This window comes from Tiliqua scincoides, chromosome 3 (genome assembly GCF_035046505.1).
Source record: "Tiliqua scincoides isolate rTilSci1 chromosome 3, rTilSci1.hap2, whole genome shotgun sequence".
Lineage (NCBI taxonomy): Eukaryota > Metazoa > Chordata > Lepidosauria > Squamata > Scincidae > Tiliqua > Tiliqua scincoides.
In genome coordinates, this window is record NC_089823.1 from 226,704,428 (window position 1) to 226,992,785 (window position 288,358).

The following is a 288,358-nucleotide window of genomic DNA, read 5'->3' on the forward strand; positions in this document are numbered from 1 at the left end:
GTGTGGAGAGGATTGCTCAGAAGACTTGCTTGCTGAGCTGTTGACCACTATGTGCCTTTACAGGTTGGGGGGTAATGAGGGAGGGCGAGGCATCATTTATACAATACTGTTGTTGGCAACCTTCAGTCTCAAAAGACTATGGTATCGCGCTCTGAATGGTGGTTCTGGCACAGCGTCTAGTGTGGCTGAAAAGGCTGATTGGGGAGTGACAATCCCTTCCACACCGGGAGCAAGTGCAGTCTGTCCCTGGTCTGTCTCCCTGGCTATGGGCCTTCCTTCTTTGCCTCTTAGCCTCAGACTGTTGGCCAAGTGTCTCTTCAAACTGGGAAAGGCCATTCTGCACAGCCTGCCTCCAAGCAGGCTGCTCAGAGGCCAGCGGTTCCCACCTGTTCCCACCTGTATATTATTATACAATAATGGATAGAGAAAAGTATGGAGGTGGCAGGTAGACTGGCTGTTCTTTGGACTGTTCCCTCTTCTGGCTCATGTTGCAACCACTCTAGCCGAAGCTGCTGCTGGTCAGTCCAGTTGTGTGCCTGCCATAGGCTGACCTGGGGTAAATGCCCTGAGTGCCAGCCTCTAGGGCCCCGCAGAAGCCTCTCTGAGGTTCCCAACGGGGTTGGAAACTGCGCTTCCAGTTTGCCGGAAACACAGTTTATATTGCCAGGGAACCTCACAGAGGTTTCCCTGGCATGGGAGGAGGTCGTGCGAGGCTCCATGAGCCTCTGGTAAATGGGGGGGGGATTTCTGCCCGAGGGGGGCGGTGACAGCCCACAGGGGGGGGCCATCGTGGAGCTTTGCCCCGGGTGCTGCGGGTGTGCCCTGGGGCTGCGGAGGTCTGGGCTGGGTCAATCTACAATAAAACCATCATCACCCAGGACTTAATCTTGGATGAGAGGGCCAACCTGGCCTGCATTATGGAGATGTGCTTGGATTAGCTGGGATGAGTACATCTCTCCTAGTAATGTCCATCAGACCTCAAGGTGCAGCAGCAGTAGCTTCAGGGGTGTGGAGGAGGACTGGCAAGTAATTTATTGTGATACCATCTGCTTAGTCAGGTGCTCTGCCCAGAGGTGGATGAGTTTTGAGAGCCTGTATCTGAAACTGGGAGAGGATAGGATGGGGATTCTGTTGGTGAACCTGCTGCTCAACAGTCTTCCTCCCTGAACTTGCTGGGGTGGTCTCAGAGGTGGCACTGCAATCACCTCAGAAATTGGTTCTGGGGTTTTCAACATACACCCCAAGGTGCCCAAAAAAGATATGGCTCAGATGTTCATAGTCATCATAACAGCTATGGACCTATCACAGGTAATAACAGCTTTCACACATCAGGCAGTGCATAGTATTGTATTTGGTTTTTAACTGGGGACAGATGATTGGTTACCTGGTAGTGGAGGATAACATCACATTGTTGTCTTTGTCAGATCATTCCCTGCAACGGTTTAGGCTTGCCGCATGCACAGATCTCTGGGGGGACGACAACAATAACCCTCTGCAGGGGGTTAGCCATTGCAGGCTAACCAAAGGGAGCAGTGCATAGTGGTTAGTATGTGCACACCCCTTCCTATTCCTTGCTTTTACTAGACAAGCAGCCAAACAGGGAAAAATCTTTGTAGTTTGTATCCACTGCCACCATCCAGGTCACAAAGACCAGGCAGAGGAGGGTCATCTTGTTTAAAACAATCAAACAAACAAACAAAAACCCTCCCAGGAGACTACTGAACCCCCAGGTGTTTATTAAAAGTCAAACCCAGAGTAGTGTCTGCAGGGCAAAAAAAATGTGACAGTGCACAGAATTAATCATAAACATGGACTAGGCAGACAAGGAGAAAAATTGAACTAGCTTATTTAAATACCAAAAGAAAAAGGCATTAACATCATGGGGAAACAAAGGTGAATAGTAAAAGCTAAAGAGACAGATGGAAAATGCCTGAGTTTGGCAGGAAAAGGTGGAGCTGGGATGTTACTCAAGTTCTCAGCCCACAACTCCCACCATTTTTCAGCTGCCTTAAACTCTGGGATAGTGTTTCTCAAACGGTGGGTCAGGACCCAATCCTATTCAACTTTCCAGCATCGGTGCAACTGCAATGCAGCCCCGAGGTAAGGGAACAAATGTTCCCATACCTTGAGGAAGCCTCTGTGACTACCCCCACACCACAAGATGCAGTGCATGCCTCATTGGCATGGCTGCACCAGCACCAGAAAATTGGATAGGATTGGGCCCTAGGTGGGTCGCGAGCCAATTTCAGGTGGGTCCCCATTCATTTCAATATTTTATTTTTAATATATTAGACTTAGATGCTGCCATGGTATGTGACTGCATTTGGGGAAATGTTACAGATTGTACTTTTAACAGGCTACTATGTATATGCTTTTAACAATGACAGTGGGACTTAACTCCTGGGTAAGTGTGGGTAGGATTACCACCTAGGATTGTTAAAAATGTCCCTCCTTAATGATGTCACTTCCAGTCATGACATCACTTCTGGTGGGTCCCAACAGATTCTCATTCTAAAAAAGTGGGTCCCGGTGCTAAAAGTGTGAGAACCACTGTTCTAGGAAGTTTGCAGAATCACAAAGCAACAAAAGGTCCCCGACTGGATGCTTCAGGGGACAATCCTAACCAACTGTCCAGTACCAAGGTAAGGGCAATGCAACTCCAAGGTAAAGGAACAAACATTCCCTTACCTTGAGGAGGCCTCCCTGACTGCCCCCCAACTGCAGGATGCAGCACATGCCCCATTGGCACAGCTATGGCAGTGCTGGAAAGTTGGTTAGGATTGCGACCTCAATACCTTAGTTTAGGAGATGCTGGAAGCTATGAAGGTGGCTGGGAGATTATTTGAGGGCAAATGATGGAAAGCTTGAGCTGAATCTGGTTGAGGGTGCCAGAAAGTCCATTTGCAGCCATACAAGTGCATGGTGATGATGCTGAGGAAAGTGTTCCTTGCCATTGTTGTGTCAGCTGATCTGCATCCAGTTTAGCTGTTCCAGGTGGTGCATGGCTTGTATAGCCTATTGTCAGCAAGTATCTCTTTGTGTGGAAGAATCAGGAAATCAGTCTTGACAGATCCAAAGATTTTCCTCAGCAGAGAAAAGCTGGAGCTGCAGCTTCCCAGCGAGAAATAAGTTTCTCTTACAGTGAGGAAAACTTTATTGGGCAAGCTTTATGTGCCTGTAGTAAATATGAACATTTTGTTTACACAAGGAGTGCTGTTTGCACATCTCCCATACACACTCATGCCACAGTCAATAATACCTTGCCTACAGTCAGATATTGTAGAAGTTGCATCAAGCAGCAGATCGATGGGGGGGTGCTAATCTCTGCCTGCCAATTTGCCTCTACTAATCCTCATTCTCTTTACTGCTTAGATTGAGGAAGATAGAGAGGAAGAGTAAATCTGGAGGAAAGTGCTGAGCTAGACTACTGGAGAGTGGGAGGAGCAGGGTCAGCCTTAGGGGTTGTGGGGCCCAACTGGAAACATTTTTGTAGGGCCCCATGTTCACAGCCAAGGTCTGTAGAATCTTAGAGATATAAATACAATTTATTATAGACTTTATGGTAGAATGGTAATGTATCCTTAAAAATGTATTAATGAACCACATAGATCTATGCACATTTTAATATCAAATTGCATACAAGACTAATTACCCTAGCACAGGGCCCCCTTAGGCATGGGGCCCAATTGGGAGAAATGGCTTAAAGCTGGTCCTGGGGAGGAGCAGAGGCTGGAACATCATCAGGCAAGGAGGGGCAGTATTTAGGATGTCATCACAGGTGTCAGGAAATCCTTGGCTGGCCCTGATCCAGCCAGTTGAAGGCACAAGAACATAAGAAGAGCCCTGCTGGATCAGGCCAAAGGCTCATCTAGTCTAGCTTCCTGTATCTCACAGTGGCCCACCAAATGCCCCAGGGAGCACACAAGACAACATACACAATCTGCGTCCTCGTGCCCTCCTGTGCATCTGGCAGAGGCAGCCTGCCTCTAAAACCAGGAGCTTGCACATACCTACCATGGCTTGTAACCCGTAATTAACTTTTCTTCCAGAAATTTGTCCAATCCCCTCTTAAAGGCATCCAGGCAAGATGCCATCACTACATCCTGTAGCAAGGAGTTCCACAAACTAATTACATGCTGGTAATGACTTCACTTCCTGCTTAATGACATTGCTTCTGGCTCTGCCAGCACATTGATGCCACTTCCTGTTTAATGACATCACTGTGGCTGTGGTTGGGACTTCACTTCCTGTTTAACATCACTGTGGCTGTGGTTGTGACTTCACGCCCTTCTTAATGACCTCACTTCTGACCACGCCAGCACAATGACATCACTTCTTGCTTAACGACCTCATTCTGGTCCTGCCAGCACAATTATACAACTTCCTGTTTAATGACATCACTATGGTTGTGGTTGTGACTTCATGTCCTTCTTAATGACATCACTTCCTGCTAATGACGGCACTTCTGGCCCTGCCGGTAGTGATGTAACTTCCTGTTTAATGACATCGCTATAGCTGTGGCTGTGACATCACTCCCTGATTAGCCCAATTTGTTTTCTGATCCCTGTTTCATACATGCAACAGAAGTGGATGAGAGACCAGTGCTAGGCAGGTCTACTCAGAAGTCGGTCCCACTGCAGTCAATGGAGCTTACTCCATTGTAAAGGATGTGCTGCGAGGGTGCCCGGAGTAGTGCAGGGAGAGGCTCCCTCCGCTGCCACTAAGGGCCCTGCTGACGTCACACACAGGAAACGCGTTTGCCTCCACAGCCCCTTTCCCCGCCCCAAGGTCTCTGGGAAAGGTAGTTCGGGCTGCGCCTCCCTCCGCGGAGAACTACAACCCCCAGAAATCCCAGCGTCGCTCCGCCCTCATGAGGTGCTTTCAAACTGGGCGCCTCAGGAGTGGCTGCTTCACCCGCCCCGCCCCGCCCCGCTTCGCCCTCAAGGCGGTTCGGCGGGGCCTGCCGCCGAGGCCAATGGAGAGGACAAGTCGCCCAAACGACCGTTGGAAGGGAAGGGAAGGGAAAAGTCCCGGCGCCGCAGCCAATCGTCGGGCGGGGCCAGCCATGTGGGCGGGGCTAGGTCTGAAGGGAGAAAGAGCCGCACCTGCCAAACGGGGCGATCCGGCTCGACCAATAGGAAGCCGCTTTGCAACCCGATTTCACAACAAGCCCCGTCTACGGAGACCTGTAACGAGAGACAGGAGGCGCCCGTCTTCGCTGTCACTCTTCCCCGCCCGGGAACAACCCACCAATACGAAGCCGCGCTTGGGGCTGAGCCTCACGTGTTCCCGCCCCCCACGTGGTTTCGGGGAGCCAATGGGCGGCGGTCTCGAGGTGGGCTCGCTTTTTGAATTGCGGTGTGTGTCACGGGAGACCCTGAATGGCGGCTCGGGGCCCTCGGAGCTGAGGGGCAGACGGAGGGCTGCGGTGAGGGTCGAGGGCAGGCGGATGGTGGGGGATGCGGACGGGGCCTGGGGCGAAGGTGTCGGGAAGGGGTAGGTGGGTCAGGAGCTGGCGGTGGCAAGGCGCAGGTGGGGGAAGGGCTGACCGTGGTGACGTCACGCGGCGGGGCGGGGCCCATGACTTAGAATGGGGTGCGGGCGGGAGAGGGGTTGACTTGAGGTTGACTCTGTGGTTCTAGGTCTGTTTGCCCCATAAAAGGGGGCAATCGGTCAGGCTGGAACTCTGGCATCTGCCTAGTACAGCAGCACCCAGGCTCTTCTCTCTGCCCAGCAATTCCCAGCACCTGCTGCCTGGAGGTTCCGTGCACTCTGTGCATGCTCAGAGGTCTTTCAACCTGTCTCCAGTTCCTTTTATGACAACTTATTACACTGCTTCTCAAAGTGTGGGTCGCAAGCCACTTCCAGGTGAGTCATGGAGCACCTAGCTTAGTCACCACTGAAAATGCAGAGCTGAAAATTCAGGGTGCAGAGCTGCTGGGCAGGGGGGGCTCCCAGTGGAGAGGGGCCTGGTGCTTTGCCCTGAGTAGGTGGGAAGAAGGGATGCTGGAAGGGGTGGGGGCTGTGTGGTTGGAGAAAGATCCAAGTCTAAGTTCTGCTTTGACTTCTGAGCCGGAATGTGTGGATTCCGAGCTACGCAAAGTAACAGCATGAGTGCACTCCATAATAGGGCCTTTGGCTGATGGTGGCTTAGGTTTGAAGGCTGAATTGATGATGTCATGCTGGCCAGCATGATATCTTTTCCAGGTCAATGACATCACTGCTGGTGGATCCTGACAGTCATTCTAAAAAGTGGGTCCTGGTGTACACTGCAGTAGAATGTTAAAATCATACAATAACTGCCTTAACTGATTGTTTCCCAAGGGTGTTTTTAATAAGTCAAAGCTCCACTTGGCCTCAAAGTTGCAAAGTCAGTGCTCCACTTTTGGCATTGGAAACAGGTCTGTGGTGAAAGGCTTCCTCAAGCCCTTCCTGTGGCTTGAGGAAGTGATTTTCAGTCAGTGTACCGGGTCACATTGGTGTGCTGTGAATGATCATAGGTATGCTGCTGGAGTTTGGGGGAGGGTCATTTATTAGTAGGACCATTGAGAAATGTGAGTCTTCCCCCAACCAGCTTCATGGTGTGTCTTGTCAATTGTCAAAACCGATTGCGTGTCTTGATGGTTTTAGTGTCTTGTCAGTGTGCCATGAGATGACACAGGTTGAAAATCACTGGCTTAAGGTATTGGATAGGAAATCAATAAAGGTCATAACTATTGCTCGCTGTTTTAATAACATGTAAATGTCTCTGTTTGCATTGATTTATTAATTTATATGCAGTCTTTCTTTTCTGAGCTACCTGTAGCATTCTCTCTTAAAGCATAACAAGTGCTGTTTCATAGACTGTGTAGGAAGACTCCTAGTCTGTTACAGGCAGGTACCCCATCCAAATCTTAAAATAAGGTGTTGGCATCCTTCAGCCTCAGAAGACTATGGTATCGCGTTCTGAATGGTGGTTCTGGAACAGAGTGTCCTCTCCAGTGCGCAAAGCCTGGGTAAAGTAGATATGGAGGATAGACTGTTACTCATGCAACAAATCCCCCTTCTCCTTTGTGTTGGCAACCTTCAGTATCGAAAGACTATGGTACTCGAAAGACTCTGAAAGGTGGTTCTGGAACAGCGTCTAGTGTGGCTGAAAAGGCCGATTCGGGAGTGACAGTCCCTTCCACACCAGGAGCAAGTGCAGTCTGTCCCTGGTCTGTCTCCCTGGCTATGGGCCTTCCTTCTTTGCCTCTTTGCCTCAGACTGTTGGCCAAGTGTCTCTTCAAACTGGGAAAGGCCATGCTGCACAGCCTGCCTCCAAGCGGGCCGCTCAGAGGCCAGGGTTTCCCACCTGTTGAGGTCCACTCCTAAGGCCTTCAGATCCCTCTTGCAGATGTCCTTGTATCGCAGCTGTGGTCTACCTGTAGGGCGCTTTCCTTGCACGAGTTCACCATAGAGGAGATCCTTTGGGATCCGGCCATCATCCATTCTCACAACATGACCGAACCAACACAGGCATCTCTGTTTCAGCAGTGCATACATGCTAGGGATTCCAGCTCGTTCCAGGACTGTGTTGTTTGGAACTTTGTCCTGCCAGGTGATGCCGAGGATGCATCAGAGGCAGCGCATGTGGAAAGCGTTCAGTTTCCTCTCCTGTTGTGAGCGAAGAGTCCATGACTCACTGCAGTACAGAAGTGTACTCAAGACGCAAGCTCTGTAGACCTGGATCTTGGTATGTTCCGTCAGCTTCTTGTTGGACCAGACTCTCTTTGTGAGTCTGGAAAACGTGGTAGCTGCTTTACCGATGCGCTTGTTTAGCTCGGTATCGAGAGAAAGAGTGTCGGAGATCGTTGAGCCAAGGTACACAAAGTCATGGACAACCTCCAGTTCATGCTCAGAGATTGTAATGCAGGGAGGTGAGTCCACATCCTGAACCATGACCTGTGTTTTCTTCAGGCTGATTGTCAGTCCAAAATCTTGGCAGACCTTGCTAAAGCGATCCATGAGCTGCTGGAGTTCTTTGGCAGAGTGGGTAGTGATAGCTGCATCGTCGGCAAAGAGGAAGTCACGCAGACATTTCAGCTGGACTTTGCTTTCAGTCTGGAGAGGTTGAAGAGCTTTCCGTCTGATCTGGTCCGGAGATAGATGCCTTCTGTTGCAGTTCCAAAGGCCTGCTTCAGCAGGACAGCGAAGAAAATCCCAAACAAGGTTGGTGCGAGAACACAGCCCTGCTTCACTCCGCTTTGGATGTCAAAGGGGTCTGATGTGGAGCCATCGAAGACAATAGTGCCCTTCATGTCCTTCATGTCCGAGTGCAACTCGGGCAAACAGCTTTCCTACAACGCTAAGGAGAGAGATGCCACGGTAGTTGTTGCAGTCACCCCTGTCACCTTTGTTCTTGTACAGCGTGATGATGTTTGCATCCCTCATGTCTTGAGGTACTCCACCTTCTCTCCAGCAAAGACAGAGGATTTCATGCAGCTCAGTGATGATGATCTCTTTGCAGCACTTTAGGACTTCAGCAGGGATGCTGTCTTTTCCAGGTGCCTTGCCAAAGGCAAGGGAGTCCAGGGCCACGTGAAGTTCTTCTAGGTTTGGTTCACTGTCAAGCTCCACCAGCACAGGCAGGCACTCAATGTTGTTCAGCGCTTCTTAGGTGACTACATTTTCTCTGGAATATGGCTCAGAGTAGTGCTGCACCCAGCGTTCCATCTGCTGCGCCCGATCCTGGATGACCTCGCCTGTTGCAGACTTCAGAGGGGCAATTTTCTTCTGTGTTGGACCTAGGGCCTGCTTGATACCATCATACACCCCCTTGATGTTGCCCGTGTCAGCTGCTATCTGTATCTGGGAACAGAGCTGGAGCCAGTAGTTGTTAGCACATCTCCTGGCAGCCTGCTGGACTTTGCTGCGAGCAGCTCGGAGGACCTGCAGGTTGCGCTCACTGGGACAGGCCTTGTAAGCTGCTTGAGCTCTCCTCTTTTCCTCAATGACTGGTGTCAGCTCCTCAGAGTGGGCTTCAAACCAGTCTGCCGTCTTGTTGGTCTTCTTGCCGAATATGGACAAGGCGGTGTTGTAGACTGTATTCTTGAAATGTTCCCATCTGTTGGCTGCATTTGCGTTGGCTGGGCCTGGAAGAGATTCCTCAAGCGCTTGTGCAAATTCCTCCACTTTTCTCTGATCCTGGGTCTTGCTGGTATCAATGCGAGGTCTTCCTTCCTTTTTCGTGTGATACAGTCGCTTTGTTTGCAGTTAAATAAAATAAGGGATGCTTTAGATTTGTGGTGTCTTGAGATAATGCATGTTACTTATGCTTGTTAGTAATGTGAAGGACAGAAGTAGCACTCCCTAAATGACAGCACTCTCTAAATTGCTTATTACTATAATGTTTTAGTTGGACCAAATAATGGTATATTCCCTTTAAATTAATGGGCATCTAATAATATTTCTGTCTTTTTCTTCCTGAGGATGCTATTAACTTCACCACTGGTTGACTCTGAAATAAAAGTGCCCTATTGGTGCTACACAGCATGATAGATTGAAATGGCAGTACTGTAATGAGAAGGATGAAGGTAGTTATTTAAACTATTGTGCACTGCATTCCCAGTCCCTGCATCAGGATATATCTCCAAAGTTAAGAATTGGTGTGGTATCTCATAAGAACAGCCCCACTGGATCAGGCCATAGGTCCATCTAGTCCAGCTTCCTGTATGTCACATGATTGTTGGCATCCTTCAGTCTCGGAAGACTATGGTATCGCGCTCTGAATGGTGGTTCTGGAACAGTGTTCTCTCCAGTGCACGAAGCCTGGGTAAAGTAGATATGGAGGATAGACTGTTACCCATGCAGCAAATCCCCCCTCTCCATGTTGCTGAAATGGTCCAATGGAAAGGCAGAGGCCAATACGGTTGTTGAAGGAGTTGCCAGAACGTGACTGTGTTCAGCCATGAACTGCCTCAGGGACTCCAGCTCCGGATTTTGCCTCAAGGTTGACTCTTGGAGCCTTTTCCATAACGATGTAGCCACAAGGCAATGGAGGTTTGGGATCAGTTTTCCTTCTCTCAGATGAGCTGCCTTCCCAGGCTAATGAGTCCCATCTACCCGGTGGCTGTTTAGTCGCCTCTTACGACAAGTACAGCCAAACTGAGGGCCTATTCTTATCCCCAGCCCCCAGGGGTTATATCTCCCCCCGCTGTATCTCACAGCGGCCCATGAAATGCCCCAGGGAGCATGCCAGACAACTGACACAACCTGCCTCCCAGTACCCTCCCCTGCATCTGGCATTCTGACATAGCCCATTTCTAAAATTGGGAGGTTGCACATACACTTCATGGCTTGTGAGTAGGGTGACTTCAGTGAGTAGGGTGCCAGTTTTGGGCCTGAACTGACAAAACGCATTCAGGTTCCTCCTCTTCATAGACTCATCCCAGAAAAGTGAAAATTCTGTCTATTTCGCACCTGGAACATTGTTGGCTTGTAAGTTTCTTCTGAGAAGGAGGAGATCATGGTTATGGTTGTGTATTAAACTATAGGTTTGGAAATTCCTTTTGGATCTGTATTTAGAATCAGGGCTTTCTTTTCTAGGCATTATGTATTATTATGGTTCTTAGGAATGGCCTGCCAGATACTGGTGGCTGTATTTGACCTACTGAATATCGGGTCCTTCCCAATAAGGCTGCTTCCTGTGGTTGGCCTGCCTAGTGTGTGCATGACTTGTGGGGCACTTTGCACTTCAAAGGTTGCGTTGCATGTGTGACCTCATCTGTCCAGGTGAAACGCACATTTCATAGCATGGATGCTGTGTCTCTGTTTCCTGTTTTTATTGATGATTGTGCTTGAGGGCCAATTTACACCGCTGATAACAAAAGTTTCTTTGCAGTTCCATATTGCAACATACGCAACCCTGTTACTTGAGAAACCAAGCTTATGTTGCACTATTGCTTCCCATACTGGGAAAGCACAGCCACCTGCCTACTTAGGCTTGCATGGGAAGTAACTTTGTGAGCCACAGGAAAGCTGCGCTTTGGCAGCTAGCAGTTTTTGACAGCAGTTACGTAGTTGTTCAAAGTACCCAAAAGGTGTGCTTTCCTCACACGTTTCCCATTTGAGATATGAGGGCTTTACATAGGAAGAGCCTTGCAGGATCAAATTAAGGATTCCTCTAGTCCAGCATCCTCTTCCCCACAGTGACCAACCAGATGTGCTCAGAAAACTTAAAGCATGACATGAAGGCAAATAAGCTTCTCTATCTGTTGCGCCCAGCAACTGGTGTTCAGTAGCATGTGCCTCTGAAGACCAAGGTTCTAGTTAGCTGCCATCACTTGCTGTGGATAGACCTCACCACCCTGTACTTCTTGGTTTTCACATCATGCTGGCTGTTCTTATTTGTTCATTTTTAGACAAAAGCTATAGTAAAAGTGCAGCATCCTGTTTTGAGCTTGTATTTAGTGAAGCTCATAGTACTGATTAAGGGGTTCTTCGCACAGTGTGTTCTGCCCTGTGTTTGTGGATACCATCAGGGAGATCTTCTGATGTACCAAATGCCTGTTGCAGAAGTTTAATGAGTGGTGGTGGGTAGGAGTGATGGTGGGGAGGAGAGAGATTATTTTGGCGGAGACATTCTGAAATGACTGAGAAGATGATGGTAGGAAAAGTCAACAGATTGGCCTTGTTGTCTGCATGAGGGGCATTTGCAATAAGGGTAAAACAAAATGACCAATCTTAATGCAGTCATTGAAGAGGTAGGAGCAACCAGAAGAGGTACCGGCAACTGGGTGGAAGGAAAGAACAGGCCTTTACCAAGTCCACAGGGAAATAGTCGTTGAAGAGGTGTCAGGAAATGGAAAGTGTAAGTTCTCTATGTAGATGATACTATTGCTTTTGGTATGGGGCCTAATTGGGTGTTTCTCTTGCAGCAGTTGAAAGGGAATGTCCTTTTGATCATGGCCGACAACAGTACACTCATATCTGATACAGGAAGGAGTCTTTTGGCAGATTCTTCTATTCTCGATTCCAAAGTTACAGAAATTTCCAAGGAGAATATATTTGTGAGAAGTACATCAGATGGCGAAGGTAATGGAAAGAACAGTGTCTCCACCCTTGAGATTGTTTGTTTATTTTAAAAGTGAATATCCTGCACTATCTTCAAGGTTTTGGGGTGACCTGCGTGTGAAAATGAAAGCAATACAATATAAACAGCAGCAATAAAACCGGGTGGGGGAGGGTGGGCTTGAGGGCAGTAGCCCTGGGAGGGATGCAGGGATGGTGGCAGAGGCTGCTGCCAAATCCTATCCTCCCTCCCAGGCTTCAGAGTCCGACACAGGTACCCTCAGTTCTGTACCAGCTAAAAAGCTGGTGCAACTCCATGGAGAGACACAGACAACCTGTAGCATGCTGCTGTGGCTCCTCATGGGGTAAGGCAGGGGTGTCCAAACACTTTGGCAGGAGGCCCACATCATCTCTTTGACACTGTGTCAGGGGCCAGGAAAAAGTATTAATTTACCATTTAAAATTTGAATAAATTTATATAAATGAATATATTAGAGATGGAACTTGTATGAATGAAGGTCTTGGAATAGCTCAAGGCCTATAAAAAGCCTTGCACAAAGCAAGGCCAGCCTTTCCTTCACTGCCACTGCTGCATCACAGACATGAAACAGCATGTAGTGGAGGGAGCCCTCATGCTACAGCTCAGAAGAGGTTGAACAGTTGTCCTCGTGGTGAGAGCAGTTGTGTCGGGCCAGCATGGGCTCCAACAAGTCTCTGGAGGGCCAGAGGTTCATTGGAGACTGGGGGCTCTCTGAGGGCTGCAAGTGGCCCCCGGGCCAGGGTTTGGGCACTCCTAGGGTAAGGGAACCAATGTTTATCACAAGGATACTTCTGGCTGCTTCCCTGCAGGATACAGTGGTGGCCTTTTTGGTGCTGCTGTACCATGGTGTGGAGGCTGGAGGATTGGGCCCGAAATGGCTTAAATGCTGTCGCTTGTTTGGATACTGATAGTTTTTCTTCTCTTTACCAGAGGAAATGCCTCAGATTGAAACCAGGGTAGTTCTCATTCAAGAAGCTGCAAAATGTGAAGAACTCCTGAAAGCTTTGGAGGTAAGTCTAATTTTATAGGTCATGGCATTGAAACACTGCCGTGGTTGAGACCCTGGGTAACCAGTCTCATATGGAAGTTCTCCTCTTCTGCAGACCGTTAAGATCATGGAAGTTCCTGTTATAAAGATAAAGGAAGCTCATCCTGGTAAACCAGAAGAAAAACTAATAAAAAGTATTATGCATATGGTATGTTGGGCAACTAAGCATATATGTCTGCATGTAGCATGTGGCACTACTTGGGAGGTTGGAATCTAGTCAATGATCAGTCATGACCTGGTATTGGACAACTTAAAGGCACAATGGAGGGAAATGGTGCATGATGGAGCTAGCCGAATAGAAACTCATACCAGCTTTGAACTGCCCAGAGATTGATATTGATTTGTATACTTGTGATTAAACAACTACAGGTTTGAGTCACTTAACAATGGGGATACTTTCTCCAGTCCTTATAATGTGATTAGATTCTTAAGCGAACATTCAACTCAAACTAGTGCCTAAGCAGACACTCCCTGCCAGACACTCTTATGCACAGGCTACTGGAGACTGATTGCTTCTGTTTTACATTAAGAGCCTTTTCTTGTGTGTGCAGACACTCTACTGCAGTCTGTGGGAGACCTGATTGCCTCATTAAGAGTCTTTGTTCTCTGACCACTGTCATATTTGTGGTCCATCGTTAAGCGGTCTGTGGTTAAACGACACACGCCTCTAATCTTGTAAATGAAACTTGAATTAAACTTAAATGTTTGTTTCTATCTGGCAAAAGCAGTCATGTTTCTGTTCAGCTAGCATCAAATTTAATGGGCTGTTTCTACCAAAAATATTTAATATTTTACAAAGAATTAATTCTGTTATATTAAGTGATGTACATTGCTATCTGGGCACAAAATGTTGCCTTTAATCTTATAAATAACACTTGAATTCTTTGCACATGAAGGAAATTAAAGTGCCTTACATAAAGACTGAATCGGTGGAAGAATATGAAGATTCTGAGTCACCAGAAATTGAGACTGTCTTTGTGATACCAGACTTTCAAGATTCTGTGTTTGAAGGCTTGCACAAGGCTGACTGCAGAGTTCTTGGGCCTCCAATAATAAAGCATTGTGCTAGAAAAGGCGAGGTAAAGATTTGATAGACTGAGGAACATCTTATTTTTTATATTCTCCTGACTGTTTGAAAACTGTTGAAATGTGTTTAAACTCCTTGTTATGTTTTCTGACACAAAAGGTATCCCAAAGGATGCTTGACAATGGACTAGTAGCCACAAAATATAATGAAATTGCCAGTAGAAACTATCAGTAATAATATCCCTGTGAACTGGGCAAATGGGTATCCACCTCAAACTCTTTCATAGCACTGTCACCGTCTCCGTTTACCTACAGTTGAATAAGGCCTATCCGGTTTCTTATAGTGGCCTACCAAATGCCTCTTGGAAGCACGCAAACTAGAGAGAGGCATATTTTTTGTTTTATTTTAATATTGTGTTGTAAGCTGCCATGGTTGCTAGTGAGTGAGGCAACTACATTGCTTGCCCTGCACACTATAGCTTTTCCATGTAGATGTTTACTGGAGCAGGGAATCTCCAGACATCATCCCTGTATCTCTCATGAGCAAATTGGGCCTATGGTTCTATCTTTTTATGGCATTAAAAATCCTCTAGGAACATAACTTTCACTTAAGTTTGCTTAATAGTCTTCCATGATAACTAATCCATTGCAATTTTATTGCAGCCTCTTCCTTTCTCATGTCGCCCTCTGTACTGTGCCAGTATGCTGAATCTTGTGTTATGCTTCACAGGATTCAGGAAGAAAGAAGAATTGGTAAGATTGTCTTCCTTTTGCACATCTTTAGATGGCTTGCTTAACTTCAAATAATCACTGTATTGTGTAGAGTTCTGGAGTTGGTGGTCTGCTTAGATGTTGGTAGTCTTGTGACTTCCTGGCTGCGATAGCGCAAGTTCTTGAGTGATAACTGTTCACGGTTTTTAGGCACTCCAACAGGTCCTTCATTTTGGCTTCACTTTAATGTTAAACGTGCAGGCAAATCATCTTGGGCTAAGAACTACCCAGGTGCTGTCTGAACAGGGTCATTGTGAGGTTAAAATGGACATATATTTGAATGTCACTGCCAACCATTATTAATGCATTTTTATATCCCCACCCTTCCTCTGAGGAGTTCAAAGTGCCTAACATCTTGTGCAGTAATACTACAGATGCTGCCTAACAAGGTAGCTTGAAGGGTAACTCCCAAAGAGAATTTAGATGAACAGTTGTATTGTCTGTATTGGCAATTTTATTTCAAAAAGCATATTTAACTATTTTCCAATTTCATTTGTAGGTGAGGCTGGTGACCTTGGTTCATCATATGGGAGGGATTATTCGAAGGGATTTCAGTTCAAAGGTTACACATCTGGTGGCTAATTCTACACAAGGAGACAAGTTCAGAGTATGTGAATTTGACTTTCAATCTAAGGTTTAATACAGAAAGTCCACCTCCCCTGCCCCTTTCAGGATATTCCAGAAGGTATGGTAAAAAGGGGTCTAAGTTTGTATGCGTACTGAATAGAAGTGAATGTTAAGTTTTTCAGCTTTATAAAAGTGGTTTCTATGATTTCAGACTTAATGAAAGCGGTGAATGGGAATCGGGACCTAACACAGCAAGAGGGAGTTAGAGTATGAAGACAGACTTTTACACTTGGGTTGCCCCAATTGCATCATCGGCAAGCTGCCATTCTGAGCTGCATGTATTCAGTTCTGAACTTAAGCCATAGCCACCTCTACGGCTTTTCTCAGTGATAACTCTGCCTACTTTTTTGGTTGGTGTATAAAGTGGGGGGGGGGGGGCTTGGACCAGACACCCTCCCCCAAATCCATCATTTGTCCTGATGAGCTTTGTGGTGATGGTGGTGGGGTCTAAGAACAGTTAAAGGATTTTTGTTGAAGGATAGTTTTGATGACTTTAGTATTAAAAGGATCCAAGTAAGTGGTAAAACTGCCCCAGAAGCCGTTAAAGCCAATCCATAAAGTGTAAAGTGGGAACATAATTCTATTGAAAACATGGGTTGTTGAGATCTTTAAGAGACCTGTTCATATTTTGTAGGATGTCTAGGAGACCGGTCAGACTAGCAGAGTTTTAATAATTTCGTCAATATTTACTGGCTGGGAAGGACCATGACTTTCTATGATCCAGAGCATGTACTTTGCATGCAGAAGGTCCCAGATTCAGTCACCAGATAAAGGGAATTTCTTTTCTGAAACCTTGGAGAGCTGCTCCCGGACTGGCAATATTGACCTAGATGAACCAGTGATTTGATTCAGTCTAAGGCAACTTTCTATGATCCTGTTATCTTTTGGCACTTGTGCATCAAAAGTGACTTGTACTTTCTGGTCACAAACCTGTTAACAGAAGTTTTTTTTAAAAACATGGTTCTTAAATTTTTTTAAAAACTATGAATTTTTATGATTCCCTAGCATAGAGGTTCTCAAACTGGGGTGTTATGACACCCCAGCCTGAGAACCTCTGTCTTTGCCCTTTTAAGGGGTGGGAAGGATCGCACTATGGCCAGGGTACAAGAGGCTTTCTTTTCCTTACCAGAAGGAGCAGTAGTCTTGTGGGGGTGCAGGGAGATTCATTGGCTCCCTCTGGAGAATCTAAAAGTAGTGATCACGACCCACTTCTGGTTTTGCGTTCACAAAAAAGTGGGTCACAATGTTGTATTTAGATTCTTCGTGGATTGGGGAGCCCTGCAAAGGCTGTCATGGAGTTCCCTGCATCCCAGGAGGCTGTTGCTCCTTCTGCTAAATAAGAGCCCCTTGCGCCCCTGGCACTGGCACAATCCTGGGAATCTTGTTGCTGCATTCCCCCCTCCCCTGCAAAGACTTAATGTGGCTCCCAAACTCCGGGAGAGTTTGGGAACTGTAGTCCTAGCAGATACATGCTATTTATTGCCTCTTTATAGTGTTAATGCTCTTGACGGGTATCTTTTATAATTTGCCAGGACATTTCTAGAAACAACCAGTCTTTTTACTGACACATTCCAAAGACACTCTTTGTTTCATTTGCAGGTAGCTGTGAGTCTGGGCACTCCAATTATGAAAGCCGAGTGGATCTATAAGTCTTGGGAGAAAAGAAATGAAATGTATGTATGTGTTTTCTGCCTGAGAGTAGATGTTGCAAGCTATTGGGTATGGACTCCTCTTCATTTGCCAAAGTAGGCCTGAACATTTGCTTTTGTTTTTTCCTTGTAGTGACTTCTGTGCTGCTGATGAGGAATTCAGGAAAGAATTCAAAGTTCCCCCTTTTCAGGACTGCATGTTAAGCTTTCTTGGATTCTCTGATGAAGAGAAGAAGAACATGGAAGAAATGACAGAAATGCAAGGTTGATCTGAAAGCATTGTAACAGTGGCAGGCAAATACCAAGTAAAAGAGCTGTTATGATAGAAGCATTTTAGAAAAGCACCAAACCCTTTAACAAGACAATCACCCTCCCAACAAAAAGTTACCATCAGTGTATAGACTGTGTAGGATGGGTTGGGGCGACAGACCTCCTAAATAGTCAGCAAGCTTTTACAGTACTAATACAGATTTCCATGGTGGCTGTTGTGCTGAGAATGTATTGGGAGGGATGGAAGCATGTCTTTATACTTGTGAATATGTTCAATAAGCCACCCATTAGCAGTGGATTGTATCTATCCCATTCATGAATATATATATATATTAATTAATGCATGCTTTGGCTGGATTTCAAATTGCTGGGGTCTAAACAGTGTGACTAGCTAGATTAGTGGTGTGTCCTACCTATTGTGTTCCCTGAGATTGCCTACGACTGTGCTTTCTGTTTTAATTCTTGTTCAACCTTTTTGAACGTAAAATTGAACTGCATTCATCTTCTAGTCTCTGCATCTGTGCTTTTAAAAAATTATAATAAGACTGTTATGACATAGAAATTTTTCAGTGTTGGTACCACTTCAGTGCATCTGCTATTGTGCTTTTCTAGAGAAGGTTGCGTGTATTAAACAACTGTATTTGGAGCATAAGAGGAGCATCAACCTACTATAGTGTAGTAATCAATAAACCCACCCTCACCCTGTACCTTGTACTGACTCCAGCTATTGGTCCACCTAGCTCAATGTTATCTAACACTGACTCTCCAGGTTTTTAGACATGGCTCTTTTGCTACCCTACCTAGAGATGGCAGGGCTTGAACCTGGAACCTTCTGCATGCAAGACATGGTCTCTACTGCTGAGCTATAACCCTTATTATTATTAACAGTATTTATATACTGCTTTTCAACAGAAAGTTCACAAAGTGGTTTACGGAGAAAATCTTCTAAGGGCCCTTAGAAGACCTATGGTCATACTTAAGAGTTTAGTAGTAGAAGAGATTACTGTTAATCATTCTTGGCATTGCTATAGTGCTCTCAAGCTCTCTGAGCACTGAATTAATACATCTCAGTAACATTAACCTTGTAAAAGAAGGCAGTATGATCTTCATACTACAGATGTTGGTTGGGGCAGGGTTGAGCTTCCCTAAGGCAGCAGTTTTCAACCGCTGTGCCCTGGCACACTGGAGTGCCGAGGAGTCAGGCAGCAGACATGCAGGAGAAGCAGCCTGTTTGAGCTTCATGTGGCAGCACAAGTAAAGGGAGCAGCTAGCGAAGGGCCTGATCACTGCTGCTTTGTGTCTTGAACAGCAGCATGCTTTTAAGAAGTGGCGACAAGTGTCTGCTTTGAAGCTCCTGCTGTCACTTGCTCCTACTGCTGAGCAAGACTAAGGCAGTTTTTGCCTGCCCTGCATGCTGATTGGGTAGTCAGAGAAACCTGGAGGAGCTCCGGGCTATATCCATGCAGTGAGTGAGAGTGAGTGAGCCAGGTACAAGTGAAGCAGGAGTCTGTCAAGGCCACAAACCAAATAATTGGTTGACTGAAAAGGGTCCTTGAGAGTCCCTTTTCCTTGCAACAGTTTGTCTGCAGGGCCCCAAAGCAGCCCTCCCTACATTGCCTCCACTGGCAAGGCACTTTTTCTCTTTTAGAGTAAGGGTGTTGGGCCACAATCCTATCTACACCTGGGAGTAAGCCCAATTGACTATAATGGGGCTTACTTCTGAGTAGACATGCACAGGATTGAGCTCTTGGTTGCACTCTTTTTTTCTCAAATACATGAGTAGGCAATTGGCACTTTGCTCTCCTCTTCTCCCCCACCCCACTCCCTCCTGCACGCACATTCCCCCCCAAATCTCACAATTGCAGTTAACTCCTCTCTTACTGTTCTTCCCCTCACTTGTCCATACCTTCCAAAGGTCCAGAATTGGTTACCTCACATTCTCTCTCCCTCCAACCCCCAATTAAATCCTGCACTTGTTTCAATCATGTCTCTTTGTTCTTCACCCCACATTTCCCCAGTATGTGCTCAATCTGACTTCTTTGCCAACACTTTTTGGTACTTCTGCTAACAATTTGATCCCTCTACTTGAAAACATTTTTCCTCCATTCCAGAAACAATATATACTTCCCTCTCCAAGCTTCTTGTGAATTTGTCATGTAATGATTTAATTGTATTGTATTAATTATAATGTAGTAGTGTATGTAAAAAATTGGTAGTATGCCTTGTCAGTGTGCCATGAGCTGAAAAAAGGTGCAAAATGCTTGCCCTAAGGTCACTGAATGAATTCCTGGCTATTGTGAGATTTGAAGAAGGGACTTTGTTGTTTGCTATGTGATCTGAACTTCTAGAGATTTCTCTCAGCTTTCCCTCTGCTCCACAAACTCTACATCTATCTGTATCATTGAACGTTGGGTTTGGTCAGTTCTAAATCGGCTGCTGTGCTAAATGTTTTAATGTGCTCTGATATCTAAGTTGCAGGTACAATGTGCTGTGTACCTGTTGCCAATTAGCACTGGGAGAATAGTTGCTGCAAACTGTTGTGTGCATTTCCAAGTGGGGGATACTGCTGCTGTCTCAGACTTTTATCTTGATAGTCATAATAGAATTGAGAAGTGCAAATTAATAACTACTGGTCCTCTTCTGTCTACAGGCGGACAATACTTGCCTCTTGGTGACGAAAGGTGTACGCATCTAATAGTCGAAGAAAATACAGTCACAGATCTTCCTTTTGAGTCATCTCAAAATCTTTATGTTGTGAAGCAGGAGGTCAGTCTTAATAGGATATCTCAGGTTCCTTAAAGCACTCAAACTGCAACAGTATGATCTAAATCAAGGGTGTCAAATCGTTTCATGGGCTGAATAGTCCATTGTGGGCTGAATAGCATTCATTGGGCTGCTGAGGGCTGGAAGTGACATAATTAAGCAGGAAGTGATGTCATTCAGCAGCTGATGATCAGAAATAAGCACTTTGTTCTCACATAAAAGCTCATTGACTGCAAATGACTGAAGAGAAAATATGCAAATCTTGATATCTTGATATTTTCAAGGTATAAGAGCTGATCTATCATATTGGGAGATCTTTATCATGTGAGCTGTCCTTTCAGCAGTCCCACTTCTGCCACAGTGTCACTTCACAGCTCAGTAACCGAGTGATGCTCTGTGAAATGACACCTCAGCAGAAGCAGCACTGCTGAAAGGGAAACCCTGAGATTGCCCAATTATAATGGGGCTGGAGTTTTAGGGGGCCACATTTGGCGCATGGGCCTCTTGTTTGACACCCATGATCTAAATCTTGTGTTAATCATCTTGCTGCTGAAAAGATGGGCTTTAAAAATTATAATATGGTGTTTAACTGTATATACTTGAAAGAATGACATAATATACTTTCTTTGCTTGTAGTGGTTTTGGGGAAGCATTCAGATGGATGCCAGAGCAGGGGAATCTATGTACTTATTTGAAAAGGTGAGCTGCTTTTGAAGGACTGGAAAGGTTGGAATTTTAGTTCTGCAGTGCATGGAACCTTATTTGTACCCTCTCTTTAGCAGAGAATTTAGTTGGATTTAAAAGAAGAAAATTCACAATTTTAGAATCGACAAATGCATTTGACATAACATTACTGTATGTGATTAATTAATAGCTACTGGAGTACCTTGTTACCTTTTTATAACCTATAGCTTGTAAGTTGTAAGCATTCAGCGAGGCTAAGAATTGTTCTGCCTTCTTGTAGACCTGAGCCACAGGGCGTGAACAAAGTAATTTGTCTGAATTTTGTATTTAATTTCAGCCGGCCAGTACTGAGCTCAAAACGTCTGTCTCTCAACTCTCTCTGAATACTCCAAATAGTAATCGGAAGAGACGTCGCTTAAGGGAAACCCTTGCTCAGCTGACAAGGGAGACAGACATGTCCCCCTTCCCACCTCGGAAACGGCCATCGGCTGAACATTCCCTTTCTATGGGATCCTTGCTTGATATTTCTAACACACCAGAATCAAGCGCAACTAATGGAGGTACAACTAAACCGCATTTTAATAATTAAAAAAGGTACCAGATCTTTCTGCTGACATAAGTAACAGGCTTTTTCCTTTTCAAACTGTGCAGGGAACAGAATAGAACTGAGGAACATGGATATTGTTAGACGGAAGGGCGACACTCTTGTCAATTCATTTAGTTGGATGAGAAGGAAAACATGCCAATTTCCCAGTCGTATTCCTCTGGTTGTTTCTAAGCGTTGTACACATTCTTTAGAAAGTCTACAGCAAACTGTCCAGGCAGCTAGCAGTAACCCATCTGCAAGTCTAATTAATGGAATCCCTCAAGAAAGGACAGGAATGATTCTTCAAAAGTTTATTTTCCCAATGGAAAGCAAGGAAGCTTCTGTAAGACTCGATTCAATTCCAGTTTTGAAAGACAGTGTTGTCTTGTGTGAACATCATCTAAGTAGTCATCTACTGAGACTATTGCAAGGTGGCGATGAGTCAACTAACTTAATATTTGTAGACAGAGGTGAGCTTTTGAGTAATGCAGGACTTACTTTGGAGTGCAGTTCTTGTACTACTGAGGCAGTGGAACCTGACCTGCCAAATAAACCACGTTTCTCCCAAGAAGTGGAGAGAGGTCAGCATTGTACTGAAGAATGCAAACCTACTCTGACTTGTGCAAGTGTTAGCTCTGAAGTGCATCAAGGGAGGTGAGAGAAGTAAACGGGAGAGAGACAATTAAGAAAAGTATAGTTCTGTTGACAGGATGCCCTGTAACGGAAGTAATCGTTGGATAATAGACTATAAACGAAACTTTGATACAAATTCAGATACAAATTTCCCTTATACTGATGCTATGCTGGTGACAGATGAGCATTGGTTAGTTACCATCCTAGTTCATTTGGCCCCGCCAGTTTTTGACCATTCATCTTTTTCGCGCAATGTTTAAAACTTAGAGTACTATTTGCTGTGAAAGTGGAAATGGTTATTTTAAAGCCTTATTAAAATTTATAGAAGCCTTCCTGTTAAGGCATAACACTTTTGCATACTTGTGTCTCCACCCTGTCTAGAAACACCGAAATCATGTGCAAAACCATGCAAAAACTCAACTCCCCTTCTTCCAAAGCAGTCTGCAAGGTGGCAGGTAGCAAAGGAACTCTATCAGACGGAGAGCAACTATGTGGACATCCTGACAACCATAATCCAGGTAAATTGGTACTAGCTGCATTTTCTGTGGCTGTTTAAAAACTGGCCACAAATTGATATTGTGTCACTTAGAAAAATTATTCTTTAAAAGTCTTGTGCTTTCCTTTTAAGTTTGCTGTTGCAACAAACGGATGGCTGACTCACAAAATCTGCCTGCTTCTTACAGTGTATATCTGCTGTTGCCTGATGAATACTGCAGAAAGGGAGATTTCTTCCTGAAAGGGCAATGGGTGTGGATTAGTGCCTCAAACTGCATGTGCAACAGTGACTTCTTCTTTTTCATCACTAGGTGGGGGGCACACAACAAAAGTGAAAGGAAAATATCCACAAGTGCTAGAATGACTAGCTCTTACTGCATGGGACACCAGGCAAAATCTCTTAGAAGGCAGATCTAGCACAAAGTCTTGTTGACACATGCAAATGTGCATGTGGCAGATGTATCTTCTGCCTAAAGTATTGTCAAGAAAGTTGGGAATCTGTCTTTGTTCCAAACCCCTTTTTGACAGGCCGGGAACCATTTCTTGTGCCCTGCTGTGCTAGGGAGAAGGGCATTTCAGGGAATTCCTAGGCTGGCCATCTGTGCAATCTACTGTTGTTCCACTTCAAGGTTGTGAGAAGCTAGATGCTAATTAGAGAAGTGACTACAACTGAGCTTCTCTGTTTGGGAGAAGTGAGTGAGAGTGCATCAACTCCAGTGTTCTGGAAGGTTTGGATAGCCCAGTGTTCTGGAAGGTTTGGGCAGAACAGCATTAAAAGGTAACCTCTAGGGTACAAAACCCTTGTGCCAGGGGCTTTTGGGGTCCCCTCATGACCATCCTACTATTGCTCTTGGTGGTGCTGTGGATGGTAAGGTCGTGTTTTGTTTTTTTCCTCAAGCTTAGGAGCTATACTCCGCCAGTGAGAGATAGGCCTGTTACTGGACTAAGTCGTTGTGTTCAGAAAATGCAGTCCCCATCCACACTGCAGCTTTTTGTTCCGCCTCTGCGTGGCTCCTCTCTTGGGTAGATCTGGGCTCAGGGCAGTCGTGCCTTTTGCCCGGTGTCCCAGAAGGCTGTCAACAGGACGTTCAGGCAGACGCGACTGCCCAGGGTGTCCAAGAGCCCAGATCTACCCAAGAGAAGAGCTGTGCTGTGGCAGAATGAAAAGGTCTGCTCGCTGGGCAGACAGATCCTCCTGACCGCTGCATCTGGACCCTGGGCCTGGGTTCGCACGGCCCTGATTTAGGTGATTAGTTTTTGTTCTAATGGCTACAACTGCTCTCTGTTGTGACCTTATTTAAATACCTTTTGCATTCTGTATAACATGCTCATTGATAAAACAGTATAAAAATCTACAGTTGTGTTTGAAAATGAATTGTTCCACCTAAATCTTGGCCATATCAGCCACATTACTGTCTTTGAATATTCTACCAGCAGTGGCGTCACTAGGGTTCCCGTCACCTGGTGTGGGATGCCAGCGTGTCACCCCCTCATGCGGTGGGTGGGGCAACACCCCAGGTGGTGGGCGTGCCCTGGGACGGGGTCTAGTGATTGTCAGCCCTATGGGGCTGTGTATGATATTTCAAATAACTTGTTGTTTTTTATCTTGTGAAATTCCTGTTTGCTGAAATACTCCCCTTTTATTCAGGTCTTTCAAGTCCCCTTGGAAAAGGAAGGACAACTTGGAGGTCCTATCCTTGCCCCAGAAGAACTTAAAACCATATTTGGCAGTATTCCTGACATTCTTGATGTCCACATTAAGATAAAGGTTAGCTTAAGCGCTATACGATGTGAACTGTTCCTCTGTGTTGTGCCTTATTTCAGCTTTTCGTGCTACTCTTAAAAAAACAAACCAGTAGTGCTGCTTAATGCTGAAGACTGCTAAGAACAGGAATAAGAATTTAGAACCATTTTCCATATCTCTAGAGTTATATGCATTTGGTGATTAAGGATGTGTGCTGATGTGATAACTTCTTGCCTGTATATTGAAGACAAGGAATTTCTAACTTCAGTTTGTAGTTTTACTGTATCACTCTCCAACTTGGCTTTGACTGTCCTGAAGCAGGCTTGCATAAGGCATGGTGCTAAAAATCAGAATTTCAGAATGCTTGCCTCATGTATCTCTTTGAGCGTATGTGGAATCTAAAGTAATTTTGGAGAAGAAACTAATATGGGTATTGAGTAATTGACTTCATCTTGTAGCCTGCAAATACTTGGCAAATATAGACAATGTGTCACTGTGTGTTCTAGGAGGACCTCGAAGAACTAATGATAAACTGGATGGAAAGCAAAAGCATTGGGGATGTCATACTTAAATATGTAAGTTTTTGTGCCAGCCATGGGCATGGGCTGGTTCTGAAGAGGCACAAACATGTGTGATGAAGCTGCCTCTCTTGGAGGGAATTTGAAATGTCAACTAATATTGAAATATGTTGCTTGTGTAAACATTAAACTTCTTGAGCTCAGTGAAATTAAGTACTTGCAGATAGGTACATGATTGCGTTCTTGGCCCAGCTCCACAGTAAGACTCTTGTATTGGATCTGGGCTGGTCTTTGGACTAAAGAACCACAGATAATAGGATCGTATGCAGTAGAGGCTTTTAAGATAATCTTAGTCTTGCAGTGCCTTTCCTTGGACAGAGGAATAAAATGTATACAGGGTTTATTTTGGGATTGGATGACTTCATGCAGAGTATGCTATTCTTGCAGTATAAATGCACTGCAGGTTTCAGCCTGTGGTGGTTTCCTGCCCATTCTTACGGTTGGCTGGTGAGGGCCTCTGAGGACTGAAGTGTGCAGCTAGCATTCAGATATAGGCATGTGCGTATAAGGTAGCTGCCCATAAATCAACCCATTCTGTGAACTCTCATTAAAACTTAGTTTTTTCAGGGGTATTGGGCTTCTGTTGATTAAATGAAGGAATTGATTTACATCTTAAGAACATAAGAACAGCCCCACTGGATCAGGCCATAGGCCCATCTAGTCCAACTTCCTGTACCTCATAGTGGCCCACCAAATGCCCCAGGGAGCACACCTGATAACAAGAGAACTGCATCCTGGTGCGGTGCCCTCCCTTGCATCTGACATAGCCCATTTCTAAAATCAGGAGGTTGCATATACACATCATGGCTTGTAACCCATAATGGATTTTTTCTCCAGAAACTTATCCAACCCCCTTTTAAAGGCACCCAGGCCAGATGCCATCACCACATCCTGTGGCAAGGAGTTCCACAGACCAACCACATGCTGAGTAAAGAAATATTTTCTTTTGTCTGTCCTAACTCTTCCAACACTCAATTTTAGTGGATGCCCCCTGGTTCTGGTGTTATGTGAGAGAGTAAAGAGCATCTTTCTATCCACTTTATCCTTCCCATGCATGATTTTGTATGTCTCAATCATGTCCCCCCCAGGCGTCTCTTTTCTAGGCTGAAGAGGCCCAAACGCGGTAGCCTTTCTTCATAAGGAAGGTGCCCCAGCCCAGCAATCATCTTAGTTGCTCTCTTTTGCACCTTTTCCATTTCCACTATATCGTTTTTGAGATGTGACCAGAACTTGGCACAATTCTCCAGGTGTGGCCTTACCATCAATTTGTACAAAGGCATTATAATATTAGCTTGAATGTTAAAGTGGCTTTTTCTTCTGCAGAAGAAGCTCTAGAAAAGATCCCTGATGTTCAAAGTATTTGAACAATTTTCCCTAAACCTTTGATTTTTAAAACAGGGCTGTCTTATAAAGGAAAACGTCTCTTTGGGGTGCCAGCTAGTTCTGTTATTTTGCCAAACCTCTATTGCTAAGTACACTGAGCTGGCTGTTAGAGTTTCTTGTATAGTATGTTTGATGGACAGTTTTTCCAACTGGTGCCAGCATGGTACAACTTTACAGTAGTGCACCGGGGGGGGGGGGGCAAGAGGAACAAATGCCCCAGTTCCAGGCTGGAGGGACAGCATTGCTCTGCCATCCACCCCCAAAGTATCCTTCCTCGCATCACTTATGCACGCAGGGCCGTTTGCCCAGAGGCGTTCTGAGGGCTGGGGAAGCAGTACACCGCCTCCCTGACCCTTTGAAGGCCTTGTAAAAGGCTGGAAAGCATCACTTTTGGTTTCATGAAGGAAACCTGAAGTGATAATTTTGAAGTTCTTAGAGGGCCTTTGACGGGCTGGGGTGGCTTCCCTGGCCCTCAGAATATCTTCTGAAGGCAAAAAAACATTACTTCTGGTTTCCTCTGTGAAACCAGAAGTGATGTTTTTCAGCCCTCCAAGTCCTTTACAAGGCCTTTTCGACCCTCCAAGGCCTTCTGAGGTTAGGGAGGGTGTGCACGGCCTTCCTGGGCTTCCAGAGGGAAGGAGGGGGTGGTAGCTTGGACAATAGGGGATAATGACAGCAGGCTGCAGTCATGGCCAGGGTGGTACTGAGGCCAGGATCACCAGTGCTACTTTATGAACATAAGAGTAGCTGCTGGCTGGATTAGTAGTAACATACTTCAGATATGATAGGTACTTCATAAAAAACTAGTTCCTCTGATCAGTAGTACTTTTTAGAGACTCTTCATTTCTTCTTTAAACAAATGTGTTGTATTTTCAGTCAAAAGACTTGCTGAAAACCTACCCTCCTTTTGTGAACTTCTTTGAAATGAGTAAGGAAACCATTACCAAGTGTGAAAAACAGAAGCCAAGGTTCCATGCCTTTCTCAAGGTATGCATTTTCTCTTTGCAATTTCTCTAGCTCTAATTTTGATTTTAAAAATTGCAGGCTTGAGAATGTGTGTTAAACATTTGACTTAGGAAATAGACAGGTACACTGGAGAAACATGGGGCACCGAGGACGTCCCGTGGTGTTGAAACACTTGCTTAATGCCTCATAGGGCAGTCTGCATCACTGAAACTCAGAGTAGACCGGATGTAGTTTTTTACTTCTTGGCAGTAATATCTGCCAAGTATGTAAAGTAGTAAAATCTGCCTGCATACTTGGCAGATGTAGTTTTTACTTCTATGGTAATAGCACAATCTATTCACTCAGTAAATATAACCAGATGAGCAACCCATTTCTATTCTTCCTGGTGCCTGCAGGAACAGTGACACCAAAATGGTTATAGTTGTATCCTGTGACACAGGGAAGCTGTCAAAATCCATGGTTTCAGTTCCTTTCAACCCTCTGAAGACAACAGGAGCTATGCTCCAGTTGCCTCTGGAGGGCTTTCTGAAGCCTGCAAAGACCATATAATATGCCCAAGAGGAAACTGGATGTGTTTTAAGACATTGAGGCCTGGGGAAGCCCTCCCCAGGCCTTAGAATGCCTTAAAAGGCATAAAAATGTCACTTCCTGTTTCCGGAAGGAAATGGGAACTAGCCTTTTTGTGCTCTGGGGCCATTCTGAAGCCCACGCATGGCCTTGCGTGGCCTCTGCAGTCTTCAGAATGCTCTCCAGAGATAACTGGAGCACTGCTTGGTTGCCTTCAGAGAGTTCAGGTTGAGCTGGACCTATGGATATAAAATCTGCTAAGTAGGCTCAACTAGTATTGGATTACTGGTCACCTTGCACAGTATTGTTCCCATGGATTGGCAGTAGTATCTTTCCAACCTTTCAAACAGGGGTCTTTCCCAGTTCTCCTTGGAGATGTCAGGGATTGAGCCTGTGATCTTCTGTATCAGAGCACATATTTTGTCTTTGAGCCATGGTTCCTCCCACATTCATATCGAGTGGACCATAAGATTTATTGCATCCATGCTTTCCAGGAAAGGCAGATTCCCTGGTGTAAGTTTTGGGGCCTGACAGGGTTTTTTGTTAAACCAAGTGATGGCACTGTTGATGTGCACTGGTTCTCTCCCTTCAAAATATAACCCAGGAGCAAAAATGATCCTGCAAGACCCCTGTTCCTGATGTGAATATTGATGAAAGACAAGAGGAATTAGCAGTACAGGAATCATGCATAAATCTTTGCCTATCAACCTATTTGTTTTATCCTGTTCTGAATATTATTAGCCCCTAATAACCTGTATGTGAACTCTATTAGCAACATGTGTGACATGTTAGGCTTAAAAAATCCTGTAAACGTGGAATTGAGAAATACTTAGAAAACTAGAATTTGCTTGAAGTTTAATATTCCAAAACAGTATGACTCTCCTGCATATGCTTAACAGTAGCATAAATTGAAGCTTAAAAACCTAGATACCCTTGGTACTGATAATGTCACAATTCTCCCTTTGATAGATAAATCAAGCTAAACCAGAGTGTGGTCGCCAGAGTTTGGCAGAACTTCTTATCCGGCCTGTCCAGAGACTGCCTAGCGTTGCTCTTCTTCTAAATGGTAAGTATGTGAGCTTGTTTAGCTAGCCTGTTGCCTTATTTAGTATACTAGCATGTGTGGACCAAATGATGACTTGCCGTAATATTTCTGCTGCTTACAATGGACAGAGACAATTTTTCTGCTGGTGAGCTGCACGCTACCTGACTTCATGTAACTTTCTTAAAATGATCTTTGCAAGTTACCCTAGGGAAGGCAAACATGAATGTTAACATTCCCAAAACAATAGAAACTTGTTTAAGGCAGTATTTTGTGTGGGCACCATCTGATTTAACACTAAAGGCATGTCTGAAAAGTGCTATAAGGCAAATAATGGAATAGCTGAACTGACTCTTGAGATGCGAAGTACTGTCAGTGATTTTTCTGTGCTGCCATAATACATGGCACTTCATAAGTCTGTTTTGTAGCTTTATAGTAGGTAGAATCACTGGGCCCAGATTGCATGTTTTAAAGTAGTTCAAATACAGTGGAATTGTACAAGAGTGTTTTTGGATGAGAAGCCTGAAATTACTCATTAAGATCTCAACCAAAGAACCTACAGAAGAAGTTCTGTCTGAAGAAAGCGTCTTGAACAGTAATTCAAATCTAGCATTCTTCAACTAGATCAAAATAAAAAAACCTACCTAAATTTTAAGTAGGGGTCTCAGGGCTTCTTTCTCCAACATTCTCTCCCTAGAAGAGATACTGTCGGTCAGTGGGAAAGGAATTGTGTTGTAAATCGCCTCTAATCTCTGCTCTCCTATTTTCCGTCATTTGATCTCTGAGCCTTTGTATCTTAAGTACAATAAAGCTCGTCCACCTGTAAGCTTGTACAATAAATAAGATACAGTTGTACAATAAGTTACAATTGTAAGCTCATACAATAAAGCTTGGTTCCCACCTGTCACTCAGCTCTCACCTGTGGCTCCCAGTAGCTGTAGTATGTGCAGCAGCCACAACCCGGCAACAGCTTCGACAGGCTGGCCAAACCAGGTTGAGGGTAGCCGTCGGGTCATTGACCTTCAGTGAGTTAGGGATTTGTCTATCCCGAACATGTGAAGACTGACTCCGGTGGAGCGAGCAGATGAGTCCTACTACAATAGGACCAATGGTTGTGAAGGCGTTTTCTGCAAGCGACGTGGTACACTAAGAGCACAGCGAGACACGAAGACGCCCTGGTCAACCACTGTGCCCAGCCCATCTCCAACTGTCTCGACTTTTGTCCTGCCATTGGAGTAAGATGGATTCTGGGAAGAGAGAGTGAGGCTGACTATGCACACATCTCCCTCACTGTAATTCAATTCACGCGCAAGTCTTGACATCCCCCCAACTTTTATAACCCGTTAGATGTCAAGGTCTTCGTAAAACGATGGACGAACATCATTATCACAGTAAACCTTCTCATGGATCTCCTGCCTTTAACCCTAGTCTTAGTAGTTCAAAAAGACTCTTTTGAAAGATGCACCAGACTTCTACAAAGCTTCAGAAGGACATTCTCCTAAAGCAGGAGCAATTGCAGCTATCTGTTTATATGTTCTGCCCTCCCTTTCCAAATCTGGAGCAATTTGGGGGATTGCAATGGTTCTTCAACCAGAAAATGACTACATTCAAAGTTCCCCCACAGCCATAGGAATGTGCTCTTTGAAAATTGAGTTCTTGACCTATCATCTGATTCTTTACTTAAAAAGCTACATGCCACAGATTATGGAAGTTTACAGCCTCTTGGTATTTCCAGTCTTTCTCACTGTAATGTGTCCAGTGTCTTGTTGGCATGAAAAATAATGCTCTTACGATACTTCCCTTTTGTAGACATCAAGAAGCACACTGCAGAAGACAATCCTGACAAGGCAACCCTAGAGAGGGCTATTGAATCGCTAAAGGAAGTAATGACGTAAGTGGCAGTTCCAATCAATTCAACCCAGAAAAGAATACTTCCTAGAGTTCTTAAAACTGTTACAGTTGACTCATTTTGAGAATGACTTGTGCTACCTGGTAGAGGGCGCATGCTTATGAGGCTTGTTTTATTATGGCATATAGGTATACTGAAGTACAGGTTAGATGCGGAGGTCTGTATTTAAGCTGGAACATGGATGCGATAGAAGCAAAAATTGTGCACAACTTTCTGTTGTAGTTGAAAAACAGTATATAAATGAAGATTCTATCTATAAAATTCACTCTCTAGTGATGTACACTCTGTGGTAGCCCTGCTTTTTTGCTGTGTAATATATAAAATGGATCTTAGAGCTGCTTAGATGGTGGGGGGCTGCATTTATATTAGTGGCATTTTAGATCTTGCATTTTCAACAGGTTACAATTTATATTTGTATTAGTTGGAGAGGAACATAAATGCAGTTCTGTTAAGTACTGCTGTTACCAAAAGGGCTGTTTTGTTTAGGGGGAATTATTACACTACCCTTATTGGAACCTCAGGATCGCAGGCTGGATAACAAGATGGCGTAATGCAGAGAAATTCCCTTTAGCTCAAGGAGGAGACTGGGAGAAAGATAACTTTTAATAAAAGATTATAGCTTTATTACAAAAGCACAAAGGTAAACATAATGCACATGGAAAAATGATAGGTATATGTTCTTTGGTCCTAGTACTTGAATCCAGTGTACCTAGCTTTCATGTTGGTTGCGTGTGGAATTTGGTGCATCCAAGGAAATTAGAAAAAGGGAAAGTTTGCAGGGAAGGATTTTAGGGGTCCCTGGTCTGCCAAACACAGTTGCTAACTAAAGATGGGGAGAGAGGGGGAGAAAGGGGGGGAAGAAGGAAAGAGTTTCAGGTGCCAGATAGTTACCTGTCCTGGAGAGCAGTTGGGGGGGGGAGAGTCCTGTGTCGAGGACCCTCTGACACAACACAGATGTGTTGTGTCCTTGGGGGGAGGTCCAGAGAGAGCGAGCATGTGGCAGCCCTCTCTTAAAAAGCGTTTTTCTGACTGTCTGAGCTGGATGGTAGCTTGCATCATCCACACAGTGGGGTACTTAGAATATGTAAAACATTGAAAGGATTATCAGCAAAATTCAATAGGGTCAAATGACTGTCTTCCTAGCTGGGGGAACTTACACAATACAGTAAATACAGTAACCCAGGAAGGCAGTTCAAATTTGCATAGAGTACTTAAACAGTGACTGAGTGTCTCCTAATCATTGTATTATTTTAACTCAAACAATGATTTACAATGCCAGACTTCTTCCTAGAGAGGTGGAGGTTGTATAAGCTTGTAACTTGACCAGAGTTTTGGAAGTTTGGCCTGTATGATGTTTTAGTAGCATAACCAGATATAAAATCACAACTAAAGAAATGGGGGGTTTTCATGTAACACTGCATTGGCTTTCTTTTACACCCCACTTCCGTGTGTGAAAAACACAGCGTGTCTCTTCCTCTCCAAAACCAGCACTTCTTGCCTGTTAAAAAAACACTTGGAGTGGATGGATTGTGCCTGTGTGAAAGTGCAGTGTGGCAGTCCCTCAGTTGGGACATCTGCAAGTTTGATGTCTTTAAGTAGGGAGCTACCTGTATTTTCAGCTTGGGGTTTTTTGCAGGTAGAACATGCAGGCTGATTTAGATTACTTGTACAGGGTTTTTCCTATGATTTTGCTGCATTTGGAGCTGGGTGTGCAGGACTCTCCATCAGGAACTTGACCATTAAATTGCATGGATTATAATAGGACTTGAGCAATTATTCTAGAACCTAGAAAATTTGGCTTCTGGCACCACAGCTTCTTTGATAGTGCTTGTTCATGTGTGTTTAATGAGAGGTGGAAATTAGATGAATGAATGAATGGGCTCATCACTCAGCCTCTCCGGCCCTCATAACACCCTCCAGATGCAACCAGAGCACAGCTCAGGTCATGTTCAGTCAAGTGGGCCAGAGGCTTTCAGGGGACAAGAGGCTGGATGCGGGCTGCATCTGGCCCCCGGGCCGGAGTTTGGAGACCCCTGGCTTAAACCAATGGAAGTTCAAGTGAAAGCAATGAGCTGTTACCTTGATTTTTTTCTAAGAAGCTGCTGCTGCAGCATTAGTTGCTAGGCCTGTCTATCACCTGCCAACCCATTGATACACGGGGATCTTTTAATGACAAAATGGCAGAAACATGTTTGACAATGTATTCATGCTTATGCAACTTCCTGCAAAAAATACTTGGTTGTGTTTTTCTGTAACACAGTATGTTAGTGATTCAAAAGACTGGAGAGCTGTTTAATAACATAGTGGCTGCATATTGCATAGTCACTCTGCAGGGGAAAGGTATAAGGCAGGGGAGTCAAACATAAGGTCCATGGGCTGGATACGGCCTGCAGAAAATCTTTATCAGGTCTTGTGGTGATTGGGCTCTCCCAGCAATCGCCACCAGCTGCTATCATCTGCTGAACCACAAAGTGATGCAGTGCAGTGGTGGTGCTGAGAGCCCAATTTGCAGAGCACCACTCAGAGTGTGGGCTGGAAGTGATGACATTAAGCAGAAAGTCACATCATTGAGCAAGCTATGACCAGAAATAAACACTTTGTATAGGCGTGCTCCTGTATTCACAGGGACTCTGTTCTGGATCCCCCCATGGTTAAGTGAAACTGCAGATATAAGTGAACACTTTGCTCCCCTTGCCTCTGGAGGGTCCTCTGAGCCCAGCAGAAGCTGTGGATATTTGAGAACTTCCCCAGGCCTTCCAATGCCTTAAGGCATTAAAAACATTGCTTCCGGTTTCACAGAGAAACCAGAAGTTGTGTTTCCCCCCCCCCCCCACTCAAAGGACTTGCCTCCGGTGGGGGTGTGCACAAAGTAAATCCACTGATATGGAACCCACAGATACAGGGCCCCCTGTACTCACCTAGGAACTAATTAGCTGTAAGTGAGAGCAGGGAAAACATGCAAATTTTGATCATATTTTCAAGATATGGGCGAGCCCAATTATCACATGGGTTGCCCTTTCAGCAGTGCTGCTTCTGCTGAGCAGTGTTCCCTCCAAATTTTCCTTATTACGCAATAATTATTAAGGACCCCACCACCCACATCTTCTGATCCTCCCTCAACCAGTGCTCGCCTTCAAATGCTACTGCCTTCAGTTATCACACTTTAGCCCTAAGCTGGTGACTTTCTTAGCAGCTTCTCTTCTGTCAGTGATCTGCACACCTTGCCTGGTTTTTCCTTAAGAGGAAGGTAAGAAAACAAAGGAAAGAGATTGGTCTCTCAGCTTCTTTTACAACTGAGAGTTAACTCTTCAGCTCAGTTATCACAAGCTCAATTATCCTTCTGGGATATCAAACTTCCAGGCCTATGGGCCTTACGCTTGATACCCCTGGAACAGGGGTGCCCAGACCCCAGCTGGGGGCCATTTGTGGCCTGCTGGAGACTTGCTGGAGTCTGCAATGCCCCGACATAACTGCTCTCAGCGCTACAGCTGACTGTTGGACCTCTCACGCAAGCTGTGGGCAGAAGGTTCCCTTCACTGTTTGTTTCACGTCTGAAGCAGCAGTGGCAGCAAAGGAGCAGCCAGCCTTGCTTTACACAAGGCCCCTTTATAGGTCTTGAGCTATTGTGAGACCATTCATTCATTCATATAAGTTCTGTCTCTAATATATTCATTTATGTAAATTCAAATTTTAAATGTAAATTCTTTTTTTCTGGCCCCCAACACAGTGTCAGAGAGATGATGTGGCCCTCCAGATAGTTTGAACACCCCTGCCAAACACTGACATCTGAGTAGACATGCTTAGAATTGCGCTGTTAGTCTCAGATGTTTAATGTACATAATTCTTGCAATTATTTAGATTAATCTGATGACTGAATGAGAATTTTATTCATCAGAATTAATACCTCCTATTAATACCCAAATTTGTGTTGGAGGCAGGTGTTGCTAGGTGTGCACACAAATACGTTATTAGCTTGTGTTTATGGAAAATTACATCACTGGTAGATCTTGACCTTCTTGCTAGAACCAGGAACTGAATGTCTATTTTCTTAATGTCTTTGACTTGTTCTGGTTTTTTTAGGCACATTAACGAAGATAAAAGGAAAACTGAAGCTCAAAGGCAGATTTTTGATGTTGTCTATGAAGTAGATGGCTGTCCAGTAAGTAACAGCATAGCTCAGGATAAGTGTTTTGAGTAATGGTGAAGCCTTTTAGGCAAGTACTATTATTGGTGGTTGTAGTGGAAGAGAAAGAGAAAATGATACTGGAGGGTCTTCTCCTTAGTTTGGAATTTCTTATTAAAAAAACTAGAAACAAATCTTAATGTATTAGTGAAGGTTAGAAACGATGTTGGAACTCTTGGGAAGGGAACTGGATTTAAGTTGTGTGGGTCTTGTTCTTCTATTTTGAATTGTGAGCTTTTGGAATAAGCAGTTGTTCATTTTGAAACACACATACTATATTAAGTTGTCTGTCCTGAGATGGGGGTCCTACATCTTGTTATTTTGAAGAATATAAACTAACTGTCCAGTATGGAATGTCACTAAACTTAATGTATCCAAGATTTTGGAAGGTTGTAAAGTCCAGTTGGTGTCTCCAAGTGTTGGTGATGCAGCAACACCCTTGACTATTTTTAATGGGCTGCTCCTTTACCCCGTAGGCAAATCTCTTGTCATCTCACCGAAGCCTAATTCAGCGTCTGGAAACCGTTGCACTTGGTGATGACCTATGTGACAGAGGGGAACAGGTCACTCTGTTCCTTTTTAACGATTGCCTGGAGGTAAGTCTATAGATATTCATTTGGCTGTGACATTCTGGAATGACTTGCAACCCAGAGGAATAAATAGCAGTCTAAATAGCTGGACTTTACAAAGGACAACCGGAACACTTTTTTTGTCTTGAGAGAGAGCCTTATGCAACAAGCACTGTTCATTCAGCAGCTGAGAACTGTTGCAAGGAGCTCTTTATTTCTCTGGGCTAATGCTTTGTGGTTCAGTATTTTGGAATTAGTGGGAGAGATGGAACAGCTTTCTGCTATTGTGTTGTGGTACTGGCAGTGAGAGATTTGTAGATAAAAATTATGTTATTGCTTCAGTGAGGAGGTTCTTTCAATACTTCATCTTCTGGAAAATAAAGTATTTAGGAATTAAGTGGCTTTTCAGTTTATCATATTACCTGTAACCAGAACTGTATATTCAGAAGGAAAGAGATAAATTTCAGTGCTGAGTGGCTGAATTCTGCAAACTATAAAGAGAGAATTTTCTGATCTATTTAGGGCACTGAAGCTCCATCCCCAAGTATAGGTAATCTTATTAAGCCACTTATTATATTTTTTTTTTACCTTGCCCTTCAGGAAAAATGCATTCTGTGTGGCTCACAATTGATTTAAAACAATAATGAGACAACAAGATTAAAGCAGCAGAGATTATGATAAACCATGTGGGTTATGTCCTTGTGTGTGTAAACACACAGATGAAATCTGATTCAGCGGTTGGCTTTTTGTGGCTTTATATTAAAAGCCTGGGAAAATAGGTCCTTGCCTTGCACAAATAATATTTGAATAAGTACTGGGTGAGCCTCCCTGGGGAGAGTATTCCAGAGACAGGCTGTCGCAGCTGAGAAGGCCATCTCACCTTGTTTCATGAAGGCATTGCTTTTACCTCTGAGATTTCAGTAGAGCTACGCCTTCAGGCCTGTGTTATGTATCATAGATTTGAGGAACTTACTGTTTCCCTTCCAATAGAGATTTTTGGGAAACTGCCTTCTTCACCCAATACTGCATGGCTTTTTTTTCCTGTGCTCCTGAAAATTGTGGACTAAATGACTAAGAGCCAATTTGCATAACATGGCAATTGCAGAACAGCAGTTACAGGGTGAGAGGGATGCCTGATATGGTAAATAAACTTCTTTTGAAGCAGATCCCATCTGTAAGTTGTACGCGTTGGGAGGCAAAAGCTTTTTTCTGCTTCATAATTTTCATGTCATCTGTCCCTTGTGGATCTAGCCTCTCACTTAAACTATGGTGTCTGAAACAGCTGCTTCTTTTTTAAGAAGTTACAGTTGCAATGGGATGTGGTTGGGGGAGATGTTACTGGCATTGGGGAATTTGTGTTCCTCGATGCATAGCCCCAGTGTGTGTGTGTGTCTTGGGTGGAAGTTCAACCCACTGTGTTCAGTGGGACTCTACACTTGTACATTTGCATAGGATTACTGCCTTGTTCAGGAACCCTGCTGAAGTGAGTCACTGAGGGGAGCATTCGTGTCAGCTGGTACAATTTGGCTTTCTTCACCTTATAACTTCAGCATGATTTGAGTGCAGTAGATATATTAGCCTAATAGAATTGCTTGACTCCCTTCAATAGCTGCTTTCCTGCTGTTTTCCTGCCATCTTTCCTTCCCTAATACCCACTTGACACTAAGCAAGGGGGAGACGATGTTAGATTGGGTTTTGCTTCTTGGGGATTGATGCATCTTGGTTGCACCAGTCGAGCTTGTCAAAGTCAGTCTGTCAGCATTACTTATAATCCTGGCATTGTTTCAATTTCTCCAGCCAGTGTCTCAGCAGTGCAGGAGTTCTCATGGGGCTTATTTGTATTTAATGTCAGTAATTAACGTGTCTGTGTCAGGTAGATCTGCTTCACTTCTGCTTAGGCTGCACAAACAACATACACAAACTGTCCACACAAGCACTATAACAATAATTGCAGTTGGAAAGATACTGAGCCAAGGGACAAAAAAACTAATTGAGTTTTGGAGGACTGAGTCTAGCATGGGAGAGGCCATAAAGTGTACATTGATTGTGGTCTGTAGAAGTAGTACCAGGGGAGACGTTAAACTTGCATTGAAAGTGTCGGGTAAATCCTGGGAGAAGGCAAGTTGATCAAGGAGAGTAGTGGCTACCTGCTCCCCCTTTACTGGACCAGCAGCTGAACAGGAAAAACCCTTGGTAGTCATTATCTATTGCCACATTCCAGCTACAGAAACCAGGTAGAGGAGGGCTGTCTGGGGAGGTGGGAACCCCTCCCAGGATAGGAATGAACCCCAGGAATTCTAAGGAAAAATCAAACCCATAGTAGCATTTGCAGGAAGAAGAGATGTGACAATTCACATCTCAATGTGGATTATCAATGAACGTGGATTAGGCAGAGAAGGGGTCAAAATGTAACTAGTTTGTTAACAGTCTGTCAAAAAAGGGGATTGAACAATATAGGGAAAGGAAGATGGGTAGTAAAAGTACAAGCAGGCTGATGGAAAATGCCTGAGCTTGGCTGGAAAGCATAAAGACAAGACTTCATCTGATGGATGCTGTAACTCAGTGTTTCTCAAACTGTGGGCTAAGACCTATTAGGTGGGCCAATTTCAGGTGGATCCCCATTCATTTCAATGTGTATTTTTATTTTAATAGACTTGATTCTACCATGTTATGTGACCTCATTTGGGGAAATGTTACAGATCTGTACTTTGAACAGGCTACTCTAGATATGCTTTTAACAATGATAGACAATGGGGTTTACTCCTGGGTAAGTGTGGCTGTGATTACAGCCTTTGGAATGTTTGGGGAATTTTTAAAAACAGTTCAGTAACTGCTTGGGCATGTTAGGAGGGTCTTCAAGTAAATTTTAAAACTTATTTTAAATTTTTACTCAATTAAATTTGTTTTTGGCATATGGGGGGGGGGTGTTAAAAATTTTCCTGCTTGATGTCACTTCTGACCATGACATCACTTTCAGATTAATGATATCACTTCTGGTGGGTCCTGACAGATTCTCATTCTCATGTGGGTCTTGGTGCTAAAAAGTTTGAGAACCTCTGCTATAACCAATAGTGCCCAGCAGATGGAGCTGGGATGCTGGGCAACAGGCAGGCAGCAACAAAGACTTCCAGTGGTCTGGGAAATAACTTTGCCATCAAGTTTCTTGATTTCAGTCATGAAAGTCATCTGGGTCACTCCATTCCACCCCTTGAACTTAGATCAGTGGTTCCCACACTGTGCGCCAAACAGGAAATTATATAAGAAGTGTGCTTGGAAAATGGCTTGGGTATTGGCAGTGCCTAGGTCTGGATCTCAACCAAAAATGGGAAGATATCACAGGCAAATGTAAAAGTAAAATAATTCTGTCATAATTAACTAGTCCCTACCCGTACATACTCAGTGCTGTAGCTTTCCATACACCATTGCTCTTCTCTGATCCCCTGAAAGCTGGGTGAGAACTTGACCCCACATAGATGCTTCCTCTGTGGAACCAATCTTGAACTTCAGAAGTTTAATTTGGTTATGTCATTGATCTGTCCAACTGCATGCCTTAGGACCACTGGGGTATCCCTACCTGCCCTCTGACCTGGTCAGGTGGGTTTGGATGCCTAGTAGGCTGGAACATGCCAATTCCAATAGAGGGGCTGGATAGGGCTGTTTGTTCTTGGGGAAACTGAGTAAAAAGGATAGGAAATGTACAAGGCGACCTGTTTGCCTAGCCATGTGATCTTCCCGCAGTAATGCTGATTTCAGTGTCTTGGAGAAGCCTGTTTCCTATTGAACATTATGCTGAGGCTTTCCTTAACAGAAACACATGGGGGGAAAATAGAAGGGAGCAAGGGGAGCTCATTCATCACAAAGGATCATAATGCATACCTGCTGGTTACAGTTACCATCATAAGTATGTATTACCTTCCCTCTGTTTTTAAAAGAATTGATTTAAACACAGGAGGCAACCTCTCTCCATAAACTAAGCATCCATCCAGTTTTGTTTTCCAGTTACAAACCACACTGATTAAAAAGCTTTTAAAACAGCTCTGTCTCCATGCGTGCTTCATAATGTAAGCAGTTGTCAAGGAGGGAGTGGCTCCTTATCTGGTTGTCTAGCAGAATGCAGCTTCAAGGACACGGCCCACAACGTAGAGAGTACACAGACACGAGGAAATTATCACCATTTCAGTCTGTATTTACAGATTTACAATAACAGCAGCAGCATAGCAAAACAAAGCAGAGACAGCAAAACATACAACACACATGACCACCAACGACCCACACATGAGGGCTCGCACAGTCTCTTATAAAGCTCTGTGCACGAATCAGGATGGGTGGTGTCTCCTCCTCCTGCCACACCCTGTCTCATGATGCATGCCTCATCAACTGGCTCACTCTACACCTGAGTCCTGGTGACTCGGCATACATTAGGCCCTACCTTATTCAGGCCTGCAAATTTAACCTGGGTTATGTTCTAACCCTGACAGCAGTTCCTTTTCCAGTGAGGAGTATCTCACTCTCACACACTTGTATGTACGTTTTATTTTCAAAAGGCTCACATGAATTTGCAGCCAGGGTCTTCCTGCTAACAAGGCAAAAGTCACCCCTCCATCCCCTTTACCAGACTCTGAGGAAGGGAGACAGGACACCCAAGTTTCTCTCGGCAAGGGAGAGAATGGGACTCAGAAGTTTAGTTGACCAGAAATGCCACACTGGGGAAGAGGGAGGAGCAGGAGGCTGTCTGAATAGAGAGACTTGTTGAGCTGGGGGGGGGGGAGAGAGAGAGTGTGGCAGGTAAGCTGCAAGTGACCCCTGCTGACTGATGCTGACACCTCATGATGCAACAGCAGAAGAAGTTCCTGGGTGCATGCTCACTATCTGCTGCTATGATCTCTTACATGTGCAGGAGTAGTTAGCTGCAAACTCCACTGTGAAGGGCCGGATTAGAGGCTTTGCAGCCCACAGGTCTTCATTTGCCCGCCACTGATCTAAATGGTGTGGCCTTTATCTGATGATTAAAGGTGAATCTCCTGAAGGTGGGAGTTTTCATACCTGGGCACCAATGCCAAGAAAGCCTGATCCCTTGTGCCTACCGTCCTTGTCTCAGGTGATGGTAGGATGTAAATCGGGGTCTAGTCTGAAGAGCTGATGGCCTGTTCATCCAGTTAGGACACTGGATGTTCATCCACTTGGTAATGTGGATGTTGCCAAAGCATGTGTGACTGCTAGGATGTGATTGTGAAGATATGGATATGAGATATAAAGCACAATTTTTCTTGCATCTCGTACTGCAAGCTGCCCTTGAAGTTTTAGTTTTAAACTAGAGTGGTATATTTTTCTACTAAATAATTATCAGCTCAACTGTGTTCAGCCAATCTAAGGCAGAAGAGTGTAAAAGAGAACCAATGTGATTTAGTTCCAGGAGAGCTGTGTTAAAAGAGAGAGAATTTCACAGAAAGGGTGACATAACCAAGAAAACCTCCCCTTTTGTAGTTACCTATTCTCAGAAGTGGAAGTCTTCTTGGAGAAGGGCTTCTGAAGATGATCTCTGTTTTCAAGTAGGTTTCTGTAAAAGCCATCAATTCTTCAGTCATTAAGGGCTTTAAAAGTTAAAACCAGCACTCTGAATTGTGCTCGGAAATGCTGCATTTCAATTCTTGATTGAATATAGAATGTGGAAACTGCATCTGTAGGGACTTGATTTCCTCTACTAAGATCTTAGGCAGATCTCTGTGTGCTCTACCCAAGTACAGAATTTGTGCTTTGGCACAAAATGGATCAAAGAAAAGATTTTCCAAGATGCTATCTTCGGATGCACATGTACGTTCTTGCAAATTTTTTTATAACTGGTGGGACTTTGTCCTAAATGCTTCTACCTGGAGGTGGAAGTGATGGTCCTTAATTGGATGTGTCTCTATTGGCCATATGCAATTCTGGAACATGTTGCACGTACAAGACAGAAAAGAGGAGAGACGTGTGTTAGGATTCATCATGTGGTGTTTGAGAGAACATAAAAACTGTGAATTCCTAAAAAAATAGAGGAAAGCTGGTATTTTAAGTAGGAACACATATACATATGTTGAAATTGCTTAGGATTTTCATAAGCAGTTGTTTGCTACAGAATTCTTTGTTTAAAAGTTGCAGGAATTGTTGATGCCAACGATTGACAAGTTTCATGTTGTTAAACAGATTGCAAGGAAGCGACACAAAGGCATTGGTGCTTTCAAGAGTCCACATGGCCAGACCAGGCCACCAGCATCTCTCAAGCACATCATCCTCATGCCCTTGTCTCAGATCAAGAAAGTGCTAGACATCCGAGAGACGGAAGGTCTGAATACTTGGAACGGAGTGACTTGACTTGATATTGGTGGTGGGGGTGGATGGCTTTGGGGAGTAAGATGCGGAGTGATGACTCTGAATCCTGATATGTTTTGGCATAGCTGAATAACAAGATCTCTTCCAAAAAGGTTTCACCTGGAGGCCAGGGAGCTGGAAATAACCATTTAAAAGAAGGGTTGAGCGAAAGCAGCCAAATGTCAATTTTGAGCCTGTAGTTGAAGAAAACCACTCTCAAAGCTTTTAGAGCATGTAACCCTTGCTCTGCTGAGTACTCCCATGTGCCTTGGAACAATGTGGTTTCCCTCACACTAAAAATAAAGCTTCATGTGCTGGTGTATTAGCCTTTGAGAATAAAGGTTTACATGACTGGCACTCTAATCTTAAGCATGAGCTAAGCCCACATTTCTGTGCTAAATCCCTTTGGCAGGAATGCCTAGCTTTCTCTTAGTTTTCAGTGGGACTTGCAGCCATATAAAGAGTGCAGTGTTATTTCTTTTGTAATGAGAATTGTACTGGTTTCATCAGTAGTACTGCTGGCACTACTGACTGTCGTAGCGTTCTAAGCTACTGGGACAATTCTTGGGCAGATTAGGAAGAGGTGCTACCTGTCAAGTAGTAACTGTCATACAGGCCTGCTCTAGTGCAGGCTTTATGAGGAATTGTGGTTTGGGCAGCTGCTTGCAGAATTGTGCAAATGTCTGCCTACACATTTCCCATCCACCATGATACAGTCTCTCTAAAACGACCCTGATCTAAATTCAGTTCTTGACACAACTGATCAAAACTTGGGAGAGGGTTTAGGACTGTCCTCAGTTTTATATTAACTTGGTTTGATGGTGGCTGCATGCAAGCCTATGTGCATGTGTGAGTAAAGTTTTGAGGCTGAGGAAGGATACATGCACACTATCCTATCGCCCTCTCCTGATCCCAGTTTGTTCATAAACCAGTTCTTAGAGAAACCTTGATACTAAATGCAAAGGGAGGAAGAAAAGAAATGTCCTGAGTATAGGGAATGGGAAGCAGGATCATTAAAATGTTCTGTGTCATATTTGAGGTTAAATCCCAGAGCATGACTGCACAAGGGGCTCTTTAAAAAAACAAATACTGGGGCTACTATTAAATGTAGTAAGAAGCGCCTTAACCTGTCATTAAAGATGCATCAAGCATGACTCTAATCGTCTAGGTTTTTTGCAGTAACTGCATGATGTAGTTGAATGTAGGCATTTAGCCTCAGTATAATTCTGATTTCATGACCATAACCTACTTAGTTCCTTTGGATTCTGTACCTTCTATTTTCCTCCACTGGTTAGTAAAATTGCCTCCCCGTTACCACAGTGTACAGGAAGCATTTCATAGTTTAAACTCCTTCTGTAGCTCACATAAAGAGCCAGCAGGGCCAGACCTGTACATGAAGAGTCTAACTCTGCACTAAGATGGCTTGCAGGCTGTGAACTCCTGGTTCTTGTGCTGACACAAGACTAGAGGCCATAATATTGACTAGTAGATGTTATCATCTTTTAATTGTGTCGTTAGGCCACACAGAGTGCCTTAGTATTGTTGCTCTTGTTTTTTACAGACTGCCATAAAGCATTTGCATTGGTTGTGCGTCCCCCAACAGAACAGAACAATTTGCTGTTCAGCTTCCAGATGACAACAGAGGAGCCACCCAAGGAGGACTGGCTGAAGATGCTGTGTCGACATGTAGCCAACACTATATGTAAAGCAGATGCTGTAAGGTTTTAATGTTGGAGCTTGATTATGTGAGAACTGTATCTTGACCATTCCAGTATGAAGGCTGGTATTTGGTGTGATGAAAATAGTGTCTTGTGGCAGCTTAAAGATGAGCACATCAGCTGTAGGCCAAAGCAGCCTGAAAAATGGAACCCTAACAAATCCAGACTGGAGTGGTTGGCAACCTTCAGTCTCGAAAGACTATGGTATAAGCCTACAGCACCCAGTATTCCCAGGTGGTCTCCCATCCAAGTACTAACCAGGCCTGACCCTGCTTAGCTTCCAAGATCAGATGAGATTGGGCATGTGCAAGGTAACAGTTGCTAGCCTGTGCAGAATTAGCAGGTCATAACACGTGCTATAAATCACATTTTCAGTGATGGTATACTCAATGCTGCATACAGGTGTATCGCTGCTGTGTTTTCATGGGGTGCCTGGAGATATTGGCATTACAGAAGCAGCACATCTATGCTGCGAAGTGATGGTCTCCTGTGAATATCGCTATACCTAGACCTGCCTTCACTTGCCTGCCTGTTGAGCATGAGGTAAACTTGACTAAGTGGCACACTGAGGCATACTGTTTCCTCCTGAGTCTGTGTGCATGCAGCTGGATTTGTGGTGTTACCTTGACTGACTGCTTCTAGTGAATTGCTTAATGTTAAGTGCCCACCCAGGCAAAAACATGCAAACTTGATCTGGCACTGTTGCTCTGTGGATTCCAGAGAATGAAACTGTGTGCACAGTTATTGATCGTATTATTCCCAAAACACCCCAGTTCGCATTCTCCAGTAAGACATTTTACTTTGTTATGCTGCAGCACTCCCAAGTTTTGACTAGGCTTTAAATTCTCTGAAGACTGTGAGGCTCTCCTGAGTGTGCAAGCATTGGACACAAATAGCAAACTTTGTTCATAGAATAGGTCTTGTTTTGCAACAGTCTATGTAGATGTCTATAAGTATCCAGGACTCGGTTGATATTTGATTATGAATAACCTAGCAGAGAACATCTGTTTAATGCTAGCTAGTTTGGATCGTCTCAAGAAAAAGCAGAATGCAGTTTTTAAAAAGCAACTCTTACCACTCTGGCACTTGAGGGGTCAATAAATTTCAGCCTCTGCATGAGACAATGAGGCTTGCATTCCTTCTCCTAAAATGAAGGGAATTTTTCTTTGTCACTGTGGTACAGTACACTGCCATTCATGTCCCACATGGTGGCAGCAAAGACTCACTTTTTGACAGTTCCCTGCATGCTATCTGTGCAATTAAAGGCTCTGAATCAATTGTGGTGTTCCCACACTGATGTGTATATATGCATAGTATGTAATATCGGATATATATTTTAACTGTGCATATTTTGCTTTTTTCATTTGCCTGTAAGCAGTAGATCAGACTTTGCTAGTGAAACTTAAGAGGTTAGATATACCTTGACTTTTGAAATCTTAGTCTTAAACTTTTATTACTTTTCACTAATGAACTAATTCTTCAGCCTGCTTTCTTTTGTAGGAAAACCTTATCTATGCTACTGATCCTGATTCTATTGAAGTAAACACAAAAGACATGGACAGTACACTCAGTAGGGCATCCCGGGCCATAAAGAAAACATCAAAAAAGGTAAGATGTTCGTTGAAATCACCTCCTTGTATTAACTGTTAACATTTGATGGCAAGGCCCATCACACCCCTTCTAAACAAGCCATCTCTAAAACTTTACAGTGTAATAAAAGTGATTTAAATGAGTCATTTCATACTTTTCAAGAGCCAATGAACATATGAAGCCACTAATGCCTTCAGACCATTATTTATTATTGGTGCAATATGCAACGGAATTTGGTACATATGTGGAGCACCAGTTTGTATCATGTGCCATACATTCCTACTTCTGGTGCAGAACTTCAATACGTACCGCTGGTACATATCACTTGAATTTTCTTTTTGGAAAAAATAACTCTGAATTATTTGATCATGAGATGTTGAGGAAAATAAATATGAAGCTAGAATTTGCATAATCCAAAACAAGATGGTTGCCATATTTAATTCCAGCTGTTTTGGCTAGAAGTGCAGCAAAGCATAGCTAAGGCTGACCATGTACTTTAAAAATAGGTCTTGTGCTACATGGGACACTAATCTATTCTAGATTTTAAAATGTGGCACTGGAAATGGTGTTAATGCAGATCCAGTTTTGGAGTCTTGTCTACAGATGATTTGAACATGACCTCTGTTTGTCTCTGCAGGTTACACGAGCGTTCTCTTTTTCCAAGACACCAAAGAGAGCACTTCGAAGAGCTTTGATGGCGCACAATAGTGTCGAAGGAAAGAATTTCTGTACAACTGAGAGTTACCTGGGGGGCCGTCTGGCCAGTACTTCATCACTAGCAGTAAGTGTCTTGATTTTCTCTGTAAGCCACTTCAAACTTGTTGGAAAGAGGTATGTAAGTATTCTTAATAAAACAGAAATTTCAAGTGGGACGCTGGCTCCTGTACTGCAGTTACTCAGTAATGAAGCTTACTGTACCATGTTCATATCTCTGAAGTCAGACATGGATGTGGTCAGTGTCATTAACAGTTCATCTCACCTGAACCTGAACAATCCACTGTCAATATCGCCCAGAAGTAAGCCCACATGTTGGAGATGTCAAGAAATGTATTTAAGGTAGTGGAATCTGCCCTCTGGTGGTTGGCTAACAAATGTATACACATTTATCTGGGAATAGATCTCATTGAATTCAATGGGACTCAGAACTATCCAACACAATAGTGCTGAACATTTTTAAAAGAATGAAACATTTTGATAACCGGGCTAAGGTAGTTCTTGGAAGGTTATGCAGCATATAAGGAATAACGTGGATATAGTGAAATGTTCTCTATGGTGATAAAGTGTGAAGAGTGAGATGGGGATGAAGAGAATTTGTATTCTTTATAGCACTTGGTTTATGATACAGACCAGGGGTGCTCAAACTTTCAACTTTAGGGATCTTGGACCTTTAAAATTGTGTAGGAGAGATAATTTCAGCAGGTGCAGCTTGTCATCTGTGGGATGACAAGTTGCACCTGCTGAAATTCTCTCTTCTATACACTTGTTAAAGGTCCAGCATCCCTAAAGTTGAAAGTTTGAGCACCCCTGATACAGACTAAGGATGCAGTACCTGCCATGAGCCCTGCCATGAAGGGCTCAAGATGAAGAACAAAAAACATCAGCAACAGCCATTAGAAAAGAGGCCATGCTGGGGTGAAGAGGAAAGGTGCTCTTTTCCTATACCAGGGGTGTCCAAAGTTTTTGGCAGGAGGGCCACATCATCTCCCTGACACTGTTGGGGGCCGGGGGAAAAAAAGAATTAATTTACATTTAAAATTTACATCAATTTACATAAATGAATATATCAAAGATGAACTTATATAAATGAATGAAGGTCTTGCAACAGCTCAAGGCCTATAAAAGACCTTGCACAAAGCAAGGCTGGCCTTTCCTTTGCTGCCGCTGCTGCATCACAGATGTGAAACAGCAAGCAGTGGAGGAGGCAGTGGAGGGACCCCACAGCTCATGAGAGAGATCAAGTAGTCGCCTTCATGCTGAGAGCAGTTGCATCGGGCCAGTGAGGGCTCCAGCAAATCTCGGGAGGATCAGAGGCTCATTAGAGACTGGGAGCTCCCTGAGGGCCGCAAGTGGCTCCAGGGCCAGGGTTTGGGCACCCCTGCCCTATACTATAGAACAGAGGTCTCTAAACTTTTTGGCTAGAGGGCTGCATCAAATATCTGGTGTGGTGTTGAGGGCAGAAAAAAAATTAAATATGAAGTTTTAATAAATAAGAGATGGAACTTAGAGTGAATAAATAAATGGGCTCATTCATTCAACCTCTCTGGCCCTCAGAACACCCTCCAGATGCAATCAGAGCACAGTTCTGGTTGTGTTCAGTTGAGTGGGTCAGAGGCTTTCAGGGGACAAGAGGCTGGCCGTGGGCCGGATAGCGGCTCACCGCGGGCTGCATCTGGCCCCCGGGCTGGAGTTTGGAGACCCCTGCTATAGAAAAAACCCTCCCATGCATAACTGCCAACCATGCTTCTGTGGACAATGGCACGTGTAGGAGAGCCTCCCCAGACAATCTTGGGTAGTGGGCAGCTTCATACGGGGAGAGTTGAGTAACTGGGTCTGTAACGTCCATGGTGGGCAGAGACCCCGCCCCATGGGGTCTGACCGAGCGCGGGGGGGCTTACCCTGTCCATGAGAGTTGGTTGTTGGCGAAAAGAAGGACGGGAGGCAGACACAGCTGTTTTGCACAGACGGTGTACTTGCATCAACCGCTTGACGTTCATGGGGCTTGTTATGGCACAGGCCCCCTTTGTCTTACACAGACACATGCCGTCGGAGCATGATAGGCCCGTTCTCCGTTCCTCCCTGACCCCTTGCGGTTTTGGGCAGGGCTCCTCGGCTGGTGTCTGTAGGCCAGGGGTATGGGTTCCTGATGGCCGCCGTGCTGCTGTCCGGGGTCAGCTTAGCTGTTCTCAAGGGGACCCCTGGTACCTCAGGGCTTGCCCCCGGATCAGCTGGCCTCCAGTTGAGGTAATTGGCTCCAAGTCCTCGGGTCTGTAACTTTGCCTCTCCTGATGTCACCCCCGGGGCCCAGGAGGACCTAGGATCAGGCAACTCCCAGCTCCCAGCCCCTCTCTCCAGGGCTGAGGTAAGCAAAGTTCCCTTCGGGGCCTGGATCGTCTGCATAAGGCCAGGGTTGCTACCCCCTCTGGCCTTCCCTTTGACCCTGCTCCCACCCGGAGAGGAGTGACCTCTCCCTAGGCTGCTCAGCCTCCTTATGAAGCCCACCTGCCTGGGACCCCAGTCCTGACTATTGAAAAAACTATTGAAAAAACTCCACAGTCAGGGAATTAGAGGACAGTCAGGGAATTAGAGGAATTCAGGAATTCTAATTCACAGTCAGGGAATTAGAGAACAGGTCCTCTCATGGATTGAGAACTGGTTGGAGGCCAGGAAGCAGAGAGTGGGTGTCAATGGGCAATTTTCACAATGGAGAGAGGTGAAAAGCGGTGTGCCCCAAGGATCTGTCCTGGGACCGGTGCTTTTCAACCTCTTCATAAATGACCTGGAGACAGTGTTGAGCAGTGAGGTGGCTAAGTTTGCAGACGACACCAAACTTTTCCGAGTGGTAAAGACCAGAAGTGATTGTGAGGAGCTCCAGAAAGATCTCTCCAAACTGGCAGAATGGGCAGCAAAATGGCAGATGCGCTTCAATGTCAGTAAGTGTAAAGTCATGCACATTGGGGCAAAAAATCAAAACTTTAGATATAGGCTGATGGGTTCTGAGCTGTCTGTGACAGATCAGGAGAGAGATCTTGGGGTGGTGGTGGACAGGTCGACGAAAGTGTCGACCCAATGTGCGGCGGCAGTGAAGAAGGCCAATTCTATGCTTGGGATCATTAGGAAGGGTATTGAGAACAAAACGGCTAGTATTATAATGCTGTTGTACAAATCTATGGTAAGGCCACACCTGGAGTATTGTGTCCAGTTCTGGTCGCTGCATCTCAAAAAAGACATAGTGGAAATGGAAAAGGTGCAAAAGAGAGCGACTAAGATGATTACGGGGCTGGGGCACTTTTCTTATGAGGAAAGGCTACGGTGTTTGGGCCTCTTCAGCCTAGAAAAGAGACGCCTGAGGGGGGACATGATTGAGACATACAAAATTATGCAGGGGATGGACAGAGTGGATAGGGAGATGCTCTTCACACTCTCACATAATACCAGAACCAGGGGACATTCACTAAAATTGAGTGTTGGGCGGGTTAGGAGAGACAAAAGGAAATATTTCTTTACTCAGCGTGTGGTCGGTCTGTGGAACTCCTTGCCACAGGATGTGGTGATGGCGTCTAGCCTGGACGCCTTTAAAAGGGGATTGGACAAGTTTCTGGAGGAAAAATCCATTATGGGGTACAAGCCATGATGTGTATGCGCAACCTCCTGATTTTAGAAATGGGTTATGTCAGAATGCCAGATGCAAGGGAGGGCACCAGGATGAGGTCTCTTGTTATCTGGTGTGCTCCCTGGGGCATTTGGTGGGCCGCTGTGGGATACAGGAAGCTGGACTAGATGGGCCTATGGCCTGATCCAGTGGGGCTGTTCTTATGTTCTTATGACGGTGCTTAGATCTTACTCCTGAGGAGGCCCCTACTCCTGAGGAGTTCCTGGCCACCTGGGCTGGGCCCGGGTGACAGGTTCCCTGGCCAAGATGCTTGTGGTAAGGTTGCCTGACAAATGTGAAATGACATGGGGTAGTGCTCTGTGCCATAGTCAATAGTGATGGAAAATTAGGAAAGTGACCAAAAGATGTAGCTGGTTGGATCGGTTTTTTAATTTCAAACACATCCTGCCTTTCCCCCCACAACTGGGAAGCTCAAGGTAGCTTACATGGTATATTAAAACACAATCCACTCTTAAATATGAATGGGTTGTTTGTACCTCTGCATCCCCAGTAACAATTTTGGTGAAATCGGTTTCATCTAACTACATGCGCGTGACCATGTTTTCTCTGCTGCATCCCAAGCCACAAGCAAGCCAACTATTAGATGGACCACTTCCCTGGCCTCCACAACTTGAAAAATGGGGAGGCTCAGTTAAGTTCGAAAATGAAATGAGTTTCTGGCAACTCAATGAGTAAATAGTGTCCACCAGCCTCAAAATGTGTGGCTGTGCCTTTTCCCAGCATGCTTAACAGTATGGTCATCCAATTCTTGGAGTGGTTCTTCTCTCTTTGCCTCCTTATGCCTCATATCTCTGCCACAGACTCATTAGTTGATCTTGGGCAAGATGTTGATTTATCAGCTTCACCCACCTACCCAATTCACAATATAGGAGTGATAGTAAAATAATCTACAAGATTTTTATGATTGCTGAGAATTCCCTTGGCATGCTCTTTTCAAAACGTTCTAGAAATGCTAAGTTTTGCTATTGTCAGGGGAGAAATGAATAACTCAAAACTGTAAATTGTATGGTACGTTGAGCCTTGAACTATGGGACCTGTTTGGTGAAGATTTCTTCCATGAATTGAATGGGATACCAGCAGCTGTTTACAAAATGCGGCTATATTGGGCCACAATAGGTGAACACAAGAACGGCCCCGCTGGATCAGGCCATAGGCCCATCTAGTCCAGCTTCCTCTATCTCACAGCAGCCCACCAAATGCCCCAGGGAGCACACCAGATAACAAGAGACCTCATCCTGGTGCCCTCCCTTGCATTTGGTATTCTGAGCTAGCCCATTTCTAAAATCAGGAGGTTGCGCATACACATCATGGCTTGTAACCGGTAATGGATTTTTTCCTCTAGAAATGTGTCCAATCCCTTTTTAAAGGCATCTAGGCCAGATGCCATCACCACATCCTGTGGCAAGGAGTTCCACAGACCAACCACACGCTGAGTAAAGAAATATTTTCTTTTGTCTGTCCTAACTCTCCCAACACTCAATTTTAGTGGATGTCCCCTGGTTCTGGTGTTATGTGAGAGTGTAAAGAGCATCTCTCTATCCATTTTATCCTTCTCATGCATAATTTTGTATGTCTCAATCATGACCCCCATCGGGCGATTCTTTTCTAGGCTGAAGAGGCCCAAATGCCGTAGCCTTTCCTCATAAGGAAGGTGCCCCAGCCCAGTAATCTGGGTGCCTGTGCACCAGAAAAATTGAGCCTTCCTTCCTAATCTTACTGAAGGTATTTTACAATTTTGAGTACGGTAATGGCTTTAAGAGCTGAAGGCAGGCAATGAAGGGGTGCTGCCAGGGCTCTCTCCTTGGAGGCAGAACTGCTTTAGTATTTTCTCAGCGTAATTCAACTGATTTCCAGTAGTGTGTCCTTGTGTTGAAATGAACTCTCTTTTGGTAAGGTGTCAATTACTAAAACACAAAATTGAGAGGATTAGTCATACTGGCATACTACAATAATCTCTGAAAGGTAAATCTAGCTCAAGCTGATTTTGAACATGTCTGACCGAAGGATTCAGGAGGAACTATTAGTGTGTAGACCTTGACAGGTGTGCCAGCTCAGCTCTTATTTCATCTCACATAAGTGGCATTGAAAGAAATAATGCAAGAGTTCTAAATCTGGACTGACTGCTGTGTGTGGATTTAACTTTTCATTCCCTCCCCATGTTTTTAGATGACTCGCTGCTCTTCTACATACAGCCTGAGCGGCTCAATTAAGCACATTGTCAGTGTGCAGCGTTCCAACTCTATTGATGGAAGCTCTCAGAATTCTAGGCCTCGACCTATGATCTGCACTTCCCATGGATTGGAAGGGCGCATGGCTTCCACCTCTGGAAACTTAAATGGCTGTTCCTTGGCCGCCCCTGGCATGGTCACTCCCGCCAATAGTGGTGAAGTGGGTGATGACCAGAGTGCTGTCTAAAGTGAGCTCTGCAACATTTTCTGTAAGCAGTCCTTGGAAACCAAGTGGATTGCCTTAAATAAGGCACATGAGCTATTCACATTCTGGGTGGTTCTTAGCTTCTTTTTGTGCACTCTCTCCTTTCTAGCACAAGGTACTCTAAATTTTTCCTTGAACTAACAATCTGAGTCGCGCAGGGTGGAGAACCCACTCCAGGGTTCTATTCTTCTCCATTCTTCTATTCCTGGTTTCTTTCCAAATTCTCTAACCTCTTAAAGATCCGGGTGCCTTTTAATATTTTGTATTTTATTTAAGAAGTTTATACCCACCTTTTTAGAGTAAAAGTCCTCAAAATGGCGAACAGCAATAACAAAAAACAATAAAAGTAATGATAAACAAACATATGTTGCTGTGAACCCTGACCTTATTTAGAACATGAGCTGAAAGGGAGGACTTGAATTTGTTTGTTGCATTACAGAACCTATCATTTTAAAGAACATTCTCTGGAAGAATTGTGTAGCCCTCCTTCATTCTCTGGCAGCCAAACTGTAGCAGAATCATTGAGATGTCTGCATCCCTTCTGATGTAATCTAGTTGAAATGATCTATAGGACAGTAACTATATTTATGTTTTGAGTTCCTATAAAACATTCTTCAGTTCAAGCAAGAACACCCATGCTGCCATCGCTACGGATAAAAAACAAAGGTACAGTAATGGGTGCAAGGGAGGTCCCCTGTATCCATGGATAATTTAAACCGTGGATACCAGATTTCCTGATATGGGGGCCTGCCCATATTTAAATGTATTAAATGCTAATTCTACTTGCTGCAGATTTTCATGTCTTAAGCACCTACACACCAAGATTCAAGATGTAAAACAGTTTACTAGACAAAGGAGTCTAGTGTTTTATCTTTCTCCCAGAAGCAAAGTCACAATGTGTTTAGTGGCTTAAAAATTCAGATAGGAGGGAATTGTTCCCACTAAGGTTTTGCTACATGCAATGGAAAACCTGGAAAAAAATGTTACTTTTGGCATGAACCTCTCAGGCTTAAAGATTTATTTTGGGAAATTCAAAATTGATATGCATGTAAACCCATACCTTTCAACAGTGTTGAAGATGTTTATGTGTTGGGCTTAATAGTAGTAATAGTAGCAATAATAACTAGGTATTTATATACCGCCTTTCTGGTCATTGGATTACTCCTCTGACTTTATTCAAGGCGGTTTACATAGGCAGGCATTTCTAAATCCCTCAAGGGGATTTTTACAATCATAGAGGTTCTCTCTTTCAAGAACCAACAACATTTCAGAATGGATCTTCCTGGTTTGGTCTCACTTCTGACCTCCCATGCAGGCTGACAAGCAGCTCCATCTCTCACATGGAGGGCAGCCAAGACGCTTCTTGCTCACACCAAGAGCAGGTGGAATCACTCAGCTCGGCTTGTCAGCTGCTTCAAGGTCTCGCCATTCTCAGCCGTTCAGGGAGCTGCCGGTGTCCTCGAACTGGTGACCTTCTGATGTTATCTTCAGGCTAATGGAGGCTCTACCCTCTAGACCAGATCCTCCAGCTTAACTTGCTGGAGCCTTGAAAAACTGCCTTGGAAACCAAGAACTTCTCTGCCCTTAAAATTTTATGCCCCTCAATTTTTTTCCTACTCTTGACTTTAGTGGATTTTGTATCTTGCAAGATGTATACAGTTAATCTTTCTTGTCTGTCTTTAACAGAGTGTCCATTCTCCTTCCTTGATCAGTCTGCCATCCTTGTTTGAGAAGAGGAGCCATACCTTAAGTCGATCAACTACTCACTTAATATGAAGTGAATGGAAAATGGAACGGCAGCTTAATATCATGACTGACAAAAGTGGTCTAGCTGCCTCTATGACCAGTTGCTGACATGAATGATGGTACTTAGCTAGCACTTAGTGGCAGTTAGTAAATGTTTAGATTACACTAAGTTAATCACCAAGAACTGTCTGCCTTGTCTGCAAAGCAAGTGGAGAATTGAACTTGGTTTGGATATAACACATTCCTTTGCACAAATTACCCTGCTGACATAATGGAAATATTTTGCTCTGTGTAAAGACTTGGTAGCCTTCATGAATAAAATGGTATTGGAACTGAATGCTGAAAGTCAGAAGTTGCTCACTAATGGCCTCCACTGGCTGAGGTTGGTAAATACTTGCGTCATATTTTAAGAGGTATAGAAATAAACCTGCTTTTATAGGCTAAAAGATGTAGCTTTGTAGGCACCTGTTTATACTTCAAGCATGGTGATGGTAGTGGTTTAGGGAAGACCATGCCACATTTTCACCAATATATAACTGGTCCAAGCTTGTTTATCTGCTAGATTTTTTTGTCCGACAAAATGGAAAATCAGCTGAAGTGGAAGCTCCCAGGGAAAAAAAATCACTTTACTTAATTGTATTTATAATATTTGAATGGAGACCATTTTTTAATAACACTATCTCCAAAACTCAGTGAAATACTTTTTATACAAACTGTTCATGCACATATTTTCATATGAAGATGAAAATGTAGATCTGACTCCAATATCTACAGCTGCTATTTTTATTCATAAGCTTTCATATAAATTTAAGACTTTCCTCTTATATTTTTTTCTATACTTCTGGTATTTCTTTTACAGCATAAACATTTTTAGAATAATCAGTGTTTCAGAATATAGTCCTACACTCCCTTTAGAAATTAAGTTTCTATGCATAATAAACTTTGCATGTCTCTGCCTGTATTTGGGAGTAGGGGGTTGGTGGGATTTCTAACTTCCCATTCTTTTAACCGCAGATTATGCTGTGCTTGTAAGTGTAACTTGTGCTCCTTTATCACTTTTTGTGTTTTAATTATATACTGGTAGACACTTTGTAAATAAACTGGACTGTTAATATTGTTGAACTAAAATTTTTAATGTTTAACCCTATAGGTCCTAAATAGCCTCAGGAGGTTCACCAAATAGTATTTGATTTGTGTCTCAACAATGCAGCGAATGCACTTTTCTTTTGAATTTATTTTTCAGAGCGAAATTGGTGAAGGACTCCTGTGTTCCTAAAAATGGGCATAGAATTGCTCCTTAACCATAGGTCTCTGCTTTTGACAGTTACTTAGCCTATAACTTGCTATTGCAAAACTTAAATATTACTCAATTCTTTCAGTTGACTTCAGTGCAGGTTGTGTTTCGGCATCCAGTGGGGTTCCCAGAAATTCTGCGGATGCTGAAAATCGCATTAAATGATATTAATTTTGAAAAACTGTATCCCTTTACTCAGTGGCTTAAAAATAGCCTTGCTTACCTTTTTAATGTGGGAGAGAGGCAGCAGTCAGTCAATAGCTTAGTTTCAATTCACTTCAAGGCAGCTAACCCCTCCCTTCCCCCTGGAGCATTTGAAAGAATGCAAAGGGGGAGGGTGATAGAATGCAAAGCAGAAGTGACTTTCATGTGTGCTCCAGGGGAAGGGAGGGGTCACTTGCCTTAAACTGAAACTAAGCTGTTCTAAGCCCCTGGAGAGAGCTTGATTTCCTGCCTGCTACTGCTTTCCTGCATTACGGTGGTAAATGAGGCTGAGTAAAGGGACATTTTTCCTTAAATTTAAAGGGCGCTTCTCATTGTGTTAAGATAAAACCATGGGTGAAAAATCCGTGGATAATTAGGTTATACATGTAACGTATTTTGAGTTCAGCAGTCCCATTTTGCTGGAGTAGGAGGAGGATGATGTAGGTTCTTCTGCAAATCTGAAGATAAGAGAATCTATGCCAAAATACGTACCCTGCTGAGTAGGAATGAACAGTTCTTCATGTCAGGAAGCCCTCTTGTGACAGTGTGTGGGTAGACTGGCTAGTTCACCAAAAACTGCAATAGTCGTGAAGTATCCTTGGAAAACTGTCGCAATTCTAAAATGACCTAATGAAATCAACAGAGCATCTGGACAAATGGCACCAAAGGCAATGAGATGCTGATTGTCAGCTGATGGCAGCTGACGGCAGGGGAAAATTGCCAAGGAGAGAGTTACTTGTTTTCTCTTTCTCCAGTGAGCTCTTTTGGTTCCACAAAGAGATCCAAATGCAAGCTCAATTCAGGTGTGTTGTCTTTCATGTTCTAACAACTGAGTAGTAGGAGAGCAGAAATTTCACATGGTAGCTTAAGACTACATATAAGAAATCAAATCCTGCTTGCATACAAAGAGCAATGTGTCTAAGATAGAAGCTCTCTTTATATATGGCTGCAATGGCTTTCCCACCTACTCTCTGGCAGCACAACAAACTCTAGTAACAATTGTCACCTTAGGGTTCAAAGTCCTCCTGATGAGATGTGGGCTGGAATTAATCAGAGGCTTAAAGACAAACATCTTTCTTCCTGTGTCAGCACCGTACTCGAATGTTCCAGTCAACTCACTATTTAAAGTTCCTCGTACTGTTTGAACAGGCATATATTCTCACTGCAAGTTATTAAAGCATTTATGGACTAGAGTGATTCATCTCTGTGTTCTCTGCTGATGAGAGATGCCGGTGAGATTGAAACAAAAGTACCAATTTCTTGATGCAATTTGTGGGAGCTAAGATGGCTGGCATGCACTAGGTGCTGCTATTTTTCCCTGTATCGTTATGTGTTTGCTGATTTTGTTTTTAGAACTTTTAGCAACCAAAGTTAGCAATAGAAAGCAAATGGGGCCTCAGGGATGTGGGCGGCTGTCTTCAAGCACAAATACATTCTGACAGAGTCAGGAGTAGTAGTCACTCCAAAGTTTGAGATCTATTTTTATGTTGCCTTGTGTTTCACCAGCCAGCTTCAATTCCCCCCCCCCTTGGCAAAGACTCAGAAATAAGACTACCCTTTAAAAATAGCTGTTTACTCGAAATCATGGGCCTTGAAAATGCATGTTAATAAAATATAATAAAGAAACTCTCATTTGATTATCTCAATATTAAAGCAACCTGCTGGCTATGTCTTGAGCCTGATTTTCACATTTTTTATACCACCCTTCCTCCAAGGAGCTCAAGGTGGTATATATGGTTCCTTCACTCCTTTTGTCCTCACAACTACTTATTTTATGTGGTGCTGTTAATTTCCAAAGTGTTTTAATAGGTTTGTAGGTGAGGAGTTAGCGTTTAAGCCATTTCTGCCTGTTGCATATAAAATGTGTGCACCTGTCGGCTGGGCAAAAATGGGTTAAAGTGCTTTCCACTGGGGAAACTTTGCCCTCTGAAGAGTAGGCTGATATTTTGAGGTTGACCTATAAGGTGAATTTGTACATAAGGTGTGACTCCCCTCCACATAAAAATGGGACCATCGTGTTAAGACTGAAATACAGGTGTGCATTACTTAACAACAGGAATATTTTCTCTGATCCCTGTTATGGAATTAGGTCATTAAGCAAACATTCACCCCAAGCTAGTGTCTGTGTAAACAGACACTTCCTGCCAGAAACCAGCTGGTTGCACAGGCTACTGGAAATAAATTGCCTCTCCTTTGCATTAAGAGCCTCTTTCCTGTGTAAACAGATACTCTGCTGCAAGCTATGGGAGTCCTGTCTGCCTCATTAAGAGCCTCTTTGTGCTTTGACCACCGTCCTATATGCGGTCCTTTAGGTCAGTCCTCTGTGCCATCTCAGAAAGCAAATGGTGGAATAGGTCCTAAGGGTGGAACTATATTTTCAAATGCAAATCACACATGTCCAGCAGTGTTTGGCATTTTGGAAGCCACTTGGAGTGGCAAAATGGAGTGTGTTGAGGATGTGTGTGTGCTTGTCACTTTACTACTTGCCACCAGATCATACAACCCTGTTAACCTTTCCCTTGGGGATAAGGTACAAATGCATGTTTCTGTTGGAAAAGTAGCCATTGACTTTAGTGCTAACAATCATCTTGCATATATTATGCAATTGGCCTTGGATATCTTGCTAAAGGGCCTAATTTTGAAAGGAGTTCATTTTTGCAGCTCTGTTGGGTGTAGAAGCTTGTCCCCGTTGGCTAGTTAGATGGATCAGCTAATCCTCTCATGCAACTGTACAGTTGAAGGGAGTTCTATATTTTGTGGTGTACTGTGTTGAGATTGATTTTGGTACAAAATTAGTTACATCAGAGGCCCCTTGGCATATTTGCACCTCATGCTATTACAAAATACGGAAATGAAGATTTCATTCTTCTCTGACTTCTCCATGCATTTTCAAGGGGCAGATGCCAAACAATGCATTCTTGATAACAGAATGTATGAGAGAAATAATGGGACGGTGGGTAAGGTTCAAATGTGTCGTGTTTGGCACAGAGTCAAACAATTTAACTTGCATCAACAGGGCTATCACTGATAGACCCAAACGTTTTAGAGTCTATCTCTGCTACACACGGGTGTGTGTGTTAAAGTTTCTAGCTTATTTCTTTTATAAGAGTTCCAATCTATAAGAATTTCTACCATTGAAGGGTGTGTATGGTACAGAGAGAACTCCTGAGTGCACAAAGTGAGATTGCATCTCACATTGAGTATGGAAAGCGCTTTGCCTGTATTATCTTGATGTGTTCTCTACAAAAAACCCTGTAAGGCAGTGGTTCCCAGACTGAGTCATGGCTCCCCAGGGAGCTGTGGAAATTAGCTAGGGGAGCCACAGAATCCTTGCAAAAAGCCCACCGCCCTATACAATGCATAGGATTTGTAACCTTAATGGGGAGCCATGGCCAATGGCCCAGTAGGTCAAGGGAGACACCAGTTGAAAAAAATTCGGAAACCACTGCTGTAAGGTAAGGAAACATTATTATCCCTATATTACAGCTGGGGCTAAGATGGAGTAGCTAGCTTAAGGCTTCCTAAGTGCAGATTCATGGTAGAGATTTGAAGTGGAATGTCCTGATCGGGTTTCTTAGCTGCTACACTACACCAGTTCTTCACCTACTACATAAGGACATAAGAACAGCCCCACTGGATCAGGCCATAGGCCCATCTAGCCCAGCTTCCTGTATCTCACAGCGGCCCACCAAATGCCCCAGGGAGCACACCAGATAACAAGAGACCTCATCCTGGTGCCCTCCCTTGCATCTGGCATTCTGACATAACCCATTTCTAAAATCAGGAGGTTGCGCATACACACCATGGCTTGTACCCCGTAATGGATTTTTCCTCCGGAAACTTGTCCAATCCCCTTTTAAAGGCGTCCAGGCTAGACGCCATCACCACATCCTGTGGCAAGGAGTTCCACAGACCAACCACACGCTGGGTAAAGAAATATTTTCTTTTGTCTGTTCTAACTCTCCCATCACTCAATTTTAGTGGATGTCCCCTGGTTCTGGTGTTATGTGAGAGTGTAAAGAGCATCTCCCTATCCACTCTGTCCATCCCCTGCATAATTTTGTATGTCTCAATCATGTCCCCCCTCAGGCGTCTCTTTTCTAGGCTGAAGAGGCCCAAACGCCGTAGCCTTTCCTCATAAGGAAGGTGCCCCAGCCCAGTAATCATCTTAGTCGCTCTCTTTTGCACCTTTTCCATTTCCACTCTGTCTTTTTTGAGATGCGGCGACCAGAACTGGACACAATACTCCAGGTGTGGCCTTACCATCGATTTGTACAACGGCATTATAATATTAGCCGTTTTGTTCTCAATACCCTTCCTAATGATCCCAAGCATAGAATTGGCCTTCTTCACAGCCGCCGCACATTGGGTCGACACACAATCAAAATTACTGTTTGTAATATGGACTTGGAGGAGTAAAGGGCTCACCTGATGTCTTGTTGGCTTTCCTTTATCGCTTCATCCTGCTTAGAACAAAACTGAGTCTGAAGTGTAGGAGATATGCTTGTTTGTTTGTTTTTTAAAAACAGCATATCTTTGTCATTCTCGATGCAGGGGAGCTGCTGTATGAACTCGTCCTCATCTAGAAGGCATAGCATGCCCAGCATTAACCTAGTTATAGAGCCTTTTAGACTGGAATGGAGTGGAATATAAATCATATGGCTGGGTTTCTCTTTTCATGCACCTTTTCAAAATGATAGTGCCTGTTTGCCATGCTGGAGTTTGGAGGGAGGGGGGGGGAAAGAGAGAGGCCAACTACCACTCAGCATCCATGTCCTTATAAATATGCAAATGCCCCTTCTCTTTGCTTAAGGAGGATGTGATTTATTGACTATATTGAATTGCAAGCGCCTACATGTTTTTCTGCTACTCTGTGGTAAAGATAATATTTCGGTTACTTCTGCAGTGTCTCAGCCTGGGGTGAATGTAAATAGAAGCCCAATTGATTTCCAGAAGTGTGCACTGTGTTTCATCCTGTATACCGCCATGGGTTTCAGTGTGTTCCAGTTGAAATGGCTGGCAAACCGGGGCTGGGCTCCTCATTAAAAAGTAACAGGGAGGTTCACACCTTCAGCTCTGCTCTCAGATTGAGAGCCTCTGCTAGATTATCACACACTAATTATCTGATTTTGCTTATGCCTTTACAGTTCATCGGTTACAGGCGCAAGGGCTGAACGCCTCATCTTGCACAGGCACAGGTGTCCACTGTTGTGTCACAGGGCAACACTGCAAGGTTGAAATGTGAAATGCAATCTAGGTCATGGGGCTAGGTAGTGGCTAAATCTGTGCTGGAATTTTCCAGGGCACAGAACAGCCATAGGTCCCATTCCAATGGTGGTTACTTTCTCAATCCAGAAGACTATTAGTTCCAAAGGGAACAAGAAAGTGCTGCATTGGGAGGTACTGCTCTCATCGGAACATGACTCTTGCCTCTCTGGCATGAGGTGGCCTAGCCATAAACCAAGGGTCTCTTGGTAAACTCAAGTATGCCCCAAATACTTGCTGAATACATAGTTTCCCCCTACATACAACTCCATTTGAATGATAGGCATTTACTAGCTACCAGTTACATTGTTGCAAGTTCTGGTTTTTTTGTGAGGGTTTATGCTTGACAAAATGTCAAATTAACTAGTTGATTACACATTTTGGTTGCCTGTGGTTGGCAATCTTCAGTCTTGAAAGACTATGGTATAAGCCTACAGCACCCGGTATTCCCAGGCGGTCTCCCATCCAAGTACTAACCAGGCCTGACCCTGCTTAGCTTCCGAGATCAGATGAGATCAGGCATGTGCAGGGTAACAGTTGCTGCACATGCTTCTGCTTCATTGTCTGTTGGGGACAAAGGTTCAGAATCCTGCCTAGCCGTTCAGCAAACTACCAAAAATCCTCATTGTGGACTAGTACCTTGAGGACTGAGACTAAGTAAAGAAAGTGCTCAGTGGCTACAAGGGATATAGTTAAGCTAGAGGGTCTCAGTGTCCCTGGACCGAGGCACTGGCACATACAGGGTGGTGGCAGTTCTACCGAACAAGGGTCCTTGAGGCTCTAGGGTTCAAGAACCAAGAACTCTGGGCACCCAAAACCCTGGGAGTGTGCGACAAGTATACGACATAGTGCGGTGCTTCTTGGTTGCCTGCATGCGAGTAAAAGCAAGCATATTCCATACTCTGAGAGAAAAGAGACAATGCCTTTTCTAAGGTGATGTCTGCTATCTGCATTATATAAGCACTTGTGTTAATTACAATTTTTTTTTAAACTGGCCCATAACCTGACACATTTTTTAGCTGGTTAATTAAAAGTTCTAAAAAATCTATTAAGTTAACTATTGTAGCCCTCTGTTTTTGGCACATGACACATGCAACTCACAGTATTACATGGTATGTCAGAGTGAAATACTGTTGTCGCTTCATTTCTCATTCTTGCATGAAGCAAAGCTTCCCTTTAGCAGTGTAATGGTGATTGAGATACAAAAATGGCACTTCTAGAAATCTATCCTGTTTGCTTTGAAAACCTATTTTGGCCAGATTGCTCAGCATGTTCCTTCATGCACCATTTTCCTCATGCATTTCCTCAGCCACAGCCCCAAAAGAAGAATAAGGCCTTCAGCTTTCATCTACAGGATGGAAAAACAGCATCAAACCATAGTAGTTTTTGAATTCAATTCATTCTCAGCACTGGAAAAACCCTAACGAGGAAGCCATATTTTAACTTAACAGTAGCAAACTAGCAGTCAAGGAAAGTGTGGGAATTCTTGGGTAGGAGATGGTCTAGGTCTAAGTTGGGGAGCCATTTTAGATAGTATGCTTCATAATTATGCTCTGTTCAAACTAAATCTGCACCCAAAGCTCATTAAAAGTGGTTGTTATGCTTGAAAGCCTGAGGGTTTCCTAGTACAATCTCCATATTTGCTTGAAACGTATCATAACCTTGTTCTGATATGGGTGCAATGTGCAATTTTTTCTGAAAATATTTCTAATGTGTGGAAAAGACATGTAAAAAGGGGTGTGTGGCCTTTTGAGTTGTAAACATCCCCAAACATATTTGTTTCATATGTTCAGGGAGTGTGTGGATGGAGGGATGGGACATTATCCCCATTTTGTTGTCCCATGTTTAGAGAATGTGTAGGGAAATGGAGCAAGCCCTTAATTCTGTCTATAAAATGGACTTGTATACGTCACGCCAATCAACGAGGAGCACAGCCACTGTTTGAAGAGAGCTTGCAGTGCTTTTTCCCCAAGCTTCTGTAAAAGCATAGCTGTGAGAAGTGTGCAAGACCTGACTTGATCTGCCATTGAGCATTTCACTCACAGCTCACATGTACTGGTGGGTTCTGTTTTACTACACATCCATTTCTTATCCACTATTTCCATCAGGCTTGTTCTCAGGGCTCCAGTATCTACTGAGCTTCATGAACCTATAGAGAGTTTATTCACCATTGACTGTGTCCCTGACTGCTGATGTATGGCCTGGTAACGTGGATCAATTAGCTTGGTATGGCTGTGTGCTTCTTATAACCACAGCTGTAGGCAGGTACTGCTCTTGGGCAGATGGATGTAAAAGACTGCTGTCAATTTTCCTTTTGGGGCCATTGTAGGCCATCTTCTAGCTTGGGCTGCTGCTCCCAGAAATGGTGGCTGATGCGGTTTCTGAAGATGCAGCCCACTGGCAAGTGAGGTCCAAGGGGCACCAGCAGTAAAAGCAGCTGTACTACCTGTTAGTAAGGGTGAGTGCATGAGCAGCCCTCATGGGGGTATGTGTCTCTTACCAGAGGCCCATGAAACCCTTGAGTTATTATAAATGAAAACCTTGTTGTGGAAGTAGCAGCACCTCGAGGGGAAGAGAAACCAGGTTAGTGTGGCTGCTCATTCACTCCCTCCTGCTGGCAGGGCTGTCTTCTGGGTATGGCAAGTGGGGTGGCTGCTTTCATGATCAATATGTGACCATAATAAGCTCTCCACCCCCAATAGTTGAGTTGCCTTGGATCTAACGCTCTTGCTCTCCTCCTCTCCATATTTCCTCTTCCTCTCTGCTTCCTTTTACAAGCCAGGGTGTAGTAGGAGAAGCAGTGGAGGCAAGGAGGTAGGCAGTGATACCTATCAGCCTGAGGCAACCAGTTGAGCTCATGGGTGGGCCGGCCCTGAACTTAAAGAAAGTATGAATTATTTCCTACATCCAGTTAATGTCAGCAAACTGTTACGCTTCCAAGACAATGAAGAAAAAAGATGGCTCTAATACCTGGAGATGCTCTTATGGACCCAACCACTAGACAGTCGGGAAACAGAATCTTTACTTCAGAATGTCATGGATTTCTCCCTACTTGCCTAATGAAAGCAATGCCATAGTTTAATGGGTACAAAAGCTGTCAGTGGAGAAATCCAAGGAAAGGGGAATTCATTGAAACCACAGTCTGGGGTCCAGGTTCCTGAATGCCTTGGATATTTGACGGAGGTGCAACAGAGCACGCACTGGGATGGCTAATTGAATTTGACCACGGATCCTAAGAGTACTAGTCCGATATTGAAATGCAGACCTTGTCTTACGGGGCAAGAGAATGAATCCATATCAGGTTGGTAATGATTTTCAGTCATTGCCAGCCTTTGACTTCCTACTGAGAGTGACCCAACTGAAGAAGTGATTGGAGTGCGAGTGTTGAAGCTAATACAAGGAAGTGCAGCATCAAATAAATCAATGGAAACCAGTATCCTGATGATGAATAAAAGAGAGAACCAATATCACAGTGTCAGCAGACAAGTCACGGGAGCAATGGATCAACTTGGTCATTATAACAAGCTCCAGCCTTGTAGTTTAGGAGATGAAAGGAAAAGAATAGGCTACAGGGGTGAGATGTATGTTGCTCTTCTGAACCGCAAAGCCTTCTCAAAATGCGCATAGATAAGTACCACACTCAGAAATCCAGAGCAAGTTGGTCATGCATACATCCCATTGAAAGTTAGCTATGACTAATTTAAATCTTACAATTTATTTTTTGGTATTTTGGTGGGACTTGGGCATGATTGACTTTCTTTCATGTGTGGCACTAGTCAGGTTTTTCTTTATGCGTCCCATCCTATAGGGCTGGCTTTTAGGCAATTGGGAAGATTTCACCCAATAGGGCCCAGCGCATGGTGAGAGCCCTGCACTGCCCTTCTGCCCACAGATGCTTCCACTTGATCCAAAATTGGGTCAGTCTGGAAACAGCTCCCGCCCACCGCTGCTTCCAGTTGACCCGATATTGGTGCCATGCAGGCAACAGGATGTGCCCCTCGCTCTCAGGGCATCCTGCCTAAGGCAGGGGGTTGGACTAGATGACCAATTAGGTCCCTTCCAATTCTATGATTCTTTCCCTCACAACTCCTGGCTTTGGAGCGGCCTGCTACGGACAGGGCAGTGACGAGTGAGTTGGGGAGCACTGCAGGCTGGCTGCGTGCTCCCTTCTCCCTCCGACTGACCTCCCAGGTGCCTGTTCTGCACAACCAATAAAGGTACTCGAGTCTTATCCACTTGCACAGAAGTAACAGACTTTTTTCTTGGTTTGGCTCCATTCAAGCTAAGAGCTTAAAAAGATTAGTAAAGGGGGCCCTGCAAAAGTGTTTCCAATTGGGCCTCACAGCTCCTAAGGCTGGCCCTACATGCAAGCTACATAAAAAGTCCCTTTTTAGGCCCCCACCCAGGTAAATAGGGTGTGAGATGCATTCAGGCAACCCAGAGTGAATAGCTTCCCCAGTCATCAACATCTGTTGTTTGGGCACCCTGATACGATCTGGGTTAATTTTCACCTTTCAGTGTTGAGCAGGGCTTTACAAACCCTGGCCCACAGGCAGGATCTAGGGTTTGGTGAAAGCCTTCCGCCCCATGAGCGGAGCTTATCATTCCCCTGTGGTGCTAAATATATTCCAAGTAGATTCCAAGTTGATACCAGAACCAGGGGACATCCACTAAAATTGAGTGTTGGGAGAGTTAGAACAGACAAGAGAAAATCTTTCTTTACTCAGAGTGTAGTTGGTCTGTGGGACTCCTTGCCACAGGATGTGGTGACGGAATCTGGCCTGGACGCCTTTAAAAGGGGATTGGACAAGTTTCCGGAGGAAAAATCCATTATGGGGTACAAGCCATGATGTGCATGTGCAACCTCCTGATTTTAGAAATGGGCTATGTCAGAATGCCAGATGCAAGGGAGGGCACCAGGATGAGGTCTCTTGTTATGTGGTGTGCTCCCTGGGGCATTTGGTGGGCCGCTGTGAGATACAGGAAGCTGGACTAGATGGGCCTATGGCCTGATTCAGTGGAGCTGTTCTTATGTTCTTATGTTGTGTCTGTTGTCTTGTGTGCTCCCTGGGGCATTTGGTGGGCTGCTGTGAGATACAGGAAGCTGGACTAGATGGGCCTATGGCCTGATCCAGTGGGGCTGTTCTTATGTTCTTATTGGGGCGCAGGGACACTCTGGACAGTTGCGTCTGCCGGGACGATCTGTTTCACGGCCTATGTCCCGACCTACTTGGAATACATGCAGCACTGCAGTGGAACGGTAAGCTCTGGTCTGAATGGGGACTGGTGTTTTGGCACACAGTGGTTGCAAGTTTGGTAACCACTGGTGTTGGGTATAGTACAGAGAATGTCACTCACTGGCTTTGGATTTAAGAAATTCTGCTATCACTGAAACGATACAAAAAAGAGCTTGGACACTACTAAGTTTATTCAGGTATAAGCTAGCAGGGCTGGCTTTATGGCAATGTGGCCAAATTGGGCCCTGGACCAACCTCACACTGGAGCGGCGAGTGGAGCACTAGTAACCACAGCTGGCACCTCACTCTGTAGCTGACACTTGGGCATGGAATCTTCCATGTCAAGGTACAGCGAGGGCAGCACAAGTGGAGCATTGCCATTGGATGGCTCTTTTCCACCTGCCCCTAGGTCCAATTGGCTTGAAATTGGCCCCTGCTCCCAGGTGCCTTGCCACTGCCACTCCCCTTGGTGAGCAGGATGAGTGCAATGCAATGCAAAGCATTTTTGCAGGGGCCCCACAACTTCTAAGGCTGGCCCTGTAAGCTAGGCCTGCTCATGCTTGACGAGGCCTCCATAGGCTGGTTTCAATGATGTGTGTTTTTATCAGTGTGGAAAGCCAGCCAGATTGAACAATCTGAACCCACCCCCACCCTCCATTTAATTAAGACAGTGCTCCAAACTCCTTTGGAAAGGTAGGCAGAGGTTGGAATGCACTGCATCGTAATTGCACATGTTCATTATCACATGGGTGTGAGTCGGGTAAAAAAGTATGGTCCAGGCTGGCCTTGTGTGTTTGGGCTACAAAGCAGGATGGGATTGTGGGCTTCTGTAGCTTATGAAAGCAGAACACGATACCAGATTTCTAATACCACCAGATTGGGAGTGTGCCATTCTGCATTAACCTTTTTAATATTCTGCCGGCTAATTGTCTGTCCATGCCTCCTCTTTCCTCCCAGGTTAATGAGGTGGTTAAGAGGAGAGGAGAGGAAAAGTCTTCCCAAAAGCATTGCCAAGCAAATGGAAAAGGTCAGGGTAATAGATTCTATTATTATCTCTCATAGACTGTACAAAGGCGTCCCAGATTTGGCGTCTCCTCGTGATGGATTGTAGCAGGAAAAAAGACTGGCTGTTAAATCTGCTCTTTGTGACAATAATTGTTGTTAAAAGAATAAGCGAGAGAAAGAGAGGGGGGGAAGGAAATGGGAATCTGGAAGAATGTAACCCACCTGGTTTTCAGATTGAAAGGATGCAGAAGGGCATTGCTTGGAGAGGATTGCCAGATGCTATTCTTAAACACAGCAAGTGTGGGTTTGCGTATTTTCTGAATTCCTCTTTTGATTGTAATTACTGCGCGGTGCTATTTTGTCCTCTGGGGTTCCTTTCTCTTCTCTGCCTCGTGCTGTCGCCCTTAAGCAAATCATTTAACTTCTCAGTCGGTTCCTACCTTCCCACCACTGCTGTTAGAGAGTTTAATCTTGCCGCACACACTTCTAATCTCACTTGGTTTCTCCAGCACTCGAAGTTGAGTAGACCAGGCATTTTCTTTAGAACTTCTTTATTGACAGTAAATGTATTTTCATCATTAGCAACTAAGACATTTCTGTTAGGAAGACCGCTGTTTGTCTGGAAGAAACTGTTGAATTGTCCGAAGGTGTTTACAAAAGGTCCACTGGATCCTTGAAAAGGTTGCTCCACACAGACTTTGTGAGTGTGTGTGTAGTGCAGAATTGGCTCAAGCCGAACGCAGCCTGTCGACCATATTGGTAATCCAATGATGCCTCAATAAACCACCTGCTCCAGTAAACTCACTGTTATCAATTTTCACCCATTGTTTGTATAATTGGAGACTGGTGGTAAGATTTACGTAGGATTTTTAAAATTATATAAGACATGTTTTGCTCTTGTAACCCTAATTACCTATTTGCTTCTGGGTCTAATTCAAAGTGCTGGTCTTGTCCTTTAAAGTCCTACGCGATCTGGGACCAAGCTACCTTAAGGACTGCTTTCTCCCCTGAACCTGTCCAAACATTAAGAGCCACCAGTGCCAGAGGGTCTGGTAGATACCAAGGTCAAAGAGCGTTTGGTGGCGATATCTCAGTTATGAAATGTCCTCTCCATAGTCCACCAGGCCCTTTCCCTTCTTGCTTTTAGACAGAGGGTACATGCCTTCCATGTTCCTTTATCCCACAAAATAAAATGCCTTCCTGAAAAACTTTCTCTCTTGTGAATATTTCTATAGTGTCACCCTACTGTTTTAATCCAATTTGCTGCCAATTACATAGTATTCTTAAATTTATTTAGGGTTATGATTTGAAAGTTGCTTTGCCACTTTGCTGAAAAGAAGGGTATATGTATCTTAAATAAACCGTTGCTACAAAACAGCAAATTAGAGGGTGGGGATGTCCTTCAGGATTCAGATTTTGATGAAGGCGGACAAGGTGTGTGGCAGCCATCGAAACTGATATGTAAACATAGGTTTACATATCAGTGGTTCTCAGGCTTTTTATTGCTGTGACACACGTTCAGCTACAGTGGCTGAATGCCTTGCAACTTCCAGGTAGCGCTGGCATATGGCCCACCCCAAACCACAACTCACAAGTTGAGAACTGCTGTGTTATCTTCTCTCCAGGAGTCCTGTTAGCACTCTTGATCAGTCTGAAAATGTGTGATTAGGGAGGAGGTGCTCTTTTATGTCACACAAGTCACCAGAGCCCGTAGAGATCAAACCCAGTACCTTGAATTTCTGCCTGAAAGATAACACAGGCCTACAAAATTAAGGGCCAGAAAAGTTTTTCCCAAACTTTGTGGTGGTTTGATATGAATTTGGGGTGCTGATTCAAAAAATAGCATCCGTTTTGCCCTATCACGTCTAGTTTTGGAGATATAGTAGAGCCTCTTTAGTGAATGGTTCAAGCCATTTAGTGGTTTAGTGAACCATTCACTAAAGAGGCTATGCCGTGTCTCCAAAACTAGACGTGATAGGGCAAAACAGATGCCATTTTTTGAATTGGCACCCCAAATATACCCAGGAACTGGTGTAACGTTTAAGGAAGCAAAATGTGTGTTGGCCTGTGTAACCAGGGTTGTCAGTTGACCAGAGGACAAACCCAACCTGCTCTATTTCTGTTCCTTGAACTGTGTTTTGATCCACAGAAATCAGCAAGTGATGTTTTCCATAGCCTGGAGATAAATATGATCATCTGCTAATTGCTGCAGCTCCTAGGCATCCTTCAGTCTCGGAAGACTATGGTGTCACGCTCTGAATGGTGGTTCTGGAACAGAGTGTTCTCTTCAGTGCGCGAAGCCTGGGTAAAGTAGGTATGGAGGATAGGCTGTTTCCCATGCAGCAAATCCCCCCTCTCCACGTGGCTGAAATGGTCCAATGGAAAGGCAGAGGCCAATACGGTTGGTTCCAGCGACGTCGCAGGAGTTGCCAGAACATGACTATGTTCAGCCATGAACTGCCTCAGGGACTCCGGCTCCTGATTTTGCCTCGAGGTTGACTCCTGAAGCCTTTTCCATAACTGGATGTAGCCACAAGGCAGTGGAGGTTTGGGATCAGAGTTTTCCTTCTCTCAGATGAGCTGCCTTCCCAGGCTGACGAGTCCCATCTACCCGGTGGCTGTTTAGTCGCCTCTTACGACAAGTACAGCCAAACTGAGGGCCTATTCTTATCCCCAGGCTGCAGCTCAAGCCCCTGTAAAAGGCACAGCTTCAAGGACTGGTTCAAAAGACGACAACCCTAAAGACAACAAGTAGTCAGTGTAGATATCAGAGCAATTTCACAAGATGTTTTGAAAAATCAGATTTCCCTTGGTAGAAAAGCATTTTCTTAAATGCAGGGGGAACAATGAAACACAATAACCCCAACATTAGAGAATTGACTTATGAGCTGGTGTTTTTAAGGAAATAGGAAACATTTAAAAGGCAATCTTAATGATGTTTATGACATTATCCTTCATATTTACCTTCCCTGCACTCAGCAACAAGGGATGCTTGTTGCAGTGTCATAAAGTTCCATTGGGCGCTGGCAGGGGGAGGGCAGGGGGGCGATCTGGAACAATTACCCTGTCTCCGTAGTGCTGAAACACTTTGTAGCTGCATCCCAGGAGTTCACACTCGCTCAAGGTAACTTGGATTATGCAGAAAGCGTTTGATCAATTTTGGATTCCATACTACAATTCCTTTGAGGCACAGTTGCATAAATCAAGCTGTTATCCTGCTGGTGAGCTCATGCCTTTTGCATGTCTTTTGACTAAAGTGTTTCTGAAAATCAGGCTGGGCTTTATGAGACAATATATTAAGAATGTAAGAACAGCCCCACTGGATCAGGCCATAGGCCCATCTAGTCCAGCTTCCTGTATCTCACAGCGGCCCACCAAATGCCCCAGGGAGCACACCAGATAACAGGAGACCTGCATCCTGGTGCCCTCCCTTGCATCTGACACAGCCCATTTCTAAAACCAGGAGGTTGCACATAAACATCATGGTTTGTAATCCATAATGGATTTTTCCTCCAGAAACTTGTCCAATCCCCTTTTAAACGCATCCAGGCCAGATGCCATCACCACTTCCTGCAGCAAGGAGTTCCACAGACTGACCACATGCTGAGTAAAGAAATATTTTCTTTTGTCTGTCCTAACCCACCCAACACTCAATTTTAGTGGATGTCACCTGGTTCTGGTGTTATGTGAGAGTGTAAAGAGCATCTCCCTATCCACTCTGTCCATCCCCTGCATAATTTTGTATGTCTCAATCATGTCCCCCCTCAGGCGTCTCTTTTCTAGGCTGAAGTGGCCCAAACGCCGTAGCCTTTCCTCATAAGGAAGGTGCCCCAGCCCAGTAATCATCTTAGTCGCTCTCTTTTGCACCTTTTCCATTTCCACTATGTTTTGTGATGCGGCGACCAGAACTGGACACAATACTCCAGGTGTGGCCTTACCATAGATTTGTACAACGGCATTATAATATTAGCTGTTTTGTTCTCAATACCTTTTCTAATGATCCCAAGCATAGAACTGGCCTTCTTCACTGCCGCCGCACATTGGGTCGACACTTTCATCGACCTGTCCACCACCACCCCAAGATCTCTCTCCTGATCTGTCACAGACAGCTCAGAACCCATTAGGAGCCTATATATGAAGTTTTCTGCAGTATTCTGCAAGCACAAGGTAAGACCGTCACAGGCAGCTGAAGGAGAACCAGCTGTCTCAAAGCATTTCATTCAAGCATGCAAATGATCTTAAGGCTCAAGATGTAGCAGCCTTGCAGAAAGGGGGCAGGTCTGGGTCTTGATGACTACCTGGGAACTCTGTTTACACTGCTTTGAGTTCCATGGAAGAAAGGGAGACTATACGGTAAATGGAATGAATATATGTCCAATTGACTTGGGGAAATGGATTTTCAAATGGTGTTTCAAGGAGGCCTATACATCTCTGGAAGATTTTTAGAGATCCCTCAATGTAAAGATCACAATGGCAGATCAGCTTCCTTGCACAACCATTAATGAACTATGCCAGGCGTCTCCAAATCTTGGCCCGAGGGCCACATGTGGCCCATGGTGAGCCTCTATCCGACCCGCAGCCAGCCTCTGGTCCACTGAGAGCTTCTAGCCCACTCAACCGAACATGACTGGAGCTGTACTCCGGTCATGTCCAGAGTGTGTTCTGAGAACCGGGAAGGTGGGGGAATGGGGGTCTGTTTGAATGTGTGCTTTATTTCTGTGGTGTGTTATGGTACTTGGAGAAATCCTGATGTGTGTATTTAAATTTTATATTTAGAATTTTTTTTTTCTGGCCCTTGACACTGTGCCACATATTTGATGTGGCCCTCTGGCCAAAATGTTTGGAGACCCATGAACTATGCCATCAATCTGTAGCTTTAGGGATGTGTTGGGTTTATCCAAGGGCATGCTCTCTATTGATGTGGCATGATGGTGAAGTTTAACAGGCCATGCCAGCCAGCAGCACATGTGAACTCGATGGGGATCTTAGAACATGTTCTAGAACCCTCTGTAGCCTGTAGAGCTTCTAATAACCAATACATGGCAAAAGGAAGGTGTAACTGTGATTTGATAAAGGTGCTTTTGCATCACCTTTTTTTTATCTTCTCTTTTCATATGATCCAGCTCTCACCATCACTGCAAGATTAAAATCTGTCTCAAATGGCTGGTGGGTCTGCAAAGTTTAAATGTGTCTCTTGGCATAAAGAGAATTCTGCTTTGTTTGCTCTTTTCACTCCAAGCCAGTCTGAAATCTTCATCAGTGTAGCAGTGCCATTGGGATTTTGTGTGCTTTTCTTCCAAGTAGCTACCCAACTTGCTGTGCTGGGTGTTACTAGTTAATACACCCAATTTGGTCCAGCTCTTTCTTTGTGTTTCTCCAACCAGGTTTAAGCATTTTCTATCAGCCTGCTTGTGGTGCTTTTTTCTGTCCCTCCCCCCTTTTGATTGAGTTCCCCTTTCCTATGGCTTTTTAATAAACAGGTTATACTTGCCTGCCTAGTCTCTATTTACAGGCACTTCAGTGGGTGGTCAAGTCGGATCACTCACAGGCACTACTGTGGTTTGATTTTAAACAAGAACATCTAGGCTCAGTGATCTTCTGCGAAGGGTGGTTTTTCCATGAAGGCCTACTTTGGCCTGGTTTCCTTACTTTGATATGGTGGGATAGGTCTACCAGTTTCCCCGTTCAGTTGCTAATCCAGTAAAAAGGGGAAGCAGGAAGAGGGGCATGAACAGTAACCTCTAGGGCAGGCACTACTTTCTGCAGCCTGTGGTTGTCTTCAGCCCCTTCCCTGGCAGCACATCTACAAGCTTGCATTGCAAAATTATGGATTGAAAAAGAACAAATGCTGCACATTCCAAGCTCCCGGGCAAGACCAGGGCAAGACCAGGGAATTGGAAGACTCATGAAACATCACTCCAGTTGGATGGTGCCCAGAAAAAGGAATTGTGCAATGAGCCACATTCCCTATTACGTCTGAATAAACAAGACCATTCTGCATAAGAACCCACTCAAGCATCCCATGAATGTTTTATTCCTGTCAGATGAAACTAATGAAGTGAAGGAGCTTGTTGCTGAAGATGAGCTGTATGGAGGGGACACCTCATTAATTTGAAGGCCAGCCTTTGTTGTCCCAGATGTCAAACCCCTGCTATATTAATGTCCGTTTTTTTTGCCATCTCTGGTGCGGGATGGGAGCGCCTTCCTCAGCAGGACTAGCAAGGCTGTTCACTTTGAAGCCGCTTCATTTTCATTTTCTGTCTCCTTGCTGTTCTGAGCTTTTTGGTCTTTAAGAAACTATCTTCTAATTGGTATAAGAAGTCTTCTATTATTCCAACCTGCAAGCCAACATAAAAGAACAGGGGCTGTCAAACCAGCTGCACTGCGTGCTTGCAGTTATTTAGTATTCTTCGCTAAATGGATTATTTCCCTCCCCAAATGATTGAATGTGTAAGATTCAATTGATTCAGATTAAAAACCCTGGCTCAGATATTTCATATCCATCCAGCGCATTAAGTCCCATTTTGCAGATGGGGAACTGAGTCTGAGATGTAGCTATGGCAAAATGGAGAGATTTGCTGTACATTGATGTGTAGTTATGGTGAAAGCCATTTAGTGCATTCTCAGTAATATTTATAGTGGTTTTTTAAAAAGAGGAACCACCACGAAAGACGAGGTTTCAGAGCTGAAGTGGGGATACAATGGCAACAGTGGGAAATGGAAAGCCTGAGGATAATAGCAATTGTTACCCTGCACATGCCCAATCTTGTCTGATCTTGGAAGCTAAGCAGGGTCAGGCCTGGTTAGTACTTGGATGGGAGACCGCCTGGGAATACTGGGTGCTGTATGCTTATACCATAGTCTTTCGAGACTGAAGGAAGGTTGCCAACCATTTGGTGATACTGGGTCAGAGATGTGATTGGTTCTTAGACATGGGAGAGTGGTTGGTTGGAGGTGACAGTGGGGAAAGGACTAGTACGGTGTGGGCTGCAAGGAAAGACCTGGGAGGAACTGGAGGGAAAAATGCAGTCTGGACAACAACAAATAAATAGATGCATTTGTTGAAGCAGATGTTTTGATTGATATTTTAAAATATCTTACAGATTTCTTATTTTGTTTCTGTTAAAATAAGAGTAGAGTTGCCTCAGTAGCAACTGGTTCAGAGTTCAATCCCCATAAAGCAATGGCAAAAAATCTGTCTTGTCTACTGGGGGTACAGGCAAAGAAAACACACACACATACAGAGTAATTTTCAGCATTTTTCTTCTCGTGGCACACTGATCTCTATGGTCTTCGCCTCTTGTGATGTCACTTCCAGCTTCTGGGAGAGTCTTCTGGGTGGGGTGGCTCTGTTTCTAGGGCACTGTCTACAGTAGCAAACTGTCTGTCCCTCTTCGTCCGCTAGACAGTTGTCCTAGAAACAGAGCCACAGGACCCAGACAAATTTTTCAGCCATTTTCAACTGCTGTGCTCCAATCTCTCACGGCACACCAATGTGTCATGGCACACTGGTTGAAAATAGCTGGTATAAAAGATAGTGTGTCCTGAGAGGGGGTACATGTGACTTCTATGCTCCCACTCTCTCTGCCCATTTGCTGAGCTACTAGTTGCTCTTGAAAATGAAATGCCCCCTCTCTGCCGAAGTCTACTTACATGCTTGCATTCACCTTCTTATTTCAAGCAACCGGCTGGCTCTGTGAAAACACATAGGGGGCTACAGCACCCAGGCCAGAACGCAGGAGTGTCTTAGCTTCTTTGCTCTCCAAAGCGTCTCCATACTCTTTACCCTACTCCCTACATTTTCCCATCTTCCTGAGTAACTTTAAGTTGCTTATTTATTATAGGAATTTATATCCTGTCTTACCAAAAACATGTCTCAAGACTGCTAACAATATTGTTGTTGTTATAAAACACACACAAATCAATAAAAGCAATAAAGCAACAGCTAAAAAAAGCCAACAGAATACTTAAAAACCACAGTGGATTAAAAAAAACCAACCACACATTTTGCAAAGAAGATTGAAAACTAGCTAAAGTTATAAAATGCTCAAGAGAACAGAATGGATTTTGCCTGGTGCTGAAAGGAAGCAATGAATATAGCTGGTGTCCATGTCTCAGGAGGAAGTTCCACTCAAATCTGAGGGCAGGGGAGCCTGGAGAAGGCATCAAAGGATGTCTTCAACTGATAGGCAGTCCATAGGGGAGAAGGTGGTGCTTCAAGTATCTTGCCCTCATGCTGCTACGGCTTTAAAGCTTAAAACCAAAACTTTGAAGTGAGGCTGTGGACAGCCAAGAAAACCTTGAAGCCAACAGATTTGGTTACAGTGCAACAAATCTGACTGAACATGAGTTAGAGTCCATGTTAGGGCGTACTTTGTGGCAGTGAAGGAGACATTTCCCCTGCCACTGTTGCATCTGCAGAGAGTTGTTCGACCGATATGTTCTGGATCATTTGGGCCTTACTTCATTGCTCCCCAGGGTTGGGAGGAGAACGACTTGATATCTGGCTGCAACTAGTTTGCTAGTTTTTAATGAATAAAATCACTTGTCTTTGTCATGACCTGGCCCCCACCAAAACAGTTCCATTTGATGTCTTCTCCATTCCAGCTGGTCCTAGTGCTATCAATTCTTTTCACCTTGTACAGCCTGAGGATGTGGACGGGATCCTTTGGAGCATGAGACCTTCTGCTCGCCTGCTTGACTCTTGCATGGCTTATTAAATCTGCTGGGGAGGTGGTTAATTCATCCCTAAATATTGGAGTTTTGCCAGCATTGTTGAAGTTGGCTGGGATTTACCCCCTCCTGAAAATCTCTGGATTGTCCCATACTGGATAAGGAAAGGTCAGTTTCAAATCTTTAGCAACAATGGCTCTTAATGAGGAAGTCAAGACTAAATGTGTTAAATACAAGTTTTAAATTGGTTTGGCTCTTGGTTTACTGTCATGGTTTCCCTCAAGTACTATGGATGTAGTTCTATAAGGGCAGCAAGAATGTTCTGCTATAGATCTCGGCATCTATGCTGCAAATTTATACAGATGAGAAACCTCTGAGCCAGGGGTGTCCAACTCATTTCAAGTAGTGGGCCAAATAGCATTCATGGTGCCTGCTGAGGTTTGGAAATGACATCATTAAGCAGGAAGTGATGTCAGTAAGCAGATAACAGCCAGAAATAAGCTCTTTATTCTCACACAGAAGCTCACTAGCTGCAAATGACAAAAGAGAAAATGTGCAAATCTTGTTTATAAGTTCATCATACAAGAGAGCCCAATTATTGAGCTGGGAGAGCCCATTTGCAATGGTGGCTAGATATATTGCTTCTGGGGGCTGCATCTGGCCCAAAGGCCTTATGCTTCACACCCCTGCTCTAAGCTGCTCTAAAAATTCTTGGGAATTGTAATTGTGTGATGGTGACTCCCAAATTCTCTTCTGCCATTGCAGAACCTCATTTCCAAGATGTTTTTGGTTGGAGGCTAAGATCTTTAAACCATTTCTTCCCAACGTTGCATTTGTGCAACAGGGACCAAATAGGTACATCTGTGGGCTGGGCAAAAATGGGTTAAAATACTTGCAAAACCCTCCTGGGTGTTGCCATCACATCTCTCTGTTATTTTCTCTGTCCATGATTTTTTGCTTCTCCAGCTCTACCATCTGAAGGTCTCTTGCCCCTTCAACTCTTCTCCAGACCTGCATGGTATTGCCTCTCTTCCTTCAAATCCCTCTTCAAACCCTACCTTTCCCACAAAGCCTTTGCTACAAGCCTCAGTTCCCATGCTGTGGTGCAACAAAGCTTAAGTACATGCAAGTATGGATTTATACTTGCTGATGAACAAATGCCTTTTCTTCCCTGGTCTCAACTCCTTCCTCTTTTTCTCTCCTGCGTAAAATTATGGATTGTAAGCCCCTCAGGACAAGCAAGTTTCTGTCTTTTGGCAGCATGTAAACCATTATGCACATTGATGGCGCCATATCAATTAACAACTTGTTCGGAGTTGGTTTTGATCTGTAAGAAGGACAGGCCTTCAGACTGTGATAGACTTTGCACATTGGATAAGGGTGTTTGTTGCATGGTTTAGAAGGTAATAAGGTAAAACCTGCACAGTTGTGTCTGACTCTAAGGGCGGTGCTCATCTCCATCTCCAAGCCCAGGAAGCCAGCATTTTCCGAAGACATCTTCCATGGTCATGTGGCCGGCATGACTAAATGCCAAACTGCAAGGTACACTGTGACCTTCCCACCAAAGTGGTGCCTATTTATCTACTTGCTTTTACATGCTTTCTAACTGCTAGGTTGGCAGGAGCTGAGGCAAGTAACAGGAGCTCACCCTGTTCTGTAGCACCAGGGACTCGAACTCCTGGGCTGCCGACCTTCCAGCTGACAGTCCAGTGTCTTTAACCACTTAGCCACTGCGCCTCCTAGAAGGTAATACTTTTGGATTAAGGTTCTAAGGATCATAGTGGTCCATGTCTGAGCATCATACTGTGTTGCGCCCTTCTCCCACTCCCTTAAGAAAAATGGAATAGTCTGCCCCATTGGATAAATCATGCTGTACTGTCTGCGTGAATGGCCACGTGTGCACATGGAGTGTTCCTTTGGCCCTGTTCATAAGGACTCTGTTATTTCCCTGATGTGGGATAGACTGATGATAGTGCCTTCATTCAGCTTGTGCGCAGCTGCCATGGGGAATTTATCAAAATGTTGTCTTTAACTGGCATTGAAAAACAGCCACTTTAAAAGGAAGGCACGCCGGGAAAATTAATCTTGAGCAAGTTTTCCTGATAAGGAAAGAGTGCTGTGAGAGAGAGAAAGAGCTGGAGCTTCTGGCATTTGCAGGCTGAAAGTCGGTGCAGGGAGAAGAATGCGCATTCCACATTGCCATGGCAAGAACCATTTTTCTATTAAATCAAAATGAAGTTCTGAATAAATACATTTTCCTGAGAAATATCATTCAGCGGAGGGCTCGGTAAGAGAATAAAGGATGCAAAACAATAATTCTCCCAGACACCATTCGTCTTCTCAAGAACAAACCAATAATTATTTTAATAAGAGGCATATTGAAATGCTTGTTTTTCCCCTCCCCGTGCAATCATAAGCAGCTTTAAATCAATTTAAAAGAGCATCTCGGCGTCTACGGATGCAGAGCGCATCCAGGTGTTCGGCATCAATGCCACACGTACGCTGCTGCATGTAGTCATTTGTCATGTTTATTCATAAGCATTGCCATTCTCAGAAATGCAAACAGCCCAATAAAGTGAGCACAAGATAGTGGAACATTTTCAATTAATTATATGCCGAGCCCCTCCCTATGCCTGAGATGCACAGGCAGAGAATCTTGCTTCCTACTGGACTGTAAACTGCTCTGTTCCTTGTCATGGGAAAAAAAGAAATTAATGCATCACTCTGACATCAGCCAGGTGGGATGTTTGGGTTTCTTTAAAAGACACAACAGGCTGGCAGAATATGAATCAATTTGAGAAGGGTTACCATTGCAGTTATTTCAAGAGAGGGCATTCACATTCGGGGCTGTGTGGGCAAAATTTATTTTCTAAAAAGGCTACCTGGACAGGAGAACCAGGAAGCAATAGAAGGCTGCCCTGCCCAGCCAACTAGCATGACTTAAACAATTCCATCATTCCATCATATGGTGTGGATCATGTCATAGGAACATACAAAGAGCCCTGCTAGATCAGGCCAAAAGGTCCGTCTAACCCAGCGTTCTCCTTCCTAGAGTGGCCAACCAGATGCTTTCAGGAAATCCATATGCAGGGCTAGAAGGCATCTCCGTTTACTGTTCCTGTTCCCCAGGAACTAGTAGTCAGTGGTATGCTACCTCTGAACCTGGAAACTCTCAGCTATCATGGGTAGCCATAGATAGGGGCGGTCTATGCTTCCAAGCTGCCTGAATCCCCCCCCTCCCAATTTTGCTGCCTCTGCCATTTTGCTGTGGGGGAGTGGCATGCATGACCCTGATGCATGAAGGTGCACCCATGCTTCCTCCTCCTTGGTGCACAGCCTTCGATCTCCATGCTGTTCCCGTTCAACTGAAACAAGAGCAGTGTGGATAATGGGGGCTGCATGCTGGGAGGAGTTCAAGGCAAGGGCGGGGGGGGAGCACAGGCAGGCTTCAGATCTGAAAAGCACCCTCCCTGGTGTATGAGGAAGGTGCACCCTCCCCCCTCCCTTCTCCTTACCTTGAACTCTTGTTGCACAGCCTCCATCCTCCGCACCCGTCCTACTTCAAAAGAACAAAAGAGGTGTGTGGCCCAGCATTCCTGCTTGTTTGAAACAGGCATGGAACAGAGGATGGAGGCTGATGAGGATGGAACACAGCAGGATGGAACAGAGGATGCTGACAGGAGATCAAGCTAAAGGGACAGATATGGGGAGGTGGGCACCTCTTCCGGCCCACTCGGTGCTTTCATAAGAGAGATGCAACTCAGAGCGGTAGGAGCTGCCTCCTTCCTGCGGCACTGGAGGCAGAAGTGGGCTGCTGCTGCTGCAATCTTCCTCAGGCTCGCTCTTAGTGAGCCAGGAGAGGACTCAGCTTCTGCCGTCAACCAGAGCAGCACTGGAAAGGGAAGACAAAGGAGCTTGCAACCCCCTCAACTTTGCTGTTTTGATATAACACTTTCAGGTTACAGGTGGTACCTCTTTATCCACTGATTTGGTATCCACTGATTTGACTCACCCCTGATGCCAAGGTCCAACTTTAAATGCCTTTTAACAAGGCAAAAAGCATCAAAATCCAATTTCCTACCTTCATGCTGTTAGATAATTATAATTTCATTCCACTAGATTCCATTATTCACCCCATTTAGTGGCCGAGTGCGGTATAGCGTCTATACCACTGCTGCATTCTGGGGCAACAATGGAGGAGCAAGAAACCTGGAAGTGGGTCTTTAAAGCTCTTTTCCCACTGATTTGGTATCTACTGATTTTCTTTTAATCCACTGGGGGTTCTGGAGTGGAACCCTAGCGGATAACGAGGCATGACCTGTACTTTGTGCAACAGCTCTAAGAGTGGCGCAACCACTCAGAGACGGAGTCCCCCCTTGCAGCCATTTGCTTGTGTGCTGCTCTGAATGGCCGTCCACTTCTGCCATAAAAAAGTGATTGATACGCTTTTTAAAAGTAGATGATCTCTAAGGGGACAGTGCCACCTGGGAGCAAAGTAGCCCCTCAGCCCTAAGCCCACTCCCAGCTACACAACTGTTTTGAACACTTTGTCCACTTATAGTATTGGGCTATGCCTCTTTCATTCACCACTACCAACTACTTGTGCACCCTCCCTCCCTCCCTCTCTTTTTCCTGGAGGGATGTAAGGGATATGGCCTGGTGAGAAGGTGGAGCAAGTAAGCCATAGTGAGGAGGAGCAGAAGCAACAGCGGCTGGCATTTTGAACAATGCTTAGTCCTTGTTGCATCTGAAATGAATTATGGTGCTCCCAGCTTCTGTTCTGGCCTGGACTGCATCCTTGAAATGAAGCACAGATGCAAGGATCGGAGGCAGGGATCGGAGGCAGACTAGATGTCAGCCCTCTCTGTCATCTGCAGCCTAAGAAGAGCGCTTCTCATTGCTTCATGGGAAGGGTGCAAGAAAATGCTGCCCTCCTGGAATTTGCTGCCTGCAACAATTGTGTCACGCTGCTTTGCAAGAAGGCTGGCCTTCCTTGGCCCTGCCTGGGCACTTTGTTTGTGATTCTTCTTGTGTGGGAAGAACATGGTTGGTTGTGACTCAAGACCGGACGTGATATATTTCCTGCCTGAAAAGTGTTTTGTCAGTGTCAGAACTGTAGAATGTGCAGATCTTAGAATCTGTAGAATAAGCAGATCTTAGAATCTGTGTAGAATAAGCTGATCTTAGCACAATGCTGTTGACTCATGGCTCAGCTTGCTCTGTGTGATAACTGATCTAAGGGGACGAAATATTGTATTGGTAGCTCCGTAGGCGAGCACATGAATCCTTGGGATCTCTAGGTGGGCTGGGAGAGTCTTGACTGAAACCCTGGAGAGCTGATGCATGTCAACATAGACAAAGCCATGCTAGATGGACAAATCATTTTACTTGGTATAAGGCACCTTCCTATATTCAGTGGAGCAAAAGAAGGACTAGCACCACTTGGATTTTTGGCATAACGCCAAGGCAGACTAGAGCACTTGCATGTTTAATCTTCCTGTGTTATCTCACTGTTAGCGCTGCTGTTGAGTTACAGCCATGAGAAATTCTATGTTGAGCTCATCTGTCAAAACAAGACTCCAAAACCACCCTCTGTTGTGGTGCGCGGAAAGTGGGAGGAGCTGCCGGCTGCATAATTGATTGTATCACCATGACGGCTTGAAGTTCTTCCCGCCACGGGTCTGAAGTCAGGAGAGCCATATACTTAAACTGTTTGCAGCCAGTCTGGGCATACATTAAATTATCACATGAACAGAATGGGGTTGGGGGAGTGCACAGCAAAACTCCTATCTTTTGACTAGATATTCACGGGGGGGGGGGGGAATAATTCCTCAAAGCATCTATTAGATGGGTAGAGCATTTGAGAGTGCTCACTCATGGGTTTTTGTTGTGCTTTTCATTTAGAAAAAAAAAAAGAACTTGGAGGGAGAGAATGATTTACACCCTTTTTCATTTTTGCCTTTTTAAAGTTGCCGGTTTATCTGCCTTCTACAGGAAGAAAAGCTAGGATAGTGCATCTCCTTGGGAAATGCTGGCACTGGTTTTCTTCTTCTTTTTTTATTTTTTGCTTTTCAGAAAAGTGTTTAAAGTGCAAGACCTGGATGTCAGGTTGAAGAGCTGCAGTTGGCAGGTGGCAACCAAGGGGATATCAAAGCACAAGTCTTCATTGAAGCTGCCAGCGTTGCTGTCACAGGCAGAGGGCCGCTTCTGATTTAAGTGCTTCTGATTTAAAATGAGGAGGGAGTGTTCAGAAGAGGAGTGGATATTAGTCTTTTATGGACCGAGCGATACCCTACGACAGCACCGGCCACTTAAGATTCCTAAAATCAGTTCCTGGATCCAGGGACAGCATCAGGGGTTAGCACCCTCTGGCAGCTGCCAAACCCCAGTGCCCTGGGCAGCTTACCACCAGTTTCTGACTTGCAATACAACCCCCACTGCCTACAAAGGCCAGTCCCCACCACTAACTAGAGGAGGGTGGCGGCAGGCAGTGATTGTGACTTGGGCAAGCAGTAGTAGTTGGCAACCTTCCATCTCGAAAGACTATGGTATTGCGCTCTGAATGGTGGTTCTGGAACAGCAAGTGGTTCATCATTGACAGAGACAAGATGCCATGGCCACACCACCTCGTCCTCTCTCACTCTGGGTGGAGGACTAGACAAGAAGTAGGTGTCACTGCTTGTGTCAAAGAGGGATTTACTGGAGAATGTGCTGAAAAGGGTGTAACCTCCCCAATGTAAGGCAGGTCCAGGATAGCAGGCAGATGGAGAGAGGCAGCAGCCTCAAGGGGACAAATTTTGGATGCTGTTCAGGCATGGCACATTATTGGTTGTTTTATTTCTTGTACTGTATTTTTTGTAGGAACATAAGAACAGGAGAATTGCCCTGTTAGATCAGACCCAAAGCCCTTCTAGTTCAGAACACAGCCAATTGTTCATGTAGTTAAAACAAATGGGGAGGGATATTCTTACAAATATTGCTGGAAACATCAAAGGAGGACCTGCTAATTTTTTAGCTTGTGAATCAGTCCTGAGAGCATGCTGTTGACAAGGCCTTCCTATTTAAAGGTAGCACAAATGCTGCCTCCTTGCTGGAGGAAAAAGAGAGCCAGTATGGCGTAGTGGTTTGGGAGTTGAACTTATACCTGGAAGATGCAGGTTCAAATCCCTGCTCAGCCATGAAGCTTCCTGGGGGACTTTGGGCCAGTCACTGTCTTTCAGCCTCAGAGGGTTGTTGGAAGGACAAAAGGAGGGGGGGGGGAATCATGAAGAAATGGTGGTATAAAAATGTGAAAAATTTTTCATATCCATATGGCTTGAAGAGAGCCAAAAGATCAAGTCCAGTTCCCTCTACACAGAATCACTGGTGTGGATTCCACTGGTTTTGGAGGTGGAAATACCATGGGTAGGAGCAGCTCAAGATGCCCTTTCCCTAGCACCAGTCTCCCACTGGAGATCCCAACCTTAGACAGAAAAAGAAAATATTGGAGAAAAATCTACACGGGGCTAATGTCATGTGTGGCTTAAGCCTGTGAAAACCTGGAAGACATGGTTAGGAATGGCGTAAGGATGGAGGGACCTGAAAATAATACACATAATTTTGGTTGAAGGTCTGATTGCATCTCTTTTGCAAAGGCGCTGTTGCTGTTTGGCCCTTTGTAAATCAATAAAAGTTGTTTGTTGAGTCTTCTATCTGGGCTGAGAGTGCTGCCTGTTGGAAAGGCCAGACCTAGATGATCAAATGAGTAACCTCCGCTCACAGGCTGGCAACCGGAGCCAAACGCATCACTTGGCTTGCTGTCAACCCCCAGGAACAGATGGTTCCTTCTGGAACAGGCCTCAGGTAGTTTTTGGCAAGTGAGGCCTACATTTTGTGGCGAGGGCGTCAGTTTCCCACAAAACATCTGTTGGGTGCCAGGTTCTAAGCACTGGAGCAACTTCAATGAGATATAAAAATTGAGGGGTTTTTTTTATGGAATGAAATATGTAAACAGATAATAGGCTTAGTGCAGTCTATTCCTTGTGCTATTTAATTTGATATTAAATCCAATTCGTTTTACGTCACCTATAAATTTTCTGCGGCGCTTTGGATTTTAGCATTGACAGCTCATAACGGCTCTGCAGACATTGTCGGTTTTAGAAGCCAGAGGTTCATCTGGAGGGCTCGTGGGAAATGCTTGATGCCAGGAACGGGAGAGGGAGGCAAGCTTCTGGCAGAAATAAATTGGTCAGACATTACATACCTGCCACAGAGATCAGCAGGGACATTTAAAATGTCAAAACAGCCACCCTCAGAATGAAGTTGCAGGTTTTCAAAGCTATTTTAAACGGTGCTAATTGCAGCCTCGAAGACAAAGCATGATTAATTTATGGTTGCAACGTGTTCAAAATATTTGCTAGTCAGTCACACAAGGACTAGAAACTTATAGCACAATTCTGGGCATGTCTACTCAGAAGCCCTAGGGCACAATCCTAACCAGGTCTACTCAGAACTAAGTCCTATTTTGTTCAATGGGGCTTACTCTCAAGAAAGTGTGGTTAGGATTGCAGCCCTATTGTGTTAAATTGGGCATAGGATTGTAGCCTTAGGGCCCAATCCTATAATTCCCTAGCACCGGCGCTGAATCCTAGCACTAGCGCTGGGTGCCGTAAATGTGCCATAAAGCACCTGGAGAGTAGGAATTGCTGGTGTTGGACCTGCACCAGTTAGGTGCAAGGTCCATTGCTGGTAGGAGGAGGATGCACTACTTTCGGGGGTAAGTGAGACAGCTGGGTGGTGGTGTTTTACTGGGGGGGGGCAGGAGAGAGTGGAACAAGGGCAGAACAATGCTGAAATGAGGGTGGGGTGGGAAGTGGAACCGAGGTGAAAGGCAGTGGGACCAGTGGATCTCTGTTGCACCTGAATCTGAACTCTGTGTAGGGCTAGAAGGCCTGATGCAAAGACTCTTGCATCTGTACTGGCAAAATAGCCAGCACAGATGATGGACACCATTGCCAGGGTTGGGGCTATTCTCAGGGGAAAGGGACAAAAGTCTCCTTTCTCCAAAAAGACTCCAGGCAACTTCCCGCCTGCCAGGAAACATAGGACTCAGATATTACGAGTTCCTTTGGTTTTTACCCCTGAGAAACTAACTCTTAGTTTTTTTCTGCCTTTGCCATTAAATGGAAGGCCACCAAAACTGAAGAGCAAACAAAGCTCCTAGACAAGGAAACTGGATACTTACTGATTACTAGATTTCACAGTGTGCTTGAGCACTTATGAAGCATGAACGGGCTATGTGTGAAGCACACACTGCATGGAAAGAACGGGAAACGTGTTTGGACAGGAAGAGTGTTTACTCTCTTCTGTGACCGCCACTTCCCAACTTTGGCCTTGTGCTGACAGATTCTCAGGGCCAAAGAAGACACAATGTGGAGGTTTCATAACTAGGACTTCCAGTGATATTGTCATTTTTTAAAAGTAGGTGTGTGGGGAATGGGGAAGTTGAACTGGGTCCATAGCATGAGGATTGATTTTGCCTTTCTACGACTAGCAGTGAAGAGGAAATCTTATGGGTACATTTTGTGACCATAAGTTCTCCATTGGGCCCTATGCCTAAGGGGGTGCTGCTCTAGGGTAAAAATAGAATTAATATTTTTAATAAATCATTTCATAGTCACTAAAAACAAGTGGTTTTGTAACTCTTTACTTTTCAAGGGTAATCTACACATGTTGTTTGTTTACTTGTAGGCTTACATGTATGCAAGAGGGATCTGAAGGCCTTAGAAATGGACCTCAACAGACGGGAAACCTTGGCCTCTGAGTGTCCCGCTCAGAGGCAGGCTGTGCAGCATGGCCTCTCCCAGTTTGAAGAGACACTTGGCCAACAGACTGAGGCAAAGAAGGAAGGCCCATAACCAGGGGGATAGACCAGGGACAGACTACATTTACTCTCAGTGTGAAAGGGATTGTCACTCCCAAATTGCCAAATAGGCAAAGAAGGAAGGCCCATAACCAGGGAGACAGAGCAGGGACACACTACACTTGCTCCCAGTGTGGAAGGGATTGTCACTCCCAAATTGGCCATTTCAGCCACACTAGACGCTGTTCCAGAACCACATTCAGAGAGTGATACCATAGTCTTCCGAGACTGAAGGATGCCAATGAACATGTATGCAGTTTAATATTAAAATGTGCTTAGATCCATTTGGTCCAGTTACATTCACTTTTTAAGGGCATATTTTGATTGCTTTCCATTCTGCCAGAGATATTTAAAGTGCATGATAAATTTTATTTATATCTCTAAGTTTTTATAGACCTTGGCTGTGAACCTGGGGCCATGAAAAAATGTTTCAGTTTGGGCCCCACAGCTCCTAAAGACAGCCCTATTGCAACTACAATCAGTGGAGGGCAATTTGGATGGGAGTCGTGGTACAGGGGAAGTGGTTAGCTCCCTTTCTCCATGTGCCATGGCCCCAATCCAAATTGGGCCCACGTCTAGCCTGGACGCCTTTAAAAGGGGATTGGACAAGTTTCTGGAGGAAAAATCCATTACGGGGTACAAGCCATGATGTGTATGCGCAACCTCCTGATTTTAGCAATGGGCTATGTCAGAATGCCAGATGCAAGGGAGGGCACCAGGATGAGGTCTCTTGTTATCTGGTGTGCTCCCTGGGGCATTTGGTGGGCCGCTGTGAGATACAGGAAGCTGGACAAGATGGGCCTATGGCCTAATCCAGTGGGGCTGTTCTTATGTTCTTATGGTCTAACTCTTATGCCACATCTAGTTCTCCCTCAGCTAAGGGGCATGAAGTACAAGGGGCATGAAGTACAAGGGAAGCAACTGGAACTGTTGGGAAGGTTAGGACTGCAAGTCCACAGTCCAAGTCCAAGTTCCCTGGCCGGGAGTGGGGTAGACACAAAAACGGGACCTGGTTATGTCTGAGAGGTTTCCTGGTATGGTCATTACCGCTTAGATGAGCAGAATACTGTCTTCCAAGTGATGAAAGGAGATGAAGGTCAAGGGTAAAGTGGCCTTCAACAGCTGGTCTGGATTTTTGGTGACTTCCCCATAAGCAATCTTCTCATTTCTTGGTCACCAAGGCACAGGTTTCATCAAAGGCCTGTGGTTAGCGACTATTTATATTCAATTTTATATTCCCCCTTTTCTGTTTTTAATCTTCACTACAGAGCTGTAGAGATGGAGTGCCTGTGCTTCCCTGCCTTCAGTGCAACACCAAAGGAACCTGAAAGCACTTTTCATCCTTGCACGTCAGGAAAAGATGAAAGGTATAATTCACTCTGTAAATGGCTGGATGGCCGACAAGTCAATTATTCGGCAGTATATGTTAATTCTAAATTGACTACAGAAAAGGAGATGGCCTATGGTTCATTTAGCCACAAAGGAGAAGAGCGGCCCGCATTTAACAAAAATGCTATTATATTAGCCAGCAATAGTGTGAGGAAATGACAAACAGTTAAATATTTTCTCTGCATGTATTAAACATTCTCTGGCGGCCACAAAGTCTCTTTTCACAAGGTAAGTGGATTAACTTGAGGACACCGAACTGTGGAATTGTTCCTCAATCAAAGGAGATGGATTTTTTTTTTTAAATAACGACTTAGAAGGGATTTTTTTTTTCTCCAGAAGAATTTTTGTGTCCTTTCCTGTACCTCCCTATAAGCAATTTTGGAAAGAGCTTATACGTTTTGAAGATGGGCTCATTCTTGACCTAAGCTGCCTCGACAAAAACATTTTGGGAGGGCATACTCTGGTCGATAAACTAGAGCAGGGGTGTCCAAGGTTTTTGGCAGGAGGGCCACATCATCTCTCTGACACTTTGTCGGGGGCTGGGGAAAAAAATAATTAATTTACATTTAAAATTTGAATAAATTGACATAAGTTTACATAAATGAATATATTAAAGATGAACTTATATGAATGAATAAAGTTCTTGCAATAGCTCAGGGCCTATAAAAGGCCTTGCACAAAGCAAGGCTGGCCATTCCTTTGCTGCTGCTACTGCATCACAGATGTGAAACAGCAAGCAGTGGAGGAAGCCCTCATCCCACAGCTCACGCGAGAGGTCAAACAGTCGCCCTCACGCTGAGAGCAGTTGCGTCAGGCCAGTGTGGGCTCCAACAAATCTCCAGAGGGCCAGAAGCTCATTGGAGACTGGGGGCTTCCTGAGGGCTGCATTGAGAGGCCTTGAGGGCTGCAAATGGCCCCAGGGCCGGGGTTTGGGTACCCCTGAATTAGAGGAACAAATATGAGGAACTGACTCTTGTCAGTGAAAAAGGGACTTGGGTGTAGGAGCCCATGGTGATCCAGCCAGCATGCATGCCTTCTTCCCTGCATATCTTGTAAATTGTCATTTGGGTGGGTGGGTGGGTGGGTGGGGGAGTTAGTAGTGATATTGTACAAGGAACCCTAGGAATCGTGCTAGGAAATGCAGCTGATTTTCTTAATGCTGAGGAAAAGATCTTGGATGTCAACAGTTCTGCAGCAATGAAAAAGGCTTGATTTTTTTCCTAACGAACTCCTCTCCCAATTTTATTGCCCAATCTGGAGTTAACAAGTGACCAGGAAAAAGGGTCTGAACATTTTTTTTTTGACCTACAAAGGGCACAATCCCAACCAGTTCTACTCAGAAGTAAGTTCTGTTTAGTTCAATGGGGCTTACTCTCAGGAAAGTGTGGTTAGACTTGCAGCCTAAGGTACAAGGATTTCTTTGTAAAAAAGCCAGAATTCGGGTTTAGTTGACCAGACTTTTAAGGCAAGCTGGTGTTCAGGGAGGTGGTAAGATGATACACTTATCCTAGAGAGATCACCCTGGCTTTTAGCAGCTTCCTATGGCTCAGGAAAATGGAATGAGGGAAATGGTTGAACGCTTTCAGTAAAAGCAGACAGAACTTCTTGCTGAATGAGACCTCTCTGGAGAAAATGGCTTATGGATTGGAACCCGTAATTTTTTCCCCTGCAAGAAGAGTGGCACGAGGGTGCCTTCAACAAGCTGATTGTCCAGTAGCAGTCCTTCTATTGATTTATCTAACTTCTTATCTTACGCTGTCTTCCATGGTTTGATTTCTATTTAGGAGGCAGTACTAACCAGGCAGCAGCAGTGCTTGTTAAATGATGGCCTCTGGGAGTCCAAGAAGGCAGGCGTGCAACAAGCAAAGGTCCAGTACCCCTGAAACAAGCTGGTGTATTGGGCCAAAAACAGGGCCATTCTGTTATGCACATTTTTACTTGCTCATAATCCCATCTGTTGGCACAGCTTTCGGCAGATGTTTCCTCTGATGTAGGTTGTTCTTCTGTAGGTTCTCCATCTGTTCTTTCTAGGCACTAATCGGTGTTTGCTGTACTTCTCTGATGTATGAAGTTGCTGCTCTTCTGAGCTTAGACAAGGACAGGCAGCGTTATTATTATTTGAAGTGTGTGGCACCTTGAGGGTTAGCCCAGGTGTTACTGAGTGCCCAGAACTGTTTTAACAATTTGTATCAATCCTTTCTGATGATAAGTTGTCTCCAATGAGAGCTGTCAAATCTCACATCTCCTTGGAAGTTCATTGGAACTTGCCATCTGTCTGGGATGCCTCTCTTGTAAGTCCAAGATGTGCATGGGCAACTTGTGGTGAGACAAAGATACTCTGGCTACTTTCAGAGACAAGTAGCCAGAATATCTTATTCTCATCAAAAGTGTTGTTTGTTTGTTTGATTGATTCATTCTTTCATGTTTGTCTGTTTGATTTGCCATCCTTCAGGGTTTGGATCCTTTCCCATGTTCTCTAGAAAGTGGGGTGGTTGGATGCATTTTGTCTCTGTAGTAGTTGGCAACCTTCAGTCTTGAAAGACTATGGTATCGTGCTCTGGATGGTGGTTCTGGCACAGCATCTAGTGTGGCTGAAAAGGCCGATTCGGAAGTGACAATCCCTTCCACACTGGGAGCAAGTGTAGTGTGTCCCTGGTCTGTCTCCCTGGCTATGGGCCTTCCTTCTTTGCCTATTTGCCTCAGTCTGTTGGCTAAGTGTCTCTTCAAACTGGGAAAGGCCATGCTGCACAGCCTGCCTCCAAGCAGGCCGCTCAGAGGCCAAGGTTTCCCACCTGTTGAGGTCCACTCCTAAGGCCTTCAGATCCCTCTTGCAGATGTCCTTGTATCGCAGCTGTGGTCTACCTGTAGGGCGCTTTCCTTGCACGAGTTTGTCTCTGTACACATCCACATAAGTGCACATCCTGCCATTCCATACCCTGCATTTCTTAGGGCATATTTTGAATTCTTGCTTATGTGGCATGATAATTATGTTTTCTCATAGATCTTTGACACAAAGGATAAACATCCTTAGATCGGTCAAAGGCAGGCTATTGCAAAGCAAGTTACAATAACACGCAGAGCCTTTGGTAATATGCGAAAGTGGTGGGGAGTAGACCCTGATGTGGGAGCGGATGTGTTACAAGTGTGTCTCTATTTTGTTCTGAGAATTGTGGGAGGATATGCTGGTCAGGTCCAGTCTCCCTTTCCATTCATTAAACGAATGCCAGAAATTTCCAAAATGCAAGAAAGGAGCCAAATCACATGGTATCTGCAGGAGTTCGAAATTCAGCTTTAGAACTTGATTCTAGTTAATTTAGCTGACCCATAAATGTACTTGTCTCTTCAGGCGCGAAGCCCACCTACTTCCCTCCACGTCCTTTCATGTTCTTCCTGTTTTGCTTAATTTCGATGTTGCGCTTTTTGTAATCTAGCCTCTGGATTGGTGATGCTGCTGCTTTTGAAAGAACAAAAGACACAGGAAATGCTTGCAGTGGCAGAATGGATTTCCTTGATGGTGCCAAGCAAATGAACCACAAGGGTCCAAAGGCAGAGATGGATGAAGAGGAGTCTCCTTGGCTAGATGGCAAGGATAACCAGGTCTATTGGTAGAGGTGTGATATTTTAGTGTTAGCAAATTAAAAGCACATCATATCACTGCTTTCTTCACTTCTCGTTTTTGTGAAACAAACAAAAAACCCCCCAAAATCTGTAGAAAAATTGGTCACTGTAGGCTGTATGGGCGGGACTGGGGGGCATGGCTAAAGACTGCGGCTGTATCTGCTGACACTATACCACCTATGGGCACAATCCTATCCTGCGCTGGAACAGACAAGCCAGGAGGCTTGCGCTGTATTCAGTGTAGGTTAGGGGCCATAGGCAGCTCAGCCAGAAGTAAGGGGAAACATTTCCCCTTACCTCTGGGTAAGGGCTGCTGGCCCCAATGGGTCTCCTCAGATTTGTGCCACCTCTTGAGTACAAGTTCGAGGAGAGTGGAGCAGCTTGAAGCCGCTCCGTTCTCCCCGCAGAAGTGCCTAACGCCCTGTTAGGATTGCGCTCTATATCACCTACTTAGTGCACTTTTTAAAGCAATTATAATTTATAAAAATGTGAATCTGGACTAAAAACACATCACCCTACTTTTCTTCCTTGGGGAAAAAACAAAATCTGCAAAAAAAAAAAAAAAAAAAAAAATTAAAAAATAAATACATTTAAGAACAACACCTCTACCTACTGGGTTCCCAGCTCAGCGCATCAAATTCTTACTATGACCAATGAGTGGAACATCCTTGCAAACAGTAGAAACAACACATCAGCAGCCTGTGCTATTTCCTTTCTGCCAAGCAGCTCCTTCCTGTACAAAAACTGGGCAGTACATAAGAACAGCCCCACTGGATCAGGCCATAGGCCCATCTAGTCCAGCTTCCTGTACCTCACAGCGGCCCACCAAATGCCCCAGGGAGCACACCAGATAACAAGAGACCTGCAAGGCTTCCTGGGAATTGTAGTTAAGAACATAAGAACAGCCCCACTGGATCAGGCCATAGGCCCATCTAGTCCAGCTTCCTGTATCTCACAGCGGCCCACCAAATGCCCCAGGGAGCACACCTGATAATAAGAGACCTGCATCCTGGTGCCCTCCCTTGCATCTGACATAGCCCATTTCTAAAATCAGGAGGTTGCACATACACATCATGACTTGTAACCCATAATGGATTTTTCCTCCAGAAACTTGTCCAATCCCCTTTTAAAGGCATCCAGGCTGGATGCCGTCACCACATCCTGCGGCAAGGAGTTCCACAGACAGTTTGTATCTGTGGTTTGCTTCCTGTGAACTTCTGGGTGCCTGGGAATACAAATGCCTCTAAAGAGTGGGGTGCACTCATAGGAATACTGTCAGCCCCTTTTCAGCTGTTTGGAAAACAAGCACTGCAGCCGTTATTCTGAATGTTATTCATTAGGCCCAACAGCTGCTTGTGTTGCGGCAGCCCAACTTCATTGGTGGGGCTAACAGTATTGGCACTCTTCGTTTAACACTAATTGTGCAGGCTTCAATGGTGGTTATTTTCCAACATGTGTAAATTAACGCGCTCGCAATAATGACAAAAGAGTGAACCTGGATTTGGGAAGGCAGGCAAATGTTGCAGGAACAAATGGCAGAGAGCCATGTCCTCACACATTTATAAGACGCCAAAGTCAGTTTGATCCAGTGGACTGTTGCTGGAGACCGATTAAATGTGCAGAAAAACAGAGAGCAGTCTGGAAACAACAGGTTATGCACACCCCAAACCCTATAAATAGAGAATAAGTATCAGGGAGAAGAGTTTTGACCAAATTTTCCCTTGTTTTCCAAATTGTTTCCACTTGTTTCCCTTGTTCCACTAGGCTTCCATATTTAGAAAATATGACAGACAGACAGAGCAAAACAGACAGCACTGGCATTAGTGACTGTAAATTGATGCATTCATTTTGGAAAAACAGCGTCCTTGAATTGGGATGTCTGTCTACAATCCATTAATCACACAATGTGTTCAAGATGCATAGCAGCTAAGGAATGGGTGGAATGAAATCCTCAGTTCCAATTTTGACTGTCACAAACTGGTCATTCCCTTATCTGTGCGACTGTATCATAGCCACAGGAAAGCCTGTAGGGACTTGCCCCTCTCAGAGGGACTCCTGACCGCTTCTCTGAATGTTCTGCTCTGTTTTGTTTTTTAAAAAGTCAGTTCCTGACCTTGTTATTCACGGAGAAGCATGCAGACAGTGTTCTGTCTAATTGCTCAGTAAGAAGTTAACCTATCAGTATATCAGCCACTGAGGGCAAAGGACAAGCAGTAGTAAAACAGTTTAGTTAATATTTAATACAATGAGAGTTTATCCATATCAGGCTATCTATATTCAGGTTCTTAGGCAAAAGGCTGCTTTGCACTGATTTCATCCCTACCAACCCATACACCCATCCACTCATCACAAATTTCTGGCTAATGGTCTGCTGCAATAGGTGGATAAGAATACTGACCTAACTTACTGCAAGATTGCTGCAGATTTCTGCAAGGATTACTGAGATCATGGTGGCATCAAGGGTTGGTTGAGTCAGGCAGTAGTGTAGCTATGGGGGACAGTGCAGTAAGTATTGCAGGTGCCACAATGGACCATGTAACTGGCCCCTCTCCCTTGCAGTTGGGACCAATCTGGGCAGTATCACTGGTTATTCAGCACATTGTGGCACCTGCAATACTTACTGCCCCCCCATAGCTATGCTATAGGGGTCAGGCACTGCTGCATCCATCAGAGGACCCAATTGGTCAGGTTGACATCTGAACCCTTGATATCATTGGTAGTGGTGGTGCCCACTTCCCCATCAGGGGACAGGTAGGGGCACTGTGGGGGTCCAATAGTGACCATGAGGTACCAGGCTTTGCCCCATGGCCACCAGCAATCAGGAACGTTATTTCATTACTGAAGTAACAAATGTGAAATGTGTTATGTGCTCTAAAATGCTACGGCTGGGGGCAGAAGTGCACTGCAGCTCTACACCTCAGACTGAATTAATTATTGCACATGCTGATGTAACCTCAAGGCACACAGTTCTACTGGCAGGTTCAAGCATCATCACCCTGTTGTCTTCGGCGGAACACATCTGTGTGTCTGAACAAACAAATGGTACATTAATCACTGAGCAGAAAGGCTTTGAGTGACGCCTGATCTCGTTAATTTGTATTTACTCTGATCTCTCTGATTACCTTAGTAACACACCACATGTTACATGTATTATTTCCCAAGAGTCCTTTTTTGCCTCTGTCGGCAAATGGGAGAATCAAATAACAGGAACCGTGAAAATCACTTGCAGTTGCTTGGTTTGTCTCTTGAGAGGAAACACATAGAAAAGGGCATTGTTTTTCTCCATGTGCTTCCAGGAAGAGAAACAACCCCAAACTAAACTATTTGCTTATGCACATGTATCATGGGACACCAGACAGCAAAGCAATGGCATAGGGACCTCCTTATCTCATTCAGATATGTATACTACAGGTGCATTCCTGAAATACTAGCTCAAAGAACTCCCTGGATGAATACCTATTTTAAAAGTGATTGAATACCTTTGCACCAACACAGTTATCTATTCTGACTACCTTAAGACACCTGGGTCTTACTTGGCTGAACATAAAAATGTTTGCTATTTATTGAAACGTGTTTCATATCTAATAACACTTTGGCAATGATCCCGTCTTGAGTGCAGAACACCTGAATGGAGAGGATTCCCATAGGGATTGGTAGATAACTTTGTTCTATCATCTCTCAACACGTGCAGACAGTCAAATGCACAGTTCTACATGCACAGCCTGGAGAAGTGAAGGCTGAGAGGGGCTATGATAGCACTCTTCAAATACCTGAAGGGCTGTCCCCTTCAAGTCTATGTTTCCATGATTCTATTATGAAGAATGGGTGGTCTGTGTCCCCTCCCATATTCCCATCCAGATTTCTCTTTCTGAATGGCACATCCATCAGCAGAACTGGGGCTATAATAGTGGGACTGTTGTTGCACTGCAGAGCTGCTGTTTTGCTTGCATCCGAGAGCAGACCCCATATTGTATGCTGCTCAGAATGCAATTTCAGAAGTAGAGGACTGCACTGTCAACAATGTACCAACAGTGGCCACTTTTAATAAACTGCTCAAGCTGGCTATAAAGTCCCAAATCAGATTCCTTCCCTCCATGATTGAATTGATTTATCTTACAGGCTTACTGTTTCCCCCTAGTCTGCCTAATGAATTTTGCTTTCCTGTAGTTTCAATCCATGACCGCTTGCATTACGAGGCGAGTTCAGTCACACCCTTTGCACATGGCCAGATGTGGTCATCTGAGCAAAACGTTATTATTCAAGCAGGCGGTAGTTATGTCTAAAGTAGTAGTTGTACTGTGGCTCAGTCATTTTGACCAAACTAATATGGACATTCTGGGCCTCCTGTTCCCCATTCCTTTGTGAAATGTAGTTGGATGCAGCATGAAATATTATATTATGGTACATTTTTGTGCCTTGCCACCATTTCTTGCAAATCTGATATCAAGGCTGCGGCAGTGAGGCAACATGCAACACAATGATGTCCACATGTCCCCCACTGTATTAAAGCAGCTGATACAAGGAAGAGGAGGGAAAGAGGCACAAAGTAGAGCCACTCCTGGGTCTCTTCTAAGCAGTGGTGTAGCTAGAGGGGGTGCAAAGCACTAAGTTCTGCAGAGATCCTCACCTCAGTGTGCAAGTGGCCCCTTATGGGGCCTCAGTGTACAGTGTGCAAGTGGTCCCTTATGGAGCCTCTTTGGCTCTAAAGGGGAAGGGGAGGAGCTGTTTGCACATTGCGGTGAGGCCCCCTGCAAAACATAGTGCTTTGTACCCCTGCTAGCTTCACCACTGCTTCTGCAGTCTTGTTCTGCCCTGTGCTAGGAGCCATACACAGTAGATTAATTGACTGAAATAGATCTTTTTGCCTCTCCTAAATTTACTGCCAAGTTCCAACCAAGTGAACTGAATGTTCTAGTATGATGATACCTGCCCTCTGCTGTAGGGGTGCAGTGGGGTATTATTATTATTAACAGTATTTATATACCGCTTTTCAACGAAAAGTTCACAAAGCGGTTTACAGAGAAAATCAAACAAACAACGAATGGCTCCCTGTCCCAAAAGGGCTCACAACCTAAAAAGATGCAAAAGAACATCAGCAGACAGCCACTAGAAAAGACACTGCTGGGGTGAGGAGGTCCAGTTACTCTCCCACTGCTAAAAAGAGGACACCCACTTGAAAAAGTGCCTCTTACCCAATTAGGAGGGGTAACTTCTAAACCAGTGGTACAAATATAATGGACACAAAAGTGGGTACAAATATAATAGACACAAACGCAGGGTGTTTGTAAGAATTATTGAGATAATGTGTGATGAGGATGCTTTTTCTTCAAGAGTATATTATATGAATCCTATACCTTTGCCACCTGTATTTTTAAATATGTGTAATGCACCTGCAATTAGAGAAAGGATGCTGTTTTTGTAAATATAAAGAAGCATAGAAAAAAAAGCAGTCTTTGGAAATGTTAAAAATAAACTTTTCAGGCTGTTCAGCTATTCATCACTGTTTTCATTTGCCTCTTTCCATAGTTCTGCTAGGAAAGCCAAGGTAATCATGTGCCATTGTGTACAACAAATGCCTTCTTCCTTTTGCATCACACCAAGTCACAACGATGCTTTGCTCCCTGCTTGATCCTTGTGATGTGGACTTATGTGATGTAACTTTCTAAGAATGGTCCTACCTCTGTGATATAGAAAGCCATGGGTGCATGTTCAGCGATAATTGCAATCATCTGGACCACGCCACCTTGATCACTTAGAGAGAGCCTCACCAGTGGCATAGCTTGGGGGTGGGTGGGTACCTGAGGCCACATGATGCAATGATGCCCCCAGCATTATTGTATCACCCTGGCACCTGTGTTGTCATCCCCCTCCTTCACACATGTGAGACCCTGGCCCTGGAAACAGCTCCATTGGAATCATATGGAGCCATGGGAGGGAAGGAGGGAGGGCTGGCCCATTTCATGGCATTTGCTGAGCACCTGAGGTGATTGCTGTCATCCCCCAGTGGAGATGGCGGAAAATCACCACTCTGACACAGGGGGCAATGTACCCCCCCAGCCCTGGCTTAGTGATGCCACTGAGCCTCACTATATGAGAACATATCAATGCAAGAAATGAAGACTTTCTCCAGATTTGCAGCTTGGGCATGGATTTGTCAAGACAAAATTCCAGACGATCAATATGAAGACCAGCCTTCCCAGCACCTTCAGAACAGATATGACCCAGAGACAGACCTCTCCTTCCCAGCAACTGCTGTGCCTGTGAGTCCTCAGCACCAACTTTATTTTTACCTTTTGAATTTTATTCCAGACACGTTCTTTATCACTTTTCCTTCCTTCGAGGGTATCCATGGCATCTGCCATTAGCGACTGCAGCTGTGACACCAAGATAAAAATTATCAGAATGGAATTCACACAGAAATAACTTCTCTAAATACACAGATTAAAACCTAATTAAAAAATCATTTGTACGCTGATGATTTTATTGCTCATCGTGTGCACAATGAGCACAGCCATTGCAGTTTTTTGTCTCATTCCACGTTTTCCCACTGCTATTGTGGGATGTATAATACCCAACAATGAAAAAAAAAATCCCCCTGGAACACACGTATTTTAAGAATATGGGTTTATTGCAGGAAATATTTGCTTTGTAGCAGGCAAGTTTATAGATATTATGTTTCATAAACATGAAACATGATCCAGCCAAAGTTATGCAAATTTTTGGCCAAAGTAGATGAGCCTTTAAACATCATCTCTTGCATGTGTGTTTTGACTCTTTTCAACAGCAACCACTTGGGGGGGGGCACTGTAGATCAGTATCAAAAATGGTCAAAAATGACCAAAGAGGTCATTTTTGGGAGCACTCTTAATCCCTGGCTTTTGACACTGAAAATCATCCACTCCCAAATGGCCTGCTTGTGTACGGGGAAGTGTCACCACCTCACCCCTTCTGTCTCGTCTGGAAGGGGGAATATTTCTGACAGGGTCACCCCAAAAAAGATGAATGTGCAACTCCAATCTGTGATGCCCCACATAGTTTATTTTCAACGGGGAAAAGGGGAGCGAGTTCACACACTGTCAAAATCTAGGTGAACTCCTACCTCTCCCATGGTCCAACTGCCTCTTCCTGAGTTATATTTCACTGGGAAGGGTCAAATCCCACCCTCTTCTGACTGAATCTCTGCATGGTCTGGCCCAGGCCTTTCCCTAAATCATCAAATCAAATAATTTAAACTTCGGGAATAGCAAATGGAGAATGTTCTGAAGACACAACTAGATGCAATGTGGGAAATCCATGATCAATGCTTCTTTGATTTAAAAAATACATTAAGAACATCTGTGCCCCTGCCATGGATTGGGATCACAGTATTGAGGAAGGGGAGGTTTAGTCCTTTTCTCACCAATTAAAACAACTAATATTTGCTCCAAAGGGGAAAAACATACAGGTTCTTCTGCAGAACAACAACAACAACAAAGTGGTGAAGGGAGCAATTTAATTTGGAGAAAATGGCACAGGAAAGACTTAAAAATCTTAGCTTCATCCTAAGTACTTCATCCTAAGTACCTCATCCATGATCATATATGCTCCCTGCCATGCTATTGTTAACTAACACACACACACACACACACACACACACACACACACACACACACACACACACACACACACACACATGGGAAATCCTGATCGTGGACATCTTGCATCTCATCTAATTATGCACTGAATCAGAAGAGCATATTCATAACCGAATATATGTTATGAGCTTTCGATTCAGCCAAGTTTTATAAAGAAAGATAGAAGCATGGTGAACATTCTGGAGGTTTGCTGGAAGCTACCCGTGAGAAGGTCATGGTGTTTTCCAGAAGGTGAAATTGCATTGCAGCTGGGAGTGCTAGTTTTAAGTAATGTTTTCACAGCATGTTCTTAAGCTGTGATGTATGACTTGGGCTGCCATCCCTCCCAGAGGAAATCCACTGCCCACTGCTCATTTGCATATAGTAATTAATTTAAATGCATGCAAATATAAAAGTGCCCCTGGCTTGAGTTTGTAACAGAGCCCGGGATTATGTAATGTGTTATGAGACCAGTGCATTTATTCAAGATCTTTAGGCAACCTTTTAATTGCAGAGCCCCCTGGCATTCCTAAGACTCATGGGAAGAATAAGAAACTCTTCCATGAGGCAAGGGTGTCTTCTCGAAAACTAGTTGCCTGTGGAGTCATCTCAAAATTTAAGCCACTGTAAGTCCTAATCCTGGAGAATCAGGCAAGTGACATTGCCCTCATTTCCTGATATATGAGTGACATTGCCCTACCTTCCTGTTCCTGCGAGGAAGCTGCAATTTGGGTGGCAGCACCAAACTCAGTTAGCGGCAACCTCTCCACCCCCACATTTCTATGGTATAAGTCTTAATAAGTGAAATAGTTTTTGCCCAAGCTGGTCTGGATCAAAGGTGAGCTTCTTGGAAAGGCTCCATTGCTTTACATTAGTGAACACAATAGTTAAGACAAATGAATGAGCAAGGGCAACAATCATTTTCAAAACTTGCTTGGGAATGACTCCATGTTGTTACTGGAAGTGGAAATTCAAGAAGGCCTTTTCTGACCTAGGTTCTGTTTAGCTCTTAGGTAATGACTATTGTTTTGAATAGGATTGCTAACAAGCTGGAAAAATTGCATTCAGTCAGCTGATAGCCCCAACCTCCTGATTTTAGAAATGGGTTATGTCAGAATGCCAGATGCAAGGGAGGGCACCAGGATGAGGTCTCTTGTTATCTGGTGTGCTCCCTGGGGCATTTGGTGGGCCGCAGTGAGATACAGGAAGCTGGACTAGATGGGCCTATGGCCTGATCCAGTGGGGCTGTTCTTATGTTCTTATGTTAGCCAATCATGAGATTTCAGGAGCTTGTAAGCACGTTTGACTCAGCAGGTTCTGTGCTACCTCCACCTGCCTTGGCTTTATCCCCACACACCTAGGGAAGGCAGTTGTTTTTACAACAAAAGGGGGCAATGTTGAAGCACCTAATAGTAGTGTTTTAGCCCAACCAGGCTATAGCCCAACCAGGCAGGGCTGAAGCAAAAGGAAGCAGGGAACATGATGAATAAGTAACAAGTTCTCATGTTTTCAGCATATACTTAGAACTGGGCAATGGCAGCTTTTTCAGGATTAGAAGCATTTGCTGAAAGCAAGCAAGGAATTCAGAACAAAAAACCTTCACCTTGGCCTTAATTAATGTATGGAATTCTCTTCCACAAAATGTGACGATAACAATGAGTGTAGATGATTTTGGAAGGAGGAGATGATTTTGGAAGGAGATTGGGAAATTCATGGAGGCGAATGGGTCTATCAGTACCTATTAGAAATTGTAGCCAAGTGCAACTTTCTCATGTTCTGAGAAAGTGTGCTGCTGAATCACCATTGCTAGTGAGAAATGGCGGGAGAGGACTATTGCAGGATGTTGGGTTAGAACAGGGGTGTCAAACATAAGGCCCCCAGGCCAAATATGGCCTGCAGAAGCCCTTCATCCAGCTTGTGTGATAGTTGGGCTTTCCCAGCAGCACCATCAGCTGCTGAGCTGTGATGAGGTGTCACTGCTGAAAGGGCATCCCATGTGATAATTAGACACACCCAAATAAATATGATCAAGATTTGCATATTTTCTTTTAAGTCATTCGCAGCTAATTCTATATGAAAACCAAGTGCTTATTTCTGGCCATCATCTGCTTAATGATGTCACTTCCTGCTTAATGACTGCCTCTGGCCCTCAGCAGGCATCATGAATGCTGTTCGGCCCACTATATGAAATGAGCTTGACACCCCCAGGGCTAGAAGGTTTGATTGGGAACCACAGGGCATCACTCTCATTGATGTGAGATGGCATTCACAACACAGTAAAGAATGCACTTGTTGCCTGTTTAGTGACTGATCTCTAAAGTTTTACTCCAGTTATAACTATTGGAACGCATTGTGAACAAAACTTTCTGTTTGATTTTAGCAGGTTTTTCTTTTGTTTATCCTTTCATTAACTATGCACAGTGAAATTTATGTGATGGAATGCTAGTAACACTGCTTGTAATGTCCATTGTTTCATGATAACATAAAATTGAGAATGGTACATTCACACTCAAGAGGCGCAAGGTGGCCATTTAAATATAATAATGCCTCTGGATGATTCCTTTGCATCCTCTCTTTTCAGCAGCAGCTCTGCCAAAATGCTGCAGACAAGTTTTCACTAGTTATCACTATCCTTTTAAAACAAGAAAAAAAAAAGTGTCAGGAGAACCCGCACTCATGTTCCACTCTGCTCCCTTCTTGTCTGCCGAGGACAAAATAAGGATTAAAACCCAATTGCCTACCAATTCGGCATCCTGCTGGCTGATGTCCTGGAGATAGGGAATGGTGGCGAGTTCAGCCACGGCTTGATTGATCACTTGAGACTGTTCTTTGAGGCGCTGCAAGCGACCGAGGAGGCTGGCATGCTGCAGCTTCTCTATCACGCCCGAACACGCACAGAATGTCTCCTGGGTGTGTAATGGAAAGCAAACGGGTTAGACAAGAGTGTGGGATAAGGCTTAGCTTGAGTGTTTGCACTTCTAATACCAGGGTCAATGTGTGCAGGACCTCTGTGATAATGCTGTCGTAGACCACATCCTTTCCGCACACCCTTGAAACCACCGCTTGAGCATGAGCACCAATGACAACAAAATGCAATGTTTATCATAGATACGCGAGTACCAACTACAGATAGCTAAGAAGCAAGTAATTTTTCTTCCTGTTGTCTGGAATTTCCATAATTCACTTATATATATGCGAGAGTTTCACTGAAATGTTAGGATTGAAAAAAAATCCTCTAATACATTCAACTCTGCAGCCTTTACATAGTCAATGGGAATCCAGAGTATTTAAGCATAACCTTGGAACACTGGAAAACTGCAGGATTCGAAACGGACCCTGAAACACATGGGATGGGTCTAAATGTAAACTCTTTTCTGTTGCGAAGATAGTGGGGCTTGCTGCCTGCTTCTGGTTAAAGACTTGTTTGCATACTCGTTTATCCTGGGAAGTTCTTCAGGGAATTTAATCAGAGGTTGAAGTGAGCTAAACAGAGTGAGGACTCTCCCTTTGTGACAAGCTCCTGATAAGTGTGTGTTACCTCTAGTGAGAAGAGTTCCCCATTCCCATAAGGATCCAGGAATGACCTGAGACCATCAGCCCAGGCATATGCTGCTAACACCTGGAATTCCTTGTTTGTGTATGGACAAGGTTTGTAATTTAAGTTGTGACAGCCCTGACATGGTTCTGAAATAACTATGCCAGGCAATTGAATGAGGGAGAAAAAAAGAAAGCGAGGTGCATGTGCTCATGGCATGTACAAATATTCTAGAACTCATATTAGGAAAGGTTCTGCCTCTCAGCCCTGTGCCAGGCAGCCAGCTTTGTACTAGAGCACACAAGAATATAGTAAAGTACTGCTCTTCAAGCTGGGTTTTGCTGACTGGTCCTCATTTTGTCTGCAAATAGCTCTGGCCTGCTGCTTGTTCCTGGCATCTACCAATCAGAGGCACATTGAGACATCATATAGCTGGTTATGGATAGTATTCATTGATAGATCCATTGTCTGTAAAATTGTTTGATCCCTTTAAAACCACCTTATATAGCTGGGGAGGGGAGACTGAGCAGGAAGAATTCTGGACTATACTATATCCAACTACAGGTGCGGGCATGATATTTTGAATGCAAAATGCTTCTTGTCAATGAACACCTAGGCAGAAGACCACACTAATGGCTCAGTCCAAACTAGTGCATTGTGCTTGCTGGAAGGAGCATTTTGATTGGTACAATGTGTTTTCCGGCACACACCAAAGTGTATGAACTGGCTGCCACCGGAGTGGCGAGTGGCTGGCTCCATGTAGCAGTGGACCCCCACACAGCTTGAACCTTGGCGTTTCCAGAAGTTTGACAATGACATAGGACATCATCGCCATACATCCAGAAATGCTGCAGGGCTCTGATGCAGCAGCGAAAGGGATCTGGACACCAGCACAGACCCCCTTAGAGCAGTGTTTCTCTAACTGTGGGTTGGGACCCACTAGGTGGGTCGCAATCCAGTTTCAGGTGGGTCCCCATTCATTTCAATAGTTTATTTTTAATATATTAGACTTGATGCTCCCATGGTATGTGACTGCATTTGGGGAAATGTGACAGATCTGTACTTTTAACAAGTTACTATGTATATTCTTTTAACAATGATAAGTAAGTGGGACTTACTCCTGGGTAAGTGTGGGTAGAATTGAAGCCTAGGATTGTTAAAAATTTTCCTGCTTGATGATGTCACTTCCGGTCATGACATCACTTCCGGTGGGTCCTGACAGATTCTCATTCTAAAAAGTGGGTTCCAGTGCTAAATGTGTGAGAACCACTGCCTTAGAGGGATTATTACCTGCACCCAGGTTCAAGTTCCCTCATACCACTCACACAAATACACACATCCAAGGAATACATTTCTGAGCACAGCAGGGCAAAAGTAGAAAATTACCTTCCTTGGAAGAGGGCGGCCATGTGAAACAGACACAGATAGCTTCTCCATGCAAAGGTTCCATCCAGCCTGTGTGGTTTCACCTACAAGCTGGAAGGAATCATTTTTCCAGAGGAGATACTGGAACAAACCACAAGGGGAGCCTTAAGAGCACTTAAGGCAAAGTGTGGTGCTGGTAGCTCAATGCACAAATATGGAGGCTTGGAGACAGGTGAGACAGGTTTGAGGCCAGCCAAGGGACTTGCCCTGACTAGCAAGGTGCAGGACTGGGCATAAACACCATGGCATGTCTGTCAGTGGGTGAACTTCTATGCCAATGGGGCTGTTGTTGCACCAGCATTCATGGAAATATGTGGTGTATACCAGGGATCAAACTGGGCCTTTAATGCAGGCATCTCTTCACAATGGCACTAACCAAATCAAATTGGACTAATGCTCAGTTGGCACTTGGATTTTATATAAGGCTGTACCAGGCCAGAAGCAAAACGTAGAAATCACCTACAGGCTGATCCTGATCTTTAAGAAAAAAAGGAATTATAGTAGGTTGAACGCTGTCAGGGGTTGCGTTTCAGTGGCAACAAAAAAATGCAGAAAAAGGGTGTAAATAACTGCTTCTGGCAGCAATAAGAGCCCGTGGGGATCTGAAGCGCATGATGAGAATTACCTGAGCTACAGTGGAGTTCAAGAGGCTACTAAGCAGCGGTAAAGAAAATAATAAAGTGGCCAAGGATGAAGCTGAAACCACCTCATCCTGGTACAGTGAAGGTTAAGTAAACAGCAAGCTTAAATGGAGGCTTTAGACTGACAGAATTGGATGATTTAGCAGAGGAAAGAGCTGAATGCTTGACAAATGGGAACAGGCAGGTAAGCAACAAACTTGGCATACAGTTTCTGAAAATGGACTGTCGACAGGAAGGATCAGCTAATGAAAGGGTCACTGGCAGATGGAACAAGCTCTGGTTCCCCTGCAATTGTACGAAAGCAGTCAGGGAAGTGGGCAGGGCTTAGAAGGAAGGAAATAAATCTCATGCATGCGGGCAGAGGCAAAAATAGAAGTCAGTGACATCAATCACATGACATTGTAATGTCACTTCCTGGTTCTCCCCAGAGGAGGAGGTACGGGCAGCTTTGTGCCAAAGGGAAGCCTCCACAGGCGATGGAGTGGGGCATGAAACCATGAGTGCCTCCTCCTCTGGGGAGAACGCAGAAGTGACTGCCTTGCGCATTGAGCCCCCTGGCATAGCGCCTGGGGGATGTGCCCCTCAGTCTCCACTCTACTTACACCTCTGCTCATGGGATGGGAATGACCTGAGCGATTGTCTCTGAATGGGGTCAGCCAGGATGCTTCATAAGCATTTTTCAGCCACCCAAAAGAAGTAGAGAAAAGGGACAGCTGAAAGGATGATCTGTGAATATGGAATTTATCTCAGGCATTTGCCACATTATTTCAGCTGCTCACCAAGAATTGTTGAGAGCATTAAAAAAAGGGTCTTGCAGCACTGATGAGGCAAGAAAGAGAGGTTTAAAAAAATGAAACTGACTGCAGATGTCCATCACAATGAGTGACACTTAAACACTATAGCATTTCTTGAGGGGGGGGGAGGATAGATGTTGGAGTGGAAATAGACTTTCAAACAGCTGTGATGTCCACATTCATACTTAGATGTTGATAACCAAAATAAAAGCCAATGGTAGCTTTTTGTCTAATGGTAATGGGGGGGGGGGGAGTGTTGCCTTTGGGATTGGAAATAAAGTGTGAGCAAAGTACTCAAGTCCCCTTTAACTTCTCTCATTTCACACCTCTCACCAGGAAGCTTCCTGGCTGACCTTGGGGCAGTCATAATCTTTCAGCCTGTCCTACCTCACAGGATTGTTGTGAGGACAAAAAGAAGGGAAGTAACCATGTACACCACCGTGAGCTCATTGGAGGAAGGGTGGTAGAAAAATCTGAAAAAAATAACTGAATTCATAAATTTTGAAAAAGAAAAACCTCAGTATGCGCCATGTGTTTTGCATAACGCATTGTTTGTTCCCACATCTGCATGGAATTGCAGGCTTAGCCTCTTAATTAGATCACTCTTTTGTACTGAAATGCTTCCATCAGTGTCTTTCAAACAAACAGCAAAAAGAAGCTGAAGTATTTTGGATTGTACTGGGAATAATTGCATCATTTCATCTGAAGTGTATTTTTCCTCTATAAACCATCTTCTTTTAAACCCAAGAGAAATTCAGGGAGCTAATAGCAGGTAACTTGAAGGAGAGTGTTCTATAAAGCACATCCTTCCATGAAATGAGTATTAAGGCTGTTTGTGTGAGATAAATAATAGCAGCGAGTACAATTCGAAAAAGAATTGGACTACTTTGCAGGAATGTCCAATTTCATTGACGTCCGGGAAGAATGACAGAGCATTTCTCGTCCTGTGATGTCAGTCTTACAGCACAATGCTAAATGTGTTTACACAGAAGTAGGTTCCATGATGTTCAATGGGTAAGTATATAGATAAGTGTGTATAGGATTGTAGCCCTAGATTCCTTTATAATCTGGTTTGGGAGCTAAGGGGTTCAATGTTTTGCAACGCAAAACAAAACATGTTTACAAAGGACAGAGGTTCCTTCCAATGATGCGTTCTGTTCCATTCTATGTGGATGAGATTGGCAGGTGTTTTCTAAATCAATGATAAGCAGAATTATTTTGACTTTCCATCACTGGCGTCACTAAGGGGTGTGGGCAGCTTTGGATGATGCACACAGGGGGAGAGGTGACACCACTACTAGGCAAAGTTTTTAAAATCTGGGTATTTCTGAATAATACCAAAATGTTACATATCATTCGATGTGTAATTTCACACAGAATGCAATGAAACAACCAGTGTTGAACTATCTCTATTCTATCAAAAGTTACAGCCAAAAATCAGTGGGGTGGGGCAATGCTGTATCACCTTGCCCACCGCCCAGCCATTGCCCCGCCCACTGCACGGGAGGTGATCCATCATGGGGTGACATGCTGGCCCCATGCACTGGGTGATGTAAACCCTAGTGACACCACTGCTTTCCATCCTATTGATGCAAACCATATGATTTGGTAGCACAACCTTGACAAGCAAGTTCCCCCCCCCCACTTCCCCAAATGGGGCTCTCCTGGGAACACTGTTATTGCTGCCTGGAAAAATGAATGTTAAAGTTATTCTTTTAGTGACCACTGGGGAGAGATTTCCCCCCTTCCTTTATTTCCAGAAAATAATATAAGACTAGCATTAAAAATCCAGTTTGCATGCAAATTTTTATTTTTGACCTTTCATGCTAATCACAAGCAAGAAGTACTAAAAAAAAAAAAAACACCCAACAAATAGCCCACAGTGAATGTTCAGTGCAAATATATAGAAGGGAATTGACAAAATGGTTATATGAAAATTGGAAGCTATTTCAGATGCTCGCCTTGGTGGGGAGAAGATTATTTTAATCTTGGGTCTAGTGTGGACGTAAGCCTTTGCATTTACAATCTAGTTCCTTGCTTCTCCAATAGTAAACTCTCTCACAGCTCCTCAGAAACATCTGATCTCTGAGAGTCCACAGTGAAATTCCTTGGGGACTTCTCTGGAAAGGAGGAGGATGTATCACCAGACTCTAAAACTGGGGCAGGCACTTCAGACCTTTCATGTGAGGAGTCTAAAGCAACCCTCGTCCATGAAGGATTGATCCATTAACAGCCAGCAACTGCATGGAACCTTAGAATGCCAATCACAGGGGGACAAGTGATGGGTGAGTAGATGGGCAGTTGTTTTCATGCCCTGTTTTTACATTCCCAGAAACATCTGGCTGGTCATTTTTTGCAAACAGAATGCTGGATTAGATGGGCCCTTGGTCTGATCCAGGCCACATGTTCTTCTCCATCAGCCACCCACAACTGCTTGCTCAGTTTGAGACTATTCAGTGGTACCACAAGGAATGGCTTTAAGACCCAGAACCACTCTTGGACATGCCTCGAAAGAGGAAGTCTGTGGAAGTCTTGAGGTCTCCTTGGGAATATAAGAGCTCAGTTGCATCTAATGGAGTGGAGCTGATGGAGCTGCATCTGTAGTCCATAGAAACTTACACCACAATAAATGTGTCTGTTTCTAAGCTATCCCTTGATTGCTGTTTTCAGCTAAACACTGCACTCTATCAGAGCATAAGAAAATAAGAAGAGCCCCGCAGGATCAGGCCAAAGGCCCATCTAGTCCAGCTTCCTGTATCTCACAGTGGCCCACCAAATGCCCCAGGGAGCATACGAGACAACAAGAGACTTGCATCCTGGTGCCACTCCCTTGAATCTGGCATTCTGAGGTAGCCTACTTCTCAAATCAGGAGGTTGCGCATATACATCATGGCTTGTAACCTGTGATGGACTTTTTCACCAGAAATTTGTCCCATCCCCTTTTAAAAGGCATCCAGACCAGTTGCCATCACCACATCCTGTGACAAGGAGTTCCACAGAGTAATTACACGCTGGGTAAAGAAATATCTTCTTTTGTCTTAACTCTCACCACACTCAATTTTAGTGGCTGTCTCCTGGTTCTGGTGTTGTGTGAGAGGGAATAGAGCATCTCTCTATCCACTCTATCGTTCCAGTGCATAATTTTGTATGTCTCAGTCATGTTCTTCCCTCAAGTGCCTTTTTTCTAGAGGAAGTATCCCAGCCCAGTCATCATTTTGGTCACTCTCTTCTGCACCTTTTCCATTTCCACTATATCTTTTTTGAGATGTGGCCTTACCATCGATTTGTACAATGGCATTATAATATTGGCCATTTTATTCTCGATACCTTTTCTAATGATCCCAGTGTGGAATTAGCCTTCTTCACTGCTAGCAAACTCTGCTATCTTTAGGAGCTCTCCAAGGTCCTGCAGTAGCTGAATCTGATCAGATACAGGGACTAACTGTGACCCTTTGGGAAATAGGCATGTATGGAATAACAGAGGGAAAAGCCTCATTGTTCACTGTGCATTAAAATGTTTAGCATTTATGAAAAAAAAAAAAAAAACATGAAAGATTCTTATACCCACAGTTAATTTGGTGCCTCTTATGAAATCCATGGTTGGCAAGATCCTTTTCCCAATGGTCTCAAGGTGTCTTCCTGCTTCTTCTTTGGTGAGAGGACTGAAAGGAGCTTTGTGTTCTAAGGGGATTTAAAAACATTCACATCTGATGCTTTGATACTGTACATTTATGTACTTTATTTTTATACAACTTATATCTACATAGGCTCTATTAAAGCCTTCGGTTAAATGCATGGAAGTCAGCACTGGGTCTGATTCCAATCATATTTTCCATGCCCTGATTTCATAGAAGCAGTGTTTAGGCTTTATTTATAAATTCTAAAATATTTATACCCCCATTTTCCTGTTCAAGAATAAACATATCATGTGGCTCACAGTCCTGTCAAAATGATACATAACAAGGCAATCAAATGCAGTAAGAGACAATTGTAACAATTAAGTCAAATAGCCGAAAGAGCAAAATGAACAAAATACAGCTGGAGAAAAACATAGCAGATAAAACTGACCTTCTGCCCCCCCCCCCAAACAAAACAAGTTTTAACACAGCACTGGTAGGTCAGGAGTGAGAGGGTTAATCACAGCTCCCAGGGGATGGAGCTCCCAGGTCTGAGTTTAATGAGTGAAAGGGCCCTTTCCCACCTATCCACCTGTCAGAGGGGAGAGAGTGCAGATCAGTGTCTCAATGTCATCAGTTATGATTTTTGTCTAAAATTAATCATTTTATTCCTTCAGAATTACGTAGCCTATGAGCTATGCGTTTTGGGGCTAGTTTCCTAAATCCCCAATCCTATACAAATCTCTCCTGCTGAAACTTGCTACATCCTGGGGGGAGGGGGGAAGTTTCGGAGGACTCCTCCATTTTCCTTATGGAGCTATTTTGCTGGCACAGAACCAAGGAGAGTGAGGGACAAGGAAAGGGAGATGGAAGGGAGATAGAATATGGTCAAATGTGAGTGCTGCCAAACCCATCTCCTCCCTCTAGGAATGTCCCTACCCCTTCTGCTCCCTCCCCTGCTCTTCCCACTAGGCACTTCCATTGGGATTCTAATGGTTCTGCTGGAGGACCACATGTTCCACCAGCGGGATGGTTCAGATAGGATTGGCCATAAGGGCCCAATCCTATCCTGCTTTCCAGCACAGATGCAGACGCAATGCAGCCCCAAGGTAAGGGCTCCTCTTTACCTTGAGGAGACCTCTGGGACTACTCCCCCCCCCCCCCACTGCAGTTTGCAGTGCATGCCCCATTGGCACAGTTGCATCAGCCCTGGAAATTTGTATAGGGTTGGTCCCTATGTCTCTGTGTGCAACTATAGACACAGCTCTTTCCACGGGTAAGAAGGTCAAAACTCTTGACCTCTGCCAGTAAGATGCCAACTCATACTCTGGAAATGGATAGAAGACTGAAACTACCAATAAACTCGTGTAATGCTGTTCCTGTCATTATCTGTCTTTTAACTCTTGTGGTGCCATCTTGTCTGCCTGACCAGACATGCCAGATGCAAGGGATGTCAGAAAGCCAGATGCAAGGGAGGGTACCAGAATGAGGTCTCTTGTTATCAGGTGTGCTCCCTGGGGCATTTGGTGGGCTGCTGTGAGATACAGGAAGCTGCACTAGATGGGCCTATGGCCTGATCCAGTGGGGCTGTTCTTATGTTCTTAAACTACAATTCCCAGGAGGCCTTGCAGGTCTTCTTGTTATCTGGTGTGCTCCCTGGGGCATTTGGTGGGCCACTGTGAGATACAGGAAGCTGGACTAGATGGGCCTATGGCCTGATCCAGTGGGGCTGTTCTTATGTTCTTATGTTACCAGCTTTATAAAAAGGACAAATAATGCATACATTGATTAGTCTGAGGGTCAGGAAAAGTGAGCAGATAAGGAACATCCTCCACACAGGGCCAATAGAGAAAATAATGGCTACCTGAAAATGTTGGCAGCTTCCTGGAAGACATCCTTTCTAGGAATTTCCCAACTTCTTTGTTTTTGAAGCCCAGCGTCAGCAGATAGGACTGGGGAGAAGGACAAGACCAACTGGCTGTTTGTGGCAAGCTGTGAAGTCCATGAGGGTCTGAAATATAAGAGGAGGAACATAGCCTATCATTATCAAGGGTTCGTGGCAGCTCTTGGAATGATGGCATCTATTTTACCAATGTGGTGCAGTAATTGGAGCAGTGATTGCCAACCCTTTTCATCTCACAGCACACTCATAAAGCATTAAAATTGTCAAGGTACACTATCAGTTTTTGGGCAATTGACAAGGCACACCACACTGCTGGTGGGGGGGGGGCAGGCTCAGATCCCTCAACAACCCTACTAATAAATGACCTTCCCCCAAACTCCTGTGGCACACCTGTGGACAATTCACAGCATCCCAATGTACCATGGCACAGTGGTTGAAAATCACTGAGTGTTGGAAAAAGTCTGAGGAAACTCAGAAGTAATAACACCCGAAAAAAGACCCTCAAATTTTATCACTCTGTATTTATACATGCTTGTAAACTGCAGGCGCTGAGCTTTTTGCGGGGTCATTAGCAGCTACAGTATCTGATTTTTCAATAGCCTCAGGGCTTGAAGCAATTAGTCATCTGATCTTTTCATCACCTTTTGGTGAACCACCGAAAATCAGGTCACAACCCACCAGTGGGTCCCGACCCACAGTTTGGGAACCACTGCAATAAGTTTTATTATTGTAATACAATAAGTTTCATTATCGTGATTTATTGGTTTATTGGTTTTTACCATGCAAGCTGCCTTGAGGATTTAATATACAGGGTGACCCAAAAGTAGGTGGACAGTAAATGCAAATATTTATTCCACCTACTGTCCACCTACTTTTGGGTCACCCTGTATTCTACAATGAAAGGTGGGATATAAATATTCTAAAATTTTTAAAAAAGAATTAATTACATTGAAGTCAGTGTTGTACAAAAGTGTACAGTTTTGGCTGGACTGTCCCCTCCATTTGCAAATGTCACCTGTATATATGTATTCCACATAGTCTGGGTGCTTTTTGGTAAAAGCTTCCTTCAACTTGTCTATTTTTTCAGCCTTTACTTTAGTTGCGAATGGCGTATACATCACAGAAAAAGATTCTGCTCTTGTGATGGCTTCTTCAATCATGGCCTAGAAAAAAAAAGGAAAAAAATGATACCGTCCACGCTGTTCAAATGTTAGCTGCCACTAAGAAGGGGAAAAAGACAAGAAGAGGCAAACGAGAAATAATTACCTTCATGGATGATATTTTCCCCTTAATAATTGCACAGCCATGCAAAGATAACATATTTGGGGTTGGACTATTAATTAGAGAAAAATTCAAATTAGTTCCAGAATGCATTGCCTATCTCACCCTCAGAAAATCAATTTCAGTGTAAAAAAAGAACATTTATAAACACTTTTCACTGCAGCAAAGCAATGACTTCAATTGGAAGAATTAAAGTACCGGACAAATAATCTTCCAGATAATAAGATAAATGAAGTTTCTTTCTGAAGGTCATAGCTACACCATGAGAGATTTGGTTCAAAGTTTGAAGGACGTTACTTAAATGTTGGTTGTTTCAAATGTGGATTACCCAGAGACAAACCAGTACAAGGAAGAGGTGCACAATTTATAACCCATTGGGTCATACGTGACTACACCACGCAAGGCAAGAAAACCATTTTTAAATATGCATGGATGAGTGCTGGGATATCATTTTGGTTACGCTCTGCTTACTCATGGCTGTGAGTAAGCCAATGGCTTGCTCAGCAAATGTTTGGGATACAATAGGATAAAGCTACCTGTCATCAAGCAGAGAAGAAACATGAAAGTGTCCTGGTTCAAGGAAGTTTTTTATCCAGATTAGAAAATGCATACCTCGATTGCTTCCTTATGTGTGGCTAACCTTTCCTACCCAATCAGTGTATCTGTTTCAGTGCTGACATCACTGAACATGCATGTGTGGGCATCACTTTCAAACAAGCCACACACACATAAAGTTCAATCAGTGTAGGCCCACATCACATGGTTGATTCTTAGATTATATTTAGGATATTGACCATGTGCCTGGATCTGAACACATTGGGGCATACACATTACTTGTATGTCCTGTTCAGTTTTTACACCCACATGTGGACTTCCAATGATTCCAAAGACAGGACAAGTACATAGGGATGGAAGGTACACTTTCCACATATGAAAAAGGGCTGTGTGTTGTGCAATTCAGGGCACAATCCTAAACAACCTTCCAGCACTGGCATAGCTGTGCCAGTGGGGCTTGTGCTGCATCCTGCAGTTGGGGGGGGGCAGTCATGGAGGCCTCCTCAAGATAAGGCGGTGTTTGTTCCCTTACCTCGGAGCTGGATTGCCCTTACCTTGGTGCTGGAAAGTTAGTTAGGATTGCGTCCTTAGTTGATAAAAACATAACAGCGCAGCTGGATTAGGCCAAAGGCCCATCTAGTCCAGCTGCTTGTATCTCTGGGTGGCCCACCAGATTCCTCATGGAGCACACAAGACAGTAAGAAACTGCATCCTGGTGCCCACCCTTGCATCTGGCATTCTCAGGTAATCTACCTCTAAAATCAGAAGGTTGCATGTACCCATCATGGCTTGTAACCTGTGATGGTGTTTTCCTTCAGACATCTGTCCAATCCCCTTTTAAAGTCATCTAGGCCAGATGCCATCACCACATCCTGTGGCAAGGAGTTCCACAGACTAATTACACAATGGGTAAAGAAATATTTTCTTTGGTCTGTTCTAAGACAAAACCATGTTCCATGGTTGCAGGAAGTGTATTTTGAGAAGGGGAGAAAGAGAAGGTGTTAACAATGATCAGAAACTTTGCAGGCATGTATCATTCCTTGCACACAGAGCCTGTGCACAGACAGTGTGCAAATACATAGGGATTGTGCGCAGGAACACTCACTACAGGGAGTGAGAAGGTGGGGTCAGCAGTCAATCACACGCTTACCTCCATTTGTGGGTTGTGTCCAGACTTAGAATGTCTGCATGCATTTCACTTTGGATATGTAGGCAACCTTCAGTCTCGAAAGACTATGGTATCGCGCTCTGAATGGTGGTTCTGGAACAGCGACTAGTGTGGCTGAAAAGGCCAATTTGGGAGTGACAATCCTTTCCACACTGGGAGCAAGTGCAGTCTGTCTCTGGTCTGTCTCCCTGGCTATGGGCCTTCCTTCTTTGCCTTTTTGCCTCAGACTGTTGGCCAAGTGTCTCTCCAAACTCTCCAATACTGGGTGGACATCCGATCTTGGGGAGGATCTTGAAGAGGCCGTCCCTGCTGACCAGGTCGAAAGCCTTCGTGAGATCTATGAAGGCTATAAAGAGTGGCTGTCATTCCCTGCATTTCTCCTGCAGTTGTCTAAGGGAGAATACCATATCAGTGGTGGACCTGTTGGCTCGGAATCTGCACTGTGATTCTGGATAAACGCTCTCTGCAAGTACCTGGAGCCTCTTTAGTGCAACTCGGGCAAACAACTTTCCTACAACACTAAGGAGGGAGATGCCACGGTAGTTATTGCAGTCACCCCTGTCGCCTTTGTTCTTGTACAGCGTGATGATGTTTGCATCCCTCATGTCTTGAGGTACTCCACCTTCTCTCCAGCAGAGACAGAGGATTTCATGCAGCTCAGTGACGATGATCTCTTTGCAGCACTTTAGGACTTCAGCAGGGATGCTGTCTTTTCCAGGTGCCTTGCCAAAGGCAAGGGAGTCCAGGGCCACTGGAGATATGTTTAACCTGATGGCCAGTTTGGCAGGAATGGTGTTTAGTGGAGTCAGATTGACATAGGCAAAAAGGGGGAAAAGAAAGACTTTCACCCTGGAATGACTAACTGAAAAATCTCAGTGCGGAACTGAGAAATTACTGCTAGCAGTTTTACTGGCAGACTGAACAGGCAGCACTTTGGCTCTCAAGCCAAATTTTACATCCTCGGTGATGTAAAATTGCTCAAGAAATTATGTGTAAAACTGTGTAATGTTTCCAAAAGCGGAGACAATTGTCTCTGTTCGGCTGGAATGGAAGGGCTGAGGTAATTTGGTATTTGTCTTTCTCTTTCGTAATGGACATAAACAGGTACTTTGCTGTGCATTATGCCACTTCACTCTCTCAGGAACGAGAGTCTCTGATGAAAACAGTGATTTGATCTGTTTGCCCTTACGCAATACATCCTGGAAATGAAATGCACTGGGATTCCATCAAGAGGCAGTAGATCTGCCCTTTCTAAACATTTCATACTAGAACCCATCAGTAAAAAAAAATAAGGTGGTTTTATGTCTGGGGAAAATGCAGGATTTCAACATCTCTCTCTCTCTCTCTCTCTCTCTCTCTCTCTCTCTCTCTGTGTGTGTGTGTTTGTATAGGGGGGTTGCTAGGGCAGTGGGAAGAGGAGCCAAAGACTACCTTCAGGCCCATATTGTGGAACGGCTCCCAACAGTGGTGGTCCGGTCCCCACAGTATCCCAGGGCAAAGGTCAATAATGGCACCCCCCACACATGAAGCCAGCCCCCCACTTACCTGGATTGCAATGGAGCCTTGTGTGCCTCCAAGACCAACTGGGGAAGAGTTCTGAGGCTTCCCCGCAGTCTTAAACTGTGCTTCCGGAAAACCATAAGCACAGTTTCCAACCATGCTGGGAGCCTCAGGAAGCTTCCTGTGTGGTCCTAGAGGCACATGAGGTGCCGCACCCAGGGCATTTGCCCCTTTTGTTCAATGGCAGGTCTGCTGCTGGCTTCCAAGACCTGAAGTTTGGTCTAGACCAGCATTTCTCAACCATTGGTACTCATACCACTGCTGGTACTTGAGGTGCTATCTGGTGGTACTTGTGGGACCCCCAGACTCTCACTGCCTGGCAGTGAGACCAGCAATACAATGTGACAAGCAGCAGTAGGAGGTTCGGCTTGCAGGGCAGAGCTCCAGTGTGGATTTTTTTGTATGCTCGAAAAAGCCCTCTCATCTGCCCTGAACCTCTTACCAGTGTTTGTCACATTTGTGGTCATTTGTTTGTGGCCTCCCAATTCAAAAGTAACCGGTGATGCCATCACATGGTGGCACTTCCAAGAGGTAGACCATGCAAAGTGGGTATGGTGGGGGACAAACATTGATAAATGCTGGTCTAGGGCACAGTGGGAGTTGAGATGAACATTGGAAGCAAGGCTGATAAAAGACCCTGTTCTGTATCTTGCCTTTGGTAAGGAGGACAGAGTGGCAGCACTGGAATTCAGGCTGCCTTTTTCTTTATTCTCATACATTTTCCTGTTGCTTTTGTCTCTTTTCCACTTACTTTCTTTCCTCCATGTTTTTCTTTACTTTCTCCCTTTCCCTTTCTCCTCCACCTTCTCCCCGAGCCCTCTAGGGACATCTCTCAAAACACCAACTAGAAGGAATCAACAGCTTGAAGGACACGATGCCTTGTTCCTGCCAGACCAATGGTCAGTTGAGGGTGCAACCCACCACCTAGTTTTTTGGGCAGTTTGGAGCACACTGGGCTCTGGGTAGCCAGCCTTTATTGAGGTGAGAGACACTTAACATTTGTTTTCAATTATTATTTTTACTGTTTGTTAGTCCTGACTGTTTGGCTGCCATCATTTTTGTTCTCCCTTCACTGTTGTACGATTTTTTGTGTACTTTATTAATTGCTGAATTTGGCTATTGGTAAATTGTTTCATGTTCCACTACACATTTGGGGGAGCATCCATACACAGTGTGAAAGTTCCCCACTGGCGTAGCTTGAACTCTGAGTCTGATAATTGGCTATGCTCTTATACTTTGTGCCTCTCTCGGATTCTGCAGTTCCTTCATCCTTTGATCCATGTCTGCACAAAGGTTTTGCTTGCACTTACATCTATGATTCACTTTTAGTTAAACCTCAGTTGCCTCCATGGTGGTGGCTGGAAGAGGGGAATCATGCCAACAAAGAGTTAACACCTACAGTGCGAGCAGTGTGCAAACAGTGGCTTGCTTTGGAGGGAATCATCAATAAAAGTTCACCTAAAGGGAACAGCAATACATGAAATACAGGTAAATATCACTGCGAAGGGTACAACCCATTCACTCTATCCCTATACTAACCATAGATGTTTTGATATTTGCTTTATTATTCTCTTTGATTTCTGTTTGTGTGAGCTAAGGTCTTCATGGACATAATCTCTTACATTCATAAAAATTTCTGGATCAGAACAAGGGTAAGTTTAAAAAAAAAAGATGAAGTGGTGCTTCTCAGGCTGTAAGAAAATGGCTTTTCCTGTTTTTATTAGCTTGTTTATAATCTTCACACCAAATTGTCCATAGGAGGTCACTGCAAAGCAAAGTATGTTTGTTCCAAATTCACCAGACTGCTGAGAATCCCAGGGCTGGGATATACAAAGCTCTGCCTCATCCCAAGCATCAGCTAAGCATCTGTTGGCCAAACCAGTGCAAGGCCACACAAAAAGACAACACAGAAAAAAAAGCAGGGCACATTGAGTAGGAAACATGAAAAAGGCTGGGATGCAGTGCAGAATCCTTCATGTTGACTATGAGCTCTATTCAGAGTTCAAAGAGACAAGGGGCCATGAGTCACATTGTGACTCAGAAGCCTTCTCTTGAGTATGTTCACAACAGCAAAAAGCATATTTTAAGAGAACTCATTGTGGCTATTTTTTATACCTCACAATCACAAAAAAAGTGTACATGCTCCTCAGAAATCATCCCATGTGTCCGAAGCATGGATAAGAGACTGTCTTCTCTAGTGGTGACTCCCTTATTGGTCCTGGAGAATTTATAACCCTAAGGACCCAATCCTATCTGAGCCTTACACTGGTGGATTTTGCAGTATACCCCCCTCTGTGGACCACTGCCGCCAGTCCAAAGCCCCATAGCCGCACATTGGTGACACCAAACTGCAGAACCTCTTCCACCGCCAGTAAGTCAGCAGGAGGTATGGATCAGAGGAGAGTTGGGGATGGTTTGGGATGAGGAAGCGGACTGGGCTGGGGCAGTTTGGGAACAGGAGTGGAGAGGAGGAAAAATCCATTATTTTTCTGGAGGAAAAATCCATTACGGGTTACAAGCCATGATGTGTATGTGCAACCTCCTGATTTTAGAAATGGGCTTTGTCAGAATGCCAGATGCAAGGGAGGGCACCAGGATGCAGGTCTCTTGTTGTCTTGTGTGCTCCCTGGCGCATTTGGTGGGCTGCTGTGAGATACAGGAAGCTGGACTAGATGGCCTATGGCCTGATCCAGTGGGGCTGTTCTTATGTTCTTATAGGACTGCAAAATGAGCACTGTATTACCAGATAGGAGCTTCAGCATGGGCCCATTCACCGCTGTTCCTCCCGAGATCCCAAGAGTGATGAGGGATGCTCAGGAGCTGAGAGGTGGAATCGCATGAGGAACATTGGGTCTCTTATTATTGCAGTCTCACCAGGAGAGGTGTTATCTGGGGGCTGGCCTTTGACTGCTCTTAGCAGATTTTGACTCCTGAGTCTATGCCTGGGCTGGGAAGCACCACAGGAACCTTCATCAGAGGACACATCAGCCCAGAAACCGAGCACCAGCAAGTCTTGTTTCATACTGGAAACCTACAGAACTGCCACAGGACGTTGAGATGGGTACCTGGCCTAGATGCCTTTAAAAGTGGATTGGACAGGTGTATGGATGAAAAGTCCATCACAGGTTACAAGCCAGGATGGGTAAATACAACCTCCTGATTTTAGAAGTAGGCTACCTCAGAATGCCTGATGGAAGGGAGTTGTAACAGGTTATGGGTAACTTGTTGTCTTCTGTGCTCCCTGAGGAACACACTGGTGGGCCACTGTGAGATACAGGAAGCTGGATTAGATGGACCCTTGGCCTGAACCTGCAGCATTGGAAAGGGTATGTTTGTATCAAATGTTGTGAGTGTGCTTTCAGACAGGCCCCCACTGCTCCAGAAATGTTAGGTCTGCTTTCAGCCTTGAGGAGACATTCAGTGCAGAAATCAGATTTCTGAAACTGCTGACCTTTGCCAGGGCCCACGGCACAAAGTCTTCCTTATCACTGACAAATGTGCACCGCAGCCTGCTCTCCGCAAGGCTCAGTGCTGGAGTAGGTCTTGGCATTTAGCCGAAGTGTAGGCAGGCAGGCCTCCACAGAAGGCGGGCTAAATAAAGTTGGATAGCCTCTTCCAAAGGTGGCAGACTCAAAACACGAAGCAAAGACTAAAGGGAAAAAGCAAAGACTAAAGGGAAAAAAGGAAGATGAGGGAAGCCTTATGAGTAAGAGCACTCAGGTGGCCGCAAGCAGCTAGGTTGTTATCAGTGGAGCAGAAAAGGAAGAATGACACAGCTCTTTGTCTGGCTGATTGTAAAGCGTTCAGGAATGTAGTCCCTAATAGGGATTTGTTACATAACTGACTGACAATACCTGCTAACACACAGCATTACCTGCTTTTGATTTGAAAAATGGTTCCCAATTTGGAATTGTTATTTGCTAGATGCCTTTGGTGCCCTTGTATTGTGGCAGGCAGGTGGAACGCTAAATGGGTTAAAAATATGAATGCGCGATGTGCTACACTGTGCTTGCGGGGCTGTGCTCAAAGACTGTTTGAAACATTTGGTACAAGAGGGGGTGCCAGTGATCGGTCTGGAATTCATTGATTAGCAGGTGTTGGTAGTCTCCCCAATGTAAGAGACATTTGTTAGATACAATGGCTTGCAGTGAACCCTGGGCAAAGAGGTACTTGCAAAGTGGTGTCCTCTTATATTTAGTAGGGGGAGAGCAACCATCCCTCTTCACATGGCATCTTTTCCAGTGGCTTTTGCTGGTATCTCTTCTGCTTTTTTTTTTTTTGAAGATTGTGAGCCCTTTAGACATGTTTGCAACAGTGCGTATGCCCGCCCTGCCAGTGCTAGCGTGCTGAGGATTGGACTGTAGATCATATAACTCCAATTCTTATCCATTTGCACTGACTACTAATATAGGATGAGTTCAAGATGTTGGTCTTGACCTTAAAACCCTAACGCGGAGGTTTTTAAACTGGGATGCCCCAGCCTGTGAGCCCTGGCCTCTTCCCCCTTAAGGGGTGGGGGCAGGGGGAAGCCTGCTAAGGGAGCTGCAGGGACTGGCATTTACTTACCGGTCCCTGCAGTAGCTTCCCGGGGGTGTGGGGAGCCCTGCGCGAGGGTCTGCAGGGTTCCCCAGGTCTTGAAAAGTGAAAGCGCAGCTATCGCGTTCCTCTTCTGGTTTTGCAGAGAGTTTGAGAACTGTTTGGGATCAGATTACCTTAACAACTCATCTCCCCCCATATGAACTTGTTGGGCCACTACAATCCATTTCTCCATTTGGCCGCCGGTGCAGAGTCAGCCCTCATGTGCTTGAGACATACAAAATTATGCAGGGGATGGACAGAGTGGATAGGGAGATGCTCTTTACACTCTCACATAATACCAGAACCAGGGGACATCCACTAAAATTGAGTGTTGGGCAGGTTAGGACGGACAAAAGAAAATATTTCTTTACTCAGCGTGTGATCGGTCTGTGGAACTCCTTGCCACAGGATGTGGTGCTGGCGTCTAGCCTGGACGCCTTTAAAAGGGGATTGGACAAGTTTCTGGAGGAAAAATCCATTATGGGTTACAAGCCATGATGTGTATGCGCAACCTCCTGATTTTAGAAATGGGTTATGTCAGAATGCCAGATGCAAGGGAGGGCACCAGGATGAGGTCTCTTGTTATCTGGTGTGCTCCCTGGGGCATTTGGTGGGCCGCTGTGAGATACAGGAAGCTGGACTAGATGGGCCTATGGCCTGATCCAGTGGGGCTGTTCTTATGTTCTTATGTGCTGGTTGACTTCCCCTATTTGGCAAGTAGAAGGCACTGTTAAAGAGACTTTGACCCCTCTTTTCCACAACGGCAACCAGATATCTTTGGAAAGCTCTTAGGCAGGGCATTCCTGAAGAACATTCCTTCTTCCACAGATCTTGAAGTTGTCATTCCAGATGTAGAAATTAGTGTCATGTCATGTCACTAATTCAAATCTTCCCTTTGCTATGAAGCAACCCAGAGTTATATACACAATACCAGCAAGTGTCATTGTGGTGTTGGGTAGCAGACAGAGTGTTGGAATTGGGCCAGAAAGATCTCCATTCAAGTCCTTGCACAGCCACAAAGTCCACTAGTGACCAGGGGCCAAGTAGTACATCTTGGCCTGTTACCAGACATGCTTTAAGACACGTGCTCATGGGGGACCTTTTGCAATCAGCTTATGACACACCCCAATGGAACCTGGCACTCAACAGTGACACAAGACAGAGATACAGGTGCAGCACGGTTAGATCTATGGTGGACATAAATGCACAACATGAGAGAGGGAAATCAAGGGGGAAATGTAGTACCATAATTCAGTTGCTAGTTTCTTTAAGTGAAAAGCCCAAGTTCCTGAAATGGGAGGGGGGGGGAATGCAGACACGCAAAATGGAGGAGAAGGAGACAATGTGGACAGAGGGATGTTAGTGTCTATGGTAATGGGGAGATTGCCCAGAAGGCAGAAGGAGAAGTGGAGGGTTCAAGGTGAAGAAGAAGCAAGGGGAATGGAGGACTAAGTAAGGGAAAAGATGAACTGAGAGATGGAGAGGAGGCTGCAGAGGGGCTGTTTGTAATTCAGAGCTATAATGTAGTGACACAGATCTCATCAATCCCACCAAAACTATCCACAGTGGGGAACTCGCTCGCTGCTGTAGAACATACTGAGACGACACGCCAGTCCCTCTGAGGACTGGATTGGTTGTCTCTGCTTTGCAGACAAAGGCTGTGGAGCTGCACACTCCGGGGTCTTGTTATATTGCTTAAGAGCTTTATGGGAAGATTTCTGCAGAGAATTACAAACTGTCTTTGTGGGGAAGGAGAAATTCAGCAATGAAGGAATCACCGCTGTTGCCACTGCCTGCTGTGCTTATTTTTATTATCCAGAATATTTATATACCGCTTTTCAGCCAAAAAAGTTCACAAAGCAACTTGTAGAGAAAATCAAATAACTACATGGCTCCCTCCTGCGGCGGTTCTTCCCAGCCCCATGCCCCAGGGCAGGGCCTATGAGAGGAATTTTATCAGGGGGTACAAAGTTTCTTCAGGGCCCCTTCCCAAAGGGGGAGGGGCAGAATGTGGGCAGGTAGAACGGGGGGGGGGCAAAATAGGGCAGGGGGGAGGGTGCTGATAGCCACAATAGTCTACCAGGTCTACCAGGCTTCTTGATGCAGAGCCCAGGTCTACCCTACGATGCAGTATTGGCAGCTAGATAAAAACCAAACACACTCCCAAGTCTCTCTAAAAACTTTTGAAATATAGAAAATTGATTGCAGAAAATTAGCATCATCGTGTTTAGGCTCAGACTAGAATGGTGTGACCAAAATGAATGGACCACAATGAACTTCTGCAGCAGCTATAGCCCCACAGCTGGGTCCCGGAGCTTCTATGCACTTTTTCATGGTTATGGGATCCACAAGCCAAAGACCTACTGTAGCAGACAAGTTTCCGCCCAGATCTGACACTGCGTTATGGAGGGTCATGGATGCTTTCCTGGGCCCGGTGTGTATAGCTTGCAGCGGCAGTTAACACTGCATACACGTGGTTGTGTCCCAGCATCATGCGCTGGCAGTGATTTCAGGTGAGACAGGAAAATGTCTCACCTCATTGATAAATTAATTGACCTCATTGATAAATTAAAGATCAATTAAAGATCAATTAAGATAAATTAAAGATAAATTAATTGACCTCATTGATAAATTAAAGATCAATTAAAGATCAATTAATTGATCAATTAAAGATCAATTAAGATAAATTAAAGATAAATTAATTGACCTCATTGATAAATTAAAGATCAATTAAAGATCAATTAATTGATCAATTAAAGATCAATTAAGATAAATTAAAGATAAATTAATTGACCTCATTGATAAATTAAAGATCAATAAATCACTGGGCCCTGATGGCATCCACGCAAGAGTTATTAAGGAATTGAAGAATGAAGTTGCAGATCTCTTGACTAAGGTATGCAACTTGTCCCTCAAAACGGCCATGGTGCCAGAAGATTGGAGGATAGCAAATGTCACGCCTATTTTTAAAAAGGGAAAGAGGGGGGACCCGGGAAACTATAGGCCGGTCAGCCTAACATCCATACCGGGTAAGATGGTGGAATGCCTCATCAAAGATAGGATCTCAAAACACATAGATGAACAGGCCTTGCTGAGGGAGAGTCAGCATGGCTTCTGTAAGGGTAAGTCTTGCCTCACGAACCTTATAGAATTCTTTGAAAAGGTCAACAGGCATGTGGATGCGGGAGAACCCATGGACATTATATATCTGGACTTTCAGAAGGCGTTTGACACGGTCCCTCACCAAAGGCTACTGAAAAAACTCCACAGTCAGGGAATTAGAGGACAGGTCCTCTCGTGGATTGAGAACTGGTTGGAGGCCAGGAAGCAGAGAGTGGGTGTCAATGGGCAATTTTCACAATGGAGAGAGGTGAAAAGCGGTGTGCCCCAAGGATCTGTCCTGGGACCGGTGCTTTTCAACCTCTTCATAAATGACCTGGAGATAGGGTTGAGCAGTGAAGTGGCTAAGTTTGCAGACGACACCAAACTTTTCCGAGTGGTAAAGACCAGAAGTGATTGTGAGGAGCTCCAGAAGGATCTCTCCAGACTGGCAGAATGGGCAGCAAAATGGCAGATGCGTTTAATGTCAGATCCCAGGAACTTTCTGGGCCCCCTCCTTTGGCTCCTGGGCCCCCTTTCTGACCCTGGGCCCAGGTACAAATTACCCCCCTTTGTTGTTGTTACCCCCTCTCCTAGGCCCTGCCCCAGGGCAAAAGTCCACAATTGCACCCCCCGCGGGCTGTCGCCACCCCCCTGCATGCAAATCTGCCCCCCCACCCACCTGAGGATCACAGAGCCTCACATGACCCAAGGCTGCATTGGGGAACCCTCTCTGAGGTTCCCTGATGCTATAAACTGTGCTTCTGGAAAACCGGAAGCACAGTTTCTGACCCTTTCGGGAGCCTCAGAGAGACTTCTGCAGGGTCCTACAGCCTCGTGCCCAGGGCATTTGCCCCATAGGCTACAATGGTAGGTCCTCAACTGGCTTCCTTTCCTGGAAGGGCTCACAATCTGAAAAGGTGTAGAAAAAGTTGAGCAGCTTTTCAAGTGAACGTAAGCTGCCTTGAGGGTATTGTCCCCTTTAAGCTGCACAGCTCAAGACTGAGTGAAGCCAAGCTGCACACAGCTCAGAGTGTGTCTGTGATGATGTGTCATCGGGTTTGAGGCAATTTGGAAGAAAGGAAGGAGAAGGGGAAGCAAAAGGATGAGGAAAAGGTTAATTACTTTGCTAGGTGCCAGGGTTGGCCCAGGAATTCTGGAGAGGTTGATGTGAGCAGAGTGCATTACGCAGCACCAGTGGGTCAAATATAAGCTAGGGGAGCGCAGGGGTGTGTGGGCTGCATCAGGTGACGTGCACAGGGGGTTGTGACTCCACTGCTGTCCGAAATTGTTAAAATCTTGGTATTTTTGAATAATACCAGGTGGTTGTTTCTTACTGTGCCAGACATTAGATCTGGGTGCAACAGATCTTGGGAACTACAGACTGTTGCCCTAGAAAGAAAGCCACAGAACCAAGAGGAGTTTTTTTCAGCAATTTTTAAAGCTATGTTCCCAACTCTGGTGGCCTACCTGTGGGCCTTTCAAGGCACACTGGTTGAAAATAGCTAGGGGAAAATTCTAGGCATCAACCTGGTCAAGGACAATATGCATCTGACTTAGGTCAGGGGAAGCACAATTCTAACTTGTGCTGGAACAAGCAGGCCAGTGGGCCTGCGCTGTATCCAGCACAAATTTGGGGCCGACTGTGGCTCAATCAGGAGCAAGGAGAAACGTTTCCACTTACTCCAGGGAGAGATGCAGCGGCCTCAATGGGTCTATTCGGATCTGCGCCACTTGACGAGGTGGTGCAGATCTGAGCAAAATGGAACAGCCAGGAGCTGCTCCATGCTGCCCAGGAATGGGGGCTCGGATCCAGTTAACAGGTCCAGGCCCCGCCTCTTGCTCCCTACTACCTGCCCTCCCCCCACCTCTAGATGCCTCCTCCCCGCCCTTTACCCACTCCTAAGACCCCTGCACCGGCCAAGCTCGGCCAGCGTGAACCTACTATCCCCTGCTGCCGCAGAGGCTGGATGTGGCCACCGCAGGCTGGCGCACCGAGGTGTGCCAGCACGGCTTACTTCCACAGAGTCGCAAATGAAAGCATGTTTGTAACCCTCCAGGGCTGGTGCAAGGGACTTGTGCCAGCCCAGGGCGCAGTTAGGATTGCACCCATATTCTCTTAGCATGCACCCATGACCGCATTCACACACTGAGAAGCATGTTGGGTAACACGTTACAGGGCTGTTTTGAGGCTAAAATAGGGAGAACCACTCAGAGGCTTTCAGAGAAAGATCAGGGGCAGAGCAATTTCTGTAATTGTATCTAGACTTTGGGACACCCTCCCCCAGAAGTAAATGAAGGATGTCCTCCATACCATTAAGATCCCATGCATTACTTTTATTTCCCATGGCTGAAAAGAAGGGAAGAATGGAACTGTATTTTTTCACTCTCCCCTTCAGTCACGGCTACTGAATGAATAAAACATACAGCGTACAATAGCAGAGAACATCTTGCTTATCTGCTGTGTTGTACCTCCACCAATGTAGGTCACATCACATATCAGCTTATTATTTAGGTTCTTAAATGTGTTTAATAACTTAAGACGCTGGCAGTCTTTTTGTACATGGTGTAGTTATTTTAAAACCAATGTTGCAGAACGGCCCAAAATACATCTTTGTGTTCTGCTGAACTCCAAAAGGCAGCACTGCAAAGCCTTAAGAGATTTATTTTAAAGTTCAGGAAGTGTTAGATACTATAACAGACTGTAAATTCATTACTTTGCAGGAAAGAGGATCCAGACTTAGTGTCACATCGATCCAGTCAGCATAGTGACAGCTTCCCCACAAGGACTCCCTTGCTAGATCAAGAACTATCTAGGCAGGCCGGATTTGGGCAGTGGCGTAGCTAGAGGGGGTGTAAAGCACTAAGTTTTGCAGGGAGCCTCACCATGGTGTGTAAGTGGTACCTCCCCTCCCCTTCAGAACCATTCCAGGTGGGGGGAGCAAAACAGAGGTGTACGCCTGGCTCTGAAGGAGTGAGGAAGGGGCCGCTCGCATGCTGTGGTGAAGCTCCCTGCAAAACTTAACGCTTTGCACCCCCTCCATCTGCGCCACTGTTTCGGTCCATGCTTAGCCATGTTTAAAGACATTTATGCTGTGCCTGAAGGTTGCCAATACAAAAAAATGCTGTGCCCAAATGCACATCCCACTGAAAGCCAGGCAATGTACCAAAGAGGTACCCATGTGTGGATATGCATTCTAATCTGGTTAGGCTTCCGTTTTGCTCCCCCCCCGCCTAGAACGGCTCTGAAGGGGAGGGGAGGGGCCACTTGCACACGGCCCCTTTACAGGGATGTGAGGCTCCCTTTAAAACTATGCCACTGGATGTGGGTACACATTCCACATTAGGATGCACTTTTGGATGTAGGGCATCTGATCTGATGTGGCCCCCATTCACACAACAGCAGGGATTCAGACTTTTTTAGGATTACAGACCCCCAATAGATTGCCCAATATGTTCCCATACTGCCCTTTCGTCAGGCTGTGGAAATCATCATCATCACCAGTCCTATTAGGTACCAGTATGACTTCAGAAGATGTCAATAGCTTGGTTTTACTTTACATAAGGATAGCAAGGAACAGTATGCCTCTATCTACATTGATAATGCTGATAGTTAACAATCTAATCCAGGGGCCTCAAAACCCCGGCACATGGGCTGGATCAGAAGCAGCTTAGCCAAAGGCAAGGGGAAACTTTTCCCCTTACACCTGGGTAAGGGCTGCTGGCACCTATGGGTTTCCTCAGACTGCTGGCACAAGTCAGAGGAGAGCGGAGTGGCTTGAAGCTGCTCTGTTCTCCCCGGGGTTGGGATCCAGCATAACTGCCTGATCCCAGCCCTGCCTCCTGCTCCCTGCCCACCAACTCCCCGGGACTCCCATCACCCTCCCCCCCTGCCCAGGAACGCCTCCCTCCCTCCTCCTCCCCAACGCAAGTAGCTGCGGGAAGCTGGTGCAGAGGCTTCCGTCAGCCTCCACAGGCCTGCGCTTCTCGGAGCGCCAGCCTGACGTCCTCCTGAAGAGGCGCAAACATGCTTTACGGCATGTTTGCGACCCTCCCAGGCCAGCCCAAGGAACTTGGGCCGGCATAGGGTGCCCTAACAATGTTTTTTAAAAAATTCTTCAGAGATAAGAGTCCTGTGCCCCCGTCATTTGGTTCTCATACCCCCAAGGGGTATGGATACCTCTGGTTAACCAGTTTTCGCCAGGGCCAGAGGTGTACACATTTTGTCTGTGTTGCGTATATTCAACGTTCCCTACCAATTTAAGAAATTGAATTCCCAAACCAATTCAATTCTAACAAGTATAATAAAAAAGGGAACCCAACAACAAAATACACAACAAGACTTAAATACAGAAGAGTGGGATTCGCTTCCAGGAAGAGACCTTTAAAGGTAACCACCACCAGGACCACTAATTGCACTTGGAAACAGTGTAGCTGTTACAATAGGAACCATCTTGCCCCAATACCTGGTGCCACTCCCCATTCTCTCTATCGCATTTTGCACTAGCTGCAGTTTCCAAACATCAAGGGCAGCTTTAAATATAGCATACAGCAGCAATCCAAGCTAGATGTAAATATGTGCTACCATAGCCAGGTCTGAGCTCCCTAGAAATAGTACAGCTGGTGCACCAGCTGACACTGCCTGGTCCCTGGAGGGAGGAGACACCCAGGAGCACTACAGGGTCCCCAGTGTGCAAACATTGTCTTTCAAAAGGACTCTAACCCTATCTAGAGCAGGCTGACACACCCATCACTGCTTAGACAAGGCCTCTGATCAAGAGCTGGTCTGCTTTATCCAAATTTTCTTTCATTTTATTAGGACAACCAGCCCATTACTGATTCCAAACACTGATTCAGAATTCTTGTGCATGACTCCAGATGAATTAAAGCTAGTAACTTTTGGAAGTGTTTGGCAGTTGTCAGAAAAGCATGCAAGAGTGAGGTACAGAATGCATTTATAAAAGCCTGAATTCTGTAACTATAGCAGCGAGCTGACTGCTCTGTTGACCAGGCAAGGGCAGAAGGTCAAATTTCTATTATTTGTACCAAACCTGGTCATTCCAGACACTTTATATGGCCTGCCAATCTCAGGGGACCATACTGCACACTCCTACTCCCTTCCATCCCCTTCCCTTGTAGCCAATGGAAACTTTTTAGGATAGCCACAACCTTAAATCTGAAGTTTTCTGATGTTAGGCCAACAAAATTCCTTGAAAGGACCCAGGTTTGCAAAATTAAGAGGGGAAATTTGGCTGGACCAAGGAAGAGACTTCTGCTTCATGTTTTAAGGATTCTACCATCTTGAAATGTAATGTGGGGGGTCACAGGTCAGCACACTGTAGATCATTGTACACAATGTACCCAGTACACAGAGCATAGATCAGTACAGTACACAGAACACATCAGTACGTTGCATGCAGAAGATCTCCAAGGGGAGCTATGGAACACCCTGTCTGAAACCCCCAGCTACTGTCAGTCAGTATAGGCAGTGCTAAACATGATGGACCAATGGTCTGACTCAGCAGAAGGCAGGTTCCTATGCAGGCAAGCAAAAAATAAACACCGCCTTATCCTTTGGCATATGCTTATAGGGAGCAGTTCCAAAGAATGACCCATAAGTTATCTCAGGCCTACTCAAAGAAGTGGCATCTGAGTACAGCAATGGTGTTATGGAACATGAATCAAGACATGTGGGTAGGGAAACCTCAGTTTAGTCTTCAAAGAGCTGCTGCAATTAGAGCAGACTATACTGGATTTGATGGATCATTGATTTGACTCCATATAAGGCAGCTTCAAATGTTTCTGGGTCAGGGTTGGCCCATTCATGAGGCAAACTGAGGTGGTTGCCTCAGGTAGAAGAGTGTTGCCAGGCACCTATCTCTGTCCACCTACTTGCCACCACTGCTCCATTTTCACTATCCAGTCCCTGGTTTGGAAATGGAGGAGGGGTCAGTGAAAAGAGGAAATGTGGAGGGGAGGGGAGTGTGAAACCTGAACATTGGTGAATGAGATGAGCAGAGGCTGGCATATCATCAGTGTAAGAGGGTCAGCATTTGGGATGCCACCTCAGGCATCAGGAGGTCCTGCTCTGGGCCCAATCTAGCCATGAGAAACTAATTTGATATCAATGACATTGTACTGTGATCATAGAGAGGTGACCCACAGAACCAAAATGCCCTTCAATGGAGGGGGAAAAGATCTGATGGATGACTGTCTTCTGGGCTTTGACACATGGTCTGTCCTTGTGCGGCACATCCAAAATTAGCTGTAGCCTGCCCGAGATCGACATCGCTGTTTGACATATATAAGAAGTTTGGTTTGAGAACAGTGGTATCATTTTGGTACCTAAGGAACAGGCTTTAATAGGAGCATGTGCCTCTACGGCAGGATTGTCCTTCTGGTGCTAGCAGAAACATGATGTGAACCAGGTCTATAGTCATGATCCTCATCAATTTCACACTGCTGCCAGTGACTCCTGAAGAGGGCCGCTACTTAAATGTTCTGCTCCTTTGCTCTTCAGGGACAACAGGATTAGAAACTCTTTCCAAAGAGAGGCATTCAAATAAACTGGACTCAGGAAGAGATGGCTAAAAACAGGCAAATACAGCTAGCTGACAGTTAAGGTATCTTTCACGATGGGCTGAAATGTTGATGATGGCTTCAGAATTAAGCTACCATCTTGCATCTCAGTGTATGTATACCCCAAAGTGGCAGAGTTAGTTGGAAGATATCAACAAATAGGAAGATATAGTTGGAAGATATCGACAAATAGCCCTTCTTAATCATCTGCAGATGCTTTTATAACATTGCTTTTAGGTTGTTGCTGTTTTTTATAAACAGGATAAACACCGTATCATTTAATTTTGTACTGTTTCAATTTAATGTATTTTCCTATGTTTTATCTGTTGCATTATTTTTATTTTTTATTGTACACCACCCTGAGCATAGTAAAGGCAGTATATAAATCTTTTAAAGACATAAATAGCTTTGGAAGTGGTCTAGTTAGAAACCACAATGCTCAGCATATCAGGTGACCTCCAGAGTAACACTTCAATGGATGGATGCCAGCATTCGTTCTCTTTACCAACCTTCCTCTTTTACACCTGAGTCCTGGTTAGAGGACTAACCTATATCCAAATCCTGCCACCCAAAGTATTAATTTCTCCCATTGCTGTGGTCATGTGATGCCAATCCTCTGATCCCTGGTTCCCAATCACTTCACTGGTTTCCCTTCCATATCTAGCACAAACTTCTTGATCCCGGCTTTTAAAGTCACCCATGTGGCCTTGGCCCACACTATCTTTTTGTCCTTGTGTCTCACTGTGTCTCAGTCTCACTGTGTGAGACCTTGTGTCTATGACCTCCTGCAGGCCTTCAATTCATCAAAGTTCTGCTGCTCCCTTTAATAGCTCTGCCCATTCTCTCTTGCTACCCCTCTGCCTTTGAGCCAGTTCTCAGTTCTACTGCTATGTCTACTGCTATGTTGTTATTGTTCTATTTTTTAATGTATTTTTGAAACATTTTATTGGTTGTCACTGATTTATTTTTATAGTGTTAATTTTAAACACTATTGCAATCCGGCTTGGGTGAGATAAGGGTGGGACTATAGGTGTATACATAAATTTAAAAGAAAATGGGAAGATGATACTTGTCAACGGAAAGATCTTTATAACCTTTCAAAACATGTTGTTATAAGATCTGCCGGGCAAAGGTAGAATCAAGGCAAATTTGACAGGAAAACAAAGCATAATTTTTTTTTTAAAACAACACAGTAATTAATCAGGCAGCCCACTAAGCAGTGTGATGGAATCTCTCTCATGGTGATCTTTAAAAGACAGACTTGGTGTGTTTGTGTGGTTGGTAGCTAGAGGGAAGAGAAGGAGAGAGACGGAGGGTATTCTGTAATGCAAGCAGGATATTAGGCTTTGTGAAGGAATCACTAGTGAAATGATATGCCCTGCACATTATGTAGGAGGTCGAAGTAGATAATCATCCCTCCTGGCAGTAAAGTATTTCAATCCATGAGAATTTATTATCTGCTTGAGGCAAAATGACACTACCGCACCAAGAACAACAACTGAAAAAGAGGGGAAGCCTGGAGGGAAAGGGAGTGAGGATGGTTTGAGGGTCTGAATGGGGGTTAAAAGGAGAAAAATGATCCCTTTTTCAGGGTTGGATTAACTGGTATCAACAGCCAAATTGCGTCCTTTGCCACTGCGCTGTGCTCAGGGTTGCCAGCCTCGGATCTGCACAGGCTGCCTTGAGGCTGCCAGGTTCAAAATTCTGTGTACCTTGAAGCAGTGTTTCCCAACCTTTTTTACACCAGGACCCCCTTTTTATGTATGAAAATATGTTGGGAAGTGATGTCCTTAAGCAGGAAGTGAAGTAATTGTTTTAAACAGATCACACTGTCTGAATAAATCACATTTTTAGAGTTATATTCATAAACAGCCCCATTTGCAGAAAGAAATAGAATGGGGTGTGTATGCATGTGTGTGAGAGAGGGAGAACACCATTAGAGATGACTGGTTTTCAGCTATTAGTTTTTGCTGTTTTTACTGGTTTTACTGGTTTTCATCATCCATTCTCACGACATGACCGAGCCAACGCAGGTGTCTCTGTTTCAACAGTGCATACATGCTAGGGATTCCAGCACATTCCAGGACTGTGTTGTTTGGAACTTTGTCCTACCAGATGATGCCGAGAATGCGTCCTCCTCTTTGTCCTGCCAGGTGATGCCGAGAATGCGTCGGAGGATCTCCTCTATGGAGAACTTGTGCAAGGAAAGGATCTCCTCTATGGAGAACTTGTGCAAGGAAAGGATCTCCTCTATGGAGAACTCGGGCAAGGAAAGCACCTTACAGGTAGACCACAGCTGCGATACAAGGACATCTGCAAGAGGGATCTGAAGGCCTTAGGAGTGGACCTCAACAAGTGGGAAACCCTGGCCTCTGAGCGGCCCGCTTGGAGGCAGGCTGTGCAGCATGGCCTCTCCCAGTTTGAAGAGACACTTGGCCAACAGACTGAGGCAAAGCGGCAAAGAAGGAAGGCCCATAGCCAGGCAGACAGACCAGGGACAGACTGCACTTGTTCCCAGTGTGGAAGGGATTGTCACTCCCGAATTGGCCTTTTCAGCCACACTAGACGCTGTTCCAGAACCACCATTCAGAGCATGATACCATAGTCTTTCGAGACTGAAGGTTGCCAACACACATACTGGTTTTCAGCTATTAGTTCAGACATAGTTTTCAGTATGGTTTTCAGCAGTCTCCATACTGCAGCTAAGGAACAGAGGTGTGGAGTGAGCAGCTTGCCTGAGGTTGGGGAGTGGAGGCCCACAACCCCAGCCTGACACTTCCTTTGCCAACCAATAGCTGCAATCGGTGGCAAACAAAACACTCCATCACATGCACCCACACAATGTCATGCAGAATGAGGCAGGCAAAAAGACAGAGAGATGGGTGGGGAGGGGAAAGACACTGCAGCAATGCAGAGCACCAAATAAATTTCAGGGTGGGAGCGAAAGACTGCATGAATGGAATGAAAATTAGGTGGATGACTGAGGTGGGGGGCACATGAAGGAGGAAAGGTGCTGGAATGGAGGTTAGCAATGGCCTGTGACCTACTGCCTGCTAACAACAGCCCTCTCTCACCATCTTCCAATATAGATCTTGACTCTCATTCCTTGGCCTTTCCCTATCCTTGACACACACACGCCAGACCTTTAAGGCCCAGACCTTCCAGATCTATGGCTGTAGATTGTATGCCTATAATCCCTCAACTCCGTATCACCCCCCCCCCCCCAAGTTCATGCCCCCTCTTCATCCCAATCCCTTCCTCATCCCTATGTGCTCACTTAGGCATGCACAGGGAAGGCACAACATGCTCACTTGGAAAGAGACCCAGGAGAGACTGCATGGACTTCCCCCCCCCCCCCAAGGCAAGACTAGTTTTCCCTGCAGCCAGAAGCTCTGAAGAAGTGGTGGTTTAATAGGGAAGCCTCTCCTCTAGCCAGAAATTCCCATTGTTACTAAGTTTTGCCAAGTTAGTTTGCAAAGGGGGCCCTGCAGGTGCAGGGAGGACTATGGGCCCAATCCTATCCCATTTCCCAGTGTTGGTGCAACTGTGCTGTTGTGGTAGGGTGTAGGAGTTTCTAGCAGAGCGAAAAAACAAGCGGCAGCGCAGCAGAAGCTCGAGGCTAAAGTCCAAGGCAATCCCTCAGGAGGCAAAGAAGTACTCGACACGAAAGTTAGGTTCCATCACCAAGGTATATTATTTACAAGGATATTTACCATAACATGGTCAAACATACAGCAACACACATATACGGCATCCTGATTCCTATGCTCCCTAACACCCAATTGAGTGTTTGTCAGCAGCCTTGTTTTATGCACACAGCACGCCCACAATCAGGTGCACAGAGTTAGCAATCTGTAACAGCTGCTACTTGCTACAGACAGACTATTCAAACATAGTGCTTGTCACGTTTCCTCCTGTGCCCAGGACCTGAGTGATCTTCTGGGTTCAGACCTCAACATGTGCCAATGGAGCATGCACTGCGTCCTGTGATGGGAAGGCAGTCACAGAGGCCTCCTCAAGGTATGGGAACATTTGTTCCTTCACCTCGGGGCTGCATTGCGACTATGCCAGTGCTGGAAATTTGGATAGGATTGGGCTCTATATCATTTGTAAAGGTAGTAAAGAAAGCAGACCCATCCCCAAAATGATCTCAATCACTCCAAGAACAACCACTAACACTCAAGCTCTCACTATGTTCTCTCTCTCCCAACCATGTTCTTAAGCTCTCAGAGCTCTGCTGAGCTCTCCACAACCCTCTGAAAATCAGCTCGCAATCCCCTTGGGAGTCCTGACCCCCCAGATGCGTTAAAGCAACAGTTACAGAGGGGTTCAAATGCGACAGCCCCGCCCCACTAGCGCCCCCACAGACTCTCCTACCAAAGGCCTTGGTTTCTAATGTTTGAAAAGAAACTTGATCTGTCTGAATGTAATGCCTGTACGTGCTGCCCACATGCTTGCTTGTTTGTTTGAAAAGATTTTTACCCCACCTTTCCTCTGCTGGACCAGCTAAGATATGCAATATATAAAAATAATTAATAAAATCACAAAAAAATAAATAAATAAAGAAAACCATTTGGAAGAGGGCAAACTATTTACAAGCAAGGTGTTTGGCAATCTTCAGTCTCGAAAGACTCTGGTATCGCGCTCTGAAAGGTGGTTCTGGAACAGCGTCTAGTGTGGCCGAAAAGGCCAATTCGGGAGTGGCAATCCCTTCCACAGCAGGAGCAAGTGCAGTCTGTCCCTGGTCTGTCTCCCTGGCTATGGGCCTTCCTTCTTTGCCTCTTTGCCTCAGACTGTTGGCCAAGTGTCTCTTCAAACTGGGACAGGCCAAGCTGCACAGCCTGCCTCCAAGCAGGCCGCTCAGAGGCCAGCGTTTCCCACCTGTTGAGGTCCACTCCTAAGGCCTTCAGATCCCTCTTGCAGATGTCCTTGTATCGCAGCTGTGGTCTACCTGTAGGGCGCTTTCCTTGCACGAGTTCTCCATAGAGGAGATCCTTTGGGATCTGGCCATCATCCATTCTCACAACATGACTGAGCCAAGGCAGGCGTCTCTGTTTCAGCAGTGCATACATGCTAGGGATTCCAGCACGTTCCAGGACTGTGTTGTTTGGAACTTTGTCCTGCCAGGTGATGCCGAGAATGCGTCGGTACAAGCAAGGTATTGCGTCGGTACAAGCAAGGTCGGTACAAGCAAGGTATTACAAGCAAGGTATTGCTACAAAGGCACAGGAGGCAGAAAACCCATCACCCAAATGCCAGGTGGAACAAAAATGTTTCAAGCCCTCGCTGAAACACCTCGCTGAAACACCACGAGAGGGGGTAGATCTTAATTATCCTGATAGGGAGTTCCACAACTGTGGCGCCACTACAGAGGACTCGCCCCCGTGCCACCATCCTTGAACTTGGGAGAAAGGCGGCACTTGCAGGAAAGCTTCCTCAGATACCCTAAGAGCGTGGGCTGGAATATATGACAGAAGGCAGTCCCTCAGATAACCTGGCCCCAAACCATGAAGGGCTTTAAAGGTCAATGCCAGTGCCTTAAATTAGGCCTGGAAGCAAATGGGCAGCCAGTGCAGTCACCGAAACAGTGGTCTGATGGAATCAAACCGCCTTGCTCCAGTAATCACCCTGGCCGCCGCATTCTGCACTAATAGTAGCTTTTGAACCGTCTTCAAGGGCAGCCCTACTTAGAGTGCATTACAGTAATCCAATCTTGAAGCCAGTGGTGTCGCTAGTGGGGTGTGGGGTGGTGGTGGGCTGCACCGGGTGACGCGCTGGGGGGATGACACATGCTGTGGGGTGATGTGCTAAAATCGCAGCTTTAGGAGCTACCCCATCATGCCATACACCGTTGGATGCAGAATGTCCAGTGGAATGCAATACAAAAAACAGAATTGAAATAGCTCCTTTCCTTCAAAAGTTATGGCCAAGAAACCAGAAGGAAAAAATGAATGGATCCCTATGGAAAGTGAAAGTGAGCCGTATCACACGTTTACTCGCGAGTAGGCGTACTTGCCATAGTCCGTCGGAAAGAGCAGGCTGAGAGGACTCCAAACAATGTCAGAATGGTCCTGATCAAATGAATGCAGCCCCCAAAAGCACTTGAGAAGGAGGTTCCTGCCTCCCAGCTGCGAGTCTATTGAGCCATATGGAAAGAAAACTCAGCCACACAGTCGTGTTTACTCGCGAGTAGGCAGACGTGCCTTGGCTGATGGTCAGGCCAGGCAAAGGGGAATGTGAGGACACCAGAAGGGTCCTGATCTGATGGAGCTGGAGTGCAACAAATGCTCCAGAAGGCAGCCTCCCCCCCTCCCCTAAAAAGAACAAAAAAGAAGCTTGAATAGTAAGGGGAAAGTTTTCTATTTTGCACTTGCAAAGCCAGGAGAGTCTTTATCTTGATGTGCCTGAAATAGAAGAACTTTAAACTGGGTACTGGGAGGGCTGGAAATCTCACTGATCCTTTTTTGGGGGGGAGGAGGGGTTATTGCAGGCAGGCTACAGAGTAAGCTCCATTGAACACTACGGGACTTACTTCAGAGTAGACATGCATAGGATTGGGCTCACAGGCTGCAATCCTACCTACACTTTCCTGAGAGTAAGCCCCATTGACCACAATAGGACTTCAGAGTAGATTCACTTGGTGGAACAGGACTGGCTCCCTTTATTTAATTATTTCTTTTATTTTAATTTAATTATTTATAATTATTTATTTTAATTTGCTTGATGATGTCACTTCTGTCCATGACATCACTTCCAATGGGTCCTGGACAGATTGTCATTCTAAAAAGTGGGTCCCAGTGCTAAAAGTTTGAGAACTGCTGCAATAAAGTATTAGTAAGTTGACACAGGTGTGTGTGTGTGTGTGAGTGAGTGAGAGAGAGAGAGAGAGAGAGAGAGAGACTCTACAAGTTTTCAAAATCACTAAAATCAGAATTTGGAGGAATAAGATCATCATGTTATATCGCAGTCAATGCGTAATTTCATGCAGAATGCAATGAAACAAAGAACATTGAAATATCTGTGTTCTAACAAAAGGTACAGCCAAAAAACCAGTGGTGGGCAGGGCGATGGTACATCACCACGCCCACCACTTGGGGTGTTGCCCCGCCCACTGCATGGGGTGACACGCAGGCCTCTCGCACCCGGTGACGCGAATCCTAGTGACGCCACAACTTGAAGCCACTAGGGCATGGACCACCATGTCTATTTTTGGACATTACAAAGGAGTGTTGGCCTGAGTGACTGTGCAGCCAGCTAGCAAAGTGTGTTTGTAACACCTGATGCTGTTTGAATTCCCTGAAACAGGAGCAGAGACAAAATAATCTGACGGCCTAAACTGAGGAGACAATGGAGATCTACAATTAGTTGTTCTGTATTTTTAAATGTTGGTAAAACAAAGTCATCAGTGCATTCAGATTGTGTATTTCAGATACACAATGCAGATTCACTTTAACTTTTAAAAGTGTGACTTTCACCCTACGTCATTTTTTCCTGAAGAAAATTATCCCAAATCCCTTGCAGGAAGCTGCTATTTAACTCCCGTCAGCATATTGAGTAGCGCACTGTCGGAGCAACTTTTACAACTGGTGCCAGCTACTATACAGCAGCTGGCACCTGCAGAGAAGCGGTGACGATGTCATAAGGTAAGTATAGGATTAGGCTCACAGGTAAGCCTCATTGCAATGAATACAGATTGTGGATCAGCTAAGACCATGTGTGCTGCTGAGCATGTATGCCGAGCAGTGGCATAGCTAGAGGGGGTGCAAAGCGCTAAGCTTTGCAGTGAGCCTCAGTGTGGCGTGCAAGTGGCCCCTCCTCCCTTTCAGGGCCATTTCGGGCAGGGGAGCAAAACCAAGGCATATGCCTTCGTTTTGCCCCCCCCTGCCTGGAATGACTCCGAAAGGAAGAGCTGCACTAAGGCTCCCTGCAAAACCTTGCACCCCCTCTAGCTACACCACTGCATGCATGTTTCTTTATACAGTTTTCAGTTAAGGGGAATGGATGTTTTCATTCTCTACATGTATGTTTATAAGCATGCTGATCAATGCTAAAAGGATGTAAAACACACACAACATTTCAGAACAACTGAATGATCTCACAACACCCATGTGTAGCAGCTTTCTGCTCTCAGTCCTGTCAGTCATAATTTACACAATTACCCAGCCACAACCTCACTACTGGCGTGGCAGCCAGAGAGTGCTTTTCTCATTCCCTCCCCATCCATCCATCTATACCATATGTATAGATTGTGCTGGAGCACCTGCACATTAACAGAGGTCTAGTGGAACGAGGTCTTTCCCAGCCACTTGTGACTCTTGGATAGTCCTGTGCAGACTCTGATGAAGCAAAAGGAGAAACCTGCAATTTAAGCTGATTGTTTATGTAAGAGGGGAGGCATTCTATTAGAGGAAATAGACTTCTATGGAGGGTTGCTTTGTAAGACAGGAATCTTAAATGACTGCAACTCAGCAGGAGAAGGAATAAAAAAAAAAAAATCCAAACTACTATGTAGAGAAAACTCACAGCTTGGGGGCTGCGAGAGAAGTTAACAGGCTAAGCAGAGGCAGGTGTTAACCCAATGGATGAGATCTACCCTGCACATGCCCGATCTCAGAAGCAAAGCAGGGTCGGGCCTGGTTAGTACTTGGATGGGAGACCTCCTGGGAATACTGGGTGCTGTAGGCTTATACCATAGTCTTTCGAGACTGAAGGTTGCCAACCACAAGCTGAACTAAGAAGCTTGGAAAATTCATGGCAACGGCTCCCAGGACTGAATTCTCTCCCTAAGGTAGAGCAAGTCTACACCATTCAAGCTAAGAGTTAAGGAAAGGGAGAACTCTGCACTCCCCCAACGAAAACTAGTCATGACTAATGGCCCAGTCCCATGGGCTGCTGCACAAAGAGCACAGGGCTGCTGGAATGCTGTTCACCACATCCAGTGGTGGAGAGGCCGGTTGAGAAGAGTGGTGGGACTTACCTGAGCAGTGGTGTAGCTACAGGAGGGCCAGAACAGTAAGTACTTCAGGCAATGCAATGTGCTGTGTAAGTGGCCCTTCCCACTTGCCATTGGAGGCTTCAGAGCCTGCACATTGCTGCTGCTGACCGGAGTGGCTCCAATGGTGAGTGAGAGGGGCTGCTTACATGGTATGTTGTGCTACCTGAAGTAATTACTGTACCCCCCCCCCCACATATTTATGCTACTGTACCTGAGCAACCTGGCTGCCACATAGTTCTGGTGTTTGTGGTGTAGCTCTGAGGAGCCAGTGGGGAGTGCCTGGCCGGAGAAGGAAGGTTTGGGATCTGGAGGCTGCCAACTCTGCCTTGTCCTGCACCTTCCCATCCCAAGACAGCTTGTGAGAGGCCTGTGTACCCAGGACAAGGAATGTGTATCTGTAGAGCTTTGTGATGATACAGTGTCAAAGATGAAATTTTACGATAGTCCGTAAAAAATGAAGTGTGAGCCAAGGGTTAATAACCTTGAATTTTACCCTGAAAATTAGTCTAGGAAAAATCTACTTCATTATAAATACGTTACTGCGATATAATGGCCTCCTGATTGATAAGCCCCAGAGCTACCTTAGCCGGCAGTCTTTTAAGCACCAATCCTTCATTTGGGTTCTAACAGGGAGATGGGCTTCTCCTTCTGAGCTGGGCCATCAATTTTTACCTGCCAATACAGTTTGATGAGCTTGCTGGTATTCTGCTCACTTCCTCCTGACAGCCAGTAGACGTAGTCAGCAACCATGGTGCTCCTAACGACGGGAACAGAATAAGCAAGTTTAATAATTGCGGAGGAGGATGAGAGAGAAGGGGGGGAAAAAATACAAGACTGGAATGCTCCTGATGCCAAAACGCAAACCGCTTACTAAAACTGTGGGGCCCCAGCTCAGCAATTGGTGGTCCCTGGGCAAAATTAGGCCCACTGAGGTGAAGCACTTTAATTCCCCTCCAATCATTGCCAAAATCAAAAGACAAAGATGACTTATGGAAGGAACAGAAATGGCAAAAAGGGGATGAACAGGCTGGTCACTCAGCTGGATGGGTATCTCCCCCCCCCCCCCCCACTCCATGCTCTCCTTTCAAAGGGATCCTCTGGCAAAAACTAGTTCCTAACCATGGACTAAGAACCAAATTACACGTTACGCTGATTAGGTCATTAAGAGGTGGATTTAAAACTGAAAGTGTATTTTTCTCCCCTCAAGAAAAGCTGACTCAGTTGTGTGTGTGTGGTTGTGTGTGTGTGTGTGTTTGTGTGTTTGTGTGTGTGTGTGTGTCAGGGACATACAGTGAGTGGGAAGACATAAGAACATAGGAAGAGCCCTGCTGGATCAGGCCAAAGGCCCATCTAGTCCAGCTTCCTGTATTTCACAGTGGCCCACCAAATGCTTCAGGGAACACACTAGACAACAGACACAAAACCTGTGTCCTAGTGCCCTCCCCTACATCTGGCAATCAGAGGCAGTTTGCCTCTACCTTGTACACATACCTACCATGACTTGTAACCTGTGATGAACATTTTCTCCAGAAATGTGTCCAATCCCCTCTTAAAGGCATCTAGGCAAGATGCTGTCACTACTTCCTGTGCAGGGGTGGCAGAGCCTCCCTACCTTCAAAAAGCACCACTTTGTGTGCGTGTGTGTGTCAAGACCATAGAGCATGAGGAGGGGGGGACTAACACTTTCTCCTGCATCTTCTTTCCACCAAAAATCTCCCCGCACAGTGGGCATTTGTCCCCAAACCAGTTATTAACCTCCATTAGATGGCTCCTATAGGGGCAAGTAGCTGCTGCAGGAGGGTAATTTTTGGTGGGAAAAAGGCAGAGGGGTACCCCTCTCCCCATGCACCACAATCCCCATCCACATCAACCTGCCAATTCTCACTGGCTCTTTTCTGTCTGTAAATGCAAACAGAAAGCAAGTTGGAGGGCTGACAATAAAGCAACGCTAAGTTCTATGAACTCTTATGATGAGTATCACGTTATTTTCAGTCCTCCAGCTTGCTTCCCACGAGCACTTCCTGCTTCCTGTTAGCATTTACAACAGCAAAGAGTCAGTGAGGAACAACAACAAAAAAGCAACGTTAAGGCTGCAATCACAGGCAGAGAAGTCATTTGTGCGATGGGGCAATTTTTGAACCACAGATAATTGAAACTGTGGATGCAGGGTCCTTGGGTACAGAGGAACTACTGAACACCCCTCGCACCTAAGTGTTTCCCTACCCATGATTTTGGAGAGTTGCTTGCACCTGTGCAAGCATTCATTTATCTCTTGCTGGGCCTTCTGCTGAGTATCATAGCCTTTTCCTCTTCTCTCCATGACACCAAGATAATTCTGAACTGTTTGTTATTTAAATCCTCTGTTCCCTTTATTTTCATTTGGCCATATCTCATTAAGGGCAGTTTGTGAAACATGTTCTAAAATGGTATTACTAACAGCCTGGGATTACGGTTTTATAACACATGTAACTGGGGAGAGAATTCCAAATTCAATTTACAGCACTGTCAAGGAGCAATAAATATATGGGCAGCGATGGGGTAGGTAGATGGGCAAATACACGCTGATTGGGACCCATCAACAAATAAACTTTTTGTGCTTGTAATTAGGCGCACAAGATTATTATATGTTTAATTGACTAAAGTGACAATTTGGAATTACATCTAGTCGTGTTTAATTGGATTTGGAATCTCCAGGGGAAAGAAGTTGAGAGGAGTATTGGAGAAGCAGCCATAAAAAGCAAACTGATTTTCTCAAGTCTGTTCAAGTCGGCATTAACATCCATCGTACAATAGTTTTTAATATCCTCCCATTCTAATAAGAGGAATGTAGTGGTTATTGTTAACATTCTGGGTACTAAAGCACAGACAATCAGTTACAGAATTTGCTGCCTTATCCCGGATCTCCCCCATAAGGACAAGCATAATTTAATCAAAGGTGAACTATGTTTGACTTTGCCACAGACTGAGATATTCTACAGCATCACACTTCATCACACATTCCATTGCTGTCCTGGAAGAAATTTTGACTGCATCTAACACGTGGGAGTCCATAAATACTTTAAAGCAAGCCAGAATAAAGCATTTTGGAGTGACCATTAAATATTTGCACACAATAAAAGTAGGAAAAAAAACCTATCAATGCCAGGTGAAGAATGAGGGGAAGGAAAAAAAAACACTTTAGGGTCATTTACTTCCTTGCACTTTTGTTACCTAATAAAACAGCTCCCTGGATTCTCAAATGAATATTGCAGCCTCTGTCAATCATTCATAATTGCACACACACAGCCATAATTACACACACACACCAAAGGAAATGCCACTGGAACATGTGTTCTGCCAGTGCTGGCTGCCACTGTAAAGAACTATTCTCCTTTATATTTTGTTTTCCAAATGCAGGGAGATGGGATTTTTTTTTTTTTTTGGGGGGGGGGGAGGCGTGATAATCCCTGACTGCAGGTTCAAAAGCAGAGGATTACCACCTCTGTAGGGGACCAATCCAGAGTCCTGTGCGCTGGCTTACCACTGGTGCGTACTGTCACAAACATGCAATAAGGCATGTCTACGACCATTACCATGGGCCCAGCGCTGGAGCTAGCCTAGCACAAGCCCACGCAGGGCCAGCTCTGGCACTGGGTCTGTGGTTCGCTGCCCAAAACGCTGTGGTTCGCTGCCCAAACGATTTAGAAATGAGTGGGGGCAGGGGGAGTTGGGGGTAGGTGTTCCGAGCTGGGGGAGGTGGAGGGAGGGTGGGGACAGGGCAGGGAGGAGGCATGGTGGGGGAGGGAGCGGGGCAGGAGGGGGTGGGACAGGTGGAGCTCAAAATGCCACGTGTCATTTTGGTGCCATGACAGCCTCGCACACTGGGAAGCTCAGGATTGGGCTGTAGGACAGATAACTGACCTGACCTTCAGTCCTTCTTTAACACAGCATAAACTGAACTTGATCTGGTAAACAATAATGAGCAGTAGCTGTTTCCTAAGTCTGTGTCCAACCCTATTTGCTCTTGTTTTCCTACTTTGAAGAAATAAGTGTTCATAGTGCTCCACATAAGTTAGCCCTGTCCCTTGCTGGCAAAGTAGGCCAGTATCATTGTCCCCACATTGCTGTGATTGAGATGACACTGGCTTTTCCGATGCTGTGTAGGATGATCATGAATGATTCAAAACAAGGACGTCACAGTCTGACAGCCTGATCCTCTGCTGCCCTAGCGGTGGCACTGCAACTGCAGTGCTGGCACTAGGTGTCACAAATGTGCATTAAGGGGAGGCATGTGCTTCCCCATTGACACCACAGTTGGAGCCCTGGCCACCAGTGGAGACCCGGTAAGCATGTGGGAAGGGTGGTGGGAAGACACAGGGGAGATATTCCTGGGTAGAGGGAGGGTGCGGAAATGGAAAAGGCCCAGGAAGGGCGGGACCAGCGGAGGCCTTCTCCAATTAATCCCATCACCTTCTCACAGACTCAAAAGCCTGACATGGGACTTCTTGGAGCTGTGCCAGTTTTTTTTAGCTATGCACACTTTGCTGGGAGTAAGTCCCTTTGAGTACAATAGGACTTACTTCTGAGTAGCCATGCATAAGATTGTGCCCTAGATCAGACATTTTCAACTACTGTGCCATGCATGTTGGTGCGCTGTGAGTGGTCCGCAGGGTGTGCCACAGGAATTTGGAGAAAGGTAATTTATTAGTAGGGCCAATGGAGGATGTGAGTCCCCCACTTGTAGCATGGTGTAGCCTTGTCAATTGTCAAAACCCTGATGGTGTGCCTTGTCCATTTTAGTGCCTTGTCAGGGTGCCGTGAGATGAAAAAGGTTAAAAATCGCAGCTCTAGATGAATGTTCCCTTACTCTGAGGAGACCTCCAGCCTGCTCAAATCCAGCACCAGATGCAGCAGTAGCTGTTTGGCGCCGCTGCTCTGGTGCTGGATAGGACTGGGCTCTTCGCCACTATGCTTACACGTACAGATTTTTTTTCTGCAGTGTCAAAAACTGCTGATCAAGCTGTCCAGGTTTCGCACATGTGCCTTATCCATGCCTCACATGTTCCCCAAATTAGAATAAGGCAGGATGAAGGAAGTTGCAGGATGCAGCTTGATTAAAAAACAAACCAACCCTTTCACTGGTCTTTATTTTAGCAGCACTCTAGTTATAAGTCACCATCACATACTTCAAAAGCTACTGTACTCTGGAGAGATTTTGCAAATCTGAAGCCTCTAATGTCATCTTGCTCTGTTCGCTGCAGAATGAGTGTTCTGCTGTTGGCACTGCCAAGCGGCTCGTCACTGGCCAAGTGAAACTAACCGGGGTGGCATAAGGTAGTGATTTGCTTTCCCATCTTTGCTGTTGACAGCGTAGGCTGAATCCTCTCTGTTTGACTGATTTGCAAATGTAACAAACATTTCTCTCTCTGTCTTCTTGCAGTGAAGTCAGCCCACTCTTATCTTTGCATTGCAACTAAACACTGCGAGAAAAACGGGTCTCCCTGAAAATGACAGGTCAGTGTTGGGTTACCTGCTCTCTTTCCATAAAGTGTAGTACAGGTTGAATAACCCTTATCTGGAATGCTTGGGACCAGAAGTGTTCCCGATTTTGGGTTCCAGATATTGGGTTTTTCTGGATTTTGGAATACTTGCCTAAACATAATGAGCATTGGCGTAGCCCAGCCATTTTCAACCACTGTGCCATGGCACACTGGTGTGCCACGAGTGGTCCACAGGTGTGCCACAGGAATTTGGGGGAAAGTCATTTATTAGTAGGGCCAATGGGGATGTGAGCCACCCACTGGCAGCATTGTGTGCCTTGGCAATTATCAAAAACCAGATGGTGTGCCTTCACAGTGTGCCGTGAGATGGAAAAGGTTGAAAATCACTGGCGTAGCCTCTGTTTTGCTCTCTGAATGGCTCGGAAAGGGAGGGGCCCTTTGCACACTGCAGTGAGGCTCCCTGCAAAACTTAGTGCTGTGCACTCCCTCTAGCAACACCACTGATAATGAGATATCTTGGGGATGAGACCCAAGTCTCGTGATTCATATGCACCTCACACACGTAGTCTGAGAGTTATTTTATACAGTGTTTTTAATAATTTTGTGCATGAGTTTGTGTACGTTGAACCATGATTTCTTTTTCCAGTATGAATGCAGCTGACTGGAACCTAAGATCATGTGATGTCATGTTGGCGCTGAAAAAAGTTCTGGATTTTGGAGCATTCTGGTTTTTGGAATTCTAGATTAAGAGGTAATCAACCTGTACAACCAACCTCCTGTTCTGACATCATTGTTCTGGATCATATGATACTCTTTGCTCCAGCTCTTCAAATGGAGGAGAGTGAGTGAACATCCACCCTCTCCACCTGTTTGCCACATCTGCTCCATCTCCAGCATTCCTGCAAGAGCATCTTGCTCAAATATGGTCTACTTGTAGAAAAAATGTGCAAGCCAAAGGCGCGCAGCTGATTTCCTATTTCATCCCCCTGAGGACCTGACCACATGATTTCAGCCTACATGGATTTTACACATATAGGCTGTAGTACTGTATGTTGGATTTTTTAAAAACTTATTTTGGGCACAATCCTACCCTGCGCTGGAACAGGCAAGCCAAGAGGCTTGTGTTGTATCCAGCACAGGTCAGCGGCCCAAAGGCGGCTCAGCCAGAGGCAAGGGAAAACTTTTCCCCTTACCTCTGGGTAAGGCGCCCTTGCCCCGTGGGTCTACTCGGACTTGCACCACCTCCTGAGGTGGCGCACGTTTGAGGAGAGTGGAGTGGCTTGAAGCTGCTCAGAACACCCAGGAAACGGGTGTTGGGATCCGGCATAACTGCAGGATACAACCATAACAATCTGGGTGGCTAAGTTTGCAGGCGACACCAAACTTTTCCGATTGGCGAAGACCAGAAGTGATTGTGAGGAGCTTCAGAAGGATCTCTCCAAACTGGCAAAATGGGCAGCAAAATGGCAGATGTGTTTCAATGTAAGTAAGTGTAAAGTCATGCACATTGGGGCAAAAAATCAAAACTTCACATATAGGCTGATGGGTTCTGAGCTGTCTGTGACAGATCAGGAGAGAAATCTTGGGGTGGTGGTGGACAGGTCGATGAAAGTGTCGACCCAATGTGCGGCGGCAGTGAAGAAGGCCAATTCTATGCTTGGGATCATTAGAAAAGGTATTGAGAACAAAAAGGCTAATATTATAATGCCATTGTGCAAATTGATGGTAAGGCCCCACCTGGAGTATTGTGTCCAGTTCTGTCGCCGCATCTTGAAAAGGATATAGTGGAAATGGAAAAGGTACAAAAGAGGGCAACTAAGATGATTGCCGGGCTGGGGCACTTCCTTATGAGGAAAGGCTACGGCGTTTGGGCCTCTTCAGCCTAGAAAAGAGATGCCTGAGGGGGGACATGATTGAGACATACAAAATTATGCATGGGAAAGATATAGTGGATAGGGAGATGCTCTTTACACTCTCACATAACACCAGAACCAGGGGACATCCACTAAAATTGAATGTTGGGAGAGTTAGGACAGACAAAAGAAAATATTTCTTTACTCTACGTGTGGTTGGTCTGTGGAACTCCTTGCCACAGGATGTGGTGATGGCATCTGGCTTGGATGCCTTTAAAAGGGGATTGGACAAGTTTCTGGAGGAAAAATCCATTGCAGGTTACAAGCCATGATGTGTATGTGCAACCTCTTGATTTTAGAAATGGGCTATGTCAGATGCAAGGGAGGGCACCAGGATGCAGGTCTCTTGTTATCAGGTGTGCTCCCTGGGGCATTTGGTGGGCCTGCTGTGAGATACAGGAAGCTGGACTAGATGGGCCTATGGCCTGATCCAGTGGGGCTGTTCTTATGTACCAAACTGTTAACATTATTTTCTTAGTACTTTGTTCCTGAGAAATGAAATCCATTGAGCTAGGACTATGATCAAGCAGAGATGATTAACTAGTAATGATTAACACAGGAAGATGTGCACACGTCTTTTTGTTACAGGTACAATCTGCCTTTCCTCTATGACAGGGGTGCCCAAACCCCGGCCCTGGGGCCACTTGCGGCCCTCGAGGCCTCTCAATACGGCCCTCAGGGAGCCCCCATTCTCCAGTGAGCCTCTGGCCCTCCAGAGATTTGTTGGAGCCCACACTGGCCCGATGCAACTGCTCTCAGCATGAGGACAACTGTTTGACCTCTTGCGTGAGCTGTGGGATGAGGGCTCCTTCCACGGCTTGTTGTTTCATGTCTGTGATACAGTAGCAGCAGCAAAGGAAAGGCCAGCCTTGCTTTGCACAAGGCCTTTTACAGGCCTTGAGCTATTGCAAGACCTTCATTCATTCATATGTTCCATCTTTAATATATTCATTTATGTAAATTTATTCAAATTTTAAATGTAAATTAGTTCTTTTTTCCCCCGGCCCCCGACACAGTGTCAGAGGGATGATGTGGCCCTCCTGCCAAAAACTTTGGACACCCCTGCTCTATGATGTTAATCAAGATAGCATGTACAGCACTTGTGAGTACATCCAGGTACTGACCAGATCCAGATCCAGACCTTCATAGCTTGCGTAGGGTTCCTGCCTCATGTGCCTTCAGCCCTGGGACCTAGAGCCTGGAGTGCTTTCCTAACCTCTGATCAAATGGCATAAGAATCTCAATCTCAACACACTCGGCAGACTGGCAGAGCCAGTTTGACTTCCCAACACCTCTGGGGTTGAATTTCAGTCTCTTGAAGAGCAATGTGATCTCAATTAGGGTACAGGGCACTTCTGAACTCACTCTTCGGAGCAGCAGCCAGTGAATGATTCCTGCTTTGCTGTGAAATGAGGAACTGCAATGTCTCGTCCTCATGTTAGTAGATATGGCATGATTGGGGGACACAGAAGACTGACCCTCCCTCCTTTACCCTCTCTATTTCCCTTGTGGTCTGTGGAGTCTGGGCATGTGCCTCTCATCAAAGATGAAACAGTAGCTCTAATAAATACCTGCACTTCTAGTCACTGTGCTGCTTTAGCACCTTGTTCATTATTGATGGAGTTGCCCTGTTAATAAATGTAATGATTTAACCCCAGGAAACTATGGGTAGACCACAGATGGATGGAGGATGAATGATGGTGCTATATGAACAACTCGTAAAAAGCGTGCGAACAAACTGCGATAATCTCATGCTAAACACCCCATCTGGAAGTACCCAGAATAAGGTCACTGCATTGCAGGAATGAAGGCAACAAAGCTCAAGTACAGTGGAATAAAACAGATTTCACATCTGGGTCTTATTTGCTGCATTTGGCCACTGGGTGGAGTAAAACCATACAACATATATGGGAGGATACCACAGAACTGGCACTTTGTCTTCTTTAGCCCTTACTGCAGACATTTATGGGATATATACTTCCAGAGTCAAAAGAGTTACTATTTTCTTAGAAGGGCTGTTGGTTTGCCTTAGGTAAAAATTGCATGCAAGGGAGATGCAAGGGAGGGCACCAGGATGAGGTCTCTTGTTATCTGGTGTGCTCCCTCGGGCATTTGGTGGGCCGCTGTGAGATACAGGAAACTGGACTAGATGGGCCTATGGCCTGATCCAGTGGGGCTGTTCTTATGTTCTTATGCATAATGAAGACCAGCTCAGCGACATCAGAACCAGTGGCATAGCTAGCGGGGGTGCAAAGCGCTAGGTTTTGCAGGGAGCCTCACCACAGCATGCAAAGGGCCCCTCCCCTTCAAAGCCAGGCGTATGCTTCTGTTTTGTTCCCACTGCCTGGAATGGCTCCGAAGGGGAGGGGCCCCTTGCATGCTGCGGTGAGGCTCCCTGCAAAACTTAGTGCTTTGCACCCCCTTTAGCTATGCCACTGATCAGAACCATAACAACTAAGGGCGCAATCCTAACCCCTTATGTCAGTGCTCTCCAGCACTGACATAAGGGCAATGCAGCTCTGAGGAAAGGGAACAAACATTCCCTTCCTTTGAGGAGGCCTCTGTGAGTGACACATGGATGCAGCACATGTCCCATTGGCACTGTTATGCCAGTGCTGGAAAGCACTGACATAGGTTAGGACTGTGCCCTAAAACTATCTGGCACACAGAATAGCATTCCAAAACATGATAAGAATCTGCAACGACATCACTGCTAATCTGATACATGTGACTCATCATTCCTTTCAGAGGGTTTTTAGGCCTTGTCCCTGAAAGAGGTGCTGGGAAATGAACGTTTTCAGGAAGGAGTTATTAGGATGGATTGGAGGGAGAGAGAATGCAAATTGTCAAGCACACTGTCAGTTTTTTGACAACTGACAAGGTGCACCATACTACCAGCAGTGGGCTTGCATTCCCCAATGATTCTAATAATAAATGCCCCCTTCTCCAGTGGCACACCTGTGGATCATTTGCAGCACACTAATGTGCTGCAGCACCCTGGTTGAAAACTGCTGGACTACCTGTTTGACTTCCAGCTCCATTTCAAAATGCTGGTTATTATGTTAGAAGCCCATAACAACCTGGGCACAAAGCCCCTTAGGGGAAGGCTTTAGCTATTAGAAACATTTTCCTGAGATCTTCAGGTGAGATTCTGCTGTGTGTGCTTTTCCATTCAAGAGGTGAAACCTGCTAACGCACAATACCTTTTTCACTGTGGCTCCTTTTTAATGCACAGCTTCCCTAAGGGGACCCTCTTAAGCTATGCCTCTCGTCAGGTAATGAATGTCAGGTATTATCAATCAATCAACAGTATTTATATACCGCTTTTCAACTAAAAGTTCACAAAGCGGTATACAGAGAAAAAAACAAATAACTAAATGGCTCCCTGTCCCAAAAGGGCTCACAATCTAAAAAGATGCAAATGAATACCAGCAGAAGCCACTAGAACAGACAGTGCTGGGGTGAGGTGGGCCAGTTACTCTCCCCCTGCTAAAAAGAGGAGCACCCACTTGAAAAAGTGCCTCTTACCCAATTAGCAGGGGTTATATATTTACCATATTATGATATTATCATATTACAAATGTTTTATCATTTATCATATTATTATCAGAAGCCTATTACTAATGCTTCTGTATTCAGTGGTGTCACTAGGGATTGCGTCGCCCCCAGCGCATCACCCCCACGATGGACCTCCTCCCATGCAGTGGGCGGGGCGACACCCCAGTTGGTGGGCGTGGTGATGCACCATTGTCCCGCCCCAATGGTTTCTTGGCTATAACTTTTGTTAGAATAGAGATATTTCAATGCCGTTCATTTCGTTGCATTCTGCATGAAATTCCACATTGAATGATACATAACATGATGGTATTATTCAAAATAGCAAGATTTGAAAAATTTTGGGCCAGTAGTGGAATCATCCCCCCTTGTGCACATCACCCGGTGTGACCCACGCCCCATAGCAACACCACTGTTTGCATTGATTTTATTTTTACTTTTTTAAAACATTTATTATGATGACTGTCTAGGGTCTGAATATTGATTGGTACAATACTATCCAAGTGGCAAGTGGTTGAAGTGTTGGACTAAGATTTGGGAGACCCAGGTTCAAATCAATACTCAGTCATGAAGCTCACTGGGTGACCTTGGGCCAGTCACTAGCTCTCATCCTGATATATCTCACAGGGTTGTTGTGAAGATAAAATGGGGTGGAGAGGAGAACCATGTTTGCTGCTCTGGGCTCCTTGGAGAAAGGATGGCATATAAATGTAATATTTAAATATTTTTAGTCTTCAGACCACATCTAAGAATGTAATTCTCAGTGTTTGTTCTGGTATCCAACCAGCTCCATGAAGACTGTATTATGATTTTCCGTCCTTTCTTCTGCCAACGTCCTCTGACAGGAGGAGCCCAGAACTTGAACTATGACATCAACTACCAGAGACCAAAAGATTCCACCATACATGGGACACAATTATGATTGTATAGTTCAGTGGTTCTCAAACTTTTCGCACCTGGACCCACTTTATATAATGAGAATCTGTCAAGACCCACTAGAAATGATGTCATGACCGGAAGTGACATCATCAAACAGGAAAATTTTTTAACAATCCTAGGCTGCAATCCTACCCACACTTACCCAGGAGGAAGTCCCATTTACTATCATTGTTAAAAGCATAATAGCCTGTTAAAAGTGCAGGTGTGCAACGTTTCCCGAAATGCAGTCACATACCACGGTAGCATCAAGTCTAATTGTATTGTATTGGCAACCTTCAGTCTCGAAAGACTATGGTATCGCGCTCTGAAAGGTGGTTCTGGCACAGCGTCTAGTGTGGCTGAAAAGGCCAATCCGGGAGTGACAATCCCTTCCACACCGGGAGCAAGTGCAGTCTGTCCCTGGTCTGTCTCCCTGGCTATGGGCCTTCCTTCTTTGCCTCTTAGCCTCAGACTGTTGGCAAAGTGTCTCTTCAAACTGGGAAAGGCCATGCTGCACAGCCTGCCTCCAAGCGGGCCGCTCAGAGGCCAGGGTTTCCCACTTGTTGAGGTCCATCCCTAAGGCCTTCAGATCCCTCTTGCAGATGTCCTTGTATCGCAGCTGTGGTCTACCTGTAGGGCGCTTTCCTTGCACGAGTTCTCCATAGAGGAGATCCTTTGGGATCCGGCCATCATCCATTCTCACGACATGACCAAGCCAACGCAGGCGTCTCTGTTTCAGCAGTGAATACATGCTAGGGATTCCAGCACGTTCCAGGACTGTGTTGTTTGGAACTTTGTCCTGCCAGGTGATGCCGAGGATGCGTCGGAGGCAGCGCATGTGGAAAGCGCTCAGTTTCCTCTCCTGTTGTGAGCGAAGAGTCCATGACTCGCTGCAGTACAGAAGTGTACTCAGGACGCAAGCTCTGTAGACCTGGATCTTGGTATGTTCCGTCAGCTTCTTGTTGGACCAGACTCTCTTTGTGAGTCTGGAAAACGTGGTAGCTGCTTTACCGATGCGCTTGTTTAGCTCTAATATATTAAAAATAAAATATTGAAATGCATGGGGACCCACTTGAAATTGGTTCATGACCCACCTGGTGGGTCCCAACCCACAGTCTGAGAAACACTGGTATAGTTATATGCATTTTAATCATAAGTCGCTCACAGAGCCAATCCTGGCAATAAAATGGGGTGTATGTATAATAAATAACAAAGAAACTATCATAAATAGTTGGATGAATCTCTGTAAGGGGCTGAGGCTGGAACAGGAATGAAGTCCGAACCGTCACAGATTGTATGACAGATATTGACCCATTCATAGAAATGACTGCCAATTGCAGCAGCCCAGACTCCGATCAATCCCTCTGGCTCTGCCTCCTCCCCCTTTACACTTCCCTGGGACTTAATGCTGTGGTAATATATTTTTGGCTGGCTTGAACTCTCTCTGCAACCTGCCAACCCTGAACCTTCATCATATCAAAAGAAGCCATTGAGAAGCGGCATCGTAAGGGCCCGAGCATGCTGTTTCGGAAATGTGTGTATTCCCAGGTGACTTGGGCAGTGTGAGACTGGGGCTGGGAAGAATAAATAAATCTCCTGCACGGCACTAGAACATTAACTGCCAGGCCACAGCCCCCTCCCTCGCCCGTTCTTTCTCTCTCTCTCTCTGTATAGGGGTTGCCATTAAAATAGAAACCCATCTTGGTGTAATAAGCTGTAATGTTTCTATTCCAAAAAGAAGCGTAGCAAGAGAACTACAGTGCAAGACCAACAGCCAAAAAGAGACCCTTTTTAAAAATGACAATCTTTGTGGCTGTGCAAGAAAGGCAGAGCCTGCCTCAAGGTACGGCTTAATAGACAGGCTGGGAAAGGAGAAAACCTGAAAGGACAGAAGAATTAGAGGTAAAGGAAAGAAAGAAAGAACGAAAGAAAGAAAGAACCCTAAAGCACGAAGAAGCATCAAGTTGGCATGTTGAGCACACGTGTTGAAGAAGCCAGTTGAATTATTATTATTATTATTATTATTATAATATAATACTTCTGAAGATGGAACTCCTGTTCTGTCAATGGAAGGCCTGGCCTGGGCAGCTAGTGACCATGTGTGCACGGCATCAGAGCACCCAGCCACCTCCAGTGAAGCTATGGTAGTTGGGGTGGATGGGCCATGGGTGGGGAGGGGGAGCATCAGGGCAGGGATTGGGGCTGGTTGGTGGCATGTTGGGGGAGGGCAGGGACTGATACAGGTGGCACCAGCGCTGCTGATATCCTATGCTCCCTTTTTGGCCTTCACATGACCGCTTGGGCCCACTCAGACTTGAACCTGCCAAAGCAGAGGAACTGTTTTCATGGCGGCGTTCAAAATCCGGGGGAGCTAAACTCAAGAGTACTATTGCTGACCTCACCACTACTTGCCTTTAGACAGGTAGCGAATCAAAATAGATAGTGTTTGTGTCATCATTCATTGTTAGAATGTTTTAACCAGGACTTGTGTTTTGAGGAAATAAGTTGCTTCAGGGCAATTGGCCGTAGCAGGGGGATGATTTTTCAGAGGGAAAATTGCTTGTGTGGGATCTTCCCCCGCCTTCCCCTGCCACGATCCTGCTCTGGATCAGCCTCCCATATGGCTGCCATTTGACCTGGGAAGGCAGACTTAACTGATGTTGATGGGAACTCACTCCTAGGGCAAACAGCAGCTCAGGGAAGGAGAGTCAGATCAGGACAAAAACAGGGAAGGTGGCCAAGGCACCCCATTGCTCCTGCTGCAGCCCCAAATCAGAGTGGGCCTCTGCGACTTATTCAGGAGAGTAAACTTAAGCACATTGGCTCTAATCATGTTTGGCTCTAATCATGTTTCATTTGGTCCTAAGCCTCCGCCTGACTTACTTAAAGGGAGTACAACATGGAACAATAATGGAGAAATGTAGTGTGACTTAAGTTCCACAGCATGTGCCCTGAGAATGGGACTGTAATTTCAGCTCTGTTTCTTTCCCACACCTTACGAATGCCTTTCCATCTCCTTTAAGGAAATAAATTGCGCTAACAGCATTAACATATTGCTTAGTTGGAGAGTAAAAAAAAAAAAATTAATTAGTAATCAAAGCAGCCTGCCAAACTTGGCCTGGCTCAGTGTGAATCAATTGTTATTTTGGAGATCAGAAAAAGCCCTGGACGGTTGGAAGCCTAACAAGTCTAGCATGGAAATAGCAACTGGTATTTTGGGGATGCAGGCTGTCATCATATGCTGGTGTCAAATTTAATAACAGGCTGTGTGGACTTTCCTGTGGGCTTCAGAGGATCCTGATGAATGTCAGCGGCGGCTTTCTTAGATCTAATTTGCAGTGGGCCCTTTTTGGAATGCCTCCCTAGGGGTAAGGGAGGTCATAGCAGCAAGTGCTCCAGGTAACTCTTAGCTCCACATTTGCAGAAAACACACTCTTTTCTGTGTCCTTCCCTTCCCTGCAGATCAGGCTGACGTCACTGTTTGTCCTTTCCTCTCCAGTGGAGGTCTCTTTTGCTCCTTCGCTCCGGAAGGAAATATTTAAAGCTCCACAGCTAACGTGAAACTTTTCAATAGGCTGCTTTCGTAAAGAGGAGGTCCACAGTTCAACAAATGGCCGGTAGCATCACAGCAATGTACGTGCCTTGCGTGCGCAAGATCCCGCACTCAGTCCGCTCGGTGTTATTTGCAGGTGCAATAAATTCTATTTATTATTTAGAACACTTATATACTGCTTTGCTGCTAGAAAGGTAAAATTCTCAAAACAGTCTGCACAGCAAAGGAATGGCAAAAAATTCGTCCCCCAAGGGTCGCAGTCCCTAAACATGGAGGAGACCCCAGGAAGCAGACTGGCACCTAGTGTTTGAGGTGGCAGTACACCAATGCCTGTGTCTCCTCTTCCAGGAGGCCTGAGTGGAAGGGGAAGTGCAGGAAGGTCCCCATATCGGTGGATCCTGTACGTGCCAATTTAGGCTACAATCCTATGCACGCTTTCCTGGGAGCAAGCCCCATTGAACATAATGGAACTTATTTTTGAGCAGACCTGCTTAGGATTGGACTGTCAATTATCTGCAGCCCCCCACACCCCATCACGCCCCCTATGTTCCAGCCTGCACACTAGAGAGAGCCTAACTGAACATGAACAGAATGTGCATGTTTGCCCTTCAGTTTAGCAAGTTTCACTTGGTTTAAGAAAAAAACACCAGCGCTTACAGCTCTATACACAAAAATGAAGGTAATGGAATGGGAGCATGGAGCGGGGCACAGGGAGTATTTAAATAGCATCTACCATATCCACGGTTTCCCCCATATCCCCATATTTGTGGGGAATCCATGGAACGGATCCCCCTGGATAGGGAGGCATGCCTGTGTAACCCACCCAAGAAGAATTGGAACCACTACCACCCCACTCTCATTCATGCTTTCTCTTCTTCTCTTTCCCCTTTTTGGATCTTTTTGGAGGCTTTTTAGAGGTGCAGGAGCAGCAGAGGTGAGCAGCAGCGCCTCCACCTTCAAAAAAGTTGTAGAAAGAACCTTCAGCTCTAACTGCTACACCTGCAGAAGCCCATTGCCTCAGGATTACGCCATGTATGGGCCAATCCTTTCAAGGGCTTATGGCAGCAGATCTTGCAATCCTCTGCAGTAGGCCCCATTGTGGTGGTGAGAAAACTGCACTGCCATTGTGCAGTTGCGTGCCTGCCATTGACCGCCCTGGGGCATGGGAGGAGGTTGAGTGAGGCTCTGTGAGCCTCTGGTGAGTAGGGGGTGGATTTCTGCATGGGGGGAGGCAATAGCCAGTGGGGGTGCGTGCTATCGCGGAGCTTTGCCCTGGCCGTGGGGCTGCAGAGGTCTGCGGCTGCCATTGTGCATGACAGAGCCTGTGGCATTGCTAGAGGGGGTGCAGAGTGCTAAGTTTTGTAGGGAGCCTTACTGCAGCATGCAAGCGGCCCCTCCCTCTCCCATTCAGAGTCATTCTGGATTGTGGGGGCAAAAAACAGAGATGTTCGCCTTCCTGTATTTGCCTCTGTTTTGCACCCACCACCCAGAATGGCTCCAACGGGGAGGGAAAGGGGCCACTTGCATGCCACAGTGAGGATCCCTGCAAAACTTAGTACTTTGCACCCCCATAGCTATGCCACTGCATAGAGCCACTGATTTAAATAGCCAGCATATGCCAGATTCACCCAGATGCTCTGCCAGTCCAGAAAAGGTGGCCGTTTGTGGGCTGGCAGGGGTATATCCTGGCAGCAAAGATGCATGCTGGATCCTGTCCCATTCCTTTCCTCTCCTGGGACTTATGGCAGCATAACTAGTTGGTCTGGATCTGAAGTCTGTGTCCATAGGTGATCAGGCAGCCTACCGGGAGGTAAGTAAAACATATTTTTATTTACCTCTTGTTGTCTGATTGCTCCCCCCCACCACCATAGCATGCATTGTGTGCTCTGTCGGTGCAGCTGCATGGCCAGGATGACCAGATGTCATAACCGCAAAAAAGAACCAGGTACCCCAAAATGTAGGACATCCAATAAAAATGTAGGACATGCCAAATAAAAGCTGAAAACACTCATATATTGATTTCATGTGGTTAAATACTATATTACTGATTATTAAATTTAAAACTATATTACATATAGTTTATTACAGATAATTTATTAATGACAAGAAGGCTATGCGCTGCCTGCAGGGGAAAGGAGGACATTTAAGTTTTTTCCAGGACGTGAGGCTGAAAAAGAGGACATGTCCTGGAAAAAGGGGTGTCTGGTCACCCTGTGCATGGCAGAAGATGGCTGGGTAAATAGGATTGGGATGTAATGCAGAAAAATCTGACTAAATTATAATCTTACAAAATTAGATTGTTTATCGAGAATATGTGTGGGAGGGAGCTACTTCCAGCCCATGGTCTTACAGAGAAATATGGATGCCAACTCCTTTCATTTCCTGGTCAAGTTTCTTTATTGTTCTGTTTTGCTTTGAGATCCAGCAGGACTTTTCCATAAGCGCCCGTTGCAGATATGCCTTCAGTTTGGGCAGAAGCAAATTGGCAATGAATGAAGCAGCTGCTTGCAATGGTTCTCCAAACGACTTGCAAACAAAGCAGCGGAGGCACTAAACTTCTTTTATTGGGCATCGAGCGTGTTAAAGTGGCAATATTTTAAGCAGGGGAGAAATCTTCTGGAACATTCCCCAGTACGCCCACAGACCGGACAGAAAGCTCCCTGCCTATTTTGCCAATGCGCATTTTCAAGGGTCACTGACAGGCCCATGAAAATGATCCAGAGTTACATAAAGACTAAAGTTGTATTTCCAGTTCTCGTGCTGCCCTTACAGGAGGTTTTAAATGGTGGTATTACAACTTGCATATTTAAAACTTCCAGTTCCATATTTCTGAGCAGCCTTCTGTATGAATCGCTCCACATTGAGGCTCCAGGTTACTGAAGACTCACAGGAAACGTGGGGCAACCCCCCACCCCCCACCCCAGGACAAGTGTTGTCTTCTGGCCTGCCCCTAACAAATACAGCAGCTTGGTTATTTGAACACAACTTCTGAAGGCCTTCTGCTTTAATAAGTTTCTTTAAACACCCACATGAACGCTTTTCAATTTATTCTTGCGTTCATTGTTTTATTAATTTAAAAAGAATTTTTTAAAGAAAATTTTCACAATGGGTCTCAGTATTGGGAGAAGCCTTCTTAAGACCAGATCCTATCAGGATCCAGCGCTGGCGGTATAAGAGTACTGCAGGCCCAACTGTTGCAGAAGTTCTGTAAGGCTGTAGCGCTGGCACTGAGGCCAGTGCCTCTCACCACTGAGCCTCAGTGCCAAAAAGGTGCAGCAGGAGAATGGCCAGAGGTAAGTCAAGTGGAACAGCTGGCTTCTGGTAAGGCTTTTTGGGGTGGCGGAAGGCGGGGGAAGGTGGATAGGAGGCAGAACTGGGTGGGAGAGGGCGAATCGTGGGGTGAACTGGGCCTGGGACAGGGTGTGGAGACCGCTGCATGCTCTGCTACCAAATCCTATGCCTATGCTAACACCTGACATGGGTCTCCTTGGTTCTCCTCAATAGAAGGCACAGATTAAAGTAACCCCATAGGGGCTGCTGTAGCTCAACATGGGGTAAGGGAACATTTGTTCCCTTACCTTGAGAAGAGCTCTGGTAGCTTCCCTGGTCCCATAGGTTACAGAGGCAGCCATTTCATTGCTGCTGTAGCCCTTTGAGCTAGGGGAGCATAAGACTGGGCTGCCTGTGATATCAAGGGCACCAGGCAATCAATAGGTGTGCAGCTGGGAGGGCTAATCCTAAGGATGTCCCAGGAAAGGAGCATCCTCAATGCCCCTCCATTTGTTCAATGGTTGGCAACCTTCAGTCTCAAAAGACTATGGTATAAGCCTACAGCACCCGGTATTCCCAGGCAGCCTCCCATCCAAGTACTAACCAGGCCTGACCCTGCTTAGCTTCCAAGATCAGACGAGATTGTGCATCTGCAGGGTAACAGTTGCTGTTCAACATTGTTGTTTTTTTTATTGAGTTTGCAGCCATTTATACAACCTTGATCCATAGGCTGCAGGTGTGATTTACCCACCATATAAGATGATCCATTTGAATTTATGGGTCTTTAAATCTGTATTTATTCATGCCTTATAAAAGCAAACAAACTTGAATTTGTTTCCTCTAATCATATTATAAAAACTTTATAATTTTAAGAATAAGGGGCATAACCAGCAATACTGCCCCCCCAATTTCCTGGGTTGCTTCCGTCTGTCCCAGGCAACTGGCTTCTACTGTGAACTTGGAAAACCACTTTTTTCTTTTAGGGCTTGACTCTGAAGAGGAATAGACACGTTTCATTTGAACATGGTGAGGGGGCAGTCAGAGCGGCCCCATGGCTTTAAAAATGTTACATTTCTCATCGTCTTTAAGTATTCTGGCCGGTGATAAAAAGAACAGCCTTAAACTTTCTTGAAGAATATGACTCTGGTAAGCCAGGGAACAGACAGTGTTTCCGATCAGCAGAAAGGAGACAGAACTATAATTACACAAATACACAAAGCAAAAATCAGGACTATAGCTTCGGGAATTGTTAGTAGAGGCCAAATGTGAAGCCTGGTTGTGTTTCGTAAATTATCGGTTTGCACTCTGTGTTTACCCAGGGTCAGTCCTTTTAAAAGGAAAAGAAAATGGTAGGGACGTGAGACCTGCCTTGCTAGATTAGACCAAAGATCTACCTAGTTTAGCACTTGTTCCAATAGGGCTCTGCTAGATATTCCTCAGAAAGCTCACACACAGGGCATGCTGGTGATAATTTTCCTATTTTTGTCCCAGCATCTACAGAATATGAAGTATATGAAGGCTTTCTTTCTAGCTATTGGCCATCAATTTTTATATCTCCATCCATTTGCTTAATCTGTCTGTGCTAGGACCATCAGAAGATCAAGTAGCAATGCATCCTGTAAATAAGCGAATTCCCAAACTTACTATGGCCATTGCACCCTTCTTTTGCGGCAGCCTCTTCTTCCTGGCTCTCCTGGGCACTGCCATCTTGGATTGTGCAAGTTCTTGAGAAAATTGTATGAGATTTCTCGCACAATCCAAGATGGTGGCACCCAGGACAGCCAGAAGACGAGGCTGCTGGGGACATTCCGCCGCACCTGAGGGCACCATGGCACACAGTTTGGGAACAACTGCTGTAAATCAATCATGGCTCATCTTTATGAAAACTTCTCTCCGCTGATAAGATCTGTCACAAGAGCATGAGCGCCAGGTCTCTGGACCATGCTGAAGGACTGCCTAGCCCAGCATTCTGTCTCTGACGGTAACCTTCCAGATGCCTCAGGAAGCTTCACAAGCAGGACAAGAAATTTAGGTCTACCAATAGTCTGTAGTCCACTTTCCTGTGCTCTGAAGTTGCTGCATCAGTTTGGGCTTCGAGAGAGATGACGACGGCCACCAAACTACCTGCAGCGTCCACAGCTTAGATCATGCTTGAAAATAGGCCTTTGAAGTTCCATGCCTATCACTTTGATATATACTCTGCATATCTTGCACCTTTTATTGGAGCGGCTGTGGACCTATGGAGTGGCATGCTTTGCATAAAAGATGCTCCAGGCTTGATCTTTGGCTTGTTCAGTTAAGATAGGAGCAAGTTAGATCTACAGATAGATCTCAGGGTGATTTGCAGTACTTCTGACAGCATCTGCAGTTCTCAGACACTGTTTAACAACAGCAACGACAAAAAAGAGTTTTTAAACATCTATATGAGGTTGTTGAAACAAAGAAAGTGGGGATGAATCAGGGCTGGATTTTGGCATGAGAGTTACTGAGAACAAATTTCTGGGCTGACAATGTTTAGAGGTACTCTGCTCTTTAATTCTGTGTATTTGTCCACCTCCCTGAGCCACTGTTTCACACTGGCCTTTGGTTCATGGACTTAGGGCTCTAGTTAAAAAAGCAAATTCGCTCTGCAAGTCTGAAGCCTGCTTACACTTGAGTTAAGAGACTTCAGAGTTGGGGGGGGGGAGCATTTCAGTGATAGATCTTGGAAAGTTGTTCCTGACACACTGGCAGTACCAGACAGAAAAACACTGGTTTGCTTTAGCAGAAATTGAATGATCTCTGATTGCGAACCCACAGTCATTTCCACAGTTATCTAAGAGCAAAACAGGTTCCTGAGGATATCAACTACATTTTAAAATAAGTATGTTCCTGGTCATCACGGCACTGAAATTTTTTACTTTTGAAAATGTGCAGACAAGTATTTGCATAAAACCACCCAGCATTGTGGAGACCATTTTCTGCACAACAAAGTTTCACCCTTTATTGATGGTTATTTATTATGCAGTGCATATATGAGAACATGTGACTCGGGTGTGTGTGTGTCTATGAATACGATATGCGTGCAAGTGGGGGAGTATGAAAGAATTAAAAGAGAATAGGCCTGGAGAAAGAATTAATCACTGAAGAACACACCTGCAAATTTATGAGGGCCTCCACTTGTACAGTATATCTAAGAACAGACCTTGACTCTTAATTTCAAAGGCAGATATTTCTGGACACCAGTGTTGGTTCCTTAAATATTTACAGCCGCCACATTAACCTGACCGTCCCCTTTTTATGGGCATGTTATTCCTGCTATAATTCTAGCGTAACTCTACAGTGCGGTTCCCATGTGAGCTTCCCTGAGACTCTATCTCACTTGAAAACAATCACTAGCCTTTCTGTCAGACTTCAAGTCCCTCTCTTAATTCTTCCTCCATCTCTCTCCCACCATCAAACCCAATTTAGAAACTCCCCCACAACATTTTCCCATATTTGGCATTGACCAAGCAGAGTCTTGGGATTCTATTTCGTCTCACCTTGCAGTCCACATGCAATATATCTTAGATCACTTTAAGGATAATAAGCTGAGCTGGGTCACACCAACTGTCCTGCTCAATAGTAAACCAGATGCCCTGGGGACAGGGCCTCTAAGAGGAATTTTTCAGGGCGTACAGCTCCTTCCCAAAGAGGTGGGAAGGGGGAAAAACTGAGCAGCGTGAGAGTAGCAACAGCCTGAATAGTCTTTGGAGCTCAGGTCTCCCAAGCTTTTCAATGTGGAGCCCAGGTCTAACAGCCCTTGTGGTGTTGGCAACTAAATATGATAATACAGAAAACCAAACACACTTCTAGGTCTCTGTAAAATCTTTTAAATGTAGAAAATCATTGCAGAAAATTAGCATCATATTTAGGCTCATAGTAGAAAGTGTCCTCCTGTGTGTACCAAAACTTACTTCTACAGCAGCTGTAATCTTGTAGCTGTGGCCCCGAGCTCCTATACACTCCATAAGCTAAAAAGCTTCTGTAGCAGGCCAATTTCCTCTCAGATTTAACACTGTGCTAAAGTGTATCATGTATTCATTCCTTGGCCTGGTGCATATGCCTTGCAGCAGTGGCTACCACCATGTGTCCAAATTTGCATCACCAGCACTTCATGCACTGAAGCGAAACCAGGTGAGATCAGAAAATGTAAAATCCCCCCTTTGTCTCCTGCACCCCGTTTTTGACCCTGAGCCTGGGTACAAATTACACCCCTCTCATGGGCCCTGCCTGGAGAAGCTTACAGGCAGGACCTTAAGGCAAGCTTCACATCTTCCAGCCTGTTAGACCTGCACAGTTCATCCCATTCCCCTTCACATTAAAATGAATGATTATTAGCAAATAATAATAATGAGATATGATCTCACCAGTTACTGTTGAAGCATCAGGGCTAAGCATGAAACCCAGGGTATCAAGACTATGGTAGGGAGAAGGTGAGCAATCAGTTAAATAAAATTTTTATTTGTATATTGTTTTTATTTATGCTGTTTTTGTGGGTACTTTCTGTTTCAATGCTGATTGCTAGTTGACCCATGGCAGCTACTGGGGCTTACCGCAAGGCAAGGGAAAAAATTATTTCCTTACCCTGAGGAGGCCTCAACATGCTGAAACTCCCCCCCCCCCCCATTGCCACATGGGGAGATAGGATTGGGCTGCCTTTAGCAGAGACGTGTGGTGGGTGGGGAGGCAGGTGAGGCAGAGTCTCACCACTGGGGTCCTTTGAAAAGTGCCACTGCTGTGTGAGGTGCGCAAGCACTCACAACCAGGCCCTAGGAGAGGGGGGTAAAGGGGGTAATTTGCCCAGGGTCAAAAGGGGGGGCCTAGAGCCAAGGAGGGGGCCCAGAAATTTCTTGGGATCTGACATTTTCCTATCTACTCAGACTTGTTGCCTATATGGAATGCTGGGGACACTACCATGACTGGGGATGCTGGGGACACTACTGATGCCACATGGCTGGGTAGACCTGGGCTCCAAAGACTTTCCCAGCTGCCTCTACCCTTCCCTCACCCTGCTTTGCCCCTCCCTGCCCCCATTCTCCTCAACCATCACCACCCTCCCCTGCTCTGTTTCACCCCTCCCCCTCTGCAAAGGGGCCCAAAAGAAACTTTGTACCCCCTGATAAAATTCCTCTTAGAGGCCTTGCTCACAACCCATGCACTGTGCATGTGGGTCATGTGTGCTTGTGCACCTCACACAGCAGTGGTGCTTTTTGAAGGACTCCAATGGGGAGCCTCTGCCTCACCTGCCTCCCTATCCGCCGCACGCCCCTGGCCTTTAGGAAAGCTCCCAATTAATCCCAAACTTACCTTGCGGCCTCAGAATATCTCTCTAAACTTCGGAACACAGCAGCTTGCCGAAGGTGGTTACGGAAATAGGCAGGATTCAGAATAATGCTCCTTGAAAAACAGGAAACAAATACGCAAGTCAAAAAACTTTCAGGTGAAATCCTTTAAGAACATAAGAACATAAGAACAGCCCCACTGGATCAGGCCATAGGCCCATCTAGTCCAGCTTCCTGTATCTCACAGCGGCCCACCAAATGCCCCAGGGAGCACACCAGATAACAAGAGACCTGCAAGGCCTCCTGGGAATTGTAGTTAAGAACATAAGAACAGCCCCACTGGTTCAGGCCATAGGCCCATCTAGTCCAGCTTCCTGTATCTCACAGCGGCCCACCAAATGCCCCAGGGAGCACACCAGATAACAAGAGACCTGCAAGGCCTCCTGGGAATTGTAGTTTAAGAACATAAGAACAGCCCCACTGGCTCAGGCCATAGGCCCATCTAGTCCAGCTTCCTGTATCTCACAGCGGCCCATCAAATGCCCCAGGGAGCACACCAGATAACAAGAGACCTCATCCTGGTGCCCTCCCTTGCATCTGGCATTCTTTATAAGTAAGATCACTGGACACTAAACTCTGGGTAGCACGCAAGCTGCATACGTACCTTCCGTAAACCAGTTCTACAATGCCAGCATTTCTGCTAATAACTGATAATCAATTATCATATCTGCTCTTTTGACAGCTGAGACAGACAAGCGGGCATTCTTAAAATGTCTGTTAAGGCCGTGTCATAAATGGAATTTCATACACAGCATTGCCTATTACAGACACTGGCGGTAAAAGCCCCCACGTTACATAGTGGTTAGTGAGCATATTAAATCAGCGCTACAGATTATCGTAATAATGCCTTTTCTTATGTCATCTGCATTTTGGGATTGTAGTGATAAACATACATAATGACCGCCAAAAATCAACAACATCAAAGCAAGACCAGAAGCAAAGCTAGAATCACACAGTTGCATTTGTGGTTGGTTGGCAACCTTCAGTCTCGAAAGACTATGGTATAAGCCTACAGCACCTGGTATTCCCAGGCAGTCTACCATCCAAGTACTAACCAGGCCTGACCCTGCTTAGCTTCCGAGATCAGACAAGTTCAGGTATCTGCAGGGTAACAGTTGCTGTTGTAATGGTACAATATTTTACTTTGCTTTATTGACAGAGCTTGCCACTGTCCGTGGTGTAGCTAGAGGGGGTGCAAAGCACTAAGTTTTGCAGGGAGTCTCACCGCAGCGTGCAAGAGGCACCTCCCCCTCCGCTTTGAAGCCATTCCAGGTGATGGGAGCAAAATGGAGGTGCCCGCCTTTAGCCTCTGTTTTGCTCCCACTGCCTGGAATGGCTCTGAAGGGGAGGGGGAGGGACCACTTGCATGTTGCGGTGAGGCTACCTGCAAAACCTAGTGCTTTGCACCCCATCTAACTACGCCACTTGTCACTGTGTCTCCATAAAGATTCCCCACACCTATTTGAAACCCTTTTGCACGCCTGGCGCTCAGGACTCCCATTGTACACAAGAGCAGTGCTGGTGTAACTCTCAGAAAGGTTAAAAAAGCAGATTTTGATCTTTGCAAAAGGACATTTCATTTAATATGGAATGTACTGAACAAAGGAACATTTGTAACAGTTTTATATTGCAGTTGTTTTCAAATTGCATTTCAGGGAACTAGGATTCCTTAGATGCTTATCAAGTTATGCGGCAAAAGCAATAATGGCGAACAAGTTTCCCTGGAAGACTGTTTGCCAACGCCTATAAGCTATCCCTGCAATATGGAACTGCAGAGAAGTGTTGGCTATGTTTCAAGACAGCCGTCATCAACATAGGGTTTGCAATCTGATCTCCCCGTGGATTATTTTGACTTGGGAGGAGAGGAGCCCTACAGTGGCAGTTTCTTGATTTTTTTCCTTTTTAACCCATATTGAATCTTTGGCATAAGGAAAGCTACATAATCAAATGGGAAGGCAGGTAAGGAGACACTGGCTCCTAGCATTTTCATTTCTGCCCATGCCTGTTAAATCTTCTTCGACTCAGCAGTGACCTATGATAAACTGCTAGCATGGACAAGCCCTCAGCGGTCTTTCTAACGATTAGATAAAGCAATCCCATGATGTCCAAGTGTTGGTGGAAACATTTTAAGAAGGCCTTGCTCAGAGCTTTAACACTTTAACAAACTGGATGATCGCTGTGACAGTCGCAAAAGATTTTAGAGGTGATTATTGCTTTTGCAAACTGTAGTCAACAGTTGATAATAGCCATATTGATCTTTTCCCCCCAGGTTATTTGGCTGCACCACAGCTAAGCAATATCACTAGGGGGAAAAAAATCAATCTTTTTCTGGTAGTTAGCCACACATTTTCTATGCTTAGAGCATGTGTTTTGATAGGTATGTATAAACTCTAAAATAGTTTTTCCGAAAGCGACAACAAATTAGTTTTCAGGTCCACCCCCCGCCATTCAGACGGATTTCTTCTTAATCTTAAGATGATCTGCTCCACCATTCTTGATCTCTAACTTCTCTGTGGAAGAATATAATAGCATTTGCTGAGACCTACAAGAAGTTTCTCATTTGTAGAGCCCTGTAAATGACTTTTTGTTTATTGGATCCTTTCAGGGCTTATCCAGATGATTGCTCAAAGCATGCCCTGGCGGTGTTTAGTCTTGGTGTGATCCAATCAAAAGCAATACCATGGCATCTAGTCCACATACAATGAAACGGGGAAGGAAGAGCTTTACTGCCTTGGGATAACAAGGAGAATTGCTTTACTGTGAAAAGATAGCACTTATCTCTTCCTTTTGAAACAGGGGAGTTGTGCATTCCTCTGCTAGGGAAGAACTCACAGCAATGTGGGAAAATAAAAGCAAAACAGGAGTCCTGGTGCAGGCTTGCATGCATATGAAAAGGAGGAGCCTTTGCTTTTATTTATAGGCTTTTTAATTTAAAAGTCTTCCAGTGGTTCTCAAACTTTTAGCACCAGGATCCACTTTATATAATGAGAATCTGTCAGGACCTACTGGAAGTGATGTCATAGCTGGAAGGGACACCATCAAGCAGGAAACTTTTCTTGCTGCAATCCTACTCACACTTACCCTGGACTATGTCCCATTGACTATCATTGTTAAAAGAATATACATAGTAGCTTGTTAAAAGTACAGGTCTGTTACATTTCCCCAAATGCAGTCATATACCAGGGTAGCATCAAGTCTAATATATTAAATATTTAAATGGATGGGGACCCACCTGAAATTGGCTCGCGACCCACCTAAGTGGGTCTGCAGTACTAAATTTCTAAGCTACTTGTTCATGAGGACAGTCCTGGAACGTGCTGGAATCCCTAGCATGTATGCACTGCTGAAACAGAGATGCCTGCGTTCAGTGAGAATGGATGATGGCTGGATCCCAAAGGATCTCCTCTATGGAGAACTCGTGCAAGGAAAGCGCCCTACAGGTAGACCACAGCTGCAGTACAAGGACATCTGCAAGAGGGATCTGAAGGCCTTAGGAGTGGACCTCAACAAGTGGGAAACCCTGGCCTCTGAGCATGGCCTTTCCCAGTTTGAAGAGACACTTGGCCAACAGTCTGAGGCTAAGAGGCAAAGAAGGGCAGCCCATAGCCAGGGAGACAGACCAGGGACAGACTGCACTTGCTCCCGTTGTGGAAGGGATTGTCACTCCCGAATTGGCCTTTTCAGCCACACTAGACGATGTTCGAAAACCACCTTTCAGAGCGCGATACCATAGTCTCTCGAGACTGAAGGTTGCCAACACAACATGTTCATGAGGCTCATACCCTTAAAGATTTGGGCCCAAGGAAGTCCCATTCCAAAGGCCCAAGAAAATGTCATTATTATATTGAAGAAGGAACAAATGTATTTAATAGGAAAACAAAAAGCAAGATAGCTTTTTTAAAAAAAAAATTGAGAATGAAGCAAGCAGAGGTTAGGAAGGCAAGCAAACCAATGAGCTAGAGCATATGGAAGGTCCATCTGGCTGTGTGGGCAGGAATGGTGCTAACTAGGCAGCTGCCTAGGGCACAGAGCTCAGAGGGGTACAGTACTGATCTTTGAGGGGCACAGTTTAATACAGACTAGTTTTTTTTTTTTTTAACTCAATTAAAAAATGCAACTCACTACACAACTAAATGCAACATATTTTTATTTAAAGATAAATACCAAACATACATTAAAAAGTGAAAACGCATTTTAAAGTTACTGTCACATTTTGGGGAGGTGCAAGTAGTTAGCCTTGCCTAGGGTGCAAAATAACCTGGCACTGACCCTGTATGTAGGGAATGACTTGGATGTGGACATTCAGAACAAATGCACTTTATAAAAGCTACAAGTTCCACTTACATGGCACGTTGAGATGCCTGCAGTACTTATCATTTTGCGTCCCCCCCAGCTATGCTACTGTAGCCAGGAGCTGCCAATACCATCTGTTCCATGAGGCCTACAACATGACCTTTTCAAGGAAGAGAGCTGAAGAAACTGTAGTGAAAATAGCTGGTGTGTGTGTGTGTGTGTGTGTGTGTGTGTGTGTGCGTGCAAAGCACTAAGTTTTGCAAGGAGCCTCTCTGCAGTGTGCAAGCAGCCCCTCCCCCTCCCCTTTGGAGCAATTTGCCTCTGTTTTGCTCCCCCCACCCAGAATAGCTCAAAAGGGGAGGGGGAAGGCCTGAGGCTGCCTGCAACACTTAGGGCACAAGCCTAACCAGGTCTACTCAGAAGTAAGTCCTATTTTGTTCAGTGGGGCTTACTCTCAGGAAAGTATGGTTAGGACTGAAGCCTTTGTACTTTGCACCCCGTCTAGCTGCACCACTGCTCCAAAGGCTATCAGAATGTACTGATAGTTGACACCAGCCATTCATTCCCTCACTGTCAGAAATCAATATTTACATTTTGCACATAAATTCGCACACACATGCACATTTTAATTAAGAGAAATATGCAGATAGATCTCTGCATATGAATATTAGTGCAGTCATCTTGTTATCCTTCCCTCCAGCGACTTTTAAATGGCTGAGCTAAAGTAAACACAAAATAGATTTTCATTTATTTTTCATCTCCCCTGTAATCTAAAGACTGTCCTATAAATACCTTCGGTAAATCACTCGGTCAGTTTTCCCTCAACCAAACAGCCTGTAAGTAATACACTATATCAACCCATTTTTTGACATTTTCATTTTTTCTTCTTGACGTCTTCTCAAAAACCTTCAAAATAATACAATGTTGGCCCTATTATCTTCCCTTCAATTTAAAAGAAAAAAAAAGGGGGTAAGCATCACCTTACCGCTGCAAAAGCCATCAGTGCACATGAATAAAGAATGTTCATGCTGGACCATCATTCTTTTCCTACAGTTCGTTGCTCAAGTTTACTATTCAGCTCAAAAGAAATAGGAATGGTGAGAAAATCCAGGTGGTATATGGAAATTGATTCCTGAAAATGGGTGGTCTCCAGGGTTTTTTTTTAACCGTCCACTTAGTAGAGGTGCAACCTCATTTTTGCCCTCAGTTGGTTGGGCCAGGGCTAGTGGCAGCAGAGAGTTTATATCTGAAAACCCTAACTCAGGGCAGTCAAATTCATTTCATACAGCAGGCTGAATAGCATTCATGGCACCTGCTGAGTGCTGGACGTGATGTAATTAAGAAGGAAGTGATGTCATTAAGCAGGCGATGACCAAAAATAAGCTCTTTTTTCACCTAGGAACGCAATAGCTGCAAATGACAGAAAATATGCAAGACATGATAGTATTTTCAAGATATAGGAGAGTTCAATTATCATTGGGGCAGAATAAAGAGCTTCCACTGGCCATAATTGGCCTGTGGACTGTATACTTGACATCCCTGCCCTAACTCATGTTAGTAGAATCCTAACTACAAAACCTTTCCTTGATTTTTAATGTAATGAACTGTGTGCTGAGAAATAAGAAGACACAAATATCCGATTCCAGGGTGCATTTGACCAGTTGTCCAGTACACAATGGTTCTGTTACTGGCCCTCTCAGCATGTGCGCACATGCAATGTGATGTATCAGGCCATTACCATGGATGGGAGGCCCCTGTGCACCTTCTGTGCTCCCTATCCAGCCCTCCCTCTCATCCTGATGCATTTTCCTGTATAAGGGACAATCAGGTAAAAAGTGCAATCTGAACCGAGACAGCTGGACGACAATAGAGGAGGCATGCATTGGGATTCTTTTTCCCAGTAATGGCTTGGCACACTGTGGGGCACACAAGCAAAGGGAGAACAAGGCTCTAATGAACCCCACACCAATACCTTAATCTGCAGGCAACTGTGCCAATATGGAGATGGATGGCTTGTGTCTTCGACCTCAGTAGAAATGCAGTTGTTTATCAGGATGTCTACAACAAGTTTATTTGGGCAATTTAGATGGGGAATGTATTTTCCATGCTCATATTTTTTTTTTTGCATACAGCACACAGGAGGTGATCTATTGTGAACAGCAAACGTACAGGCAAATCTGTCCGCCAGCTCTGGATTCATTATGGAAGAGAAGCAGCTTGTTTTTCTTTTCTTTCGGCAAAATGAAAAGAGAGCGCTGCTTCTGAGGATTCAGTTCAGCATCCTGAATTATTCCCAGTGCATGAGGACAGATCTTGCTTTCTCTGTCATGTTCATAGAGTACAGAGTTGACTGATTTCCCAACAGAATAAAGGCTAATTTCTCAATGACCAAAATCTTGCTAATGTCTCTATAACGGTTGTCATTTCTAGAAAGAGAGATCTCACTACTTTTATGAAATGTGTTCATCGCTGCTTTAATCCTTCCAATGAGCTCTAATTTCTATTCGTGCAAAAAGAAAAAAGGACTGACTTCTATGCCTCCTTGAGCTCTCTCTCTCCCTCCCTCCCTCTCGCTCTCGCTCTCTCTCTCTCTCTCTCTCTCTCTCTCTCACACACACACACACACCCCCAACACGGCCAGCTGGCCTTTCAGCCAGCAGAATCAATGAGTGTGTCTATTGCAGTGGTTCTCACACATTTAGAACTGGGACCCACTTTTTAGAATGTGAATCTGTCAGGATCCACCAGAAGTAATATCATGACCAGAAGTGACATCATCAAGCAGGAAAATTTTCAACAATCCTAGGCTGCAATCCTACCCGCAGTTACCCAGGAGTAAGTCCCATTTACTATCATTGTTAGACTATACACAGCAGCTTGTTGAAAGTACAGAGTCGTAACATTTCCCCAAATGCAGTCACATACCATGGGAGCATCAAGTCTAATATATTAAAAATAAAATATTGAAATGAATGGGGACCCACCTGAAATTGGCTCATGACCCACCTAGTGGGTCCCCACCCACAGTTTGAGAAACACTGGTCTATTGCATTACATTTTAGTATTGAACCTTCTTGTGCAGATTCTAGTGTAAATTCGTTGTTGGAGGGGGAATTGGTCGTTGGAAGGGGAAAGATAGTGGCTGCCTGTGGAAACTCTTGCATACTAGCTTGGGTATGCATAAGAATAATTATGGAACTCAGATTTTGATGCCCATTCAATTATATATGCTGTTAAAAGCGATATTGGACAGCGAAAAAGGAAACTCCCCAGAAATCGAGTAGAAAGCGCTGTGAGTCTTGAGGAAGGAACTCAGGCAATTTCCTGCCTAAGGTATCACAGCAGCTTCTAGGTAGTTAAATCAGCCTGTTCTCTGCTGTGCTGCAGTGCCACCCATGTACTGGCCAGAAATGGTACTACAGTTCTTCATCCTAGATCAGGGATCTCCAAACCCTGGCCTGGGGACCAGATGCGGCCCGTAGAGAACCTCTATCTGGCCTGCAGCCAGCCTCTTGTCCCCTGGCCCACTTGACTGAACATGACCAGAGCTATGCTCTGATTGCATCTGGAGGGTGTTCTGAGGGCCGGAGAGGCTGAGTGAATGAGCCCACTCATTCATTTATTCACTCCTCTAAGTTCCATCTCTAATTTATTTATTTAAATTTTATATTTAAATTTTTTTTCCGGCCCTCAGCACTGTGCCAGATATTTCATGTGGCCCTCTGGCCAAAATGTTTGGAGACCCCTGCCCTAGATAACTGACAATCCAGTCCTATCCTCCTCCCCCATCAGTGTAACTAGCACTTTATGGCAGTCACAAAGCAGCCTCTACCAACATGCACTACAGGCCTCCTGATGGGGAGGCCAGAGGGGTGCCCATGTGCTGGCAGACCTATTGAGACCTGCCAGAGTTGGTAAGCCCATGCAGGGGTTGGAGGGGGTTGAAAACAGGGGTGGACACACGGGCAGTGATGGGGTGGGGAAAAAGTGGATCAGGCCTGGGAGGGGGATGGGATTGGTGGCAGCAGTGCATATGAATCTTGAACCTCTTCCTAGGCCTGATCCACTTTCCCAGGTCAGTGTGGGTTTGTGGCAGCGATTGAGCTGGTGCAGTTATGGGTTGCCTCAAAGTGGTTGCTGCCTTACCCCAGGACAAGGGGACAAATGTTCCCTTACCCTGAGGGAACCTCCAGCAGCCGCAAATCCTCTGTGAGATACAGCAGTAACTGTGTGAGTGCATCACTCCCTGTGTAGGAATTTAGGGCCCAATCCTGAGCCTCGAATGCTGCACACTGTCACAAACATGCCATAAGGCACTTTTGTGAGCCTTACTGTAGGCCCAGTGCCGGAGCTAACTGTGCGCTGGGCCAGCTCTGGTGCTGGAACCGTGGTCTGCTGCCTGGCAGCTTGCCCGGACTGCCAAGCAGCTGAGAGGTGAGTGCGGGGCGTGAAGGGAGGCAGGAAGGAAGCATCCTGGGACAGGGGGAGGGAGGAGAGGAGACATTCTGGGGTGGGGGGAGGGCAGGGAGGAGGCGTGGTGAGGGAGGGAGAGGGTGGGACCCGTGGAGCTCAGCTCTGCTGAATCTGGAGCCATATGTCAGGCTACACGGCTCTGTGTCGTCCCACTAAAGAGCCACTGCAGAATTGAGTAGCCTCATTGCGGGGCTACTTCCCTTATCCGGGGAGGGGGACTTTCATTCCTTTCCCCCGAGGTGTTGCTAGCAGCTGTCCAGTGTGCTTAGGATGCTGCAGTAGCCATTTTTGGCACCGCAGGAGTCCCATGTGCTGGGCAGCTCAGGATTGGGCTTTTAGATAGGATTGGGCTGTGAAAAAACCAATAGAGGGGTCTGCCTGTCCCCCATACCACAGTTGCCCCAGACTAAGCTCAGTTGCATCATGCTGGAGAAAGAGTATATCCATTCCTGGCCTGCATAAACTGGTGGTCTAGCTCTGTAAGCAATGAATTTCAGTACGGGTTCATTACAGGTTCATGAATAAAGTTCATTACGGGTTACGATGTTGCAAGGTGTTGCAAGGTTCAAAAGCAAGACTCAGTAGTCAAGGGTGATCGTCTGCAAGCTTTTATTTTGTTGCTAGCAAAGCATCTCATGGGACTCCTGTCCAAAGCATTGAGAGCGAGTATCAATCTTAACCAGACCCTTTATGACATTTTGGGTCCTTTGTTTGATAATTTGAACTTCCCATTGGCTGAAGTTTGACATCATAGATGGGGCTAACTCTTAATAGGCTGTAGATAGCCTTAGAGACACTTGATAGGTGAGCTTCAAGTCATAGGTTTCCAAATAAGGTAAAATTATACAATTAGACATATTGAATACAAAGTTTTCGAGAACCAGTAGAGTGCACTATAACCTTACTTTATTCAGAACTGACCTTTTTGGCAAGACTTCAGACCTATTTCTTGGCATACATCTCAATTCCTGATTAGGATGGCCTTGCTTGAGCCACCTGTCTTATCTCTCCTGCATTCCTTCTCCTGTTCTCAACAAAACACTGTGGGGCTCTCTGCCAACCTCTGTTAAGCAAGGTCCTTTAAACGACACTTTAACAGTTTTACTGTATGTACTTTGAGTACATTTAAGGGGTCTATAGTGGTGTATATCTTTGCTAGAAGTGACCTCTTCCCTTTAGTGGCTGGCTAGCACCTTGAGCTAAGGCTTCAGCCAGCTTCTTGTGATTTTTCTTATATTTTAACATAAAACAAGCCATACTTTCTTTCACTGTATCACATTTTCCTTTTAAGAAATCCTTTTCCTATTTACCTTCAAACAAATTACTCAGATATTCTTTCTCCCTCTCTCTCTCTGCACCTTCCTAATCAAACCTACACCAACCCCCTTCAACATTCCTTTCTTTCTTTCTTTCAGTTGCAATTCAAACAACGGCTGAATGTTCTTGCTTATCTAATTAAATGTATTCTTTTTCTAAACTCGTCTCTGCAGGTGTCTGTGTCCAGCTAGCTAAACCCATTTCAGCCTGCCAGCTGATAATACTAAAACCTTTCTTACTACAATGTTGCAAATATGTGTGTTTTCCCAACTTGGCTGGCCACATACTTCTGCCAAGAAGCAGTTTTATCTATCTTTGAGATACAACTCCCTTTTCCAAATTCCAAAGTCTGTGAAACTAGCAAAACAGCTTTCTAAGCAGCTTTTCTGTGATACTAACTATGATTCTTTTAGCTGGAAATAGCTTTCACTATTCTATATGCCTTTATGCTTTAGTCAGACCTTTAATAAAATCAGGCAGTTAAAACTTACTTTTAATGACTACCATGTCTCTATATATGTTGGTTACACTTTAAGGACAAAGACTATTTTAAAGCTTTGAAGAATAACTGGCAGGCAAGCTTGGTGATGTCCTTGGAACTTCTGTGAGACTTCTGTGAAAATAGCAAACAGCTTCTAAAGCTTCCTTTGCTCTAAAAAGCATGAAAGAATAACAGATTTAAAACTGTAAACTGTCTTTGCTAAGATGGGTATTCTTCTGCCAAATAACGCCCATCTGCTCATGTTATCTGTTTTAGTTTGCCATTCAAACAGAGAGCAGAAGTTTCCCTAATATTTTCTATATCTTCCTCTTATCTTCTCCTCTTTATCTAACTTTCAAAGGGGAATAGCCTTGTAACTAGAATGTGTTGTTCTTCTAAAATTTATCTCTTGCCAGTTGCAACCTTGACATTTAGCAGAGCTGCCAATTCAGCTCTTGCCAGCTAGCTTTTTAATTTTTAAGCTTTCCCCTAAATGAAAATAGTGTGGCTTTTAAGCTTTTTAGCATTTGCCCTAATGGCATATGACCCTGGTCATTCTATCACCTTCCATCAGCAAGTCGTAGTAGGTCTGTGCAAGCTCTTGGTTTTAGAGGCAGGCTGCCTCTGACTGCCAGAAGCAGGGGAGGGCACCAGGTCGCAGGTTGCGTCTGTTGTCTTGTGTGCTCCTTCGGGCATTTGGTGGGCCACTGTGAGATACAGGAAGCTGGACTAGATGGGCCTTTGGCCTAATCTAGCAGGGCTCTTCTTATGTTTTTATGTTCTTAATTTAGGATGTATTCATGCTTCAGAATTCTGAAAAGAGAGCTGATGACTCATAATGGGATAAACTTTACCTTGGCTACATATAGTTTTGATACTTGGCCTAAAGTTTGCTCTCTGTTTTTAATGAAGCATCTGTTCACTAGCAGAGTCAATAGAACAGCAAAGTCTGCTCTAATCATAATTTTCCTACCTCCAAATTTTGTAATTTTTAAAGGCAAAATTGATCAACCAACAATTTTCATCCCGAACGATGGAATTAGTCTGGGCCAGATATACGCTCTTCTGTGTAGATTGTGACCTTTATTGGTATAAATCTTTGTTGTAATAGCTTTCTGTATAAAGCACAATATTGTTTATCAAAAATACCGCTCTTCCTCTCCCGGTTAAAAAAATCCATATGACGAGAAATATCCTTTGTAGGATTTACTGCATGCTTATTTACATTCTTGGATGCTTCTTATAATTGGTTTGTGGAAGATACAATTTCTGGGTTTTTTCATTTCTGGTATTTCTCTCCTTGATTTATGACTCCCTTCTTTTTATTGGGTGGTTTAGGCAACATAAATTGAGGTGTGTTATCTTTTTTGTTGGATTGAATATGGATCCTGTCCTATCCTGCGGGAGTAGGGTAGGCACCATGTTAAATAACAGATATACAAATCAAAGGTATGAAATAGATGTTTTATCAAGGAATAATCAAGGAACAGTTGCCCCAATACAGCTCAGAGACTAACTCAGTGGAAGTGCATCTGCTTTGCAATGCCGCGGCCACAGGGGTCCTGATTCCCTTTGCTCACACCCACATCACATGTGGCCTCCCCGGGCCCTGGAAGGCCTTCTTAAGGTATAAAAACATCACTTCCTGTTTTCCCTCTGAAAACTGGAAGTGACGTTCTAAGGTCTGCAGAAGTGCTCAGAAACCCTCTGGACATGAACGGAGCACAGCTCTGGTCGCGTTTGGAGGGGGTATGGGGGTGAGCAAAGGGGGCGACCCTTGAAGGTGTGCCCCAGGGTGGCACTCCTTCCAGCTACACCGCTGGTCTCCCCCAACATGAGGATGACTTTCCACTCAGTAACTGAGTGCATGCATGGTGGACGCAGCACCAGAAAGCAAGGATAGCTTAAAATTCATCAGGCCTCAAGTGGTATCTTGTATCAGTCCATTTCAATGTAAATATAAAACCTACACTTTCAGAACATTAGGAAAATTCTAGTAGCCCAGCGATTTTCAGTGTTTTTCTTCTCATGGCACAGACTTCTATGGTCTTTGCATCTTGTGATGCCACATCCGGCTTCTGGGGTACACACCCAGGTTCTGGGGCTCCAATTCTAGGGCAACTGCCTGTAGTAATGAATTGTCTGTCCCTCTTTCTCTGCTGGCTCCTTAGAGCAGGTGGAAGAAGAAGAAGGGCAGACAATTCATTACTACAGACAGCTACCCTAGAAAAAAAGCCTCAGAACCTGGAAGAGTTTTTCAGTGATTTTCAACTGCTGTGTCTTCCACAGCACACCTGCAGACTCTGGTAGAGTAGAAACTGAACTACATTTTTTTTGCTACATTTCTGAAGATCATGTTTCATAGAGGCCAATGGGCTGCATTTCGTTTCTAGACCAGCGATTTTCAGCCACTGTGCCATAGCACACTGGGGTGCCGTGGATGGTCCACAGGTGTGCCATGAAAGTTTGGGGAGCGTCATTTATTAGTAGGACAATTGAGGGATTTGAAACCCCTACCAGCAGCATGGTGTGCCTTGTCAATGATGGAAAAAAAAATTGATGGTGTGCATCACTGACAATTTTAGCACCTTGTCATTGTGCCGTGAGATAAAAAGGTTGAAAATTGCTGTTCTAGATCATCTTGAGAGCAGATAAGTTACTTGACCTCTTAGATGAGAGTGAGCAACACAAGGGCTAAACCCCACTGTGATGCTTCTTAAGTTGAGATCTCTGCTGCTTTGCCATCTGGTACATGCAAAAATCACCTTCAGCAGCAAAATGGAAGTTTTAACTTTATAATTAGCCATGTGAGGTTATTAAGATCATTAGTACCCCACCCACCCCCTCCTGCCTTGCAAGCCAGAATGCTTGGGCCAAAAGAATTGGAGAAACAGATCAGAATGGCACAATTCATTTTTCAGTGTTTAAAGTGGATGTTGCAAAGGAAATTGCATGGCCACCAGCTCAGCAGGTTGGTTTATGAAAATCACTGGAAAATTTTGTGGTACAATGTTGAGTGGCACATCAATCTCTCAGAAAAATATGTAGAGTTAAATGATTGATGGTAGAGATCAAGGGCTTTCTCCAGGGGACTATTAAACCAATCCCAAAATTAAGCCAAAGGAATATAGTATATCACAGAACAAGAATGATAGCTACTTTTATGTATTCAGGTTTTGTCTTAGAACATTAGAAAAAAGTTCTCTCACGGTATCAGAACTATTTAGATTGCTCCACTGCAAGGCCAAATTCCAAGTGCCCCCATGGAAGTGGTTCTGCTGTGCATGTGTCAGGTGCTGAGGCCCAAAAGGAGGCAAGTTCCTTGGATTAGGTATGTGGTATAAAAGAACAAGTCTTATTAGTTCTTCCTTGGACCTGATTCAAGAGCTACTTGCTGAACCATTCACAGGGAATTCAGGAAGCAGACATGACCTTATTTACTGAGTAGCAACCAGGGCAGCTTGAGCACTGTCATGGAGCTTAGATCTAGTTGAGGAGATAAAGTTAGAAACTAGGCTATGGAGTTTCCTAGTTTGCTTTTCTGTGGCTGCTGATATCCTTTTTGGATTGCATCCTTTTCTATATAGAGTCCTCGCTGAAGGACCTCACAGCACAATCCTAGGTATCTGCTCAGAAGTAACTCCCATTCAATTCAGTGGAGCTTATTCTAAGGTAAGCATATACAAAAGCATGCAGCCTTATTAATAAAATCACCTTGTGCATGCTTGGTTTGTATACTTTCTGGGTATTTTTTTTTAAACCAGAATAACTATAGACCCTACACCACAAGGGGCCAGCCACCTAGCAGGCAATAGTTAGCCTAGGACAGTGGTTCTCAAGCTTTAAAAGGGACCAACTTTTTAGAATGAGAATCTGTCAGGACCTACCGGAAGTGATGTCATGACTGGAGGTTATGTCATCAAGCAGGAAATTTTTTTTTAATGTTTTATTTATTTATTTATTTATTTATTTATTTATTTATTACAGATACAGGTAAGGAAAATTGAATAGACTTAGGGTTAGGACTATATAGGTTACACACAAGGTGGTGGCCATCGATTACAACATACATTAATCCAAACGAGATTATTCATCAATACAAAGATTATCATATTGATTAATCTACTGATTAGTAGTTTAATTAAACAATAATATTTTTTCTCTCACCTTATCTATCTCATCATAAAAAGGCTTCAAATTTTTACTTATAGACTCTTATCTAATTCTTAATATCTAATATCACATCTAAAAGGAATACCTTCAATTACAATGGTATTACACACTTCAATATCTCTTATGTTATATATCATTTTCCATATCTATCCAATCATAAAAAGGCTTCAAATTTTTACTTATATACACTCTTCTAACCACTAAATTAACATCTAAAATAAAATCTCTTATCTGATTCTTAGTTTCTAATATCACATCTAAAAAAATATCTCCAATTAAAATTCTTTTAAAAAATAACCCTTATTTATCTTAAAACCACTTAATGTTCACAATACTTATCAAGCAGGAAATTTTTGACAATCCTAGGCTGTCATCCTACCCACACTTACCCAGGAGGAAATCCCATTGACTATCATTGCTAACAGCATATACAGAAGAGCCTGTTAAAAGTACTGTAACGTCTGTAACGTTACTGTACTGTCAGATCTGTAACGTCTCCCCAATGCAGTCACATGCCATCAAGTCTATTAAAAATAAAATATTGATCTGGATGGGGACCCTCCTGAAATTGGCTCGCAATCCACCTAGTGGATCCCAACCCACAGTTTGGGTTGGAGAAACACTGGCCTAGGAAATTAGTAGTTCGCCCACAGCCTAATCCTGAGCTGCCTGGGGTGCCCAGGCTTGGTGGCACCGAGAAGGGCTACTGCTGGATCCTGCACCTCCCTAGCTACCATGGGAAGCGCCTCGGGAGAAGGGGACTTTGTCCCCTTCTTCCGGGTAAGTTAAGCAGCCCCGCAATGGGGCTACTCACTTTACTGCTGGCCAAAAGGTCGGCAGTAAGGTAAAGGTGCTCATTTAGGGCTCCGCGCCCTACACAAGTGCCTTGGATCCCTCTCTCCCCCACGGCATGCCTCCAGCCCCCCCGGCACGCCTCTCCCTGCCCTCTCTCCACCCCCCGCTGGCCTCCCCCATCCCCGGAACGCCTCCTCCCCATCCCCGCCTACCATGCCATAGCTCGGCGGTCCGGGAGACCGTTGAGCTGCGGAAGTTGGACGACCACCCTGTGCTAGCCCAGCACTGGCCGGCGCTGGGTTAGCACCAGCAGGAACCCAGCAGTGAGGCTGGCAAACGTGCCTTACGGCATGTTTGCGACAGTGCACGGCGGCACAGATCTGTGCCACTGAGCACAGGATTGGGCTGCCAGTCAGCAGGCATGTAGAGGACCAATAGTCCAGGTACATCAAGAAAGATCCTGGTTTTGGGAAAGATCCTGTGATTGGGAACACCTGTGTCTGGTCTCGGGACTGACGAGTGGCTGCTTTCTCCCTGCAGGTAACCTGCATAAGCCTTTTTCCCCCTGGTTTTGGGCTCAGTGAGCTAAGGGTCAGCTACCAGGAGGGTGGAGGAAGGAGCTGTGATTGGGAACACCTGTGTCTGGTCTCGGGACTGACCAGAGGCTGCTTTCTCCCTGCAGGTAACCTGCATAAGCCTTTTTTCCCCTGGTTTTGGGCTCAGTGAGCTAAGGGTCAGCTACCAGGAGGGTGGAGGAAGGAGCTGTGATTGGGAACACCTGTGTCTGGTCTCGGGACTGACGAGAGGCTGCTTTCTCCCTGCAGGTAACCTGCATAAGCCTTTTTTCCCCTGGTTTTGGGCTCAGTGAGCTAAGGGTCAGCTACCAGGAGGGTGGAGGAAGGAGCTGTGATTGGGAACACCTGTGTCTGGTCTCGGGACTGACGAGTGGCTGCTTTCTCCCTGCAGGTAACCTGCATAAGCCTTTTTTCCCCTGGTTTTGGGCTCAGTGAGCTAAGGGTCAGCTACCAGGAGGGTGGAGGAAGGAGCTGTGATTGGGAACACCTGTGTCTGGTCTCGGGACTGACGAGAGGCTGCTTTCTCCCTGCAGGTAACCTGCATAAGCCTTTTTTCCCCTGGTTTTGGGCTCAGTGAGCTAAGGGTCAGCTACCAGGAGGGTGGAGGAAGGAGCTGTGATTGGGAACACCTGTGTCTGGTCTCGGGACTGACGAGTGGCTGCTTTCTCCCTGCAGGTAACCTGCATAAGCCTTTTTTCCCCTGGTTTTGGGCTCAGTGAGCTAAGGGTCAGCTACCAGGAGGGTGGAGGAAGGAGCTGTGATTGGGAACACCTGTGTCTGGTCTCGGGACTGACCAGAGGCTGCTTTCTCCCTGCAGGTAACCTGCATAAGCCTTTTTTCCCCTGGTTTTGGGCTCAGTGAGCTAAGGGTCAGCTACCAGGAGGGTGGAGGAAGGAGCTGTGATTGGGAACACCTGTGTCTGGTCTCGGGACTGACCAGAGGCTGCTTTCTCCCTGCAGGTAACCTGCATAAGCCTTTTTTCCCCTGGTTTTGGGCTCAGTGAGCTAAGGGTCAGCTACCAGGAGGGTGGAGGAAGGAGCTGTGATTGGGAACACCTGTGTCTGGTCTCGGGACTGACGAGTGGCTGCTTTCTCCCTGCAGGTAACCTGCATAAGCCTCTGGCTTGCCAGAGGCGCGAGCCGAAGGGCAAGAGCCAAAGGGCTCTTGGCCCGTGGCTCTTGGCCTGGGGCTCGTGCCCTGAAGACCAAGGCTCCCTTCCTGGCTGAGGAACTGAAGCAGTGGTCGGATTATTCCTCCCCTTCTGTTTAAGGCAGGGGAGAGAGGAGCAACTGAAATCTTTAGGGCAGCACAGTCTTTTTGCAGCAAAGGATTGGCCTGTGAGACACCCAGTGCTAGGCCTGCCTTGTTTTTTATCTTTTTGTAAGCAGTCCTGCTGGGTGTCTCTCTCTGTATAGGCCAGTCTCAGAAGGTGGGCCTTGCCACATGTGTTTCTTTTTAGGAGGGAGCTCAGGGGAGGGGAGGGGTGCCACTATCAAGAGAGTGACGGGCCACGGGAGATATGGCGGTGGGAGTTGGACAGGCCGTTACAGGAGAAGGAGAGTTCATCATAGGCAGATCATCTCTCCTTCTGGTCCTTCCCCTAATTCTCGGATGCCTGGTGGTCTTGGCGGTGAGTCCCTGGATCTGAAGCTGCTGCTTTTGAATGCCAGGTCGGTGAATAATAAAACCTGCATCATCCGGGATTTAATCCTGGATGAGAAAGCCGACCTGGTATGTATTACGGAGACCTGGTTGGACATGGCAGGAGGAGTTAGTCTCTCTGAACTCTGTCCTCCAGGTTTCCAGGTGTTGCAGCAGCCAAGATTGCAGGGACGGGGAGGGGGAGTTGCAATGGTCTATCGTGAGTCCATCTCCCTTACCAGGTGCCCTGTCCAGCAGTTTGCTGGGTTCGAGTGCCTGCATGTTGTGTTGAGAGGACCGGACAGGATTGGGATTCTGTCGGTGTACCATCCGCCCTGCTGCCCAACAGTCTCCCTGCCTGAGCTGACTGGGGTGATCTCGGGGGTGGCATTGGAGGCCCCCCGCCTATTAGTGCTGGGGGACTTCAATGTGCATGCCGAGGCACCTGCGTCAGGTGCAGCTCAGGATTTCATGGCCGCCATGACAACCATGGGCCTGTCCCAGAAGATCTTGGCCCCAACACATACTGCAGGACACGTGCTGGACCTGGTGTTTACAGCTGGGCATGGGGGCAGTGATCTGGACGTAGAGGAGATCAAGATCACTCCGTTGTCATGGACAGATCACTTCCTGGTAAGGTTTAGGCTTGTTGCGACTTCCTACCTCCGCAGAGGCGGGGGACCGTTTTCTATGGTCCGCCCCCGGAGGCTAATGGATCCTGAAGGTTTCCTGAGGGCTCTGGGGGATTTCCCCACTGCCAAGACTGGCGTCTCATCTGAGGCCCTGGTTGACCTCTGGAATGGGGAAATGACTAGGGCAGTGGATGAGATTGCTCCGGAGCGACCTCTGCCATGTCGCAGACTCGGAGCAGCTCCTTGGTTCACTGAGGAGCTGAGAAGGATGAAGCGGCAGGGCAGGCGTCTAGAGCGACGGTGGCAGAAAACTCGGGATGAATCCGACCGGACACGGGGTAGAGCCCATTACAGAGCCTATTCCGTGGCGGTGGTAGCAGCGAAGAGATCGTTCTTCTCTGCTACCATTGCGTCTGCTGACAACCGTCCGGCAGAGCTGTTCCGTGTGGTGCGGGGCCTCCTCCATCAGGCCCCCCCAGTAGACCAGGAGGAATACACGGTCAGCCGCTGTGACGTGTTTGCGCAACATTTTGCAGATAAAATCGATCGTATTCGTCGCAACTTGGATGCCACATTGACAGTGTCTGACGATGTCCCCTTGGCAACTGCTTGTCCTGTGTTGTGGGATTCTTTTCAGCTTGTACAGCCTGAGGATGTGGACAGACTCCTTTGGAGTGTGAGGCCATCTGCCTGCCTGCTCGACCCTTGCCCAGCTTGGTTGATAAGAGCTGCCCGGGGTGGGCTGGCTGAGTGGACAGGGAGGGTGGTCAACTCTTCCTTGATGGAGGGGACATTACCACTCGCTTTGAAACGGGCGGTGGTTCGCCCCCTCCTGAAGAAGCCCTCCCTGGATTCCACTGTGTTGGATAACTACCGGCCAGTCTCCAACATCCCGTTTCTGGGCAAGGTAATTGAGCGGGTGGTGGCATCCCAACTCCAGAGGGTCTTGGATGAAGCGGATTATCTGGATCCTTTTCAATCTGGCTTCAGGCCGGGCTTTGGGACGGAAACCGCCTTGGTCGCCTGGTGGATGACCTACGCCGGGGACTGGACAGGGGGAGTGCGTCCCTGTTGGTCCTGCTGGACCTCTCAGCGGCTTTCGATACCATCGACCATGGTATCCTTCTGGGCCGATTGGCCGAGTTGGGAGCTGGAGGCACTGTTTTGCGGTGGTTCCGCTCCTACTTGGAGGGTCGGTCCCAGATGGTGGTGCTGGGGAATGCCTGTTCGACACCCTGGCCCTTGAGATGCGGGGTGCCACAGGGCTCAATTCTGTCCCCCATGTGGTGGTTGAGGACCTGGAGCGCTGTCTGGAGGCAGTGAGGATCTGGATGGGGGCTAACAAGCTGAAATTAAATCCGGATAAGACAGAGGCTCTCCTGGTTAGGAAATCCTCGATGCAGGTGCTGGACTATCGGCTTGCCCTGAATGGGGTTGCACTCCCTCTGAAGGAGCAGGTCCGCAGCTTGGGGGTCCACCTGGACTCTCAGCTGCTCCTGGATTCCCAGGTGGCGGCTGTGGCTAGGGGGGCCTTCGCTCAGCTTCGGCTGGTGCGCCAGCTGCGGCCGTACTTGGATCGTGCAGACCTGGCCACGGTGATCCATGCCTCGGTGACATCCAGATTAGATTACTGTAACGCACTCTATGTGGGGCTGCCCTTGAAGACGGTTTGGAAACTGCAACTAGTGCAGAATGCGGCAGCCCGTGTGGTTACTGGAGGTAGGCGGTTCGACCCTGTCAGTCCGCTTCTCCAGCGGCTGCACTGGCTGCCCATTCGTTTCCGGGCCCAATTCAAGATGCTGGTATTGACCTTTAAAGCCCTATACTGCTCTGGACCAGGGTATCTTAGAGATCGCCTGCTCCCGTACAATCCGGCTCGCCCTCTCAGGTCATCTGAGAAGGCCTTTTTACAAGTGCCGCCGCCTAGGGAGGTACGTGGGGCGGCTGCAAGAAATAGGGCCTTCTCAGTAGTGGCACCAACGCTATGGAACTCCCTTCCCCTTGACTTAAGAATGGCTCCCTCTCTTGAGACCTTTCGGCAAGGCCTGAAGACCCTTCTGTTTAAACAGGCCTTCTGAGTTCTTGGCCTTTTAACATTTTTTAACATCTTTTAATATTTTTTTTTTACAGGCCTGATTCTTTTATGACTTGCTGCTGCTCTATGCTCTTTTTACCTATTTTTACTCTGACTGCTGTTTTTAGTATGTGTTAATATGTTTTTATTTGTTTTTAAATTGTTTTTAATATGTTGTAAGCCGCCTTGAGTCCCTTCGGGGAGAAAGGCGGGGTAGAAATAAAGTTATTATTATTATTATTATTGTCCTCCAGTTAGAAGTTCCACAGACTGTAGGAGGGCAGCTGAGCTGAGAAGCTTTTATATCAGATGATGGAACCAGACTGGCCCTCTGTTGTCACCTGATTGCAGGAAGCTGCTAGACTGTTATGGCTCAGCTGGAACAGCTTTCAGTTCCTACTGCAAGCCTCTTCCTTGCCACAGCAAGTTGAAGTCTTTGCACCTGGCTTCAATCTTATAGTGCTCAATAGCATGTATCTGGAAGTGCTTAGTCAATGAACAGATGGTTACTGTCATCAGTTTTGATATAAGGCTGCAAACCCTTCCTTTATCTGCTCACAAGGGGAACAAAAGGGACTGGATTCAGTTCCTTCAACAGATTACGCTTGGAAACTTTCATGCATTCCAAGTGCTGTGTGCAGAAGTCTAGCACCTGGAATTACAGGTATCTGGTGGCATAGCTATAGGGGGTGTCGGCGTGGTAGGTACTGCACGCGCCTCAATGTGCTGTGTAAGCAACCCCTCTCACTCGCCGTCGGAGCCATTCCAAGCAGTGGTGCACCTGTGTGTAGCCATTGCTGCCCAGAATGGCTCTGATGGCAAGTGGGAGGGGCTGCTTACATGGCACATAGTGGAGCCTGCAGTACTTAGCATGCCACCCCCTATAGCTATGCCACTGCCTGCCTGCATTTACCTCCTAAACAAATCAGGGCATTGGTCAGTGTCTGCAAAAAGGAATAAAAAAATTGGACTGTGTCAGTGGTGGTCCTGCAGGGGGCAGGAGAGACGATAGCCTCAGGTGCCATGCTGTGGTCTTGTGGGGGTGGCACCACCACCTCCACCACTACTGCCTCCGCCAGCCCTCTGGAGCTGTTCTGGGGGCAGGCAAAGCCCTGCACTGTATTTGCGGGTGCTCCACAACCCTTCTGAGGCTTCTGGAGCTCCTTTAAAAAACATTTTTGCCCAAAGTTGCATATACGCAACAGGAATCAAACGTGTATACCCGTGGGCTAGGCAAAAATGGGTCAACAGTACTTCTTGTTTTCTTCAGAAAAGGTGCTCTTCAGTATGTTGTGGTCCCGTGCCCTGGGGCAGCACAGGAACCAGGTCCACAACTGGTCTGCTTATCTTTGTTCAAAAAATTTATATTAATTAGCTGTGTCATATACTATCCATGAAATGAGAGATGAATCTGTTCCAATATTGGTCAAGGCTAACCAAGTGTGCCACAGGGATTCTGACACACCTGTGAGAAGTCAGGAAATAACCTTGCAAATGCAAACAGAAAATGAAGATTGAAACCCTGAGTCATAATTCAATCAAACTACTACACTGCATTAAGAAGAGCTAAGACTCACTAGAAAATGTGTGTGTAATGAATGGTGAGATCTATTTATAGTTAGAATGCTCAGTGTAATTTATTTATTCCTTTTTTGAAAACAGACAGCTATTGATTATGCTTCAGGGTCCGTCTATGTTAATTGTATCCCAGAATATTTTCATTGAAAGTGCTGTTTGTATCTGCTCCCGCTGACCTGCTTTTAGTAATGTGACAGGCGGATTTATTCTGCATCCTCCATTACAAATTGGATTCAATTATTGTGACTTTGGACATTATTCTCTGACATTTTCCCCTCTCCCTCTTAATCAGTAAGCAATTTATAACTGGTTCACACTTTTATCTTTTTGATGCTGTTAGAGGCTTATTCATATAACTACATGACTTCAAACTACTTCATAGAACCCAACGGTCTCAGTCCAGTGTTTCTCAAACTGTGGGTCAGGACCCACCAGGTGGGTCATGAGCCATTTTAAGTGGGCCCTCATTCATTTCAATATTTTATCTTTAATATATTAGACTTGATGTGTCCATGCATTTGGGGATATGTGACACATCTGTACTTTCTACAGCCTACTACATATATTCTTTTAACAATGATAGTGGGTAGGATTGCAGCCTAGGATTGTTAAAAGTTTCCTGCTTGATCATGTCACTTCTGGACATGATATTACTTCCAGTGAGTCCTGAAAGATTCTCAGTCTAAAAAGTGGGTCCCATTGCTAAGCGTTTGAGAACCACTGGTCTGAGCAGTTTCACCATTCACTTCAATGGAAGGGACAACTGCCTTTTGTTAAGTGCTGAGTTGGCTCCAGCAATGCAACAGAAAAGCAGGCACGACAGAAAAGATGGATTTCCTGTACCTCCAGCATGTTGCTGCATCAGGGTAATCACAGATGACTCTAAAAGTTTTCTAGTACAGTCCTATGGGCTGGTTCACACGTGAATGCTCATGACTTGGTGACATTAGCTGCAGTATCAGGTCGTGACTTACATGTATGATTAGATCAGACACCAAAGGAAAAAAAAAATCTATATTCTCTCACATCATGAGACACAGTGCTTTTCAGTGCAGTCGCAGGAGTTGCCAGAACGTGACTGTGTTCAGCCATGAACTGCCTCAGGGACTCCGGCTCCGGATTTTGCCTCGAGGTTGACTCCTGAAGCCTTTTCCCTAACTGGATGTAGCCACAAGGCAGTGGAGGTTTGGGATCAGAGTTTTCCTTCTCTCAGATGAGCTGCCTTCCCAGGCTGACAAGTCCCATCTACCCGGTGGCTGTTTAGTCGCCTCTTCCGACAAGTACAGCCAAACTGAGGGCCTATTCTTATCCCCCAGCCCCCAGGGGATGCATCCTCTAATGGCCCTACTAATAAATGACTCCCCCAAACTCCCATGGCATACCTATGGGCTATTTGTGGCACAACAATGTGCCATAGCACACTGGTTGAAAATTGCTGCTCTACACAGTGGGTCAATACTTTTATTGAGCTGTCCACCATCACCCAGGATCTCGTGATCCATCCCAAGCAGCTCAGAACCGATTGGCCTATATGTGACATTTTTTATTTCCTGCCCCAAATGTGCATCAATTTATACTTTGTAGCTCATCTGCCATTTTGCTATTCATTCCCTTTCCAATCTATACAGAGTTTTAGACCCAAATCCTGCTCCCAGTTATGAGTATTCAGTTCATCTGGCGTATATTTGGAAGGCTCAAGGTTAAGGCCTTGAATTGTGCCAGAAAGTTGACAGGCAGCCAGTGCAGTTACCATAATACATTTTCTTAACCATTTTCAGCCATGAGCCTCTTTGACATTTTTTTTTTTTGCTAGACTGATCTTTGTGCATACATTTACAAATAGGTGCTTGAAGTCTTAAAAAAAAAATTAAATCAATATAATTTTTTTTTTTTACCTGTGTGAATGATTTAGAGCAAGGTCAGGCTTTCTCATCTTTAAATAGCAGATCACAAGCTTTGTCTCGATAAAACTGGCAATACTTGAAATATCTTTCGGAGAGGCTTCAAAGGGCTTCCCTAAAGCGGCACCTTTGCTGCAAAGCTTGAAAGAAACAAAAACACCACTTATTAGTTTGGGGATACAAAACTGTGCCAAGAAAATGCATTTCCAGATAGTGGCATAGCTAGAGGGGGTGCAAAGCACTAAGTTTTGCAGGGAACTTCACCGCAAAACCCCCACTAGCTTTGCCACCGTTTCCTGAAGAAACATGAATTTATTATCTTTTTGTAATAAGAACACATAGCATTTATACAGCATCTTAGAATCATTAAAGTGCTTCACATACATTATCTTTTTGTGATCCCGTAAGTATGGGCAGCGAGGATGAACATTTTTAAAGGGTGAAGTAGGAAGTGTAGGAATCCTCAAGCCACTTTGAGTTGAGCCAAACCTTTCTGCACATTTGTGCACAATTTGTAGTGTAGTGTCCATTTCCTATCCCTCTGAAATTCTTCCTTATTTGTAGATTAAACTGAGAAACCAGTTCAGATAACTGACACACACATTTTGCTCCAAATACTACGGAGTGTATTTCACCGAATGGTGAAGACCAGAAGGGATAGTGAGGAGCTTCAGAAGGTTCTCTCCAAATTGGCAGAATGGGCAGCAAAATGGCAGATGCGTTTCAATGTAAGTAAGTGTAAAGTCATGCACATTGGGGCAAAAAAATCAAAATTTCACATATAGGCTAATGGGTTCTGAGCTGTCTGTGACAGATCAGGAGAGAGATCTTGGGGTGGTGGTGGACAGGTCGATGAAAGTGTCAACCCAATGTGTGGTGGCAGTGAAGAAGGCCAATTCTATGCTTGGGATCATTAGAAAAGGTATTGAGAACAAAACGGCTAATATTATAATGCCATTTTACAAATCGATGGTAAGGCCACACCTGGAGTATTGTGTTCTGGTCACCACATCTCAAAAAGGACATAGTGGAAAGGGAAAAGGTGCAAAAGAGAGTGACTAAGGGTGCAATCCTAACCCCTTATGTCAGTAGTTTCCAGCACTGGCATATCAAAGCCAATGGGACATGTGCTGCATCCTGCAGTTGGGTGTCACTCACAGAGTCCTCCCCAAAGTAAGGGAATGTTTGTTCCCTTACCTCGGAGCTGCATTGCCCTTATGTCAGTGCTGGCATAAGGGGTTAGGATTGCGCCCTAAAATGATTACTGGGCTGGGGCACCTTCCTTATGAGGAAAGGCTACAGCGTTTGGGCCTCTTCAGCTGAGAAAAGAGGCACCTGAGGGGGGACATGACTGAGACATACAAAATTATTCGGGATGGACAGAGTGGATAGAGAGATGGTCTTTACCCTCTCACACAACACAAGAACCAGGGGACGTTCAGTAAAATTGAGTATTGGGAGAGTTAGGATAGACAAAAGAAAATATTTCTTTACGGAGCAAGTAGTTGGTCTGTGGAACTCCTTGGCACAGTATTTGGTGATGGCATCTGGCCTGGATGCCTTTAAAAGGGGATTGGACAAGTTTCTGGAGGAAAAATCCATTACGGGTTACAAGCCATAATGGGTTTGTGCAACCTCCTGATTTTAGAAATGGGCTACATCAGAATGCCATACGCAAGGGATGGCACCAGGATGCAGGTCTCTTATTATCTGATGTGCTCCCTGGGGCATTTGGTGGGCCACTGTGTGGTTCAGGAAGCTGAACTAGATGGGCCTATGGGCCTATGGGCCTTAATCGACTCTCCATCCTTTTTACTTTCCTCCCTGATGTGTCTTGTCTTTACCTTTCAGTTGTAAGGCTGCAAGATGGGCCTGTGTTTTTAATTTTTTATACAGCATTTAGCAATTTCAGGAATGTTATATATAATATTCCTTGCAACAGGTTTCTCTTATTTTTCCCTTATTGCAGGTAATGGGGCTGAGGCTGAGATAGAATAGCTTTCCTTAAGCTACCTAGTGAGTTCAAGGCAAATGTGGTATTTGAATCAGGGATTTTCCAGTTTGAAAAGTATTCCATACCTAATCTGATTCCATGCTAGGAGATTAATACTGTTGAGTATTTTTGTCTGATCCTATGAAGTGCTAGGCTGGGATAGCACTGCAGTGAATTGAGGGCAAAACCCCTCAAACTCATTTGAGAAGTTTGCAGACTTCTTCCAAATATTTGATGTACTGTTTTAATTTCATCTGCTCTTCTGTTGCGACTGGCCCACTGTGGATCCATGACACGGATATAGAAAGGTGGACCAGAAATAAAATAAAATATACCTATTTCTAGTTCTGGATCCAGTTTAACTTATAGCGCTATCCCAATGTTGACTTGAGTTGGTGCAATCATCCCCACGCCGGCTCAGATTCCCCATGCTGGCTCAGTGATATTGGTGGGGCAGACCCGAGAAGCCCCATGGAGCAGCTGGGGCTTTACTCAGGGTAAGGAGAAATATATTCCCTTGCCCCAAGGAGACATCCAGACTGCTCCTAAGCTACATTACATTCAGTGCAAGCCATGCAGTCTGGCTGCACCAGCACAGCTCAGGATTCTGTTGCTCAGAATTTTTTTTTTTTTAAAAAGAAAACACCAAATTGCAAAAATATTGACTTTTATCAAGCTGATACATAACATTACTATTAAATAGATTAATAGTACCCCTGCTAACTGAGCAAAGAGGCACCTTTTAAAGTGGTAACAACTTCCAGAGGGGTAACCCTGTTAGTTGCAGCAGTAAACAACTTCCTAAGATGAAGGACCTGCATTCAGCACAGTAGCTAAGTAGTTGGCAACCTTCAGTCTTGAAAGACTATGGTATCGTGCTCTAAATGGTGGTTCTGGAACAGCGTCTAGTGTGACTGAAAAGGCCGATTCGGGAGTGACAATCCCTTCTACACTGGGAGCAAGTGCAGTCTGCCCCTGGCCTGTCTCCCTGGCTATGGGCCTTCCTTCTTTGCCTCTTTGCCCCAGTCTGTTGGCCTAGTGTCTCTTCAAACTGGGAAAGGCCATGTTGCGCAGCCTGCCTCCAAGTGGGCCGCTCAGAGGCCAGGGTTTCCCACTTGTTGAGATCCACTCCTAAGGCCTTCAGATCCCTCTTGCAGATGTCCTTGTATCACAGCTGTGGTCTACCTGTAGGGCGCTTTCCTTGCACGAGTTCTCCATAGAGGAGATCCTTTGGGATCCGCCCATCATCCATTCTCACGACATGACCGAGCCAACACAGGCGCCTCTGTTTCAGCAGTGCATACATGCTAGGGATTCCAGCACGTTCCAGGACTGTGTTGTTTGGAACTTTGTCCTGCCAGGTGATGCCGAGGATGCGTTGGAGGCAGCGCATGTGGAAAGCGTTCAGTTTCCTCTCCTGTTGTGAGCGGAGAGTCCATGACTCGCTGCAATACAGAAGTGTACTCAGGACGCAAGCTCTGTAGGCCTGGATCTAGAGCAGTGCAAAATGGTAAGTAGTGGAAGCTCCCAAATGTGAGTGTAAGCCGCCCCTCCTACTCACCCTTCAGGCAGTCGTTCAGGCAGCAACAGCAGTGTGCAATTGTGGCTGCCTGAATGGCTCCCAGAGTGAGTGGGAGGGGCTGCTTACTCTCACGTTCGGGAGCTTGCACTACTTCCCATTTTGCACCACTCTAGCTATGCTACTGCCTGTGTGTTCCACGAAAATTAATATTACCAGCCTCACATCTGAGCAATTGTGGGATCTCTATCACCTTGGAGGGGCTTCCTGCCTGCAGGGTATTGGGAACCTAGGACAAGCTTCTTCCCACTCCTGGCTAGACCACACACAATGCTTCCCTATTGCTAGTCCAAAAGTGGCACAAGATAACCCTGTAATCACTGCTTGGGTAATCTGCTTGAGTGGAGGTTTTTATTCATTGCCCATTATGTAAAGCTTTCTCTGAGGCATATTAGCACACATGAAAGATACACTGGGGAAGGGGAGAAAAAGATATTCTAGGACCATTAGGATCATTTTATCCCAATGACCAAAGTGAGTGTCTGATTTGCATTTCCCTGAGTCAGTGAAAAGGGTCATGCCCAAAGAAATATAATCTCAGAATACCTTTTATGATTTTCTCCCCCAATAATAATAATGGAGGAGATTCAGATTAAAGTAGGCTGCTCTAAATCCTCCATCAAGAAAGCCAAGGAAGAATATAAGTAGAGAAATAATAGAAAAAGGAGTTCTTAATTCTCAGTTAATGGGAGGGAATCCTTTTTTATTAATGTGAAAAGTGGTCTGCGGAATGCTTTAAGGATGGAAAAGACTTGTTTGCATATTTCACCCTTATTCTTCTTCCAGGGTATTTAATATAGAATAATCACCTTATTACTGCATACTTTAAGCATTCTGAAATTCTAATGCAAGGCTAAGGTTCTCTCCATTTACTTCTTTCTGTCAGCGCAGCAGTCGTAGAGGTATCACTGGAAAGTGAGATGCCTGACTATGGGTAGCTATCTCCTTTCCCCCATGGGGTAAAGAGTTCCTTCAAGGTAGATTAGAAAAATGGCACAGGGAAAAGAGTTAACCATCTCCTTCCCTAGTGTTGTAGCTACTCCTATAGGAGAAGGGCGTACTGGATTGCAGCCTAAATATGGCTCGTTTTTCCCAAAGGGCAAGAAAATCCAACAGTGGGCCAGTGTGTTGCAAGGCAGAGAAGATGGCCTCAGGCAAATGGCAGCCACTGTATGAAATTTCTATAAGTCTCCTTCAGACTTATCTTTCTTGTCCTTCAGACAAGACTGTGATGCTGTGGACAAGAGAACATAAGAACAGCCCCACTGGATCAGGCCATAGGCCCATCTAGTCCAGCTTCCTGTATCTCACAGCGGCCCACCAAATGCCCCAGGGAACACACCAGATAACAAGAGACCTCATCCTGGTGCCCTCCCCTGCATCTGGCATTCTGACATAACCCATTTCTAAAATCAGGAGGTTGCGCATACACATCATGGCTTGTACCCCATAATGGATTTTTCCCCCAGAAACTTGTCCAATCCCCTTTTAAAGGCGTCTAGGCTAGACGCCAGCACCACATCCTGTGGCAAGGAGTTCCACAGACCGACCACACACTGAGTAAAGAAATATTTTCTTTTGTCTGTCCTAACTCGCCCAACACTCAATTTTAGTGGATGTCCCCTGGTTCTGGTATTATGTGAGAGTGTAAAGAGCATCTCCCTATCCACTCTGTCCATTCCCTGCATAATTTTGTATGTCTCAATCATGTCCCCCCTCAAGCGTCTCTTTTCTAGGCTGAAGAGGCCCAAACGCCGTAGCCTTTCCTCATAAGGAAGGTGCCCCAGTCCCGTAATCATCTTAGTCGCTCTCTTTTGCACCTTTTCCATTTCCACTATGTCTTTTTTGAGATGCAGTGACCAGAACTGGACACAATACTCCAGGTGTGGCCTTACCATAGATTTGTACAACGGCATTATAATACTAGCTGTGTGCTTTTGAATTTGATTCGATGCCTGCAACCATCAACTTTGGTCAAGAGGAACAGAAGTCTATCCTGGGCTCACTGCCACCCTGACACTTACCCTAGGCCAGAGACATGTCCCTGGAGCACCCCTAAAATAACAGGAAGGCCACATTATTTATTATTTATCTGGTGCTGTCCATGCAAGTGGTGCTTTATAATAGATGACAGGACAGATGCCTGGGCCACCCAGCTCACAATCTCGTACAAAAAGGCAGAAGAGAGACAATAGAAGGAGGGGAGAGATGTAGAGGCAGATAAATAGGGGGATGATTAAGCAATTATTTCACATACATGCATTTAGATTTGGTTGCAGTGGGATAAGGGAACTAGGGGGCTGCTCCAACAAATTTAAGTACAATAACTAGTTGAATAGATTTTTTTTTTTTTAACAATGGAAAGAAAATCAAATGTCCTTTCCTGCTCACTTCTAATCCTCAGTGAACTCTTAGTATATACTGCTCCAATCCAAGAATAAGACTACATTAGTTGTTCCCAATTGTGAGCCGCAGCTCCCTGGTGAGTCGCAGAAACCAGTCAGGGGAGCCATGGAATCCTTGCAAAAAACCCATCACCCTATACAATGCATAGGACTGTAACCCTAATGGGAGCCATGGCCAATGGCCCAGTAGGTTAAGGGAGCCCTCAGTCAAAAATATTTGGGAACCACGGGACTAGATGTGTGTTTCTCCTGAAAGAATAGAATGGTTTTGAAGAATACAAAAGTTGGCCAGCTCTGCTTTAAGGTACTTCAGGAAGTGCCTCTGAAAGAAGGCCCCTGAAGCTCTTATCCCTAAAAAAAGAGATTGTATGCTATGCACACTACTTTGTGAACTACTTTTTGTTGAACAGCCGTATATAAATACTCTTAATAATAATATACGAAATGAAGAACAGTCTCTCAAGTTACCGTACTGTACGCATGCACTATTAGCCTTGCTTTCCAGGCAAAGCAACAAGAACTAGTAAGACTAGTTTGCAACAATGCAGTTGATCATGCGTATAAAACTGAAAATGGAGAAAATTAAGAACAAATCAATTGTCAGTGGTATCACTGCTCCCAGTCCCATCTTTCTTATATCCTTATTCAATTCAATATTTTAGCGGCAACATGGGATATATTTTCTGCTGAGCGAGCAGTGGTTCTATTAAAGAAACCTCTGGCTTCATTGTTAATGAGAGCTGCGTAAATAACTTCCTGCATAATGTCTTGAAATTTTCATTTCATGTTAATTCAATACTAAATCTGCATGCAGCTGTCACCTGAGAGGAGCTAAATTTACTAGTCTTTATGCGAACGGTTCTGCAATTGCTGTCATTGAAAGTTTTATTGTTTGCCGTTTTCACGACACTGTCAGAGAGCTAGGTGGGCATGATACGGGCAAATAGCCTGGGATGTATGATAATTTCTTGGTTCATGAAGCCATCCTTAGACAGCTGAGTTATGCTAAGTACTGCCAAGTTATGCCAAGTACTGGAGACTTGAGGCTTGGTTGCAAAATCTGGATACAGAGGTTGTTATAGCATGGTTGTTACTGAAGGTTGTTATTGTTACCTGAGAGCTGGTTTAGGTAGCCTAAAGAGTGGCTCAGTTGCATATAATCTGCCTGCAACACCAATTTTTGGTCTGTACTCTAATGTCAGAAAAAAACATCATGAGAGTACCAAAGGCTGAGCTTTGGCAAGAACTCTTAACCTCCACCTGCCATATTTTTTTTAAAAAGCAGCTCGTACTTCCATGAGGCTACACTGAATAAACTGCTTTTGTGAGGAATTCTTTAGGACAGTGGTTCCCAAACTCCTCCAGTTGGGAACCACATAAGTAGTTGCAGGGGCAGGGCTAAGGCAGCAACATGACCCAGGATCAGGTTCAGAAACCACTTCCTGTTTCCAATCACAAAATTTTGTGATTTTGGAGATTACCTTTGTGATTTTGCAATTACCTTGTTAGAGCCTTGGGGGGCCCTGCGGAGGAGTCCGCCGTGCTCCCTGCACCCCCTGGAGGCCAAAGCTAGAGGAGGTGTCAAACACACCCTTCCATCCCCGGCAGCAGTGCGATCCTGTGGATTGCGTTGCTGCCTTCCCACCTCCCTGCCCCTTGAAGGGGAAGACACAGATGTTTCCCAGCCCAGTGGATCATGACCCACCAATTTGGGAACCACTGCTTTAAGGGCAACCAAGAGCCCAAGTCTATGCATGTTTACTCAGAAATAAGTCCTATTATGGTCAATGGGGCTCACTCCCAGGTAATCATGGATGGGATTTCACCCTGGAGTTTGTAGGTAGACTGTCTGACTTGGATTTCGCACCTCATTATTTGTATTCAGAAGTCAGGCCCACTGGGTTCTAAGAGCTACATCCTGAGAAAGAGTTGAGCAGATGAAATATCTGTAGAGCTTTGGGAGCAATTTGGAAACACTTTCAGTGCAAATACAATTTTCTCTCTTCAGGATTCAGCTCTGCAAATAGTTTCTCCCAGTTTGCTGTAAAAGTCAATTGTGGGCAGTGCTGACTGGCTAGTACCTATAACATCAAGAAGGACCCCTCCCCACTGTGTTTGGAAGAGTTTGCAATAGAATACTTTTTAGTTCCTTGTTTTAATAAGGAGAAAGATGACTACTGTGTACATACATACATGCATACAAAGAGGCAAAGAAGGAAGGCTCATAGCCAGGGAGACAGACCAAGGACAGACTGCACTTGCTCCCGGTGTGGAAGGGATTGTCACTCCGGAACTGGCCTTTTCAGCCACACTAGATGCTGTTCCAGAACCACCATTCAGAGCGCGATACCATAGTCTTTCGAGACTGAAGGTTGCCAACTTCTTCTGACATACATACATACATACATACATACATACATACAAAAAAAGAAAGAGGTAAAAGTAGTGTTTTGATTTTTTTTAAAGCAGGTAACAGTGAAGAAACTACATTATTATTATTATTATTATTATTATTATTATTATTATTATTATTATTATTATTATTATTATTATATCCTCCCTGCAGGGACCCAAGGCAGCTTTTAACATCTTTTTAATTATTATAAGAACATAAGGAGCCCTGCTGGATCAGGCCAAGGGCCCATCTAGTTCAGCTTCCTGTATCTCAACAGTGGCCTGCCAGATGCCTCAAGGAGAATACAGGCAACAAAATATCTGTATCCTATAGCCACTCCCTTGCACCTGGCATTCAGAAGTAGGCTACCTCTAAAACCTGGAGGTTGCAGATAAGAACCTGGAGGCTGCATATTACACTGGCCTTCACCAATGTAGGATGCTCAATCTGAAGGCACACAAGGTGAAGCAGCTGGATGGACAGTGGGCCACAGAAAGTATCAGGCAGGCATAGGGTGCAGGGCAATCCCACCAGTTCACCCCAACCTATCGCTTAAAGCAGCCACATCACCCAGTTTCATAGGTGAGTCGACCCACCCAACTCTACTTAGGACCTTAGTCTCAGAATGGGAATCCACTGAGTATTCAGGAGGGGAAGGCAGGCAATCTAAATGTGTACATGAGTCATGGAACAAGCTCCAGGGTGCTTGGGATGGAGGCCGTCCACCCACAAGCAAAGTGGCAAAAACACACTACTACACTCTGTTCACCCCCACCACCGCTGGATGAAAGCCACACGTTTGTGCTGGAACTGTCCCAGCATTGCATGCCACAGCAGAGTCCTCAACTGACACGAGGTGCACCGCCAGCCTCCCAGACCCCTCCTCTGCCATTTATGCATTGCCAGAATGTATAGGGGGGAACACGGGGAGCATTGTTCCAAACAGCTGCTGTTACTGCTGAGCCGTGGAAAGCTAGCAATCTCAAATGCATTATGAGTAAACAATTGCACAAAAGGCCCCCAGCCTGAATGAAGCTCAAAACCGCCGTCTGTCCTCCCACACCTTTCATTGTCTCTCTCCGCCACTTTCTCTGCCCCCCTCCCCTTTGACATTGTACATCCTTTTGACACTGTAAAATAACAAATGGTCTTGGAAACCGCTGTCACGGTGCCCTGCCGGTGTGTCTCTACAAATCGCTAAATGCGAAGGAAGTGTTTGAGTGACCCACTTTCCCCTCTCCCGTCCTTGTAGATAAAGTTCCTCTCAGATCTGTCTGTGAACTTTCTGGTTTAGGAGGAGATCCACTTCCCTGGTCTTCTTCCAAATCTAACCAACGCGACTGAGAAACCTCATTGAGGGCTACGTCAGAATGCCAGATGCAAGTGAGGGCAGCAGGATGCAGGTCTCTTGTTATCTGGTGTGCTCCCTGGAGCATTTGGTGGGCCGCTGTGAGATACAGGAAGCTGGACTAGATGGGCCTATGGCCTGATCCGGTGGGGCTGTTCTTATGTTCCCATTCAGCACAAGTCATGACAAACAAAGCGGGCTCACTGTTGCCGCTCAGCTTTTCTCGAGCAGCCAGATGGGGTTGGCAGAACCTTGGCCTACAGCAGGCTGCATTTTTCTCATGAGAACAAGTTGAGTCCTTCACAAGGGAGAACATTGCAAATGTCAGATTGTCAGGTCTTAGCGAAGTGCTGAGAGCCAGGGGAGGTGACTGTCAGTTTGAGTGTAGGTGTGGAGTCCAAAACCAGCAGCGCCCAAGTTTGAGAGCTGCAAACATTGGTGGGTACACCTCTAGTCAGAGATATGCAGGTGGCAGTAGAGAAAGGGAACATGGGCTGAGGTGGGAGCCCTCACAGCACATGCGGGTATGCTCAGGATAAGGAACAATTACTGAGGGGGTCCAGACAGGATTGGCCCTTTGCGTCAGCTGACTGAAGGCTGAGCGAGGCTGGTGCTGGGATGGTGATTTCCAAGCACAGCACCAGACTGCATGTTAGAATTAATGTGTCTGTAAAAGATGTGCTTGAGTCTGGTAATGCCTCTTTTAAAAGACAGGAAAAAAAGCTTCAAAAGATCCTGATCCAGTTGAGAACTGTTGCATGTAGGGCAGATTCTCTACCAGAAATTCTAGCCCCTATTCCCTTACCCATTGAATCAGTGGTTCTCACACATTTAGCACAGGGACCCACTTTTTAGAATGAGAATCTGTCAGTTCTCACCGGAAGTGATGTCATGACCATAAGTGACATCATCAAGCATGAAAATTTTTAACAATCCTAGGCTGCAATCCTACACACACTTACCCAGGAGTAAGTCCCATTGGCTATCATTGTTAAAATAATATACACAGCTTGTTAAAAGTACAGGTCTGTAACATTTCCCCAAATGCAGTCACATCAAGTCTAATATATTAAAAATAAAATATTGAAGTGAATGGGGACCCACCTGAAATTGGCTCGCGACCCAACTAGTGGGTCCCAACCCACGGTTTGAGAAACAATGCACTGGATATTTACAAATTGCAACAGGAGGGGGGAATACATGCAATGGCAAAAGAGAAGGGTTGGTTTACCTCCCCCCCACCATGCTCTGCAATCTTAATCCTCTGCTCCACATACTCACAAATACACTCCACTAAGGCTGCAATCCTAACCACACTTTCCTGAGAGTAAGCCCCATTGAACAAAATAGGACTTACTTCTGAGTAGACCTGGTTAGGATTGTGCCCTAAGTGCAGTAGGGTTTCCTGACAATAATAGTCCAGCCCCAGTCTCATTACCTTGTGAACCCAATCCTATCCAACTTTCCAGTGCCCATTCAGCTGTGATGCAGCCCCGAGGTTACCTTGAGGAGGCCTCCATGACTGTCCACCACCACCACATAATGCAGCACATGCCCCATTGACACAGCTGCATTGGTGCTGGAAAGCTGGATGGGACTGGGCCCTGAATGAAGTTTGCTTTCAAGCAAATGCACATAGGATTTCAGATTACAGCCTTAATTGATAAAGCGGTCCCTCTGTCATAGTAAGGGTTAAGGCAACAGGCAGGGGGAATATTGTACCCAATATTCTTTGGCACTCAAACCCACAATAGTGAGGAATTGCAAGCTAAGCTGGCAAATAGTGCATAGCAATCATTGTGTATTACAAACAACACAATGCACAATGATTGTCGCACAGTATTTGCTGATTTGGCTTAGCTTGCATTTCCTTGCTTTTGTATGTTTGAGTTTTTGAAAAGTAATCGGTGTAGCCATCTTTTCTATTAAGAAAAGAAATATTTTTGTCTATTAACTTTCTAAGCTTTTTAAAACTTTGTTGTAGACAACAGCAGTGGCATCTCTAGCGGGGTGCGGGGGGTGCGGGCCGCACCGGGTGATGTGCAAAGGGGGTGACACGCTAAAATCGCAGTGGTTAGGAGCAACTCCATCATGTTATATACCATTGGATGTGTAATTTCCAGCAGAATGCAATGCAAAAAATCAGAGTGAAATATCTCCTTTCTAGCAAAAGTTATTGGCAAAATGTCGGAAAACGAAAATTGCATGGAGCCCAATGGAAAGTGAAACCGAGCTGTATCACATGTTTACTCATGAGTAGGTGAACGTGCATTAGTCCGTTGGAAAGGGCAGGCCGAGAGGAATCCAGCAACACCAGGATAGTCCTGATCCAATGAATGTAGCCCCCAAAAAACACCCAAGAAGGAGGTCCCTCCCTCCAAGCTGGAGAATGTATTGAGCCCTAGGGAAAGTGAAACTAAGTGACATGGTCGCGTTTACTAGTGAGTAAGCAACCGTGCCTCGGCTCCTGGGCAGGTCAGGCAAAGAGAAAGAGGCCACCAGAATGGTCCTGATTTGATGCAACTAGAGCTCAACAAATGCTCCAGAAGGCAGCCTCCCCCATAGAAAGAATGAAACAGAGGTTTGACATGGTAAGGTGAATTTTTTTTCTGTTTTAGGCTGCAATCCTATCCATACTTTCCTGGGAGTAAGCCCCACTGACTATAATGGGACTCACTTCTGAGTAGACAGGCATAGGCTTGGGCTCTCAGACTTGTAAAGCCAGGTGGGTCCTGATAGTGATATGCTTGAAATATAAGAACTTACATTCAACTGGGTAGGGGTGAAAATCTTACTGATGCTTTGGGGGGGGGTTTATTGCAGGCAGGCTACATGAAAAATTCACTTGGTGGAACAGGGCTGGCTTCCCCTTATTTAATTATTTGTTTTACTTTAATTTAATTATAATTATTTTAATTTGCTTTTATGATGGATCCTGGACAGATTGTCATTCTAAAAAGTGGGTCCCAGTGCTAAAAGTCTGAGAACTGCTCCAATAAAGTGTTAGTAAGTTGACACCCTGGGGGGGGGGGTGACACCACTAGTGACCAAAATCACTAAAATCACAGTTTGTAAAAATAATACCATCATGTTATATATCAATCAATGTGTAATTTCATGCAGAATGCAATGAAACAAACTGCATTGAAATATCTTTATTCTATCAAAAGGTACAGCCAAAAAACCAGCGGGGGTGGGGCGATGGTAGATCACCACGCCCACCACCTGGAGTGTTGCCCCGCCCACTGCATGAGGGTGATGCGCTGGACACCTGCACCGGGTGACACGAACCCTAGTGACGCCACTGGACAACAGTACTTTTACTGGTAACTTTTTTGCAAGGGCTGCGGGCAACTTGTGTGCTGCTGTTTTCACCATCATTAGGCAGTTTCAGGCGATTCTTACTCCAGCATTTACACATTAAATGCTGGGCACACTCAAGATGTGCATATGTCAAGATGTGTATGCACATCTTTTAGGGTCCGTGCTTCATCTACTTTCTTTAATTATCTTCTCTATGTGGGGGTTAGAGCCCAATCCTACCCTTTCCCTGTAGCCTATGCAGCTGAGCCACAATGGTGAACCCTGTACCCAGTGGGGGGGGGGGGAAATTAGGAGGCTAGGAAGGAGAAAAAGGAATTATTTTACCATAAGCCTCCTGTTTGCCAATGATCCTCCTCAAACCTGCTCTAGCTATTTAACTAGCACAATTCCAAGGAGTAGAAATGGGTGGCAGTAACATAGCTACAGGGAGTGCAAAGCGCTGAGTTTTGCAGGGAGCCTCACACAGTGTGCAAGCAGCCCCTCCCCTTCGGAGCCATTCCAGTCCGTGGGAGAAAAACGGAGGCTTCCCTGCATTTGCCTCCCACTACCCAGAATGACTCGAAAGGGGAGGGGCCGCTTGCAAGCTGCAGGGAGGCTCCCTGCAAAACTTAGCACTTTGCACCCCCTCTAGCTATGCCTCCGAGGAGTGGGGAGCTTCTGAAAGGAGAGGATAGGATCCAGCATGTGTCACTGCCACCAGATCCACCCTCCTGCTGCCCTCCCTCGCATCTGGCATTCTGACATAGCCCATTTCTAAAATCAGGAGGTGGCACATACACATCATGGCTTGTAACCCGTAATGGATTTTTCCTCCAGAAATTGGTCCAATCCCCTTTTAAAGCCATCCAAGCCAGATGCCATCACCACATCCTGTGGCAAGGAGTTCCACAGACCAACCACACACTGAGTGCATTTAGCTTTGTGGTATGTGCTTTTCTTAAAGCACAAAATAACTGGGTTCTGCAAATGATACATATTATCCAGATCAAACTGTACATGTTTGCATATTGGACATTTTTTATTTCCCTTCACTAATCCATGGCAGGAGGAAGAACTATGCAGGGCAGTAAGTCCCTCCCGTTGGAGGGCCTGCACAGTTTACTTCCATTCAGCAGTCATCACCACCTAGTTTTAAGCCTTTCCTTAAGCCTTATGGGATTGAAGCGGCACTGAATACCTGTTTTAAGGGAGGAGCAACAACAGGACTGGTGCAGACATGGGTGGGATAAGCCCTGTTTTCTGTTTTCTGTTGCATAAGATTTAAAGGTCTCTGTCTGGTATCTAAGTTAAAACACAGCAATCTGCTTTGCACCCTTGGAACTGGTTGCTCTACAGAAGAGGATGCAAATGTTCTCTTTATGCAAGAGAAACCATGTGAGGCTATGGACTGGGTGCATACTGCTTAAGGTTTCGCGTGTTAGATGTCCTACAAAGAGTTAAGCCACCGAGACTACAATAAAAAAAAAAATAGATGGATACTAATGTTTATTTCACAAGCACGTTGGCAGAGCTCATAATGACCATCTGTGGGTGATGGAATTAATCCAGCCCATGAAAAAGAGATCTCGATGGCCCTCTGGTGAATTAATCACACTTTATTTCAGATCTTCATTCCACATCCCAGAGACGAACACCACATTTGATATGATGATACAGTTGGAGCTCTTTCTAGGCTTTAAAGTGACACACCAGCCATTAACTTACTTCATTTGTTTGTTTAATGACCTGGAGGAGATTATTTTCAGGACAACAGAGTGTAAAATTTAATTCTGGAAGAGATTTATGGCACCGGGAAACCTTTCTAGAATTCTCATACCATCTTTATCAGTATAATTAATTGGCTGTCAAGAGATCTCATGCCCCAAACATCTTGCTAACAGCCCTCACTGCTAGAACTAAGTCAAAGTTAGGTCTGTTCATTTCTGTGGGGCAGAATACTCGGAGTACACCTTCTGTGCTAAAGAGGAAGGATAAGTGCCTTGCGATACTTGTTTTGGCATTTCTTTGGTCACAGACAAACTGGGCAACTTTTGTGTTTTTCTGCGTCCACTATGGAGACAATCACCCTTTTAGACAGCCGTGTACAAAAATTTATGCCAGGTGACTTGGGATGCAGAGAGGCTAAGTCATAAATCCCTCCTCTGTGATCTCCCTCTGACATAGATTACCAGAGCTGTTTAGGAAATAGCCACACAGAAGCGGCAACTCAGGGACATCACTCAGGGCCAGGGATGTTTAAACTAGGTCACAGGATTATTACAAGGGCCAACTAAAGACAGTAAAGCAATTTGCAAATTAAAAGGTCTGCCATCTAATTCCATCTGTGAGGTTCTGTAATTGCAGAGGTGGGATGAGAAATTGTGGGGACACAGACATTTGCATTGCTTTCCTATGGTCGACTGTGCTTTGTCCCTGAAGCTCTCTGTTTTTTGTGCCAGTATCAAGGCTATTAACATTTTATATTATTGCAGAATCATGCATCAGTGCTGCTGGTTGTTAAGGCAGCTTTAAGACTACAAAATCCATAATGCAGTGCAGCTCCCTCTCTCTCTCTCTCTCTCTCTCTCTCTCTCTCTCTCTTTGTGTGTGTGTGTTAAACAAGCTATGTAGCTTGTGTTAAATAAACTGATGTAAAAATACTTGGGGCAGTAATTCAAATGTAGTTGGGCAAATAGTCGCAGTCAGTGCCAGCATTTAGGCAGTTGGGGAGATTTCACCCAATTGGGTTCTGTGCATGTTGGGGGCCTTGCATTGCCTTCCGCCCACTGCTGCTTCCAATTGGCCCAAAACGGGGTCACTTCGAAAGCAACTCCCACCCACTGCTGCCAAGTTACCTTGGAATTGGTGCCATGCAGGCGGCAGCATACACACCTCGCTCTTTCCTCTCCCTCCCAGTTCCCAGTGCCACCCACTCTCCAGTCTCACTCTAGAGTGGGCTGCTGTGAATGGGGCAGCAATGGGCAAGAGTCAGGGAGTGCTGTGGGCTGGGTGCGTACTCCCTCTTCCCTCTGGATGATCCCCCCAGGTGTCTATTCTGCACAACCACTAAAGGTACGGTTACACCCACTTGCACAGAAGTAGTGTATTTTTTTTTTTCTTGGTCTGGCTCCATTCAAGCAAAGAGCTAAAAAATTGAGGAGAGGGGGCCCCACAAAATAAGAGGGCGGCCCTGCAAAAGTGTTTCCAGTTGGGCCCCACAACTCCTAAGGGTCGCACTCCTGGTTGCAGTGGAAATCCATAAGGGCAGACAGATTGACCATTAACCACTGCTACTATGGGCTGAGAAGCCTACACATTCTGAAACTTTCCCCCTCACCTCAAGGGCTGGTGACATTAGTTTATCCTAGTTTTTGTGCTGTATACTAGATCTAGATTTCATGTCCAAATCCAACAGACAGCTGTGGTGGAATACAAGCAGGCCCTTAATGAAATATTAAGTCAAGCCCACATAACTTGTGGTCCATAGTCCTCGCAATCCTGCACTGAACATGTATGGTGGCTGACTAAAAGGACTCAATACATGTCCTGATGTTGTTGTCTGCTTGGCATTGCAAAGACAGGAATGTTTCTAGCAATAGCTGAACTTACTGCATAGCTGATGAGTGTGCAGCGTAAGAGGTCACAAGCTGTGTAGGCTTGTGTTAATTGTGGGCATTTTCCTATAAGCATACACACCATGGCCACATTGCATTCAAACGCTCCATCATTCATGCATTCATCTCTGGCACTTATCCCAGCACATGGCAATGTAGTCCAAGGAAAAGTTCCATACCTCCAAATGCACACTCACTTTCATACACCACCACTGTTTTTGAACATGCGTGATTCATTCCTATTGCAGAATTTAATTGCAGATGTTGTGATGTGAGCACAGGATACTGGACCTGCTAACAGCCTTCTTTTGGCAGGAAGAGTTAATGATAATCAATATTAGACCGCGGAGGAAAAGGATCAAGCATTTTAGAGCAGTGTGAATTACTGCACGGGAAAGCTGCCGCCTGCTTACCCTTAAGAGTAGCTAACACCTCTCTTGGGGTTAGGTGCTGAGGAAATATTCCCTCTCGGGATAAATTACAACAGCTAATTACATTTTGGTCCTCAGACGAAGAACACGGTTTGATAAACACACAAAAAAGTAGGCCATTTTGCAGTCTCTGGGGAGCACTGTGTTACCCAGGATGACAAAATACACCTTTTAAGCTGTTTTGAACAGCAGAGATCCTATGATAATGAGAATCAGCTGCGAGTCACTGTGCAAATCAAAGATGCAGGTTTGGAGAGCAGGGCTGCTGAAGTGGGACACCTGAGCACTGGAGTGGAGAAGGGGGGATAGGGCAGAAAACAGAAGAGGAGCACTCATGGAAGCTTGCAGTTTGGTGGGGGCAGTGGAGTTTATGGGAATGAGGAAGCAGGCGGGACTCTGAGACTCACAAATCAGGAGACTTACAAAAAGATCAAACCCCATTATTTTCCCAATGACACCTCTGAGGTCCAAGATGGCTCATAATAGGGTTTGGAATAAATCAAAATATTTTCTGAGGTTGGTGGGGAATAGTTTGGTTATCCCAACTACAAGCCCAACCCGGGGTATGTGTGTGAATGAGGTTAGATTCACCCCATCACTGATTACAAACACTATTTTTTTTTTTCATTACTTAAATGGAAATCCAACCCTCCTTCTTAACGCATCATGAATAACTCCATGGAAGTGTCAACCCAGGTGTGCGCCAGCAGTGAAGAAGGTCAATTCTATGCAAGGGATCATTTAAAAAGGGATTGAGAACAAAACAACCAATATTATAATGCCATTGTATGAATTGATGGTAAGGCCGTTTCCAGAGTATTGTGTCCAGTTCTGGTTGCCACATCTCAAAAAGCACATAACGGAACTGGAAAAGGTGCAGAAGAGAGTGACCAAAATTATTACTGGGCTGGGGCACCTTCCTTATGAGGAAAGGCTACAGCATTTGGGAATCTTTAGTCTAGAAAAAAGGCACCTGAGGGGGGACATGATTGAGACACACAAAATTATGCTTGGGATAAAAACAGTGGATAGAGGGATGTTCTTTTTCCTCTCAAACAACACCAGAAACAGAGGACATTCACTAAAATTGAGTGTTGGGAGAGTTAGAACAGACGAAAGAAAATATTTCTTTATCCATTGTGTAATTAGTCTGTGGAACTCCTTGCCACAGGATGTGGTGATGGCATTTGGCCCTGATGCCTTTGGTATTGGACAGATTTCTGGAAGTTCATCACAGGTTACAAGCCATGATGATATGTGCAGCCTCCTGGTTTTAGAAGTAGGCTACCTCAGGAGGCCAGATGCAAGATTGTGGCACCAGGATACAGGTCTCTTGTTTTCTTGTACGCTTCCTGAGGCATCAGGTGGGCCACTGTGAGATGCAGGAAGCTGGACTAGATGGGCCTTTGGCCTGAACCACAGGGCTCCTTTTATGTTCTTATGAATAACTTCGGTGAATGCTACTCAGATAAAAGTAGGACCAGGCAATTTACTTACTGATTCGCTGCCCCAGATTCCTGCTACCCCTGCTGCCTGCTGACACCCAAGCCCTCTTTTGGCAGGCTATTGTGCTATCCAGGGGAGATGAGAGGGGTCAGCCATGGCAGGCAATGGCCAAGGTCCAAGGCCCTTCAGAGGGTCCAATTGGCCAAGCTGGCTACTGACTGTCCATACCTAATGGCAGCTGTAACATCTAATGCACCACCAGGGGGATGTAGTGCAGAGTTTTTCCTTTAACTATTGGGCAAGATAGCAGCCATCCAGGGAATGTGTTGGGAATGAGCTTCAGCCTGATGAAGTCCATGGAATGTTCTCAATCAGGGCTTAAGGCTGCATCACATATTTAAAGCCCATGGCACTGTTTGCTTGCAGCTGAAGAGCCTGGTCATATAGCTGTAAATGCCAAGTCCCCAGGAGCCTGGATGGGCTTTCGAAAATGCTAGAGAAACATGAGGGCTTTTCAAATGTCGCCTCCCTCTGCGGTTAATTGTCAAATGCTGAAAAAAGTAGGCTAGATGTCAGGAATGGCTTGTTCACATCCCGCTTGCTTCGGCTGACAGTCACGGGAATAATATGAAGTATTTGCAAACGAGAAAAACCCTGATTATGTGTGGAAAAGTCAGAGTTTAAAAAAAAAATTGGAGATACTGGTGAGGCTGAGCCTGGAGGTTCATAGTTACCTGTCTCATAGGAGAGGTGGGCTTTTCAAGTCCTAATTTTGCCCCCTCAAACAGGTATAGAACTGAGCTGGAGAAGAACTGGCGGCTTCTCTCCCCATTCCATGCCAGGCTTCACATCACCAAATCACCTTCCCTATTCAGCTTGTCAAAACACCCATCTCATATCTTGTATTACCTGACCCAGAAAACAGTATCAGAGGGAAAAGGGAGGGGGGAGAAGCGAGGGAGGGATTCTTCTTCCTTGCCATGATGTGCTCTGGAGCAGTGTGCCAGGAGGAAAGACATGCTGGCCCCGAGGCCTTCTACTCTTCCCAAGTTGCTTATTTGGAAACATAAGGCTGTAATCCCATACACACTTCCCAGGGTTGTCCCACTGAATGCAATAGGACTTACTGCATAAGTAGACATACACAGGATTGTGTTACAAAGGTAATAGTGAGAAGCACTATATTGAAAAAGTTCTGACAAGACAGCAGGTCCTCTATCACCGCACAAATGCTCTTCCTTGAACCCGAACAAGCATCATCCCCTGGATGTGCGCATTAATCTGAAGCACCTGATAAATCTCCTGCGCATGAAATTCAGAAGGGCAAATTCTGTGGTAATAGATAGGATTTCATTGCCATTTATACCATTGGTAGAATCAAGTTTCAAGAGTTTCCTGGTTTGCATCATTTAGGTCACAGGGATGAGGTTGGATGGGTGAAAACAACAGTACGCATCAGTCGTAAGTGTGCTGAGTGGATGCGGTGTTACCACACATGCTCAAGCAGACATGTATAAGAACATAAGAACATGTGTAATGCACTCATACACAACTTGTGTGCAACTTGGGGCTTGAGTTGTTGACTTGTGGCACATCCAAAGGACACTGGTGTTGCAGTGGATTGGAAAAGGGAGAGGGGGATAGAGGAGAAGAGTGGAGGCAAGAAGACTGATGGACTGGAGTGTCGGAGGAGCAGAAACTGGTGGATTACCAGATAAGGGGGGAGAATTTGGCATGCCTCCTCATGCACCAGGAGGTCGTGAGCTGGCCCTGATTCAGTCATATACTGTCTCCGAACCTGGAGATAGCACACAGCTATTGTGACTAGTAGTCATCGATAGGCCGGTTCTCCTCCATAAATTTGTCTAATCCACATTTGAAGCCACCTACGTAAGCGATCTTTACTACAACTGATGCAGTGAGCGCCATAAACTAACCACACCCTGCATGAAGTATAGATGTCCCCCTGTATCTACAGGGGATAGGTTCCAGCAGCCACTGTGGATACCAAAAACGGTGGATAGCAACGAACCCTACAAAAAGCGGTTCAAAAATCCCCTCCATCGCATTAAGCCCTTAGCGTTGCGTTATTTTCAGCCCTCGCTTCCTGTGAGCACTCCCTGCTTCCTGTTAGTATTTGCAGGCAGGAAAGAGGAGGCAAGGCGCAGGAGGCAGGGACAGGAGGACTGCAGTCACAGGCAGATAAGTCATAAGTGCGATGGGGAGGATTTTTGAACGGCGAATAATTGAAACAACTGATACGAGATCCACGGGTATGGGAGACGTCTGAACTTCCTTTTGTCTGCCTTGAATCTTCAATCCATTGGTGCAATTCTTTGTTGGGGGTTATTCAAGCAAAGCATACCATTCTCCTCCCCTCTCCGAGCCCTTGCATGAAAAAGCCTCATTACATGAACCTGGCTGACTACACCACCCGCTCTCACTTCAAGACAACTGTAGCTAGGATTGAGGTGTAAATCACAAAAGTGAGGGGACAGCCTCACGGTATTCTGGAGGCATTTTCTTCGATGTGCACTACGGCAACCGTCCTTTTGATGCAGCCTCCGGCTCGGGGCATTGCAACTTTAACAAGCCAATCGCCGATGATTAAGAGAGCTCAGTGCCATCATTAAGGCTGAATCTGCACACGAGCAAACAGTTTATCATAGCCTGTTCCCAGCAGCGGTAATCCAATTTCTGTTATTTTTCATTGTTAAAAAAAAATAAATGTAAGGAGATAGAAAGGGAGAGGGAGCTGCCATATATCAATCTGATAAAGATGTTTAAATAATGGCTGCTATTTTTTTTTTCGTGATTATGTCAGTTTTATAGCAACATTATGGAAACATGACAGGGAGGTTAAAATCTGATTATGCTTAAATCCTGGCCCATTATGTGATTATTATGAGCCACAGCACAGTAGGAGTTATGTCGTAATGATAGAAGGGATTTCCAATATAATTAGATCAGATTGGCAGTACCACCGAAATCAGGGCATAACATCACAATGGCTTTCCTGTAAATGCCAGGAGCTCTGACTTCCAGTCAACACACACCTGATAGGTGTAAATGGCCAAGTCCTTCCGGGGGCCCTTGAGCAGACACAGCTGCTTCTCTTTGCCTGGTTGAGCTGAGGATGCTAGGGATGTTTGCCAGCTCTCCGTTTCAGGATTTCTGGTTTCAGTGTGCCGGCAAAAAATCACAGGCGGAGGGACCAGAGTTCAAAGGGACAAGTACTGAACGTGAGAGTACAGTGGCACACAGTAGATCTCTTTTGGTTGGCAACCTTCAGTCTCGAAAGACTATGGTATAAGCCTAAAGCACCTGGTATTCCCAGGCGGTCTCCCATCCAAGTACTAACCAGGCCTGACCCTGCTTAGCTTCCAAGATCAGACATGTGCAGGGTAACAGTTGCTGTAGATCTCTTTTAAAAATTCAACTATTTATGGTTAAGAACTCCCTGGAAAAGCCTAGGGTATAAAACTTAAGAATTGGTAAAAAAACAAGACATGTACGCACTAGCGGAGGCATAATGCACTGCCCTGGCATCTGGGGCAGTGACTTCATGACATCATGTGACATTGTGTCACATGACATCACTTCAGGGTACTTTGCACTACTGGGTAACTACCGGGTAACTTTGCCATTTTGCAGTACTGGCCATGTATCACATGATGTCGCTTCCGGGCACTCCCCAGAGGAGGGGCGCTCACTGTAGCTACTTTGCGCCACCTTTTCCTTCTCCCTTTGAAGGGGAGTCTCCACAGGAGAAGGAATGGGTGGCGTGAAGCAGCCGCAATGAGCGCCCGTCCTCCAGGGAGTACCCGGAAGTGACATCATGTGACACATGGCCAATAGTGCAAAATGGCAAAGTTACCCAGTAATTACCCAAAGTTACCCAGTACCCATTCTCCCCAAACAACATCCTGAAATTTCATATTGAATTGTCTTTTATCCATTTTTTTTTCTTGCAACATGCCATCCCTTTCTTCAGCACGAGAACATATATTTCCTTTTAAATTTTAAAAAAGCCAACCAGTTTTCCTTCTGGAAACCAGACTCCCTCCTTCCCTTAATCACATTCCTCTATCCAAAAAAGCAGGAGAAACAACAACTGCATTTCAGATGAACAAGCCGATGAAGTAGAAGGATGAACCATGCTAAAAGGCTATAAGGAGGTGAGAAGAGTTCTGCTGGAGCAGACCAAGGGATCATCATCCAACAACGCATCCCAACAGTGGCCAGTCAGATGCTTCTCGGAAGCCCACAACTATGAAAGCATCACTCCTTCCCAGTAACTTTTTGCTCCCTGGCAACTGCTATTCAGAGGTTTGTTCCCTGGGAACAGGAAGGTTCCAATTACCTGTCACAGCTCCTTCCATGTATCTGTCTAATTCTTTTTTCAAGCTGTCTAAGCTAGTGGCCAACACTGCATCTGGGTGGCAGAGCAATCTACCAGTGAATGAATGCATGTGGTATGTGATGAAATGCTTTCTTTTGCCTGTCCTGAATCTCCTGCCAATCAATTTTATGGGATGCTCCTTGGTCTTATGAGGGAGAGAGAGAAGCACTCATTAATACTGAAGTTGGGAATCTAAATGAAACAGATGCACAGCCCCTTTGAAATGGTCCATCAGTGTGTGTCTGTGTGTGTGTGTGTGTGCATGTGCATGCTATCATCACCATCAAGAATATTTATCTGCTGCTTTTCAAAGAAAAAAAACCTCAAAGCAGTTTATAGCAAAAAGAATGAGAAGATGGTTTCCTGCCTTAAAGGGGCTAACAAACTAAATAAAAAGCAACAGGAGGAAGACACCAGCAAAGTCACTGGGAGGGATGCTATGCTGGAATGAATAGGGGTAGTCACTCTCCCCCTGTTAAATATATAACAGCCACCACTTTAAAAGGTCTTTTTGTTGGACCATTTCCAAGTGTTTCCATTTCAATTGGGTTCATATCCTCAGAATGGGTGGCTGTACCTCTGTTTTGTACTATCATTTCAGATAAGACAGGAGGCCCATTTCTGGATCACTGTTGCTTTGCTCAGATGAAATCTGGATGAAGAGCATGAACTAATAATTTCCTTTTATATTAAAACTGCACTTGCCAATAGCTGATTTGTAAACTGTACTGTAGAAAAGAAAGATGCACACAGAGGTGTTAGTCAATAAGAGGCAGGCATCCTTGGTCTCTGTGCTTTCCCAGTAATCACAGTGATTGTGTTCTCCCTAGTTCTCACACACAGAAGATAAAGTTGGCCAGAGGCATTGCTAGGGTGTCTTTGGTTCCAACTAAGAGTCCACCAAGGCTGCATACAAAATAAAATAGCAGTATCAAATCTGGGTGTTCCTCCATACAAAATTTCATGCATTTAGAAAATTGACAGGAATAAACACAGGTGAGAATCTTTCCCTTACATTTAGTTTGGGGGGGGGGGGAAGGATATTTCCTTTTTGTATGGAGGAGACTGCAAGCAGCACCCTCTCTCTCCCAGCAAGTTAAAATTAACACTGGCCAAGCAGGGAGGAGTTTCTAGAGTCGCTGGAGCCTTTATCTGCTACTCAGTCCTGGCCTCCAAGCTAAGTGTTTTTCCCCTTGGGGACCAGGAATGGATAAGGTGATTTGGATTGGGATGCTTCAGGCATTCTTTCAACCTTAACCTCCCTGAGGGTTGTAGAAATCTGAGCTGATCACATAAGGGGGCCTAATCACATGCCCGATCTCGCCTGATCTCGGAAGCTAAGCAGAGTCAGGCCTGGTTAGTACTTGGATGGGAGACTGCCTGGGAATACTGGGTGCTGTAGGCTTATACCATAGTCTTTCGAGACTGAAGGTTGCCGACCATGTGTGTAGCAGCCCAGTGGTGTCCTGATCGTGCACACCACCTGGGGCCCTTGTCACCCCCACCCCATGCTGCGTGGCATCCCCTGTACTTATCAGAATGATGGTACTGTACCAGAAGCGGTTCGGCAGTGACATCATCATGATTGCGTGTACCACTGAATTGCTTCCAGGATGGCTATTTTGAGCTGTTCAGAGCCTCAGGGAAGGTGGGAGGGCTCATCTGCCGCCAACTGAGGCACGGGCCACTGCTCAGCAGGGGCTCAGGTGGCATGTCTGTCACCTGTATGGAGCATTGCCTAGGACTGCCACCCCGGCCACCTGCTCCGTATGCTATTGGAGTAGCCTTCTACTTGCTCATCCTTAGCCCCACATCTAATACATGTCCACATGAAGCCGTGCTATTCACGCAACAGGTAGGACAGCTTCTGTACTTAAAATTCAATGTGTTTAGCCCCAAATTTTATGGTCAATTTCCAGACTTTTTCTGATTTCTCTGTTACCAGATTTTCCACCTACCTCGAGTGCTGTTCTGAACTGCCCTGCTGCCACAGCATACTTCTTTTGCTTATAGCAAGTGCTGGCATCCTTTAAGGCCACTTGCAGCCATTTGTCCATCTGTGGCTGGTGTCCTTCAGATGTTCTCAGAGGATCAATGCTTATAGTCTCTGGATATTTTGGTGGCACGCTTGTAGGCACCTGGGCCCCCCCAAACTCATACGTCACTTCTTCCTCATCTGCATAGACCAATTTCATTTCTATCTCCATGAGGGTTTTCAGAGGGATATGGGACAAAAGCATGTTGATGGGCTGGCTTTCTGGCTCCTGCAGACGCAGCTCTTTCCTCACAGCTGACTTTTCTTCACTTTCCAACTTTCGTTTAAGGCTTAGCCTGTCATCATTACTCTGCTTTTCCTTGACATTATTGCCTGCTTTTAGTTTCTCCATTATGACTTCCACAGTTGTTCCCCCAGAAGGGCTTTTAACTTCTTGCAAAGCTTCCGGAATCTCATTCTGTCGGTGCGCCGTCATGTTCAACTCCGCCTCAGCACCGCTGCGCTCCTTTTGGCACTGCTCATTTTTTACGTTCTCCGAAATTGTGTGGCTCGCCGACTCCATGAGTCACAACAAAATCCTAAGAGAGAAAAGGTGGGAAATGTTACAGTTTGGAATTGGTACCAAAAATCCCCCCAAATCACTGTGCAAATGTTTTATTCACATTTCCCACAGCTTGGCATCCTTTGAAGTCAACAATCAGCTATAAATAGTCAAGGCGTTTTTTTTTCAAAAAGCCTTCAGAATTATATCCCCCTTTTGTATATTGGAAAATAAGTGCAGTGCCTCCCAAGTAGCTTTAAAATAGGGACTGTAAAAGGTGCCTTTTTGTTCTAATACTATGTTTCTTACTGTAACAAACTACCCATCTTTGGCTCCCACCAAGATTCCTTTTCATTTTTGGAGCATTAATTATTCCATTGTTCCATTTTACAGGTGAACAAATGTGTGCAGCACACACGTGGTGTTGTGGTTTAGTGTTCTGGGTTTGAATGAGAACCAGGGCCATGAAGCTTGCTGTGTCAGTGTCTCTCAGCCTAACCCAGCGGTTCCCAAATTTTTTGGACTGATAGTTCCCTTGACCTACTTGCTGGGTCATTGGCTGTGACTCCCCATTAGGGCTACAATCCTATGCATTGTATAGGGTGGTGGGTTTTCTGCAGGGATTCCATGGGTCCCCTGGCTCATTTCTGTAGCTCCCTGGGAAGGCACGGTTCACAGTTTGGGAACCACTGGCTTAACCCTATTTCACAGGGTTGTTGTGAAAACTTCATGTGGTCTATCATAAAGCTCTTGGAGAATGGGTGGGATATAAATATCTTTGTTTCCTGTCTCTAGAGCAGCGATTTTCAATATTTTTCTTCTCATGGCACACTGACCTCAATGGTCTTTATGGTCTTTTGTGATGTCACTTCTAGCTTGCGGGAGACTCTTCTGGGTTCTACAGCTATGTTTCTAGAGCAACTGTCTCTTGTAATAAGTTGTCTATCCCCTTTCCTCCCCAGGCTCCTTAAAGTGGGTGGAAGAAGAGGGGTAGACAACAGAGCTGCAGAACCTGGAAGTGTTTTTCAGCAATTTTCAACCTCCGTGCTCCAAATTCCCATGGTATACCCATGGACCTTTCACAATGCACCAAAGTGACATGACGCACAGCTTAAAAATCGCTGCTCTAGAGGCTTCTCACAATGTATGTATATACAGAAGGAAGAGAGTTTGGAAGTTCTACTGAGATTGGGCAGCAAAGATGGTGAGGAACCTGGAAACAAGGTCCTGTGAAGAAAGAGTTAAAACAGTGTAGTATGTTTAGCCTGGAGAAGACTAAGAGGAGATATGATAACCAACTTCAAGTATGGAAGGGCTGTAACATGAAAGAAGGAAGGCTTCCTCCTGTGGCTCCTCAGGGCAGGACTAGAACTAATGGATTGAAGTAAGGGGAAGTACATTTAGGTTAGATAAGAGGAAGAATTTCTGTTAAAAACTGTCTGCCCTGGAGCAGTCTGCCTCATGCAGTAGGGACTTTCTTTCACTGGATGTTTTCCAAGCGAGGTTGGTCAACCTCCTCTCAGGGATGCTGTAGCATGTCCCTATATTGAGCAGTGGGCTGGACTAGATGACCTTGAGGGATCCCTCCATTTTAAGATTCTATGAAAAGTCCAGACCAGAATCATGCCCTTGCTTGCCATCTGCCTGTTTTGCTAGTTGGTTTTTACTTGTAAGGAGCACATTTCAAGGTACATTGAAATTGAGTCCCTTCAGGGAGAAAGGCGGGGTAAAAATAAAGTTGTTATTATTATTATTATTATTATTATTATTATTATTATTATTACATTTTAAAATGATCTCCCCACCTGCCATCTGTAATGGTATTGCCCATTCTAACACGCCCCCCCCCAGATGTCAACTGCCTGATTCATCTCCCATCATTCTGCTGCATCAGGAGGTGCTGCCACATCATTTACAGAAAGTGCCCTTTTTTTAAAAAAAAATACTACTTTAAAAAAAGCCTTTCAATTTTTTTAAAGGTCAAATTACAAAGACTGCGACCAGGTCATTCTTGATCGATTTTTTTTACATCAGGGTCATCAGATATGTCGGCGTGACCCCGCTGCAGGTGCTCTTTCAATAGGACCCTTTTCTTTAGTGCTAAGAGAATCCATTGCAAGCAGAACCACACGTACCATTGAATACAGTCACCAAAAAAGCATAGGGGTAGAGCATGCTGAATGTAAACTGGGTGGGGAGGCAGTTGAAATGCTCTGGAAAGACCCCTTTTGCCCTTTGAAAGACCCTCTTCCTTTCACATGGCAATGCCATGAGTTAAACTTAGATTATTTAGAAAGGCAGCAAGATGGCAGTACAATTGCCCCCTCCCCTTAAAATGAGCTTCCTTTTTAAGTTGGGACTTTTCCATTTGGCCAGGAATATCTGAGAGACTTGGAGGGGGTGGCTGAAGACATCCCTTTCCATCCAGTTATTTCTTATTGCTGCTCCAATCTTGAGAAGGACTGATGAGCCAGCAAACAACATAAGCCACCAGAGTGGGGTCAGGACAAGACCCCTGCAACCTGGAGAGCCCTTTTTCCATTTGTGGATGACATGGCGACTTCTCACAGGAGATAGCAAGCAACCAAACACTCGTTGGCTAAGTTAGCTATCACGTTTAAAGTGTTATTAGCCATGATAGTGAATAGTTTTCCTTTGGTTCATAGCAAACTGGGGGTGCCACAGACTGGGATCAGCCTGGAATGGGTTGGGGGCTTTTAACCTTTCCTTCCCCATTGATGCCCATGGGAGCTTTTGAACAGAAAAATTACTAGCTGAGTTGGATCCAACCCCACACAGATCATGACTATGTTGGGCAGGGCTGGCTTTAGCCCGGTTGCACTGATTCGGCGCAACTGGGCCTTGTGCATGGGGGCCCCTGTGCTGTGGTGGAGAGCAGGTCACCTGTAGCCGCAGCTGACACTTGACATGCAGGTGAGCCTCCATGCAGGGCTAGTGCAGCGATGTAGCCCATGTACCCACCCGCCTTGGGGTTTGATGGGGTTTAAATCGCTCCTCCTCCAGAAGCAGTTGGCAGTGATGTCACCACAACACCACCATCTGCTTCTGGCTGTGGGGCGCCATTGGGCTAGCTTCTGCCGCTCGTGCCAGTGAGTAGAGGGGCTTCGTGGGGGTTGGGGGCACCACAAAAATGTTTGGCATTGGGTCCCCGCAGCTCCAATGGTCGACCCTGATGGTGAGAGGCAGGGCTGAAGCCCTTGGCTTTGGCCCTGTCTGCAGAGCCTTCCAATCTGACTGCTAATGAAAGAAAACCTAAACTTGACAGAGATAACCGCACTTTTAATATCACTTGTAGTCCGAACCTGAGAGGCTCAAAGAAGTGACACTGAAATCTATTCCCTTGCAAGTGCCTCTCATTGGTGCTCTCATGCTGAGGAAGACAGAGAAGCCAGCAGTGTTTGATTGTCTACTGTTTTGTGAAGTAAACTTATAAGCTGGTTTGAGTGCATGTCAATGTAGAAAAGCAGGGGAATGCACTGTGCAAGCAAATAAATAGTGAACCAAACTGCCATCACGTCTCAGGGCCCACCTATGTCCTTCCAAGCAAAAGACGAGCCGATTCCCAGAACACAGAGATCGAGAGGTTTGATTGCATTGGCCAAATAAAACTGCCATTGAGAGCACACAAAGCCAATTTGAAAGAAATTGCCCCCTAGAAATGTTGTTTGGAAGCTGTTCCCACTTGGCTGTGTTTCTGATCAACCTTTTCAGTGGAAGGAAAAAAAAATGAGAGAGAGAAATTTCCTTCTTTCACTTTTTTATAACTAGAGTTATGCTTTAGGATCTCTTTTGTGAGGAATTCACCTCTGCAGTGAACTTTTCCCTGCAGAAAGAATATCTGACAAAAGTGATGGTTTTCTGATAGTTGCTCTGAAGGCTGTCGGGAATTCTGCTTCCCCATGCAGGTTTGCTTACACTGGTTGCTCCCAGATGCACTCTGGGCCGGTTCCTGAGGGCCGTGAAAGCTCCACCTTTAGTGGACATTGGACTGTTCTAGATGCCACTGTATGTCAGACAACCCACATGACGTCAGTGGAGCAGGGTGTGCACCTATGTGATCACTACCTTCCCACTGCCCTTGAACAGCTTTACTGCAATGGATGCAGGGAGATCTCCCTTTGTTATGTGAATGGCACAGAATGAGGGCCAAATGAGATATTTTCACTGGAAGCCAATGGTTGCTTGGCAACTCTGATGGTTTGGTGATGATGTGATCATTGCTGAATGTCTAACCCTTTTGCCTGGAAAGGTTGCCGACCAATGGTCTGATTCGAGATAAGACAGCTTTCTATGAAAATTATGTATTAAGGGGAAAGGATGACAGTTTAATCCAAGCACCCTCATTTTTTTATGGGATAAAAAGCTCTATGCCTCCTTGGAACTTCATCAGCTACAAGTACTTTCCAATTCACTAGGAGAATGGAAGGTGATGGCAATCCTCTGTTGTTTCCCCCAGTAGATGATAACTCAAGGTACTTGAGTATGTATGTTATGTATATATAATCAACATGTTGATGATATATTATATGTAATATATATATGTATATATAATCAACAAGGTATGTTGATTCTGATCATGGAGGCTCCATTGAGCTGTTGATGAACTCAACCCCCACAGATGGCTCTATTTTTTAAAAAGCCACCTAAGCCTGTGATCATCACCGCATCATGTGGCAGTGAATTCCACAGCTTAATTATGCAATATCTGAATACATCCTTCCTCCCATCTGTCCTGAGTTTACTACCAACTGACTTCATTGGATTATCCAAGTTCTACCACTGTGAGAGTTTGTCTATTTGACCACTCTTATCCCGATAAGATCTTGCTTTTGCTTGAGTAAGGCACTGCACTGTTTATACAGCTCTGACTGTACAACAAACACCAGTTGTACCATACTTTTACTGGACAGCTACTAAATACAAATGCAGACATTCTGAAGGGCAATCATTCCTGTTTTAACAAGCCTATCTTAAAAACTGGCATCACTAAAGAGATCACATAGAAAGGTGTCCTTAACTGATTGAGGCTACAATCCTAGCCACACTCTCCTGGGAGTAAGCCCCATTGACTATAATAGGACTTACTTCTGAGTAGACATGCATTGGATTGGGCTCTGAAGATGAAGACAAAAATTCAGTTGGATCTGTCTCCCACACTATTGCATTCAGTTTTGGAGAGGCAGGTGCCAAATAGTAGTTCAGCATTTTTATGTAACTTAGCAGCTTGCTTTATAATGAGGTACTAATCGCAAGTTGTCACCTGTTTATTTATGTAGCACCATCCATATGTGACATAAACTTAAGGCAGATCTCTGCATTGAGACCCTTATAGACTACATTTAAACCAGGGGTGCTCAATAGGTGGATCGCGATCTACCGGTAGATCGCGAGGCAAAATGAGTAGATCGCAGAGTGCCGACTCCCCCTTCAGGTGTTTCTGGGAGGAAACGCCGGGAGTAAGGCCCATTGTACTCAATGGGGCTTACTCCCAGGTAAGTGTGGCTAGGATTGCAGCCTCACAGCCTAATCCTAGGCATGTCTACTCAGGAGTAAGTCCTGTTATACTCAGTGGGGCTCAAGGTACACCAACATACATTGTACAAATAAATGTTATATGTTATGATGGCACGAACATTGTAAAAAAAACTCTGGTAGATCTCCGGGCCTTGCTGGGTTTCAAAGTAGCTCTCGAGCCAAAAAAGTGTGAGCACCCCTGATTTAAACAGTGGTGCAGACAACAGAGAAAAGGAAAAGTAATGGGATGGATATATAAACAAATAAAAAAAATGTAGCCATCTTGATGCATTCAGAAAAAAATAAAATCCATACATGAAAATATGTCCTAACTGTCTATACTTAATGATGACAACTTCATTTTCTATGGGGGCTAGAGGACATCATCATGGAGAGGAGGGAAACAATCCCCTGGGGGGACCCCTTCTCCAGGGGATGGGCCCATATTCGAACGCACTCAGGATACTCCTCAGCAGGAGGGGGGTTGGGGAATTTGATTATTAGAAACAGAGAGGGTGGTTTGTGACAGATGTGAGGACCACATAGCGACTTGCCTGCCTGGTGCGAAGGTTGCAGACATCACTTCTTGTCTAGACAGGCTGGTAGATAGTGCTGGGGAGAAGGTAGCGGTTGTGGTGCATGTCGGCACCAACGATGTGGGCAAGTGTAGCCAGGAGGTCCAAGAGGTCAAATTTAGGCTTTTAGGCAGGAAGCTGAAAGCCAGGACCTCAAAGGTAGCGTTCTCGGAAGTGCTACCTGTTCCATGCGCAGGGCCAGCTAGGCAGGCGGAGATCAGGGGTCTCAATGCATGGATGAGATGGTGGTGTAGGGAGGACGGGTTTAGATTAATTAGGCACTGGGGAACGTTTTGGGACAAGCGGGGCCTGTACAAGAGGGATGGGCTCCACTTGAACCAGAATGGAACCAGACTGTTGGCGCATAACATTAAAAAGGTGGCAGAGCAGCTTTCAAACTGATCCCTGGGAGAAGGCGGACAGGAGCCGAGGGGCATCCGGTTCGGGACTCCTCATCCCTATGGGACAAGGATGGGTAGGTTAGAGAACAACAAGGTAAAGGCAGAGTAGGAGAAGAAATTGGTAATGGTAGCACGATGGGGTGTGATAGACGGTTTGGCACAGTGAGAGGATTCAGGGATAAAGGAGCGAATAAGCAGCCCATCCTGGGACATTCCATGTACAAATGCTTTTATGCAAATGCCCGAAGTCTCCAAAGAAAGATGGGAGAACTGGAATGTCTGGTGACAAGGGAAAACATTGACATAGTAGGCATAATGGAAACCTGGTGGAATGCGGAGAATCTGTGGGATACCGCAATCCCGGGCTATAAACTCTATAGGAGGGACAGGCAGGGGCGTGTTGGAGGTGGGTGGCCATTAATGTTAAGGAAGGGATAGAATCCAGCAAAGTAGAGACTGAAGGTGGGTCCGACTCCATAGAATCTCTATGGGTTAAATTACCAGGCCTCAGGAGTGTTGTAATACTGGGGACGTACTATCGTCCTCCAGACCAGAAACCAGAAGGGGACCTTGAAATGAGGAAACAGATCAGGGAGGTGACAAGGAGGGACAGGGTGTAATCATGGGGGATTTCAATTATCCTCATATTGACTGGATCAATTTGTGTTCTGGTCACGAAAAAGAGACTGGATTCCTTGACATGCTAAATGACTTTGCCTTAGAGCAGCTAGTCATGGAGCCCACCAGAGGACAGGTGACTCTGGATTTAATATTGTGCAGTACTCAGGACCTGGTTAGAGATGTCAGTGTTACTGAGCCATTGGGGAACAGTGATCATGCTGTGATCCGTTTTGACATGCACGTCGGGGGAAGAATACCAGGCAAATCTCTCACAAAAACCCTTGACTTCCAACGAGCAGACTTCCTTCAGATGAGGAGGCTGGTTAGAAGGAGGTTGAAAGGGAAGGTGAAAAGAGTCCACTCTCTACAGAGTGCATGGAGGCTGCTTAAAACAACAGTAATAGAGGCCCAGCAGAGGTGTATACCGCAAAGGAAGAAGGGTTCCACTAAGTCCAGGAGGGTGCCCGCATGGCTAACCAGCTAAGTTAGAGAGGCCGTAAAGGGCAAGGAAGCTTCCTTCCGTAAATGGAAGTCTTGCCCTAATGAGGAGAATAAAAAGGAACATAAACTGTGGCAAAAGAAATGTAAGAAGGTGATATGGGAGGCCAAGAGAGACTATGAGGAACACATGGCTAGCAGCATTAAGGGGAATAATAAAAGCTTCTTCAAATATGTTAGAAGCAGGAAACCCGCCAGAGTAGTGGTTGGCGTTCTGGATGGTGAGGAAGGGAAAGGGGAAATAAATGAAGACTTAGAGATGGCAGAGAAATTGAATGAGTTCTTTGCATCTGTCTTTATGGTAGAATACCTCGGGCAGATACCACTGCCCGAATGGCCCCTCCTGACCAAGGAATTAAGTCAGATAGAGGTTAAAAAAGAAGATGTTTCAGACTCATTGATAAATTAAAGATCAATAAGTCACCAGGCCCGGATGGCATCCACCCTAGAGTTAATAAGGAATTGAAGAATGAAGTTGCTGATCTCTTGACTAAAATATGCAACTTGTCCTTCAAAATGGCTGCAGTGCCAGAGGATTGGAGGATAGCAAATGTCACACCGATCTTTAAAGAGGGAAAGAGGGGGGACACGGGAAACTATAGGCCAGTCAGCCTAACATCTATACCAGGTAAGATGGTGGAATGCCTCATCAAAGATAAGAATCTCAAAACACATAGACAAACAAGCCTTGCTGAGGGAGAATCAGCATGGCTTCTGTAAGGGTAAGTCTTGCCTCGCAAACCTTTTAGAATTCTTTGAAAAGGTCAACAGGCATGTGGATGCAGGAGGACCCGTGGACATTATATATCTGGACTTTCAGAAGGCGTTTGACATGGTCCCTCACCAAAGGCTACTGAAAAAACTCCACAGTCAAGGAATTAGAGGGCAGGTCCTCTCCTGGATTGAGACCTGGTTGAAGACCAGGAAACAGAGAGTGGGTGTCAATGGGCAATTTTCACAATGAAGAGAGGTGAAAAGCGGTGTGCCCCAAGGATCTGTCCTGGGACCGATGCTCTTCAACCTCTTCATAAATGACCTGGAGACAGGGTTGAGCAGTGAGGTGGCTAAGTTTGCAGACAACACCAAACTTTTCCAAGTGGTGAAGACCAGAAGTGATTGTGAGGAGCTCTAGAAGGATTTCTCCAAACTGGCAGAATGGGCAGCAAAATGGCAGATGCGTTTCAATGTAAGTAAGTGTAAAGTCATGCACACTGGGGCAAAAAATCAAAACTTCACATATAGGCTAATGGGTTCTGAGCTGTCTGTGACAGATCAGGAGAGAGATCTTGGGGTGGTGGTGGACAAGTCTATGAAAGTGTCGACCCAATGTGCTGCAGCAGTAAAGAAGGCCAATTCTATGCTTGGGATCATTAGAAAAGGTATTGAGAACAAAACGGCTAATATGATAATGCCGTTGTACAAATCTATGGTAAGGCCACACCTGGAGTATTGTGTCCAGTTCTGGTTGCCTTATCTCAAAAAAGACATAGTGGAAATAGAAAAGGTGCAAAAGAGAGCAACTAAGATGATTGCTGGGCTGGGGCACCTTCCTTATGAGGAAGGCTATGGCGTTTGGGCCTCTTCAGCCTAGAAAAGAGATGCCTGAGGGGGGACATGATTGAGACATACAAAATTATGCAGGGGATGGACAGAGTGGATAGAGAGATGCTCTTTACACTCTCACATAACACCAGAACCAGGGGACATCCGCTAAAATTGAGTGTTGGGAGAGTTAGGACAGACAAAAGAAAATATTTCTTTACTCAGTGTGTGGTTGGTCTGTGGAACTCCTTGCCACAGGATGTTGTGATGACATCTGGCCTGGATGCCTTTAAAAAGGGATTGGACAAGTTTCTGGAGGAAAAATCCATTATGGGTTACAAGCCATGATGTGTATGTGCAACCTCCTGATTTTAGAAATGGGCTATGCCAGAATGCCAGATGCAAGGGAGGGCACCTGGATGCAAGTCTCTTGTTATCAGGTGTGCTCCCTGGGGCATTTGGTGGGGCTGCTGTGAGATACAGGAAGCTGGACTAGATGGGCCTATGGCCTGATCCGGTGGGGCTGTTCTTATGTTCTAGAATCTATATTGAATATATGGTGGGGGAGTATATGCTGAGTATATGGTTAATATATATCTTTTGCATATACTCTATGTATATGATTTAAAAATGTCATTCCAGCAACTGAATGGTACTAACATTTGGGGATTACACTCCTTTATAGTTGTAGTTATTTTATATTTATTGTATCCAACAATTTCATGTTGTAGACTGTAGAGTTTCTAGGTGCTTAGCTTGATGCTTTGTTATAAGTACATTAATTGAAATCGTGGTTATTATTAGACCCTTAAGGCTAAAAATAAACATCATAGGAGAGTTCTGTGTGATTGGCTTTCTTTCTTTCTTTCTTTCTTTCTTTCTTTCTTTCTTTCTTTCTTTCTTTCCAACTGTGGTACCCCTAGTTTGGACTGGGGCTGCAGCACAGGAGGATGAACATAACATAAGAACATAAGAACAGCCCCACTGGATCAGGCCATAGACCCATCTAGTCCAGCTTCCTGTATCTCACAGCGGCCCACCAAATGCCCCAGGGAGCACACCAGATAACAAGAGACCTCATCCTGGTGCCCTCCCTTGCATCTGGCATTCTGACCTAACCCATTTCTAAAATCAGGAGGTTGCGCATACACATCATGGCTTGTACCCCATAATGGATTCTTCCTCCAGAAACTTGTCCAATCCCCTTTTAAAGGCATCCAGACTAGACGCCATCACCACATCCTGTGACAAGGAGTTCCACAGACCAACCACACTCTGAGTAAAGAAATATTTTCTTTTGTCAGTTCTAACTCTCCCAACACTCAATTTTAGTGGATGTCCCCTGGTTCTGGTGTTATGTGAGAGTGTAAAGAGCATCTCTCTATCCACTCTGTCCATCCCCTGCATAATTTTGTATGTCTCAATCATGTCCCCCCTCAGGAGTCTTTTCTAGGCTGAAGAGGCCCAAACGCCGTAGCCTTTCCTCATAAGGAAGGTGCCCCAGTCCCGTAATCATCTTAGTCGTTCTCTTTTGCAGCTTTTCCATTTCCACTATGTCTTTTTTGAGATGCGGCGACCAGAACTGAAGTTCTGAATTGAAGGGATGAAGTTAATCCCTTACTCTTGCACCAATTTGCTGATACAATTGCCCTGCCTGGTGAGAAGGGAGGAGGGGGACACATTGGAATGAAGGACCCAGGTAGGAGTGAGGAAGGCTAGACTGATTCTGGGTAAGAATCTCCACCCAAGTGTGAATTGTGTTTTCTTGAAAAAACATCTGCTAGAAGTTACAGATGAAGCCAGTTTATCATACCTGCTCTTTCTTTTCATCTTTGCTTTCCAAGTTTCTCTCTCTCTCTCTCTCTCTCTTTTTTTTACTTTTCCCATTTCATAATTGTGCTGAAGATGTTTTTATTGATTGATGGACTTACTGCATTTCCCTGTTGTTGGTTTCATTGCTTATTGGTGACATTATTTCATTGCCTATAACTTGCGTTATGTTTATTAACTGAATTTCAAAATACTGACATTATCCACTTGGCTAGTTCATTAGACTGTTTGTTAATGGGAACGAATGCTGTTGCTGTCGGGAATGGTGTCTAGTTAACTCTATCAATTTAGCAGATGTCTTAGCTTGTTTCATATTGCTTTATATGAACCTGATTATTAATATATGACTCTATTTTGTTAGGTTGTTTTGATCATTTGTATGGTGTTTGCTAGCTGTTTTGGGTTTCCTTCAGAAAGGAAAAGGACATTATGTGTACTAAATGAAATGAAAACTGTGCTTTTAGTCACAATGAGGAACAATAGATCAACAGATTAACAGTGCAATCCTATGCATGTCTACTCACTGGTACTCCTAGGTGGCGAGTCAGGGGGCAAATGCCCCAGTGTGCCATGCCTGTGAGGTCTGTGGGGGCAGCACTGCTGCCCATGTTCCCCCTCCACTGCACCACTGCTGCCACCACCAGTCCTCTAAAACCCTTCTGAGGACCAGGAGGCCTCCCAACGGCGCTGGCCCAAGCTCTGGTGCTTGGCGTTGGGCAAGCTCTGGTGCTCGGCTCTTGCTAACCCTCACAAACGTTGACTCAGGATTGGGCCCACGTGTCCATAGAATTATTGGATTGCAACCTGAGTGTACCTATCTTTTTTCCAGTTCAAGGTTAATGGCAACCTGTGTGCGTTTGTGTGTACATAAGCTGTAAATAATGGTTTCAAAGAAATAATTAGCTCTATTCTGTGTGATTGTTGATATTCCTTTTCTTCCTGGAGCTTGCCCTCTACTGCCAATTTTTTCCTCCTGCCTTGAATCCGTTTTCTTCCCAATTATGGCCTTGCAGAGAAAGGACTGACTCTCATAGCAAGGAAGAACTACTGATGGTCTGCCTGGCAGGAAGCAGTCATTTCTCTCCCAGAATGATGCTACATAAGAACAGAAGAGCAGCCCCACTGGATCAGGCCATAGGCCCATCTAGTCCAGCTTCCTGTATCTCACAGCAGCCCACCCCACAGCAGCCCACAGCAGCTGAAGACATCAAAAAAGCATCCACAGAGCTAGACATTACCTAGCTGACTTTCCAGAAGGGCATAAGAATTATGTGGAAGAAGGAGCTAATTCCTGTGATCAGAGAGTTCACTCTTTGTAGAGGGAAACAAAACAGATCGGCCATATGTCACACCCCATAATCCTTCTACACTTCACCCACCAGAATTAAGCGGTTTTCTGACAGGTTAGCTGCACCGAATGCCAGGGCATTGTGTGCAATGCAATTTATCTAGAAGCTTCCGCTCAGGTGCTCCTTAAAGGTAGCATTGGAATTCTTCTGCTCGGCTTGCACTGCCTAATAGGAATCTAAGTGATAACCGGTGGGAGGGCAATGAAGCATTCATGCATGTAGAAACATCAGCTGCCATTGGGAAAATTCCTGGGTGCTGGTGTGCACAAAACAGAAGGGCAGACATACCCCAGACTTTCGAATTACTCTGCAGGCTGGCCAGTAAGTGGTCGCTAAAAGATCGCTTGAGTTTCTCACCAGGAGTAAAGGGAGTTTACTCACTCTGTCTCTCTCGGAAACTCAACTCTGAAGATCCCATCACAACCATGAAACAGAAGCTGGGATGAGACTATGTGGGTACATAGCAAGCTGCCTTCTTCCCGGTCAGACCATTAATCTACCTAGCTCAAAACTATCTACACCAGTGGTTCTCGCACATTTAGCACTGGGTCCCACTTTTTGGAATGAGAATCTGTCAGGCCCCACTAGAAGTGATGCCGTGACCGGAAGTGACATCATCAAGCAGGAAAATTTTTAACAATCCTAGGCTGCAATTCTACTCACACTTACCCAGGAGTAAGTCCTACTTACTATCATTGCTAAAAGAATATACACAGTAACTTGTTCAAAGTACAGGTCTGTAATACTTTCCCAAATGCAGTCACATACCATGGTAGCATCAAGTCTATTAAAAATAAAATATTGAAATGGGGACCCACCTGAAATTGGCTTGAGACCCACCTAGAAACACTGGTCTACACCAGCTGGTAGCAGCAGCTTTCCAGAGATTCAGACCAGGGTTTCTCCCAGCCCTATTTGTAGATGCTGGAAGGGACTGACATTTTCTGCATGCAAAGCATGCACTCTGCCAATGAGCTACTGCTGCCCCATTCCCATGGCAAGAACAGTCTTGATATTCAATGGCAGGGTCACCAGGGGTGGGGAGCAGGTTTAGTCCTCATCACAGTGTCAATGTGGGGCTGTTGCGGCTAGACCTGAAGGGTTCAGACTCAAGCCCAACCTGGAAGCATTTCAAAAGGGGTCTTGGTTACGGCTCCAGAATGAGTCTTAAGATACAGTGCTAATGGCAAGACAACTGCCTTTTGATTTTATTGGACTGCCCCATCGTTCTGTTGTCAGTTAAAATTGATCCCCGTCATATGGCTTAAGGTAGCTAGCCTTAAGTGCATTTAGCAAACTGAAGATGGATTTCTTTGTCTTTAGGCTGAAGATTTAGTCATGCAGTTGGTTGGGAAAGCTAAGGTTGGGATTGCTGGGATCCTTGTTTTGGGTTGATACTTTGTGTACTTTGAGGGGGGGGGACATGATTGAGACATCCAAAAGTATGTACGGGAAGGATAGAGTGATGTTCTTTTCCCTCTCAAGCTAAGCAGGTTCAGGCCTGGTTAGTACTTGGATGGGAGACCGCCTGGGAATACCAGGTGCTGTAGGCTTATACCATAGTCTTTCGAGACTGAAGGTTGCCAACCAACCAACACTAGAACCAGAGGATATCCACTAAAATTGAGTGTTGGGAGAGTTAGAACAGACAAAAGAAAATATTTCTTTACTCAGCGTGTGGTTGGTCTGTGGAACTCCTTGCCACAGGATGTGGTGATGGCATCTGGCCTGGATGCCTTTAAAAGGGGACAAATTTCTGGAAGAAAAATCCATTACAGGTTACAAGCCATGATGTGTATGTGCAACCTCCTGATTTTAGAAATGGGCTATGTCAGAATGCCAGATGCAAGGGAGGGCACCAGGATGAGGTCTCTTGCTATCTGGTGTGCTCCCTGGGGCATTTGTTGGGGCCGCTGTGAGATACAGGAAGCTGGACTAGATGGGCCTATGACCTGATCCAGCGGGGTTGTTCTTATGTTCTTAAACTACAATTCCCAGGAGGCCTTGCAGGTCTCTTGTTATCTGGTGTGCTCCCTGGGGCATTTGGTGGGCCTCTGTGAGATTCAGGAAGCTGGGCTAGATGGGCCCTTGACCTGATCCAGTGGGGCTGTTCTTATGTACTCCAGGGAATTCCTAGGATTTTTTTTTTTTTACAGGTTTAAGGCAAGGTTTCTCTCCAGCCAGCCAGCCAGCCAGCCAATGGGGTGGGGGGAGCGTGGAGATGGATTATTGCTCTAGCAAGCTTAAGTTGTGGCCTTCCTTGTGGCCTTTGGGACATGAGGCTTCCCTGCCATCAGCCGAATTGCAATGCCATGAGAATGGCCTCAGTTGTGCTCTCCTGGCAGCAGGGCCTATGAGAGGAATTTTATCAGGGGATACAAAGTTTCTTCAGGGCGCCGTCCCAAAGGGGGAGGGGCGGAATGTGGGCAGGCAGAACAGGGGGCAAAACAGAATGGGGGGGAGGGTGCTGAGAGCCACAAAAGTCTTTGGAGCCCAGGTCTACCAGGCTTCTTGATGCAGAGCCCAGGTCTACCCTACGATGCAGTATTGGCAGCTAGATAAATATGGAAAACCAAACACATTCCTAAGTCTCTCTAAAAACTTTTGAAATATAGAAAATTGATTGCAGAAAATTAGCATCATCGTGTTTAGACTCAGACTAGAATGGTGTGACCAAAATGAATGGACCAAAATGAACTTCTGCAGCAGCTATAGCCCCATAGCTGGGTCCCTGAGCTTCTATACACTTTTTCATGGTTATGGGATCCACAAGCCAAAGACCTACTGTAGAAGACCAGTTTCTTCCCAGATTTGACACTGTGTTAAGGAGGGTCATGGATGCTTTCCTGGGCCCGGTGTGTATAGCTTGCAGCAGCAGTTAACACTGCATACACATGGCTGGGCCCCAGCATCATGCATAGGCAGTGATTTCAGGTGAGATAGGAAAATGTCAGATCCCAGGAACTTTCTGGGCCCCCTCCTTTGGCTCCTGGGCCCCCTTTCTGACCCTGGACCCAGGTACAAATTACCCCCTTTACCCCCCTCTCCTAGGCCCTGCCTGACAGTTACCAAGAGTCACGTACTTGTGCGAGCAGATGTGTTAGCACCCATACAAATATGAAACTTCTCAGACAATGTACCTATCAAGTATACTGCTTTATGTATCCGTGGAATCACACAAAGGAATTGAAGGTTGTGGTGAACGTTCCTTTTGTCCCGGGGCCATTTCAATTTTTGCAAGTTGGAAGCAATATCAAAACCCCCTTGGGAAGCCTCGCAAAAGTTGCCCCCAAATGGCCATGGGATAGGAGTTCTTCCCACAGTGCAGAGGTCTGCCATGCGATATGGTGATGGCTACTACTTTTTTTTCAGTGGGACGTTCCCATAGTCCACCTAGATGTTGCAGAGGATCCTGGAAGGGATCATGGGTGTGGCTGGAGGAGCCAAGCCAAAGATCAAGGACCAAGTTCAAGCAGAGCAAGAAGACCTTTTGGAGCAACCTGCAGAAACTCTGATACTGAACAAAGTGGAGTCATCCAAGATGACTTCAACAGAGCGTTAGGAAGTGTTAAAGTCACAGAGCGTTGGTCTATCAATGACTATTAACCATGATGCCCTTATGAGTCTCCAGAAGCAGTATGCCACATAATACAGAGAAAACCATAGGAGAGGTCTGTGCCTTCATCTCCTGCTTGTGGACTTCTCCAAGATACCTGGTTGGCCACTATGGGATATAGGATGGTGCTGCTGGTGGTGATCTTTTCTAGCAAGAATTTTCTTATTTTCTTAGGACCACTGGCTTAGATGGTTTTGAAAAAGAATAAGACTAATGCATTGAGGAGGACAGTTCTATCAATGGAGGTGAGCCATCACAGCTCAGTGGAATCTTCAGGTCCAGAGGCAATATGTATCGCTCAACACTAGATGCAAGGGACAAATATCGGGGGAGGACTCCCCTTCATAACTTGTTAGTGCTGAGGCATCTAGCTGGCTGGTGCTGGAGACAGAAGAATCAAGGGTGGACTAGAATGGTTCTTTAGTCTTATCAGTGGTATAGCTAGAGAGGGTACAAAGCACTAAGTTTTGCCGGCACCTGAATGCGCAGTGCAAGCGGTCCCTCACCTTCAGAGCCATTCTGGGCAATGGGAGCAAAATGGAGGTGTACAAAATGAATGACTCCAAAGGGGAGGGGGAGAGGCCACTTGCATGGCATGTTCCATCACCTGCAAAACTTAGTGCTTTGCACCCCCTCTAGCTATGCTACTGGGTCTGATGCAGCATGGCTGGTCTTGTGAGTGCACACATCATAGACTATGATGCCTCTTCCACATCACCTTTGGTTTTCTGGAGGAGAAAAAAAAACCCATCTCTGGCCACAGATGTTCACTTAAGCATTCCTCCTCCCTAGCCTTTCCCTTCCTTTCATCTCCTGCAGACGGCTGGAAGGACGCCAGCGTTGTCACAGACTAATGCTGCTGCTGTAGCCCATGATTTTGTAACCTTTAAGTTAGCATGTGGTAATGTTTCATTTTATGACCTTCCAGAGAAAATTCCACAAGGCTGAAAGGGTGCAAGGCAGTGTCACCTGAATTTCAATGCACAGCAAGGTGACTCCTTCTTGTGTCAGCAGAATGGAAGTTGTCAGTAGTATTATTAGTATTATTATTATTATTTATTTATGTATGTCCATCCAATGTACTTGGTGCCTAACAAGGCCAAGGACCAGAGTGTTACTAGTCCAAAACATCCTTTGTGTGGGATTTAGACTTTAGCTTTGCTTATGCACTGTTATTCTTTGTTAGGTTGTCACATTGTTGTTGATAAGAAAACAGCGGGGCCCTCTGTATCTTTGGATCTCACATTCACAGATTCAGTTATCCACAGAATGGTTCCATGGCCCCTCCTGTGTGAGCCCCCGGAGGGCTTCCCCGGGCTTCCTAATGCCCAGTCCTATCCAATTTTCCAGTGATGGTGCAGCTGTGCCAATGGGAAGTACACTGCATCTTGTGGTGGGGAAGCAGTCGTAGAGGCCTCCTCAAGGTATGGGAACATTTGTTCCCTTACCTTGGGGCTGCAATGCAGTTGCATTGCTGAAGGTAAATTGGATAGGATTGGGCCCAAAGGCATTAAAAAGTCACTTCTGGTTTCTCCATGAAACCAGAAGTTGCATTGAGCTTCCGAGCTTAGTCTGAGCCCAGCAGAGGCCGTGGACAGATGTCCACGGCCTCTGCTGGGCTCATAGGACCCTCCAGAAGTGAGGGAAGTGGAGTTCCCCTTGGCTTCAGAGGGTTGGGGGCAGGTGTTTGCCTGTATCCATGGTTTCAGGTAACTGCAGGGGGTTCCAGAATGAAACCTGCATGGATACGGGGTCGCACCTGTCTTTAAATACCACTTTTCAACAAAAACTTCATAAACTGGTTTACAGAGAAAATCAAATAACGAAATAGTTCCCTATCTCTAAAGCACTAAAGTCTTTAAAAAAAAAAAAAAAACAACACCAGCAAAGAGTCACTAGAAAAGACAGCAGCCCAATTCTATCCCCCACTAGCCCAGAGTGTGTCACAGCCTCCAGCCATGGCCCCAAATTGTACAACAGTGGCAAGCCTTTTATGCTGTCACAGTGGCTCTTACTAGAAGATCTGTCACCATTAAGTGGCCAATAGGCTTGGGTCATTAGTTCAGTGGTTCTCAAACTGGTGGGTCGTGACCCACCAGGGAACTGGAAGAAGGTCATTTCCCCTTAAGAGAAGTGGCCAAGGAATTGGCAACAATGTGATTGCCACAGTTGCGCTGCTGCTGGGAAGGAAAGGTTTTTTTTTAAAAAAACTTACTTGGTATTCCTTTTCCTGCTATAGCAGGTGACCAGTAGAGTTGCTTGGCTATGCTCCTAGGTTTGCTCCTATCGACCACAGAGCACGGAGGCAAGCAGCACTTGCTTCTGCTCCTGCTGAACTGTGACACCGTAATGAAATAATTAAGGTAAGTGTCCCCCTGCACAGTGGCATTCTTGACTTCTGGTGATCCTTGGGAACATTTGATCATGGTCAAATAATAAATGATCAGCTGACAGTATTTGATCTGCCAATCAAAAGTGTAGATCACATCTCAAATGTATATATCACATCTCAGAAAATGTTTTCTAAAACTTTTGCCTGCAATGCTTGGGGAAACCCTTTTTAGAATCATTTCAGTCCTAAAGAAATGCCCTTTCCCCCATCCTTCACTGTCCCCCACCATCCCCAAGTCTATTTAAGGGCGCAATCCTAACTGGGAGTTCCTTGTGCAGGCCTAGGAGGGTCAGAAACTTGCCATAAAACACGTTGGCACATCCTTGTGTGTCGACTGGGCCGGTGCAGAGATGTGCACTGGCCCATGGAGGCTGCATTCAGTCTCTGAACCAACACAGAGGGGTAAGGCTGCACCGGCCAAGATCAGCCGACGCAGGGGTCTGGGGAAGGCGGGGAGAAGGAGGGCGGAGGGCATTCTAGGGGGCGGGTGGGTGGGGAGCAGGATGTAGAACTGGGATCCAGCAGTTATGCAGGATCCTAACCTTGTTCCCCGAGCAGCACAGAGCGACTCCAAGCTGCTCCATTCTCCTCAGACTTGTGTCACATCCTGAAGTGGCACAGGTTCAAGGATAACCGTTGGGGCTGTGGTGGCTTTCTTGGGGGTAAGGGGAAGAATTTCCCTTTGCCTTTGGCTCAGCGCAGGCCTCCTGGCCTGCCTGTTTCCACCACAAGTTAGGATTGCACTGTAAAAGGCAGACAAGTGATTACCCAGAGAAACAACATACGTTCTTACTCCTTATTCTAAGAAAGCTCTGTGTATTTTTTTTTTTTTAAATTCAGGATGAGATTACTGGAAATGATCTTGCAATCTGATTGTTTTCTTTCCTGTAAACAAGATGACAATAAGTGGCAATATTTTAAAATTTTTTGGCATTGGCTCTATATCTGACTGCAGGAGTAAAAAAAGTTACACATTTTCTTCTGGCCATTATTTCTTCAAATATAAAAAACAGATCAGTAAACGACGGATAATTAGATATATTAGGTATGATTAAATCAGTTGAGGGAAAATGAGGGAAGCGTATGGAGGTAAAAAAATAAAGTTCTTGGCATGGAGGGGAACACGTTAATCTCCATTTGCAACCCATCTTGTTGCTTTTGCAGTTAGTGTGTGTTTCACCTCTAGTTACGCACTTATGGAGTGGCTTTCGACCAATGATTATCAGCCTCTTAGTCAAATCCTAATGTGGCATTATGCCGCCATAATGCTGGTCATGAAAGACAACACGATCCATTGGATGCTCGCCAACCCAAGACAGGCTAATGCAGGGGGTGGCAGGGTGACAAGGAGGGGTGCTATGGGGCAGGGGGAGGAATAGAGAAGCAAAAAGGGTGGGGAGGAGGGCAGATTGGGCCTGTGGAGAAAGCAGATGGTGCCGAATCCTAACCCCCTTCTGTCATGAGAAGTGATGACCTGAGGGTTCAGAAGAAAGAACAGCCCTTTCCCCTTTAAGGGAACTTGATTTGTTAGGGGGTAAGGGGCAGCTGGGTTACATTCTTTTAGCTTGAGTTTGCTATAAGAATGCAAAATAAACTGACTAAGAACCTTTGCTATAAGGTTTTGTAAGTTAGTTGGGTGTCCTTCTCTGCTTGCTGAGGTTAATTATCTGTCCTTTGGAAAGGGGTTCGGTCTAAAAGGAAGTTACTTCAGGATTAAGTTATGGGTGGAATTTTTCCCTGTTCAAACTCACTTTATTTGAGACAAGCTTTTTGGTCGTATCAGCTTTGGCAAAATTTGCCTTCTTCGTAAAACTTCTTGATCTAGTCCTTTAGAGTATTTTGGAGACCTTGTACTTTGGAGACCATTGCACAACCGGCACTTACCGGCACTCCCTGTCGCAACCAGCATTTACCATTCTGCTGGGGAGCATTCCGATCTCCCCCAAACTGCACCCTGGCTAGTCATATCTGCCCAGAAATCTGGGTACAGTGGCTGCTGGGGTTACAGAACCCAGAAGAGGTGGACTGGAGCATAGTTAAGTGGAACTTGGTGGCGGGGAAGGAAGACACCCCTGCGAAATGGTAAGCGCCATTCACTTGGTGTAGTGGTTTGGGAGGTGGACTTAGACCTGGAAGGTCCAGGTTCGAACCCCCCCTCAGCCACAAAGCTTCCTGGGTGACTGGGTTAGTCACTTTCTCTCAGCCTCACCTGCTTCGCAGGGCTGTTGTGAGCACAAAAGGAGAGGAGCAGCTGTGTACACCGTCCTGAGCTCTTTGGAGGAAGGGTGGTATAAAAACTTGAAAAATAATTAAATAAAAGGCAGGATCCAGACCATGGGCGGGAGTTTTTGGATTGGGAAGAGTGCTCTGGGGACACCTGAGTTGTTGGTTCTTTAGTTGGTCTGTTGGTTTGTTTTCTTAAGACCAGAGGGAGGGGTATTTGGGCTTGGTCTCTTTCACACCTTCCCAAGACCCATTTGCCTTCATGGGTCCTCTCAGAATTGCGCCAGCTATATAGGCCCACCAGGCTGGCAGAAGCCTTCCCTGGGGCAAGGGAACACATGTTCCCTTGCCCTGAGGAGGCCTCTGTAGGCCAATACTCCCCTGCAGGATGCAGCAGACACCATATTGGTGCCACTGCATTGCTGCATGAGAAGTTAATTGGAATTGGACTGCCTGTTACTTATGGTAAAAATGAGAAATGAGAACAACTAGCTTGCAAGGTTATTTAACATTGTAAAGAACTATGTACATGAGAAGTGCTCTATCAAATAAAGGAAAATAATATTAATGGGCTGATTGATTGTTGAGTATGTGACGGGTATAATCCATCCTCTCCCAGGATCCATGAGCACAATGGCGAATGCACAGAGGAACAGAAGAGAAGGCATCGTATATTACTATTGATAAAAACATATTGTACCTGCAGTGTTTACCCCATCAAAATTATTGTTTTCATTCCTGTGCGAATGCATGCAGAGTGAACTGCTTAATTGATCAAAACTCATGCAATAGATCAACCAAGATTTTCTTAATGGAATGACAGCTCTAAACAACGTACTTCATATCGGAAAAGAAGCCACATCATTCTCCATCTTGATCTCATCAAGCAGCAGAAGTGAATACTTCAACAGGAGAAGAGGAAGCCAAGGCAATTAATATAAGCAGAGGATAACGACCAATTTGGGATTTGACTGGCCACTTCTGGAAATGAAATGTTAAAGTAGATGGACATTCTGTTGGGTCCAGCCAGGCAGTTTTTATGTGAGAAGCACTTACATCTCTGCACACCTGCTAATAATGTAACCATTTAACAACATGAACAACATGGATCTCCTTAGTGGCCAGATCCTTCTCATATATGGACCCTGGAGCGCACAGTCTAATTGCAGGTAAGAACCATAGGGCAGTAATTCAAAACACATTAAGGAGTGAATTGCTTTCACGTCACGCTAAATCATATGTGTGACCCACCAAATGGAATAAGAACATACTTATTCTGGATCAGGCCAAAGGCCCATCTAGTCCAGCATCCTGTATCTCACCCTGGCCCACCAAATGCTTCAGGGAGTACACAAGACAACAAGACACAACCTGCACCCTGATGCCCTCCCCTGCATCTGGCACTCTGAGATAGGCTACCTCTAAAACCAGGAGGTTGTACATACCTAGCATGACCTGTGATGGACTTTTCCTCCAGAAATTTGTACAATCCCCTCTTAAAGGCATCTAAGCCAAATGCCATCACTACTTCCTGTGGCAAGGAATTTCACAGACTAATTATACGCTGGGTGAAGAAATATTTTCTTTTGCCTGTCCCAACACTCAATTTTAGTGAATGTCCCTTAGTTCTGGCGTCATGTGAGAGTGAAGAGAATGTCTTTCTATCCACCCCCTGCATAATTTTGTATGTCTCAATCATGTCCCTTCTCAGGCACCTCTTTTCTAGATTGAAGAGCCCCAAATGCTGTAGTCTTTCCTCATAATGGTGGTGCCCCAGCCCAGTAATCATTTTGGTTGCTCTCTTCTGCACCTTTTCCATTTCCATAGGAAATTGAGCTATTTCCATAGGAATTGACCCTATCAATTATACATGGTGGCCTAGAAGGATCCAACTGTTTTTTGCTGCCTGTCAAGCACCTACCAGATCTTTGTATATGGCTGATGCTTGACTTGGTGAGTTCAAAGATATGCAGACCTTGACTATGCCAATTACTGAATAATAAACTATGGTATGTCCTCAAGCAGACTCTTACAGTAACTGTTCTAGAGTTCCAGGAACCAGACATTCTCTCTGGAAACATTCTCTCAGACATAGGCCAAATGTCACGCAAGAGAAAACCAGGAAAAGGTGTGAGGGGGTGAATACGTTCCTCCTGGATCCACTATGAATTGTGCCTTCTATTGCCTCCCTCTCTCATGTTTAGAGCAACTTAGTATTTTTCATGTGCTAGAGCAGTGGTTCCCAAACTTTTCAGTGGCGCAACCCACCTCATCCTCCGTAGAGGGTCATGACGTGATCTCCTGGTGGTGCCAGAATACCTTATTGGGAGGCCTTGGAAGTCTCCTCTGGGTCATGTCCCGCCCATGACACACTCTATTGACCAGGGCCGTATTATTCATAAGGCTGACCAGGGGTCCCATAGGAACTAGGGGCCCAACTTTCTTTTTCCTGTGGCACTGTTACCTATACCCTAGGGCCCCAACGGTTAAAGTCATGTTGCAATTCATGTACATAAAACATTACAGCTTTGAACATTTATACCCCCCAAATGTACTTTCCTGAAGAGTTGTACATGTGCAATAAAAATATTTAAAAATTGTGAATAGAATTCATGAGGAGAACCTCAAAATGGATATAGAGTCTAGTACTATAGTACTGCAGTCTAGTACTGCAGTCTAGTATCTAGTGTATCAAGATCAGGCTGTCAGCTGTAGTGGGGTGAAAGACTGAAGTGCCAGAGGGGGCCTCAAATACCTGAAAGCCTAAGGGGTCTGGCCATGAGTTAATGTCTCTGCTATTGACCTCATAATGGCCTGCAGAACAACCAGAAGCTATTTCCAGTCAAACTGGACGTTGTGTCTGGGAACCAGAAGTTGCTTCCAGTTGCTTCTGTATGGGCAGAAGCACACATGGGGTTGCAACCCAACACGTATGGGCTCGCAATCCACAGTTTGGGAAACACTCTGCTAGAGGGTTTTTTGTTCATTTTCTGTTGTTTCTGCATTTTGGACTTTCTGAATTTAGTATTTGAAAACTGTAACCTTGTGTTCTTATACAAGATGTGTGAATGCAGACATGGGGGTTATCTATACGTTCATTAGAATATCTGTATGATGTGTATGTTTGTTCAACAGTATTCATGTAGGGTGTGGGTGTGTGTGTGTGTGTGTGAGAGAGAGAGAGAGAGAGAGAGAAAGAGAGAGAGAGCGCATGCCCACTTAGGAACCCTTCTTTTCTAGGATACTAGACTGTGTGGAAAGGATGTGTACACTAGGGGCAAGACATGACACCCTGATACTACTCCTCTCTATATGCACATTCACTCATTTTAATAAGTCATGAGGAAAGGACCTGAATTTCAACCTGTTCTCGTCTTTCTACTCACTCTCCCACTTTCTACTGATGGGTTTGGGTCACTCCTCCCCTCACAAAGTTTGTTATTTAATGATCCACTCTTTTAATTTATTTTATGTAGGCCACTGAGGGAGCTTTGTCACCTTCAGGGCAAGACAAAAATGATTTTTATTTAAATAATAAATAATCTCTTTTCACACAGCTCAATTTCTTTCCTACTTGAAATTTTAGACGTGTAGAATTTTTTAATGGATCTGTTGTGTGTTATGTGAATACTGTGGCAGCCCAATCCGATCCAACTTTTCAGAACCAGTGCAACTGCAACGCAGCCCCGGGGTAAGGGAACAAATGTTCCCAAACCTTAAGGAGGCCTCTGTGACCGCACCCCCAACACAGGAAGCAGTGCAAACCCCATAGGCACAGCAGCACCGGCACTGGAAAATTGGATAGGATTGGACTGTGAGCTGTTTTGGAGATTCTGGGAGAAATATGAGACCCCAATAAATAGATGAGTGAATCACACAATCCCTTCACATGCAATTATTTCCTTACTGTATAGGAGGCACAGCCCTGGTGTCAGAATGGAGGGGTTTTCCTTGTATGCCCCTAGCTTGATACCCCTCGCTTGATACCTTGATGCCTGAACCACAACTAAAATGGTAGCTAGTTTGAGGTCGGTGCAGGAGAGACAGACAGAATCCCCAAGATGCATTTGAAATGAAACATTCTAGTACTAACTGCCCACTTTCCTGGCACTCTGGAACACAGGAGAGAGAAGGTAGATCAAGTGATTCCCGTAGTAAACAGAGCTTTATACATGGTAGCCTGATGGTGGGAAGCTTGCATCATATGGTGCACCAAGAATGCAGTGAACTTCAAAGGGTGAAAAGTGTGTGTGTTTTATTTAAAATGTACCACCCACTAAATGTCTACACCACTAGAAAGGTACTCTGAGCAGTTCTCAAAGTTTACTCTCTCTGCCAAGGTACCTTCCAGGCTGATTCCACAGCATCACTTTAAAACTAACAACGGTAACCTGAAATCAGCAGCAACAACAAAAATCTCCAGCACCACTGGAAACACATGACAGCACCAAACACATGTCCCCTCCCACCCAATAAAGAATTCACCCCCACCCCAAGGAATTCAGTACATTACCCTTGTTGGCAACTTTCAGTCTCAAAAGACTATGGTATCGCGCTCTGAAAGGTGGTTTTGGAACAGCGTCTAGTGTGGCTGAAAAGGCCGATTCGGGAGTGACAGTCCCTTCCACACTGGGAGCAAGTGCAGTCTGTCCCTGGTCTGTCTCCCTGGCTATGGGCCTTCCTTCTTTGCCTCTTTGCCTCAGACTGTTGGCCAAGTGTCTCTTCAAACTGGGAAAGGCCATGCTGCACAGCCTGCCTCCAAGCGGGCCGCTCAGAGGCCAGGGTTTCCCACCTGTTGAGGTCCACGCCTAAGGCCTTCAGATCCCTCTTGCAGATGTCCTTGTATCGCAGCTGTGGTCTACCTGTAGGGCGCTTTCCTTGCACGAGTTCACCATAGAGGAGATCCTTTGGGATCCGGCCATCATCCATTCTCACGACATGACCGAGCCAACACAGGCGTCTCTGTTTCAGCAGTGCATACATGCTAGGTATAAGCCTACAGAACCTGGTATTCCCATGTGGTCTCCCATCCAAATAATAACCAGGCCTGACCCTGCTTAGCTTTCAAGATCAGACAAGATCAGGCATGTGCAGGGTAAAAGTTGCTGTGCCAACATAGAAAAGGCCCTTCCCCAGTTGCCACCCTTAAGTTGACTTCCCCTTTAAGAGACAAGCCAGGAAGTTTCTCAGGGTGGCAAGACTGTGAAAATAAACTGGTGGAAGCAGTTTCACTTAGGAGACACCTGCCTGAGTGACTGAGCCTGTAGGATGCATCTCTTGAGGGCCCTCAACAAACTTTAGCCAGAATGCAGTGAAAGCTTGAAACGGTTCTCAAATGTGTTGTGCTTGGATTCCACACTCCTTCATCAGTTTTTATGCACTGGGCTTTCCCAGTGAATTATAAGCAAACAGCAATTGACTTATTAGAAGAGGCCTGGCTGTTGCTGCTGTTCTCATCTACTCAATAGGGGCATTTTGTAATTGGAAGTGAATTTGAAGATTCCTCCTCCGGTGGCATGTCTGATAGACAGGCAACTAACAGTTTCACTAGGACAAGGGACTTTTCCCAGAGAACATTTGCATGTCTCTAACCTACACCCATCTTGGCAATGTCCCTTTAATTTCCTGACTCCCAAGAATTATGCACTCCAAGACTATACTTCTTGGTAGAAAAGCAATCGTCTTTTCGATTTGTCGAGAGCAACGAAAGCAGGGCTGCTACTCCTCATGCAGGTTGTCCAGTAATGCATCTGTGCAGGAAAGCAAGATTTATTTGGAATCTTTGAATTGACCTCCGTGGAGTTCAAGCTTGGAAGTATTAAAACATTTATGAAAAGCAGTTATGGAACATGAACAGTATCCTCTCTTAAACATTAATGTCTAGGTAATATTAAAAGTAATTTGTTTAAAAATGGGGAAGGAGCTTGTCTGGATTAAAGCCTAAATACCTACCAAGTCTTCTTGGTCTTTTATAAAACTGTCGGAGAGACAGAACGAGTGCGCTTTGTGCAAGGTGCTCAGGGAGAAGCAACCAAGGTCAGCAAAAATGAAAATGCTCAGAAATAATGTGCGAGAAAGCGAGAGAGACCTGGTTTTACAAGAAAAGGGGGACAGGTGGATAAACAAGAAAGGCTACACCCTGCCTTAAGTGGGTACATAAGAACATAAGAACAGCCCTGCTGGATCAGGCCATAGGCCCATCTAGTCCAGCTTCCTGTATCTAACAGCAGCCCACCAAATGCCCCAGGGAGCACACCTGATAACAAGAGACCTGTATCCTGGTGCCCTTCCTTAAGGGTGCTACCTTCCTTTCTGCGGTAGTTGAAGGGACATTCTCATCCCTCACCTGCAAGCATGAATTGAAAAAGCAAAGGGGGTATATATAAATACTGTTGTTGTTGTTGTTGCTGCTGCTGCTGTTATTATTATTATTGTTATTATTATTATTATTATTATTATTAATAATAATAATAATAATAATAATAATAATAATAATAATAATAATAATAATAATAATAATAGCCTACTTTTAGAAAGCACCCCCACCCATGCGTCTCTCCCTACAAGGCTATTGCAATCATTGTTGGCCTGCTCTGGTACTGGTATGCACCTAGTAAAGGAAGTGTACAGCATGGATCAGGGCCTTTTCAGATTTGTCCGAAAGGTGTAAAATGCCTCCCCTTCAGAAGGCTCAGTTTTACTGAGCTGGCCTTGTAAACTTATCACTTATTACTGGCCTTGAGAAAGTGGGAATCCTTAACATTTTTTTGTATGTAAGGGTAATGTTTCCAGGGTAATGTAAGGGTAACGTTTTCCAGACTCACAAAGAGAGTCTGGTCCAACAAGAAACTGACGGAACATACCAAGATCCAGGTCTACAGAGCTTGCGTCCTGAGTACACTTCTGTACTGCAGTGAGTCATGGACTCTTCGCTCACAACAGGAGAGGAAACTGAATGCTTTCCACATGCGCTGCCTCTGACGCATTCTCGTCATCACCTGGCAGGACAAAGTTCCAAACAACACAGTCCTGGAATGTGCTGGAATCCCTAGCATGTATGCACTGCTGAAACAGAGACGCCTGTGTTGGCTCGGTCATGTCGTGAGAATGGATGATGGCCGGATCCCAAAGGATCTCCTCCATGGGTTGCCAACAGAACAGGCTTATACCATAGTCTTTCGAGACTGAAGGTTGCCAACCATAAAGGACTTGGTGGAATTTTCTCCCACGAAGAAGCTTTCCCAGCACAAAACCCAATAGCAGTGATGAATTCAAGTCCCTAACCCCAAGTCTCGAATCAAGTCTCAAGTCTCTACCCTCAAGTCTCAAGTTCTTGCTCAAATTCTGAAGTCAAGTCTGCGTCTCAAGTCACAACTCAAGTCTCTGAGCCAAATTTAAAGAAAAAAGGGAGGTGGTGGTGGTGTGTAGGAGTGTTAGGAGGAGTTGTAAACACCTTCCTGATGGCAGGCACTTCTGGTGCCTGTTCCCACAGCCCAGCTGATCAGCAGCGATCAAAGTGCTGCAGGCAGCCTGGAGCCACTGGCTGGAGCTGCTGCCTGATCACCCAGGCAAGGAGGGCAGCCACTTCCCACTTTTCCCAGGTGATCACGCTCAGTTCTGAACTGATTGCCAACGAGGTCTTGCAGCGCAATGCAGAAATGCCAGCAAAGAATATATTAAGCAAAAACACACATGCACACGTAGCTACTGGGATGCAAAAATGGCTTCGAGTCCCAAGTCAAGTTGCAAGTCACCCAGTCCCAAGTCAAGCCCGCAGTTGACGAGACTTAAGTCCAACTTGGGAGCAAGTCATGGGATTGAAGTCTACATCACTGCCCAATGGCCCTTGCTCCCTCTAGCCAGTGGCAGAAGCCGGTATGCCCAGCCCCTTCTTATACACTCCCAGTGCTACTGCAGATTGCAGCAGGATTTTTCTGGCTGAGAGTGAAGAAGGAAGCCTCCTGGAGCTGCTGGTTCCCAGGCTGACAGCTGGGAGTAGACACATGAACAGAAGGGATGAATACATGAACATGAAGGCACCAGGCAGTGTGCACTCTACTATTTCAGAAGCTTGTTTTGGACTGTTGACAACAGATTGTAGGAGAATTATATTTGTCTAGTTTTAAGCCAAAGTCCAAACATCCTCTTGGCTTTTTAACCAGTGATGGACAGGCTACAATAGAGGAGATGGAGTAGACACTTCAACAGTGATCCTTGTTATGAGAGTAGGGGTGTCTGAGAAATATTAGGAATATGTTTAAATAATCTGTCTGCTGTCTTTATAGCTCTTGTGCTGGGTGATGGTACATGAAATACAAGAGACTAAAAAGAACATTTGTCTCCTGAAACAAGGAGGAAAATGTCATTTGATTCATCTTAATGCCTTTTAGTAAAGAACGCCAATGATGTGATCCTGTGCATCGGATCAAGGTTTGCCACTAGAGGGAGATATCAGCACAGGCAACAGGATGGCAAACTCCATACATGCAATTTGTCTAATGTCCCAACGGTTATATTCCCATTTAGGCCTGGTTCACTACTGTGCAAGCCATGCCAAGACATTGCCTGTTTGTGGTAGTGGCCTGGCAGCACGTGACAGTGCCCTGGATTTTGCGCCACCAGGAAGTGCCCTGTGCTGCTTGAACTTGATTCCTGTTAATGCAGAGTGACCATACAATTAACGGACATATGCAAGAGAGTGGAAAATGGACTGAATGGAGGTGATTTGATTTTGTGTTTCTTTGAGTGGATGTTGAGTCCAATGGCATAATTGGATGGGATGCAAATCACTAAGTTTTGCAAGGAGCCTCACCGTGGCATGCAAGTGGCCCTTCCCCTTCGGAGCCACTCTGGGCCATGAGAGCAATGGAGGCGCCTCCATTTTGCTCTCCTGGCCTGGAATGTCTCTGAAGCAGAGGGGAAGGGGCCACTTGCACGCTGTGGCGAGGCTCCCTGCAAAACGTAGTGCTTTGCACCCTCTCTGGCTACACCACTGTTTGAGTCAGTTATCCAATCTCAATCTTTTATAGGAAGTCATATGCTTTATCGTATCACCGCTTACACGATTGTCACATTGCAACATGTTGATATTGTTGAAATGGAGGAATCTTAAGTGTGGGTTGAATGAACGGCAGGACTGCCTAAAAGAGAAAACATCAAATGGCATACACTCGGTTCACATCTCCATCTCAAAATGGTCGATGGAATCAGTCTTTAGTTTGTATTTCTCAGTGTGAGTGGACAGTAAAGTACATGAGAAGCCTTTGGTGGTGTGGACTTTCTCCTGTGCTTTGGTGTGACCTGAAACTGGGTTTGCTGCCTCATCTACTGCTGGTAAGATTGATCTTTTGAGTTGACCGGCCTTGATTTCTTTCTGTGTTTTATCTCAAACGTTTTTTACCATCTGTTTACCTGTAACTTTGATAGAATTTGCTATCACTACAGGCTCAGGATTCTTATTTATTGTTTTGATGTTGATAGATATGACACTTTGGTTACATTACATGCACAAGCAGCATTTAAGCAGCACTTCTCCAGGAAATCCGTTGAGTTCTTCCTTGGTTGCTTTTTGGAGACCAGGAAATGTAAAGCTAACAGAGAGACTGAACACTATGTTGCAGGGTTGGGAACGTGACTCAGATGACTGAGATTCGAGTCACGAAAAATGCACGTTTTCGGTGACTTATGGACTTGTGAGTTGCACACATGTGGAGGACTCGGAAAACACTCAGGGGCCCCCTGACTTGCCACTCATCCCCACATACACAGGCTCAAATCTATCTGTGTCTGGGTGTGCTTGCTTACTGTTTTTGTGGCATAAAAACCTCATGGGATCGTCATTCAGACAGCAGCAGGGAAGTTCCATCCAGGAGGTAGGAAAGGGCTAATGCATCTGAGGAGGAGGGGGGAGATGGGACTGAGCTGTTTTGCCCATCTCTGATAGGAAGGAAGGAACCAGTGATCATTAAACAAAGGATGGGCGTCTGATATTTTCTTTGGCTGACGGAGGGCAGGAGGAGGAGCCCAAGGGGGTTCTTGCTTTATGATTGACTGGAGAAGACCAGGAAGGGGGCGGGAGGTGGGAGAAACCTCTTTTCCCCATGTCTAATAGGGAGGGCAGGAGGGGGAGCCTAAGAGGGTTCTTGTCTTACGATTGGCTGAAGAAGGCCAGGGAGGGGGAGGAAAAAGGGAAGTGGGAGGAAGTGATTCATAGTGATCATGCTTTCCGAATGCATGGCATCTTTTGGCTCTGTTGCTACTTGGGCAGAGGAAGCCTCATTGAAAGACTGGCTACATTTTCCTGTTTGATGATGTCACTTCTGGTCATGACATCACTTCTGGTGGGTCCTGACATCACTTCTGGTGGGTCCCTGAGATTCTCATTCTCATGGGTCCCGGCGCTAAATATGTGAGAACCACTGCTGTAAATGGTTCTTAGTCTGTTAGCCACCTTATCATTTTTGTTGAACGTTTGTCTAGGAAAATCACTGTCGATATATGCATGAAAAAACTGGCACCTTGAATTCTGCCTGAAAACTGTGAGCCAGTGGAGCTGTCTTATCTGAACCCTATTCCTTCCCATCTCAGGCCATCATTCATCGTCATCACTATCTTTCTCTATGGAGCTCTGAGCCAGTTATGGCGTGACCCAGAACACTGCCTGATGCTGCCTGGGGCCTGCCACCTCTGTATTACATGCACACACAAAATTAACAAACAGACAAAAACACCTTACTGCGCTCTTCGCTCACCGCCATCAGACCCAGAAGTGCAGGGCTTCTGGTGCACATGGATTGCGCTGTTCCTGTAAATAAATTGGAGGTCCTGCACTTCCAGGCTTGACGGCTGCAGGCAAGGTGCAGGTTAGGAGGGGAATTCTCTGTAACCCTCTCAAGCAAGTGGAATGCAGATTACTGAGGCTTGCATTGGTGCTGCGTTGGGTGAGGCAATGGCAGTAGCAGACCTGGGTTAAACCTCCATCCCTCTGACCCCTTACAAACTGCCACGTATACAGTCTACATCAGGTGGCCTCATGGATGGGCCAGTCATGCTCTGAACTTGCTCCTCAGGGAGAACAATTCTGCTGCTTTTTAAATGACCCCTTTTCCCGGGAGAGATCTTGAGTCAAGAATCCCTCAGCACAGCTCTAGTACTAGATACTCTCATTCTGTTGATTTCAGTCTCTTGATTTGTGCCACCAACAAAAAAAAGTCTCCATTGGCTTCTTTTTCTGATTTGGATATAATTAGGTTACTTCATTTTATGATTTCCTTTTCCAAACAAGCTTTTCCAAATAATTTTTATCTTTTCAATTAGTCTCAGCACGGATTTTGACCGTGCATAATAGAAATCTCATCCATTCAATATTACAGCTTTCTGTTCTAACAGTTTATTGGAAGACATATTTTAGGGTCATTGGACAGCTCATATGCTATGATACCTTTAATTAATAACCGAATATCTTTGTCCAATAAATGTTTATCCTGCGGTAAACTCACCACAGATGAATGAAATCTCCTGTACATTGCAAATCCCATATAGAGCATCCTTTGATTTATTCACTCGTTTTGTTTTGAAGTACTGTTGATACACAACTTTATAAATGTTCTCTGTTAATACGTATAGTCTGCAAACTGTTGCATGTCTTCTGCAAGGTGTTGCATGTCAGCCTGTTCAAACTTTATCATAGACACATGGAATAGAGGTCTGAGCAATCCATTTACTCTGCACCTCCATGGCTTCAAATAATGTATGCGAAGGATTCTGTCTATATTTTCCATGCCAAGGACATAATAATGTTGCCCCTGAAAAATATTGAAAAATGAATCCCTGATCCCTTGCATCTGGCCTCGCGGTAAGATCATAAGTGGTTATCAACAATTGTATCTCCAATTCTCATTAAGTTTGCTTCTAAATTTGCATATTGCCTAGTAGCTGACTTGGTAGGTAAATTACTTATACAGTGTTACCATAACAATATGCTAAAAGTATTTTCAGTTCTGTTTGTCTCAAAGCAGGTGCTTTTATGGAGATGCAAGCCTTTTTTTTTACTACTCACAATCGAGGTGTGCCACAAGGTCAGTTCCAGCTTGGGGGGCCGTCAGGCACAAGCATCCGTGTATCTCCTTTCCTCTAAAGTTGTGCAAATTGGGGTGCTCTGTCTTGATATAATTTTACTGCAAGTACAAGCCCTGCTGCATAATACATCAATGGAGATCTCCTCCATTTGGTGGCCCTTTCTTCCCCCAAAAAGCTTCTGAGTACAATTTACCCCCCTGCTTCCCCCTCTCATTGGCCCTGCATGACTGCCCAAAACAGAGCAATTTTATAAATATTTTCTCTACCATATCCACTTAGGTAGCAACTGTTACCCTGCAGATGCCTGATCTCATCTGAACTCAGAAGCTAAGCAAGGTCAGGCCTGGTTAGTACTTGGATGGGAGACCGCCTGGGAATACTGGGTGCTGTAGGCTTATACCATAGTCTTTCGAGACTGAAGGTTGCCAACCAATCATATCCACTTAAGTTTTTGTGTATCTGGGGGTACAATCCTAACCAGTTCTACTCAGAAGTAAGTCCCATTTTGTTCAATGGGGCTTACTCTTAGGAAAGTGTGGTTAGGATTGCAGCCTGCATCTGTTAAGTAAACACGTATTTTCTCTTGTTTGCCTTTATTTTTTTAAAATAAATTTTATCTTATGGGGAGAGAGATGGGCAGATTGGTACTGGGCGGGGAGCAGGTTTGGCTTCAACCCCCTACCTGAGTGTCACCCATCTGCACAAAAAAATGCAGACTTGCACCAGCAATAGCGCTGGCACAGGTCCATGTTGCCCCATAGCAGTTGTTGGGGCTAACCCTGGGACAAGGAGACAAATGTCTCTTTACCCCGAGAAGACCCCCAGTAGCCTACAATCTCCTGCGGAATGTAGCGGAAGCTGCACTGGTGCCACTCCATTGCCATGCAGAAATTTAGGTAGGAATGGGCTGCCCATGGCATTATTTCTACCCTAAGTAGATGTATTCCTGGCCACCCTCTGGAGTTTAGATAGTTCTTGATTATGCCCCCTGAATATTTCTGGAGATATCACTCCACTGATAGTCTGCCTATGGGTGTCTCCTCCCAAAGCCCAGGCAGTAGTTGTCCATCCATGAGATGACCATAGCCAACGTTTGCACTCCTGGGATGATGGAACTCGCCTTGTCTGCCTCTCCAGTTGGGCCAGCCCTGACTTGCAGCATGACTCACTTTGACCTGTGCTGCTGCTTTTATGTGTCAAAACACCCTAGAGACTTGAACAGGCTTTCCTGAGTTTGAAACGGAGCTTGAAATTGTGCTGAAAAGGTAGTTCTTGGAGAAAGGCATTTCAGCTGAATTAATTATCCTAGAATCAATCCATTGAGAAGCATCAGGCGATAACCTCAGCTGGTCTTATCGTCAATCACGCTTGTGGTTCAGAATATTACTCCGTACATATCGATATAACCATTATTTCTCTCCTAAATTTATGTACTTGTTATATTTTTGGCCACCATGACGTCAAAGATTTTTTAAAAAAAGAACGCAGGGAGGTCAAAGGCTCTGGCATTTTGGCTTTGGCTGAGAAATCTCTTGTTGCTTCATTAAATGTTTGCTGTCTGTACTCTCTTGTGATAAGAAATTTGTTTTGAAAATTAGTAATGTTCAGCATTAGCTTGGTGTATTCCAGCTGGAACGATTAGGAAGACAGGCTTTTGCTCAGAACAGGAGGGGAAGAAATAGTCAAATGATCAAAAAAAAGGATACAAAGACAAGAATAGCAGGGATTTTTCCATACAGAAGGAATACAATCGCTGTATTCAATAATAAACAAAATATCTGCATTGTGCAAAGAGCAAAATCAGTGGTGTAGCTGGAGGGGATGCAAAGCACTAAGTTTTGCAGGGAACCTCACTGTGGTGTGCAAGTGGCCCCTCCCCTTCGGAGCCTCCATTTTGCTCCCCCCCACCCAGAATAGCTCCAAAGGGAAGGGGTCCCTTGCACACTGTGGTGAGGCTTCCTGCAAAACTTAGTGCTTTGCACTCCCTATAGTTACACCACTGAGCAAAATGTCCAGTATTCTTTTGATATAGAGTTGCCTTATACTGAGTTTGGACATTGCTCAATTTGTCTAGCCCAGTCCGGGGGGTGGGGCTCAGTGTCTATAGCAAATCCATTTCTGGACCCCCTATGAATACCAAATTCAGGCACAGATACTGAAATCCGTGCTTCAGAGGACCTCCCAGAGGCTTTTGAAAGGCGCTTCCAGTTTACCTCCAGTCTGGGGTCAGAATCTGTATACTGGTCATGTCTCATTATCCACTAGGGTTCCGTTCCAGAACCTCTAGAGCAGTGGTATTCAAAGTGGGGCATCGCAGTGCCCCAGCCTGTGGGTCCTGGCCTCTGCCCCCTTAAGGGGGAAGGCAGCCCAAGCCTTGCCCAAGCCTCCTGCAGCCTCCCAGGGGTGCAGGGAGCCCTGCGCAACCTTCGGCAGGGCTCCCCAAGTCAGGAAAAGTGAAAGCGAAGCGATCGCGCCCTGCTCCGCAAAACTGGAAGCAGAGCACGATCGCTCCGCTTTCCCTTCTGACGGGGCTGCAGGGATTGGGGTGCACCCTCCAATCCCTGCAGCAGCCGTCCCTGTGTGCGGGGAGCCCTGTGCAAGCGCCTGCAGGGCTCCCCAGGTCAGGGAAAGGGAGAGTGGGGCAATCGCGCTCCGCTTCCGCTTTTGCAGAGGCAGAACAGGTTGTCAGGAGGTGACGCAAGTCCGAGGAGAACGGAGTGGCTTGGTGTTGCTCTGCGCTGCTCAGGGACAGGGTTGGGATTCGGCATAACTGCGGGGTCCCGACCCTGCCTCCCGCTCCCCACCTGCCCGCCCCCTGGATTGCCCTCCCCCCACCCAGAACGCCACCCTCCCACCTCCTCCCCACCCTCCCCAGACCCCTGCGTCATCCAAGCTCAGCCAATGCAATCTTCCCTCCCTGTGTTGGCGTGGAAGTTGAATGCAGCCTCTGTGGGCCGGTGCATGTCCCTGCACCCACCCAGCTGCCTCACAAGGAGGCACAAACGTGCAAATCAAGGGACTTGCACCAGCCTCTAGTTAGGATTGTGCCCTTTGTGGCTTAGCAGCTTAGGTTGCTTTCAGGAAGATAGAAGGAGAGAAGCCTGAAAGGAAAGAGGGTTATAGGTTGTTATCCTGGCTGCTAGGATGGGGGCTGGTAACCCAGTGATTTAATATACTATGCTGATGATCCACAGTAGCAAGGTGGGGGAAATGGATGATGGAGTGAAGAACAAGTGTTTCTAGTGTTCAGGGTTTTTATAGACTTTTACCCCATATGATCCTATGAGATTTTGTGTGGGGTGACTCCATCAGGATGTCCTCTGTTGCTAGTTGTAGACATTTGCTGGTTTCTTCTTCAGTTTTTCCACCTCACAGAGAGTGCAGTGACTTACTTGGAGGTCTGTTGGCTCATTAGCAATGCCTCCTAGATTGAATTCAAACATGGATTTGGTGAGGACCTTTGGAGATATGAAACCATGAATTTTGGAGGTGTGAAAACTTGATTTGAATGGAAGGAGTACACCTGCCTCTGTTCAAATTTGGAACACTGAACTCCAAAATTCAATGAAGGGCAGGTGTTCTCATGGTTCAATCAAGAAATGTGACCATCCTGTGGATCTGAGAGGCCATCACTTCAGCAAATAGACATGTTTCTGGTCTGACCCATGCTCCCCTGGCCAGCGACCAGCACCACATACTCATGTATGAATGCATTGTTTCCTGAATGCTTTAGAACATAAGAACATAAGAACGGCCCCACTGGATCAGGCCATAGGCCCATCTAGTCCAGCTTCCCGTATCTCACAGCGGCCCCAGGGAGCACACCAGATAACAAGAGACTTCATCCTGGTGCCCTCCCTTGCATCTGGCATTCTGACATAACCCATTTCTAAAATCAGGAGGTTGCACATACACATCATGGCTTGTACCCCATAATGGATTTTTCCTCCAGAAACTTGTCCAATCCCCTTTTAAAGGCGTCCAGGCTAGACGCCAGCACCACATCCTGTAGCAAGGAGTTCCACAGACCAACCACATGCTGAGTAATAAAGAAATATTTTCTTTTGTCTGTTCTAACTCTCCCAACACTCAATTTTAGTGGATGTCCCCTGGTTCTGGTGTTATGTGAGAGTGTAAAGAGCATCTCCCTATCCACTCTGTCCATCCCCTGCATAATTTTGTATGTCTCAATCATGTCCCCCCTCAGGCGTCTCTTTTCTAGGCTGAAGAGGCCCAAACGCCGTAGCCTTTCCTCGTAAGGAAGGTGCCCCAGCCCCGTAATCATTTTAGTCGCTCTCTTTTGCACCTTTTCCATTTCCACTATGTCTTTTTTGAGATGCGGCGACCAGAACTGGACACAATACTCCAGGTGTGGCCTTACCATCGATTTGTACAACGGCATTATAATATTAGCCGTTTTGTTCTCAATACCCTTCCTAATGATCCCAAGCATAGAATTGAAATAAACAGAAATAATGAATTGACCCTGTAACATCTAACAGGTAAATATTTCATGGAATGGTGTGCGCTCTGCTATTTCTTATTAATGAAAGGGCAGTTACCCTATTCTGAGCTTCAGGGAATTTTAAAGGAAGCCCATTCTTGAAACAGCAAACAGTCTCCACAGATAGGAACAACCAGGTAAGAGCCCAGTCCTGAACTCTGCATGCTGGTGCACACTTAGCATTGGTTCACCACTGGAGCTGGCCCAGAGTGAGCTTGCACTGGGTTACTGCCAGTGGAAAACCAGTGGAAAAGGGGTCACCCAAACTGTGGGGTGGTGGAGAGGTAGGTGGGGGCATCAAGGGAAGGCAGGGAGGAGGTGTTCTGGGGTGGGGGGAGTTGGGGAGGGTGCAGAGAGGGTGGGGAGGAGATGTACCAGGGGAAGGGAGCGAGGTAGGAGGGGGGGTGGGAGCTCCGCTGGATCCTGAGCTCCCTGTTGGGCCGCGGGGCCTGACATGGAACTCCTTGATTCTGCGGCAGATCCAGAGCTGCTGCAAAATCAAATAGTCCCATTGCAGGGCTACTTTCCTTACCCAAGGGAAGGGGACAAATGTCCCTTTCCCCCGAGGAGCTGCTGGCGGCTACCTGGTAGTGCTCAGGGTGCCGCAGCAGCCATTTTCAGCACTGTGGCAGTCCCGCGCTCCAGGCAGCTCAGGATTTGGCTGTAAGTCTGCCCTTGTAAGGCACCATATTTCATGGGCTCCTACGTTTTAACACCCATTAACAGTCCAGCCCTGAGTGGAGGCAAGAGGCGACGTAGTGGAGAATGAATGTGTTTTCGAAGTCTCTCGCAGAAAAATAAAGTAAAAATAATGTCTGACCGCACAGAGCTGTGGTTCACACTGAAAACTGTACTGCTTTAAAAGGTGGACATGGACTCCACACATTGCTTAAGAAAGCCGTTTGCCTTTGGGAGTTTCTGGCAATATCAAAACTTTGAGAACTTACTTCCACAAAGTTGTTCGTTTGACCAGAACTCTCCAAAGAGAATGGTCAGCCTCATTACAGGGGTATTCCTGAGAATCTCTGACTCACCACTGTGTCTGTTTCCCCCCCAGGCATCAACACTCCCATGACTTCAAAAGATCTTGTTAACCGTTGAGCTTGACTCCAGAGCTCGGATCCTGCCTGATAGTCCTGAGAAGTATGGTGGTGTGAGCATTTTTTGTATATTGTAGGAGTTTCTAAACATCTCAAGAGTTTCTTTGATCCATAGGGTAGGGAGGGGGAGAGAATGGGGAAAATCATAATCTTTCAAAGGCTTGCAATTTGTTGCTTTACTCTTGAAATGTACCTCTCTGCAAACCTCTGTTATGTTCAGAGAGCTTCACGGGGCTACAGCTAACAGCAAATCTGATTGTATGAACCAGTGTTGCTTAAGGAGAACGCCCGTTAATTTAAATTACTACTTCACTAAATGCCTGTTGTGTTGGATGACTGAAAGAGGTTATGCATTCAGCTTTCTTGAGGAGGAGCTGCCTACTTGTTTGTTCATTCAGTGTATGTGTTGCATTAACTCAGGGGTGTCCAAACTTTTTGGTAGGAGGACATTTCTAACCTCTCTAACCTCTCACCTCTCTAACACTGTGTAGAGGGTCAGGGAAAAAAGAATTAATTTACATTTCAAATTTGAATAAGCTTACATAAATGAATAGATTAGAGATGGAACTTATACGAATGAATGAAGATCTCATGATAGCTCAAGCCCTATAAAAGACCTTGCACAAAGCAAGGCTGGCCTTTCCTTTGCTGCCACTGCTGTTTCACAGATGTGAAACAGCAAGCAGCGGAGGGAGTCCTCAGCCCACAGCTCGCGCAAGAGGTCAAACAGTCAGCCCTCACGCTGAGAGTAGTTTCGTCGGACCAGTACAGGCTCCAGCAAGTCTACGGAGGGTCAGAGGCTAATTGGAGACCGGGGCTCCTTGTGGGATGGATCGGGAGTCCCTGAGAGCCACAAGTGGCCCCTGGGCCAGGGTTTGAGCACCCCTCCATTATTAATTTTATTTATTTATTTTATTTATATTCCGCCTTTCTCCCCGAAGGTCACCCAAGGTGGCTAACAATCAAAATTAAAATACAAAACAAAGTAAAATACAATAAACATTTAAAAAAATAACAATTAAAACATATAATACCATCAGCAGATAAAAACACACAGTAAAAGACATAATTTAAAAAGCAGCCCTTATAGCGCCTCGAAGCCTTTCCTGAATAAAAAAAGTCTTCAGGCCCTGCCGGAACGTCAATAACGAGGAAGCTGTTCTCAACTCAAAGGGGAGGGAATTCCACAGTGCAGGCGCCACCACCGAAAAGGCCCTGTTTCTGGCCGCCAACCCCTTCACCACTCTCAATGATGGCACAACCAACAGGGCCCCTTCTGATGATCTCAGAGAATGGACCGGACTATACGGAAGCAGGCTGTCTCTCAAATACACTGATCCCAAGACGTTTATGGCTTTAAAGGTCAAAATAAGCACCTTGAATTCAGCCCGGAAACAAATAGGCAGCAAGTGCAGCCGCCGGAGCAGTGGCATGACAGAGTCAAACCTCCAGCAACTACACGAGCCGCCGCATTCTGCACTAGCTGTAGCTTCCGGACCGTCTTCAGGGGCAGCCCCACGTAGAGCGCATTACAATAATCTAATCTTGATGTCACTTAGGCATGGACCACCGCAACCAGATCCGCCCAAGACAGGTACGGCTGCAGCTGGTGCACCAGCCGAAGCTAGGTAAAGGTACCCCTGGCCACAGCCGACACCTGGACATCCAGAAGGAGCTGCCAGTCCAGGAGAACCCCCAAGCTGCAAACCTGCTCTTTCATGGGGAGGGGTGCAACCCCATTCAGAGTAAGGCGATAGTCCAGCACCCGCATCGTGGATTCCTGCACAAGGAGGACCTCTGTCTTGTCTGGATTTAATTTCAGCTTGTTCGCCTTCATCCAGATCCCAACTGCCTCCAGGCACTGCTCCAGGACAGAGACAGCCACCCTGGAGTTCGGCGGAAAGGAGAGACAGAGCTGAGTGTCATCAGCATATTTATGGCACCCAACTCCAAATCCCCAGATGACCTCTCCCAGCAGTTTCATGTAGATGTTAAACAACATGGGGGACAATATAGAGCCCTGCGGCACCCCACATCTCAAGGGCCAGGATGCCAAACAGGAGTCCCCCAGTACCACCATCTGGGATCTGTCGGCCAAGAAGGACCGGAACCACTGCAAAACAGTGCCCCCGATCCCACTTCAGCCAACCGTCCCAGAAGGACACCATGGTCAATGGTGTCAAAAGCCGCTGAGACGTCCAAAAGGACTCGCAAGGATGCACTCCCTCCATCCAGTCTTAGCATAGGTCATCCACCAAGGTGACCAAGGCATTAACTAGATACAATATGTCAAAAACAAACCAAGTCCCTGCCCCTAGAAGCTTGCAATCTGAATTTCATCACTGTGGAGACAACAAAGAGAATAGAAAAAAGAGAATGGCCACGGTTGCAAAGGATAAAAGCAAGCAATGATTACAGCCCCCCCCCTCCCCAAGTTGTTCCCCTGACTGCATTTGCAAAAAATCTCTCTTCAGGTGTTACTTTCAGAATCTAACAATCTGAAACCATCTAGACACACCCTGAACCACACATGTCCCCATGGATCTTAATGTTCAGCATTTGTCTGCAAAGGGCAAAGATGAATGGGGGCAAAATTCCTCCATGTGGGGTGGAATTTCAAGGTTCTACATCATGCGGAGGAATCCTCTGCACATTTGGTGCTACCCTCTGTGGGCAAGCACTGAATGTGCAGATCCCCAGAGAGGCTCTGTTGTTTGAGTCTCCTCCTGCATTCGGACACAGCACCTAAATAGGGCTGCTGTCAATGTGTGATGTGGAGGCACTTCCTTAAGGCACATTCATACCTTAAGAGGCATGAATAGTTGCTCAGGAAGGGGGGGGTTCTTTCCAGTCTATGTGCAGTTCTTCCTCTCTCAGTCATGAACATTTTATACTTTTCCATTTGTCTTCATTAATGTCACAGAAGACCACTTGGGCATCCCTCTTCCACCCCTACCAATCATCTTTTGTTTCTGGAGATGCTTCTATAGTGATCTGAGGTCCTGCCACGGGCCTACAAGACTCTGCTTTCTCTCTTTTCCTTTCACCTGCCTCCTCTGGGCAAGAGCCAATAACACCTGGCAAGCTGCTATCCTTTATAAAACTTTTATCTCCATTGTTGTGGAGGATTCCATTTTCCCCCCTTTCTCTTTGAAATGTTACCCGTGGCAATTTTTCCTGAATTATTTTCTTTCATCAATAGTATGCAAGCATGAACAGGATATGCTTTAATGCCAGGCAACAACACTCTAGCCTTGCCTGCCAATACCAATGGATGCCAGTTTTGCAGAATTTGGGCAGGGAGAAGCAGAAACTGGGAAGGGGGGAGAATCAGGGGGTGGGGAAGCTGCGGGAGGGGGTGGATCAATGACATGCCCCAGATCCTCCCCCCAGCAGTGCCCCTGACTGCTTTCTCTCCTCTGCACCAGCAAAATTGCTAGCACAGGAGACCCACTGTAGAGCAAGAGGCTTACAGAGGCATAAGGGGATTTAAATCCCCTTTCCCTTCCAAAGCCTCCAGGTCCACCCTCTCCTGCTGGATACAGTGCACGCCTTTTTGGCTGTATCCAGGATTGGGTTGTAAATATCTTGTAATTTCGAAGATACTCCCTTGCCTGTCTCTTGAATTGACTCACACTGATGCTAGTCTTTACAGATAGCCCCAAAGATCCCTTGTTTTCCCTTGGCTGCTCCATCACGGAAAGTAAAGGTTGGAGAGGGCTTAGCTACCCCAATCCTCCCGAAGCCAACACTGCACTCTTTAAATCAGGGGTCTCTAAACATTTTGGCTGCATCAAATATCTGGCACAGTGTCAAGGGCCGGGGAATTTATAAAATTTATAAAATTAATGTATTTATTTAAATTTATAAAATTTAAATAAATACATTAATAATAATAATAATAATAATAATAATAATAATAATAATAATAATAATAATAATAATAATAATAATAATAGGTATTTATATACCGCCTTTCTTGGTCTTTATTCAAGACTTTATTCAAGGCGGTTTACATAGGCAGGCTTTATTTAAATCCCTTATTAAATAGGGATTTTTACAATTGAAAGAAGGTTCTTTCTTTCAAGAACCACTACATTCATGTTTCATTCCGATCTGGCTTCACATTCTGGCCTCCATCCTCCCACGCTCAGAGCAGATGGAATAGCTCGGCTTCAGCTTGTCAGCTGCTTCAAGGTCGCACGGTGCCGGTGGCCTCGAGCTGGCGACCTTGTGGATGTTATCTTCAGGCAGACGGAGGCTCTACCCTCTAGACCAGACCTCCAGCCCAAGAGATGGAACTTCACTGCTATTATCGTTATTAACTGTTTTTAATGCCAATAAAGGTTTACAGATGATAATGATGATGGAACTTTAATGAATGACTAAAATGAATGAATGAATGAATGAATGAATGAATGAATGGGCTTGAATGTCCAGGATTTCTCCAAACACCAACACAGTCCAAGATATAAAGCACACACTTAAATGGACCCCCATTCCCCCACCCCACAAGCACAACTCTGGTTGTGTTTGGTCAACTGTGCCAGAGGCTCTCAGGGAATCAGAGGCTGGCCGTGGGCCAGATAATGGCACTCCGTGGGCCACATCTGGCTCCCGGGCCGGGGTTTGGAGACCCCCTGCTTTAATTCATTCCCCAAGTAAATAATTAGAGCACCTGTGGCAAAAGAAAGGCCTGTTTCCATTCAAGTGAGACCTCCCGATAGGAGAGATTCAGTGTTGCAAGCCTTCTTGCCCTGCTTGCAGTTGGCATTCTGGTCTGCCCTCTGCATTCTTTGCATAAACCACTTTGCAGGCAAATCCACATAAACTCCCAGCCACATTGAGAGGTGTTCTGACCTGACTCATATCCCAGTCAGAATGATTGGCATAAATGAGTATGCAGTTTGACCCAGAATGAATGTTCCTGTTTCTTTGCAGTCGCACCTGCAATGTGTTTACAAAAAGCTCCCATCCCTTTCCAGAGAACCCTAAGTGCTATGGACAGAATGACAGCCGGTGAGGGCTAGAGGTTCATGGAAGGAAGCAAGGAAATGCATTTTGTATGCAAATTGCCCCTTTCTCATGACTTGTCACTGCCTTATCTTCCCTTGTCCCAAATACAATAATATCAATAACCAATAAAGGTCAATAATAAAGATAAAAATCTTATGAGTAGGTGGTTATTATTAAGAAGCAATGCTACCAGCTAGCCTCCCGTTCTCTCTTTGCAAACACTGACTCTTGTATCTTTATTATGTAAGAAGTTTCTGGAGAGCCTTATTTATTTACATTTTTTTAAAAAATCATTTAACTTTAACTTTAGTAACTTGGAAAATATTAAGAAACCCAAAATTATTGCAAAATGAATAGAATTACAAGATAAAAATTAAAGAATCACCGGAGGGTGGTCAATTAAGAACATTTAAGGTTTTAAAGACCAAAGTCAAAACTAAGATGAACTGACTCAGTGGTGTCACTACGGTTTGCATCACCCAGTACGGGAGGCCAGTGCAACAACCCATGACGGACCTCCTCTCGTGTAGTGGGTGGGGCAATGCCCCAGGTGGTGGGCATTGTGATGCACCATTGCCTCACCCCACTGTTTTTATTTTTATTTTTTTACTATAACTTTTCATAGAATCAAGGTATTTCAACTCCGTTTATTCCATTATTCTGCATGGAACATGCATTGAATGATATATAACACAATTGTATTATTCGAAAATACCAAGATTTTGTAAATTTTGAAGAGTAGTGGTACCACCCCCCTGTGTGTGTCACCCAGTGTAGCTTGCACCCCCATACTCCCCTAGCAATGCCACTGAACTGACTATAGAACCAAATTATCAACCAGTGCAAGCAATATTGAATAGGTGTCATAGGAGCCATGAGGTCTACTCCAACAGCAGCTGGGCAGCATTCTAAATCATGAGAAGGAAGTCTTCTTGGGTATAGAGCTTGCCTCAGGAGCATTGAACATGGGTAGAGCAGGACCCAAGTCTATGCATCAAAGGGCGCAATCCTAACCCCTTACGTCAGTGCTTTCCAACACTGACATAAGGGCAATGCAGCTCCTAGGAAAGGGAACAAACATTCCCTTACTTTGAGGAGGCCTCCATGAGTGACACCCAACTGCAGGATGCAGCACACGTCCCATTGGCACCGCTATGCCAGTGCTGGAAAGCACTGACATAAGGGGTTAGGATTGCACCCATAGTGGCACCTCCTCATAAGTATGTTCAGGATTTAAGTGCCGGAGCACTTTGCAGGCCAAACCAAAACTGTCCTCAGGCTACTTAACAGATATTAAGTTGTGCATTCAGTCAAAAAAAAAGAATCACTTTTGAGTACTGACTGTGTTATATTGAGTGAAATTTGCGAGATGGTTTAAAGAATCATTTCTGTTCTATCTGAACAGAGGCAGAAAAACACAAGGCCAATACTCTTAATTTTACTGGCTTTAAGCAAATGTTACTCCATTTATATCTGATTTATCTCTATTGGAGATGAGTACATAGCCCACACTCTTTCTCATTGTGCAGTTTAAGGAGACAAGAGAAATTTTGTTTACAGCCTCTTGCGAAATGCACTAGGAACTGAGCAAGAAATAGTAAAACTATATGCTTTATAGACTAAATCAAGCAGTGCAATACGTCTGCCCTCTTTATTTTGGAGGACAGTTGTATTTATGATTATGAAGCTATGGAATGTTGACACTTTGACCTGATCAGAGAAATCTGTGCACCCCCAGATGTGAACTCAGATGCAGGTCACGGACTTCTTGCAGATCAGGGAATCCTGTCTCCATCATATTTGAGTCAAGGAAGCCAAATTACATGTGTGTGAATCTGTAGGGAAAACACTGCATGAAAATAAGAACATAAGAAGAGCCCTGCTGGATCAGGCCAAAGGCCCATCTAGTCCAGCTTCCTGTATCTCACAGTGGCCCACCAAATGCCCCAGGGAGCACACCAGACAACAAGAGACCTGCATCCTTGTGCCCTCCCTTGCATCTGGCATTCTGACATAGCCCATTTCTAAAATCGGGAGGTTGCACATACACATCATGGCTTGTAACCCATAATGGATTTTTCCTCCAGAAACTTGTCCAATCCCCTTTTAAAGGCATCCAGGCCAGATGCCGTCACCACATCTTGCAGCAAGGAGTTCCACAAACTGACCACACGCTGAGTAAAGAAATATTTTCTTTTGTCTGTCCTAACCCTCCCAACATTCAATTTTAGTGGATGTCCCCTGGTTCTGGTGTTATATGAGAGTGTAAAGAGCATCTCTCTAACCACTTTATCCTTCCCATGCATAATTTTGTATATCTCAATCATGTCCCCCCTCAGGCATCGCTTTTCTAGCCTGAAGAGGCCCAAACGCTGTAGCCTTTCCTCATAAGGAAGGTGCCCCAGCCCAGTAATCATCTTAGTCACCCTCTTTTGCATCTTTTCCATTTCCACTACATCCTTCTTGAGATGTGGTGACCAGAACTGGACACAATACTCCAGGTGTGGCCAATACTCCAACCTGCCCTCCCCTGCATCTGGCAATCAGAGGCAGCCCACCTCTAAAACCAAGAGCTTGCCCATACCTAGTATGGCAAGGCCCAACCACACTCCCCAAAAGAAGCGCTCACCAAAATTGTGTTCCATTTGTGTTTTCAGTTATACACAATTTCCTTGATTTCTTGGTATGGAGGCTTTTGAGGTACCTTTAATCTATGTTTTGAAGACTGTCCCTTTTGGGAAGGTCTAGTATACAGTACAATACATGCACAATTAAGCTCTCATATGAAGCTCCCAATCAAGGCAATGATTGTAGAAGCAATCAAGTAATAAACAGAGGTAATCAAGCATTTACTTGCTCAGCAAAATGTGAAGTAATGCAGTAGATAAAATTAAGATACTTTTATTTATTTATTTCCCACACTTTTATACCACCCTTCCATCAAAGAGCTCAGGGTGGTGTACATAGTTCTTCCCATCCTTTGGACCTCACAACAATCCTGTAAGGTAGGTGAGACTGACAAATAGTGACTGGCTATCCCACTTGTCCATGTATGATGTATTTATGCTCTAGAGCAGTGTATCTCAAACAGTGGGTCAGGATCCACTAGGTGGGTCACCAACCAATTTCAGGTGGGTCTGCATTCATTTCAATATTTTATTTTGAATGTATTAGACTTGATGCTACCATGGTACATGACTGCATTTGCCTCAGACCCTCTGACCTCATCATCAGCCAGCGTCAGGGTTTTTAAACCCTGACATGATCTAAGACATTCCGTCCCTCTCCCCTTTACAGTATCTGGCTGCAGTGCCTCAGTCGCTAAGACCACCAGGCCATCAGGTGAGTTTGTGCTGGCCTCCCTCACCTGGCGCCAGGGTCTGAGGAGGATGGGGGAGGGTGGTGTTCCGGGGCGGGGGGAGGATGTTTGGCAGGTGGGCCCGTGGGCAGACCATGAATGGGAGGGGGATGGAACCAGGATCTGGCACATAGGTCAGATCTTAACCCTCCTCCCAGACAGTGCTGACTAGTGCTGGGCTGCTCAGAACTGTGCCATGTCTTTAGGTGGCGCAGATCCAAGTAACCCCATTGCCACATTACCCAGGGTAAGGGGAATCAATTCCCTTGCCCCGGGTTGTGCTGTGGTCAGCCCCAACCCTGCACTGAATACAGGCCTTCCAGTCTGCCTGTGCAGGATAGGATTGGGCAGTGAGCAGCTTATTGCTGCAAGCAGAGTCAATACTGAATCTAGACCTGGGATTGGCAGCTTCCAACCCAGGGTGTTTCCTGGATCTGAGGACATGAGCCAGACCCAGAGACTGGTGCTCAAGACACACCAGGAGCTCAAGCAAAGAAAGAAGACTAAGTTCCCAGGTATAGATGCCCCCCCCCCCACTCATTGACAGGTTAGGGACTTGAGCAGTGGAGAAAAATGGAACCCTGTCTTTTTTAAGTTTATAAATGGTGCTTCCAATACTTTCTAAGCTAGCAAATCGCAAATCCTTTTTTTTATCTTGCAAATTCCAGCTGTCATACAAAGATTTCTGCAAATGGACTCTCATTAATGCCTTTGGGAATGGGAATAGACCGGGAGCTAAAGTTGGCACACTTACTCTCTCTCTCACACACACACATACCAAAACAGTTTGACTCACCCTGTCATATGCAAATCAACATGAGAGAGGGAGCTTTAGCCTTTAGAACAGCAGGGAGAGGTTGCAAGAGCGAAGCATGTGTTGAATGAATGATTTCTGGGTATAATTGAAATGTATTGAAAGAACGGATCATTGAAAAACGAACCTTCAGAAAGCGGGGAATATCTGTACTGATGCCAGCACTGGCCAATCAAAAGGTTTCATATTGCCTGCCAATCATAGAAGCCAGTGTTGCCTATCCCAATTTCTTTCTGTGTTTGCATATGGTTCTGATCATAAACCTAAAACTTGACCAAAGTTCGTTTGAAAAATGTGCGACTCTACACACAAAATTCCACGATGGTCATGCAGAGAGCCCTAGACCACTTGACATGGAATGACCCTGATGTCAGAGAGCCCACCATCCCAGATAGCCCTTTAGGCTAGGGCCCAGCTGTATTGGTTTTTGTTTAAGCACTGGAATTCCTAGCACTGATGGTAATTTGGAAGAAAAAAAAATAGTTGCTGGGATTTCTGGGATGAGTTTAGAAAAATATTATAAATGAAAATGTCCCCCAGCCCCAAGGCTTCTGTTGATGTATAGAAGCACCTGAAAACTGCAGCATAGCATGGCCAACTGCTTTGGGTACTTTCTAGCAGTGTTAGTGAAATTTGTAATTACACGGTTCAGCATATGGATTTCGCATACTCATAATTGTAAGTAATGCATGCCTAGATACTAAACCAGGCACACTTCCAACCACAGTTATTCTATAAATTCATATGACTGTCAGGACATGTAGTTTCCTGGGCATCTGCAATCTATGCTAAGGACATCAAAGATTCTGAAAAAAACAGAATTAGTTGGTGCCCTGGTGCCAGGAGGAAGGGCTGCTGTAGCAGCAGTTCAGATATGGAAGGAGAGGGAGAGACCTCTGTCCTTGCACTCCTGATGATGTCATTGAGTGCCTAATGGGATCCAAGCAGAATTGGGGAACGCGGAAAGCAAGCTATTTTCCATGTTGTTTTGGAAAATAGCTTGGTTACTGAGCCCAGTTCTCAGCCAAGCCAGAGGCAATTCACCCATTACTAGCACTTCCATACTTAATTGAAAAAACTTAAGAGAGATAGAAGTGTTGGTACTCCTCTGGGCCAGACTTCCCAGCCTTCAAGCATGCTCCACTCCCCACTTCTTCTCTTGTCTTCAGGCTCTTGCCCTCATAGTAAAGTGTACGCAAAAGAGTTTGGATATTTGAGGGTAGGAGTGCCAGGACTTGAAATAAAACATACTGATATGGGGGTAGAAAGTAGTAGTGGGATAGAAAGTCCGCATAATCTCTAATGCCTGCAATGTACAAAACAGTACTTTATAAACCAGGAAGGAAGACGTAGAGATGAGGAGGTCTTCATTGGCCTTTGGGATCACCTGACTCAGATGAAGAGGATGGCAGCTGAATATAAGATTCATTTTATTATTATTATTATTATTATTATTATTATTATTATTATTATTATTATTATTATACATATAATATAATATATAATAATTAAAATATAATATATATAATATCATTATTATAAATTATAAAATTTATTTTATTTTATATAATTTATATAATTTAATATATAAATTTTATAAAATTTATAAAATATAAAATACAAATTTTATAAAATTTATATAATAATAATAATAATAATAATAATAACAATAATAATAATAATAAAATGAATCTCATATTCAGCTGCCATCCCCTCCATCTGAGTATGGTCAGGTGATCATACTCACCTGACCATACCTGATTTTTAATAATCACACCTGACCACACCTGATTAATAATAATAATAATAATAATAATAATAATAATAATAAAATCTGATTGTCAGCCACTATGAGTATCGTGTAGTGGAGCAGAAGAGAATTTGTACCTGGGCCCAGGGTCAAAAGGGGGGCCCGGGAGCCAAAGGAGGGGGCCCAGAAATTTCCTGGGATCTTCCTGGGATTTCTTATCTACTCAGACTTGTAGCCTGCTGGGGACACTACCATGACTGGGAATGCTGGGGACACTACTAATGCCACATGGGTTGGCAGACCTGGGCTCCAAAGACTTTTCCAGCAGTCTCAACCCTCCCCCCACCCTGTTTTGCCCCTCCCTGCCCCTATTCTGCTTGCCCATCACCACCCTCCCCCACTCTGTTTCACTCCTCCCTCTTTGCAAAGGGCCCCAGAAGAAACTTTGTACTCCCTGATAAAATTCCTTTCAGCTACCCTTCTCTTAGTGGCTGACAATCACAGACTGAAAAACAAGGAAAAGCACAAAAACTAACACAATAAAGTACCACCATTCAGAAATCTAGAGCAGATACAGAATGAGCACCAAAACAGAGGTCAGAGCACAGCTAAGCTTAGTGAGAGATTAAAAGCCTGCTGAAAGAGGGACATTTTTATCAGGTGGTGGAATGCCAGAATGGGCAAAACTTGCCTGACCTCGCAAGGCAGAAAAGTTTCACAAATTGTATGTCACTGTGAAAAAGACCCTTTCATATGTCACTGCCCAAGGTGTCTTTGGAATGGTGGGCTGTACAAAAGGCTCTCACCAGTCTAGATGACCTTTGAAGGTTAGTCAAGGAGTCAGCTTTGACCCATAGAGGCTAATCTGCCTGGCTTGTTGAAGGACCAGGACACTGCCAGTGGAGGAGGTAAGGCACCAGGGGCCCAGCGTTCCAGTTGAGGGCCCTGGTGCCTTACAAGCATTGGAGGAAATGCTGAACAATCAGATTTCTGACGGCCAACTTCTTTCACTGGCCCTGCTCCTGTGCCTGCAGTAACAGCAGCCTGCTACGCAAATGGAACCAGTATAGATGTCACTGGCTTCACTTCTATAGACCAGGCAGCTGTCAAAGGAACAACAGCCAGGCCTGTGAAGACCTGGGCAACTCAAATGTTACAAAAGGGTCTCTAATTTTTCCCCTCTCGAAGCAAAATCATTTTTTCACAGTGAATCAGGAAGATCTTAGTATTGTTTTCTCATTAGGTTGCTGGCAGGAGTTTGGGAGTGTATCATGCTTTTCCAGGTCTGACTAAGGCTCATATCCTGCATAAAATTTGCAGCAGGGAACAATCTAATAAAAAAATCCATCCAGATTTTTATGTGTGCCTGTCAGCCTGTGCAGTTCTGTGGGGCCAGTGGAATTTAGACGCAAAAGGAAGTTATGTCTTCCAGCTATGGAGCCAGGATATAAATCCTATTAATCTAGATTTCCATAGAGATCAATGCCTGTGTACAAGAAAGCACTGGGAAAAAATATATGTGTGTGTTTGGCACATTTTCTTGCTTCTGATGCTTTTGCATGTCGCGTATATAATGTGCCTATTAGATTTCCTGCTTTATTAATGTGTACTTGTATTTTCATTTGCCTTCCTGCTTTGCTCACCATATGGCAAACCAGCATCTGGAAATGAAGCTTATTCCTGCATGTGCTGGCTAAAGAAGGCAATGTATCTTTCTTCTCCGTGCCATTTGAAATGTAGATTTAGCAAGCCAAAAGTAAAGGGGAGTGAGGATGAGCTGGTGCTGGAGGGAGAAGGAGGCTGCCACTGCTGTGATCCTCTTCCAACTTGCTCCCAGGAAGTTGGGGGAAGATAAGAGTGCCCAGTGGCAGGCTAGAGAGAGTGGCAGGCAGGCAGGCAGGGGGCTTTTCCATTCTCTGCACCTCCAATGGTGCTGCTCCATGCAAACTTTCTTAAGAACATAAGAAGAGCACTGCTAGATCAGGCCAAAAGCCCATCTAGTCCAGCTTCCTGTATCTCACAGCCCACCAAATGCCCCAGGGAGCACACCAGATAACAAGAGACCTGCAAGGCCTCCTGGGAATTGTAGTTTAAGAACATAAGAACAGCCCCACTGGATCAGGCCAAAGGCCCATCTAGTCCAGCTTCCTGTATCTCACAGCAGCCCACCAAACACATAAGACAACAAGAGACCTGCATCCTGGTGCCGTCCCTTGCATCTGACACAGCCCATTTCTAAAATCAGGAGGTTGCACATACACATCATGGCTTGTAATCCGTAATGGGTTTTTTTCTCCAAACGTTTGTCCAATCACCTTTTAAAGGCATCTAGGCCAGATGCCGTCACCACATCTTGCGGCAAGGAGTTCCATAGACCAACTGCACGCTGAGTAAAGAAATATTTTCTTTTGTCTGTCCTAACTCTCCCAAAACACTCAACTCTAGGTGGCTTCATGGTTGGTTCACCCCTGATTCATCTAGTTCAGTATCCTGCTTCCAACCTGATACCACCAGGAGGCCCACAGAGGGATAATCAAGCAGAAAATAAGTCAAAGTGACGATAGAACATGTGAAATTATTATTCAAGGAGGAAAGAGAGAAGGTGTTGAAACTAAAGGAATTATTTGGTCTTGCTGACTTAAGACAGACCTGCTCCGAGATTCAAGAGCCCTTGGCAAATTGCTGTCTATGGTCCTTCGCCTAACTCTGGGTGGGTTACACTACCACCATAATAAAGGCTATATGAGATCAGACTGCAGAGATGATCTCAAAGGTCAACAGTGGGACTTTCTGAGGGGGCCCTGAATCCTTGGCAGCTGTTCAATGATGTCAACTCTGATCTGTCTGCTCTTGTAGAAGAAGCTGGAGTTATTCCCATATCCAAACATTTTTTTCACTCAGGGTACCTGAAGAAGTGGTTGAACAAAGATTTTAGAACTAATTTTAGAACAAAGATTTAGAACTAACCCCTGCTAATTGGGTAAGAGGCACTTTTTCAAGTGGGTGCTCCTTTTTTTAGCAGGGGGAGAGTAACTAGCTCACCTCACCCCAGCAGTGTCTATTCTAGTGGCTGTCTGCTGGTGTTCTTTTGCATCTTTTTAGATTGTGAGCCCTTTTGGGACAGGGAGCCATTTAGTTATTTGATTTTTCTCTGTAAACCGCTTTGTGAACTTTTAGTTGAAAAGCGGTATATAAATACTGTTAATAATAATAATAATGATGATGATGATGGTGATGATGATGATGATGATAGGTAAATTACAAATTAAATTGTCGCCAGGGCTGACTAGTATGCACTTTTGTCTTGCTTAAAATAAAACGAAACTGAAGTGTTCAGTTGCTGAACTCATAACAGAAGCATGCAGTATATACCATTAAAATCAGAGGTAATCGGCATGCACCAGGTAGTTTAAGATATGAGCACATCAATAGAGACTAGGGTCACCAACTCTTAGGGTCCAATTATATGGTCACCTGGTAGTAACAGCAATCATGTTCCGGCTGAACAGGGTACTTTCTAGGGGCATGAAAGCCAGGATGCTGACATGGGTTGACATGGGCTGCCACTGCTCTTGAAGTTCTGCCGGCCTCAGTAAGTTGTAGGTGGGACTGTCCTGTGTGTATGGAGGATAACGAGGCATTTTGGTGGAGGAACTGGAGAAGTGTCGAGAGAGAGGGGGGTGGATCAGGTGGCAGTAATGCACAGCAGATCCTTTCCCTCATTTTTTGGTCTGCCTCACCCCTGGCTGTCCTTGGATGTATGCCAGCTACAGACCTTCAGGGAGTCTATACAGAAGTAAGAGAAATAACTTGTGGGCCTTCTGATTACCCCACCACCACCACTACCATAGCATGCAGCACACACCTCCATGGTGCTCCTGAATAATATAGCATTGCAGTGGTGGGATTGGACTTTCCTGGATAATTTTTTTTTAACCGATCCTGCTCTTGAAATAATGTAAGAAATTCAGGAGACCCTTGTTAAAAATCTCCAATCTTGCTTTCAGTAATCACCTGGAGCTTGATGTTTATTCCTTGAAACTCCAGCCAGTCCTGGAGAGTGGATGGTTGGCAACCTTCAGTCTCGAAAGACTATGGTATAAGCCTACAGCACCCGGTATTCCCAGGCAGTCTCCCATCCAAGTACTAACCAAGCCTGACCCTGCTTAGCTTCCAAGATCAGACGAGATCAGGCATGTGCAGGGTAACAGCTGCTGTTGCTTGTGAATTTTTTTTCTAAGGTTAAATCATGACAAATGAACTGTCTAAAATTAAGAGGAGATGAGACCTGGAGCTTGGAGTTTTGTAAGGTTTCATCCCCCATAATTACTGTCAAAGATCACTGTTTGGTTGGTTGGCAACCTTCAGTCTCGAAAGACTATGGTATAAGCCTACAGCACCCGGTATTCCCAGGCGGTCTCCCATCCAAGTACTAGCCAGGCCTGACCCTGCTTAGCTTCCAAGATCAGACGAGATCGGGCATGTACCTCTGAATATCAGTTGCTGGGGAGCAAAAAGCAGGAGGAACTATTTTCTTCAAGCTCTTTTTGGGCACTTCCTGGCACCTTTTGGTTGACCACAGTGTGAAGCTGGACCAGATGGACCTGTCACCTGATCTATCATGGCTGCACTTATATTTTTATCTCGACAACAGCCCCGCTTGTTAACCAACTTTCAAGCTCCTCCCGCCATTCACGCTCACATCTTGCAGCCCTTCAAGCAAAGCTGCACATTACTTGTGATTAGGATGGGGCTCTCGGCACAAAAAAAGCCATTATCTGTTGAAGTTGGCATCCAAAGTATACAAAAGAAAGTTCGGTATAATTAATATATTAAGAGTGAAAGACTAAATCACCAGGAGGAAATTGGAGGATGTGGGTGGCGTGCGACTCCCAGTTGCCTAGCAATAGTGCTTGAACATGGTGTGAGATTGATAGATATCACCCACTCAGATCGCTGGATTCCGACCTGCACCACAATCTTGTCGCAGGGGAAAACTGGCAAGTGATCAGAAAGAAAGGGAGCAGATGTGGACGACAAGAACCACAGGGTGACCTAATCTCCTGGTCTCCAACACCTCGCCGACCAACTCTGAAACAATGAGCCACCAGATTTATTTTGCATATCTTCTCTTTTCCATTTCCAGAGCCTGCATAAATAGAAACATGTATTTAAAAATATAATTCCTAGTCACATCTCTCTCTTTCTCTCTCTGGCTATGCAAGTGGAGGTAATAATATCCTAGAATTAAAACGGCAATTTAGTTCCATAATTTTAGTGACTCATATTGCATTACATCTAAGTAGGATGAATAGAAAATTCTCAGGTATTATCCATAATTATGATGTGATTATAGTGTTCTTGATCACATATGCCAAGGTTAAGATGCACCTCATTCCCCCCCCTTTTTTCCTCAGCATATCTTCAGTATTGTAAAATGTACATCTTCTTATACTCAATGCTCTGTCCCAGTTTTGAAGGATGTTCTTCAGAAGAAATATAATCAAAGGGCCACTTCACACCCTACAGTCTAGGTGAACACCAAATAGTCTCTAAGTGTAGAGCTGAAGAACCTCAAGGATGATCACAGTGTACATGTGCTTATAAGCACATGTATGTAAGCACATGCATCATACAAGACCTTACAGATATTATTTAAACACATGGAGGAGAGGGGAGGTGGTCATTTTTCCTAAGTTCTTAACTGCATAGAGCAGTGGGTCCCAAACTTTTTAGAAACCCTAGAGGTTGTTGCCTGATTTATAAATGCCAAGGGGTGTGGCTATAATGATGATTGGGCAGAACTGCTCCCCCCCCCAAGAGCAGCTTGTTTAACCCTTGATGCACATAGCCTAATCTGCCCTGTCAGTCTCACTAACCACCAAAAATTGGGTCATGACCCACTGGTGGGTCCTGGATTCACAGTTTGGGAACTGTTGGCATAGAGGGAGCCCTCCATGCATACAGTTGTATGCTTGGGATTCTTTCAGACCTAATAGCAAACACGTGGAAGTTGGGTGTGTGTGATCCCATGCCTCCTTTACACATTTATCATGCCTGGATAGGGCAATGCTTATCAGGAAACCAAGACTGCTTGCAGCCCCATGTTGATGGTACTCTTAGTAAGAAACCTGGGTTTGGGTTTACCCACAATATGGTTAAATTGGCTCAGAATTCCAGCAAAGGCAGCCAGAGCAAAATTTCCTAGTTTGTCAGAATCCGCACACAAATCTGACCTTGAAGCTTCTATCAAGGAGCAGAGCATCTCACTTGAGCCACTGACCTATAGGGGTAAGCAACCTTCCTTGTTGGGGTAGTTGGTAGATTCTTGCAGATCTGGCTGACGATACACAGGCAAAGACATTTGAAGCAATCTGAAACTGGGACACACCATTAGTACATCTGGTTTAGTATTGTCTACACTGGTGGTCCTCAAACGTTTCAGGCTCTGGAGCCCTTTACACTCCTAAAAGTAGTCTCATGGGGCTCTGCAGGTGCATGTGTGGAGTCTCAGGGAGTCTCAGAGCACAGGTGCACAAGCAGCATGCCATGATACCAAGCCCAACACTGAATGTTGGTGAAGAGGCAGAACAGGGGAACGAGGAAGGAAGGCCACGCCACAAATAAGGAAGGTGGAAGGGACAGATGAGCAAACTGGGCAAGGGGACATATAGCGGCCAGTTATGGTGTGCTCATTGGAGTTGCAGGGAGCTCCAGGGCTCCTAGGACCACACTTTGAGAAACACTGGTCCATACTGACTAGCACAGCTGCCCAAGGTTTCAGGCACTGATCATTCCCAGTCCTATCTAGAGACACCAGAATTTGAAAATGGACAAAAATTACACATAGAACATATTCTCTATCGGTAAGCTTGGCATCCCCTTCTAACTCTTTTTATGATCACATTCTAGTACCAACCTAATAGAAGTTCTTCAGCTTCATTTCTCTGTTTGCATACTTCCAAGGATGCTAAGGGTATAGATATCAAAACATGTTTTTATAAGGGGGAGTGAACTAATAAAACAGAGTCTCCCGCACACACTCTCATGCACATGTTTCCTAGAATGGTTTCAAAATTCTGAGTATCCCATCATTTTCTTGCACATCCCCAGGGGTATTGCTAGGTACCTTCAAAAGAGAAACTAGGACACTGGCATAAGCTGAGGCATTCAACACCAGAAGAAAAGCTGAATTTGGAAAGCCTTGTATTTCGTGTAATCCAATGCTAAGAAGCCTGTTAAGGCATCAACATTTCCTTAATTAAAAACAGAACAGAAACATTAGCAAACCTAATAAAAAGGAACAACTACAGAGACATAATTGAGCACAAGCTGCTGTCAGCCCAGACAGCCTGTCCAACAGTCTCTCTCTAGTCGTTCTAGCACAGGAATAGATTTTGTTCCAGCAGAAGTGAGTCCTTTTCCCAAAGAAAACCAACGAAACTCAGTTACTGACTCCGACGTTCAGACTGCTTGCTGCACGTGACATTGGGAATCACATCTCCATGGTGAGAGTCTCAACGTCTGGAAAATTCTGCAATCCAAAACGGCCACCGTTTCAGCATTCATTGTGACTGCAGAGCAAGGGGGTTGCAATGTAAGTGAGCCAGCAATAACCCAAGTGTAAAGCACAGGGCCACTGCAGTGGCATAGCTAGAGGGGGTGCAAAGCAGGGAGCCTCACCACAGCGTGCAAGCGGCCCCTGGCCTTCGGAGCCATTCTGGGCAGTGGGAGCCAAACAAAAGGGAATGACTCTGATGGGGAGGAAAAGGGACCACTTGCATTCTGTGGGTGGGGCTCCCTGCAAAACTTAGTGCTTTGCACCCTGCAAAATGTCCCTGCAAAACTTAGTCATGTTAGTCATGTCCCTGCAGAACTTAGTGCTTTGCACCCCCCCCCCAGCCATGCCATTGGGCCACTGGAAGTTGACTGATGTTTTATGTTAGCCCCGCATACTTCTAAGGAAAATTCCAACCTGCACTGTAATGTCACATTAGGAAAGGACTCTCAGTTACCGTACTCGCGGTAATGACAGCCCCTGCGCACATGCATTTTACCTGTCAGTAAAGACTGACCATTAAATCTGTAATTTAATAGGAAATTCTGGAGCAAATGGTTTTGGGAAGATCATGGATACTTCAGAGAAGAATCAAGCTGGTGTAACGTTCCCAACGGTAATCAGCAATGTGATGAACAGATCTCCTCTTCCATGCCACCAAGTTAAGAAGAGATACAAAATAAACGGCAATTCTATCCTTCCCCCACCCACCCCCCACGCGTGGAACCATGCCTAAAATGTCTCCTTTTCAGCAGCCAGCTCTGGTTGAACACACATTCCACCTGCTCTTTCAGCTCATAGGATTGGGCTGTAAGAACCTCTGACAGTGGAATCGTCGATTACAGGTTACTTGCTGTGCATTGTTTTAGAAATCTAGCATACTTCCCCCGCACCTGCATTCCTCTTAGATATCACACCTGCCTGGTAGCAAATAATGTCTTCCTTTCTTCTGCAAATGCATATTTATTTCAAAGTTTTAGCTTATTCCTCTAGTATACCATCACTGAAGGTGAATATGCAAAAACACTAATTTAGGTTGGCTAAGGTATTCGAGATAGTGACTGTTGAACACTGAGTAGAAGCAGTAAAAATGTGGATTCCATTCAAGTTCACAAACACACACACACACAACCAAAGTCTCAAATCTGGTTCAGACACCAACCCAAAATTCACATGTGGCTCCATATACTACACATCCAACAGATTGTGAGGTTAACATAAGAGAGCCCCACTGGATCAGGCCAAAGGCCCATCTAGTCCAACTTCCTGTTTCTCACCAAATGCCTCAAGGAGGACACAAAACAGCAAGATGCAACCTGCGTTCTGGTGCCCTCCCCTGCATTCTCTTCCTGCTACAGATTGCAGGACCAAACCTGTTGGTTTCCACAAAATGTGCACACTGGCTGGTGGCTGCATGTTTAGCATACTGTTAATAATAATAATATGAATATGAAAAGTCCCTGTCTCTCTAATGCAGGGGTGTCCAAACTTTTTGGCAGGTAGGCCACATCATCCCTCCGACACTGTGTCAGGGGCTGGGGGGGGGGGAATTTAATTTACATTTCAAATTTGAATAAATTTACATAAATGAATATATTAGAGATGGAACTTATACGAATGAATGAAAGACTTGCAATAGCTCAAGGCCTGTTAAAAGCCTTGGACAAATCAAGGCTGGCCTTTCCTTCACTGCCACTGCTGCATCACAGACGTGAAACAGCAAGCAGTGGAGGGAGCCCTCGTCCCACAGCTCATGAGAGAAGATGAACAGTCACCCTCACGCTGAGAGCAGTTGTTTTGGGCCAGCACGGGCTCCAGTAGATCTCTGGAGGGCCAGATGCTCATTGGAGACTGGGGGCTCCCTGTGGACCAGATTGGGTGTCCCAAAGGCCGCAAGTGGCACCCGGGCCAGGGTTTGGGCACCCCTGCTCTAATGCTAAATGCACAACTACTGAAGGTGTAGTCAGTAGGCACATTGGAAAGGTGGACAGTAGGATCGGTCCCACCACCTCTTTACGTTGGCTAGATGCTTGGAGTCAAATGAGAGTACATGGCTCAGTGGTGTAGTTAGAGAGGGTGTGACCCCTCCCCCTTGCCTTTGTTTTGCCCCCCATCTGGAATGACTAATATGTTTTCCTTTCCTCCGGGATAAATGACCTCTCCCCTTGTAGAACTGTGCATAGTAACTCCTTGATATCAATCTGCAGAAATGTAGTTAGATTTAGAAAGACTGCCCACAGACTATCACTAGGCAACCATAGAGAAAAGTATAATCCTTCAGTCACCCACTTGTGAGGAAATACCGCAGACACCCGCCCATAAGTCGACCTCACAGATAAGTCGAGGGCAGGTCTTGAGCCCCCCCAAAATCATGGAATTTTCTATGACCCTCGGATAAGTCGGGGGTCTTGTCTTGTCTGATTTTACCTGAGGCCAGATCCTGAAAAATAACTTCCCAGTAATTGTTACCTAAGAACTATACAGTCTCCAATTTATTAAAAACATAGTAAGTAAGTAAGTAAGGGGGGGGGGAAGAAGAGGAATGAAAGAAACTGGAAAGAACACCTCTTGGCCAGGGAAGACACTGCACAGTGGGGAGATTTAGATGCACATGGGGTTTCATTTCATCAAGCAGGGAATCAGATGGGGGGGAGAAGGGCAGTGAAAGAAACTGGAAAGCAGCACCGGATTTACTCAGATGTAGACCCTCTTCAGGAGGAGGTGCAGCAGCACCTCCTGGGGTCTTGTGTGGGGTTTTGGGATTCCTGGCAGCCTCGCCTCCCGCCCAGCCGGTCCTCCCATTGCACAAGGACCCAGAGGAGCCCTGGAGGAGGCAAGGCAGTGGGGGGACAGTCTGCTGGGCCAGTGCTCCCCCGCGCCCACTCAGAGCTGCTGCATGCACTCACTTAAGTCCTGCCACCCGAGGAGGTAGGGAGTGGAGCGGGGACATCCTGGTTGCTGCCGCCTGCTGCCCTCACCGGACTGATGGAGGGCAGGGAGTGACCTGCACTGCCTACTCCCAAGCACACGGCTGCATCTGTGGCGGGCACAGAGGGAGGCACGCTGCCTCCGTCCAGTTAGCATCTGGTGGGGAGCGAGCAGCGCAGGACGCTTCCTGCCCTCCATCATTCTGGTGACGCCCCCGCTCCACTCCCTGCCTCCGCGGGCGGCAGGACTTAAGTGAGTGCATGCAGCAGCTGCGCTGGGGAGGCCAGAAGGCTGTCCCCCCACCGCCCTGCCTCCTCCAGGGCTCCTCTGGGTCCTTGCGCAATGGGGGGACCTGACGGGAGGCGAGGCTGCAGGAATCACCCCCACGCAACCCCACGCAACCCCACGCAAGACCTCAAGAGGCACCGCTGCCCCTCCTTCGCAGAGTCCCTCCCTGACCAGGCAGGGTGCAGATGACCCCCTCGCCCCTCAGCCTGCCTGCGGGACTGCGCAGATAAGACGAGGGGGGGGGGCGCGATTCTCCCGACATTTCCGGGCGCAAATTTATCACCTTATAGGTGAGTATCTACGGTGAACCGAGCGGGGGCTAGGATTCCAATGAAATGTACTCCAGATTTGATTATAAAATTCCTCCCAATATAGCTTTGCTGACTTCTGCCCATGCGAAAAACACAGACCTTTATTTGAAAAGTCCAGTAGAATTCAGGTGGTGAAGCCCTTTCAAAGTACGAGATGACGAGCATCTTGTAAGAATGAAGCAAAACCTAGCAAAGAAGCTGTGGATTGTGAATAGTACATGAAAGTGATTAATGAAGATTGCAAACGAAGGTGAAAAATATGTGGGGAGATCACTGATTTATTTATTTTAAAGATGTACCACCCCACTTTTCTAATCCTAAAAGAGGAACTCAAAGCAGACTTCCTTCATCTCGCCAGAAAAGATGGGGTTTGCTCATCTTTAAGGACTCACAGTTAAGGAGGAACAGAAAACATGCAGGGCTTGCATGTTCTGCTCTTCTGCCACGAGGTAGCACTGAAGCATTGAATGGGGTTAAATAGACATTTTGGGGGATTTTCGTGAGGAAAAGGGCATGGGGAAAAGTTTCATCCTTCTCCCTCTGTGCCACAGACCCAATCCAGACCCAGATCCATTGCATCTGGGGGTACAAAATTCCAAACTTTCCGGTCAGAAACAGTGAGGGAAATAACCAGGGCTGCTGAGAGCCGGCAGTGTGCCTGGGGCAAGATGCCTGACTTTCGTCATGTCCCGTCCCCCCTACTGACCTACAAACCAGATGTTTGAAAATGATGGTCTTTTTAAAAATAAGTTTTTAACTGACAGCTTTATGAGCTTTGCTCATGCTTTAACTTAGCATGAGCAAGACTAAAAACATTTATCAAATGGAACAATTTCCTTACTTTCAGTAGTGCTACTGCATTCCTTTTCATCCATCTCAGCAAAGTCCTCCACATTCGCTTTTTCTTCTAATAATAATGCATGGGTATCCAAGGACTTGCTTTAGCTATCTCCCTCATTGCTAAACATGCTAAGGCTTTCACGGCTGGAATCCATACTGAACTTAACAGTTTTTCGGGCTGGATGCCGTGGTCTAGTGTTTTTAATCTAATGAGCCTAAACCAATCCTAAAAATGGATTACTTATTACAGGATCCCTCATTACTGTGTGATGATTCTGAAACAAAGCCCAGGTGAAATAAATTTGCTTGGTCTTTCCTTAATTTTCATTCCCCCCCCCTTTTCTTTGCTGTGCTCCAGACTTATATTTGTACTCAATACTGTTAATTTCACCTTCAAACAATGCCAAACGTAGACTTGATCCAAGGTCCTATGTTCTAGACCAGGGGTCTCCAAATCCCGGCCCAGGGGCCAAATGCGGCCTGTGGCAAGCCTCTATCCGGCCCGCAGGCAGCCTCTGATCTCCTGAGAGCCTCTGGTCCAGTTGACCAAACACAACCAGAGTTGTGCTTGTGGGGTGGGGGAATGGGGGTCCATTAAAGTGTGTGCTTTATTTCTTGGGCTGTGTCCGTGCTTGGAGAAGTCCTGGACATTTGAGCATTTGACATTCCTTTATTCATTCATCTAAGTTTCATCTCTAATGTATTTATTAAATTTAAATTTTATATTAAATTTTTTTCCAGCCCTCAACACTGTGCCAGATATCTGATGCAGCCCTTCAGTTGAAAAGTTTAGAAACCCCTGTTCTAGACAACCACTAAACTAGAAGAAGGGATGGAGATTACTACTGGAGCCTGGGAAATCTGTGAACAGAACTGGGTGACCTGCTACTGGACCCTAGTAGTTCTGGTCTGAGGGTGTAATTTTCACCTTCCCATGCTTCAATTTTACTAATACAGGGCCCCCTGTATCCACGGTTTCAGTTAACCATGGATTGGATATGTGGGAACCCCCCATGTGCCCACTCCTGAAGTGAGGGGAGCTGGGCTCACCTTTGGAGGGTATTCTGAGCCCAACATATGCTGTGTGTGCCTGCCTGCAGCCTCTGCGGGCCTCAGAATGACTATATAAAGCAAGAAAATGCGACTTCCACTTTTTCATCAAAACCAGAAGTGACGTTTTAAATGCCTAATAAGGCATAGGGAGCCCCGGGAAAGCTCTCCGAGACAAACTTTATATTTGTGGCCAACCAGCAGGCTGGATGCAGCATCGGCAGGGCAGGGCAGGTGTCTCTGTCATAGGCAGCACTTCTCTGGGTTTTGAGACGTGACTAATGACATACTTATGATGCGACTTACAGCATGTTTACAGGAACCACTGGGCCAGAGCATCAGTGACTGAGGATTGTGCTGTAAGATGGTAAAGAACCTACAGCAGGACTTCATCCAATTGTCATAGCCATGAAAGTGCATAAGGGAACAAGTGCTCTTTCAGTGAAACTGGGCCCAGACCGTGTGGTTAAAGAGTTAAAACAATGCTTTGAACATGTCTCATGCACTGGAATTGGTCCCAAGGCTGGGGGTTGCGCAACAATCTCAGGACACACATTAGACCATTGTGTAATAAAGGGCTCAGGTCGATGAGGCTGATTTCAGTGCATGACATCTGGGATCTGTGTTCGGTCGAGATTTTGCAGTGTTTTCCTCCTTTACTGTTGTTCGCTAATACCTTCATCTCAGATACAAATCCTCCCATAGGTTCATTCTTTCTGCATCAATATGACTCAAAGCACATCTCCTGGGAAACATCTAGTTAGTTTAAATACGCTCAGGGAAACCGTGGTTGAACCTTTCCTGACCCCGCAGCTTGTAATCAAAGTCTAGAATACCAGCTAAGAAAAAGAAGACAACCTAATTTTAAGCACTAATTTGCTAAATTATCTACATCTATACATTATTTCCCTTCAAAATCTTTAATCTAACATCCATAATTGGCCATGCAGAAAACAATCCAAATAAGGAAAAAATGTCAATTTGAGCTAGAAGAATTTCTACGCTAATTTTTTTTCCCCAAATTCATTTCAGTTGTAACTGGTGCGTGTTCATGCATTCGCATGTCCTACTTGGAAGCATGGGTTGCCACGTTAGTTTCGGGTTGCTAGCCATAAGTGCATTATTCAGACTAACATTGAGGAGCAGAAATTGACTGTGGTTTGCTCAAGGTCCACTGAAATCAATGGGGTTAGTTAGTCATGACTAAATTAAGCCAAATTGATATTAATGGGACTGAAGTGTGGCAGGTAGCCCAATCCTATCTAGCTCTGGTGCAGTGGGGCCACGCAGACCACGCTACACCCAGCACTGGAATTCAGCTGGCTGGAAGTCTTTTTGGGGTAAGGGAGCATTTGTTTCCTTACCCTGTGGTGAACCTAGCCTGCCCAATAGGGCTTCCAGGTCTGGGGGGGGGGGGTTAGTACATGGTGGAGGCCTGTTCCACTCCCTATTCCACCCTCCCCCTGCCACATTACACCCTCTGTGATGCTTGGTGCTGACCTCACCAACACCACCGACCATTGGTGTAGATCAGTGATTTTCAACCTTTTACATCTCACGGCACACTGACAAGGCACTAAAATGGTCAAGGCACACCACCAGGTTTTTGACAATTGACGAGGCACACCATGCTGCCAGTGGGGGCTCACATCTCCCATTGGCCCTATTAATAAATGACCTTCTCCCAAATTCCTGTGGCACACCTGTGGACCACGTGTGGCATACCAGTGCACCACAGGACAGTGGTTGAAAATGGCTGGTGTAGATCCAGCACCAGTGGGACGATACAGGCCTTCCTGCTGGTGCTGCCTACTCCTGAGTCATCTCAGATGTGCTTTACACCATGTTAGTGCCTTCTAGTGCCAGTGCTGCAGCAATTGGATTGGGCTGTAAGGCTGCTAACGTCTATGCACTTTTTTGAGAGAAGGTCTCATTGGAATTTCCATGCACAGACCTGGCCTATACCTCTAATGGTTGGCAACCTTCAGTCTCGAAAGACTATGGTATAAGCCTACAGCACCCGGTATTCCCAGACGGTCTCCCATCCAAGTACTAAACAGGCCTGACCCTGCTTAGCTTCCGAGATCAGACGAGATTGGGCATCCTATACCACTAACTGGTTTGAGAATTGATTCTGAGGACAAGTATGCATTAAGGACATGCGGTGTGGTTGTGGCAGGTGAGGCAGAACCACCCCATCATAGTCCATGGACTGAGGAGGCTCTCCTTACACCTGAGAAAGCTGGCATAAGGAGAGCCTCCTCTGGTGTAAGCCGGCAGGGCAGCTGAAGTGTTTTTCCATGGACTACAATGGTGTGGTTCTGCCTCACCTGCTGCACCCGCACCGCACGTCCCTGGTATGAATTGTCAGTATATCAGGGAATCAATATGGCATTCCATGAATCTCAGTTTCCTTTGGTTGAAATATAGGGGAGGGCACCAAGATGCCGGTGTTGTCTCGTGCGCTCCCTGAAGCATTTGATGGGCCACTGTGAGATACAGGAAGCTGGACTAGATGGGTCTTTGGCCTGATCCAGCAAGACTCTTCTTATTAAAAGGTTATCACCACGCACCCTTGACAGAAGCATATGACTGGTCAATAATAGTGCATATGCTTTGCCTGCAGAAAAAGAGCCCAGGTTCTTTCTTTAACACTTTCCGCTTAAATAGTCTTAGGTAGTGGGGCAAGTAGCTTCCAGCTTTCATCACATCAAAGTCCCATGTGATTCATTTAGTCACAATGAATCAGTCCACTGGTTTCCAGAGCCAATATCATCTCCCAGAGCTTTGTCTTGCATTAACTGCATTGCATTCCAGGGTGCCAATGATAAAGCACACTCAGACCTTCAGTCAGGTCTTCCCCATTCGAGATCCACCACACTGAAAATCTTCACAAAAGTTTTTGTTTGTTTTTCAAGCTCTCTTCAAACTAAAGAAATACATCTGATTACCAGGGATGGGAACTTGAGTCAGGTGACTTGAGTCTGAGTCACAAAAACACATGTTTTTTTTTTTGCAGACTCATACACACTCAAGTTACCTGCATCAATGATTCCGGCATTGACTTGAATCTGAGGCCACTGATTCCCCATGCATGCATACTGGATTCTGTCCGGGTGTGCTTGCTTACTTTTTCTGCTGCGTGAAAGACCTCGTGGGGCCATCATTCAGACTTGGTGAGTAGCAGGGAAGTTCCAGCCAGGAGGCAGAGAAGGGTTAATGTTTTGATTTTGCATCAAATGGGAAGGGGGAAGTGGGAGCAGGTTCTCTTGTCCATCTCTGAAAGAGCTGATGATGAAGGATGGGCAGGTAGATTTTTCTTTGGTTGAGGGAGGACAGAAGATGGAACCCAAGGGGGTTCTTACCTTAGAATTGACTGGAGAAAACGGGGGGGGAGGGGGAGGGGAGGAAGGAAGGAGGCAGGGAAGCTGGGGAGTGGTTTGTAGTGTTTACGCTTTTCAACCTCACAAGAACACAAGAACAGCCCCACTGGATCAGGCCATAGGCCCATCTAGTCCAGCTTCCTGTATCTCACAGCGGCCCACCAAATGCCCCAGGGAGCACACCAGATAACAAGAGACCTCATCCTGGTGCCCTCCCCTACATCTGGCATTCTGACTTAACCCATTTCTAAAATCAGGAGGTTGCGCATACACATCATGGCTTGTAACCCATAATGGATTTTTCCTCCAGAAACTCGTCCAATCCCCTTTTAAAGGTGTCTAGGCTAGACGCCAGCACCACATCCTGTGGCAAGGAGTTCCACAGACCGACCACACGCTGAGTAAAGAAATATTTTCTTTTGTCTGTCCTAACCCGCCCAACACTCAATTTTAGTGGATGTCCCCTGGTTCTGGTATTATGTGAGAGTGTAAAGAGCATCTCCGTATCCACTCTGTCCATTCCCTGCATAATTTTGTATGTCTCAATCATGTCCCCCCTCAGGAGTCTCTTTTCTAGGCTGAAGAGGCCGTAGCCTTTCCTCATAAGGAAGGTGCCCCAGCCCCGTAATCATCTTAGTCGCTCTCTTTTGCACCTTTTCCATTTCCACTATGTCTTTTTTGAGATGCGGCGACCAGAACTGGACACAATACTCCAGGTGTGGCCTTACCATAGATTTGTACAACGACATTATAATACTAGCCGTTTTGTTCTCAATACCCTTCCTAATGATCCCAAGCATAGAATTGGCCTTCTTCACTGCCGCCGCACATTGGGTCGACACTTTCATCGACCTGTCCACCACCACCCCAAGATCTCTCTCCTGATCTGTCACAGACAGCTCAGAACCCATCAGCCTATATCGAAAGTTTTGATTTTTTGCCCCAATGTGCATGACTTGACACTTACTGACATTGAAGCGCATCTGCCATTTTGCTGCCCATTCTGCCAGTCTGGAGAGATCCTTCTGGAGCTCCTCACAGTCACTTCTGGTCTTTACCACTCGGAAAAGTTTGGTGTCGTCTGCAAACGTAGCCCCTTCACTGCTCAACCCTGTCTCCAGGTCATTTATGAAGAGGTTGAAAAGCACCGGTCCCAGGACAGATCCTTGGGGCACACCGCTTTTCACCTCTCTCCATTGTGAAAATTGCCCATTGACACCCACTCTCTGCTTCCTGGCCTCCAACCAGTTCTCAATCCACGAGAGGACCTGTCCTCTAATTCCCTGACTGTGGAGTTTTTTCAGTAGCCTTTGGTGAGGGACCGTGTCAAACGCCTTCTGAAAGTCCAGATATATAATGTCCACGGGTTCTCCCGCATCCACATGCCTGTTGACCTTTTCAAAGAATTCTATAAGGTTCGTGAGGCAAGACTTACCCTTACAGAAGCCATGCTGACTCTCCCTCAGCAAGGCCTGTTCATCTATGTGTTTTGAGATCCTATCTTTGATGAGGCATTCCACCATCTTACCCGGTATGGATGTTAGGCTGACCGGCCTATAGTTTCCCGGGTCCCCCCTCTTTCCCTTTTTAAAAATAGGCGTGACATTTGCTATCCTCCAATCTTCTGGCACCGTGGCCGTTTTGAGGGACAAGTTGCATACCTTAGTCAAGAGATCTGCAACTTCATTCTTCAATTCCTTAATAACCCTTGGGTGGATGCCATCAGGGCCCGGTGACTTATTGATCTTTAATTTATCAATGAGGTCTGAAACATCTTCTCTTTTAACCTCTATCTGACTTAACTCCTTGGTCAGGAGGGGCCGTTCGGGCAGCGGTATCTGCCCAAGGTCTTCTGCCGTGAAGACAGATGCAAAGAACTCATTTAATTTCTCTGCCATCTCTAAGTCTCCTTTTATCTCCCCTTTCCCTCCCTCACCATCCAGAGGGCAACCGCTTCTCTGGCGGGTTTCCTGCTTCTAACATATTTGAAGAAGCTTTTATTGTTCCCCTTAATGTTGCTGGCCATGCGTTCCTCATAGTCTCGCTTGGCCTCCCATATCACCTTCTTACATTTCTTTTGCCACAGTTTATGTTCCTTTTTATTCTCCTCATTAGGGCAAGACTTCCATTTACGGAAGGAAGCTTCCTTGCCCTTCACAGCCTCTCTAACTTGGCTGGTTAGCCATGCGGGCACCCTCCTGGATTTAGTGGAACCCTTCTTTCTTTGTGGTATACACCTCTGCTGGGCCTCTATTACTGTTGTTTTAAGCAGCCTCCATGCACTCTGGAGAGATTGGACTCTTTTTACCCTCCCTTTCAACTTCCTTCTAACCAGCCTCCTCATTTGAGGGAAGTCCGCCCGTTGGAAGTCAAGGGTTTTTGTTAGAGACCTCATGGCTCCTCATGGCTCCTGTAGGCTCTGTTGCTACTTGGAAGGAGGAAACTTCATTTCCCATTTGCACATGGAGGACCAGTGCAAATGGAACTACTTCTGAGTAGAGTTGCAAAGGATTGGGTCATAGTAGTAAGCCTCCCAGTCACTATATGTGGCTCTAGGTTGGAGAGCCCGCCACAGCCACTTGCTGAGGGTGCAAGGGAAAAGGGTTGGTGGTTTCATCATCCAGCCTCCCAGCTGCTGCTCGTGACCCTCTTGCCGCTTCTGTCCCTGCTCTCATGCAGTTTGTCCCACCCCCCTTCCTCCTTACTCTAAATAACTCTTTATACTTTAAATAGGCGGGGAAGGAAATGCAAGTTAGATTCAAAGCAGCTAAGACCAGCCTAAGTGGTCAATCAAGTTCCGCGGAGATGGGATGGAGCGAACAGGCAGCTGGCACTCCTCCAATCAGAGGGACAAGTGATGTTATTCCAGCAAAAGAAGAAAACAGCTTCCCGGCTATAAGGAAGGCTATAAGGATGGCTCTGGCCATCCAGCACTCTAGGTCAGAGAGCCCACCGCAGCTTCTTGCTGGCATTGCGGGGAGGGGGGGAGGGGAAGGGTTAATGGTTCAATCATCCAAAGGAGCAGTTTATTAGAGAACCATAATTGATTTTAGGGGTTGTCTCCTCTAAGCCATGCTACAGCGTTTCTGAAGCTCAATTGAAGTTAGCAGTAAAGCTCAGAGTTAAAAATGCATGTGTGATATTCTGCAGTGCCATCTGCTGGCGGTTTGAGTGATTGCATTAAAACCACTTTTCTGCCAAATTCAATTCTTACTCTCTTTTCTTGTTCATTTGGTTTTGTCCCCTCTTTCTTTTATTGGACATTTAACCCTTTACAGTTTAAACTTGAGCATGCCTGGTCTCTGGTATGGGAAACACAGTGGATTGTCATGTCTCCTCGGTTAGTGCTGGGTGCTACTTTGAGGCTGATTTTGATAAGATGCCCCTGAGGTTCAGTATTGTTTAGGACAGGGGTGGCCAAGCTTTCAGGGCTCCTGGACCTTTAACAAATGTGAAGAACAGGGAATGTCAGGTTCCTGACAAGCTGCACCTGCTGAAATTCCCTCTTCTATTCAATTGTTAAAGGTCCAGAAGCCCTAAAGTTGAAAGGTTGGCCATCCCTGTTTTAGGAGGAGGGTTCTGCCAGGGGAGCCCTTCTGGCTAGCCTGATCTCCTGGACTGGTGGTAGCAGATTCAATCTAGCAAGATTTAGCTGAGTGTCCAAGCAGGGGAGAAAATGGAGCAGGAAGGGTGTGAGTACGCTAACCACTAGGCACTACTGTTCTGGATCAGCGTGCCATTGCTGACAGCCCCTTTCTTGACCCTGACATACATATTTAGGCTGCAATCCTAACCACACTTTCCTGAGAGTAAGTCCCATTGAACAAAATAGGACCTACTTCTGAGTAGACCTGGTTAAGACTGTACCCTGAATTAATAAATGAAAGTTGCTAGAATTAGTGAAAGGAATGCAAAGCTGGCAGCAGGCTGACAGCCCAATCCTATCCACAATTTCCTGAGAGTAAGCCCCATTGACTCAAATGGGACTTACTTCTGAGTAGACATGCATAGGATTGGGCTGTGAGTCACTGTAGTTTACGGAATGGGTGGTGGATGAGAGAAATGAAATTGTGGGCACAAGTGTGGGAGAGATAATAAGTGTTACGTCTTTGACAGCCCTTTACTTGTTGCTGTGGAGGACAGCCGGAATGAAGCATGCCAGTGGCTTTTGAAAGGAAGACTTGATGGTACAGGTATAAAGCGCAGATCAACATAAATGCTCTCAATGAACACATTTCCAATTCTACTATAAGAAACAGAAAAACCAAGAGTGACAGGTAGAACAGCTGGCGAATTGAATTGCTCTTTTTCCAATGTGGCAGCTGGGATCATGTTCCAGTTTGCTCAACAGCAGTGCCAACAGAGGGGAAAGATATACCAGACAAAAGAAATCAAAATGCTAACTTAGATTTGATTTAAAACAAGATGAACTGCAGGAAAAGAAGTGCCGTGTGCATGCGTGTGTGTTTTCCAAAAGAACATGAATGACAGCTTGGCATAAATACTCCAAGTAGCCCTATATTTAGAGATAATATCAGAAAGCCACATCTGATAGAAGGCAGAAAGCATACCCATTGGAGGCTGGTTGTACTCAAAGCTCTGCATTCTGGACCTTGGGTGGAAAACAGTTGTTGGTGTAGTAGCAAGGATTAAGGGCCCAATCCTATCCAACTTTCCAGCACTGGTACAGCCTCAATGCAGCCCCGAAGTAAGGGAACAAATATTTCCATACCTTGAGGAGCCCTCTGTGACTGCCTTCCCAACTCCAGAAGCAGTGCATACCCCATTGGCACAGCAGCACCGACACTGGAAAATTGGGTAGGATTGGGCCCTAAGTTCCCAGTAGAGCTGGATAATGTCATCAGTAGAGGGCAGGCTTGTTTGTAGCAACTTAGTGAGTACAGTGAATGGAAGAGTCAGACATGACTTTATTAACTATTGGGCAGCCCAATCCTGTGCTGCCTGGGGTGCACGGCTGCAGCAGTGCTGAGACCGGTAGCCACCGCATCCTGCATGCCTCAGCCTGCCGCGGACAGTGCCTCGGGAGAAGGGGACTTTCGTCCCCTTCCCCCGGATAAGGGAAGCAGCCCCCCAATGGGGCTACGCACTTTGCTGCCGACCGAAAGGTTGATGGTAAAGTAAAGGCATTCAAGTAGGGTGCTGAGCCCTACACGAATGGTCAGGATCTAGTGGAGCTGAGCTCCACCGGACCTGCTTCTTGCCTCCCCGCTCCCTCCCCCCAGCACGCCTCCTACCTGCCCTCTCTCTGCCCTCCCCATGCCTCCCCTCTTCCCGGAACGCCTCCTCCCCACCCACCTCCCTGCCCTGGCTTACCGTGCTAAGGCTCGGTGGTCCGTGAGACCGCCGAGCAGTGGAAGATGGGCTCCCACCCAACGCTAACCCAGCACAGGCCAGCGCTGGGCTAGCACAGGTGCTGTCCCGGCAGTAAGCCTCGCAGAGATGCCTTATGGCACATTTGCGACACTGTACTCTGGTGGAAAACCGAAGCACCAAGCTCAGGATTGGGCTCTTAGGCTTCAATCCTAACCACACTTTCCTGAGAGTCAGCCCCACTGAACAAAATAGGACTTACTTCTGAGTAGACCTGGTTAGGATTGTGCCCTTAGGCTGCAAGAACGTACAACCCCACTGGATCAGGCCATAGGCCCATCTAGTCCAGCTTCCTGTATCTCACAGCAACCCACCAAATGCTGCAGGGAGCACACCAGACAACAAGAGACCTACATCCTGGTGCCCTCCTTTGCATCTGGCATTCTGACATAGATAAGATCATATATACACTTTCCTGGGAGTAAGTACCATAAAACACAATGGAACTTACTTCTGAGTAGACATGCATAGGCTTGCACCTTTAGTATCAGGAGTGGTGGATTCTACTACTGACAATGCAATGGAACCAGATTCTGCAAGTCAAACAACAAGAGTGAGTAGCTTTCAAAGGCCTCAGATAACTCAAAAGGCCAGAGCTATCTCAACTCTGTAGGTGGCCATTTTCAGACAAGGGTTTGCTTGGATGCTTTATGGCAGGTTCTTAACCTTTTTATACTCACAGATTGTCAATGGATTGCCCACTATGTCCCCATATTACAGAGATTCCCAAACTGGGGCACTGTGACACCCCAGCCAGGGGAAAGTGGTTGCTACACCCTAAGGGGTGTGGTGATGTCACAACAGAGGCACTTCCAGAATCGTGCTGTATTGGCCAGTACTGGCCCTTTGATAGAATAGAGATATTTCAATGCCGTTTGTTGCATTGCATGCTGCATGAAATTACACATCAATTGCTATATAACATGATGGCAGTATTTGCAAGTACTGAGATTTTAAAAATTTTGGCCAGTAGTGGTTTCACCCCCCTGTGCGTGTCACCCAGTATGATCTGCACCCCTTGCACCCCCAGCAACACCACTGTTCCTGAGCAAATGTAGACACCTAAGACACAATACCTGGAGAGGTACTAAGCTGGCCACACAATTTTTTTAAAAAAAACTTCATTCTACACAGAGAAAGTGCCATTCTCAAAATTACAGTGAGGTGTTATTTCTCTGACAACACACACACACACACACACACACACACACACACACACACAAAACACCATAGAATGCCATGTCAAGTTGCATGCTATGATCAGGGTAGGATTGCGCTGTTAGTTGCCTTGAACCTATGTCAGAATGCCAGATGCAAGGGAGGGCACCAGGATGAGGTCTCTTGTTATCTGGTGTGCTCCCTGGGGCATTTGGTGGGCCACTGTGAGATACTGGAAACTGGACTAGATGGGCCTATGGCCTGATCCAGTGGGGCTGTTCTTATGTTCTTATGAACCTGAACTGGATCAGAACTCCTTGACATAAATCTTGTCAATCACTTCCGAATCAATGCTTTGGTAATCAGAAGGACATTAATGGTGGTGAGAAGAGCGAGGGTTTTTGGAACAGGCAAAGAAGACTATATTTTCCAGGTGGTCAGAGAGACAGGGAGAGGAGCAGGAAAAGGATTATGGGACTTGATTGGTCTCCAATATTGACTTTGGTCCCCAGTAGAAATTGCTTTGCTTAGATAAGGAAAATCTTTTCTAATGAAACTGGGGACTAGGTGGAGATTTCTCGAGACTTATTTTTCACATGATGGATGGAAATGCATTTTTCAGTCAAAGAACTCTGGCTATTTTAGATTATGATCTTAAACCCTGCCATGGAGTGCTCAGAATTCCAGAGAACAAGAGAAGCTTGGCGAAGAAAAGGCCCACAAATGTATTGGTCCCTATCTGGATTCTTTTACCAGTATGTCTCATCTCCTAGGAAAGACCAAGTTCTGCTAGGGTCAGCAATCTGTTTCTTTGACTGTGAGCCAAGTGCTCCAGGGAGCTTTCAAACAGGACAGGACATGCCACCCACCCTCCACTGGTTGTTCCTTGGAGAGCCTTTGATCCTCCCTGAATTTGTCTAATCCTTTTTGTTAACCATCAAAATTACTTCTGTCACCACATCCCAGGGTTCCATAACTTACAGCGCAACCTTAACCTGCGCTGGCACAGCCCAGTTGTATGGCCTGCACTGTATCCTACACAGGTTAGGATGCCACTGGAGATCATATTGGGAAAAGGGGATATCTATCCCCATACCTGGTGTAACACCCCAGCCTGCCCTATGGGTCTACTTGGATCTGCACCAGGCCTGGAAGTGGGGATTAAGATACATCGTGCACTGCTGCCACCGATCGCACCCCCCTCCTGGGCCTGATCCTCCCATTCCAACCTCTCCGTGCCCCCAGAAACACCCCTCCCCACCCTGGAATGTCTTCCCACCATCCTCTCCAACCTCCAGCACCACCCAGTGCAATCTTAATTGCTCCAGCTGGCATAGGATCAGGATCTGGTACCAACAGGTTGGAGCATGTCACTGTGAGGCTCTCAATTCAATGCAGATGTGCACATTTGTATCACTTGGGAGCCATCGTAGGGGGCCTGCACCACCACAATGCACCTTTGGATTGGGCCCAGGCATTAGGACACTACAGACAGCATCATGTCACAACCTGGTACACATGGGGTCAAGACCTACTATGCATCAGGTTACAACATGACCCAGTTTGGGAAATCTTGGATCAACAAATAAGTAAATACAGGACTGAACCCTCATTATCCATGGCTTCAATATTCATGGATTTGAATACCGGATTTGGATACCCACAGATTTCGAACGCATGGGGTGGGCAACCTGTAGATCTCAGAACCTGACCAGAATAGACAAAGAAGTCTAAGGCTGCAATCCTAACTACACTTTCCTGAGAGTTGTTGGCATCCTTCAGTCTCGGAAGACTATAGTATTGCGCTCTGAATGGTGGTTCTGGAACAGTGTCCTCTCCAGTGCGCGAAGCCTGGGCAAAGTAGATATGGAGGATAGACTGTTTCCCATGCAGCAAATCCCCCCTCTCCACGTCACTGAAATGGTCCAACGGAAAGGCAGAGGCCAATACGGTTGGTTCCAGCGGCGTCACAGGAGTTGCCAGAACGTGACTGTGTTCAGCCATGAACTGCCTCAGGGAATTCGGCTCCGGATTTTGCCTCGAGGTTGACTCCTGAAGCCTTTTCCATAACTGGATGTAGCCACAAGGCAGTGGAGGTTTGGGATCAGAGTTTTCCTTCTCTCCGATGAGCTGCCTTCCCAGGCTAACGAGTCCCATCTACCCGGTGGCTGTTTAGTCGCCTCTTACGACAAGTACAGCCAAACTGAGGGCCTATTCTTATCCCCAGCCCCCAGAGTAAGCCCCATTGAACAAAATAGGACTTACTTCTGAGTAGACCTGGTTAGGATTGTGCCCTATATTACCCAGATAGCCAGAAATAATCAGAAGTTGTGGTTTTCAGCCCTCTGAAGGTCTCAGAAGGGCCTCCGGAGCACAGATCTGACCGGAGTACAGATCTGGTTGGGTTCAAAGGCTTGGGGCTTCCCAAAATCCATGGATTCCAACATTCACAGATTTCTGTATCTGCAGGGGTTCTAGGAACAGAACCTCCATGGATTATGAGGGTGACCTTGTAGTCACTCCTGGATCTACTGCCAATGAAATTCAGTGGGTGTCCTGTGCTCCAAGCAGGCAGACAGACTTTCTGCACATAGGAAACTTGATGCAGTGGAGAGGGATTCCAGTCTAGTCTTCTCCAAGACATGCTTCTTTTCTGTGTGCAGGGATTTTTTTTTTCTTTTTGGTGTGGAGAAGCATTCAGGCATGTCAGTCCTTACCTGCAGTCTGGAATGATACAGCCCAATAGCCCAGCCACAAATTTGCCACATCTCCGAGTACTGGACCCTAGACATAAGTGCAAAGAAATAGTCTCTGCCTCTTCTATCAATAATGAGTTTTTTGTTGTGTGATTTTTTTTTTTAAAAAAAAAACCTCTTCAGAAAGCTGTGATATACTCTACTTAAATAGAATGCCTGAGGAGGAAATTCCTGGGTGCTATTAAATCTTGGGCATCCACTTTAACATGCACAAGACAGCCATGAATTTTCCCCTCACAAGTGCCTGGCAAGCTATTAAACTGGAAAGAGCAGGGATTGAACCAGGGACCTTTCTGAATGCAAAGCTTGTGCTCTGCTGCTGAGCGATGGCCTCACTCCAAATGATTTGGATCCTGGCCTTTCTATCCAGTGCAAGCTCAGAGGTTCAAAGGGAGCCAACTTTGTTGTTCCCTGATATTGGCAATCTGCCCTTTCGTTGCAATACCATGGATGCAGAGAACACACACCATTTCTGGCTTAGGTACAAGAGCAGAACTTCATGGATGGGAGCAAACACCTCATTCAGATCCAGTAGACCAAGAAGGTGTTGCTGGCGGACCTGCTGCCGTATATTTCTGTGGCACACCTTCTGATCCGGCAGCCGTGACCCATTAGAAGGCAAGAGGTCTCCGCAGAAGTGCCTGTCCTCAGACTGCAAAAATCAGTAAAATGCACACCAGGGAGGAGAAAGACAATGTGAGTTGGTGCACATGTTAAAGAAGCAAATTGATGCTCTGTTTCCACTCAGTTGAGGCATTAATCCTTGAAAGTTGGCTCCTCAAATAACCTGGAACCACGTCACACATTTCTGCAATATGCTCAGTCAAAAGCACACAACAGCAAAGAAATCCATCTTTTTGTCCATTGGAAGGGAAAACACTGAGACCAGTGTGGAATCTGCAGCACCAACCAAACCAAACATAATTCTAACTAATTGGGGGGAAGAGCAGATAAGATGTTTGGGCCTAACCTATATAATCAAGGACAGAACACAGCACTTGACAGTCATTCAGCAAGTGTAATTGGACTCACAAACCTCTCAAGGAGTAGTGGATGCTTTTAGTGCAGTGGCTTGATGAGCATGTTGTTGGCCTCACTAAGGGATATTTGTTCAATGCCTGTAGAGTGCTTGGAGACCAAGAGACAGTACTTGGAGACAGCCCAATCCTATCCACTGCCGGTACAGCAATGCCGCTGGGCCCACACTCTATCCAGCATTGGATTACAACAGGTGGGAGGTCCCTTGTTCCCTAACCCTGTGTAGCACCCTAGTGTGCTCAAAGGAGCTACTTGGACTGGCACCAGCTATGTAGCTGGTGTAGAACTGAGCAGCCCTGTGTAACACTGGTAGGTCTGGGATGGGTGTTAGGATGCGGCGAAGACCTGTTCTGCCATCCCCACCCTTCCTGGGTCTGAACAGCCCCTCCCTGCCCTCCCCACCCCCAAATCCCCCTCTCTGCCTCTGGAACGCCCTCCCTCTGCTACCCTGCATCACCCAGTGCAAAACCTACCTGCCCCAGTGGCCATTGGTAAGATGCAGTGCCCACAAGATGGCATAGGCCTTCCCACCAGCACTGCTTACTTGCAGGGTGTCAAAAATACCTTACAGAAGTTTTACAACACCTGGCACTGCAGCTGCAGCAGCACCACTCATTCAATAGGCTTGGGCCATTAACTGCAAATCATTACGTTGATGTTTTCATTCAGTGGTTGAGGTTTACCCTGCAGCCCACAGGGCAAAGCCATCCCAATGAAGATGCCAAGAAGGATCTGAGAAAATAGGCACAACATTGATGTAAGGCCTGGTCAAGACATGCAGCAGAAGGAGGTGCTATTAACAGAAACGAGACTTGAAGTTGTACAAAGGAGTGTATCATTTTAGGTTGAGAGATCACAGTTTCAAATATTCCACTCAGCAGCATAGCTAGAAGGGGGAGCAATGTACTAAGTTTTGCAGGGAGCCTCACCGCATCGTGCAAGTGGTCCCTGTCCCTCCCCTTCAGAGCCATTCCGGGCAACAGGAGCAAAATGGAGGTGCCACTGATTCCACTATATGAAAGAGAACTCCTTGTAAGTAGAAACCTATTACAATAGAGCAGGTTGGGCTAGCAGTTTGTTTTCTGGTATGTTTGGTTTTTTTTATTTGCAGACATAATTTTTGCATGGTAGAAAATTCAAGAATGTGATTTCCTCACCGGCAGTCCAACATTGTTCAGTCCATTCGACCACCGAAGGAGTCCTCTGTCTCATTTTGTTCCATGTGTCGACCTGCTTCTGAGAATGTTCTAGATGTCTGCAAAGGAGTGTGTGCCTCTGTCTACCTCCTTGTGTGAAATATGGT

General features: G+C 45.5%; 2 protein-coding genes and 5 pseudogenes across 2 annotated transcripts; 3 read left to right on the forward strand and 4 right to left on the reverse strand.

Moving 5' to 3' along the window:
- Positions 1-5,251: 5,251 nt before the first annotated feature.
- ECT2 (epithelial cell transforming 2) lies at positions 5,252-54,502 on the forward strand. The gene is made up of 24 exons (XM_066619703.1): positions 5,252-5,335; positions 11,898-12,054; positions 13,001-13,080; positions 14,015-14,197; positions 14,808-14,897; positions 15,415-15,522; positions 17,142-17,215; positions 17,325-17,455; positions 20,112-20,227; positions 20,861-20,923; positions 21,246-21,468; positions 22,509-22,645; positions 24,271-24,390; positions 24,873-24,941; positions 27,204-27,314; positions 28,830-28,926; positions 30,712-30,793; positions 34,892-34,970; positions 35,471-35,590; positions 41,744-41,882; positions 43,470-43,624; positions 45,127-45,234; positions 45,854-45,997; positions 53,726-54,502. The coding sequence occupies exons 1-24, from the start codon at positions 5,318-5,320 to the stop codon at positions 53,813-53,815; spliced, it is 2,694 nt and encodes an 897-aa protein (XP_066475800.1). The 5' UTR covers positions 5,252-5,317; the 3' UTR covers positions 53,816-54,502.
- On the reverse strand, positions 43,836-43,952 carry LOC136646966 (5S ribosomal RNA; annotated as a pseudogene).
- A 6,474-nt stretch (positions 54,503-60,976) lies between the features above and the next one.
- LOC136646823 (5S ribosomal RNA) lies at positions 60,977-61,096 on the reverse strand (annotated as a pseudogene).
- An 11,909-nt stretch (positions 61,097-73,005) lies between these two features.
- SPATA16 (spermatogenesis associated 16) lies at positions 73,006-211,173 on the reverse strand. The gene is made up of 10 exons (XM_066622149.1): positions 210,574-211,173; positions 185,694-185,839; positions 161,732-161,821; positions 138,387-138,471; positions 110,915-111,062; positions 109,861-110,007; positions 107,948-108,060; positions 100,726-100,890; positions 96,662-96,745; positions 73,006-73,128 (listed from the first exon to the last, which is right to left on the reverse strand). Exons 1-10 carry the CDS (start codon positions 211,171-211,173, stop codon positions 73,006-73,008), a joined length of 1,701 nt encoding a protein of 566 aa, XP_066478246.1.
- On the forward strand, positions 73,522-73,641 carry LOC136646231 (5S ribosomal RNA; annotated as a pseudogene).
- A 32,917-nt stretch (positions 211,174-244,090) lies between the features above and the next one.
- On the forward strand, positions 244,091-244,207 carry LOC136646260 (5S ribosomal RNA; annotated as a pseudogene).
- A 20,249-nt stretch (positions 244,208-264,456) lies between these two features.
- Positions 264,457-264,573, reverse strand: LOC136646659 (5S ribosomal RNA; annotated as a pseudogene).
- Between the last annotated feature and the right edge of the window lie 23,785 nt (positions 264,574-288,358).

What these genes read in the sequence shown, in the direction of transcription:
- ECT2 (XM_066619703.1), top strand. An exon ending in TTTATGTTGTGAAGCAGGAG is followed by an intron (nt 20,228 to 20,860) that starts GTCAGTCTTAAT and finishes CTTTGCTTGTAG; the next exon opens with TGGTTTTGGGGAAGCATTCA. An exon ending in TAAAGAAAACATCAAAAAAG is followed by an intron (nt 45,235 to 45,853) that starts GTAAGATGTTCG and finishes TTGTCTCTGCAG; the next exon opens with GTTACACGAGCGTTCTCTTT.
- SPATA16 (XM_066622149.1), bottom strand. Translation starts at nt 211,173, where the DNA reads ATGGAGTCGGCGAGCCACACAATTTCGGAGAACGTAAAAAATGAGCAG. An exon ending in AGTTCAGAACAGCACTCGAG is followed by an intron (nt 185,840 to 210,573) that starts GTAGGTGGAAAA and finishes GTTTCTTTCAAG; the next exon opens with CTTTGCAGCAAAGGTGCCGC. An exon ending in TCATCAAACTGTATTGGCAG is followed by an intron (nt 111,063 to 138,386) that starts GTAAAAATTGAT and finishes TTTTTTTTCTAG; the next exon opens with GCCATGATTGAAGAAGCCAT.